This window comes from Homalodisca vitripennis, chromosome 6, assembly GCF_021130785.1.
Source record: "Homalodisca vitripennis isolate AUS2020 chromosome 6, UT_GWSS_2.1, whole genome shotgun sequence".
Taxonomy (NCBI): domain Eukaryota; kingdom Metazoa; phylum Arthropoda; class Insecta; order Hemiptera; family Cicadellidae; genus Homalodisca; species Homalodisca vitripennis.
The window spans coordinates 32,889,126-33,145,416 of NC_060212.1; the positions used below are offsets into that span (position 1 = coordinate 32,889,126).

At 34.5% G+C, this 256,291-nt stretch overlaps 6 protein-coding genes across 9 annotated transcripts; 3 read left to right on the forward strand and 3 right to left on the reverse strand.

Moving 5' to 3' along the window:
* Window positions 1–72,096: 72,096 nt before the first annotated feature.
* Window positions 72,097–81,868, reverse strand: LOC124364231 (bublin coiled-coil protein-like). The gene is made up of 2 exons (XM_046819553.1): window positions 81,624–81,868; window positions 72,097–72,926 (listed from the first exon to the last, which is right to left on the reverse strand). Exons 1-2 carry the CDS (start codon window positions 81,715–81,717, stop codon window positions 72,766–72,768), a joined length of 255 nt encoding a protein of 84 aa, XP_046675509.1. The 5' UTR covers window positions 81,718–81,868; the 3' UTR covers window positions 72,097–72,765.
* Window positions 81,869–89,197: 7,329 nt separating this feature from the next.
* LOC124364232 (ER membrane protein complex subunit 5-like) lies at window positions 89,198–102,021 on the forward strand. The gene is made up of 3 exons (XM_046819554.1): window positions 89,198–89,405; window positions 99,079–99,131; window positions 101,542–102,021. Exons 1-3 carry the CDS (start codon window positions 89,327–89,329, stop codon window positions 101,815–101,817), a joined length of 408 nt encoding a protein of 135 aa, XP_046675510.1. The 5' UTR covers window positions 89,198–89,326; the 3' UTR covers window positions 101,818–102,021.
* Window positions 102,022–108,263: 6,242 nt separating this feature from the next.
* Window positions 108,264–141,449, forward strand: LOC124364233 (mitochondrial uncoupling protein Bmcp-like). 3 transcript variants are annotated; one of them, XM_046819556.1, is made up of 9 exons: window positions 108,264–108,457; window positions 123,338–123,427; window positions 126,406–126,553; window positions 127,518–127,791; window positions 129,521–129,639; window positions 131,104–131,164; window positions 133,775–133,855; window positions 135,826–135,994; window positions 139,126–141,449. In XM_046819556.1, exons 2-8 carry the CDS (start codon window positions 123,364–123,366, stop codon window positions 135,943–135,945), a joined length of 867 nt encoding a protein of 288 aa, XP_046675512.1. In that variant the 5' UTR covers window positions 108,264–108,457; window positions 123,338–123,363; the 3' UTR covers window positions 135,946–135,994; window positions 139,126–141,449. The 3 variants fall into 3 exon arrangements, with proteins under 3 accessions (XP_046675512.1, XP_046675511.1, XP_046675513.1); XM_046819555.1 differs by having other exon boundaries at window positions 108,265–108,457; window positions 135,826–141,449; XM_046819557.1 differs by lacking the exon at window positions 108,264–108,457 and adding an exon at window positions 119,857–120,118 and having other exon boundaries at window positions 135,826–141,449.
* On the reverse strand, window positions 139,724–190,644 carry LOC124364234 (MKRN2 opposite strand protein). 2 transcript variants are annotated; one of them, XM_046819558.1, is made up of 5 exons: window positions 190,592–190,644; window positions 149,841–149,971; window positions 147,161–147,238; window positions 144,199–144,408; window positions 139,724–143,310 (listed from the first exon to the last, which is right to left on the reverse strand). In XM_046819558.1, the coding sequence occupies exons 2-5, from the start codon at window positions 149,969–149,971 to the stop codon at window positions 143,097–143,099; spliced, it is 633 nt and encodes a 210-aa protein (XP_046675514.1). In that variant the 5' UTR covers window positions 190,592–190,644; the 3' UTR covers window positions 139,724–143,096. The 2 variants fall into 2 exon arrangements, with proteins under 2 accessions (XP_046675514.1, XP_046675515.1); XM_046819559.1 differs by lacking the exon at window positions 190,592–190,644 and adding an exon at window positions 171,305–171,359.
* Window positions 154,063–192,655, forward strand: LOC124365344 (protein eyes shut). The gene is made up of 12 exons (XM_046821319.1): window positions 154,063–154,145; window positions 173,009–173,171; window positions 177,164–177,312; window positions 179,400–179,513; window positions 180,576–180,692; window positions 181,700–181,813; window positions 183,961–184,129; window positions 185,120–186,014; window positions 188,672–188,985; window positions 191,087–191,312; window positions 191,354–191,526; window positions 192,499–192,655. Exons 2-12 carry the CDS (start codon window positions 173,050–173,052, stop codon window positions 192,653–192,655), a joined length of 2,550 nt encoding a protein of 849 aa, XP_046677275.1. The 5' UTR covers window positions 154,063–154,145; window positions 173,009–173,049.
* Window positions 192,656–192,721: 66 nt separating this feature from the next.
* Window positions 192,722–241,832, reverse strand: LOC124365345 (E3 ubiquitin-protein ligase lubel-like). The gene is made up of 17 exons (XM_046821320.1): window positions 241,727–241,832; window positions 234,782–234,868; window positions 228,019–228,181; window positions 221,651–221,799; window positions 218,791–218,922; window positions 216,820–216,901; window positions 216,668–216,735; window positions 215,945–216,049; window positions 214,284–215,850; window positions 209,120–209,202; window positions 201,711–201,830; window positions 200,382–200,522; window positions 199,763–199,861; window positions 197,413–197,676; window positions 196,147–196,333; window positions 194,520–194,770; window positions 192,722–192,754 (listed from the first exon to the last, which is right to left on the reverse strand). Exons 1-17 carry the CDS (start codon window positions 241,730–241,732, stop codon window positions 192,722–192,724), a joined length of 3,537 nt encoding a protein of 1,178 aa, XP_046677276.1. The 5' UTR covers window positions 241,733–241,832.
* Window positions 241,833–256,291: the final 14,459 nt, after the last annotated feature.

Sequence of the window (256,291 nt, forward strand, 5' to 3'; positions counted from 1 at the left end):
TTTGAAAAAATATTAAATATTATATAGTTTTGTAAGAAAATTAAATTAAACTATAAAATATTTAAAAAAATGTATTGAATTTTTATTCCGCTCTAACTGTTAAGGTATGCCTATATAATATTGTCGTAAAGTTTGATTATGATAGGCCAAGAGGTTTCTGAGAAAAAGGTACATAAATGTCAGCATTAAAAGTACAGGCCGTACAGAACCCCGTGAAGGAACGAGAGCATGGAAATAAAGCATAGGTCACGTGACACAGCAGAAGTAAATCAGGGGTCTGACGTCATCTATATTTGCCCGAGAAATGCTCGAACCTTGCGACAATGAAAATTTCCCGAATCGTCCATTAATGGAAGAAACTGCATCGCCTAAGTATCTTACTTAAGAAAGTAAACGAATATCATAGTGACGAGTCACTTAAAACTTGTATTTTCGGGAATATACACACCTTAATAAAGGCTGATACAACAATTAATTGAGTACCTAATTATAATTTAATAAATTGTAGTTTTTATTTCACAAACGTTTTGTCAGCGCAGAGCTAAAAGCTAATGGAGATTACAACAGAATATAATAGGTCGGTTCCTTCTTACGAGAGAATGGGTACGAGGTAAATTGTCTGCCCGAGGCCGAATGTCAGTATGGAAATAAGCCACCTGATTACGTAGTCAGAGGCCACAATGAGAACAAACCCTCGGTAAATATAGTTTGACCCTACAAGTGGGCCATCTTACTAAATATACACCATTTGAAATTAAGGTCGATATTTTCAGTTAAGTACACAAACAAATGGTGCCCTCATTTTTGGCCAATCAATTAATTACAGCTTTAATTTTCAACGTATTTGCATGAAAATCCATTTATACATGAGCAAGATTGAGCTTTATGAGAGTGCATCTCTCCACAGGATGTGCTTTAGCGAAGGCTACTTGAGACTCGTTGTTGGCTTACTCCTTGTAATCAAGCACCGTCTCTAGTAGCTCAGTGGTTACTGTCTCAGCTTCGCACTCCCAGGGCCCCGGGTTCGAATTACGGTTGGGGCACTGCTTTTCACATGTTAGAAGTAATAAAAAGCATACTGGTGTTGAAATTGTGACTGCCACGAAGCGTAAATAAGTATATAATATTTGTATTATACTAACCCTCGCGTACCCTTTTGGGTATTTGGGCGAAGCAAAATTGTAAGCTTTGTAAAATTTGTTGAATAAAAGAGATTTTTGACGTTGAAAAATCGAGCTTACGGTAAGTATTATTATGTTTGAGTGTTCAGCTGATGAATAAGTACTACTGTATTTAAATAAAGTGTGCACCATTATTTATTTTAAGTTATTTAAAAACCGCAGCGATTCAAGAATTAAATCCAATCCAGTTTTGGTCTATGTAATCGAGTATAAAATATGGAATGCTTTTTCTTAAAAGGTATTAAAAAATTCAAAATCTACATAAGATTAAAATAATAATAGAAATAGCACATCAGAGGCTTCTAAAAACTGAACTCTCTGATTGTCTACATTTAAGATATGGTTAGTTATAGATATAAAATTAACTATTTCAATTTCAAATTTTATTAAATTACACTATCGAAATACACTGTTATTTAAGTGATATGTTAACTATATTCATATTTGGATGTTTTCTTTCCTGGATGAGCAGGATATTCTCTGTAAGAAACAGTTTGGTTTCCGAAAAGGAATATCAACAATTGATGCAGTCACCTAATTGATTGACATTGTGGTGGAGGGTCTTGACAAAAGAATGCCTACGCTAAGCGTCTTTCTTGACCTGCCTAAGGGATTTGACTGCGTAGATCACCAGATTCATATTTCCAAATTATACAAATGTGGCATACGAGGCATACCACTGATGTGGCTTGAGTCGTACCTCAGTAACCGTTACCAAAAAGTTTATTTAAATGGCGTCTCATCAAAATACGCCCTCGTAAAATATGGCGTCCCACAGGGATCTATTCTTGGCCCTGTGCCTTTTTTATTTTATATAAATGACCTTAGGTCATCTAAATCATCTGTTCAAATGGTTCAGTACGCAGACGATAGTACCTTCTGTTTCCAGGGCAAATGCATAGTCTTTGGAAATTGATTGCTTTGTAAATTCAAATTCATGTCCTCAATTTTTATCAAGTATGAATCTACAAACAAATGATTCAAAATCAAACTTCATATATTTTTCAGGGCACAGAACGCCCCATGAACCCGGTCCATCTTTTGTACTGAATGATATGGTCATTGATGAAGTTTCTAGCACCAAGTTTCTAGCAATTCACATTGATAAAGGTTTTGTCCTGGAAAAACATGTGGACGTTGTTTGTACTTGAATGTCCTCAGGCATATGTGCTTTGAGGAAATTGGCAGAATTTTGTGGAATACACCTACTGAAAATGGCCTATTATGGCCTAGTGTACCCGCATATGTCATACGGCATAACATTGTGGGGAGGGTGTGAAAATGTCCATTTCCAGAGGTGTTTTGTCCTTCAGAAGAAAGCAGTATGTTTCATGGCAAAATAGGAATTAGAGAATCCTGTAGGGATATTTTAGAGAACTTGATTCGTTAACTTTCCAGCCCTCTACTGTACGAGACCGTCTTGTACTGTCGTTACAAATGTGAGGTAACGCGGGGCAGGGACGTTCATTAGTACAATACCAGAGGGGGGATGCGTTTAGATCTACGCAGCACAGGCTCCAGGCTTACGAAGCTCTACCATCTGAGGTTGGAGCTAAACTGTTCAACAAGCTGCCCTTAGACTTGCGTGTAGAAAATAGGAAACCAATGTTTAAGAGGAAGCTAAGGCGCCTACTGATGCAAGGAGCCTACTACTCAGTTTGTGAGTTTGCGGATCATGAGGATCAATTAATTTTGTCGGGTTAGGGGTGCCGTTATGTGTAGCACTTTAGCTTTTTACCTTGCAAACTTTTTGCATTCTTTGTTCACTATTATTTATTATTATTATTATTAAGCAATAAATAATTGAATTTTATATTTTTAAGGGTACTTGTTTGATATTTGTATTGTTTTGTAACTTTTGTTTATATACTGATGTGTTTTAATCGATAAGACGCTCGCCCCATAAAATATTGTAATTGTCTACGGCAATAAAGCTATTGTTATTATGTATAGTAATAACAATATTATATATATATATATATTAAAATTTTTTTTTACAAAGCAAAAACGCTTAATTCTTGCACATTAAAAATGGTGTGACGTTTGTTTTATTTATTATATTTTTGTTAATATTTATACTTAACCGATTTTCACTCTTGGAAAAGTCTACTTAGATGAAATACTGAGAAGTTTTTTTATTTAATATCTGTTGTTTTCATTGAAATTAAAACATACATTCACTAAATGGCATACTTCGAGGTCGGTAGACTTGCCTCGGACGTTAACTTTAAACATCAGACCTGAATAAGACGAGTGAATAGATTTGTACTTTACATGAAGTGGGATATAAGTGGTGATAATATACTTCTGATAAATAAGTTATCATTACAAATGGCTGATCGTGATTTTGTTTTAAGCGAGTTTGATTTTGAGTCCAATCACGTTCTTCTCACTTCGACTTCGATTCTTTTGGGACTACAAACTGTGAAGCTCATTCCTATTCGGCACGAGTGTTGTAGGTACTTTTTAAAAAGTTATGTCCATTTCCAGAGATGTTCCCAGTACCGCACAAGCCCCTGTGTAATTAGCAGTGCAGTATAACTAAATTAATGGTTACTGTGGGAGGACGAAGGTGTCAGAATGATCACAGACACCCGTTGTGTGCGCACTGAAGTGGAGGATTCAGAGGCAGCATATATTGAGCCTCCCCCCTTCAATCACAAAGCTTTGGTTCAGCTATAATTATTGAGCATTGTCTATAGTAAAAGGCAACTGCCATTTACGCTCAGTTTCTTGGAATTTTTCAATCAGATCAAGGGCATAAATGATCTTCAGATCAATATGGTACAAAATTGGAAAAAACATATATATATAATTAGTGTTCTTTAAGTAATTGCGAGTTTAGAAAAAACCTCGCAATTATGAATGTTAAATAATTTTTGGCGTTAAACTATTGTTGTTACTGCTTTGTATGATTATCTGTTATGCTGATTGCTGTGTTGTTGTTGTGTATACAATGTGATGTTCTATTTTTCTAGCTTTAATTTAATATAGTCATCTTAAGCCTCGTCCACACTGGACAAACTTTAGTCGAACAAGTTTGGCCGAACAGTTCGTGGATGTTCGTCCGAACATTTAAGGTGTTCGGGGGAGAATGTTTGGCGAACTGCAGTGTGGACGCGTCCTCGAACAAAAGTCGGCGCCATCTTCGTTCGGAGACAATGTTCGCTCTTGAAGCGAACAACTGGCGAACGTTTGTGTTAGTCAGGTAGTCTGAGACAGTAACGCGTGGAAGGCGGACGTATTCCATAGTGCTGGTTGTGAGTTGGTGTGGATTACTGTTTTGTTTTTGTGCATTCAAGATGAGTAAAGATTTCTGGAATCAGGACAATATTGTTATGTTGATTCAACTTTACGAATCAAACAAGTTGTTGTGGGATATCTCAGACAAAGAGTATAAAAATAAATTCAAGAGGAAAGACGCGTATGCCGCCATAGCTACTGAGTTAGGTGTCAACGCAGAAGAAGTTAAGAAGAAAATAGACAGCATCTTAGCTCAGTATAGAAGAGAGAAGAAAACGAATATATTGAAATCAGGAATGGGCACAAGTGAGAAGAAAAAGCCTTGGTGGGGTTTTCCATACTTACAGTTTTTTATCAGGAAACAACAGTACCCCCCGAGAAACATTCTCAAACTTGACTGAGCCTAATGACCCCGCAGTCGACATGGATTCCAGTGACATCGATGACAACGACATTGACAACGTTTGCCGAGAAACAGCCAGCAGTATTTCTTCTTCTAGTGTAAAGACTCCATCAAGATATATTACACCCGGGACATCACGAAGTGGACTTGAAAGTTTAAGTGCAAGTGGCAGAGCAAAAACGTTTAAAGAAAAATCAACGAAGCTTATGACATTATGAAAAGCTGCTTGAGTGATTTGCAAAGTCAACAACCAACATTGAGGGATGATTACGCTGTTTATGGTGAGATTGTTGCCAACCGTCTGAGGAAGATAAAAAAACCCACTGAGTTTGTGCAAATTACAAAATGCCATAGACAATTTGATATTCCAGGCGGAAATGAAGGAGTTGGAAGAAATGCAGAAGGAAAACGAGGTCACCGCATACACAACCCAAGAGAGACCTGCACCTTCTCATCCACCGGAGCACGGAAGTACTGATGTGTCACAGCTGATGGGCACTTCATTGTTGGATTTACCAGACAATTTCTCTCATTTATAAACGTAGTGTGGTTCTTATTCCTAAGATTTTTAGTTTTCAAGTGTGTTTTGAAACATATCTTAGTACATGATCATTCAGTAAAAGGTAAGAAGTTATTATTTATCTGACCCCATAAAAGTTATGTTTTAGCATTAAAACCAGAAAGCCTTAAAAGAATAGTTTTGCTTAGTCTAATGAGAAAAGATAGGCTTGCCTATAGCCAGTATTCTGCATCTTTTTAGCGAATTTCCATAGGAAAAATGAGCTATTCAAGCCGTCATCACTACGGCACTTTGACCTGGGACCAACAAATGAGTATCGATCCTGACCCCTACAACTCATTTTAGGGTTTTTTTAACATTCATATATATAATAATAATAATAATAATAGTAAATTAATCAACTGAGTACCCTTCATTTAATAGTGCCCGAAAATGGTGTAATCTCCAAAACGACCATCGGGTGTCTAACAACCTTGACTGTGCTTTGACGGTAAGGTGTTAAAAAATAATTGCCTTTAAATATTTGCTTAAGCCTATTCCTAAACAGATACTACATAATAATAACTTATTCATTAGTTTGTTTATTATTATTTCTTTATTAAAGCACAATAACTGAATCAGTGTTTAAAAAAAAAAACAAAATGAAAACATTAAATGAGTTTAAAGTTATAAAAATACGAAAAAAAATTTAAAAATTAGATTACAACAGTATTTTACAACAGTTTGATTAATCTGACTCAAACGTTTTTAATAATAGTCTGTGCAAACTGTAGGCCTTGTCACACATTTAAGTGTAGTCGTTTTGCCACGCAACACTGCCACCATCTGAGACAAAATAATCAGCATACTCTTCTCTCACGGCCTTTGCAAAGTCACTTGATTTTCTTCCGATTCGAGGAAGTGGGTAGTATGACTGTAGTCCATCTGTATCATTCCTCCATAGTCCTGGAATAATACTTCCATCAGGCGCAACACTGTCTAAAGAACCAGTAGGAGTATAAATGTTAACTGAACACTTGCTCTACCGTAAAAAGTTGTGCAAATAGATGCAAGCACAAGTAACAAGGGTACTTTTTTCTGGATTCAAGAGTAGAGGTTTTCTTAAGACCCTGAAGACAGAACTTACAATACCAAACGCATTTTCAGAGCACCTTTGAGCTCGAGACAATCGATAGTTAAATACTCTTCTTTTACTTTTTTTCTCTTGGTGTCCGGGGAACGGTTTTAAAATATGATGATGTAAAGCAAAAGCATCATTTGCAACTATTACATAGGGGACAGCAAATACTCTTCCGGGTAATGGTTTATCTTTGGGCAAACCAGTTCCGTTTTCCACAATTTTCCAAAGTTCACAGTTCTTAAATACGCCCCCATCTGATATCCTGCCTTGACACCCTACATTAACGTATACAAACGAATAGTTGGAGTCTACTAGGGCCATCAGTACAATACTGTGTTGACTTTTATAATTAAAAAACGTAGATCCACTATTTTCTGGTGCTTGTAAATTAATGTGCTTTCCGTCTAGAGCTCCAAGACACTGATTAAACTGCCAAGTTTCCTTATATCCGCTTGCTATCTTCTCCCAGTCTTCAGTTTTGGAAGGTGTCTGCACGTACTGTTTGAGGCAGTCAACTAGAGCAGCACATACTTCAGGGACAATCAGGGATATTGCTTGTTTTGATAATTTAAACAAATACATAAGAGAGTGGTACGAATCTCCTGTCGCTAAAAAACGAAGAGTAACAGCTAAGCGGTCGTTAACACTTATTGCTTGGCGGAAGTTAGTATTTGCTCTTGCAACCTTAGGCCCAATCATGAGAACCAATGCTTCAAAATCAGCATTTGAAACTCGAGTAAAGTTTGTAAATAAACATCCAGAAGTCAAATCTGAGCGTAAATCTTGGCCACTATACTCATACCTTCTCTGTAATAGTTGTCTTTGCCACCACCTGCGAGGAAGGGGTTGATGCTGGTTGATCACAACGAAAGTCGCGGCAACACATGCTAGTCGCTTACGACGATACACCAGATCCCGGTCAACCATCACTGCACACTACTCCTGCTAGACTGAGCCTTTTCAGAGCGAACTCTAGTTTGTTCGTCCAAACACAAAAATTTTTGTTCGTCGAACAAAATGTCTACAAACTTTTAAAATGTTCGTTGTCCGATCACGACTGCAACCATGTTCAACGAACATGTTTACCGAACGTTCGCTAGGTGTGGACGAGGCATTAGAATCTGTAATTTTTGTAAATATGTTAAATTGCGTTGTACCGTTGGAAGTAATAATAAATAAATAAATAAACCTAGGACCTATAGACCGATCGAATCAAATAATTTCAACTCTGATTTAAATATTTTCGTACCGCAGGATTGTTAATTGAGTTAATTATGGTTTCACAACTTTTAATTTAATTTCTTATATGGTTCCGTGAGCCTTTTATGAATTATTTTTGGGAAAGTTTTAACATTATATCTAATCTAATAAGCTCCCCTAACCTAACCTAACCTAACATAACCTAAGCTAAGCTAACCTAAAATAACCTAACCACCTGCTTGAACCAACCACATTATTTTATCACCTACATAATCAGACATAAAATTTACAGGATAATGTGCTGCATTTTGACCCTCAAGAAGCTTAGTTCTATAGTGGAACTAAAATATAAATAAAAAAGTGTTTTCGGAACTGCAACAAATTTTAAACTACTATTTGTAAAACACAACTAAGTACCAAAAAGATTTAATCATAAGTGATCTTTTGTTGTTGTTTTAAATGTACTAGAGCAAATAAAAATTATAAATTTTGGATATGTCCTGAAACATCAAAATTTACGAACAAAAAAGTGTTTAATCCTTCATGTGACCAGTTTTGCATACCTGTGTACGCGTGTGGAAGGCAATAGTCATAACAGTAACATATAACGCTGCTGTATAGGGCTTAACGCTGCGAGGTACAGAGAGACAATATACACACCGTGGGACGCTACATCTATAGCATACACACATACAGAGTAGGCTACATATTATTTTGTGTGAAGTTTTGAAGAGTACGATAAATGTATGTAGTATTTCCTTCCTTCCAGTAGTAGTATTCTAAATAATATCTTTCAATGATTCATGTGCTGATAATGCTCAATATTTTACAGTTTTTTAATACTTGGTGGTGTTTTTCACACGAATGTAATTTTAATTGACGGCAATAAACATTTAAAAGAGAAAGCGGCACAATCCCATTTGGGGTTTATTGATTTTTAGGCAATATCCCTGCACCCCTCCCCTAGCCTAACTGTTGTGAAGAAGGATCATTCTGTTGTCAGTAATCATTTTAAGGGCATAGTTCAAGTGATATGAATACGGAGCGTTGAATTTTGTTAAAGTATTAATAATTTTGTAAAATTCCTTGGGCCACTTAAAAATGTATCAGTAAGAATTCGTTTGGCCGCATCCGTCTCTATTTAGGCTCTGTTTCCGACCGGTCCATTTTGGGCACTCGTCACTAAATATGGACCACAGTGGTTTTGTGTTACAGAGGTCACATGTAATAACCATCGTTCAAAAGATCAGTCCGCGTATCTTTCTTTGGTATTGTTCAGTTTTGTGTGCTCAATGTTTTAACTCACAACAATGTATATACCAAACTAACGATGGCACAATATACCCAAACTTATGTGCCTTACGCAGTTTAGGGTGGAATTCTAACCGGTCTGTTTTAGGCACATACTACTGGTCCGTATTGGGAACATTGCTCACGACCACAAATTCATCATACAGGTACTCCAGTCAATAACGCCTGAGAAAAATGTTTGGCTCAAATACGTATCTGGGGGTGCAACATAGTTTTTTAGTATAATTCTGATAAAAAAATGTTATTTTATTTTTTCCAACATACATATTTTAAAGTACTGTATTTGGTTTCATTGTAAAATGTAGTCAAAAGTTCTTTATTTTGCTCTCCTGATACTGAAAATTAATTAAAAATATACGAGTAAAAAGAAACGTTTATGGGCTCTTGACTTGGTAGCTAGCTAGCAAATAGACGGTTTAAAAAAATAATGATTTTGAAAACCTCTTTGCTTTAAATAATAAGGTTTTACAGTAATACCATCAATAGTAATACATCAATCATTTTTTGATTTTTACCATTTTATTAAAAAAACTAAATATGACACTTCCAAATATATTATTGTGGTACTCCGAAGTAAAAAATCTATAAATTGAACATTATTACGAATGTATAACCAATAAACAACCACGGAAATAAAATGCAATTATGTATACTTGCAGGTCTGATCACTGTTTACCTCTCTCGGCGATCTGTAAGTGTACTTGTACTACTTTAGTGGTCTTGAAAAATATTTGTAGATAGAAATTCAATTATAAAAATTGGCCCATTTAGATTAAGTTTTTAAATCTGCAAACTAAAGGTTTGTTTTATGGTTTCCAATACGCAAACGACTGCCGTAACGCAGTTTTATAGATAACTAATTTAACGTATTTAAACTTAACGCAATAATAACCTTCACGATTAGGACGTGTCTCTACCCGAAAGAGAGGATAAGAATTCAATTTTCTGGGAACTTAATAAGCAAATAGGCTTAGGATATATTTCCTTAACAATGTTTAAAATCTGAATTTAAAACGACATTGACGAAGAGAGAAGTCGCTTTGTTCTATTTACTCACCCCTTATTTTAACGAAAAAGGTATTAGTGAATCAACTGCTACGCTAGTAAGAATTTAAACTAGTAAATAAGAATAAAGAATGACAGCAAACTTATGAAAGAAGCCATTTACTGGACATAAATAATTTTAAGTTTTATTATAACAAAGCATAAATATAACCATTGAGACTAAGGAAGAAAATATCTATACAGATTAAAAAAGTAGAAACCGTAAAAATATTCATGAAAACAAATGCTACATTTTTGAAAGAAAGGAAATATTTCTAAACAAATAACACAGATAAAAATGAAATCAACGACTTTTATTAGGTCGTTGATTAGGTTTTATTGGGTCGTTTTATTAGGTAGGTTTTTATTAATGTCTTAACAAGATGACTATACGCTATACAATACTAAAAATGGCTTTTATTCGTAAATAACTGATGGATGATGTTCAGAAAACAATGTAGTTTGAATGAAAAATCCAGTAAATCATCAACAGCAACATTCCATCAGAAAGTTGTAGTCACGACAGAGCAGGTCGATGTCGGAAGGACACGAAACGTCCCTCGGGCAAACCAGGGGGAGACGATCTAGAACATATGCAATATTATCAGGAAGGTGTAGTCACGACAGAGCAGGTCGATGTCGGGAGGACACGAGACGTCCCTCGGGCAAACCAGGGGGAGACGATCTAGAACATATGCAATATCATCAGGAAGGTGTAGTCACGACAGAGCAGGTCGATGTCGGGAGGACACGAGACGTCCCTAGGGCAAACCAGGGGGAGATGATCTGGAACATATGCAATATCATCAGGAAGGTGTAGTCACGACAGAGCAGGTCGATGTCAGGAGGACACGAGACGTCCCTCGGGCAAACCAGGGGGAGACGATCTGGAACATATGCAATATCATCAGGAAGGTGTAGTCACGACAGAGCAGGTCGATGTCGGGAGGACACGAGACGTCCCTCGCGCAAACAAGGGGGAGACGATCTAGAACATATGCACTATCGTCAGGAATTTGTAGTCACGACAGAGCAGATCGATGTCGGTAGGACACGAGACGTCCCTCGGGCAAACCAGGGGGAGACGATCTGAAACATATACAATATCATCAGGAAGTTGTAGTCACGACTGAACAGATCGATGTCGGGAGGACATGAGCCGCATCTCGTGCAAACCAGGGGGAGACGATCTGGAACATATGCAAAATCATCATAAGTTGTAGTCACGACAGAACAGATCGATGTCGGGAGGACACGAGACGTCCCTCGGGCAAACCAGGGGGAGACTCTCTAGAACATATGCAAAATTATCAGGAAGTTGTAGTCACGACAGAACAGATCGATGTCGGGAGGACACGAGACGTCCCTCGGGCAAACCAGGGGGAGACGATCTAGAACATATGCAATATCATCAGGAAGGTGTAGTCACGACAGAGCAGATCGATGTCGGGAGGACACGAGACGTCCCTCGGGCAAACCAGGGGGAGACGATCTGGAACATATGCAATTTCATCAGGAAGGTGTAGTCACGACAGAGCAGGTCGATGTCGGGAGGACACGAGACGTCCCTCGGGCAAACCAGGGGGAGACGATCTGGAACATATGCAATATCATCAGGAAGGTGTAGTCACGACAGAGCAGGTCGATGTCGGGAGGACACGAGACGTCCCTCGGGCAAACAAGGGGGAGACGATCTAGAACATATGCACTATCGTCAGGAATTTGTAGTCACGACAGAGCAGATCGATGTCGGTAGGACACGAGACGTCCCTCGGGCAAACCAGGGGGAGACGATCTGAAACATATACAATATCATCAGGAAGTTGTAGTCACGACTGAACAGATCGATGTCGGGAGGACATGAGCCGCATCTCGTGCAAACCAGGGGGAGACGATCTGGAACATATGCAAAATCATCATAAGTTGTAGTCACGACAGAACAGATCGATGTCGGGAGGACACGAGACGTCCCTCGGGCAAACCAGGGGGAGACTCTCTAGAACATATGCAAAATTATCAAGGAAGTTTTAGTCACGACAGAACAGATCGTTTACCCAAATTTTATATTTGGGTGGACGGACTGACCCGGCACAGCTCCTGTAATTCTATAAGTCTTCTACTTCTATCTCGAAAGATTCTTAACAAAGGAGAATCTTATTAATGATTTGTCTAAACAAACTAAAGTGTGATCTTAACCAACATATCTGCGATCTGAGACAGTCAGGTTCTACGCTAAAGGATTATATATTAGTATTTCACATATAGTGGTCTTTGTAACAAACCTTTGAACACGTTTAAATTTTAATTCTTTGTACTTTTCATTGTACATTTCATTATATTGAGACACTCGAACTTGAATTTAACTCTGATTTAGGCTTTCAATCGAGGTTGTGTCCATAGAGGTTGCTGAGGTGGACAAATTTGAACTTGTTGATTCTAAAATTGTCCGTCAAGCTATAAATCCTATAGCCTTTTCGGAGATTGTTATTGTACAGTTGCATACCTTTGCTATGGATAAAGAGTTTTTCAGACCAACGAGTTCTCTTGAAAAAGGATTGATAAAAACTGCCATCTGATCGGAACAGCTTCCTACTCCCTCCTAGACGCTCTAAGCTAATGGAGATGGTTATTTTTTACAGCTTTTAGAAAAATGTGTAATACAATTCAACATGAAAGTTGACGATTAAAAAAATGTGAAAGTTTTAATTGTAACATGTGTTTGAGATACTTGCTATCGATATGTGTTACAGATATAGACCACTGTAATTCACCCTATTAGTCAGATAAAAAAAATCTCTGAGGTATGATGTGAAGCATACAGAAAAATTAATCGCCCGTCAACTGTACGTCAAAAACTTGTTTTACGTCAAAAATTTGAGCATATAACTGACGGTTTAGATTATTTGAGCAAGTACCAAAAGTGTCACTACACAACACGTCCGCATACACCAGAGACGGCGAAAGACTGACGACAAATCAATACGGGAACTCCCCCTGGCAACACGGCACGTAATCTGAAACAACAAGGAACATGTAGGGAGGGGGGAAATAAAGGATAGGCAACTAAGTGACTGAGGTTTCTTTGTTAAAATTCGTCTATTGTTCCAAGTTAAGAGATTTAAAATATTTCTCTATTCAGTGACATGGTTGATAGTGGCTGTAGTTACCCTGGATCTTCAGGTATATGCTGAGGTTTTTGACGAATTACGTGTTCTGTTGATAACCATGGTTTGGGTGACCTTATTGCACATATTAGTTGTTATTTTCTGTGTTTACTTAACCTATGCAGTCTGCACCTTTTACTTTTTTGGCCGGTGGTCGAGCCGGTAGCCGTGCCGAACCTTTTTTGCTAATCTTGACTATAGATGGGTTTGTCGTCTGCTAGTGCTAGGTGTCTAACTTCGGCTCCAGATGTTTTTATAGATTCTACTTGTATGTACTTGTTCAGTCGTCTAGATTATTCTATGATGTGATTTTCTTGTTCTTTTGACAACAGTGAACAGGTAAAGAAGAACATAGCGTTGACAGAGAACAGAATTCTTCAACACTGGCTGCCCCGATCCCTAGTACTTCCAAAGTAGGGCCCCAGTACTATACAAATTAAGTGATATCGAATGTTGAAATGTCGTAAACCTTATACCTTAACGTTTTTTGGAACCTGAATGTGAGGATGAATTCTGATCCTTGAAAAATTCTGTATTTCTGACACTGACGATGGCAGTAATGTTACTTATCGTATATTATAGACAGGAACCTTTAAAGAAACTACGACTTCCAGACAGAAAATATACAATTTCGAACTGAAATGAAAGTTAGTGGCTCACAATCTTATGGCCAGTTATATAATTAAATAGATTATATTACCAATGGGTAGGGCACAGCCGCAGCAGTAGCCTAGGACCACGGAGGCCAGTAGACGACATTTTGTAGAAGGGCAGCAGGGACGTGGACCACACAGGGGGTTTCCTCTGGCTAGCCACCTTGCCCACGGCTGCCACACTGCCCCTAGTAGTGAACATTGATATGGTTATATAGTTTATCGTGTTCTATTGGTGTGTGATATAAACGTTTTATTTCAATGAATACAAATGAACTTAAAATAAAGACATGAACATAACTTATGCTTTAATAAGTTATAACTTATAATTAACTTATAATAATTAAAAATCAAGTATGACAGAATCATTATCTTATTCGTTATAATTTAGAACAGAAAGTACCTTATTGTAAGCAATATAATAACAAATATTGACAAAAACTTGCTAAAGATTTGTTTGTTAGATGCATTTCTGAGGCAGAATTGAACTAGTAACGGGTTTAGATGACGTTAAATTCAAGCTGTAATGTTTCTTGTTGAAATACTTCAGACCATACTGGAAAAATCAAAAAAGTCTCCATTTTGTATCGGCTTAGGGGAACGAAAAAATAAGGCCTTTGGCTCACAAAATAGTTTAATCAAAATCGATTAGAATTAGAGATAACTTAAGTCATCGCTGCAAAAGAGGAAACCATTTAATACAGTGCGACTAAAACTCTTCAAAAACTATAGAATATCTTAAATAAAACAATTTAAAAATGCAAAGTGCCAATATTACAGGCGGGAATATCTGTAAAGCGGGAAAACATAGCAAATTACTGTGGGGAAAAAACATTGGAGAAATTAAGGCACTGTGACTAAAAAAGACCAATATTCGATTGAACATATTTTTATCGAACATGATAATATCTTGAAACTCAGACATTAATCAATGTGGCGAATCTTTTTAAATGGTATTATGTAGGAGTGGGGAGCTGATTAGCAGGCTGTCCCTCCTCTGCCGGTGGTGTAGTATGACGACGACATGCACAGGGTGTGGACTCTGTATTTCAGCTGGAAACCTTGTTCCACTGAAGCCGGATATTGTAAAAAGTCGTATCAAGACATGCGAGGTAGGTGGGTCCGCCCCTCCGGGCTGGAAGACCTACAGTTTGGTTCTATAAAGAAAACAATCCAAGTTCTTAAATTTCCACTTTCACACGTAATAAATATTGTTTTAGACAGGAATTTATCCGGTCGCGTTTAAAGTGGAAAAGTCATCCAATATATAAAGGAGGTCCAAAACTTGACTGAAACTCCTACTTGTGCAGGGCCAGAATGAATGTGACTGCGAAACATGTTGAAAAGAGTATCTGATTTACAAGTACTCGGTGTCATATTTGATAGTTGCTTAAGTGGGACAGCTCATGTGCAATTGTTAAAAGAAAAGATTGAGAAAGTTTATTTATATATTTTCGGTTCTTAATAAAATATTAACACCCGCCTCTGATGAAAAACAGGTTTATCAACGCATCATTATGTTTACAATCATTATTACAATTTGGTATCATTTGCTTGGGGCGGACGGACCCAGGAGGGACCCGACCGCGGCGGAGCCGCGGCCGGACGGACGGCGGGCGGCCCGGCCGGACGACAGGCCCGCGGCGGACGGACGGCCGCGCGTCGGAGCCGGGAGCGGCGGAGCGGACGGACGGACCGGACGGACGGATTGACGGAGCGGCGGACCGGATGCGGAGCGGGCCGGGCGGACGGGGACACGGACGGACCGGAGCCAGAAGGGCGGCCGGCCCGGCGGAGCCGCGGGATCAGGCCCGGCGGACGGCGGCGGATGAGCATATCGGCGACGGCGGAGCCGGACGGGCGCGCGGGACGGCGGAGCCCGCACGGACGGAGGCCGCCTGGAAGGACAGGGCGGAGCCGGCGGCCGGCTGGCTGGGACGGTAGGACGGACGGCGCGGCGGACGGACGGGCATGGAGCGGACCGGAGCGGCGGACGGCAGGCGCCCGGACCGGCGGAGCGGCGGCCCGGAGAGCAATTTTATTTTTTTTTTTTTTTTTTATTGGAGCCCGCGCGGGCGGAACGAACCGGAGCAGGCACCGGAGCCCGGAGCTGGGGCGGATCGGACGGCGGAACGGACGGGAGCCTCGCGGACGGAAGGGCATACTGGACGGGCGGCGGACGGCCGGGACGGGCGGACGGCGGACGGGAGGACGGTCGGAGCATCCGGGAGCCCCGGGAGCTATCTGCCCGGACGGGCCGGAGCCGGGCGGCCCGGTGCGGCGGATCCCGGCGGCGGTGACGGCCCCCCGGACGGCCCCGGCGGATCGGAGGGTCCCGGACGGCGCGGCGGAGCCCGGACGGCGCGGTACCGGGAGGAAGCCGGCGGAGCCGGTCGGGGCATCGGAGCGGACGGAGAGAACGGATGGAAGCGGAAGCATCGGGCCGGAGCATGGAGGACCCTCGCCCGGAGCCCCGGTTCCGGACGGACTCCGGCCCGGACGGACGGAGCTCCGGCCGGACGGCGGAGTGCGAGACGGACGGTCGGCAGCCGCCGGACCGGCTCGCGGAGATATAAAAAAACTATTCTTCTACCATTTACTTACTTCACAGAAAGCCATTATGATGCGGCATTACAAAAAACCTACTAGTTACTCATCTGAATTATTATTTAATGAGTTCAAGGTTTTTAATATAACTCAGTTATATGCAAGAACAATAATCTTATATATTTTTAAAAATCAAGAAAATATTTTCAAAAAAACCAAACCACCGTACGTTACAAGAAATCAGGATTAACTCGGGTTATTATACACCAAGAATCAATAAATCCATAAATTTTACAGACACTTTTATATAGCTAGTACTGTTTTCTCAAAATTACCCCAACAATGAAAACCCCCGGTCCATGCAGTTACTATTTCATATAAGAAAATAGTTAAATTAATTGGGCTAGTAGAATTAGGTAGAACAGGGATAGATAAATTCTCTTTAAGTCCACTGACAGTGGCAACTTAATGCCGGGGTACTTACGTATCATCGGTTTTGTGTGTGGGTTGTCTGTTTGTCTGTGTCAGCCTGTTTTGTCGTGTGCTGTGCCTGTTTGCGTGCATGATGATTGCGCTTGTGTTGTGTATGTGTGTTCTGTCTGTGTGTATGCGTGCGTTGCGTCGTGCGTGTGTGTGGTGTGTGTGTGTGTGTGTGGGTGTGTGGCGTGTGGTGTGTGCGTGTGTGTGTATGCGTGCGTGCGTGTGTCGTGCGTGTGTGTGTGTGTGGGTGTCATGTGTGTGCAGCGCGTGTGTGTGTTTGTGTGAGTTGGCATGTGTGTGAGCTCTAGGAAAGGATGCGGTGTATTCGCCCAACATTATGGTGGTATAGGTAAACCTTGTGTTTGTTCTGTTTATGAAATCAAATCGTGCGTGGAATGTTTGCGTATTTGGAAATGAGTTACGGCAGGTCAAACGATTTATGCCCCATTAGGTTTACAGTTTTAATACATATTGTGCCTTGTATAGTTAGAGCCACAGTTGTGCGGCCACATATATTGCTTCTGTTATTTCCACTTTAATCAGAGACTGTGTAAAATTGCTGCTAATTGTTGATTTATCATACTTAGTTTACTGAATGTGGAACTGCTGATTGGACTCGATTCTCGCGCACAGGTTACGACCCATGCGAGGATCTCATTTCTATACATAGTTTACTATGCTGTTTCAATGTTTATTGCTTATGGCTTGGAAATAAATGAATTTCTTTCTTTCTTTCTTTAATCCTTGTGATCCCAACGTCCTTTTAGGCTGTAAGAACTAGCTTTCAAAAGAATATAACTATTTCCCCTTAGAAGTAGAAGAAGTCACTTTAAATTTTTGAATTGTAACTCCTATCTTGTAATATAGTTTGGAAGGTAAATTTACAAGAAACACAATGAAATGAACAAAACGACGATCCTAGCCAAAGTTATAGACAACAACCACTTACATGTAAGAGTGAAAATTAAGTCATGATTCGCCTGTATATATTTCAAACGGATTGGGATATTAATATACAACCTTCAAGCCGTACTTATTCAATTAGTTGTTTTGAATTTTTGAGGCTAAAGCATATATCACCACCCTTTTAAGAGGTTCAGAAGGGAGTAACTTTAAATTTTCAAACTACAACCCCTATCTTGTGACATATCATTTTAAATGTCAATTCAATGGAAACACAATAACATGAACAAAACATCTATACAACGATCCTAGCAAAAGTTAAGGGCAAATAATCCCTTACAATGTAATGCCACCTAGAAAAAGGCATAGTTTTATCAAAACTATGCACACCACAAACATTCGATACTATGTAAAGGGATAAGCTGGGCCCCTCACTTTATTTGCTGAAATCCTAATGACGAAAGCTTTCATTAACCATAGATTGTAGAAGTGTTGGCGTGACGTGATACAAAGTCTAGAACGGTTTAAAGTGTACTTCCTGAATCCTTAATGACTGACGCTCACTCTATCAATGTAGACGCAAGGTAAATAATAATTAAGGATACAGAATGAATGATGCCAGGTTTACAGGATACAAACAGTGACGTCAGCTCACCTGAGAAGAACGTGGCACGAGAGGGTTGCGAGCCGAGCAGACACAAAGCACAACACGCGAGCACAGCAGGTAACATGGCGAGAACAAGAGTCTTGTGTCACAGGTGTCACGGATCTGCAGCACAGCACAACACTGTCAGCTGTTCTCCACCTGAGTCATTCACCCGAGGTTCACGGAAGTTCACATTACGTTTCGCTACTAAGCACGTAATTTAATAACGAAATGTTTCACTTAACTACATTAGTAGTTTTATTTTATAAATGGAGTTTCTAATAGGAAAATATGGATTTTTTTTGTTACGGTAATATTATTGTGATTTTTAAGAGAGGCACCACATCAGGAAAAGCATTAGGGAAAAATCAAGACAAACAGTATAACACAACGTTTAGAGCATTGGAATCAATCCTCTTCGTCAGGTGGAGTGAGGTATTAATACCTGACGAAGAGGATAGACTCCAATCCTTGAAATGTTGTTATACATTTTGTAACATATAACGATGGTAAATGTCCAAAATCCTGTTATCTTTTCAAACCCTTCATCGTCAATAAGAAACTTTACACAAAGAATACATGTCCTAACATGGGTATATTTTTGACGGGCTTTTTTGCCGTAATCTTTGATTTTGGTTGGGTTTGATCGTTAAGTTTTTCACTGTTTATATCGTTGCATTCCAACACTGTGTCTTAATTTTTGACGCCTGAAGAAGAAAACAGGTTCCAGTTATCGAAACGTCGTAATTATCGTAACACGTTACGATAGCAAAATTCTAGTTATCCCATCAAATCGTCCATAGTCATTGATGAACTTTGAATAAAGAATAGTGAAGGCTACAATGTAATATAATAGCCATAGCGACCGCACAATCTATATTGTAGTCGTCGATAAAATAGTAGTCACGAATCATACAAAAATGCAATTAATAGCCACAGTCACGAATAACAAACTAGGCACAGATACACAGGATACCATTATTATGATTTTGGGTCACTGCAATACAATAGTCACAAGTCACATACAATATAATTAGTACGGGTAACATTATTATCACATTTCATTAGCTAGTTTGAAGAGCCGAATTTACAGGTTCAGGGTTTGTTTATAGAAATACCTCGGTTTAATGTACGAAAGTCGGAAGTAGAGTACTCAAATATCATCCAGGACTTGTAATAAAGAAAAAGCTTAATTTATTGTAGCATCTTAACACATCTTAGATTAAACGCACTGTGAATGTTGAGTTTAGCTCTAGATCATGTTCCTCTTACGTACAGAATCTGAAATCTGGTGCTGTCGCAGACTTGACTCTTGATACCGGAGTCAGCTCGTCTGAAGGGGCCCAAAGATAGTCGGCGGCGAAGGACGAAGAAGTTTCAAAACGAACTCTTTGCGACGTTTCGAAATCCAAAAAAGTAGTTATATCCCATGTGTTTATTTTATGTGATGGAGAAATCATCTTTACAACATGCAAACATAGTAAAGATTAAATAGTGTATAGAAAGAGAAAGTACAAATATGTCAAGGACTTCTCTAATAATTGTCTACGAATTCAAGGCACCAAGATATTACATGTACACAAAGTTTTCATATGTACATATGTACATGTATATATATACACATATATAAATTTATTCAATGTATATGCATAATCGTTTCATACCACATAAAAAACAAAAGAACTTGAATTATAGATAATGTAAAAAAAACAAAATTTCACAAAAATTTATGTCGATATAACCACTAGTGAAACAATTCAACAGAAACTAAAACAAAACTAAGAAATTTACAACTAGTTAATAATGTGACTATTAAGCAACAAGATACATAATTAATAATAATAAATAACAAGGCAACGGTCATAAAAATAACCAATAAATACTCTATAGTAAAAAGTTGCAGATATAACAAACATGCACGATGTTGATTAGTTACCATTATTAATCTTTATAATCTCGTGCACTGTTTACTAATTTGTTTATTCTGTTTTTCTTGTTGCCCCTATGGTTACGCCATGGGTTAATATTCCAAAAGTAACTTATTGCTTAATAAAAATCAGAACCGATATTTACAATTTTCAATAGCGATGTAGAAATAGTATGTTTAGTGTTTGATACCAAATTTTAACTACGTAGGCTTACTCATTCGATACTTATTGTACTTAAATACATAAAGAAATCTGATTGTTCATCAGAATCTGGCTTTACGCTCAGCCAATAATCAGAACCTACCAAAAGCTTTGATTTTATTCACCGACACGATGAAGTGAATAAACATCTCAAACAATGAACCTCTTATAAAAGTATAAAAAATATAGCGGTAAACCTTACACAATTGTTTTTAATATTTTAAAATTTCTAATAGTTTATCAGGTGTATACAGTACTCTTTGGTGGATGGAGAACATTTTCATATGCAATCCTTTCACTCTTTAAAAATGAAGCTGTCGAGACTGCGAGATCACGTGATCAAATCACCGCACGTATCACGGTGAGATATGAGGAGGGGGAATGTTCACAATCTGTAACGGCAGCGTACTTTTATCCGGACAATGTGCACGGCTTGCCACTCTATATCAAAATGACTTGCACTTTTAGTAGCCTGATTATAACTACTTACACAATAACTAGTAAATAAAGTTATATGATTAAAGAGGACTTGAAAAATAATATCAGTTACGTAGCTATGATTATTAGGGTGGGATAAATTTGATAGAAGAGGACCCCCACAAAGGGGTATGGAATAAATCCGAATAACTATACATTTGAATAAATTAGATAAGCCTTATTTAAATTTAAAAATTCAACTGCTGTATTTTAACTATGTAGTTAAATTCCTGCTATGAAATATTTTTATGTTTTGGGATTTTGGAGGAGGCTTCTACCCCTCACCACTCCCCTCCTTAATCACGCCACTGACGTCAATAAAATTATCTTGCCCTAGTTGCAAATATAGCAAGACACGGAATGGGTTTATTACGTTTCCACAGACATACATTTTATTTCAAACAGATAACATGATTTGTTTATAATTATTCTTTAGTTACATCGTTGTTTAGAGTGATTAGCTCTTTATAGAGCATAGTTTATCAAAGGAAACAGGATTTACCATCGTTCAGTGATACCAAAACCAGTAACAATACGTTTCGAGATATGTAATCTGATCCCTTCCTCAGATGAATAACTAACCTGACACATAACTACACGCTAGGTTAAAATAAACAAATCGTACCAAAGGATTGTGACACGCATGAGTCAGGTGTCACAACCATGTTGTGTGTCAACTCCATGCACAATAACTCTAAACACGAACTTAATAAAAACAAAACACTAATTAAGTACTGAAATACACTATAAATGTCACAATACTCTCAATGTCTGCACTCACTGACCAACCACATAGAACTGAGATGCCAATAGTAAATGACAGTAGTCACGGCAGATACAGGATGGCGGCAAAAAGGAGGGAACGGATGAACCTTTTTTATTACATTGGCAAATATCCGGAAAACTCACGTTTTCTTTGCAATCCTTCCTTTGTCTAATATGAACTTCAAACAAAGGACATATTTTATGTCCTCATATTTGTTTGTAACTGTCTTAAATATGGGGAATAAGGTGAATAATTTATTTTGTATTGATTCTTTCATAAATTTCATCCATAACGCGAAGCCGTAGATCACGGTTAACTTGCGTTCGAACAGGGTCACATGGTTTCTATCGCAAAAGAGGATATGACCAACCACATAGAACCGAGATGCCAATAGTAAAAGACGGTAGTCATGGCAGAAACAAAAAGGCGGTACAAAAGGAGGAAACCAATGAATATTTTTTTATTAGAATGGTAAATTGTCAGAAAAAACACGTTTCTTTCACAATCCTTCCTTTGTCTAACAAGCAAACGACACAGCTTTTAGTCTATCAGTTCGATTCTAGAATTTGATGTTCTGCTATTTTGTTTGTCTTTGTGTTTAAATATGAAGAATAAAGTGAATAATTGATTTTTTATTGATTCATTCATACATTTCATCCATAACGTGGATCGGAGGATCGAAAGTAACCTTGCAGTAAAAGAGGGTATGATGGTTTCGATTGCGAAAGTAGGATGTAAGGCCACTTGTTAAAATTATAGTTGTATATTAATTAATTAAAAATTTGTAAACCGACATAACTGCAATATTATAATGGAAGGATTAAGGACATGAATATTTACACAAACTGATTTAACTCGGACTGAAATCCTCCGCCATGGATTGTTTTGTTTGTAAATTAATTAACTTTGAAAAGCAAACATTGGAAAAGTTAGACGCTCTTGCTGTGAACTCTAATTAAATTTTAAGCCCAAATTATACGAACAGTAATCTGATATACGAGAGATGGCGTATTATGGAACTGCGTATTTAATTGTTTTAGTTACAGTTTGGGCGTAATTGGATATTTTTTTAAAATAATTTTTTATGAAAATGCAATATTAAATTAATGTTGAATTATGATTACAGACAGAATTTACGTTACTTTGAGCCACGGAACAAGTTACTGTTTTTTACACTCTCATGCAAACAGTTTTACCTTTGTCTTTAGCACTAGAGTATGTTAATTAACATTTATAATTAGGACTGCAACTGAATGAAAATCTTCTAATAGTAATTTTTCTATGTAAGCATTTATTTTTCTGCAAAAAAAAACAGTTTAAACGTTTAGAAATAACTGGCTATTGTGTATTATTGGTTTAGCAAATGCTTCAGATGTCCTATTCTTACAATCTGCATGATGTATTTTTAAGCACCCTTTTAGGTTACCGGTACTAATTAGTTTGCCTTTTCAACTACAATTTACACATGGGCAGCCTGATTTTTCACAAAAGTATTATATTGTATGAAGCCTAACTGAACGTTCAATTTTAGTTTTGAAAAAGAATAAGTAATACAGAATCGTATTGATTTTAGTTGCGGTGTCCATGTTACATTAGTGGTGTTGTTATATAACCTTAACAGAGTTTCAACCTTATAAGAAAATTTGTTTGTGGAAATATTGAGTCCTAATGTTGAGAACTGGTTGTTTAACCTGAGATTTCCCTCCCGGCACAATCGGAAAGTGGTCAGATGTGCATGAATTATTATGTGCAGAAAAAGGTCATTAGCTGACACCTTACTGTGATTGTGATGTGTCTAACTGAAATTAGTTGATTTTAAGGGTCTGGCTCGATTACTCCACCGATCGTTGGCCCAACGACCCAAACATTAGTTTAGTCTAAAATAAGAGTGTCGTTGGCCCAACGATTTGTGGTGTAATCGGACCGATTTGTTTGATAAATCAATACATAACCTAATAGGGTCGTAAATCTTTTCCAGTAAGTGTTATCTATAAGGTTCATTTGGCCAACCATCCTATTTTGTAAAATTTACAGAAATGAAACCAATCGCGTCGTTGGGCCAACGAGCCAGTGGAGTAATTGAACCTCTATATCTTTATAAAGTGGGTCGTTGCGCCAACGACTTTCTGTACAGATTAAGTTTATTCCAGGAGGGTCGTTGGGACAACGATTAATTGAGTAATCAAACCTTTCCCAATTTTAAGGTTTACTTACTTTACAAAGCTTAAAACATTTACTAAGTAGTTTAAACGCTATTTTGGAAAAAAATGAAGAAATCCACCAATTTCCAAAATAAAAATAAAAACTGTAACAAAAAATATATATATATAAACAAATATGCGATTTATAACAATTAAAAGTGGGGAAAAACTTTATTTGTTACGTTTGTTGGTTTGTAACATAGATAAAAATATATAAATGTAATAGCCCTCCTTGGCAAGGAAAATGCCATGACTGACAGATTCCATAGTCGAACTCCATCCTGCCTTTATAAAACTGACTCCATACAAATGATAATTTCTGTAGCTGATTACACCTTCGAGAAATTATGCGGAAAGTTGGGTTTCGATAACACTCTGAACGTTATGTTCCACATTTAACATCATTTATCATGTCGCCTATAAAGAAAGAAGCTGCGTGCAAAATTTAAAGTCCATACATCAATTATGGTTTGGGTTATTACGAGTACAGGCTTACAGACAGAGGAAGTATTTTGCTCTAACGTTTAGCAATAATTACATTGAATAGGCTAAAGGATTGATGTTGAAATAGCCTACAAAAAATATATATAGAAAAATATGTCCTTCCTGGTACGGAGATTATCGGCTATAAAGTTCAAAAGAGAAAAGAATACTAAGCGTGCCAATTAAGTTATGGTTCTGCCAATAAGTGAGTTCCAAGAACATCGGAAAATAATAATAATAATAACAACCAGTAGCAATTAACAGTTTTGCGGACATTTATTATACATAATATAAATAAATATGGGTACAAGTTTGGCTTGGTTGCAGTGAATTCGAAGAAAAGCATTTCTATAGAATGTTAACAAATCAAGAAGCACTGCAAGTTGGGTAGAGTTCTCAGATATGTAAAGTGAACTATTGTACTTCATTTCTGCTCCCTTTAGCTGCTACAGAATTCATGGCAGCCATATTGTAAAACTTCTACAATCAGGGCGGTCTTATTGCCCTCAGTTGAAGTATAAACTTGGACGCTTTCTCATTTGTATTTGCCACGTCTTTGTGTTCCTGTTGATGCCAGAGTATATATTTATTACGCCTGTTAGTTCGGTTGTGAACAAGAGAAACCGCTATCGAATGAATAAATCGATATTTCATTTTTGCAAAAGAATAATCGGTATTGACTCAACGAATCGGAAAGAGATTTTATTGGAATTCGAATATTTTTTCAGGAAAAATTAAATGATTTTAAACTGGAAAGATAAAATGGTGGGGTAGTTTTTAAACATTTTTTTTCTAAAAGTAATTATAGTTTACTACTCAGATACTTATTAACTTGCCATTATTTAAAGTGTATATAGTTCACGTTATTCAGCTTTTCTTTAATTTTAAACATAGTAGCCTACTTTTTTATTCAGTTTCCTCATTTTTAAAGATTTAAGTGTCGTACTCCTCTTGAGATAAGGCCTGCCAGCTCTCTGGTGCTACAAGCACAATTCAATGGAAGAAAATATACTTCTCATATGGTACCCTCATCCTGAACTGCAATACATGTAATTTAATTGAAATATATCTCGCATACTTCTTTATATAGAGTTTGTATGAGGCCTATTCTGGCCGATTTTATTTATATATATGGTAAATAAGAATTAGATCTTTGTAAATAAATTACCACGAACTTAAAAAAATGTCTAAAGAAAAATTAGAAATTGACTGGTATTAAAAATATTTCTCTCAAATTCATATTTTTTTGTAAAAGGATTTAAGTAAACAACATCACATTCAAACAAGTAAAAAAAACAACTCTTAATTAATCTTTTATCAAATATTTTCCAGAAGCAGGAAAGTAGTGAAAATTACTAGTTGTCTCCTTGTAGTTGTAAAACACCGTATTACTAAATACGATACCCAAACCCCAGAGTTCGCATACATTAAAACCCAAAGATTAATAAGTGTAAAATTAATTAAACTACATAAACTAATGAATTACACTGATTATGACTTAATTTATATATAGACTTAATGCAACCAAAACACCCGGATTTTATTGGAGTAGTAAACGTAATCATTGCTCCCGGTCTTGATTAAAACACAGTTTAATATTCTTGGGCACGAACCTTTAACGAAATGTCCCAGTTAAGTACTGTGATTAGTGCCCAGTTAAGTTCTTAAATATTCAGGGTGGTTAAGTCCACCCTGCTGCATCTCTATGATCTGAATTAAGTAAGATGTAATGTTGATTCCGTTTCCTAATTTCTTGCATTAGTTAAATTTTAATTAGGGATCAAACGATATGAAAATACTCCTAATTTTAAATATATTATAGTATGTAGATTTCTAATTGCATCAAAAACACTAGGGCAAGTGTAATCGTTCGATAACGCCGCCTTTTGGGTTTTTCCGGTGTCCTTCAACGTCTTCAATTTGAGTCTTTGCTCTTTTTGTGGAGATAATGTTCGGTCTTCCTTCGTTTTCAGATAAGACGGCACTATGCCGATCTTCTAATCTTCTACATTCTAATATCTTATCCTTATCTAGTTTTCTGGTGTCCCTCAAAGTCTACACTTGGAGCCTTTGATTTTTGTGGAGATTATGTTCGGTCTTCCCCTGTTACAGATGAGACGGCACTATGCCGATCTTCTAATCTTCTACATTCTGATATCTTATCCTTATCTAGTTTTCTGGTGTCCCTCAAAGTCTACACTTGGAGCCTTTGCTTTTTGTGGAGATTATGTTCGGCCTTCCCCTGTTACAGATGAGATGGTACTATGCCGATCTTCTAATCTTCTACATTCTGATATCTTCACCATATTGGGGTACCCAGTGTCCCTCAAGTTCTTCAGTTGGAGCATTTGCTTTTTGTGGAGATACTTTTCGCTCTTCCCCTTTTACAGATGAGATGCCAATATACGGCACTTCTAATCCTCTACATGAGATCTTTACTATCCTGTCTTATTTAAAAAAAAAATATATTTTATCATATTGAGAGGAATAAGTACTGAAAAAATATTCCGAAGACGCTATCTTCCCACCTGCCATAATGGTCTCCCTCAGCGAATTATAGCTGGAAGGTAGCTGCTGTTCATTTAGACTACTTCAATGAAACTGAGTTTTCAATAAAAAATAAAGTTAATGCATTATATTAGTCACTATTATTGCTGTTGTTTTTGTTTAACGATTTCTTATTATAATTACTCCTTTACTGAAGTTATCACAACAAACGATTAATTTAACATAAATTTTGTACTATTATACTTTTCTCTATGTGATGGTGTTAGAAATAAAATAAAAATAAAATGTTATTCTCTTTTAAATCAATTAAATCTGACATTTTGGACTGAGGACCACTCGTTTGACAACTGTCACTCTGAAAGTTTATCAAATCTCCAATAGTTTAATTAAATAGTTGTTGAATACACACATTATTTTCTGCATTAAAAACATTTATTTGTTTTTATTTCTAATGAGACCTGTTTCAAGTAAAAAAATTCAGTATAATTTAAAATTTATATTCAAATGCACAATGCTAAAAGGTGATTTCTCGTGTTACTCATTGGGATCAACAATGGAAGTCAGTAGTAACACAGTGAATATATAATCACAAGCAGACAATTATATCTGAAATTAAATGCAGTAAAACGCAATTTGACACATAAACAGTTTTTAACACGTCAATTATGAAGGTTTAATAAATCATTATCGTAATAAATAAAGAAAATGTTTACGTAGAGAATCATAATCTGAATGCTTAAGTCGTTTTGTATTTTTTTTTAAAGAAACACCAAATTCTCCCAATAACAGCTGATCGTAACTATTTGTGTAAAAAATTAAAAAATTGGAGTATTGTGTGTTTCTTTAAAGAAAATAATTTGTTTCCCAATAAAAAAGCAACTCCTTCAATGAAATGTTCCGTGTCGTTTCTTTTCTACACTATTAATGATGGTAGCTAAATACCCAATAGTAGTGCCATCAGGTGTAAAATATTTCTGTAACAACGTTGAGAGTGTAAATAATACCTTTAATTCTTTGCAGTTGTTAATGTACTTGTAGGGTCCTGCCAATGAGTAGTACTCTACTTATCGGGGCCTAATCTATGTAATGTAAATGAAAATAAATAAATAAAATTAAATGTACAAGGTTTTCACAAAATGAACACGAAGCACTGATGCGCATACTAGTACTTCTCTTTCCTCATTAGATCCTCTAGAGTACTTTTTTACGACACTTCCAGTTTTTTAACAATAGATTTTTCCCACTTAGTTATTATTGGATTGCTAGGTGTTTCAACTCCTGGGTAGGTAACCTGAAATTGTCTAATTGCTTCTTTAATGTTGCCAAAAGCAATAGCCCACGCACAACACTTCACTTTTTGTTCAACATTAAAAGCCATTTCTCGAACTTCAATCTCAGTAAAACTGTAATGGAGGAGGTTAGGTTATGTTTTTATAGCACAAGCAATATTCTTTAATCAAAATAGCTGTTTTCAACAATGGGCGTTATTAAACAGCTGTTCCTTAAAACTACAACGCATTAATCAAATCAGGTAAGTCAAGAAATGAATTTTTATAGGAAACAAAATGGTAAAATTTTCAATATGTCACCATTTTGTTTTTACAATTGTTAGGGAAGCTTTAATTTTCACAAACTATTTTTAAAAACATCTTTTATTAATTGTGTAGAGTTTGAATATGTTCGAAGCATAAACAGCTAAGTAATATAAAATCAAGCATTTAAACCTCTTCTGGGACACTTTGTACTTTATTAAACGCAATACTTTAATCTTGAAAATGACAAAGATCAAAGGTGTTTAATCTAGTAAGTCAAAGGTGCGATGATCAAAGTACAGAGTATGGTGGTAAATATCACATCAACAGATTACAGCAGAGGTATAGATTACAATGTGCGTAGTTACTTACCTTATGTGATGAACGTCAGGGTAATCCTTTACAAACCTTGTACGGAAGATAATTCAGTTAAGTTCAACAAAATAAGTCGAATTTAAAATAATGTTTTTTGTTTATATTTTTGTATTCAAACAATAAATTGGATGTTTATTGTAGCATAGAAATTGTATTTTTATAAACATGATGTATGTTGAACAATTTTGTTATATTTTGGTTGCCAAACTTTTCTGAACCTTAAATAAATGTAGGGCATATACCTGCCAGGCAAAATGTCAATGTTTTAAATATATATATAATTTATGGTGTAATGAAGGTTAAAGAAATCAATATTTTAAGAAGTCGATGTTTAAGTGTCTCTGACCCAGATCATAGACATGTTATTCAAATGAGACAACTAAATGACACCAATACAGGCCTAATTGTTTTTGTGACAGAAAAACGCGCGCGCGCACACACGCTCATACGAACGCACGCACGCAAGCAAATAATTTTTTGGCGAAAGTATAATATTTTCATTAAAAAATCCAACATTTATTTTTTGCCCATCGCCATACTTTCTGCCACTCTATATAAATCGCAGAACACAAAAGGTCCTTTTCAGATTACCTTGTCCTTAAAACTTTTGGAATAAAAAATGACTCCACATTATCACAAATGTAACTACATCCAATATTGCCACCTTACATGAGAACAGAGCTCAATGTAATATAGCAGGTTGGCACAACTGTAGAACAAGATAGTTCACAAAGCTTACCTTTCATCTTCATTAGGGCAGAGTTGAGTTTAGTACCAAACTTGGAACATTGCTTGCTAAGACATAGGTTGCTCAGCTCCAGAAGTTTCTATACTTGGAATTTCATTAGTAACCAAACAATTACTGAAGGCGTAGAGGAAATTCTCTCTCACGTCAGTCATTTGATGTTTCCGCTAACAGTTGAGGCTGTTGAGGAAGTGGAAGTTCACTCTACAACTATTGCACTTCCCTCAAGTCGGGTTTAAGGAAACATTATATATAAACTGTGCCGCCGGTGGTATAATGGAAAATCTCGTACGGGAAACAAAAATTTAAATGGTCGTTTCAATCAATTTTGGGGATTAGAGTGTTAGTGATATTTAAAAATACGATGGAGACATTTATTTGTTGATGATGACTTAAAAGGGTTGTACGATTTATTATATTTTTCATTGCTATATATTATAAAAATGGAACACGAAGTTTCGAGAGTTGGAATCTATTCGCTTCATCAGGTGCAAATAAAACTTAAGGCATGATATTGAGTATGCACAAAAATTCAAAATGCACATGTTTGCACCTGATGAAGGGGGCCGATTGCAATCCTTGAAACGTGGTATGGTTAGTTTTCTAATATAAAACTATCGTTGGAAATTTTGCAAAATCCTGTTATACTATAACAACGAGTAATTTAATTTCAACTGTTTTTATCGCTATTTTTCTGTTTTTGTGGATCAGTTGAGACTCTCAAATACAAATATGGGATTCCTCAACAATATAAGTGAACACTGAAATATTGCATTTTGGACCTCTATATTTCTCTATTTACAAGGTATGAGTGTTAAAGTTGAACCTAAAGTGTTTAACGTATAGGTAACAGATTAGAGGAGTGACAAACAATGATTTACACCTGTTTTAAGGAAACAATGGAAAAAGTTTAAAACTTTCTCCGGAAGGTGCAAGATAAACCTCATATAATTTGATAGATTTGTAGTTAGTAGAACTTATTTTGTATTTAGTCTGAAAATTTAGTGAATATTACAATTTTATGAGGGAAGAAAGTCAATGCGAACTTTTAAGTACATCCTTGTTATTGCGTCACAAGGAATCCAAAGATTTCTGAAAGGCTCACAATGCTTTGTGGCTGCAGAGCAAAAAAAAAAAACAACAAAAAAACAAATTGTGATGTTATACGAAGGCTAAAAAGTTGAGCGATTTTGTTGTAATAAAGTTTTAGACTTTCTGAACGTGGTTTTGTTACATTTTATTACAATTTTATCACAACTAGTTATGGAAGTGGTAAAATAATCCTCTTAAAAAGATAAAATCACACTAAAAATACATTCAAAAGACTTAAAAGAAGAACTGGGGATATGGACTGACCACACACGCACGTTGGCCTGGATGCCAAATTTAAGCACAATCTGCTTAGTGGCTAAGCCTCTTAGTTTATTTACCTACGCGCATGCACACACCGTGCTTGTATTCAAGCATGTGTAAGAGTTATTATTTGTTTTTTACTTGTGCTATGCCCTTAAGAAGACATTAAACAGGGGAACTGCATCATCCCTTTAAGATAAATCGCGCAAAGATGTAAAAATTAACAATAAAATAGTAAAACGTGGCAATGGCAAACAAGATCAAAATTAAAATGGAAAATCTGCTGAAAATTAAACAAAAAAATAAAACTTTTTTACTTAAATCCCTTGCCTTTTTTCACGTAATTGTTGGTAATCCTGTTAATCCCTTCTCTTTTACTTATTCTTTTCCTTCTTAGTTTTTTATTCTCTCATTCAGAATAATGGTTCACTTCCTGCCTTCCAGATCAATGAACTATTCGGGATATAACATATTTTAGTAGTTTTTGTGCAAAAAATAGTTTGTGAGCGTCCCAAAATCCACAAGACACTGAAAGACTTTTTTTATGAAATTGGTAACGTAATAGTTTTTTTAGGTTACTTGGTTAAAATAGAAAACCAATTTTAATTTTAGTTAGTAACAAGTATAGACTTAAAATTGTTGTTTTTCGTTCATTGTACATTCGCTTTTCTATTTGATATTTTACCATTGGAAGCTTGAATTTCTTTCAGGAATTCTTTTAAATTATAGTTTCCGAGTCTTCAGAAACATTGTTCTGAAACTCATGATGGGTACTTCAGGGCGCCTATTTAAGGTAGTTGAAGAGATTTGTAACCCAAATTCGAATTAAAAAGTTCAATCAGTTGTGGAAACAATTCAGTAGACTGTGTTTGAAATTTGAACTTTTTAGGAGCCTATCGTTCTAAATGTTGATTAAACAGATTGGTTTTAACAGTAATAATCCTTCCGGCTCAGTTATACGAAGTGGGTAGATCTTGTTACACCTGAAATATTATTAATTTATACTCATGGTATTTACTCTGTCTCTTGATATAATATAAACTGTTAAAAGGGGGCGGCTTTGAGCTCTAGGTACCATCTTCGGTGAAGGAATGCACAAATTAAATTTGTGGTAAGTGCTATCGTGAAAACAATTGCAATTTTATATACAAAATAAATCTAGAATGAACAGAAAAAAAGAAGCAATTTAGAAAGAATTTAGATGTAGTGAGTGCATCCTTGTTACTTCAACCTATACGTGTTTGGTTATACTGAAGAGAAGTTAATGCAGTCATTTAATATAGAAATGACTTAACCTATGCAAATCAACTGTTTAGGCACTTGAGAAGAAACTTACTTCAGTTTCATAGATTGTATAAAAAGTAGGCTGTATAAATGCAAATCATCCTTTTTACTTCAACCTATACGTATTTGGTTATAAACGGGAGAAGTAAATGCAATTATTTAATATAAAAACGATACTACAGGTATGCAAATTAACTATATAGGCACTTCACTGCACTTAAACAATAAGGCCTTTGATAGCAAAACTTTCTCATTACTACCTCTCACAAGCAGACGAGAACCATTGTAGAAGCTTCGAAGTTAAACTAATGTGTTTTTACTAACTTTATGTTCTTTGTAGGTAATAGTTCAGAATTTACACTTCCTCTTTGGAAGTTGTATTGAAGCATTAATTCACTAATAGGCCTTATTATCAAAACGTTATTTTCAAACTGAAACAAGAATTTTCATTGTGAGTGGATTCAAGAAGGCATTGTACGTGCAGATATTCTATGTTTGTGTCGTGAGTATGATCATCATACCAATTAAATGTTTTATATTTGTGCTAGTTATTGGGAGGAGGGGGGGAGCACCTAGGCTACACCTTACCGGCCACCAGCAATCCTAGTGACCATCCTAGGAATGGCCCTGATAACAATGAGTGTTTGTAATTGAATTTTTGACACCTGAGAAAGAGGTTAGATTTAGATCCTCGAAACGCAGTGTTCTACTTTGTACGAGATAACGACGGACAATTTCGAAATCTTATTCAAATCATCCATTGTCAATGCTGATGGTCTGAGATCAAAATGATCAATGAAACGGTGCAACAACCATACCAATTATATATAATAAGGTGAATTTTAAGTAAAATAGTCATTCATAACGTATTAAAGGAATGTAATAAAATCAATCATAAAATACTTCGTATTTAATTGTGTGTCACAGATTGAAAAAGTATCAGATCGTAGATCTCAGTAAGGTAAATGGAACTGAAATATACTCTATACAACACTCTGTAAACGGTTTTTAATTTGCAACACAGATTGGCTTCTCACACTTCTTCGCCAATGGACTCTATTAACATCTAGATTGGACTTTTATCCCATTACTCTCGTTCCCGTTTTTATTTAAGCGCGGATGAGGAACCGATTTGGAAATTCAAATCGTAAGTCTCAGTTTGAAACAGTTTGTTTCACATACTCGTCCCTGTCCATTTTAGCATAATTAAATATTTCAATTTCAGTTTCAGAGCAATGTTTCTGAAGACTCGGAAACTATAATTTAAAAGAATTCCTGAAAGAAATTCAAGCTTCCAATGGTAAAATATCAAATAGAAAAGCGAATGTACAATGAACGAAAAAACAACAATTTTAAGTCTATACTTGTTACTAACTAAAATTAAAATTGGTTTCTATTTTAACCAAGTAACCTAAAAAAACTATTACGTTACCAATTTCATAAAAAAAGTCTTTCAGTGTCTTGTGGATTTTGGGACGCTCACAAACTATTTTTTGCACAAAAACTACTAAAATATGTTATATCCCGAATAGTTCATTGATCTGGAAGGCAGGAAGTGAACCATTATTCTGAATGAGAGAATAAAAAACTAAGAAGGAAAAGAATAAGTAAAAGAGAAGGGATTAACAGGATTACCAACAATTACGTGAAAAAGGGCAAGGGATTTAAGTAAAAAAGTTTTATTTTTTGTTTAATTTTCAGCAGATTTTCCATTTTAATTTTGATCTTGTTTGCCATTGCCACGTTTTACTATTTTATTGTTAATTTTTACATCTTTGCGCGATTTATCTTAAAGGGATGATGCAGTTCCCCTGTTTAATGTCTTCTTAAGGGCATAGCACAAGTAAAAAACAAATAACTCTTACACATGCTTGAATACAAGCACGCTTGCATGCGCGTAGGTAAATAAACTAAGAGGCTTAGCCACTAAGCAGATTGTGCTTAAATTTGGCATCCAGGCCAACGTGCGTGTGGTCAGTCCATATCCCCAGTTCTTCTTTTAAGTCTTTTGAATGTATTTTTAGTGTGATTTTATCTTTTTAAGAGGATTTGTTTACCACTTCCATAACTAGTTGTGATAAAATTGTAATAAAATGTAACAAACAAACCACGTTCAGAAAGTCTAAAAACTTTATTACAACAAAATCGCTCAACTTTTTAGCCTTCGTATAACATCACAATTTGTTTTTTTGTTGTTTTTTTTTTTTTTTGCTCTGCAGCCACAAAGCATTGTGAGCCTTTCAGAAATCTTTGGATTCCTTGTGACGCAATAACAAGGATGTACTTAAAAGTTCGCATTGACTTTCTTCCCTCATAAAATTGTAATATTCACTAAATTTTCAGACTAAATACAAAACCAAGTTCTACTAACTACAAATCTATCAAATTATATGAGGTTTATCTTGCACCTTCCGGAGAAAGTTTTTAAACTTTTTCCATTGTTTCCTTAAAACAGGTGTAAATCATTGTTTGTCACTCCTCTAATCTGTTACCTATACGTTAAACACTTTAGGTTCAACTTTAACACTCATACCTTGTAAATAGAGAAATATAGAGGTCCAAAATGCAATATTTCAGTGGTCACTTATATTGTTGAGGAATCCCATATTTATATTTTAAATATCACTAACACTCTAATCCCCAAATTGATGAAAACGACCATTTAAATTTTTGTTTCCCGTACGAGATTTTCCATTATACCACCGGCGGCACAGTTTATATATAATGTTTCCTTAAACCCGACTTGAGGGAAGTGCAATAGTTGTAGAGTGAACTTCCACTTCCTCAACAGCCTCAACTGTTAGCGGAAACATCAAATGACTGACGTGAGAGAGAATATCCTCTACGCCTTTAGTAATTGTTTGGTTACTAATGAAATTCCAAGTATAGAAACTTCTGGAGCTGAGCAACCTATGTCTTAGCAAGCAATGTTCCAAGTTTGGTACTAAACTCAACTCTGCCCTAATGAAGATGAAAGGTAAGCTTTGTGAACTATCTTGTTCTACAGTTGTGCCAACCTGCTATATTACATTGAGCTCTGTTCTCATGTAAGGTGGCAATATTGGATGTAGTTACATTTGTGATGCTGTGGAGTCATTTTTTATTCCAAAAGTTTTAAGGACAGCGTAATCTGAAAAGGACCTTTTGTGTTCTGCGATTTATATAGAGTGGCAGAAAGTATGGCGATGGGCAAAAAATAAATGTTGGATTTTTTAATGAAAATATTATACTTTCGCCTAAAAATTATTTGCTTGCGTGCGTGCGTTCGTATGAGCGTGTGTGCGCGCGCGCGTTTTCTGTCACAAAAACAATTAGGCCTGTATTGGTGTCATTTAGTTGTCTCATTTAACATGTCTATGATCTGGGTCAGAGACCTAAACATCGACTTCTTAAAATATTGATTTCTTCCAATAACCTGTATTACAACCATAAATTAGATATTTAAAACATTACATTTTGCCAGGCAGGTATGTGCCCTAGATTTATTTAAGGTTCAGAAAGGTTTGGTGACCAAAATATAACAAAATTGTTCAACATACATCATGTTTATAACAATTACAATTTCTATGCTACAATATACATCCATTTTTATTGTTTGATAACAAAAATATAAACAAAAAACATTATTTTAAATTCGACTTATTTTGTTGAACTTAACTGAATTATCTTCCGTACAAGGTTTGTAAAGGATTATTCTGACGTTCATCACATAAGGTAAGTAACTACGTACATTGTAATCTATACCTCTGCTGTAATCTGTTGATGTGATATTTACCACCATACTCTGTACTTTGATCATCGCACCTTTGACTTACTAGATTAAACATTGACATTTTCAAGATTAAAGTATTGCGTTTAATGAAGTACAAAGTGTCCCAGAAGAGGTTTAAATGCTTGATTTTATATTACTTAGCTGTTTATGCTTCGAACATATTCAAACTATACACAATTAAAAAAGATGTTTTAAAAATAGTTTGTGAAAATTAAAGCTTCCTAACAATTGTAAAAACAAAATGGTGACATATTGAAAATTTTACCATTTTGTTTCCTATAAAAATTCATTTCTTGACTTACCAGATTTGATTAATGCGTTGTAGTTTTAAGGAACAGCTGTTTAATAACGCCCATTGTTGAAAACAGCTATTTTATTAAAGAATATTGCTTGTGCTATAAAAACATAACCTAACCTCCTCCATTACAGTTTTACTGAGATTGAAGTTCGAGAAATGGCTTTTAATGTTGAACAAAAAGTGAAGTGTTGTGCGTGTGGGCTATTGCTTTTGGCAACATTAAAGAAGCAATTAGACAATTTCAGGTTACCTACCCAGGAGTTGAAACACCTAGCAATCCAATAATAACTAAGTGGAAAAATCTATTGTTAAAAAACTGGAAGTGTCGTAAAAAAGTACTCTAGAGGATCTAATGAGGAAAGAGAAGTACTAGTATGCGCATCAGTGCTTCGTGTTCATTTTGTGAAAACCTTGTACATTTAATTTATTTTCATTTACATTACATAGATTAGGCCCCGATAAGTAGAGTACTACTCATTGGCAGGACCCTACAAGTACATTAACAACTGCAAAGAATTAAAGGTATTATTTACACTCTCAACGTTGTTACAGAAATATTTTACACCTGATGGCACTACTATTGGGTATTTAGCTACCATCATTAATAGTGTAGAAAAGAAACGACACGGAACATTTCATTGAAGGAGTTGCTTTTTTATTGGGAAACAAATTCTTTTAAAGAAACACACAATACTCCAATTTTTTACACAAATAGTTACGATCAGCTGTTAATGGAGAATTTGGTGTTTCTTTTAAAAAAAAATACAAAACGACTTAAGCATTCAGATTATGATTCTCTACGTAAACATTTTCTTTATTTATTACGATAATGATTTATTAAACCTTCATAATTGACGTGTTAAAAACTGTTTTATGTGTCAAATTGCGTTTTAATTTAATAGATATAATTGTCTGCTTGTGATTATATATTCACTGTGTTACTACTGACTTCCATTGTTGATCCCAATGAGTAACACGAGAAATCACCTTTTAGCATTGTGCATTTGAATATAAATTTTAAATTATACTGAATTTTTTTACTTGAAACATGTCTCATTAGAAATAAAAACAAATAAATGTTTTTAATGCAGAAAATAATGTGTGTATTCAACAACTATTTAATTAAACTATTGGAGATTTAATAAACTTTCAGAGTGACAGTTGTCAAACGAGTGGTCCTCAGTCCAAAATGTCAGATTTAATTGATTTAAAAGAGAATAACATTTTATTTTTATTTTATTTCTAACACCATCACATAGAGAAAAGTATAATAGTACAAAATTTATGTTAAATTAATCGTTTGTTGTGATAACTTCAGTAAAGGAGTAATTATAATAAGAAATCGTTAAACAAAAACAACAGCAATAATAGTGACTAATATAATGCATTAACTTTATTTTTTATTGAAAACTCAGTTTCATTGAAGTAGTCTAAATGAACAGCAGCTACCTTCCAGCTATAATTCGCTGAGGGAGACCATTATGGCAGGTGGGAAGATAGCGTCTTCGGAATATTTTTTCAGTACTTATTCCTCTCAATATGATAAAATATATTTTTTTAAATAAGACAGGATAGTAAAGATCTCATGTAGAGGATTAGAAGTGCCGTATATTGGCATCTCATCTGTAAAAGGGGAAGAGCGAAAAGTATCTCCACAAAAAGCAAATGCTCCAACTGAAGAACTTGAGGGACACTGGGTACCCCAATATGGTGAAGATATCAGAATGTAGAAGATTAGAAGATCGGCATAGTACCATCTCATCTGTAACAGGGGAAGGCCGAACATAATCTCCACAAAAAGCAAAGGCTCCAAGTGTAGACTTTGAGGGACACCAGAAAACTAGATAAGGATAAGATATCAGAATGTAGAAGATTAGAAGATCGGCATAGTGCCGTCTCATCTGTAACAGGGGAAGACCGAACATAATCTCCACAAAAATCAAAGGCTCCAAGTGTAGACTTTGAGGGACACCAGAAAACTAGATAAGGATAAGATATTAGAATGTAGAAGATTAGAAGATCGGCATAGTGCCGTCTTATCTGAAAACGAAGGAAGACCGAACATTATCTCCACAAAAAGAGCAAAGACTCAAATTGAAGACGTTGAAGGACACCGGAAAAAACCCCAAAAGGCGGCGTTATCGAACGATTACACTTGCCCTAGTGTTTTTGATGCAATTAGAAATCTACATACTATAATATATTTAAAATTAGGAGTATTTTCATATCGTTTGATCCCTAATTAAAATTTAACTAATGCAAGAAATTAGGAAACGGAATCAACATTACATCTTACTTAATTCAGATCATAGAGATGCAGCAGGGTGGACTTAAACATCCTGAATATTTAAGAACTTAACTGGGCACTAATCACAGTACTTAACTGGGACATTTCGTTAAAGGTTCGTGCCCAAGAATATTAAACTGTGTTTTAATCAAGACCGGGAGCAATGATTACGTTTACTACTCCAATAAAATCCGGGTGTTTTTGGTTGCATTAAGTCTATATATAAATTAAGTCATAATCAGTGTAATTCATTAGTTTATGTAGTTTAATTAATTTTACACTTATTAATCTTTGGGTTTTAATGTATGCGAACTCTGGGGTTTGGGTATCGTATTTAGTAATACGGTGTTTTACAACTACAAGGAGACAACTAGTAATTTTCACTACTTTCCTGCTTCTGGAAAATATTTGATAAAAGATTAATTAAGAGTTGTTTTTTTTACTTGTTTGAATGTGATGTTGTTTACTTAAATCCTTTTACAAAAAATATGAATTTGAGAGAAATATTTTTAATACCAGTCAATTTCTAATTTTTCTTTAGACATTTTTTAAGTTCGTGGTAATTTATTTACAAAGATCTAATTCTTATTTACCATATATATAAAATAAAATCGGCCAGAATAGGCCTCATACAAACTCTATATAAAGAAGTATGCGAGATATATTTCAATTAAATTACATGTATTGCAGTTCAGGATGAGGGTACCATATGAGAAGTATATTTTCTTCCATTGAATTGTGCTTGTAGCACCAGAGAGCTGGCAGGCCTTATCTCAAGAGGAGTACGACACTTAAATCTTTAAAAATGAGGAAACTGAATAAAAAAGTAGGCTACTATGTTTAAATTAAAGAAAAGCTGAATAACGTGAACTATATACACTTTAAATAATGGCAAGTTAATAAGTATCTGAGTAGTAAACTATAATTACTTTTAGAAAAAAAATGTTTAAAAACTACCCCACCATTTTATCTTTCCAGTTTAAAATCATTTAATTTTTCCTGAAAAAATATTCGAATTCCAATAAAATCTCTTTCCGATTCGGTGAGTCAATACCGATTATTCTTTTGCAAAAATGAAATATCGATTTATTCATTCGATAGCGGTTTCTCTTGTTCACAACCGAACTAACAGGCGTAATAAATATATACTCTGGCATCAACAGGAACACAAAGACGTGGCAAATACAAATGAGAAAGCGTCCAAGTTTATACTTCAACTGAGGGCAATAAGACCGCCCTGATTGTAGAAGTTTTACAATATGGCTGCCATGAATTCTGTAGCAGCTAAAGGGAGCAGAAATGAAGTACAATAGTTCACTTTACATATCTGAGAACTCTACCCAACTTGCAGTGCTTCTTGATTTGTTAACATTCTATAGAAATGCTTTTCTTCGAATTCACTGCAACCAAGCCAAACTTGTACCCATATTTATTTATATTATGTATAATAAATGTCCGCAAAACTGTTAATTGCTACTGGTTGTTATTATTATTATTATTTTCCGATGTTCTTGGAAGTCACTTATTGGCAGAACCATAACTTAATTGGCACGCTTAGTATTCTTTTCTCTTTTGAACTTTATAGCCGATAATCTCCGTACCAGGAAGGACATATTTTTTTATATTTTTTTCTAGACTATTTAACAGCGATCCTTTAGCCTATTCAATGTAATTATTGCTAAACGTTAGAGCAAAATACTTCCTCTGTCTGTAAGCCTGTACTCGTAATAACCCAAACCATAATTGATGTATGGACTTTAAATTTTGCACGCAGCTTCTTTCTTTATAGGCGACATGATAAATGATGTTAAATGTGGAACATAACGTTCAGAGTGTTATCGAAACCCAACTTTCCGCATAATTTCTCGAAGGTGTAATCAGCTACAGAAATGATCATTTGTATGGAGTCAGTTTTATAAAGGCAGGATGGAGTTCGACTATGGAATCTGTCAGTCATGGCATTTTCCTTGCCAAGGAGGGCTATTACATTTATATATTTTTATCTATGTTACAAACCAACAAACGTAACAAATAAAGTTTTTCCCCACTTTTAACTGTTATAAATCGCATATTTGTTTATATATATATATATTTTTTTTTTGTTACAGTTTTTATTTTTATTTTGGAAATTGGTGGATTTCTACATTTTTTCAAAATAGCGTTTTAAACTACTTAGTAAATGTTTTAAGCTTTGTAAAGTAAGTAAACCTTAAAATTGGGAAAGGTTTGATTACTCAATTAATCGTTGTCCCAACGACCCTCCTGGAATAAACATCTGTACAGAAGGTGGGTCGCAACGACCCACTTTATAAAGATATAGAGGTTCAATTGCTCCACTGGCTCGTTGGCCCAACGACGCGATTGGTTTCATTTCTGTAAATTTTACAAAATAGGATGGTTGGCCAAACGAACGTTAAAGATAACACTTACTGGAAAAGTTTTACGACCCCTTTAGGTTATGTATTGATTTATCAAACAAATCGCTCCGATTACACCACAGATCGTTGGGCCAACGACCTCTTATTTTTAAACTAAACTAATGTTTGGGTCGTTGGGCCAACGATTGGTGGATTAATCGAACCAGACCCTTAAAATCAACTAATTTCAGTTAGACACATCACAGTAAGGTGTCAGCCATATACGACTTCTGACCACCTTCCGATTGTGCCGGGAGGAGAATCTCAGGTTAAACACAAAGTTCTCAATTTTAAACTCAATATTTCCACAAAGAAATCGTCTTATAAGGCCGAAACTCTTGTCAATCTTATATAACAACACCGCTAATGTACTATGGGTACCGCAACTAAAATCAATACGATTCTGTATTACTTCCTCTTTTTCAAACTAACAATGAAAATTCAGTTAGGCTCAATAAAATATAACACTGTTGTGAAAAATTAGGCCACCCATGTGTAAATTTGTAGTTGAAAAGGCAAACTAATTAGTAACCTAAAAGGGTGCTTAAAAATACATCATACAGATTGTAAGAATAGGACACCTGAAGTATTCGCTAAACTAACAATGCACAATAGCCAGTTATTTTAAAACGTTTAAACTGTGTTTTCGTAGAAAAATAAATACTAACACAGCAAAACTACTATTAGAAGATTTTCATTCAGTTGCAGACCTAATTAGAAATGTTAATTAACATACTCTAGTGCTAAAGACAAAGGTGAAAAGGTTTCCAGAGTGAGTAAAAAAACAGTAACTTGTTTCGTAATTCAAAGTAACGGAAATTCTGTCTGTAATCATAATTTAACATTAATTAAATATCGTATTTTCATTAAAATTAATTATAAAAATATCCAATTACGCCCGAACTGTAACTAAAACAATTAAATACGCAATTCCATAATACGCCATCTCTCGTATATCAGATTACTGTTCGTATAATTCGGGCTTAAAATTTAATTAGAGTTCACAGCCAGAGCGTCTAACTTTTCCAATGTTTGCTTTTCAAAGTTAATTAATTTACAAACAAAACAATCCATGGCGGAGGATTTCAGTCCGAGTTAAATCAGTTTGTGTAAATATTCATGTCCTTAATCCTTCCATTATAATATTGCGGTTATGTCAGTTTACACATTTTTAATTAATTAATATACAACTATTATTTTAACAAGAGGCGTTATATCCTACTTTGCGATCCAAACCGTGTGACCCACAAAGTTACCTCGGTCTACGGCTTCGCGTTATGTATGAAATGTATGAATGAATCAATAAAAAATAAATTATTCTATTTATTCTCCATATTTAGACACAATTACAAACAATTAATATATAAACTAAAAGCTGTGTCCTTTGTTGGAAGTTTATTTTATACAAAGGAAGGATCGCGGAAGAAACGTTATTTTGCCGGAGATTTGCCATTGTAATAAAAAATTTTCATCCGTTTCCTCCTTTTTACCGCCATCTTGTTTCTGCCGTGAGTATCGCAATTTACTATTAGCCTGTGGTAAGTCATATGTGGTTGGTTGGTGAGTGCAGACCTATTGTGATATCTATTGTGTTCTTCAATGGTTAATTAGTGTTTTTATTAAGTTCGTGTTTTTACAGTTGTTATTGTTCATGGAGTTGACACACATCATGGTTGTGACACCTGACTCATGCGTGTGACAATCCTCTGGTATGATTGTTAACTTAGCTTACAGTTATGTGTCAGGTTGGTTATTCATTTAAGGAAGAGATCAGATTGCATATCTCGAAACGTAGTGTAACTGGTTTTGGTATCACTGAACGATGGTAAATCCTGTTTCCTTTGATAAACTATGCTCTATAAAGAGCTAATCACTCTAAACAACGATGTAACTAAAGAATAATTATAAACAAATCATTTTATCTGTTTGAAATAAAAATGTATATCTGTGGAAACGTATAAACCATTTCGTGTCCTGCTACATTTTCAACTAGGGCAAGGTAATTTTATTGACGTCAGTGGCGTGATTAAGGAGGGGAGTGTTGAGGAGGGAGAAGCCTCCTCCAAAACTCAAAAAAAATAAAAATATTGCATAGCAGCAATCTAACTTGTTTGAAATACAACAGTTAAGTCTTTAAATTTTAATAAGGCTTGTATAATTTATTCAAATTTAGAGTTATTCGGGTTTATTCCATACTCCTCTGTGAGAGATCCTCTTCAGTCAGACTCATCCCACCCTAATAATCCTAGCTATGTAACTGATTATCATTTTCCAAGTCATTTTTAATCCTATATCACTAGTTATAACGTGAAGTAGTTATAATCAGGTTACTAAAGGGCAAGTCATTTTGATAAAGAGTGGCAAGCCGTGCACATTGTCCGGATAAAAGTACGCTGCCGTTACAGATTGTGAACATTCCCCCTCCTCATATCTCACCGTGATACGTGCGGTGATTTGATCACGTGATCTCGCAGTCTCGACAGCTTCATTTTTAAAGAGTGAAAGGATTGCATATGAAAATGTTCTCCATCCACCAAAGAGTACTGTATACACCTGATAAAATATTAGAAATTTTAAAATATTAAAACAAATGTGTAAGGTTTACCGCTATATTTTTTATACTTTTATAAGAGGTTTCATTGTTTGAGATGTTGATTCACTTCACCACTTCGGTGAATAAAATCAAAGCTTTGGTAGGTTCTGATTATTGGCTAATCGTACAGCTATATTTTTCATATTTTGATAAGAGGTTCATTGTTTGAGATGTTGATTCACTTCACCACTTCGGTGAATAAAATCAAAGCTTTGGTAGGTTATGATTATTGGCTGAGCGTACAACGAAGCCTCTCGCACCAGTTTATGATGAAAAAGAATCATATTTATGTCTATATGCACGTACGTACGATAAGTATCGAATGAGTTGGCTAACAGTGTTCAAATTTGGTGTGAAACTCTAAACCTAATATTTTTACATCGCTATTGAAAATGGTAAATATCAGTTCTGAGTTTTGTTGAACAATAGGTTACTTTTTGTAACATTTACCTAATGCGTAACAATGTTGGTAAAACATAATAAAAAAATTAGTAAAACAGTGCACGAGATTAAAAAGATTAATAATATGACAAAATTTGGTAACTAATCAACATCGTGCATGTTTTGTTGTATCTGAAACTGTTTACTGTAGTTTATTTATTAGCTTTTTTTACGACCGTTGCCTTGTTATGTATTGTTGTTAATTCTGTATCTTGTTGCTTACATGTCACATTCGTAACTAGTTTTCTTTTAGTTGCTGTTGAATTATTTCACTAGTGATTATATCGAAGTATGTTTGTTTTTTTTTATTTTGATTTTCTATTATTAGTTTTTTATTTTTATTTTATTTTTAAATGGTAAGATCCTGTTATATATAAACATTAAATACATTTATATATATATATATATATATGCAAATTTGTTGTGCATGTAATAATGCCTGGTGCCTTGAATTTGTAGCCAATTATTATACACTTCCTTGACATATTTAATCTTTTTCTTTCTATAGACTATCTAATCTTTACTATGTTTGCATGTTGTAAAAATGAATTCTCCATCACATAAAAAAAACACATGAGATATAACTACTTTGTTGGATGTCGAAACGTCGCAAAGAGTTCGTTTTGAAACTTCTTCTTCGTCCTTCGCCGCCGACTATCTTTGGGCCCCTTCAGACGAGCTGACTCCGGTATCAATAGTCAAGTCTGCGACAGCATCATATTTCAGATTTAGCACGTAAGAGACAAGTGAACTAGAGATATACGCAATATTTGAAGTCCGTTTAATCTTATAATACTAAGATTAGCATGAAGGAAACAGGATTTTTCCGGACATTTGCCATCGTTCAGTGAAACAAGAAATTGGCATAGTCCCTCTGGTCAGTCGAAGGTGGTTAGTAAACGAGTGAAGACGTATTGTGACCTATATTCCGCAGTTTAGTTTTAATGATGAGTGTTTTGTATAGTTTTGTATTAAGTGCATGTCTTTAGTGTTAGTGAAGTTGACAACAACATGTAGGTTGTGATTCCTGACTTAGGCGTGCCACAACGCTTTAGTAAGATTTGTTTATTTTAACCTAGTTTGTAATTATGTGTTAGGTTAGTTCTTTACCTGAAGAAGAGATCAGATTGCAGATCTCGAAACGTAGTGTTACTGTTTTCTTGTTTTCACTGAACGATGGCAAATGTCCGGAAAAATCCTGTTTCCTTCACAATCCTTCCATCGTCAAAAATAACCTTTAAACAAGGAAGATTAACATGTGTTAAATGCGACAGTTTTTTCCTTAATACAAGTCCTGGATGATATTTGAGTACTCTACTAACCTCCGACTGTTGTACTATAAACACTATATTATATTGTGGTATAAACAAAATATAAACAAACCTGTAACTCCGCACTTCGAATTAGCTAATTAAATGTGGTAATAATGTTACCCGTACTAATTATATTGTATGGGACTTGTGACTATTGTATTGCAGTGACCCAAAACCGTATGGTATCGTGTGCATCTGTGACTAGTTTGTTATTCGTGACCGTGGCTATTAGTTGCATTTTTTATGATTCGTGACTACTATTTTATCGACGACTGCAATATAGATTGTGCAGTTGCCATGGATATTATATTACATTGTACCCTTCACTATTCTTTATTCAAATTCATCAATGACTATCAATGGACGATTTGATGAGATAACTAGAATTTTGCTATCGCAACGTGTTACGATAATTACGACGTTTCGATAACTGGAATCTGTTCTATCCTTCAGGCGTCAAACATTAAAACATAGTGTTGGAGTTGAACGGTATAAACAGTGAAAAACTTAACGATAACCCAACCAATATCAAAGATTACGGCAAAAAAGCCCGTCAAAAATATACCCATGTCAGGACATGTATTATTTGTGTAAAGTTTCTTATTGGCGATGGAAGGTTTGAAAGGATAACAGGATTTCGGACATTTACCATCGTTATATGTTACAAAATGTATAACACAACGTTTCAAGGATTGGAGTCTATCCTCTTCGTCAGGTATTAATACTTCACGCCACCTGACGAAGAGGATAGATTCCAATCCTCGAAAATTTGTGTTATACTGTTTGTCTTGATTTTTCCCTAATGCTTTTCCTGATGTGGTGCCTCTCTTAAAAATCACAATAATAATATTGTAACTTAAAAATCCACATTGTCATATTAGAAACTCTATTTGTAAAATAAAACTACTAATGTAGTTAAGTGAAACATTTCGTTATTGTAGCGAAACGTAATGTGAACTTCCGTGAACCGCGGGTGAATGACTCAGGTGGAGAACAGCTGACAGTGTGTTGTGCTGTGCTGCAGATCCGTGACACCTGTGACACAAGACTCTTGTTCTCGCCATGTTACCTGCTGTGCTCGCGTGTTGTGCTTTGAATCTGTTCGGCTCGCAACCCTCTCATGCCACGTTCTTCTCAGGTGAGCTGACGTCACTGTTTGTATCCTGTAAACCTGGCATCATTCATTCTGTACCCTTTATTATTGTTTAACTTGCGTCTCCATTGATATAGTGAGCGTCTGACATTAAGGATTCAGGAAGTACACTTGACAACGTTTTGGATTTTGCATCACGTCACGTCAACAATTCTACATGTTATGTTTAATGGAAGCTTTCGGCATTAGGATTTCAGCAAATAAAGTGAGGGGCCCAGCTTTACCCCTTTACATAGTATCGAATGTTTGTGGTGTGCATAGTTTTGATAAAACTGTGTCTTTTTCTAGGTGGCATTACACTGTAAGGAATTATTTGCCCTTAACTCTTGCTAGGATTGTTGTATAGATGTTTTGTTCATGTTATTGTGTTTCCATTGAATTGACATTTAAAATGACAATTCACAAGATAGGGGTTGCAGTTTGAAAATTTTAAGTTACTCCCTTCTGAACCCCTTAAAAGGGTGGTATATACGCTTTAGCCTCAAAAATTTAAAAACAACTAATTGAATAAGTACGTTGAAGGTTGTATATTAATATCCCAATCAGTTTGAAATATATACAGGCGAATCATGTCTTAATTTACACTCTTACATGTATGTGGTTGTTGTCTATAACTTTTACTAGGACCGTCGTTTTGTTCATGTCATTGTGTTTCTTGTAAATTTACCTTCCAAACTATATGTGACAAGATAGGAGTTGCAATATGAGTGACTCAATGAAAAACCCACAGTAACAACATGGTGTGCCCTTTACAGTTTATATTAATAAGAAAATAATATACGTTTAATATAAAGCTCACAAGGGCTCGTAACTCAGATTGAACATTTTACCAGATCGGGAGATTTAGTCAAAAAAGTGGAAAGTTAGATACATTTGTTTGTATGTTTTTCTCTAGCATGCGTTTTATGATTTTAAGTATTCACATTTTCAAAAGCGCTTTTATCTAATTGTAATAAGGTTAATCAAATTGGAAGACAGTTTTGTTAAGAAAGCTTAAGTATTGTGTTCGCATTTTATATACACTTTAATTGGGATATTATGGTGTCTATTCTATAGTCACCTGTGTTATGGTATTTTTGGCAAAAATTATCTTGTTGTCATTATTTTCTGCACGAGCTTCTCAGTCATCTAGTAGACATACCTTTGCTAGATTCCAGATTTCGACTCTATCGTGTATTTTTATTTTTCAAAATGTCTATTGAAAAAACACTTATGCAAATTTGAGATTCACTATCCTTCATGATCATGAAACTAGAAATAAACTGATTATAATCACATCTAATATTACAAATAAGACATTTTTCACAACTCATAGCAGCTCAAGCTCTATAGTAAGCTCCCACGCACGTTAAAATCTTTACCTATGCAAATTTCAAACTAACATTGTCCAACTAGTTAATAATAAAGCAATTTTATTCCATTGAAAAATCCATGGAATTTCGAGATATTTTGTATTAATTTTGTATTGAGAAATTCAAAAAAGGTATCTTTAAAAAAGAAAAAAAAAAAAACTTTTTTGTCAATTATACAATTTTGATCAAAACTGTGGTTTATTATATATTTTAGAAAACAAAAATTAAATGACCGCCATTTTTAAAATATTAAAACTAATTTTAAAATATTTTTTCTGATATAATAACTGACATGGACCCAATTACCAAGGTTTATAAACATTTTAAATATATCAACAACAACAAAATTACTTTTATCAAAAAAACAAAATGGCCTATAGCTACCAAAAAATCATTATATTTAGCTTAGAATCAAACAGAATCTAAATGCATAGTCAGCCCCATATTTTTGTTACTCAGTATGTACTAGGATAAAGTTATTAATTTCGTATCTAGTTTGGTTTTCTACATAAACACTATTACTGAGTGCCATATTACAAGTTTGACTGCACAGTACTTTATATCATTGACCAGACCTATTGTAATTACCAAAATGTTAGCGAAGTCCATCACTCGTGGGGCTGAACAATTTTCATTTCTATGTGTCTGTCTATTTTTGCGTACGATGACTTATAGACTTAAAACTGTGCAAGACGCTTCATTTCTATATGAGGAACACTGAGTTAGATTGTACTCCATGTTATTTGGCTGAGCGGTAGCGAATATTTTTGCATGTGGCAAGATATCTCGAGAAGAATTTCATCTCTAGACTTGAAATGTTTCATGAAACTTCCTTTCTACATAGAGAAGATTAGTTATATGATGGTACATTTCAAACCATTCCAGACACTGCAATAAGAGGAAGGTAAACTGGAGCTAAACTCAACATTCATATAGAAAAAAATTTTGGATTAGTGTCATTGAAGAGTACCAGTCAATAGACTGACCCAATTTCTCTTTTGATTGCCGGGGGTTATTAACAAATTTCTTTTTTTGTGTGATGCTAAAAATTTAAATGTTGCATTGGACCTCAGCGAATTCTGTTACGCAACACAAGGTAGAGCGTACTACTACCTTGTTTAATGAATATGTTGTACATTTGTAACAATATTTGGTGTAATATTGATACTTTTTCTATCTGGTACATTAAAGTGACAAATTATGGGTTGATTAATATAAATTTATTGAGTTATTTACAACCGATACTCTAAAAGCAGAAAATTACATTAACTTAGTTAAGGAGTTTCACTTTCTATACATCAGAGATACTTAGAGGAACAATAAAACAGGAGATTGTATACATTTTGTAAAAACATATAGAAATTACGTATACAGGTGTTATAATAATTCTAAAAAGAGTGCACACTTTTTCATTTACTGTAAACAGTGCAGGATGTTGAGAAAACATTTTTAAACATAAACATCATATGTTATATCTGTATATTATAATAAAATAAATGATAGTTACAATAAAAAATAAATAAAAAGAGCCGAGAAATAGTGAAAAATGCATATGTTGTAATATTCTCTGGTGTTCGCAGTGTAGCCAATTTAGCAGGTTGTCTTAAAAAGGATCTAATGTTCTTAACTGTTTGTAATTAATTTCAGAGCCACTTAATTTATTCATTGAAACTGTTATATTTTTGTTATAATATCTGTTATAACTGCCACAATTGATTGCAACACACTGTATGAATCACAACCTATTCTTAGTATATTCTATTTAAAGCGCTGTCATGAATTAAATAATCGTTTTAGGAATTTGTGAGATTTGTGTAATCCTGATTGGTAAAAAAAAAAGTAACAAAAAATCGAGTTTTTCCCTCCCACTTACGGTAAATGGAATAAGCGTTCACACCCGAAAGACACTAAAAGCCAGCGGCAAGTTTTCGCCGATAGGTGCAGAGTAAAAGCGGATATCTCCATCCACCCGTGGAGCTCGGCCTTACAGTCGGCCACCTCACTTATCTCGCTAACACGATTGGGAAAAGGGGATTTCTGATGTCCATTACCGCAGGTGTGGGGAAACATTGCCCCGTTCTACTCTGACAGGCAGCAGACTTAACTAACACTATACAGCATCAACAGCATCATAATTGGCAACATGATTGTCTTTGGCTAATCAATACATTACAGATAGCTCTATATTAATATATTTTTGTATATATTTCTATTTATAGTATACACAGGGCGTTAATAAAAGGGTGTCACAAAACTTCTGTGGACCATTATTCCAAAGAATGTATGCTCTATAAACATAATTCAATAAATGTACATTTTGGCCACATTTCGTCTTTTTTTTAATGTAATATCTTTAGAACTAGTAAAGCTACATATACCAGATTTTGCACGTAGGTATTAGTAAATAATAGGATACTTTTAAAAACGTATTGGTGTGATTTGCTATAATATTTTTTTTTAATGGCGCCTAGCGCCCAAGCCGGGAACAACGATCATGTATGTCACAGTTGAGAGGTATCAAGTGATTGTTACTCCTGGCTTGTGCAAGAGTACATTTAAAGTGGTCGTGCTCGCTTATACGTTGACGGATTTTGTTGAAAAAGTACCGTTCGAATTGTTATAAATATTGAAATATATTTGGTATGTTTTAAATTTGCTATAACTGATGCAAAACAGCTGATACCTTTTCAACTGAAAAATTCTTTGTCGCTCCTAGCTTGTTGTTTCAAAACCATTACAATTGAATTAAGGTATTAGGTTACCGATTAGAAAACTATCGGATATAAAATTGTAACTTTATTCAGTTACAATTATTTCCAGCTCTTTTTGTATTTAATGAAGAAACAATATTGTTCCAAATTAATTGGAAATATATATTTTTTTAAGTAAAATCATTTTTATCATATAGCCCTAAGTACAATAGTGATCTACATGTGTCATTTTTGTCATAAAGCTGTTTAGACACGTCATTGTCTAACAGTATATCCTTCAACATACTAAAAAGTAACAAAATTTTACATTTGTTGTTTTTAATCTTACAATGGATTACCAGGAGAAGATAAGATTTTCCGGTTAGATGGAACTAACCGGAAATGCCAATACATTGTGGTAAATAGTTTGATCATTAGGTTCTAGTCCTGCTGTGGAGTATGCTTATTTGAATGGGTGGAGTTACCTTTTTTAAAAACATTCCAACAAGCCTAAACTTGAGGAGAATTATTCCATGTCCGCTTAGATTCCCTTCTTTGGAAGCTGGTATGATTCAGATGTCCTTCAATTCTGTTCATGGTGGATGTAAGATGGGGTCTCGGAAAGAGGCAGTCCCAAATCCCCCACTCTTACTCATCCTGAATGGTTCTGGATACCTCATCACTCTGGACCACACTCTTCTGCAAAAGCAGTGCAGAAGTCCTTATAGGATTGGATACTGTGATGGGATTCCACAGCTTCTTAAAAATAAATTACCAGAAACGTATGCTTTGTTTATGTCAATAGAAAATTTTATGAGGGTGGGCAAAACTTTTTTCGGGCAATTCCTGAAACCTTCGCACAGTCAAATGATAGTAGGATCCGCATTAAATTTTCCTTGAAATATTTAATTCCTTGAAATATTTAATTCTATTTCAAACAACAAGCTAGGAGCGACAAAGAATTTTTTCAGTTGAAAGGTATCAGCTGTTTTGCATCAGTTATAGCAAATTTAAAACATACCAAATATATTTCAATATTTATAACAATTCGAACGGTACTTTTTCAACAAAATCCGTCAACGTATAAGCGAGCACGAACCACTTTAAATGTACTCTTGCACAAGCCAGGAGTAACAATCACTTGATACCTCTCAACTGTGACATACATGATCGTTGTTCCCGGCTTGGGCGCTAGGCGCCATTAAAAAAAAATATTATAGCAAATCACACCAATACGTTTTTAAAAGTATCCTATTATTTACTAATACCTACGTGCAAAATCTGGTATATGTAGCTTTACTAGTTCTAAAGATATTACATTAAAAAAAAGACGAAATGTGGCACAAAATGTACATTTATTGAATTATGTTTATAGAGCATACATTCTTTGGAATAATGGTCCACAGAAGTTTGTGACACCCTTTTATTAACGCCCTGTGTATACTATAAATAGAAATATATACAAAAATATATTAATATAGAGCTATCTGTAATGTATTGATTAGCCAAAGACAATCATGTTGCCAATTATGATGCTGTTGATGCTGTATAGTGTTAGTTAAGTCTGCTGCCTGTCAGAGTAGAACGGGGCAATGTTTCCCCACACCTGCGGTTAATGGACATCAGAAATCCCCTTTCCCAATCGTGTTAGCGAGATAAGTGAGGTGGCCGACTGTAAGGCCGAGCTCCACGGGTGGATGGAGATATCCGCTTTTACTCTGCACCTATCGGCGAAAACTTGCCGCTGGCTTTTAGTGTCTTTCGGGTGTGAAACGCTTATTCCATTTACCGTAAGTGGGAGGGAAAAACTCGATTTTTTGTTACTTTTTTTTTTTACCAATCAGATTACACAAATCTCACAAATTCCTAAAACGATTATTTAATTCATGACAGCGCTTTAAATAGAACTATACTAAGAATAGGTTGTGATTCATACAGTGTGTTGCAATCAATTGTGGCAGTTATAACAGATTATTATAACAAAAATATAACAGTTTCAATGAATAAATTAAGTGGCTCTGAAATTAATTTACAAACAGTTAAGAACATTAGATCCTTTTTAAGACAAACCTGCTAAATTGGCTACACTGCGAACACCAGAGAAATATTACAACATATGCATTTTTCACTATTTTCTCGGCTCTTTTTATTTATTTTTTATTGTAACTATCATTTATTTTATTATAATATACAGATATAACATATGATGTTTATGTTTAAAAAATGTTTCTCAACATCCTGCACTGTTTACAGTAAATGAAAAAGTGTGCACTCTTTTTAGAATTATTATAACACCTGTATACGTAATTTCTATATGTTTTTACCAAAATGTATACAATCTCCTGTTTTATTGTTCCTCCTAAGTATCTCTGATGTATAGAAAGTGAACTCCTTAACTAAGTTAATGTAATTTTCTGCTTTTAGAGTAATCGGTTGTAAAATAACTCAATAATTTATATTAATCAAACCCATAATTTGTCACTTTAATGTACCAGATAGAAAAAGTATCAATATTTACACCAAATATTGTTTACAAATGTACAACATATTCATTAAACAAGGTAGTAGTACGCTCTACCTTGTGTTGCGTAACAGAATTCGCTGAGGTCCAATGCAACATTTAAATTTTTAGCATCACACAAAAAAGAAATTTTGTTAATACCCCGGCAATCAAAAGAGAAATTGGGTCAGTCTATTGACTGGTACTCTTCAATGACACTAATCCAAATTCTATGAATGTTGAGTTTAGCTCCAGTTTACCTTCCTCTTATTGCAGTGTCTGGAATGGTTTGAAATGTACCATCATATAACTAATCTTCTCTATGTAGAAAGGAAGTTTCATGAAACATTTCAAGTCTAGAGATGAAATTCTTCTCGAGATATCTTGCCACATGCAAAAATATTCGCTACCGCTCAGCCAAATAACATGGAGTAACAATCTAACTCAGTGTTCCTCATATAGAAATGAAGCGTCTTGCACAGTTTTAAGTCTATAAGTCATCGTACGCAAAAATAGACAGACACATAGAAATGAAAATTGTTCAGCCCACGAGTGATGGACTTCGCTAACATTTTGGTAATTACAATAGGTCTGGTCAATGATATAAAGTACTGTGGCAGTCAAACTTGTAATATGGCACTCAGTAATAGTGTTTTATGTAGAAAACCAAACTAGGATACGAAATTAATAACTTTATCCTAGTACATACTGAGTAACAAAAAATATGGGGCTGACTATGCATTTAGATTCTGTTTTTGATTCTAAGCTAAATATAATGATTTTTTGGTAGCTATAGGCCATTTTGTTTTTTGATAAAAGTAATTTTGTTGTTGTTGATATATTTAAAATGTTTATAAACCTTGGTAATTGGGTCCATGTCAGTTATTATATCAGAAAAAATATTTTAAAATTAGTTTTTAATATATTTAAAAATGGCGGCGGTCATTTAATTTTTGTTTTCTAAAATATATAATAAACCACAGTTTTGATCAAAATTGTATAATTGACAAAAAATTTGTTTTTTTTTCTTTTTAAAGATACCTTTTTTGAATTTCTCAATACAAAATTAATACAAAATATCTCGAAATTCCATGGATTTTTCAATGGAATAAAATTGCTTTATTATTAACTAGTTGGACAATGTTAGTTTGAAAATTTGCATAGGTAAAGATTTTAACGTGCGTGGGAGCTTACTATAGAGCTTGAGCTGCTATGAGTTGTGAAAAATGTCTTATTTGTAATATTAGATGTGATTATAATCAGTTTTATTTCTAGTTTTCATGATCATGAAGGATAGTGAATCTCAAATTTGCATAAGTGTTTTTTTCAATAGACATTTTGAAAAATAAAAATACACGATAGAGTCGAAATCTGGAATCTAGCAAAGGTATGTCTACTAGATGACTGAGAAGCTCGTGCAGAAAATAATGACAACAAGATAATTTTTGCCAAAAATACCATAACACAGGTGACTATAGAATAGACACCATAATATCCCAATTAAAGTGTATATATAAAATGCGAAACACAATACTTAAGCTTTCCTTAAACAAAACTGTCTTCCAATTTGATTAACCTTATTACAATTAGATTAAAAGCGCTTTTTGAAAATGTGAATACTTAAAATCATAAAACGCATGCTAGAGAAAAACATACAAACAAATGTATCTAACTTTCCACTTTTTGACTAAAATCTCCCGATTCTGGTAAAATGTTCAATCTGAGTTACGAGCCCTTGTGAGCTTTATATTAAACGTATATTATTTTCTTATTAATATAAAACTGTAAAGGGCACACCATGTTGTTACTGTGGGTTTTTCATTGAGTCACTCATAAAAAAATGGGATGACCGTAGGGGGGGCACCCCTAACGTGCGATAGTTCGGAAGAAAAAGTTGCAATTGAATAGATTTTTGTTTAATGTTAATTCCTTAACGCATACAAGACAGAAGACCAAGGAAGTGCTGAAATCTAGTGGAAAACGCCAGAACTACTTGCGAGATGCGCGGTTGTTATAAAGAAATGCTTCTTGCGCAATATTACGAAACAACAGATAAAACAGTAGAAATATAACAAAGCGTAAATTTTCAGTGCTTTCACGAAATTGGTATGGACCGTAATATTATGTCAAAAACTGAAGGGGGTTGTAAAAACTCTGTTGTCGATTTTGGATTTAACTTTGCGAGGATCCGGATATTTGAAATTTAAAACAAACCTCGGAGGAGGGGCTCTCAATAGTGATGGTGCATTTATTTCTGACTATGGCGCATTCAACTCATTTCTTACATAGGTTTTTGTTACGAACTTTACATGTATTTACGTACTTATTACAATTTACATTTTACAAAAAATCTTTAGTATAATCTGAACGGGTTATGAATCTGTTTGAATATCCATTTATAAGTATCGTTTAAAATTAACTAAATATCATGAATATTTTGCCTTAAACCTTCATTAAATTGTCCATTAAACCTTCATGTTAATTAGTTTAATGTTGAGGACGATACACAATTGATTTATTAACATCAATTTGTTAAAAAAAATAAAATTGTGCAGATTCCAATTAGAGTTTCCAATAAGAATTGTAATTTTTTAATATTTTTACAGTAATATACGAAAACAAATATCTGTAGTGGAGAGTTTAAAGAGTAAAATATCGTTCATCTCAAATTGTATTTTATTTACCCCCGACTAAATCCAAACAAAAACAAACAGCGAGTTCCTTCCAAGAAGCCATTGGAGCGTGCCTTTCAGAAAAACTTACGTCATTTCTCTCGACCGTTGTTTTTAAAAGTTTCCGATTGAATCACTCGTTCATTAATTTTGACGTTTCGTGAAGGTTAGCAGTAAATTGAATGTCGTAGTTTTCCAATGTCTGTACAAGTTTGTTTCCCATGCTTACTTATTTCTTTTATTTTAAATTCATTGTCGACTTTTTATCGTGTCTTTTACAAATAAGCGTACACTGGAAAACTCTATAGCACGTTAAATATTCAAATTATTTATTTTAACAGACAAATTATAATGACAAATTTCCTACTATTTCCAACTTAATCAGATTTTTTTTTATGTTCAGTATTTAAAATATATCTTTAAAACGGTTAAAATGATCATAACAACTAACACTATTTTAAAAGTAAAGAATGCATTATTTTACGAAGCGAAGTTGGGGCTAAGAAACCCTCTCCGACACCAACTGGGAACAAAGGGATTAAAAGGTGACTTCCGAACCACCACCAAGGCCAGGTGGCGGACTGCTTGCAAGGAACAGGATCAGTCAGCGGTCACTCATCCAAGCAGCAGCCACGCTCGACGTTGCTTGATTATGTTATCTTGCGATAACCGCCGTACGCACAACATTACTGATTATATTTATATGTTCAAATTTACAATCTATTTGTAAGGAGTAATAATCATAAAATTATCATTATTGTAAACAAAAACAGGAATATGTTAATGTTGCATTTAGCTACACTTAACCTTCCTCTCAGTGATGCGTCTGGAATTTAAAGCTGTCACAGACCAAGTGTCACGTAAAAGGCTTCATTGAAGATCCATGCAGATTTTCATGTCTATTGCTCATTTAGTTAGGCTACATATATGATACATGACATACAATCTCAACATGATTGAACTCAATTTGTTTACAAACAATATTCATTCTGTGATCTTCTCGTTGCATCACGGTTACCCTTAAGATTTAGTTTATAGAATTTTCTTAACGACATTACTAATTATCGAAACATTATCGACATTATACAACCACAAAACAGCGAACACCGAAATCCAAAAAATGACCACAACTTAATTTCCAAACATAAAAACAAAGGTTGAGTTGAATTACAGATAGAGGTACAAGCGCGATTGCTCTACTCTGATTGAAATCACTGATGAAAGTATAGGATCCAATCAGCCCGTCTACCTCCTCCAATATTGCTAAACTCTCTTACAAAAAGTACCTTGATATCTGAAACCTCATTACTTCGTGGCTTAGTTATAAATCCAATTTTATTGAAATGTAATTACTAATTCTATATTGATAGTAATTGCTGCATTTGACTTTCTGTAATGCAACGATTTAACTTAATTATCCCCTAATATGTTACAATATTTATGTTGTCATATTTATAGAATCCTAATTATTATAAATGCCTTTATTTGTTTGTTTTTGTTTTCACCAGTAAACTACTAAACCGACTGTACTAAAATTTAACATGGGTATTCTTACGGTTCCTGGGATGATTATTGTTACTTAGAAAATCCCCCTGGGCTACGCCCCACTGCTCTTTAAAGTAGCGAAAAATCCCCATCTTGTTCTGTATAAAGTTGTGTAATATTAATTGAACGAGCCTATCAAATTTAATCAATGTTCTGTGTAAACATTGTTTGTTATTTTCAAATTTGCTTATTACATTTGTAGTGAGTAAAAGTGGTTTAAAACAAGTAAACCATACTTTCTCACGCTATTATTTAGATGTAAAAGATTACTTAAGTAGCATAATCTTACCTTATTAAAATGTTCTGAAAACGTAATAAGTTCAATAATTTGACCCTCCGGAAAACTCCCTTTGGAAAACAGTTAGGACAGGAACTAATGCTTAGATGATAATTTTCGCTGGACTGTTTTCTTTTTAACTAATGTACCCTAAATTTTGAGCCTCTAAATGTTTCTTGAAATATTAAAAAGAACTTTTACTAATATAAAAATTTAAAGACTGGAATATAAAACCAATCTTAGTTCTCTTTTGGACAGATTGATATATTATTCCTTGATCGGAGAAATACAAAAAAATCAATCAAATAGTAAATAGTAGTTGTTTTGTATAGTACGAAAGTCGGAAGGTAGAGTACTCAAGATTATCATCCATGACTTGTAATAAAGCTTAATATGTAACATTCTTAACACATTTGTGTAGATTAAAACGCACTGTGAATTGTTTGAGTTTAAGCTCTAGATTCATGTTCCTCTTACGTACGGAATGTGATATCTGGTTGGCTGTCGCAGACTTGACTCTTGAAATCTGGTCATGCTCGTCTCCTGAAGGGGTTCCAAAGATAGTCGGGAAGAGAAGTTTTAAAGGACAAAGAAGTTTTCAAAAACGTAACTTCTTCTACAACGTTTTGCCGGACATCCAACAAAATAGTTATATCACAAATGTTTTATTTTATGGTGATGGAGAATCCATTTTTAACAACATGCAAACATAGCTAAGAGAATTAGATAGTCTAATAGAAAGTGGAAGAGGAAGTAACAAATATGTCCAAGGACTTCTATAATAATTGGTTTATAAATGCAAGGGCATATATGAATATTACCCAACGCATAAACAATTTGCACATATATACAATATACACTATATATATATCAATATAATATATGTTATATTTTTTATAACTCTATTTAAAATGTTTTATACATAAATAGGTTCATACCATTAAATAAAACAAAAGAACCGTACTAATAATAGAAAATTTTAAAATAAAAACCAAAAATAAATCACAAAAACAATATGTTTTGATATTAGTCCATCTAGTGAAACAATTAAACAGAAAACCTAAAACAAACTGAGAAATTTACTACTAGTTAATAATGTGAACTATTTAAGCAACAAGATACATAATTTAATAATAATAAAAATAACAAAGGCACACGGGTCCCATAAAAATTAACTAATACATACACTAATAGTAAATAGTTAGCAGATATAAGAAACATTGCACCGATGTGTGATTAGTTATCCAAGAGAAAATATATTATTAATCTTTAATAATCTTCGTACACAATTTTACTAATTTATGGTTGTTATTCAGTTTTTATCTTGTTTGCCCTCTTATGGTTTTACGGATTAATTCTTCCAAAAGTAACCTTATTGCTTAAATAAAAAATCAGAAACCGATATTTACAATTTTCAATAGCGAATGTAGTAGAAATAGTTAATGATTTCAGTGTTTTGATACCACATGTTAACCTACGGTAGGCTAAAAAGCTCTTTCGATACTTATTTGTACGTAAAATACATACGAGAAATATCTGATTTTATTTTCATCCAGAAATCTGGTTGGGAGAGGATATCGCTGGCTGTACGCTCAACCAATAATCCAGAAGCTACCAAAAGCTTTGATTTTATTCACCGAAACGACGGTGAAGTGGAATCAACCATGCTCAAACAAGCTAACGCTCTTATTAAAAAATAATAGACGGTAAAACCTTACACATTTGGTTTTTTAAATATTTTTTAAATTTCTACTATTTTATCAGGTGTATACAGTAACTCTGTGATCGACGGAGAACAGGTTGTATCATATTGCAATCCTTTCACTGTTGTAAAAATGAACCTGCCGAAACTCCGAGACCAACGTGATCAAATTCACCGCAATCATGATCACGGTGAGATAATGGGGAGGGGGCAATGGGTTTCACAATCTGTAACGGCAGCGTACGTTTTAAACCGGATTAATGTGCACGGGCCTTTGCCAACGTCTTTATCAGATATGACTTGCCCTTTTAGTAACCTGATTGTAACTTACTTCACGTTATAACTAGTGATATAAAATTAAAAATGACTTGGAAAAATATCAGTTTACGTAACGCCCAAGGATATTTTGGTCTTATTTGGGGAGGGATGAAATCTGATTGGAAAATGGAACCCCTACTACAGAGGAGTATGGAATAAACCCTAGGTCCCAATTCAACACACATCCAGGTTGAAGTCCACAGTATTCCCCGTCACAGTTCAGTCACAGTTCAGTCACAGGTTTGCCGTCCGGAATTTCCGTCAGTCAACTGTTCCCGGTTTTCCAGTTGGCTTCAGTCAGTCGTCAGTCACTTTATACAGTGATCTCTACAGTCAAGCATATAATTTATCATGAGGTGGAATTAAATTGGATAAATAATATAATTACCTCAATGGCTTGATTTTACTATAAGTAGAGTTTAGCTGCAATAGCGGATAGCCTTAGATGACGAAGAGATTGAAAATTAAGAGAAAAAAGCGAAGGATATGGGTTCAATGATTTATGGAAGAAAAGGAAAGTCAGGAGAGAGTTCATCATCGTTTATTTAAGGGACTAATAGACGGATGAAACTAAGTATCATTATAAATCATTTTAGGCATGACCATTAATTGCAAAGATGATCGTTAATGATCGTAACAAACAGTCCTTTTAAAAATATAAACTCAACAACAGAAAATACAACTTTTATATAAAAAAACTGCAATCCTAATCCTGGAATAGCAAACACATCCGTCAGTGCGAACCGTCAGGTGTCCCGAAACAAGCCAAAAAATAATCGGTGGGAAGAAATCTTGAAAATGAACTGACGGACTGACCGGCAGAGGCGACTGACGGGACCCTGCAACTACGGAACTGAGCCGGAGTGAGTGTAGATAGCGGAAATCCATTATAGCATAACATTTTTATGACTGTGACGTGACTGAGATGTATGACTGGACCCTGTGACCGCGCCGGAACTGAATGTGTGTTGAAATAGAACCTTTTACTCTAACTTTGAAATAAATTAGATAAGCCTTTGTATTAAATTTAAAAGACCTTAACTTGCAGTATTTAAAGAAAAAGTAAGATTCCTTATAAGCCAACATAATTTTTTTGTCCCCCCCCCACCCCCCCCCCCCCCCACCCCCCCCCCCCCCCACCCCCCCCCCCCCCCACCCCCCCCCCCCCCCACCCCCCCCCCCCCCCACCCCCCCCCATATTTCAAAACTGAATATTACAATCCAGTAATAATATTGAATTTACATTAGGTTTGAAATACTTCAGATGCAGTGTAAACAGGGAGTCTTGGATGATATTTGTTACTGTTATACCGTATGTTGTATCTCTTCGTCGACTATAGCAAAGCATTTGACTGTTTAGGACATGACCTCATATCAGTAAAACTTAAATCTCTTGGCATTACTGGCATAGCAAACAACTGGTTTATGAGCTATCTGTCAGGGCGAACACAGGTAGTTGAAATACAGAACATTACACTTGGCCATAAAAACACCTACCAGTCAAACCTACAACCAGTCACACGTGGAGTGCCACAAGGATCAGTCCTGGGCCCAGTCATCTTTGTCTTATTTGTCAATGACTTCCCAGCATACATCCAAGATCACAATACCAACTGTGTAATGTATGCTGATGACACAACACTCTTAATAAAGGATGACACTGCAGAAGGAGTACATGCAACCGCCTGCAACTCCCTCTGTAAAGCACTGACATACTGCAGGAAAAATGACCTGGCTGTAAATCCATCAAAAACCATACAGATTAACTTTAGTAAAAGAAAAGACTACATTCCAAAAATACCTGACGTAGAAATTGAAAACCATGTTAAATTCCTTGGAATCATCCTGGATGGAAATCTCGGCTGGACAGAGCATGTGGATGGCCTTTGCAAAAAAATCAGCATAGGTTATTTATGCTGTTCGGCGCATAAAATGGATTGGAAACTTAGAAAATGCCAAAACAGCCTACTATTCATTAGTAGAAACCCATGTGAGGTATGGGATTGCTGTATGGGGCGGATCCTCTGTCGGAAACCTCAACAAGGTGCTCGTCCTGCAGAAAAAAGCCATTAGAATCCTCGCTGACCTTCAACAAAGCTGCAGACAAGCCTTCCAAACCCTCGGCATAATGACTGTCACTGCTCTATACATCCAAGAAGTAATTCTACATGTGCACAGCCTGGGTCTTCAAACAGGGAAAGACATCCATTTCATACAACACTCGCCATGCAGCCAACTACGTTCTGCCTCCACATCGCACAGCAATTTATGGAGAAAAACCATCTTATATCGGCCGGAAGTTGTGGAACGCTCTCCCAGAAACAATGAGAAGATTGAAGAGGAGTGCCCTACAAGGAAAACTGCCATGACATCCTAGTAAATCAACCATTTTATTCACTGAACGAGTTCCTCAACGCCTGCAATGAAACATGGAGATTTCAAAATGTACCTTGACTTTTTTTTAACTGAAACACAAATGTATAAACATACATCATCCATATTTATGTAATAATATTATGTGACTCTATAACTGTTCTTAATGAATATGTAAATAAAGAAGTTTGTCTATTGTCTAATGTTTTATTATATTAAGGTATTAAAATTTGTACACATAAACTAACAAATGCAAAATATTATTTTTTTATCTTCTGACTCATTTCATATTCTTTATTTTTTTTACAAAATACTGATCTTCAATAAAAAGAAGATTAGGGTTTGAATATTTTTAAGAAGGATATGTTGGAAATAATTCCAACAGCACATGGGCTGTTTTTGAAACACCAAGATTAGTGTAAGGCTGTTAAAGGGTTGAATCATGTTTGTGTATTTGTTCCAAAATAAAAATGCATCTATTCTATAAATTGAAATATCTTAGTTTATTTATACTGTTGTTAATCCCTTTCATCTAACCACGGCTTATGATATAATAATATTATGTTTTATTTTATTAAATGTTGTATTATGCACCAAATTCACAATTTTTTATGAAATCACATATAATTAATTACTTAATATCCTATGCTTTTTTACAGAGAGAGTCAAATTTAACATTGTGAAGTTCCTACTTTTGTTATTAGATTTATTTATAATTACCATTTATTGTCGTAAATCATATCCATAATTTGTCTACTACAATTACTACTTTCTTTGATGTTATATTTAAAATAAATTGGTTCGAATTTTTCAGTGTGTTTTCATATACCATTATGTATGTAAAATCTATAACAATAATTTGATTTCAAATATAAATAAATTAGAGCATTGATAATCCGGACTATTAATTAGAAACAACATTAATTTAGAATTGTCCTTAATTTATATTGTAGTCTTAAAATAGAAAATGAATTGGCTACAACTTATAAACTTTAAAGTTTTTTTCTTAAAATACAATAAACATTCAAGCCATCCATGCCAGACTGGATTGAGAGTCCTTGTCTGCAAATGACTACAGCATGCTGGCTAGTCAGTGAGGGAAAGGGAAGGGATTTTTTGTTGTTTTCTCCTCTATACTCACAAACTGTTCTATTGTGTCTTTCAATCAGATGTATACATTCAATTCAAAACTTCTTTATTCATAAGACAGTACAGGTATTGTACATAGAATAGTGTCAAAATTATTGTGTCACATATTGTTCAGAGTTATAGAATAATACAAGACATATATATGGGACATTATGGGATTATTTTTGCAAATTCTATTTGTTCCGTTCTTTCTCTGTGATAAAAAAGTGTGATTTTCTTATTTACTGTACAATAATATTTTCCTTTCTTATAATCTTAAATGCTGTGTTCATTGTTGTTTTTTATTAAAAATTTTTGTTTTTATTGTTTTTTAAGTCTAAGCTATTAACTATGCCGGCTTTGTAGCTCACTGGCTGTTTCTTTACTTGTGATCTCTTTGGTATTTGAACCTTTGATACCTCTGTTAGAGAGCCATGACATTAGCCAGTATTCTACGGAGGAAGTCGTTGTACAGTTGTGATAAAACACTTTCATACTTATAACAGACATGATTGGCTGAGCTTTAGCAAAGTCTATCACATGTGGGGCCGGAAAAAATCATGTCTGTCCACACATCTCGAAAAACGAACCCAACTATAGGCTAGATTGTGTATGAAGTTTTTTTTTTATACATCAGAAACCTGAATAAATTTGTAAATAAAAAATATACCCATTAGAAATTCAAACATGTGATATATCAACACATGTAGTCTAACTATCCCAACACATATATAATTTTGTATTGACTTGGTGTATAGACTTATTTAAACACTTATATGAAACCCAATTTAATGAAAAAATATCTGAATGTACGAGGGGGTACCCAAAAAAAAACCATAATTATTTTATAAAAATTATATATTATCAAATTTTTTACAATACGACCTTATCTCCTTCAAAATAATCTCCATTACAACTAATACACTTGTCCCAACGGTATTTCCATTGATCAAAAAATTTTTTGTAGTCATCTTTAGAAATGGCTGCAAGCTCGAGCTTCGTTTTTTTTCTTAACCTCTTCAATGCTGTCAAATCGTTGACCTTTCAAGCCTCTTTTTATGTGTGGAATAAAAAAAAAGTCGCATGGAGCGAGGTCAGGCGAGTAAGGTGCGTGGGGCAGCGGAACCATGCCGTTTTTGGCTAAAAACTGCCTAACTGAGATGGCTGTGTGTGCCGGTGCGTTGTCGTGGTGGAAGAACCAGTCTCCAGTCTGCCACAAATCGGGTCTTTTCTGGCGAACACTGTTGCGCAATCTTCTTAAAATCTCCAAATAAAATGTTTGGTTGACGGTCTGACCTGGAGGAACAAACTCAGAATGAACAATGCCTTTAGCATCAAAAAAGCAAATCAACATGGTTTTGATGTTTGATTTGACTTGCCGACATTTTTTTGGACGAGGTGAAGATGGCGACTTCCATTGGCTTGACTGTTGCTTCGTTTCTGGGTCATAACCATAGCACCATGACTCATCACCAGTAATTACCTTTTCCAGAAAATCGGGATCATTTTCGAGATGTTCTTTCAGAAGGCGGCAAGTTTCAACTCGATGTGCCTTTTGATGGTCAGTCAGAAGTCGAGAAACAAATTTGGCAGCAACCCTTTTCAGTCCTAAATCTCCTGTTAAAATTCGCTGAACCGAGCTCCAAGTTAACCCACTACTCTCTGATAGTTCCTCAATTGTCTGTCAACGGTCAGTGAGCACAAGTTCACGAATTTTCTCAACATTTTCGTCCGTTCGAGAGGTTGATGGACGTCCAGAACGAGGTTTGTCTTTAATCGACATGTCGCTATTTTTAAATCGAGCGAACCACTCGTAGACCTGAGTTTTCCCCATAGCATCATCTTTGTAAGCTGTATTCAACATTAAAATAGTTTCTGCAGCATTTTTACCAAGTAAAAAACAAAATTTCACAGCTGCACGTTGTTCACTTAAACTTGCCATGACAAAAAACGAAACAAGAACAAAACAGGGTTAGCGAAAAACAGTCACTACGAACGAACAGAATGCACTAGGACAACGGAACTGGGGTCACTGAGCTCGAAATGGGTTGCGCGACACATGCCTAGCGGCAGGAATGTGTACTACACGCTGCCGGCTGCCAGCAATACAATTCCGGTTACTTTTGGGTACCCCCTCGTATCATATGACAAGATAGATTTCATATCCAGACTATAAATTTCCCAAGAAACTTCTGAGTTCTATAATGCACCATTTTCATGTCAACTTTTTTTTGCATGATTGTTTACCTGGCTATCTGTAGTGAAGACATCTTGAGTAAGAAATTAGCTATAGCAAAGTGCATAAAATATAATGTAACTCATGTCACTGAAACACTCCTTATACAATGTCATCTGTATTTTTTGTTACTGGCTGAAGAAAATTTAAGGGATGAGTCCTGTTGCTTTAATGTGAGTCATTCAAAGTCAGCCCATTGTCTTGACTAGAAAGATACAATATGTTTTCCTGCTGACTATCCAAATTATCAGTGACTGAACAACACTCTTACTACTGTACAGTTTTATAAATCTTTGTACGCTTTGTCATAGACAGAAAATTTTCCTTTCATTTTCTGTTACAATTATTTTATACAAAATGAATTAGTTTACTAAACAAAATTGCTTTTATGAGTGTTATTGTCATCAATTTATAAACCATTAACCACCAAATTTTGTTAACTGGGTTACTTTGTGTCAGCAACAAGTATTTCAGGTCATGTGATTTATTTAGCAATTAAACCATGTGGAAACGCTTCTGAAACTATTAAGTTACATGTCACAGGTGCAGAACTGGTGGCCATCATAGGCAATACAATCACAATGAGCTCTTCAACTCCATAGCTTAGATTTTTTTTTTTTTTTTTCTTAAGAACAAATATATCTTTTTGGAAGCTTTTACAGGCCGCCTTCAACAGAATTGTGGTTTGATATTATGCAGGGTGTCAATGCTTTTATTATACATGACTGGATTAATAAATATGCCATATTGTTGTAAAACACTCCGGTTGCAAAGTAGAAGAATCAAATCAAACTTCATATAAATATCGGGGATTTTAAAATTTTTACTTCCCTCTTAAGAGTTTTGTAGCAGCTGTTGACAGTTGTTAAATCAGTAATATCATACATATATCTTAATAATATTATAAATGCGAAAGTACCTATGGTTTTTAGTTTTGTTTTTACGTAAACTATTCAACCAATTGTACTGAAATTTTGTAAGGGCATTCTTATGGTCCTTGGGATGAATATAGGGATATTCGTATTTCTAAAATCACTCTGGGTTACACCTCACTGGTCTCGTAAGTATTAAAAAAAAACCCATTTTGGTCTCTAAAGTTGTGTAAAATAAAAGTCTGTTAAATGTAATCATTTAGTGTAAACATTGCATTATGACAGCATGACTATATGTTTCTTAAATTAAATGTATATTCAATTTGTATACATTTTTATTATAGAGTGAAAACACAACAAAACTTTTTATTTCAACTCCATGGTAACAAGACAAACCAATAATATACTTTGAATTTTACCTATAGACAATAGACAAATTCTTTATTAACATAACATCAAGAAATGCAATGGCGTCAATTTTATACAGGTATTTTCCTTCAGTGAATGTGTTCCTCATTCCTCCTCCAGTCCAGGAACTCATCAATGGAGTAAAATGGTCGGTCGATGAGCCAATTGGTCAGGGCTGTCTTCAACTTCTTCACGTTCAGCATCTTTAGATCTTCTGGTAGGAGGTTAAAGAGTTTCCTTCCCATATAGGATGGTTTTCCTCTCATATGATGCAGTGTGATGTAGAGGGAGGTGAAAGTTTGATGCATGACGAGTGTTGTGTGTGTGTATATCAAGGCCTCGTTGAAGCTGTTCGATCGTTACATACAATATGACTTCTTTTATGTATAGGCCGATGATTGTTAACACATTTGTAGTTTTGAAGACCTTTCTGCAGCTCTCCCTTGGGCCAAGGCCGGCCATAATCCTGATTGCTCTCTTCTGGAGAAGTAGAATTCGATTAAGGTTTCCTGCTGTTGTGCCTCCCCAAACTGCAAGGCCATATCGTAGGTGAGACTCGAACAATGCATGGTAGGCAGTTTTTGTTGTGGCATCGTCACTGACGAGGTTTACTCTTTTTAAAATGTACAAGCAGGAGCTCAATTTTTTGGAGAGTGCGTCAACATGATTGTTCCAGGATAGTGCATTGTCGATAGTCATTCCTAGGAATTTGGTCTGGCTTTCCATTGATACTTCTGGTAGTTCTGGGACTTCCTCCTGTCTTCTCCCAAAAGCTAATTGTTTGGTTTTTTCAGCGTTTACAACTAAGTCGTTTTCATGACAGTATTGATATGCCTTATTCAGTGCAATGTAAGAGTTGATGGCCACATTGTTTGGTGATGACTCGGAGACTAGAAGTGTCGTATCATCAGCGTACATTAGGGGAGTACAGTGCATTCCTAGATATTGTGGCATGTCATTTGTCAGGAGAATGAATAGGACTGGTCCCAATATCGACCCCTGAAGCTACGTTTTCCTAGCTCCGCGACTGGGCTTTTTGCGCTGCGTGCTCCGTGCTCCGTAACTGACAAAACCACCGGTTCTCTGTAAACCAATGGAGGTGTCTTCCTAGCTACGCGTTGCGTGCTTAAACCTTAACCGCGCTGCGCGGTCTTTGCTGCGCGACTGGGAGCACTGCCTCGAGAGCAGTCAATCACGCACCGCGCAGCAGGGCTGACGACTTTTTATTGTTTGTTGAAGTTGATCAGTTTTGTGTGCTCAACATGTGCGACAATCATATTAATAGTTCTAATACTAATAACATTAGTATAATTAATACTAACTAATTGATCTTGTCTCCGAATATGACATAATATGGAAGATGAGCCATCCCGATTTCAAGAATAACCCGAAAAAGGGCAAATTTTGGAATGTGATCGGCCAAAAACTTAACAAAACAGATAAGAAAATAAAAACTATAATTTTCACTTATATTAATAATAATAAAGTATTTTATTTTTCGAAAGTATTTTATTTTTCGAAAGTACTATACAGTTACATTACCAGAACAGCAATCAATGCTTTGAGAAAGCATTCATAGTCCATCTTTGCGTGGGAGGGGATTCCAGTACACTTAAAGGTCATAATAGTTCTTAACATAAAGTTACAAAACGTCACACACACCTATACACTTTCATGTTAATTTGAACAAATGTAGATGAATCAAATTAATACTTATAGTGAAAAGATGAGATAATGTACAAGTTCTACTGATGGTAATGCAAATCTTTAAATTTGGCGTTTTTTAAACCTGTGGTAGTGAACATTAAAATAAATAAACTCTCTTACCCTTAATTACTAAGCTACAAAGTTTACTCACATTACAAAGTTTTTTTCTGATACAGAGCTTTCATTTTATTTGAGTAGTAATTTCCATTAAAGTAATCAGCAATACTGCTTCTTACTTTAAACCCTTCTGCTTTAGCACAGACTCCGACATAAGCCAAAGGGATCATGTTTTGTGTAGGAAGTTCGTGCTGCGGATGAGTCGCTGCTCCTTTGGGGTTGCGTGCAATAAAGTCATCCCTGATCCAGTTATGAAGACAGTAACTTACGAATATGACTAATTCGACTGTTTCTGGTTTCAAGTTTATTGGTGTGAAAAAATTCTGAAAATGTGACATAAAATACCAAATACATTTTACTCAGTTACTCTTCTAGCACAAGTGGCGTAGTTAAAGTGTCGTTTATGAACATCTACGATTGCTTGTTTGTGCGTGTAGGGTTTCATGACATGGTTATCCAGTTTAAATGCTTCATCTCCTACTGCAACAAATGGTAGCATAATTTCAGAAGAAGGTAGGTTTTCAGGAGGTGGGAAAATAGTTCCTTCTTGAATCAATTTCCCCATTTTAGACTTATTAAAGAAACCAGCATCTCCTTCTTTGCCGTATGCTCCGACATCGATCAGTACAAAATTGCAGTTTGCGTCACCCATAGCAAACAATACGATGTAGAGAAGTTCTTAAATTTGTGTAAAGGGGATCCTGAATGAGCTGGTGCAACTATCCTCACGTGTTTTTCCGTTTATTGCAGATATACAATGTGGGAAATCCCAGTTGTCCCAGAATTCTTCGGCTTTCTGTTTCCAATCAATCTCCGATGGTAGTGGCAAATGCACATGTTCTATTTTGTCCTTGAAAACTCTCAAAACGCCAGGGACAAACTTGGGAAAATGAAGATTTAGTGACCAGTGATCTAGGTGATGCCACCGAAACAGAAAATCCGGCCGTAACTTGAGGAAGAAAGATAAATAACATGAACTGATAGTTGATCTATTGCAGCATAGGAAGGAAGAAAAAAACAAATTAGTGAAGGGTGTGGAAAAAATGACTGATATGGAAGAAAAGTACTCAAAAGAAAATTAAAATTACTTGTTTTTTAAAAGTATGGCCGCCATTGTGAACAAACTAGACAAGAAAAACCAAGCTATTGCAAGGAGCAAGGTTTTCAGAGTTGTCAGTGATTTGGAACTGGCCAAATATACAGCTCCTTCCTCCGTATCTACCACACCATCCGGGTCCTCTTTAGCCTCTTGGACACCAGCACCGGCCTCCTTTGAATGTGATCAATTTCGGGACAGTACATCACAGCAGTATGTGTGGATGGGTGATGGGTGATCACCTTTCAATGGTGACGGCAAGTTTAATTTCTGCTGTTATGGGTTCATTTACCCTATTATACTGCTTCACAGGTATTTCCTCTCTCACCAATCCCTGAAGAGTGAAGAACTGGTCCCGTGTGAGTCTAAAATACTCCTTAAATTTTCCCTCATTATCTATTAGGTGTTTCGTTATCAAAACATTATAAGCACCTACCGTTTAAACAATTCACTACAGGAACCGCGAGAAGAAAGAAGAGTAACAGGAATGTCGACATCCTCGTCCATTTCCTCGTCTGCGAAGGAGGAACCTTGCCAAAACATTCCTTCTCCGGTCCATATCAATGAAAACTGTACATTTTTTCAAAAGATGAAACTGGACGAGGAGAGAGTTTAAGTTGCGCGTTACGCTGCGTAAAATGACAAATCCTAGGAAAACACTTTTGCGCTGCGCAGTATTTAAGTGCGCTTCAACAAAACACGCTGCGCACTTGGCCTTAATTACGTAGCACGCAGCAAGCCCAGTCGCGGAGCTAGGAAAACGTAGCTTGAGGTACACCCCTTGTAATGGGTAGAGGGTCTGATCTTACTTCTTGGCGTATGTCTTTTTGTGTGTCTTGAATCTCAACAACCTGACTTCTTCCTTCCAAATAACTCTTGAACCATGCATGGGCTTGGCCTTTCACACCAAGCTGTTCAAGTTTGGATATAGGCCTACTGAATTTGAAATCTATATATATATAAATGCGAATGTTTGTTTGTATGTTCCGTTATAACTCTGGAACCAACGCACGAAACATCGTGAAATTTTGTACAGTGATTCTACACATTCCTGGAAGTAACATAGGCATACTTTTAGAGAGGTGGCTGTTTCGCTGTTTGTATGTATGTCCTTTATAGAATCGTAAACTATTTGACCGATCATTATGAAAATTTGTATGTATATTTATTTTTCGACGGAGGTTTATATGCTATGCCTATAGATGTATCTCGCCACCAGGCGGCACTGCAAAAGTTACAAGTTTTTAAAGCGCCTGTACACTATAAACTGCGATTACGAGACAGTTAAGTATATTAAATAGCAAAAAAAATATTTGAAGGCGCTAAGCTTTGATGTATATTTGTCTTCAAAATACATTTCTGCTTGAACTTAAAGCTTTAGTGTTAGACCACTTTTTAATAAAGTACATGTACGTAGACAATGGCTATAAACATACACTTTTGACAGATTTTCTTGATCGTGGCAACAATACAAACTCTACATCGTCGTTGGAAATATAATTCATTTGAACCAGAAGTGCACATACACGGGCAAAGCTTACGAAAAGCGTGCGAAGCCGCGGGAAACAGCTAGTGTGTATATGTAAGGTATTGAATGTGGTTTCCTTAGGCATTGTGGGAACAAGTAAGATGACAAAGCAATATACAGACACTAAATGTATTTTTAATGGTAAAAAATCGTCGAGGAGGCATCGCATCTATTTATCTATCACTGATGTATAACATACTAATATAATTCCTAGACTGGACCGAGAAAATAGTATGGTACAGCGTACATGGATTGGGAAGCAAGAACATGTACTTTACTGCATCATGTATCATATTTACATATGGATAACAACTGAATAATGTAAGTATTGAAATGTGTTAGTACTATTGATATTGATTTTAGTTTACTTTAGTTAACAGTAGGTCCCATGTTAGTCTCAAACATTTCAAATGTAAACTCAGATCATGTTGTACGCACATTAAAAAGAGCTTTTGCTCTGTTCACTCTTGCTTCTTCTGGTGTAATCCAGCAGATTTGTTTCTATTTCCATTTACTGAAATCTTGTGGTTTAATTTTTCAGCAACTAGAAACTCAATAAATTGCATGCAAAAAATAGTGAGCATCAATAGATACACAGGTCAAGGCTTCTAAGTCAATTTTCATCTTCAAAAGTCTTTGTGTAAAAATTCCAGTAAATATTTACCTCCCAAAAAATCATATTCATTATGGGTATATGGGTATAAATCTGCAATATTTTATCCACAAAGTAATCTTTTTTAAAAATACTCTACTATTAATTACTCACATAATTCAAACAGAATGGACTACAAAAATAGAAAGCTTCTTTTCTATAACTCATAAAACCTTTTTGATGGAAAAAATATTTTAACTATTTGGCTTTGTTTACTAAGTTTCTTGACTGGTACAGCTTTCTTTAACCATTATTCAGACAATTTGATCTACCATACTACCACATTGAAGGTCTAAAATAAATATAAATGGATTATATTTAATCATACAAGTACAGTTGAATTTATATTTGCTGGGAGAAGAGAACATACACAAGGCAGAATAAACAGAGCGAGCTAGCTACAATTTTATTTACACAATTTTACATAACTTGTGGATTCTGTTAATTATACTGGAATGTGTAAAGACAGGTGTTTCATTTCGTAAGGTTGTTTAAATTTTATACATTGCAAATAATAGTTATGTATTTTTAAATCATTTAAAATATTGATCATGTAAACTGTATACTGAAATCCAAATCTAGTAACAACAATACATTGCTTGAGTACCTTTTAAGCCTACTTTGTAACAGTGAAATTCATCCAGGATTAAAATCTAACTACATGTAGTAGTTTTGAACTGGAAATTATAGACCTAATAAGACAAAAAGTTCAACAAAGAAAATATCCAAACCCCTCTCCATCCATCTCCTATTCTTTTTTTCTCCTCCCACAGCCATCTTATTGCTCATTTGTATTAGAGAATTAAAAAAGTAAACGGATGATTTTGATTTGCAATCATAACATTGGTTGAGAAATTACAACAGTTCAGTATGAAACCATGTTAACACTGACCTACTTTTGAATCAATATCACATACAATATGTTCATTGTAACTTTTTATTCGTTCATGAATAAGGAACAGGAAAAGCGGTTGGTTTTTCTATGGAATTATTTAAATCAAGTTATATCAACACAGGTTGATGTAATTAACAACATTTAATGTGGGCAGTCTATGACGTTGGCTTCTCTCCGCTCGGCTGTTGTTTCTCTCTTTCCTCTCTGCTAGACTTGAGGAGTGCCACCAACTGCGCCTGAATGTCGTCGTTCTTCCTCTCCAACACGTCAAGAACCAAATTCAGTTGGTCGATTTTGGAATTCAATGTTTCGTACTCTGCAACAAAATCATTGATTTACTGCAATCACTTCACACTGTTATACAATCTCTGGTTGACTTGGTTCACATATAGATTTTTAATATGACTGTTCTTAAAAACATCCCTCACTTTAGTCATGCAGATCGACTAAGGTCACTTAAACGTTCAATTCTTGCACTTGTTACCAATTGAATAGTTTTTTACAGCAGTCCAAAGATTACAGTGTGATAAATACATATTATAAAAGAGTTCAAATGCTTCCGGAGTGATAGGATATTCAGGATGGGTAAGGTTAGGGAGTAGGGGCCGCCTCCTATCGAGATCCATGAGGAAGAATTAGGGCACTACATCTCAAAGTCGTCCCGGAAGAAGGGGAGGCCAGCTCTGAACCAGCCTCTCCAGTCAAAGTAGGCAGGGGGTGGCACACCCTTCTTGAGGTTAACAAGAGCCTCTGAGGTAAGGGAACAAACCCCACTAACTCCAACAGTCATCTTCCACAGCAGACTAGACCTATTGAATTGCTCATGAACCCCAGAATCTCAATATTTGCGGTTAGTGATGTGCCGCTACTGGACATCCATAAGGTTGCCCAGATTGAAGTAGCACATCGGTTTTTGCTGTGCCCAGTGCTGGGTTCAACTGGTAGGTATAAACCAGCCAGAAGTGATCCCTGCTGGGTCAAATAGACTGTTAGACACTTTCTCATTTATCAATGGTCCATTCGATTTACTAAAAAGTTTTAAATACAGTGAAAATCATGTACAATAATATTTTGTGCTACACTGAAGAAGAATGAAGTAAAGCACTACATACAAACAGGTCCAATAAATTTGGTGTTTAAACATTACACCATCCACAGTTACTTTTTGTAGGTTTCGGTACGAAAATTACAGAAACCTGAGTCTTGGTAGGAAAGAAACTGGATAGTATTGATATAGCCACGTAATGAATTCGCAATAAGGCTAAATATTATATGGTTCGTCACAAGATTTCTCTTGCTCACAGCTGGAGTTTTGTCCGACTTCTGCTCTCATTCCGTACGCAGTGCCAGTTAATGTTTCGTCTCTGTATCGGAAAAATGTCGAGTGCACAGAAAAAATCAACAATTGAACATCATGTTTCTTTTCAAACTTGGAAAATCTACAAGTGAAACATACAGTGTTAGAAAAAATGTATGGCAATGATAGTTCATAACAAACGTAAGTTGTTGGTGTAAACGATTTGAAGATGGCCGCGAAGACATAAGAGATGACACAAGCAATGACAGACCGTTGTCAACTAAAAGTGGATTTAACATTGAAAAAATCGGTAATCATGTTTGGCAGGATAACAGTTTTACTATCTGAGTTAACAAGTATTGATAAAGAACGTGTTAAGAGACCCGTCTCCACTGTGGAAACATCCTAACTTTACCAAGACCCAGCTGGCACAGGGAAGGCAGACCCGAATGAGGTAGATTCTTCATGAAAGTAGATTGGATGAATTGGAATACTCTTCGTAACAAAGTGTGTTCCAAAATTGTTTAAAAGTGTCTCACATATGAACAGAAGTAATCTCAAAGAATGTTTTGTTCAGACATCCTTACTCTTACTCCTGTGGCCACTCGAAACCCAGATGGTTTTTAACCTCGCCAACAATGTCTTTCCAACTTCCTCTATTTTTTAAATCCTTCTCCACCTGATCTCTCCATCGCATCCTAGGTCTGCCCAATGGCCTCACTCCCTCTGGTTCCCCTCACCACACCTTCTTTATCATTTTATCTTCTCCCCTACGGGCAACATGGCCCATCCATCTCATTCTTTTACTCCTGATCAGTGCAATCACATCGGGATCTTGGTATATTTCTCTTAGTTCTCTGTTCTTCCTGATCCGCCATATGTCTCCTTCTTGAACTGGTCCAAAAATTCTTCTTAGCATTTTGTTTTCAAAGGTTATTAACTTTTTTTGGGATTTCTTTGTGAGTGCCCATACTTCTGACCCGTACATCAAAACTGGTAAGATCATGGTTTAGTAAATTCTTAATTTAACTTTCTTCATTAATAGTTTGCTTTTGAGAAGTTTTGCAAGGCTCCAGTATGTTCTATCTGCTGCTGCTAATCTACATTGGACTTCAACTTCTTCTCTATTGTCATGTGTTATCGTCACTCCTAAATACTTAAATTCCTTTGTAGCCTTGAAATCATGGTTGAGTACTTCTAGCTTTTCTCCTTCCTGTTCCATTTTTCTGCTTATTTTCATGTAGTACTTGTAATCCTACTTTTGCAGCCTCAACTAAAAAGGCTTCTACTAGTCTGTTTAAGTCCCTCTTTCTCTCAGCTAGAATGGCTACATCATCTGCAAATGCCAGGATATTGAACTTATCTCCTAATTTTACTCCTTTAGGCATCCCCTTTATCTTTTTAGTGCTTCTTCCAGAGCAAAGTTGAATAGAATTGGTGATATTCCATCACCTTGCCTCACTCCTGTATTTATATTAAACAAGTTTGTGTACTCCTTTCCCACCTGTACTTTTCCTTTGGAGCTGCTTACACAGAGTCTTGCTAGACTTATCAGTTTATTTGGGATACTAAACCTTTTCAAAATGTTCCATAGACTACTTCTAGAGATACTATCGTATGCTTTTTTAAAGTCTATAAATATTATATACAGATCCTTATTGTACTCATAGTTCAGACATCCTAGAAAACATTTACTGTTTTCTAACCTTATTAAAAAAGTTACAACTAGCAATTAATTTTCTTACGTATGAAACGAAACGTCAATTGATGTATTGGGAATCTCCTGGTTCTCAAAGGTAAAAACAAATGAATTTTTAATATAAAAAGGATTGCGCACATTGATTGGGGACCACAGGGGCAAATGGTAAAATCACAATTAAGTTAGCATCCCAACCACCTTACGTGAGTGTGTAGTGTGTATAGAGTCGAAGAAAACAGAACGATTTGTAGAAAACCAAGTCGTGGATCCTCCCATCAGGATAATGCACCAGCTCACAATAGTTTGTCAGTGATTTTATTTTACTTCAGAAATCTTTATTGTCGTTGATGTTTTACAAAATGCATAACAGTCATCAATTCACAACTTCAACATAAACTTGAGGAAATAGTGTGGTTATTACACCATAAAAATCTGTAATGTTATACAGTGGTTTATTTAATTGAATTTCCTTAAGTGCCATCTTAAAACTTTAAGGTGTGAGAGTTTTCAATTTCCAGGTAATGCATTACATATTTTAACTCCTTCGTAGACAAAGCTTTGTTGAGCGACTGATAACATGCATCTTGTTTTTCAGCTATATTATGTCTATTTCTTGTTGTATAGTGTTGTATTTCATTAACTTTAGTTGTACTTTGCAAGTTCTCCTTTACATACACAAGAACTGAAAAACCATAACGGTAGAGTAAGGATATCTAGCCTAACAATAAAAGAGGTTTGCAGTGAGCCTTCCAGTCTGTAAAAACTAGACTGGCTTTCACCTCTGCAACTATGTTTGTAATGAAGTGAGGAATCCAGTCCGCACCAAAGATAAGACAAAAGTCCTTCCCAAAGTCATCAGTTTTGGAATGAACAAGATTTGAGACCACTGGAAAGCAAAAGAAAAAGCAATGGAAGCCATGAATAGACTTGTGAAAAATTATCTGCAGCATTGCAACACACAGTAGAAAAATTGCATGAAGAGGTGTATGGAATAAGGAGATGAGTAGGTTACATTAAAGGGGGCAAAATCAAATTGTAGTATTTGTAACAATTTTTTTCAGCCTTGGTCCAGTTTGTTTTAGCCACACCTTATACTGAACATAAACAAACCTTTCCTTGTTGTTGTATTGTTGTGTCGGCAAGTGTCGGATTATCTTATCTCAACAGGTAAAAGTCAGTTGGATGTCTTGTCAAAGTGGCAATTGACTTTGCAGCAGTGTTACTGTGTCATGTTAAATGCTGAATGTATATCACTTACTCTACCCATATTTTAACCTATATCTTAGCTTATCATACACTTATTTTAATCCCATATATTATTCAGCTAAAATAATTTGGTCTTAAAAAAAAATACACTAGAACTTACCTAACATAACTACCTGACTGTCACACACATGCTACGACCTACCATATCTGAGGGCCAACTGCCCTACCTGATGGCATAGGTAGGGAGGTAGGGTCATCTGAGTATGGACTGGCCAAAGTAGTAATATAAGATCATGCACATTTCTATCCTATAAAGTTTTCCAGAGAGCAGTCAGGAGGGGTTGGTTTTAAAATTTTCTTCGCTTACTTTTTCTGACAGACATTTTTTAATGTTTAAATGAACATTATTATTTATTATGTTTACAGAACATAATTATTTTATAGTTGGAAGTTGGCCAAATGTATGTATGTATATTTTCTTACTCAATATACAATGAACTATACAGCAACAATTAAATAAGTTTCATAACTCATTTTTTGAAATGTATAAAAATGTTACTTTTTCTCAGTGTTAAAAAATTGTACAAAAAATGTTCATACAGCAAAGTATAAGATAGTATTTTTGAAAGGTTGAACTATATCAAAGTTCATGGTTTATAACTGATATTTTATAGTTTTAGAAAACCATAAACTATATCTAAATATATGAAATAATATCAAATTTACAAGAGAAAGTGCAGTAACGCGCACCGGTTACAAAAAAATTCAAATCCACGACATACACCAGTGTAACTAAATTAGCTAATCCTTATTTACATCAGCCTGAACATTGCTGAATTAGAATGAATAATAATATAATCGTAGATAGTATAAAAGTGAAAAACAATAAAAAAACTGTGAAATGAATTTTAGCAAAACACACTCCATACCCTACTCAGAGCCTATAATTTATCAGATTTCAGTAAAAAGAAGTTTCTCTATTCTAAAATATATTTATTTGCCCTATTACAATATCCAACAACACACTACACATTTAATACAACACTAAAACACGAACAAAACTACTAACATAAAAGTAAATGGTAGTTTACGAACGGAAAGACGGCGTTCATAACAAACAGCTGACGTTTTCATTTACATTTTGAATAAAGAACTATTGACTATTGAATAATCAACTTGTTACATCACAACCATAAAAAAGAGGACTTCAGTTTTCATTAACATTTTTCTTCCCGAATCCAATGATGCATGAATCATATATTGATATGTTATCGCAGTATTTTATAAGAAGTAATTATGTGAGGGAATGTTAGACCAACAAAATTATGTCGGTTAACACTACAGAAACGGCAAAACGCGACAAAACATTACGGAGGTTAATGTATAATATTTCTTGTTTTGTATGATTAAAATAGGGTAGGGTACGATAAGCGGACCCGGTTTTTTATATCAAAATTGGCAAACGATACTACTTAATCATAACCATCGATATAATCAATTAATATTGATTAATTATTTTTAAGGATTAATTAAATAATCTATATAAATAGCTATAAACACTCTCAAATAATACTCTTAATGTAATATTTCAATTTTATATAAGTAACATTTAATTATTAAAAATGACAGTCAATTTTAGAAAACTACACGACATTGCTTTGAAAGATGATAAGACATGTTTTTCATGAATTCAACATGTTTGACTCGTGCAGAAAAATCCTTGTCACAAATTTTAAAATTTATATTCTAAGTAATATTATGACAAATTATTAAATAAGCCAAACATGGTAAAATTGACTAAAAATTACAGACGAGCGTAAGTAGAGATTTGGGTTTTAATCCCAGCAGAACGAGTATTAACAATTTTTTTAAATATTACAATACATGTATATAAATGTGATTGCTTCATTATCCAGTCCAAAACTGAGTGATGGTGAAGTATCATTCATGGTCAGCAACGGTTTGGTTCGTTCTTGGTGTTGAACCTCAGACCTCCTCAACTGAATGTAATTCTTTTACCTTTTGTTAGCATATTTACACCTTTACATCACTTGAAAATGTCTTGTATTGTAGACGTAATATAGAGAATTTTTTTGTTCAATTTCTTCTATATATATTTAGATTAATCAAATTTGAATAAATGGCAATAGCCTAATTTAGTTTTTCAATAATTATTGAATCACAAAAAGTACTTGTTCTGCTGGGACTCGAACCCGGATCTCTCTCACTTGCCGGGTGAGTACACTACACCACAGAGCCCTTACTTTTTACGATTCAATTATTTTGTATTTGGCTGTATCTGTCATATACAGTAATGACCCTTTATAATTTATATATATATTGCTGTTTAATTAGTGTTAAAGAGAGTCTTGAGTTGTTTAAAGTACGGCAGGAAGTACATAGATATCCAACTAGATCAAATTATTTTTTAGAATTGCCTCAAATAAAATTAGAGAAAACCAATAGAAGTCACATTAAAATGAAACTTAAATTTTTTAACAAATTACCTGAAAAGGCATGGACTGTACCCCTGCAAAGTTTTAAAAAAATAACAGAAAGGTGGTTTAAACAAAATGTTTTTTATTCAGTGAATGATTTTTTGAACTGTGATATTAGTAGCCTAAGATTTTAAATTATTTATTCATTTATTTATGATATTTTTAACTGTGTGTAGATTCAACTTTTAAACCTTACATTAACTTTAGTAAATAATTTATGTACTTAGTTTAGATTATTTATTGACTGTCATATTTATTCAATTGACTTACATGAAAAATATGTGCCTAATATGTATTTTTTAAGATTTATATGCTATGATCATTGTAGATAATTAGCTATGACTTTGTCAATTGCATTTCTATGGATTGCCTAACGACAATAAAAACCTTGAATCTTGAATCTTGAATCTTGAATCTATATGCATCTAAATAAACAAACTAACATATAATCGGAAGACCAAATACTTGTCCAGGCAGAGCTAGTACTTTTTGTAATTCAATGTTTATTGAAAAATTAAATTAGTTTATTGCCATTTATTCAAATTTAATTAATGTAGGCCTAAATAAAAGTCGTTTGACAGGTTAAAATATTAGCAGTTAAAATAATATTAGGAAATACATTTATTCCTTTCTTAATTGGTCATGTTTTTTCAGAGTAAGTATAAGATCATTGTGTGATCATGTGCTGATTGTAAATCAGGAAGATATTTTTATGTAATCGGAAGTTACTATGTGGACTGTACATAGGCCTACATACAAAATTATGAGTTATGGTTACGTTAGTTTTTCTCATTTATTGTTATGCTAATGTTTATTTTTTACATTATTCGTTTGTAGAAAGTTTGGTTAAATTTGTGTGCATTATTTTCAAATTTCTTTTTACCCACACAAATCAAGGGATTCACGTTGTTAACCTATTGCAATTGTCCTCCTGAACAAAACAATATATGATTTAAGGGGATGAAAATTACAAATACTGAGTTGAACATTAAAAGTGGAACTACTTTCCTTGCAAGATAGTAGAATGTTATGGTTAGCTGAATTTGCAATATTTACTTGCTTTGCCAAGTTGCGTTCGGGTACAGTACAATAAGCGAACCCGGTTTTGATATCGAAATTATCAAATGATATTATACCCTTCAATATAATCAATCAATAGTAATTAATTTAAATAATAACTAAATAATCTGCACCAGCTATCATGCATTTTCATTTTATGAACACAATTTGTTCTACAAGTAACTTCGGTACTTTGGGATTATACCGACCAAACCAGTATGAAGAACACAAAAATATAAATTTATGGAAACAAACATGATAGAACGAAAAAAACAACTCTTTAATTACAAAATTACACACAACGATTATCAATTGTTAATGTCGCTGTTATCTTATCTTTCTCGAGAATCCCAATTACGGCAGGCCGTGCGGCATTACATGATTATTTAAGTTTTTTGCACCATACATAATTGCCTTTCCACTACAATTCAATTTATATTTCTGATCAGCCCCTCTAGAATTTGATATTTTACTGATAGGTACTATCTCGAGGGATGTTTTTCTTTCGTTGACATCAGCGTGGGGTGCCGAAGCCCGCACTGATGACTTCAACATGTTGTACTCGTACCGAAAAACTCATTATATGAAATTTGTGGGAAAGAAACAACTGTAACTGTGAGAGGAGCAAATATGGTTGTTTTCAGTTATCCTAAATTTTATTATAATAATTTGTTTTATCACTGTAAATATTAAATTCATATTTTAATTTAAAACATATGATTGTTACTGAGAACTATAGATACTTTATATTGATTGATAGTCTAGGATTTGAGATGCGAATATTAGGTATCGTTGATTACATTCTTCGATATAAAAAACCGGGTCCGCTTATCCTACCCTACCCTTAAAATATATAAAATTTGGATAATATATCAAAGAGTTCGATAATAACAATTGAAAGAGTGTTGGCCGCTTCTTAAATTCACCCTGATCCATCCCTCGTTTGGAACCTTAATCAAAACAGGAGTATTGATATTTATTAGGTAAACTAGTGTTTAAATAATAAACAAAACCTTATTTTAAGTCGTAAATATTGATTGTTGACAATAAATTGAACTGGGTAGCCTATACACGTTTTACCATTTATAGGGTATGGTAAGTAATTTTACCAATTTAACATACTCTAAGTTTCAGTATCAATATTTCTATTGATTACTGCAAGGCTAGATATTATTGCTATTAAAGTGATTAGGCTTGCCTACTAAATTATATCCTTAAACTCATAACATAATTTAATTTGGAGAGGCTACATACCTTGTTCTTGTTCTTCAGTTTCCTCTTCCATCTCCATTTCTTCATTGTTGTCTTCAGCACTATTTTCAGTCGGTTTGGTAGTATTTGACTTCATTTTCCAATTACACTGAAAATTTTATTTAGATAATTACAGTAAATTACAAGACTGTTTTCTTTATCAAAAAGAATTTGAAGTGTCAATTGTCATGACTATCGTGGAACTCTTTTGACATTTCCTATCACATGATACGAGTAAAATAACGACAAGGACAGATGACAGATTATAATTTCAAACTTTTTTTGTATCCAAGGACGACTAAATCATTGAGTATAAACTAAAGGTTTTAAACCCTCATTTTTACAAACGTGTGTTTAAATCTTGTAAGTTGTTAATTATTTTGCGATGACCAGATTCCTAAATAAGAAATGTTTATTTTTGGTATTGTTTCCTTCCAAATAGTTGGCAGCACGAGCCAATTATTCTTAGCTGTGTTAAGTATACAAAATAAAATGTTTTACTTATACAGTAGGACTTTGATATATCGAACCTCAATATATCGAATTCCTCGATAAATCGAAGTGTTGTCATTCCCCTTGAATGTCCCATTTACTTCAATGCTAATTTTACCTCTACATATCGAAGATTTCAAGTAAATAACTTCAATATATCGAATTTTCGCCAATAATTTGGCCTATTTTTTACCTCTATATATCGAAGTTTTCTTATAATTACCTCAACATATCGAAGTTTCAGTTTATCAACGAAACGAACTTTAGTACTGTATTGTCGTGTTGTGCAAACGAACAACCATCAAAGTAGAGTAGGTACCGTATTTTTCATGTCGAGACTTGAAACCCCCACCACCGACACTCCTTTGGTTTCTGTAGACGCCAGTGGTGGATCACCACTCCACCCTCAGTTTAATTTGGACGTTACCGCGATTAGTGTGAGTTGAGGTTATCTTAGTGAATTATTGTGCGTGGCAGATTTTCAACTGTGACACTGTTTTGTTTAAAAGTGCGATGGCAAAACGGAAAACTTTATCTTATCAAGATAAAGTTAAACTTATAGAGACTGTGGACGCCGGGAATAAGAAAAAAGTGACATTGCAAAGGAGTTTGGTATACCAGCGAATACTCTCTCGACCATATTGAAATATAGAGAAAAATATGAACGCCAAGGAACTTCGTGCAAGAGAATAAAAGGACCCGAATTCAAGGACGTAGATGAAAGTGTTTGTGGTTAAAACAGTGCCGTCATAAAAACCTTCCTGTAAGTAGCCCAATTTTAAAAAAAAAGCAGCACAGTTTGCTGCGCAATTGCAATTAAATAAACCTGACTTTCGAGCAAGCAACGGTTGGCTCCAAAACTTTAAAAAAAAATGAAGTGATTTTCAAAACGGTGACTGGCGAAAGTGCGAGTGTCAATGACAATGTTTGCACAGAATGGTCGCAAAAACTGCCTGATCTTGTCAAGGGATACAAACCTGACGATATTTTTAATGCCGACGAAACAGGTCTTTTTTACCAGTGTCTTCCTGACAAAACTTTAACTTTTAAAGGTGACACTTGCCACGGAGGTAAGAATAGTAAACAAAGAGTTACATTGCTGCTTTGAACAAATCAAATTGGCACCGTGAAGCTTAAACCATTGATGATAGGAAAATCTAAAAATCCAAGGTGTTTCAAAGGGGTTCAAAGCTTTCCAATAGACTACACACCAAACAAAAAGTCATGGATGAACTCAGGGGTTTTTGAGAAATGGCTAACGGACTTGGACAGAAAAGAAGAAAAAAATCTTGTTTATTGACAACGCTACTGCTCACGGTGACATCCCAAAAATGAAAAACGTAAAAATCGAGTTCTTACCTCCAAACACCACATCCAAGCTACAGCCATTGGATCAAGGAATAATTAAGAACTTTAAAGTTCATTACCGGAAGGAAGTTGTACGCCTCTTCCTTCGTGACCTCGAGGACAAGAACCCTACATAAATAAGCATACTTGATGCAATGTGGATGGCTTCTAAGGCGTGGAACAATGTTACCGAAAATACTATAAAGAACTGCTTCAAGAAAAGTGGCTTTAAACAGCAAGTTGACGAAGAAGAGGAAAGTGTTGTAGAAGACTGTTCAATTGTTGAAACGGATAACGGTGAACTTGCTAGTCCTGTACTGTGGAGACAAGTGACTCAAGCCCTTACTTTGGAAGGGCTGTCTTTCGAAGACTTTGTGGCCGTCGATGACGAGCTTGCTACTTGCGGCCAATTAAGCGATGCAGACATTATTGCATCCGTTTCCAAGGACACGAGTGTAGAAGACAGTGTAGTCGAGGACGGCGAGGATGATGACAACGAATTCGAAACGCAAGGTTGGGACACACATAACCGCACCGTGTCCGACACGTGAGTCAGGCGATTGTCGGTGCGGGCTCGGCTCGGTTACCATGAGGCCACACATGTCCGTATGCAGTCCGAGCGCAATAATCTCACTGTCTGTACAAGAACATGTTTCTTTTGAATTCGAAGTGACAAATACTTAAAAAATATTCGGAAGATTAAGTATTGCTTGAGAAAATTGTTAATAATTATCATTGTTGTTATTTTTATTAATCGCTGTGGTGAATGAAACATTGTAATGCTACAGTAAAGCTTTGTACAATCAGCTAGTATGTAAAATTTGTAAATATCATTATCTTGGTTATATTTTTTATCCCTATAATTCTTGTTCATTGTGTTTCATTGCAATGAATTTCGGTCAAATACACTATAAACAGTATATTTAATGTTTTTTGTATTAAACCCAAGAGCTATAGTGTGATGCCAGAGAGTTTGCCATGTTACAAGCCCTTTTATAATAAATTGTAAAACATAGTAAATACTTGTGAAATATATACTGGAGAACTTACAAAAAACAGATTTTACAAAATGTTTTTCTTTTATAGCTCCGAGGACAAATAATTTATTGCCAGAATTAGTCAAAAATAGTAGAAACATAAATATATTTTCTAAAAACATTAGAGTATGGTTGATCGGTCAAAATGATATTGAGTATTTGTTTAAGATAATACATTAGTGTATGGTTAGTCTTGTCTGCTAAGTTATAATAATATTTAAATAGACACTTTAGAGCATTATAAAATAATTATTTATAATATAATATTTAATGTTACATGTGTAAAGCCTAATATTTGAATTGTAAATCATGCATAAATCCTTTTTGTTAAATACAGCACACTAGTTATACTAAATTTAAACTTTGAAACGTAAAAGTACATTATTTAGTACATAAGCTACAATAACTCATTTTTATCATTTCATTCTTGCTCGATTCCGCTATTTTTATATTTTACCCTTTTTGTATGTAGTATCCCCAACACAGGCACAGCCTCTTATGGGGTACCTAAATTTCCCTTATTTTGTAAATCTATTGGCCTAATTATTAGTTTTAAAAAAGAAAGAAAAATCTAAAAGGATGTAACCTACTTTTTATATTTTATTACTCTAAGTACATAAATTTGAAATAAAGTAAGTAGAAAACATTTTTTTATTTGTTTATTTACTGCTATTGTAAATACGTTATGTCATAGTATTATTTATTATCAAGCACGGGCAATAATATTTATTTGTAATATTCAGTTTGTTATTATGGGAAAATAAATGATTTATTATTATTATTTATTTTTAAAATGGGGTTTTCTTGCTTAAAAATCTTATTGTAAATAAAATATTTTAAGTTTATTGAAGTGAAAAGAATAAAAAAATAAAAATGTCATAGAAACATTCTGAATATGACTCTTACAAAATACCGGAATAAATGTATCAAGTAACTTCAATACATCGAAGAAAAATATATTTTCGCGCAAATAATTACATGCTTGTTATTTTTTAATTAATTAAAAAAAAAATGTTTATAGATTTTTCATAATTCGAATTTAGTTGTTTAAGATCACTTAAGGTACAACATGGTTTTCAAATTTGTTGTAATAAGAAAATATGCACAATAACAAAAAATGACTAGTTTACTCTAAGGTAAGAAAATGTAATACTTTTAATAATAAATATGATTTTGTACGCGAACACAGGATGTAGAGTTAGTAGGCTATACTAAATAATTCACTAAAATGGAACGTGTAGACTACTTAAATACTTTTGAAAAGAAGAACGCAACAGTAAACAACATATGATGCCGCTCGTAGACCGCACCGTGCCCGTCAAAATTCAAACTAAACATATCGGTGACGGTGCGGGCACGGTGCGGCCACGACGGTCTGGTGTCGGTGCGGACATGTGTGGACTTGCAGGTTGAAAACTGCGCTGCAATTCTTTCACCGTATGACGGACAGCATACGGCCGACTTACGTGACGGGCGCGGTGCGGTTATGTGTGTCCCAACCTTGACCCCACCCTTCGCGATGCCCGGTGTGCCATCAACACGTTGCGAAGTTTCCTCCAAAAGAAGACGTCTATGGATGACAAAATAATCCAGTCTTTATCCATTTTAGACGACGCGTTGGAAAAAGTGACTTTCACAGGTAGACAAACTACAATTTCAGATTTTTTTAACAACAGTAAATAAGTTTTGCAAACTCTTTATAACATGTACGTAAGCCTACATTACAGTAACATTTTAAACATTTAAAATACAGTACAGTAGAACCGTATTTCAGACTTGTGTATTTATACTGTACAACATAACTTTTTAAGACGTTACAGTATTTAATATTCATATTTATGTAATAATATTACTCTATACGTTTAATTAAAAAATAAATAAATTTAAATTGATGTATGGTGTACTTGTTATAATTTCTTATTCACATTTCCCGATAAAGTAATGTACGATTCTTAATTGTACTGTATTATTGTAGTGGGTGTGGACCTCTATATATCGAAGTCTGTCATAGTTAATCTTGATATAATGAATAATACAACAACAGTGTTGTAAACCTATATATCGAAGTCTGCCCCAAACAGCCTTGATATATCGAACCTCATTATATCGAAATTCTTGATATATCGAAGTTTTGTAAATCCTCTTGAGGTTCGATATATCAAGGTCCTACTGTATAATGATTGATAACACCGACTACAAAACGAATACAAATTGTCAGAGTTATCCAAGCTACTAGTTTCTTTTTAACCACTAGCTTCAAATTCTACTATTCAATAACTAATATATCGATTTTCAATTGTTGAACCCAATTTTTTGATTATGAACAAACACAAATGTTTGTTTTATTATATAAATATAGATAAATATATTTTAATGTGTCCAAATAACAAAGAACTACTCCTTTTCACCATTTGTTTTTAAACATGTTAAAGCAGTGCTAACAATGGTGGTAATTGTGTCACATGGAGCTTGTAACCACAGCTTATTCTAGCTGCTGAATCCAGCAACATTATCCAGCGGACTATAAATCTAGTGAAATAAGCTGGAGAACTAACTTCAGTGTTTTGTTCCTATCAGTATTGTAGGGTCATCTGTGTTGTTTATAATATCGTATGTCGGCAATATAAGTTACTTTGTTAGGTAATGACATGAGAGGGTGCTCGAAACACGTTTAAAATTGTTAAAGAGAAAGAAAGGAAAATGGGTTGAACCATATTTATCGTATTATTCATGAGCCTGCAAGAGAGACCCGTCATATCTGCGAAATTTCAAATGTTTGCAGAATTACAATGTAACGACCTCTTTGTAATGGTAACACCATTGTTAGAGAGAAAGGATTTTTCATTACACAGTATCTTATTAAATAAAATTAGAAGTTGCTCTAAAACACTTGGCAACGAGTAACAGTCATTCAAACAACTCTCTTGCGTGTCTCGCCATTTCAACACAATATCAACATTTCCACCCGAGATGTTGAGTGCAATTTACAGTGTTCTTAAGCTTTTAGTCCAGTAAATATTTACTTATTTGTCCAGTTGCTCGGTAACTACCACGTAGTCTAACAAATGAACTAGGTACTGACACTCTTATTCGCCCTCTTGATAGGATCAACCGCTTCTCGAATTAACCAACTCTTTCCAGGAAGACATAATTAGATTTAACTTCCGCCGCATCAGCGAAAGACCACAGAATAAAACAGACAGTTATTATATTGTTATTGCCTTTTATGAGTTGCAGTACTAGGATAGTGAATAACGTGTAGTGTACTTGGTAATTAAATGATTATCGTTGTACCGTATTTCATTTCTTTATAAGTATAATTATTTATATTTTCACATCATTAATTAAAATACTGCAATGAACTTATCATTCTGAGGGTACAATTTTCGAGCTAACTGACATAGGATATTCAATCTATGCCCGGCTCCGTGTTGGTCGGTTGAGAGGGCGTTTACTGTAGGGGCAATTTTATTGAGGCACACTTAAACTCAAATAATTATCGAACAGGATTATAGAAAACCATGTTAAAGTGTCTAGCCATTAATATTTGCCCTCAATACTACGATAAATCACGAAACATCTTTTTATTTTCAAAGAGAAAGATTCTTATAATGAAAACGCATTGAATTTTACATGTTTTTGGTATGAATGATCATACTTCATTGGGAAATAATTAATAAACATTTGTGGTTAATTACTTCTAAAGTATTTAAAGCTCAGGAATAAATCATATACTGAAATAATTACAAGTTTTACGGCTGCGAAGTAATAAAAGACAATTGGTTGAGGCATGTTTTGTAAAGAAACGTAAAAAGTTTAAGTAGACACCCCTTTATTGAACCACCTTACTTTAGTTTTTCACTAGCTGTAGAAAACCATACCAGCTGGTTTGTTTTCATATATCTTTAATTAAAGCGTTTATGATGAATTTAATCGATAATTTTAATTAACCAATACCAATAATTCCAAACTATTCTTCTTCAGTAACAGTGTCAAGATTTTTGCATGACTATCTGCATCTAGTCCTATTTTAAATAGTCTTCGAATGGTGATAGGACCTTCCAATCGTGTTGTATTTGTACATTTTGAAGAAATTTATAATTTGGTTATGGTTCTATTTCAACCACGTTTTATTAAGGTAGTTTAAAAAGAAGCATACCGTATTGCTTCACTCATAGTTGACAGCACGCTAAAATGTACCTCCATAGATTGAAACTGAAATTAAAACTAGCAAATTTAATTGATTTTATTTGCCAATTCTTTATGGATGTAGTGAAATCATCTTGAATTTTACTCCTTAAGAACACTGGTAGTTACAAACCCATTTACGCACTTATGAGAAAATAATTATCATCCGTGCATTTTTTAGTTTTACTTGTAAAGTGTATACTTCTTGAATATTTAAAAGATAAAGTATATGATTAAGGGCTGGAAGACCGCTAGAACCAGAGGCTTAATTTAATGTTCACTTGGTCTAAAGAAGACGATTTGCACGTGTTTAGCAGCTTAGTGTACCAAACGGTAGAGGGAAATACATACATTTTTATTTGTCTTGTTAGATTTTTATAAAATATACAAACTACAAGATTATTTGTTTTATACAATCGATTAATCAGTTCACTCGCTACCGAGCGAGATGCAAATGTTGACTATTTAGAGGCACCTGTTTTTACTGGAGCCTGCCTGTAAAATTTGGTCTTTGTACTGTTCAGAACTGAATCATGTCACAATTTCAGTATTGTAGTTTACTTTTGTTAACATAGTGTTTATGGTTGAGGTTAATAAGTTGACTATTTTTATGACAATTCTTTTTATATGAATTGAATTACAATGGCAACAACATTTCACAAACTTATAATATCAATAGGCTTCTTTTCATTGCTTCATGCAGCTTATTCTGCAGCACAACGTAAGTATATAAATAATTCCAATAAAATTCATTAGTCATAGTGTTATCAAACGAAGCCTATACCGATTGCCTGTTATTCTTTATTATTTATTCAGTTTAAAACACATAGTTCTTTTTGACCTTAGAGATAAATGAGTAATACATTGATTTGTTGCAATGAATTTTCAGATAGGCCTTTGCCTGTGAGAAAATATTTTATGTTTAACCTGTAGGTCTATTACATCAGAGAACATGTTCACAAGTAGACTGTAATTTGACTGTCGGTACTGTCAATTCATACTGAAGAAGTCTAATGGACAATAATAACAGTTATTTGTGTTTTTTTTTTACAAAATAGTATCTATCAATAACATATTAAATTCACATGTAGGGTCATCTGACCCTATGGCTAGGTTCCTAGAGCAGGCAGCACAGGAAGGTGTTTTGATATTGTTACGGTTGGGCAGGAGTGGGAGGGGGAGTAAAGAAGGATGCTTCCTAGGGCATACAACTCGTGAGGGGTGGAGAAGGAAAGTGGATAATTTCTTTGCCTGCCTGTAGAAGTGGCAGTATTCAATTACAGCTTGTATACAAAGTAGATCCACTATTCTCACCAGCCTCAAATCTAAACAAGTTCACTACTATACTTGTACATGTAGTCTCTGGTTCTATGAATGGGTGTCTCTGTCCATAGATACAATCCATAGAAAGAATTAATTTCAAAGTAGAACCTGCACAGAACTAATCCTATCTTAAACTTTTCTGTCATACTGTATGAAGTAAGCCTTTACTTTCATAGATTATAAATTTCATTCATTGTGTGGAATTATAGACCAATATGTAATATTGATTCATAGGTCAAGCATGTTTTATAATACTGTAATTATAATGGTAAATCTTAAGATCAGCGACTACCGCTCCGTAATTTTTTGCATTCTAACACAAGTTAACGTAATTTCACCGAAAAAAATAGTCCCGATTATCGCCGTAGCCGTTTACTCCCCCCCCCCCCCAAAAGAAATTTGAAAAAAATAAAATAGAAAAAAAAACCTGACTGACAGTGCATTTATTAGTTTTGTTGGTCTTATTAGTTCGTAGGGCAGTAGTCCAGGTACTACTTCTAGTATAAACTCGTCTTATCAGTGATAAACGCACGCCGCTTATCTTTTGCCTGTAATGAAACCTGCGTTAGTTCTGTCTGAGTTTTGTGTGTGTAAGCAGTCATGGCGTGATCTGGACTTGGACTTTGCAGGCTCGAGTTAATTTTTTTCTAAAAGAGCAAGCAGCGCAAAGCGCTGCACAACGGGCAAGCATCGCGTGATCTGAGTTTTAAATAGGCAAGCTAGGGTCTTTTTAGCGTGTGACAAGAACCGTCGCACACCATGTTAATAACTTTACTAATTATTCCTTGTCCATGTGGGTTTGTTTGTTTACGTCTGGCGGTCAATCAAAACTGTCCTATAGGTCACGTGATCCGCCCGGCCAATCGGAAACTTTCCTGTTTTTCACGTGACTACTGTCAACTCATCAAAACGACCATGGTCGGCCATTGTTTTTAATCTGATAGTCGAAAATCTTGTTATTTATGTATCTTGTATTGCCAACATTGTACTGAAGAAAAACTGGTTTTTATATGTTTGCGATAATCGGGACTATTTTTTTCTGTGAAATTACGTTAACCTGTGTTAGTATGCAAAACATTACGGCGATTGGAGCGGTAGTCGCTGATCTTAACCCTAGAACTGGTTATCGACATAATTTTGTCGGTTAATGCCGCTTCTGTAGTGTTAACCGTCAAAATTTTGTCGGTCAAACATTCCCTCGTATAATTACTTTTTACAATATACTCTGGTAATATATAATGGTCGATATAATGCATGCACCATTGGATTCGGGAAGAAAAATGCTAGGGAACAGATGAGTTTTATTCCTCTTTGTATTATGGTTATGACGTAGCAAGCTCGTTATTTTGAACGTAAAAGAAAACGCGACGCCGTTTGTTGTGACCGCCATATTGCCGCTGCCGTTCTGTATCACTTTCGTGCCGAGCTGTGGATATTTGTAAGTTTTAATAGTTTTTAAAACGCGTGTTTTAGTGTCGTACTTAATGTGTAGTGTGTTGTTTGATGTCGTAGTAGTGTAAACATATATATTTTAGAATAAATCAATTTCTATTAACTGAAATATGTTTGAGAAATTACCGGCTTTGTGTAGGCTATGGCAAAATGACTTGGCTAAAATCATTTCACATAGTTTGTTATTGTTTTCACTTTTTTTTTTTTTTTTTTTCTTCTGAGGGAAGAGGACACTTTGTCCCCGCACTTAGTCCTAAAAGGACCTTTGCGCCTCCCTTGCTTTTATTTGTGCCCTCAAAAACCGAGGCTTTTGCAAAAACCAATCAGATTTAAGGGCTCCTGTTCTTTGATGTCCTTGGGGCTGAGGAGATATGCTCCCAGGTATCTTTTCCTAGTCTCTACGATGGCAGGACAATCCAACCAAATGTGCTCTGCTGACTCCTCCTCCTCTCCACAGAGTCTACATTCGCTGCTCTGACTAAGGCCTACCTTCAAAAGGTGCTTTCTCAGAGGGCCATGTCCTGTCAACATTCCTAATATCAGTCTTATATCCTCCTTATTCTGGTCTAGGAGAGCTGTCCACCCTTTTGCATAAGGAGAGATAAACATTTTGGATATTCTTAAACCCGAGGCTCTGCTCCAATTCTTATATCTTGTCCTCTTTTCCCAATCTTTAACCAGAGCTTTAATGCTGGAGAGGGATATTCCACATCCTGGCTCTGGCCCCACCAATATGGATTCCGCTCCCTTTTTGGCGAGGATGTCCGCTTTTTCGTTTCCATGAATTCCTTCACGACCCGGCACCCATCCGAGTGTTACTCTGTTATTTGTTGCTAGCTCTGCTAGGGCCTTCCTGCATTCCCAGACCGCTTTCGAATCAATCGAACAGGTATCCAGTGCCTTCAGTGCAGCCTGACTATCAGAGAGTATAAGGTATGATAATCCTTTAGTCCCCAACTGTGTGAGTCTTCTAGAACATGAATCTATTGCCATGACCTCCGCCTGAAAAACTGAGGCATGTCTTCCTAGGGGCACAGCCATGTCAACTCCAGGTCCATGTATTCCATATCCTGCCCTTGAGTCTAGGAGTGAACCATCGGTGTAAAACTTCAGGACTCCTTTTTTTGGGTAGGCCTCCCTTTTAATCCATTCCTCCCTACTTCCGATAGAGACCGTGTATGGTTTTTCAAAGGAGTATTTCTTAACCATAGTATCAGATACTTTGGTTAGCATTTCAGCCTCAGGGAAATTTTCCAATATCTTCATATGGCCTTCTAGGGAGGTAGCATTTATTACCTTTGTTCCTAGAAGCTTCATTGCGCTCATCGCAGCTGTTCTCATCACTTCCTGGCCAAGAGGAGTATAACCCAGAACCGCTTCCATTGCTAGTGTTGGGCAGGAGCTCATTGCTCCCGTGATGCTTAAGCAAGCTAACCTCTGAAGACTCTGTAGCCTTTTTGCAGCTGTTGTTTGTTCGACCTTCGGCCACCACACTAAAGCAGCATATGTGACCATTGGTTTCACTATGGTTTCGTAAATCCAATAAATCATTTTGGGTTTAAGTCCCCATTTAAATCCAAAGAGTCTCTTACAGGCCCCAAGGGCCATTATTGCTTTGGATGTCTTGTTTCTAATATGGGAGTTCCAAGTGAGCTTCTCATCCAAGATTAAACCCAGATACTTCACTTCTTTTGTTTGGTTAATGCTGATTCCCTCCAGGACCGGTTTAGCTAGCTGGAATTTCCTTTTCCTGGTAAAGGTAATCATGTTTGTTTTTGATGGGTTGATCCGCAGACCTTCCCCATGACACCAGTTGCTTATGAAGTTCAGTTCTGTTTGTAATTGGCGTTCCAGCCTGCCAATGTTTTTCCCTTTAATCATAAGCACTAGGTCATCCGCATAACATAGTAGCCTTATCCCCCTCTTCTCTGCTTTTCTTAGGAGATCATCCACTACCATCGCCCACTGGAGAGGAGATAAGACTCCCCCCTGGGGGCAGCCTCTTTGGGCCGTGATCGCAGCCGATTCGTCCCCGTACTTGGCTTTCACCTGTCTACTTTTTAGGAGGGCTACTATCCATTTGACTACGTCTGGGGAAACTCCAAAACGTTCCATCGCAGTCTTCATGGATTGATATGCTACTCGGTCGAAAGCTCCTTCAATGTCCATGAAGACGCTGACTAGGGCTTCCTTTTTTTCGAAGGTATTCTCCACCTCTCTCACTAAACTGTGGAGAGCAGTGGTGGTTGATTTTCCTTCTATGTATGCGTGTTGTGTGGGACTAAGTGGGTGTTCCAGTAATATTGCGTCCCTTATGTGTCTATTTATTATTTTTTCCATAGTTTTCACCATGAAGGAGGTTAGGCTTATGGGTCTGTACGAACTGGGTTTTGTTGGATCCCTGTCATTTTTTCGCAAGAACACCACTAGTGCTATCCTCCAATTCTTTGGTATATATCCTAGGGCGAAACTGCTTCTAAATAGAATGCTAAGGGTATTTAGTAGAATGTCCAGCCCCTCTTGAAGCAGGGCTGGAAAAACTCCATCCGCCCCAGGAGATTTAAACGGCTTGAACGATCTTATCGCCCATTTAATTCTTTCGTGTGTGAATAGTCTGTTAGACACCTGTCTGGCTTTTGCCACCTCCCGACTGGATCCCCCCCCCATATAGAGAATAAGTATCCTCATTACGAGTTAGCTGACCCCCCGGGAAGTGTGTCTCCAGAAGTAGTTCTAAGGTCTCCTTCCTGTTCATTGTTAGGTCACCATTGTCCTTTACTAGAGTCCCCATAGGATTTGTATGCTCCGTTTGGAGAGTTTTTTGAAGCCTGGATGCCTCGGGAAGACTGATAATATTTTTACAGAAATTCCTCCAGGTTCTTCTTTTATTTGTTCTTAGTTCTTTCTTATATTCATTTTGGGCCTGTAGATAAGGGAGCCAGTCGTCTGTCCTTTTTGCCCATTTTAATAATTTCCTCGTTTTGTTTCTTAATGTTTCCAACCTCCCAGTCCACCACGGCACATCCCTCTTCAACCGGTTTTGCCTGGGAGGACAGTTTTTCTCGTAGGCCTTTATTATAGCTTGCTCTACTAATTGTGCAGACCTTTCTAATTCAAATTCATTTTTCTGCAAGGGTCCTATTTCTTCCAACTCTTCTGCCAGGGACTCTCTGTAACCTCTCCAGTTGGTCGATTTAGGAACCCTGTGGGTCACGTATCTTTCCCCTGTCTCCTCTATGTCGAACCTAATTGGACAGTGGTCCGATAGCGAGGCCTCCTTGGAGACGTGCCACCTTATTATATTTATGTTTTTGAGTCCTGTAGATAGGGTTATGTCCAGGACTTCTTTCCTATTTCTAGTTATAAAGGTTGGGCTTGACCCTCTATTCTCTAACACTAGATCATTGGTGAACATAAACTGTAGAAGTTCCTCACCTCTCTTGTTTGTGTTCGTACTTCCCCAATACGTGTGGTGAGCATTGCAGTCGCAGCTGAGAATGAGGGCCGAGCCTCTGTCTCTGCAGCTCTGCAATAGTCTTTCTAGTTCTTTTGGTGGGCAGCTTGTTGACGGGTTGGGGAAGTAGGCTGAGGCTATAGTAACCTCTCTGTCCCCTTGCAGTGAAGCCACCTTCACTGTAGCCGCCACCAGATCCCTTGTTATTAGATCTGTAATCGGAAAGACTGTTATTAGTTTTGAAGTTAGAATACAAGTTCTTGGGTTTTCAATTGTTCGATCATAAATGAGATTACCTACCTGAGTTGTCAGTCCTCTGATGCAACCTCTATAGATCCAAGGCTCCTGGATTAGGGCGATATCCAGGCCTGTTGAGATAAACCTTCTTCCCAAGATGTCAGTTGCGCACTTTGCATGGTGTAGGTTTATCTGTATTAGGCACATACTTACGCCTTCTTCCCACCTCCCCCAGGTGGTCCATCCCCGTCTCTTCTTCTGGATTGCTTGGAGACTTTATCCCCTTTTCTTCCTCGAGCCGAGACGGATGGTCCTTTGAGTGAAGGTCCCTTCTTCAAGAAGAGAGAACAGGTGGGTCTTTCTTCTTCGACCGCTGCACTGGCTTGTGGAGTAGACCTTTTAGGTAAGGTATGTACAGATTGCTCTGACACCTTCGTGGCCTCCTCCACTTCCATCTCTTCAGCGGTCATTTTTTCTGTGGTGACCGTCTCAGATTTCTCTGTAGTCCCCTCTTCCCTTGTGGGTTGTTCTATGTTTCCTTGATGTTTTTTCTTCAGTCTAAGCTGAACTTTCCCAAACTTGTAGCCGATCCATGGACCTTCCTTCTCAAGTTTGTTCGCTGTAGCGCAGTCGACTGCCAGGGTGAGTAGGACAGACTTCCCCTCGTCGCTTCTCCGCAGAACATTCCATTCTCCGACAGATAGCTCTTTGTTTTGTCCTTTTAAGAGCTTCATTATCTTTTCGGTTGTATCAAGTATACTGTCAGGAAGATAGACAGTCGCGATTCTCGCACGAGGGATTTCTTCCTCTGGTACTATCCTTAGACTGGCCTCTTCCCAAGGCTTTAGGGAGTCTTGCTTTCCTTTAAGCCATTCTGCTGTTTCAGTGTTTTCGCAGGTGAAGATTAGAACCCCTTGTCTCCTGTTGATACCGTAGAATCTTGGAGAGTAGGGACCCTCCTGTTCCTCCACGATAGCTTCCAGGATGAAGCTCTGGATCTTCTCCATCTGTTCGGTTGTGAGTAGTGTCTCGGGAAAATTGGAGTGCAAGACCCCTACCCTTATACCAGCTACCGCTTGTTTGTAGGAAGGTTTCTGGGGTTGTCCAGATTGCTCCTTGCGTTCCCCTTGATTTCCTTCGTTCTTTGTTTTCTTCCTCTGATGGGCCTCCGGAGTGGATCCATCAGAGTGAGGTCTTTTCGGTTTCTTTCCCTCTTTTTGTTTGTTCAATTTCTTATTTCTTTCTTCTGGAATTGGTTTTAAGGCCAATTCCCTGGCTTCTTCTTGGGAATACCCTCTTTTTCGGAACCAGACCATGCGTTTCCTGGCGGCTCCACATAACTTAGGCAGTGCTGGGAGCTGTCTCTCGACTTTTGCTCCCTCTTCCTTCTGGTGATCGCCCTCCAGTATCGCATCTTCTTCATCGGTTTCGACTCTAACCGAGTCGGAGGCTATTGGACTTCTACTAGGAAGTCCGCCTGTTTTTTGGGTTTGGTCAGGATTGCTAGGGTCAGAGCCCATCATCAATCCCTCTGTGTTTCGTGAATTTTCATCCACTTTTTGAGTGCTACAAGAGCTCTCTGGTTTTGTTTGTTTTTCTGTAAATTCTGTACTCATTGTGTTCCCACGAGTAGCGGAGATCTAAAGGTCACCCCAAGCATTGTCCCGCTCTACTTGGGGAAGGCTAGGTTTAAACTGGAGGTCGCCAGGTATCCAGAGTTCGCATATTTACGACCAAGCTCTCCCTTGATCACGCAGCCCTCGGCATATGCTGTTCCACCTTGGCTTGGATTGACAGAAGGAAAATTAGAATTAGAATAGCTTAAGATAGATTGTTGGGAAGATTACCCGACAGGTGAGAGTAGTGGGAAAAGAAAGTTAAAAATTTGGATAGTTCAACAGAAAGCCCGCCAGATCAGCTCAGCCTGATCGGAATTATAAAAGAAGACAAGATTTGGATCAGGCAGTTCCCAGGTGCACGTGCACGAAAAGTACAGCACTCAAGAAGAGAGAAGGTGGCTGTGCGTGTGCTTCGTGGACGCTCTGGCTTGGCACATGTGTTGGGGTATGAAGACCCCGCCACTTCGCACCCCTTGTTTTCACTTACTAAACGTTATTTATAGCACTCTTTTAGCTCTGAAGTAACTATTTATTTTTGGTAAATAGATAGTTTTCACAATAAAATATATATTTCCTGTAATTTCTTTGGTTATATATAATAACTGTTTGGGTTATTCTATATTTTTTCAATATATTTAGTTATATTTATAGTTTTCTAACTACATAATATTTCCTATTACTTATAAACCATAAATTTATAAATTTTGATATAGTACAAGCTTTAGAAACGATTTTATATTTTGCTGAATGAAAATTTTTCGCAAAATTTTTGAATAATGGCAAAATTTAACTTTTTTTTACTTTAAAAAAATAATTTATGGTAATTATTTCATTAGTACTGTATATTCTATTTTATTCTAAGTAATAAAATATGCAATATAACATGTATTCATAGATAAATGTATTAGCAAAACTTGTTTTACCAAAGTCTTACGTGTACACCCGATTTTCAGAATTTATACGCATCGCTGCTTTTTGTTCTATAGCTTTATGATGCTTTCATAAATGTGTATAATGTTTATGTTTTTCTGAAACTAGATAAAATTTGACACAGAATGGCTATCTCACTTATAAATATTTCTCACTATAACTTCATTTGCTAGGTATGGTCCCCCCCAAATTTAAGAAATATTTTTCGTAAATTTTATATTTGATTAAAAAAAGTGTTTATTAGAAAATTTTCTATGGTTAATTTTACAATATAGTGCAATTCTACGTTTAATTCTGAACACAAAAATATATACTCTTATTTATATTGCTTTTATTTTATATTTTTAATAATTTTTTTAAAAAAACCTTGCGAGAAGCTCCAAAACAGCCCGACACTACAGGATGAAATGACCGCCAGTTCTAGGGTTAAGATTTACCATAACAATAATCAAGGCCAACTATTAATACAAAAAGTAATTAATGCATATATAGCTGCTACCTCAACAACATAGGAGTAAAAAACTTATTTGTATGAAACTTGTCATACATATTTTATACATAGTCTAAAATAAACACCATTCCTAGGAATTGCATATTTTCCAAATTAGGCCTATATAGATTATTTTAGCAAACATTTAATGTCTTGTGGTTCCATTGCTGGTGATTCTTATGGTTTACTCGTGTTAGGCTTTACTCTCCATTGTCTTGTTTAGATATGTCTACATTATTATATTTCTAAACTTACCACAAACCTCTGCACAAAGTAATTCCACGAGGTTTTGGTCTGTTTGGTGAAAGATGGAAGTTGTAGTATGTTTTGGGCTTAATGGCTATCAATATGATATAGTTTCTTAAAAACCTGTTTATAAAATTCCTTTGTACAATTGTTGTATTTGTAAAAATATTTGCTTTCCCATTAATATATATTTTTTATATGTTAACATAATTGGCTTGGTTATTTGTGTATATCTTATATACATTATTTAAATGTAACATAGTTACATCCTATTTCAAACATAAGCTGCATATACTACTAATTTAAGGATAACAGGATTTTGGACATTTGCCATTGTGATGTATCGTAAAAACTGCGTTTCAGATTTTATAACACACTGGCATGTGTCTGAAATCCTGTTATCCTTTAAAATCATCCAATATAAAGAGATTTATTATTGTTAATTATTAAAATAATTTTAGAGCATCAGCAAATTAATACAATGTTCCTTGTTTTATATTTGTGGTTAATTTCTGCAGTTTGGTGGACATCTGTTGATGTATCCAAAATATAGTGATAAGCAGTTAATAAGTTATAATAAATTTGTCAATGTTGCCAACAAAAAATATCTGATACCAAATTTATTACACGTTTTGTTTTTTAGATCGATCCTACCTGAGGATAACAGAACAGCAGTTTACGTCTTTACCTTTTGATGTGAGTAACATCCTATCTTGATGTAACATTTTAATCTGTATTTTAATTTAGAGTAAAGTATAATTTTTGTAATCAGTATTAGACTTACTATGGTAGGAACTTGTATTACAGGATGATCTAGGGATGATTGCAAATTCATCTGACTACAAGCTCAAATGCCTGAAAGAAAATTAGGCGAGTCATTTGAAATTGAGTAATTTCTGAATTATAATTGTATTTTTATACTCTTTGGTTACAATTTTAATAAAGTTGTAGTTTTTGTCATATCTTAAAGCAAATGGGCTGTACCTTTTAAAAATGTAGTCATTGATAATGATCTTTTTTACAAATGTTTTAAGTAAACAAAAAAATAAATATGATAATCTGGTGGAACAAATATGGAAAAGTTCACCAGAATTTTATACATTTAGGTCTACATGCTGAGTTTAGTGATTCAGTTAGTGACATTTTTCATTAGATTTTAACAAAAATATGATAATATTGTATAATGATGAGTCATTATTCACTTCCATTTTATAAATAATTTCCGCCTACCTTTGTGATAACTCTTAATAGAAAGGTTTTAGAGACTTGAATTTGTTCTTATATGAGAAAAATTAAGACGGCCACCACTATAGCCAGTTTAAGTGGTCTTTATAAATACTGAACATTGTGGAATATCCAGGAGAGCAATTATCTTGGTGAAAACTTATACCAAGCATAGTTTCTAAAAATGGTTTAGATACATGTTTATATGAATTCACATGGAGAGAGCTGCTGAAGTATTCACAAAGAAAATAAAACATACTACTAAGAAAATTAAAAAATAATACTATTAAAATTAGGAAAACCCTGTGGATTTTCAACTATGCATTGATGTTAACTAAACATTTTAAGCCTAAAAAAGACTATGCTTTTTATTTAGTTTTCTGTTAAAAATATGTTTTCTTTATATCTGCATATGTTGGCTATCTGCATACTTTTTAACAATCCAACCTGTATTCAGAGGTTTCTGAACCTCTTAACCCTCATGGTAGTACATATTGAACATATGGGAATGCCGATGGCCAAGCGGTCTAATTCGTTGGACTCAGGGTCTGAGTTAGAGATAACGCAGGTTCAAATCCTGTCTGTGACCGTTGCATTTTTTATCAGTACCAGTGACCTTGTACTGTATCGACTCTCGCCCTTATTCTGTTTGATAAGATCCTCGCACAGGTCAGTGGTCCATGAGGGCGGACAGAATAAGGCTTAAAAGGGGATCAGCCTCTCCTTTTTTATTTAAAAAAAAATTATAAAAACCAATTTTTTTCCTTTTAAACTTTTTATTTTTATAAACATGTCTTTCTTTCAGAGTGCCAAAGGCCTAGAGTTAGCAAACAAATAGTTTTTCTATCCTTTGAAGATTTATTAAAAAATAGTGCAGTATGGGTCTGGTGGTATTTTTAAGTTAAGAACCAAATTTTAGGCATTACAAATTTGTTGCACTCCTCATGGAGTAATTTTGTATTACTATTTATCACAAATGAAGATAGCTCACATTAGAATTAAAAAACCCATGTTTTAATTTTAATATTTATTTTAACACGTCCATGGCAACTTGTATCCCATCCTGTACACATGAACTTTTAAAACTATCGCCGTGTACCCAACCATTTCAGTTTATTAAAACAATTTTGAAATAGAGTTACAATATTTGAGTCAGAGTTGGCTATTTTTAAAACAATACATTTATAGTTCCTTCTCAGGTCTAATTCTTTTTCAGCAATATTGTTTTAATTATCTTTTTTTCAAACCATTGTATATTTTTGTATTATATTGCAACAATTAAAGCATACTCTAATAATTAATAAAAGCTACTAGTTAATATATTTTACACGAACTTAACAATTTGCATGTGACTAAACATAATTGTAATATAAATAGAAAACTACATAGTGGAGGAAACAAGATTTTTTCCGACATTTGCCATCATTCAGTGAAACAAAAAATTAATAACACTACGTTTCAAGATCTGCAATCTGATCTCTTCTTCAGGTAAATGACTAACCTAACACATAATTACAAACTAGGCTAAAATAAACCAATCATACCAGGGCATTGTAACACGCCTAAGTCAGGAATCACAACCACCATGTTGTGTTTCAACTACACTAACTCTAAAACATGCACTTAATACAAAACTAAACACAACACTGAAGAAGAGACCTTATTGTAGATCTCGAAACGTAGTGCGGCTGATTTTTTGTTTCACTGAACGATGCCAAATGTCCGGAAAAATCCTGTTTCCTTCACAAGCTTCCATCGTCAAAAATAAACTTCAAACAAAGTACGTAGTGAATATGGGATTTCTTCTCAATAATGTGAATTTTATGTTATTTAACAATAAACAGCTGTTTATATTCTAATTTCTGATGTTTTTCCTTTCCAGATAATACTGCAAGGTATTATTAGTCTATTTGCCACCATGTATGGCGTAATGGCAGTTGCCGGAGATTTTAAAGAAATTAGGGCCACCGTGGATTTGGAAGCAAAGTCGTGGGAGACACTGAGGAATTTGCCGTCGTTCTATGTCTTCAACCATCGAGGAAAAGCCCTGTCCCCGGACTATGAGCTTCCGGCACCAAACCAGAAGTACGTGGCTCCGGACCTGTCGCTGCTGTTACAAAAAACTGAAACAACGAAAAAAGATTCAAAACACGAATGAGTGTGCATTCACGATTGTTCTTCACAGACTACCAAATCTAATTTAGTGCATTGTTTGTTTTCAGTGAAAGTAATTTATTTATTGTTTACCATTAAGTTAGAGATAAAGACAATGCATTTAATATGTTATTATTTGTCTTGTTTTGTCTTTTTCTAACTAAAATAGGAAATGTGATAAGTAAAGTCTTATTGCAAACCGTTGAAACGAGCTTAGTTTTTTTTTCTCCTTTTGAAATACTGATTATTTTCTTTAAGCAAGAGTCGTTATTTGAAGATTTTTAGTTATTAATGAGGTAAAGATTAGTTATTTTATATTTTAAACTAAATTGTTACCAAGTTTAACCTAATTTGGCCAGGTTGTGCTTTGTCCAACTTCTTATTAGCAAATTAATTAGGTAAGAGTTAGTGATTTAGTGACAAGACATGCTCAAAAAGAGGGTTCATTGATGAAAGAAGGAATTAAAATTCATAAAGACATTTTTGTTTTTACATATTACTTTACCCCATAGGCATATACATTCTTTAACATTTTTTTTAGTACAAGAAGTTACATACATGGAAAATGTCAAATAGTACAGTATTGATTGAGTACTGTTTCTTAAAAACCTAGCTGCTGTTTAAAATTAAAAGAAATTTTAAGTAACCCTTGAAAATTCTGTGCACTAAGGCATTAGTGTCTAACATATTACACAATCTATAATCCAAATTTAACATTGACTTCAGTTATAGCATTTTTTTATGAATAAAACATAACTTGTATTACAGTTTTCCTAGTAGTAGCAATATCTTTCTCAAGATAGCTTGTTACGTGATAAATTCATATTTTTGTCCTTTCAAGTGGGTTTTATGCCAGTGCCTAAACAATAAAAACCTACACACAAAGTCAGCCTAAAATAAAGTTTTCTGTGTTAGGACAGTTAGGCTACATGTAATATAATTAACCTTTTAAAATCTCATGAGTGTGTTCAGTTTGTTTACAAATGTATTTATTCTGCTGTTTTCTCATTGTCATTATGGTTACTCAATGTATAAATATTTGCTAAAACTCAGCCAAATCCCATGAAGTGACATGGATCATCATTGAACTCAGTGTTCCTCATATAGAAATGAGGCTTCATGCACAATTTCAGGTCTATAGGTCCATTTTTGAGATATTGTACGGACAGAGTGGCAGACAGAAATAAAATTTCTCCGTCCTCTTGAGTGATAGGCTTCACTAACGTTTAGTCAATAAATATGGATCGTCAATCGATCACACAGCCATAATCACAACAAGTGGTAAACTTTTAAAATAAACGCAAGAACAAAAGAAAAGGTCCAAACATAGAACCTTGTAGCACACCATGTTTTGTGATTTTAAATTTTTAATGTGTTGTTACCAAAGCCGGAGCTACATATTTTTCTAGAGAGGGCAAGTCCTAAAAGTGCCACCCTTTCCCCCTAATCAATTCTGTCAATGTATAACTTACTTTTATGCTGCTTCTAAATCAGCTTGTAAATAATCCACAAGTAATTAATAATTATTACATTTGTGGTATTTTGTACCTATGATAAAACTGAAGCTTTTTACTTTTCTATTTGAAAGATGAGGGCAAACCAATTAATTTTATATAATTATTTATTTTTTAATATTTCCATTGTAAAAATTACAAAATTGTTAACCATAAAAATGTTACCATAATTATATGCTATGTCACTACTATTACTTACTATTTTTAAATTTTTCACAATAGCACAGCCAATATTTGACATTCTTTCAAGTTAAAAAAAATCCAGTAGCTGTTTTTATGAACAAAGACACGACTTTATATTAAAGCAAACTAAGATCTGCATAAAAACTTCATAATAAATTACCACGTGAGAAAATAAAAATAATATTATTTTTAAACTTAATGGAAGTTTTCAAGATATTTTGCTGCAAATATATTTACTATATCAAATGAAACGTTATGGCCTTTGATGTCGTATTTAAATTAGCAACAAATATACTGATTATGTCAAATGAAATTTTTGTGCTCCATTAATAAGGTACTTAAATGTATTACTCTGTTTCATGGTGCTTCTTAAATAACTTAATTAATTGCAGCTTGCTCTCCACCGAAACAACAGAGACTGGAAGAATAATGAATATTTGGAGTTGTATTGTGTTTGTTTGGGTAACCTTCTTCTAAGTGTTGCTCATAAATAATAATTTTATTTATGGTGTAAAATTTTTTAATTGTTATCTATTTCAAGGCTATGCCATTTAAAACCCTGTATTCCTTTGACCAGTTCCTCTTTGTTTAAATCTTGCAGATAGCTGTCAACCAATGTCTTTGTTCAGATTTTATTTAAGAGCAGTGGCGTAGCCAAACAAAAAGCTGAGCGGGGCGCAGTCACCCACACAGACATTTATTCTCATGACAATTCCTTACTCTACAGACTCTTAGGTGGTTACAGTTCCACCACCTCTATTCTAGAAATTGGGCAGTGTCTAAGATTATAGTAATACAATGGTCTTCACCCCAGTAAAATAAAATATTGCATTATCAATTGGCGACCGAAGTGGTAGATTGTAATTTGTTTTTCCGCACACTACCAAGTAACTTCTGACACTGTTAACCTGGCAACAAACTTTTTAAGAAGAGCTGGTGGCCATCTTGATTTTAAACTGTAAAATTCAATACTAAACCTAACCAAACGCCCTTATTTTTAACTGTAGAGTTATGAAAGATGCCCTACTTAAAATATATAGTTATTATGCATCGAAATACTTTTTATTTTCTTTGATATTTTCATTAGTTATTCAGAAAACAAATCTTAAACGCTTTTTTGAATTTCATTATTTAAATATTAAAATAGTACACACTTAATAAGAAAAACTAAAAAGTGGTTAAATGCTTATTAATATATTTAAAATGACAAAATAAATGTAAAACTATTTAAAGTTTGAAATTGTTCTTAAGGGGAAAATTCAATGGTGCATTACAGTTGTCTCTTAAAGACGATATGTAAGAGTAAATATTACTCCAACTGCCAATAAACATTTTGATGTGATAAAATGTACCCTTTTTACTCATTAGGAATGGTTAACGTGCATCAGCCATTTGTAATCAAAATATGTTTGTGCATAAAAATGCCATTTACAGAAAGTTCATTTAAATTGAATTTATATAAATTTAATTTGTAACTTTTTACTATTGTATCTTTTTTGACAATTAAATAAATAATAATAATTAATAAAAAAATTTAATTTATCTATTAATTCCGTCACATCTTGGAACTACTTTAATATTAATAGCTTTTTCATTTAGTTCTACAATTTCATGACGTCTACTTATTTTGTTTTGTCATTTTTTAAATGAAAATATTTATCATCTTTAAAATATATAGTTAGACTAGACAATACAAAAAGAAACATAAATTTTATCAGTTCTGAAATTCATCTCGAGATAATCCGTGACATTTCTAAGTGTGTTATTTATCAAAAGATCAGCAAATTACGTCGTGAAATAAAGATAAAAGATATTTGATTGTCTCTTTATAGATTCAGCAATAGTTTGCAAGCATTAGTTTTATCTCAGGTAAGCTGATTTAATATTCGTTTCTTTTAATCAATGTTCATTGTAAGAATAGTTTATAATACACTTCATTTTACTTGACATCATTATTAACCTAAATGATATTTGAGAAAATTACTTTTACAAATGAAACCAACTTAAAAATTAAATATTTTGATACTATTATTGAAGTCAATATACATTCTGGTTTAACTCTTAGTGTACTATTTTGTGTACACAACTCACTGGCCACCATTTTGATTGAAAAAGTATAATTAAGTTTTCTTGCCACCTATGAGTTTGGCTTAAAATAATGTATAAGTTTGATTTTAAAAACTCAAGAATTGAATTCTAGATCATGAACTTTGCATACCTTGTTCTGAAAATTTACTAAAAAATTTCTAAAGGATTCTTATTTTGAGAAACTAGTTTACTATTCTACGATATTCATCCTCGATTTAAGAAACCCTGTATGTAGTATAAGGTTAGTTTTGAATTCTGTGGGTGAAGATCGGGGAAATTCAAAACAATTTCCAGGAAATTCTTCCTTTTGGGAGATTTTAACAGATTTATGACAATTGCAATGAAACGGACAATTGGTAAGAAGCTTTTGTTCAAGGATATCATTAATAAACATTTGTTTACATTCTCTGCCACTTTCTAAAAAATCCTCTCTTGAAAATTGAATTATCACTTATTTCTTACAGTTCGAACATGCTGATTCCAAAATAACATGGTTTTGTTCCTAAATCTACCAAATCCTATGATAAAATTGTGCTTTCAAAATCTGACCACAGTTACACCATACTTGGCTTTTTAAAAAAACTAGTAACAGATTTTTAACATCAATAAGGACAGAGAAGGCCAAACAAACCTAAGAGAAGTGGAAGAAATATACTCGAACAATAAAATAGTAAAACTCATTGACACCAAAGGAATTTAAAAAGGTTTTAAGAATTTAGAAATGCATTTAACAATAAAAAAAATTTAAATGTCTTGTAAACGTTCCAGTTTAAAATACGTGGTAACAAAGCCACTTACAAAGTAAGGAGAATGATTACTTGAATAGTAATATTCTCTAAAATTCAAATGTACTTTTTGATGAAATTGAAAGCTTCGCCAGTTGGAAAGTTTTTACAGGCAGTGTAGGATTGGCTTAAAATTCGAACGTTCGAATTAAATTAAAAATACCTTCTGTTTGATCCAAACCCCGCAAGGAAGAATACGCCTTTGGAGTAATGGGTTTCTAAGGAGAATGATTAAGGCTGAGAATAACGAAATTCCAAATAAAAATGTTTTAAAGTTCGAATCATCAACTTTACTTGTCAAGATAAAATAATATAAGTATTTATTCTTCACCTTAGCTATAATATGGATTTTATAAAATGGAAAACATCAGCAGCTGCTACTTTGACAAACTTCGCGGTTTTCTGTATGCCTAAAGCAGAGGTTGGATTCCAATCCTTAAACCTCAGTTCACTATTTTTGCATTATAACGATTGCAAGATAGCAAATACCGGAATCGGAAATTTTATTACACGCAAATCATACATTGAAATTCATCAAGTGTTTAAAAACATGTCAATTAATTCCTGAATAAAGTGGGGCTATTATTAGTTGTTTTATGTGAAACAGGAATTAGGCTCGGACACATCTAAACGATAATAACCATAGTGTAAAACATAGCTTTGACATCTCCACCACACGTTTTTAATCAATACATCTTTCGTAGCTGAGTTAACAAAAATAGTGTTGATGGTTGGCAACTATTAATTCTGAATTTAATTTCTTGCCAATCATCCATCAATAATATCAAATTTAAAAGTAAATATAGTATATTGCGCCATTAGTGTATAATTTGTATTCTCTGGTATCGTTTTCATTTAGTAACAAGCAACTGTTCAAAATTTGTTAAGGAGCAAAAACTGTTCAAAAATCAGCACCGATTGTGAATGCTCTTTCTGAAAAAGCTCAAGTTAGTGGAAACGAGGATTACCCATATTTCCTAAGTCTTGTGGGTATTTCAGTCACATTTTTCGTTCTCCTTCGTATGTTGTGTTGTTTATTTTCTCATCCGTACTTATAGCATTAGTCTATTAAGTGTATTTTATATTAGATAAATACAACGGTGTCCGCTGCAAGCGGTATGACTGAATAACGACTTCGGAAAGCCTTTGTTATGAATGACAAACCATTAAGCCAATCAGTCATACAAATATATTATGTTAATCATACGGTATTTATATTGTATGAAATTATTGGAGTACCTACTAACAAATTATTTTTATAGAATTAAAATAAAAGATTTGACTAGGTTACAATAGGTAATTAACAGCAACTAAGTTACACTTTCAGCTTTGTGATTGGTACCGTGAAAATGGTGCTGGAAACTAGGATCTCACGCTACTGTTGAGTTAAGAATGGTGTAGGCATGGTACCGTGTATAAATTGTGTTGGAAATCAAGATTTAACGTTACCGTTGAGTCAAAAATGGCATATGCTTTAATATATAACTGTATATAAGAAGATAATGCACCCAAAAATAAAATATGCTGCAACTTGAAACGTTACCATTTATGTATTTTATGCTTTACGAATAAATGTCTGGAAAGCTAAATGACGTGGACGACCATTGTGCTTTCACTAAGGTTTCTATTTATTTTACTTCGAAAAATACAGATAATCTGAGATTAGTATTTAAAATCATTGAGGCAAGAGTGACTCAACATATTGATGTTTGTTTAATAATATAATCGACAATATATCTCTTAATACAAAAATAATCAAACAAATATAAACTTCATACATACCAAAATTATTGCTATTTGGTCAATACTCTATGCATTTAAGTCGGTTCAGCAGCTTCCTTGAATTTTTTTCCATTCTGCTTTTATCGTCTGCCGTGTTGCTGTCTGTTTCTGTCGTCTCGTTTCCAATAGTTATGTCGTTCTGGCGAGTTGTTTCCCTCCGTCTCCAACTGACCTGTCCGTGTATTTCGTGTGGAGGATAGGCCTTCGCCGGTTTATAGTGGTGTTTATGCCTGATACTGCTTGGTACCGAATTATTTTTAAAGCCAACAACTGGATTTGTCAGAGCACAAAGGTAACCATCAAAAGAATATACAAACATAAAAATGTGTGTCACCTCTAAAAGTTATTTTAAGGTAGTTCCTATCATGCTTTATAATAAGGTTAGTTTTTCTCAATGGTGCAATATTTTTCTAAAAGATTATAATTAGTGTTGTCTTACAGGGAGAAGACAATTTTAAATTGTGACTACGTGTCTATTGTGATATGCTCAACATGTAAGGTAAAATTAATAACAGTTAAAAGAAAGTTGACAGAAAGTTCATCTATTATTGAGTTTCCATTTCTTATCTCAAACACACATATGGTTGTATAATACAGAACCTTACACAATCAGGATTCCTTCACTAGGCTGTGCTCTGAATTTCAAATGTACATAAACCTAATTCAACTCCTGTAGTTTGAGATCTGTGAAGTTTTTTAGAGTCAAAGATTTAAATTTTCCATAAAAAAATAACCAGACTAAATTTAGGCCTTCCTAGATCTGGCACAATAATTAGAATTGTACTTATACATTCATATCTCAAATTAAATTAAAAAACCAAGAATCAATGTCTTAAATTTTATGTTTACTCTTACTAATGTTATTTGTTTATTTAATTGCATGGTAAACCATTTTACAATAATTGACACAAACATTGTTAACAGTCTTTATTATGTGGTATAGATTAACGTAACCTATATGTGGTATAGCCTAGGTGTATTTCAGAATTACTAAATAGTTCCTGGAGTTAACCGAAAACCTCAAAATTTGTACCCTTCGTTACTGAACAACTGGCCCAATTATTCTTCCCATCATATTGGTGGTTTATGTACATCAAAGTCTGTTTGATTATGGCAAGTCCATATGAATATTTCCTCTTCTTTTAGTTTGGTTAGAATTTTGTTTGTACATTGAAAACAACTGTAATTTTTAAAGTGAACACTACAAATTTGAGGGGCAAAGTATGATAGGGATCCCGGTTTTTATCTTGCTTATTACAATCATCGATACTTTATCGAATAACATAATTATCAATCGATATCATTGTATCTAAAATACTGAATAGTTTTAAAAACTACGTAATGTCATAAATATGAAAAGAACCATAACCATTAATCAAACGATAAAATTAAGACAGATGACAGGAAAAATGTCATTTAAATAAGAAAATGTAACAACAAAGCAAACATATTGGGACCATGAAAGACACAGTAAATCATCTTTAGATGTTATTTTATTTAGTTTTCTAAAGTTGACTATCTTTTTTATTTAAAAGGTTACTTATAGATAAAAATAGTGTTTGGAATATGGAAATGTGTATAAAGTTGGTACAGATAATTTATTTATTGTTTAGATTCATTAATATTAGTTGATTATATCAATGTGTATAATAATTAAATATTGTTGATAATTTCTGTATAAAAAATGGGTGTGCTTATCTTATTTTACTCAATTTTAGATTTGGGTGATACTAAAGCAATATAACTGGATCAATTGAAAGAACAAAACTTACACAGAATAAGGTTTTTTTTACCCTCGCTCTATGTTGAGATATCCCTGTTCGAAGATGGTGTTGTCAACACAAAGTAAACAATTGAATAGCCTAAGTTTTTTCAGAACAATATGAAAAACCATGTATTTTTTTTATCTACTTATTTTAAAATTTACTGTCAGAAACACTTTTGAATGTTATAAAACCAAAAATATACATTAAAAATAAATTCTCTGCATCTTCTATATCTCGGATCTTTCAAAAATAGTAACAAGTCATTATCAGTCATTAACCTTTGAATATTCTTCAATAAGTTGTCACAAAAGCATCTTGAATTTCTATTAACTTAACTTTTTTTATATAAATTTAATAGTTGACTCATTAGGATGTTTGTATATTCCAATTTGCTAAATATATTTGTATATTGTCCGACATACTGGTTAAATTTATTGGTTTCATCAGGTTTCAACCTAATTAAACCGCAATAACCAACTTTCTTTCTGACACTACTTTTGTTAACATCAATTCTTGGTTAAAGTTCCTTTCTTCTTCTATATTCATTTCTTTGATTAACTATGCATACATAGGACTTTCTGACTGATTGCTCTTAAATTCTTCAACAATTATTTCTAATCAAGATGGGAGCTCTCTTTTTAAAAGCCTTTCTTTGTACAGCTTTTGTATTCTTTTAATAACTTTTTGTTTTTTCCTGGCTTTTATATTTCACTTAGACTCTGGAGGTGTTTGTAAATAAAATTGTAATTTTTATTCAGATGTAGCATCTTTTGCAGTGATAACTTCTAAGCTCAATGATACTCTTTTCTTTTTTTTTGCTGTAGCAGATTTTTCATTCTGTTTTATTTATGAATGTTAAAAAGTTGTGAATTTGATTTTAATGAGAATGTTACGTTGTGCAAAAAGTATTTTGACTGGTGTTTTATGCGAGAAAGTCATAGGTATATTATATATTATACTGTAGACTCACTTATTCTTAATGGACTGCTAGGAGTACAAATGGCCTTGTTTATAAAATAATGAATCTGCTACTAATGTGTGTGTAATAGATAAAACTTCACATGAGGCAAAAACTGTTGCTAAACTTTTAGAGGTAGATGCAGAATCCGAACCAGGGTCGGGTCCAGGGTTTCCAAGCCACAGATTATACTTTTTTTTTGTTCTCCTAAGACAAGAAGCTTATAAATTGCACTTAGTCCTATAAGAATCTTAGTGCTGCTTTTGGAATGACAGGGTATTCAGGATAGGTAAGGTTGGGGGTAGGGGCCGCCTCCATAAGGTTGCCCAGATTTAAGTGACACATCAGGTTTTGTTGTGCCCAGTGATAGGTTCAACTGGAAGGTATAAACTAGCCAGAAGTGATTCCTGCTGGGTACAGATTATATTATATTATACCTTTCTTTAGGTATAATATTTCTGGTTCACAGAACAATGCCACCTGTTTTGAAGCTACCTTTAATGACATCAGCATCTTTGTTTGAACATAATTTGCTAATTGTTAAAGAAAATGAATAACTTCTGGCCAATATGCTGCCTTAAGTCCCATGTAGTCTTAGGAGATTTAAAGCATGGTAAGTCCAGAAGTTGTAAAGCATGGCTGAAATGAGTAGGCAGTTTTAAAATGTGAATATTGTTTGGAACAGCAATTTCAATCACTATTTCATCAATTTGGTTGAATGCCCATCATAAATGATTAAAATTGGTCTTTAGTTGCATTCAGGACGAATATGTGTTCTATATAATTTGTAAAAACATCTGATTTTCTCCAACCTGTGCTTCAATCAATCAATCAATAATTCTTTATTCATGAGTTGTACAATACGGTACATCGAATAGTGTCATACATTACTTATATATATAAAAGTACTAAACATACTCAAGTTCCTCTATTGAATACAAAACTAAATCAATCAAATAGTTTTTTAGTTTTCTTTTAAATTTGTTAATATTATTTTCCATCTTTATGCTTTGAGGAATATTTTTCAGAAATCTTTTCCCAATATACATAGTTTTTTTTCGTGTACATTTCAAGTCTATGATGATCAATGATGATTTCATTCTTATGGCGTGTGTTATATTTGTGCACATTATTTTCTAAGTTAATTTGTTGGCCATGATTGAATTTAAAATATAGGATGGTTTCACATAATATATAAAGTCCAAAAACTGTTATTATTTTTAATTCTTTAAAGCAATTTTCTAACAGCTTATTTTTGTAAAAGCTGTAATTAAAAACTCTTCACTTACCTAGGCAGTCTTTTTGTCTTACATGTTTTTTCCTGTGACTAATATGAGTGGAGGAAACATTCGCCTGATGCATTGGTTCTAAATAAAAGTATTAGACCAAAAAATAGATCAAGAGCCTCTCTTCTTGCAACTTCGAGTGATCTGGTTTTTTGACGGACAAGTATTAAAATTCAAAAAAACCAATCTTCTGCTTAAATGTTATTTTTGAAGTTAGTTTAAATGCTACTGTGATTTACATAGTTCAAAAATGTATAAAACCTCAATTCTACTTATTCCATACAATTTTGTAATGTTTGTCATGCTTTACTGAAATCGCAGTACATTGTGTTGTGCTTTTCACCTTATGTAAGCCATTATGATATTGATACAGAGTTGTTGAAGAAACATTTTGGTAATTTTAAACATTTATTTTTATTACAAAACAATACTTTGTCATGTGAAACCCTTCCCCATTTTGGAGAAAAAATTGCAAATTAAAGAAAATTGAATAAAAATGTAAATTTTTGTTTTGTGTTTTTTTTATATACTATTACATTCTATGTGTTTCTGTGAAAAAGCTATACACAACACATCTTGGTTTATGATAAATATGTATTACTAAAAAAAAGTTTAATGGAAAGGTTGCAAATCACCCAAAAATGTCTTGCCACTACAGGACTTTAGTACTGCCAGTTCGAGGGTTAAATCATTCTTAAGAATTCCCGCAGGTTGTATTATATATTAAGAAATATTATAGAAAACGCATGTTACTTATGTGACTGCAAAAATGTAAAAGTACTGTTTTATTCAGAATGGTAATAAGTGAGATAAATTGCTTTTTAAGAAAAGTGGTTCGACTAAAAATGGTTTAAAACTTTTAGTGGTAAGAGGAGTTCCAACCAAAAATACCATCTGAGTATATATGTACAATGTAAAATCTGTTATGATTTTTTAAAATCTATATTGTCTAAATTATGAAAAAACTAGGGAAGAAGCTTGTTTAAATAATATTATTACAAATCTAAACAAACATGTAGGTGAATGTCATGTGATTGAGCCATACAAAAAGTTAAAAATAGTTATAACATGTTTAAAAGGTTAAAACAATGTTACAAAAAAGTAAGAATTTGACACTTCTACCACTAAATAGGTTTTGGAAAAAGTTTACTGAAATAGGTTGGTGACAACTAATAATATTTGAAAATATTGATGATAATATTTTTTTAATTGTCAATAATCAATATTAATATTATTAATATTTTGACTAGTTGTTGTAATAATGCTGTTTATTTAAAGAAATTAAAATTAAGGCCAGTAACTGGCCAAGTATTAAGTGATTTATGCCAATTTATTAAATTATGGAATTTAGTAAAACATTGTACAATAAGTTTAAGTCAGGTAAAGGTACACCAAATTAAATTTAAAATAAGCAAATTTACGAAAACATACAAAGAGTAAAATGAAATAAGAAAAAAGATCAGCCAATGCCTTCAAACAAATACAAGGCAGCTTGGTTCTTTAGTAAATATGAAACAAATGGTTTAGGAAAAAGTAATAAAATAAACATAGATTGTAGTGATTTTTGTCCCTCTAAGTCCAACCCCTCGTCCTCGTCGTGAGGGACGGGCAACGGCTCAAAGAGACGGCTAACGGGGCTCTGGTGAAGCTACGTCAGGTCTAGCAAGCCGGTAGTGGATAAAACTTGCTTTCAAAAATAAGAACAGCCTCGGAAAGGATGGAAATTTACGGCAACGACCCGGCAATTGTTTAAGGTTAAGATTTGGTACAATAAATGTTGTGACGCTTAGGAACAAGTTAGAAGAGGTAGTAGAGATGATGAAGAGAAGAAGAATAAACATAATGGGAATCAGTGAAACAAAGTGGAAAGGTAGTGGAAGTAGAGAAGTGGGACAGGGATACAGGATTTGGTGGTCTGGAGGAGAAATTGGAAGAAGAAATGGAGTAGCTATAGTCATGGACAAAAAGATGACAAGCAGAGTGATGAAAGTGGATGTGGTAAGTGAAAGAATTATTAAGGTTACGGTCAGAATGGAGGGGGAGATAATGGACATAATACAGGTATACGCACCACAAACAGGATGCACGGACGATGAGAAGAGAGAGTTTGAAGAGGATCTGGAAAGACAAGTAAAAGAAGAGAGAACAATAATAATTGGGGATTTTAACGCACAAGTGGGTAAGTTTAGACAAGGATATGAAGAGGTAATGGGATGTTATGGAGTAGGAACAAGGAATTTAGAAGGAGAAAATTTACTGGATTTTTGTTTAAGGAATGATATAGTGATAGGGAACACCTGGAACAAGAAAAGGGATAGCCACAAATACACAAGATACAATTGGAATGGTGAACAGCCAAGTTTAATAGATTATATATTAGTGAGGAAATGCCTGCAGCCATACATGGCAGATGTAAAAGTTATACCCAGTGAAAGTATGGGAGGAGATCACAGGCTGGTGGTAGCTGATTTTCAAAGAATGAGGTTTGGAAAGGATACATGCAAAAGACTAACAAGAATCAAGACATGGAAGTTAAAAGATACGAAAGTTAGAGAGGAGTTTGTAAATAACATTAGAGGAACGATACCCAAGGGGGAGGTCAAAACAGGAGAGGAGGAATGGACAAATTTCAAGAATGCTATAGTCAAAGCTGCAGAAGAAACATGTGGACGAACTTCAGGTAAAAGAAGGGATAAAGAGACCCCTTGGTGGAATGAAAGAATTGCTGAAGCAGTTAAAAACAAAAATAGAGCTTGGCGAGAATGGTTTAAGGATAGGTCAAACGAAAAGAGGGAGAAATGGAAGAGACTTGCAAGGGCATCAGCAAAGATGATGAAGGAGGCAAAGGAGAGGACATGGAAGGATTTTGAAGAAAAACTGAAATCAAACTTCAAAGGAAATAAGAAGATTTTTTATGGGGTGATAAGGAACAAGACGAAACCTAAAGAAATGTTGACTAAGGTGGTGGATGTTTCAGGGGAAATCAAATGGGAGGAGAAAGAGGTTTTGAAGACGTGGAAAGAGTATTTTAAGGAACTACTGGAAGGAACAGAAAATGAAGAGGAAAGAAGAGATATGACAGAGGAAACAGAAGATGAAGAGGATTTTAGTATGTGCGAATTGGAAAAAGCTGTTAAAGAGATGAAAGAGGGGAAATCTGCGGGAATAGACGAGCTGACGGCTGAGATGATAAAGGCGGCGGGCCCATTGGGAATTCAATGGTTGTACAGAGTGATGAGAGTGATTTGGAAGGAAAAGAAGATACCAGAAGACTGGAAAATGGGAATAATAGTGCCGATTTTTAAGAAAGGCAATAAGCAAAAATGCGAGAATTACAGGGGAATAACTTTGTTGTGCCATACACAAAAAATTTATGAAAAAATACTGTTGCAGAAAATTAGACCAGTACTGGAAGAAACAGGAAGAGAGGAGCAATGTGGTTTTAGGAAAGGTAGGTCAACGGTGGATGCTATTTTTGTGATGAGACAAGTGTTAGAAAAGAGGTGGGAATACGGAAAAGATACAATGGTAGCGTTTATAGACCTACAGAAGGCATATGATAAGGTACTGAGAGAAAGGATATGGGAGAGTATGAGAAAGAGAGGATTGCGTGAGGGAATAGTAGAAAGAATAAAGAACCTGTACGGCATATGTAAAAACAGGGTAAGAATTGAAGAAAAATATACAGATACTTTTAAAACAGAGAGAGGAGTAAGGCAGGGAAGCATATTGTCACCTTTCCTTTTCAATATTATAATGGATGAAATTATTCTAGAAGTACAAGGAAACAGAGGAGCAGAAGAACTTAAGACAATAGCATATGCGGATGACATAATGATATGGGAAAATAGGGAAGAAGAGTTAGAACGAGAGTTAAACAAATGGGCAAAAGTGGCGAAGAAATATGGTTTAGAGATGAACATACAAAAATGTAAAGTAATGAAAGTAGAGAGAAGGGATGGAAATAACAAAGACGTGTTAGTTGAAGGAAAAAGACTTGAAAAGGTGAAGGAATTCTGTTATTTAGGAAGTATCATAACAGATAGGGGCACAATAAGAGAAGAGATAGGAAACAGAATATGGAAGAGTGGAAAGTTTTTCAATATGGTAAAGAAGATTGTGTGGAGTTGGAACATTGGGAAAGAATCAAAAGTATTGATGTATAAATCTTATTTCCAACCAATTTTATTATATGGAGCAGAGACGTGGACGTGGACTAAAAATGATTTAAGCAGATTGCAAGCTGCAGAAATGAGATTTTTAAGAGGGATAGAGAAGACTACAAGAAGAGATAGAATAAGGAACGAAATAACCAGAGAAAGATTGAAGGTAGTTTCACTGCAAGAGACAATGGAAGGAAGAAGAATACAGTGGATGGGGCATGTGAAGAGGATGGGAGATAATAGAATGCCTAGAATAGCACTGGAGAAGGAGGAAGGAGGAAGAAGACCAAGAGGAAGACCGAGAGGAAGATGGGAGGACCAAGTGTGGAAAGACATAGAGAGAAGGGGACTACAGAAAATACAGGTGGATGAAGAGGAGACATGGAACGATAGACTAAAGTGGAGGAGGCTGTGTACGACGACCCGTGAGAACGGAAACGTCTAACAATGATGATGATGATGATGTAGTGATTTTAAGGATTTCTTCATTAATATATCAAAACTAAATGCAAATAAAAAATAATATCAAAGTGCTGTGGGTTTCTTAAGTAATTATGTTGCATAGTATATAATCAAGAAAAGTATTTTCAAATCCGATTTGACAAAAGAATCAGATATAATACAATTTGTATCTATAAGTTGAGCCCTTCAGGAAATGAAGATTATTTTGGATTATCAAATAAAATTATAAACCCTATTATTGATATAGTTTTAGGCCTGCTAACTTTTTTGTTTAATTGGATGATAGTTAGTTGGAGTCTCCTCAAGTTCTTTTAAATTATACCAAAATTGTTCCAGTTTACACGAAAGGGGATAAGGCCGAATACCCTATTTCGTTGGTACCAAATTTTAGCAAGTTTCTTGAATATTGTTTTAAAAAACAGTTGTATATATTTTTTCCTCACAAAAATATATTTTGTAAAGAAAAATTAGGATTTCTTTGATATCTAAGTACAGCAAAAGCTGTTGAATAAATAGTTGATAATATTTTGTTAAATTTTGAAAATATATTAACCTCATCTGCAAAATTAATTAACCGCACAAAATTATTTGTCTGCATGAATTACATCTGAATAAACTATACTACTATGGCATACAAAATAACCGGTTAAACTTATTGTCTTCTTATTTGTTAATAGGAAACAAATAAGAGTCATAGGATAGAACAGATCAAGCTTTATTTATAGCTAAGCTAAATTTATATTGCTATTTATAGTAGCAATGAATTATTTTGCTTACAGTATGCCATGTAGTTCTGCGTTGTTTGCAGATGATACCATTCTTATAATTTGTAGTAAAAACTTAGTTAGCCTCACATTGGCTGAAGGAAATTCAATGAAATTAGCATCATAATGGGTAATAAAAGACTTTTTATTAACCCTGTAAGCGCTATGGGTCGCAATTGTGACAAATTAGAGTACTGCCGGAGCGAAATCGAAAGTTTGCTATTTGTACACCCAAGATATCAAGTCAGGATTGTTTGTGTGACCAATGAGATGTTAGAAATAGCTTATCAATGCATTTATTCACTCTCATTTGAGAGTAAGATTTGGTGTAATTCTCTGGCGAAATTGTAGTGGCTCTTTAAAGTTATTAACAGAAAAAACTTTAAGAGTTATGAAGAATGCAATAGACTATCATGTCTTCTTATATTTAAAGAATTTAAGATCATGACTTTACCCCGTCTTAAAATTTATTGAAATTTGATTGGAGTGAAAGAAAACCTAAATATAGCTTATAAGTAGGCAGTATGTTCATGGTTATGTGGCTATGAAGAAATGTTTGCTTGATCTAGAATATACAAGACTTGAAAAATCTAGAAGTAGTAATTTATTTTTAAGATTAACTCTAATTAATGAGATATTTGGAATATTACATTTTAAAATAAGTTTAAAACAAGTATAGAAAAATAGCCTATAGATAAAATATTTTATTCTCTTAGTTATTACTTGACCTGAGATATTAGTTCTTTCAGTTTTTAATGATTGTGATTGTTTTTAATATTTTCTAGTCTGTTACTATTATATGTTGCTTTTTAAATATTCAATTGTGATATTTTATTTTTGTTCAACACCCTTCACTAGTATAAACATATTCTGATATAATCTGTACCAGTAAAAGAAAATAATATTGTGACTTTGCCTATTGCATAAATAATTTTATGCAATAATATATCTTTACAAACAATAAAATATCTTCGACTCTTGTACTAGGATTTTGATATAACAGTGACATTTTTAAGAAAAAAATCATAAAGTATGAAAATGAATATAGAAGAACAGCACAAAATACATTGAATATCTGAGAGATATGGAATGTAAGCTAATTACGTTTTTAGCCCTTAAGATGACTTACCAAGTGGTGGATTATGAGCTGAATGTGACTGTAGTGAAACAGTCTTGAGTTTTACCCCATAAAAGAATTATGTGAAATCTCTCATTTAAATGTCCTTAATTTGGATTGTTGAATTATTGGAGATTTATTTTAATGTAAACAATACACCTTCTTGTAATTGTTATTTTTCAATTTTGATATTGGTAATGGTTGTTTAGACAAAACTATTTTACTGCGTTATTTAAATATTCAAAAAGTATAAACTTTAAACAACAAACTCAAAAGGATTTTGATGCGTATTAATCATATGTTTAAAGTTAGACTTCTCCCATAATTATATACCCAAAAACAAAAAAATATGGGCATAAAAGTGTGTTAAACATTGTTATTATGGGGTTAAAATTGAAATGACCATGGCTCCTGTTGGTTATTTTGCTTCTATGATGGATTCAAGCATCTTTCTGTTATTTGAGTTTATAAAACTTTTTTATGAAACCTAGTTTTTTTGCCTTGTGTGGTTGGTAAAAATATTAGTTTGAGTAACAAGACCAAAGATATTGATAACCAATCAATAACACAGTTATAATTATAACTGTAATTAGTTATAATTATAATTGTATCATTGATTCCACAATTAAATTTAATTAATCATAACCAAACTATTGATTTGTACAAATAAGCATGTACTTATAATCTTAATTATGACAATTTCAAAACAAAATGTAATGTACTATTATGTAATAATGATAAACATGTAACGTTCATTATTAATTATGATGACCCCATATATGATATTCAAAATACAAAATAGTAAAAAGTTCTCTACTTATTGACTAAGTTGATGTTTTTAAACTTGTATTTTTTATTCAGGTCTATTAAGGCCAACAGGGAATAAGCACATATTGAATAGCATTGTTTATAAAAAACATTTGAACTACATTGAAATGTTAATATTTTTCTCTACCCCACTTACTACTGTGGGGTGTTTGATGTGGGGATGTTTTTTATTTAAATAAAAAAACTTGCCCATCTAGTCAGGCTACAATAAAACTATATAGGACTAAACACTTTAACTAATGGTCCAGTGTAATCGATAGATTTAGAAAGGAGTTTTGATAAATAGTTCAATTGGAGTTGGTATGTAGTTTTTTTAATTTCAGATTATCATGAATTGAGTAAACATTCAATAGCGTAAAACATGTTAAATGTACAGAATTTTTTAAATGGGCAATATTTTACCAGCATTTCAAATTTACCCATTATGAATACTGAGAAACTGCAGCCAATAAGGTTCAGAGGGGTTATCATGGTTGACCTTTAATGAAAGATTACGTGCGGTGCTCGTACTTAATTTGTTAAACAGTCAATTCTGTCTTGTTTGTGTACACACCGTGAGCAATTCTGGTCCAGATCACTTCAGATTCTGCTGGTATTCTTGAATTTGAGGTATGTTAAGCCCAAGAAACATCATTACTTTGAATCATAGCATAATTTAAACACAGTAATCTAATGTCTATTTTATTATCAGTAATAGTATAGAAGTAAAATATTTTTGTAGACTACCTGTTTAATTTTTTTAACAATTTCATGGCATTTGGATAATTGATGTATTGAAGTCATATTTAAAATTTCAATATATACAAAAAAATATAAAAATTAACTACTTTTAATTTATTTTTGTCTAACAAAAATTAATAAAATTAACATATTAATTAAATCTCTTAGTACAATACGGGCATCGTAAGTACCAAAAGTACCAGCTGTTACATGGTCACCAAGGCATGACACGACTTTGAATCTCCGGACATAAAAGTTTAATCTCCTAAAGACAAGCTCATTTAAATAAAACATCTTGTGTTCCTTTTAAAACACAAGTTTCAATATTGAACACAGAGTCCACTGTTGAATGGATAACACCTTCAAGACAAAATGTTAGGACTTGTACACATATGGTTTTGTTTAGCACGAACATAATTGAGGTCCAGTTTGTCATTATAGCTTTAGTGTTGTTCATACTGGATGTTTGAAAACACAATTTCCTTATTTTCTTAACTCGCCACAGATTTGATCTAGAATAAAGACAAGAAAAATTTGTATGTGTTAATCATTTAAAATAGTTTGGAAAGTTTAACTTGATAATATTGACAAGAAATGGTTTGAAGGAATGTGTGTATTGTAATAATTTTATAATTTGTCCACTTTCTGTTTAATTTATTTACATAATTTTTGTTCAGAATAAAATGTTGTACTATTGTCATCTAAAAATGGTATCTGTTTATTCATAAATTGTCGAATTTATACAATGTGTATAAATATGGTGTTTTAACATACATTGTAGATGTCCCTTGCTTATTGGATTTAATTCTTGAAAATTAAACTCTCCAATAAATAAACTCTATTTTTTGAAAATTTTGTTTTCAGTTATGCAGGTCTGATGATGCTTTCATTGAAAATGGACAGCTTTACAAATGTAAATTTTAATTATAGGAGTGTTTGATTTTCAATGATGTTTTGACTTGGTTTTTTTTACTGAGTTTTGCAAAAGCTGCAGAATTTACAGTTGTACATGGTTTAATTTTTCTCTGGCTGAACCTAATAACAGCATTTCCAGATTTGTGTCTATATAAACTGTAAAATGTAGAATGTAATTATAAAGTTTGTGTATTTTTCATAGTATTAATTTCTTTGTATTAAAGTATAAAATTTCTTAAGAGGTTGAATTGTCTTGATAAAAAAATCATAAATTTTTTTAAATTTCAGTTAAGAGGGTAATGATTTAACTACAAGTAATGAAAGTAATGTCTTGTTTAAATGCTTATTACATTTGATTAATCATCTAGTCTTTATTCAACAGCTGCTTATTCATTATCACCAGTTCTATTGCAGGTTATTTGATAAGGTCAGAATTTGTTGTTAATTATAATTATATCTAACGGTATATATTGACTAACATCTAACTACTTGTATTATTAAATATTACATCTTTTAATGTATGTGTTAGGAATCAGTGCAAAACTGTTCATACTATCTGGATAATTTGACATATTTCTTTTCTAAACTCCCCCAGTATTTTGTGTACGTTTGCTGTAAATTGCCGCACAAATGGATTTGTTTTTTCCCGTTTTATTAGGTTTTTGAAATATTTTATAGTATTTATTTGCATAGTTTCTATGAAGATAAAATATAATTCTATTTTGATATTTTAGTATTATTTTGACATTTTGGAAAGGACATTGGACATACTGTGTCATTGGACTTAAAATTAATAAATACTATTTAAAATAAAACTCTTATCAAGATGGCGGTACTATACAAGTCCCTTCCTCTCTCTAAACAACTAAAAAACTCATCAAGAGAGTATAATGATTTGGAGATTAACCATTTTGGCTTCAAATTCATTTTTCTCCAAACATTGAATGCCTCAGACAAATCACAGAATAAATAAGAATACATTCATATAGAAAAATACTTTCAAAAATGTTATCAGGTTTATATGCATTAATTAGACTGAGAAACCTGTGTGAAAAAGAAACATTAAAGTTTATTTATTTTTCATATATTCACTCAATAATATCTTTTCAAATCTCACTTTATGGTGCTACTGCTGTAAATAATCTAAATTCTATTCTAAAAATACAGAAAAAGCTATTAGAATAATTTTTAAGCTTCATAGTAGAACATCCGTTAAGAAATACTTTAAAGAAGAAAATATGATGGTTTATGGGATGTATATTTATGAAACTATTTTGTCAATTAAAAGCAAACTTTAGCAACTGGAATTGGTAGGAGATAATCAACCATTTCACAAGAAATCGTAATAATGTAATAATAAGCCCCTATACCTTGCAAATGTCTAGAAAGTAACCAAAGTATATTGGTTCAAAATTTTATAACAATCTTCCTATTGAAATTAAGTCAGAGGCTATATTCAATAAATTCAAAGTAAAATTAAAAACGTTTTTCATCAACAAGGCTATATATTCGTTTAATAAATTCCTGTGATGATTCTCGGGGTAGGGTACTCCATAATTAATAGTTTCGTGGCAAAAGCTGTCTTAATTGTAACCTTTTAACTGTAATAATTGTAATTTAAACTTTCTCTATTTCCAGTGATATATCTTGTATTTTCTCTATGTATTCTGTTTCTTTTTTTTTATCTAATAAGGACTTGAATCCTGACACTATTCTTGTATATACGTGTGTATGCTAAATGAATAAAGCTGTTTTGGATTGAATTTGAATTCTATTGAATATTGCACATTGGCAGTGAAATATTTGCGCAAAATGGTTTTGATTAATTTTAGTTGATATTGTCAATCAGTGGTAATGGCTTTAAGGTGTTACAATCTAGAACATAATGTACATACTTACAATCTAAAACGTAGTACATACTTACAATCTAGAACGTAGTGTATATACTTACAATCTAGAACATAGTGCACATACTTACAATCTAGAACATAGTGTATATACTTACAATCTAGAACATAGTGCACATACTTACAATCTAGAACGTAGTGTATATACTTACAATCTAGAACATAGTGCACATACTTACAATCTAGAACGTAGTGTATATACTTACAATCTAGAACATAGTGCACATACTTACAATATAGACCGTAGTGTACATACTCAGTATGACAGAGAGCTCTGTTGTTCCAGACTCATCGAAGCCGTGGTATCGGGTAATGGGAGACAGGGATTGGAGGCCTTTCATCTATGGAGGACTTGCGTCATGTACAGCTGAGTGCGGTGAGTACACGAATAACGTATTCATCACGGAAAAGTTTTAAATGTACTTTTGAAGAGCACATCTATAACAATTTAGTTTGAGATTATACAAGGTGTCTCGTAACTCTCTGGACAAAGGTATACCATGTTATTGCTCAGGTCAGGACAAACATATTTCACCATATGAACATAGGTTATGTGTTTTTTTATTTAAAAAAATAATATCTCGTAAACCAATAAACTAAATTATACCAGATTTGGCTCAAATTATGAAAATAATGCCAGTTACTGAGAAAAATATCATTAAATTATCTTTTGTATTTTCAAATTGGCAGCCATAAATCGTTTTAAATTTGAATATCTTTAAAACCAGCAGTTTTTTCTCAAGAATAACAGTTTTTAGAGAATATTATTGCAAATATAATGACACCAAAACGATTTAAATTGAATAATAAATAATTGATTTAGAGCAGATTTACTGTAGAAAGTTATGGCCCATATTGAGAGTTGCTGCTTATTAAGTTTTTGTATTATTGGCTATTCACTAAGAACCTCAAAGGGGGCCATGTCACAGTAAATTTGCTCTAAATCAGTTATTTATTATTCAATTTAAATAATGTTGGTGTCATTAGATTTGTGATAATATCCTGTAAAAACTGTTATTTATATAATTCTTGAGAAAAACTGCTGGTTTTTTTAAGACATTCAAAGTTTAAAAGTTTTAATGGCTGCCATTTTGAAAATACTAAAGATAATTTCATGACAATTTTTGTTATAGTTGGCCTTGTTACATTTGAACCAAATTTGGTATAATTGAACTTATTAGTTTTTAAGATATTAATTTTTTTATAAAAAACACACACAGACAGACAGGTGGGAAACTAAGCATCAGAGACCCAGGTTCATATGATGAAATATGTTTGTCTTGATCTGACCAATAACATAGTATACCTTTGTCCAGAGAGTTACGGGACACCCTTTATAATTTCCTATGCGTTGTTTATGAACCTGAAGTTGTTCAAGATGCCAGTGGTAAAATAGAGGTGTTAATATTTTAGAGAGTGCAACGTAAATTATAATTAGTCACAAATTTTAATACATTATATTTTAATTAATAACATTGATACTCTACTTTAGATATTTTTCTTGATGGATGCTTTTTTTCGAACATTAAAAAGATACACTGATATGAGTACGTGTGTGATTGGTTTAGTTGAAATTTAATTCTTATTGCCCTAATAAGATTTGTACATCCATCGTTGTAATATTATTTAAAATGAGCTTGTACTTGTCTTACTGTGAATTTTTATAATTTATATCTTTTTAATCTCTTCTTTTGCATTAAAATTAAGAAAATTATGAAATTAATTTCATATGTTAAACCGTGGCTTTTTGTTAAATGTGTTACTATGTGTAATATAGATTAAATTGCATAATACTCTGCTGAAATTTTCAGTGTAATGTTGCATTCCCAATTCAAGTAAGAAAATAAATATATGAGTTAGTTCTAAATACAGATAGTTAACCATTCAGGTTTATTTATTGATCTAACATTTTAAGTGTAATAGAATTAAAAAGTAATATGAGGAAAAAGTTTTATGATATTGCCCATTAAAAAGTAAAATGTAAAATGAGAAATTTTTTTATAAAAATTGCCCATAACTTCTATACTACATATTTTGTAAAAAATAATTAGGATTTAAACAATCCACTTATTCCAAGAAAAAAAAATTCTATGATTGGTTTGAGATAAGGAAATTTCATTTTTCCTCTACAAATTTGACTGTAGGATCTAACTTTATTTTTGAAAGTGAAAGCTTAAATGATGCCAGGCATGTGAATTAATTTTTGTAATTAGAATCAGCAGTTTGATTTTACAAGAATACCTATCTTACAACAAATTTATTTTTAAAGAATTTTGACTCTTTGGAAAATATATATACAGACATTAAGCAGTTGGGAAATAAAACACTTGCGTATTAAATATTTAAAGTTTGTCAATGTTATGACAATCTTCCGTCGTAGTGGCATTTCATAAATAGACTAAGTAAATGAGTCCACTTCTGTCTTGGCAGAGACTATTAACAAGAAACACCAGTCTCATAACTTTAACAGCACTAGAATCACGTGTCTTGTTCATGTCAACTATTACATTGTGACAGATTTATCTTCTTGTAAGCTATAAATAAAATCAAAATGTGTTATAATAATTTGAAAGAATGTTCTATCAGCATGTCATTTTGGAGCTTGTTAAAGGATATGAATGAACAAAATATTAAAAATTAGCATTTGTTTGTATAGAGTAATTGTTTTTCTTAATTTAGGCTACTCATTTTCTAATTAATAATAGATTGAACCTATCAAAACATAAAATTTATAGTTACATAAAAATCTTTATTTTTCTAAAAAAAGTCAAGGAATAAATCGTAAAATATAAACTTAAGCGGAGAAAATACTTTCAGATTTATTCTGAAATAGCAATGCTGATGGAGGGTATCCATTAATGTTTAGTTAAAATATTATTGTTTAGAAAGATTAATAATCTTAGAAAAATGCTTGAAAGATCATACCTAATGATTGTCAGTGATCTTGGAATACTGATAAACATTGCCTTAATTGTCTATAAGCCAAGAGCTAATTTGCATTCTTTAAGCACACAACCTGGTCTTTTTTTTCGATGAGACATTTTTTGAAAAAAGATGGTAGTGTATCAAAAGGTTTAAAAATATCAGATGATAATTTATTTTCTCATAATTGAACATCAGTAACAAGGTTTTGTGATTATTTTGTGAAAAAGTCAATTCAATTATCTAGCTTCTCGTTAATGAATTTCGTTCTAAGACTGCTGATTAGATGCAAAGGGCAGAAGAAATATTATCAATTTTACGGATTAACCAATTCGTAACATTAGCGTAATTAAAATAAACGCTTGATTATTATCGCATATTTTCTCCATTGAAGAATAGTATAAACTAGTTCATAACTACTTTTCCGTACAGGAACGTTTCCTATTGACACGACCAAAACACGTCTTCAAATCCAGGGCCAGAAGATAGACGGACAGCACGTGCGTCTGAAGTATCGTGGTATGACCGACGCTTTCCTGCAGATCGCACGTCAGGAAGGCTTCAGAGCGCTCTACTCTGGGTAACTCTCTTTCGTTGTAAATCATCGGAATCGATATGATTCCCATAGATTATGACGTAACATTTTAAATGCAAAGCCTAGATTTCCGAGTAAAGTTTTTGTTGAGTTCATCAAAACAGGTCATTTGTGTTGAGCGTAAAAGAGAATGGGAGTGCATGGCCAGCACGTGGTCATAGTAGACTTGTATGGCTGTGGTCTGAGGGGTCAGATTCTTATCTCTAATTACTCACACTCACTGAATTAGTGATAGCCGTATCAGGCCACGTTCTGCTTTGTCTGTACAAGTTATTTTTTGCTCCAATCATCGTCATTAATGAGCTACTAAAATAAAGTTATATCAGTTAAATTCCTTGCAAGATTGATGTGTGAAAAAATAGCAGCCCACTGGTCCACTAGATAAGTGTGCGAGGTTTTGCCGATCTGATGGGTCAGGTCAAGTTCTGATCTGGTTTGAACCAGTTATTTCCAGAACATCTGTGTGATTAATGCTGTACAAATGGTTTGACAGGTCCAATCAGTTTTTTTCTCTTTTATATTAATTATTTTTTATGGGGAAAGTATTAATTGGTAGTTAAGTATTTAGCATGTTGGGGAATAAGGACCTAAACACAAATCCAGTAAATATAGTACTTTATTTACAATTTGATTTAATTAAATAAATTTATTGTAAAATAAACAATTATGACGTTATGGTTGAATCTTCCTAAACATAGTATATTACTTTTCTAGAGTTTGCTATTTTTAGGATCCATGCTTTCAAACATATATTTTTGAAATGAAATGAAAAATGTCTTTATTAGAGGCAAAGTTAGGACTATAAAGTCCTCTCTACCACTAAAAGGAAATGATACCTTGTTAAACAAAAAATAAACATGTTTGAAATTTGTATGCTTTTTACATATTGAAATTTAAATTTGTACTGTAAAGTAACAAATGGTATAAATATAAATGTGATTGTTGGTAGGATTTATCCGGCAGTGATACGGCAGGCGACGTATGGCACAATCAAGTTTGGCACGTACTACTCGTTGAAAGCCTGGCTCACAGGAGATCGCACAGAAGATGACGTGGTTGTGAACGTGAGTTGCGCGGTTGTGGCGGGCATTGTGTCCAGCGCCATTGCCAACCCGACAGATGTACTGAAGGTGCGCATGCAGGTGTTGGGCATGCAGGCGCAGAGTCTGGTGTGCGCAGCGCAAGACTTGTACAGGCACGAAGGCGTCAGTGGACTATGGAGGGTAGGTTTTATACTATATATCATACATAGTGGTTAACAAAGCCAAATTAAATATAGTTTCTTAGTCACATGATAGTTCTGTCGGAAATGAAATAAAAGTAACTTAAATTTTAGTTATTCTTGTTTGATGTTGTCAACTCTATTTTCAACACAGCTTAGTTTAATAACAAAAATCACATTAAAATATTTAGTACAAGGAAATCTAGTTCTGATTCTTTTGATAGTTCTACTAATTACTACCCTCATAACCTAATGGACATAGGTTTGAATTAAAAGGGCTGATAGTCAGAAATTGTAACTAGTTAATAGAAAATCAGCAGAAATATACCACCTCTTAAAAGTATACAAAACCTGAAATAAGTCCCTCCCTCCTCTCCCTTCAGCTAGCTAACAGTTTTCACAGATATTTAATATAATACTCAATACATTGTCAACAGTTATACAGTGATGACAGGTTACAAGGGTTAAGTTATACCTGGGATTGGTGGGTAGTGCCTTCAGGTTACTTATCCCAGACGACTCAATTGTATCATTAGCATTAGTTGTATTTAAACTAACATTATCATTATTTACGTAATTAAAAATATTTACTTATTAGTTAAAATCATTAGCAGAGAGCATTTTTTAGATGTATGTCCTGTTTTTACGTAAAATACTCTAAAAGTTGCCTTTCAAAGGTTATGTAACTGCAAAATGTATCCGTCATTGTCCTAAAAGGATACTCAAATTAATAACCAAGTCATCAATTTTTTTAATTTTACAAAACTGAATTGAAAAGTCAATAATATATTTGACGTTCTTTATTATAATAGAACAGCACAGGTTGGACTCTATTTTTAACCATCAGCAATTTTACGCGCTCTCATCAATTACATAATGGTAGTGTATTTAGAACTCTGATAGATAAAAGTAAAAGTACAGTATGAAAACCTGTGTGCAACCTTCACTGCGGATACAAGTCATGTACTGACTATAGGACGGCCGAGATAGTATCAGTGTGTGTCCGTCAGTGTTAAATTAGTTAAGAATAGAGTGAATAGGTTAAGTGTAAAAATGTACAAGTATATGGGAAACAAAGTATGCCAATCATGTCGATTGTTTTTTTAAAGTGTAAAGACAAAATGAAATTTGCATGCATTCCCATACCATCCAAGTGAGTAAGTCTGTGGAAAACGTGAGCTTTGCACGCCTATTTTGGAAACTTTGTCTGTCTATAAGTTTTTTGAAACTGCAGAGTTGGACTGCTCATTGATTTTCTCCATGATGGCAGGGAATTAGCCTATTGACAAATGAAGTGAGATATGCATATTTGAAGTGCAATTGACTCAGGAAAAATTGGATGAAATTAATTGGGATGAAATTTGGATGAAATAATTTGGGATAATTGGATGAAAACACTTGAACATGTGCCCTAAAGTCCCTATCTGTGACTCCGCATATTTGGACCATATAAAGAAAAACTGGGAGGTCATCACTTTTGGTGACAACAAAGGGTTTGAAATGTTCATGTGCAATAGCTTACAGATATTACCAACTTCAGTCTTTGATAATAGCTCTAAAAAACTTCCGATTCAGTTAGAAAAATGTGTCAGAATTGAATGTGGTAAAAATTGTATTTACTCTACCAATAGATGTTATAAGTATAAAGTATAGTTAATATTTGACTTCCTCTGTAGTTACTTCGTGGAAAATTTGAAATGAAAGTATGGTAAACCCGTGTTTGTCCACAGGGCGTAGGACCCACTGCGCAGCGCGCAGCTGTCATTGCAGCCGTGGAGCTCCCTGTGTACGACTTCAGCAAGCACTACTTCATACCTTACCTGGGGGACAGTGTGTCCAACCACTTCCTGTAAGTGCTTTACATTTTACTGCTAAGTTCATGGTAGGTTGGCACAACTTATAAAATGTTCCAGGACTTTTTTGTTTGCCCAAACAAAACTACTCAAACTTTTTTATAGGTTTGTGTACATTCTAACTCTTTCAGGCGTTTGTGAACAGAAGATCTATAATTTTATCCTCTTATGTGATAGACTCCATCTCAAGGGATGTTTTTCTTTCAACGCCATCAGCGCAGGGCAGCACCAAAGCTGCTGGTGTGTATGATAGTCTCATTATACAGGGCGAATAAAAAGTATGGATCAATTATAATTTTGTATCACCACACTTATGTAAATCAAACTCAGTATACCTCTATATAATACATAACTTCACTTTTTGATTAGTATCACAAGATTTTGCCCCTTTGTACCGAATGGACGAAACACATGGGGTTAGATACCGCTGAGATCATAGTAATGAATACTCGATTTGCAAAGTTTACTTATATGTTTAATTGTGGCAAATAAACATAAAAGCACCACTTCTAGATGTTAAAAATAAAATAATGTATTGCCACGTTGCTGCGAAATAGAGTGATAATGTACTAAATGATATCATGGGGGTGGGCCTAATGGTTCTAATGTTCTTAGGAATTTTTCGTATGAACTTAATATTAAAACTTAAAAATAGACTTCCCTTCATGTTGATGTCGACTCACAAGCGCAGGCGTCAGCATCTTGGCTCGACTTTGCAGCTGTAGTCGGAAAAAGTGAAGATTAGTATACTAGAAGTTCTACTAATAGTTAAAATCAAACTCAGAGACTCGAAGTTAAAATCAGAGACACGAAGTTGAAACTCGCGGACATGGTACACGAGATGTTGCTCGGCAGCTACAAAAATCCCGAGGGAAAAAATTAATATGCATGCCAATTAGGTTATTAATCCACCAAGAATTTTAGTTCCAAGAACATCGGATGTAACTTATACCAGTAACGAGTAACAGGGTTGCGAAAATATGTATTATATAAAATAAAACTAAATAACGGTACACCATACACTACCAAATTCTGGACCTGACTTAAAATGTTTTAATGCAAACTCCTGTCAAGTTACACATTTCAAAGGTCTTTATGAAAGAAAAATTAACAGTGAAACTTGGAGATTAACTATCTTAAGCGACTAAAAAATGGCGGTTGACCCAAATTAAACAAAACTTATGATGTATAAACTTGTGTGAATAAACTATTCTTTATCACAAAAGTGAAACAGATCTTACAAAATGCTTGTAAAATCATAGTTCATGCAGCTTACTAATCTCAGTGTTATCATAAATACATCATCTCCTCACAAAAACATTTTAATTGAATTTAGAATATAAACTGATTTAAAAATAAAGTATGTACAATAAAGCACAGTATTTTCATAAAATTATAAGAGTAATGTATAAAAAATAAAAACTATTTGTATACAAATTATAAATTTTGTTTTATTTCAGATCGAGTTTTCTTGCCAGTTTAGGGAGTGCTGTAGCATCCACTCCTATCGATGTTATTAGAGTGAGTAGTATTTTATTTAGTACATAGTTGTAAATTGATTTCTAAAGACGTGTTGGATAAAGCGGCGTAGAAAGTTATTTGTGAGGCAAGGACTGTTTTTTGAGAGTGGCCACCCTGATTTTAGTTTATCATTTTCTCACTGTAATGTAAGATTTTGTATTTCAGTACCTCAAAAAATATGTTTAGAAGTGTATCTTTCCTGCAAACATCAGGTAACTGACTGTACCTGTACAGCCATGACCTTTGAATAGAACTACAGAGTGTAAGATTCAAAGTGTTCTTCAGATTAATTATTACATCATAAATAAAGTTTACTTATACTCAAAGTTTAGTTCATTAATTTGAGTTGATTTTATTTTTTATGGCTACAATATGAGAATTATTAATTATTTTTTCATAAAAATGCCTTTCTTTAAAATATAGGAGGGTGCCATGCCCCCTATATATATATTTATGATTATGTATTAATTGAATGACTATTCTTTGCAGTGAAATCCAAGATTCCAAACACAGCACCTGTCCCATTTAGTTGTAGGCAATACTAGATAGACTAATTAATTCTTGGACACTGCCTGTGGAGTAAAAACAAATCAGTGAAAATGGTACATAAGTTAAATATTAGGACATATGTGTAATGGAAACATCCAGGTATTCTTTCCACGAAAATATTTCAGTTTGTAAAAAACATCATTGTTTTAAATGACCGGTGCCACATTGTTGACTGCGTTCTGAAACTGCTTGCTAATTTAGTCTAATCAGGAATTAATATTTTTACTGAACGTGAAGATGGTTTGATTCCATTACTCGATAATATGGCTAGTTTCACACATTTCCAATAATAAAATATTTTCAAAATATTTTTACGATAATGAATAAAATTAACGGAAGTACTTAAGATACATTTGAAAGTTGCAGTATTTATTTTATGTCTTTTTATTGATTAATAAAATTAAGTATTCCATACACCAAATAGCCTGTGCAAAGAATAGAGAATATTTTAGAACACATAATACAAAGAACCTCTATTAAAGGTAACCCATATTCCAGTCCAGTAGGCTATCATATTACCGGTTGTTTATCATGTAGTTGTTTTCAGTCTGTCCAAAAGACAAAAACAAAATGTATTTTATCACTCATATCACAAAGTGATATTATATCACAAGTGATGTACTCATTTTAATAATTTAACTTTGTGTTAATGGGTGGTGAAATCTATTCAAGATGGAAATTATTTAGTGATATATTTTGATTCAGATTTTTTTTATCTCCTTAAATACAAAGCGTGAATTTTGAAAAGAACAAGCAGATCCAATTGTTGATTTTCAACAGCAATATCCATCTGCAGTGTTAAGTAAATTTCGAGTATCAAGCATTTCTACAGTGGGTGATTTAGATAGCATAGTGAAGTGTTTCACATGTATAAGCTCTGATATTACTGTTCATTGACATGAATGTATTAGAAGTTGGGATGTGTCATAGATTTATATCAACACCTCTTGATTCAAGTGCCAAGAGTGATTTTTACTTCTATTTACGAAATCAAAGGAAAAATAAACAGTTTGTTTGTAGTTGAAGAATACTAGCACTCAAATATCATGTTATTGTAGAATAACAACCTAAACAGTTTTTCATTGGACTAAAGGAAAAATTCTTAACTTCTGTACAAATTGAAAAAGAGCTGAAATTTGGATTTGTTTCTAGGCCAATTTTATTTTGATATAACAATTATGTATTTTTATACATATATTTAGTTTAAATTAGAAAATCCAAAGAAATTCAAGCAAAATAAATTATTATTGTGTGAGGAATATGAATTTAAGGTTCAATTTAAAGATGCTTTAACCTGTTGGGGAGTACTGACGGCTATAACCGTCATCCTACCTAGTGTACACTAGAGTAAGCAAAATTATCCTTAATGAACTCCAGGGAGTAAAGAAAAAATGTTTGTTGTTTTCATTCAAAATGTATTGAAACCTTACAAAATATCATAATAATCCATTTTTTGGATCTACAACTTGATAAATTCATACATTTTGTTTTTTTTTTTTTAAATTTTTACAAACGTATGATAGTGTTCAAAACACGGGTACACACAAAGTGCTACTTCACATTTTGTGCACTCATAAGCAGTTTCTTTCCTTTTACACTCACCCCGTGTTTTATTTGAACACACAGAGCAGCGTTTTAGCTTCCTTCGGCCATTTCCCTTACTGGTAGTGGGCGGGGGAAATGACGACCTGACAAGCGTAGCGGCTGCTGGTCTCCGCCCAACGGACGCGTCACAGCTGCGGCATCTTCTCTTGGTGCAACATGTGCTTCCAGTATCTGTCTGATAACGTTAATTCGGAAGTCCATGATGTGAACCTTAGAATTTGGGTTTTTTGACCGTCAATACTCTTTTGGGATCAAACGGCAATAACCATCTGTACTCTTTTGGAAAAACTTTCAGCTACTCCTCAACAGGTTAAACTGGGGAAGTAAGCTTACCCTGTGTACAGTATCAAAACTATCTTATTGAGTGATTTTTTAGAAAAAATATTCATGGAGTTCTGTAAATTAAAATAAGATATTGCACAATAACCATGTAATTACATGTTTTATCCCTAACAGACGAGACTGATGAACCAGAGAAAGCTGAAAACCATTCAAACGGACAAAATCTACAATGGAAGTATGGACTGTTTCGTTCAGGTAAGAAAGTAGTGCGTTTTGGCATGAATCTTTTCGGACACTTTTATGAATGGTCTTTTCTTTGCTCAAAGTTAATTTTATGCAGTCAGTTAGATTGGAAATTAGAATCATTAAATATTTATGCTATTTATATATCAAAATAATGGACAACAAAACAAACTGATATGTATAATTTCAGTTTTTTTTTTGTTCACATAACTATGAATTATGCTTGTAATAATGTTGTTATGGTAAATTGCTTAATTTTTATTAAAATTGATTCTGTTAATTCTGGTAGTTTAAATTCTTTGTCTCATATTTTGAGCAATTGAAGGAGTTAGGAAGAAAGTACACATTGATATTTCTCCATTACTAATGGCTTCCTCTGAGCAAATAAGAGAAGAGTGTCATATCATTTCTCATCCAAGTCCTCCAACCACTCCATTTCTATTCTGACCAATCTCCATTAAGTTTAAAACAGTTTTTGAATGTTTTTTTTTCATCAAAGACAGAAATTTGAAGTATCTACATTTAAAATAAAAAATTTCCTGGTTTAAAATCAACGTGAAAATTTCCAGAAATATATAAAGAGATATGTGGAGAAATAGGAATCTGTCCAAACAAGCACAGTCCAAGGAATAATATGAATTTGGATGAAAAGACTGCATTTTTCATAAAATATGTTAAGTGGAATTCAAAAATCGAATTATAACATTCAAAATGTAACATCAAATAAAGAAATGTTCCTCTTGTACATAGACACAGTAATCCATACAGAAAAAGTTACGGAAACTCAAAATGCAGGGAATATACCGTACTGTACAAGGATGAAATCATCCATTAAAAAACGCTTAAGGGGTTTTTCAAGGGGTCAGAAAATTCAAAGAATGGCCGAAACTCATACACTGATTAGTTTTGAAGTTCGCTTTGATATTTAAAATCTTTTACCAACGTATTAAATACTGAAATACTCAATATCATTGAGTATGAAGAAAAAGATTGAACATTAAGTGAAGCAACTGAACTTTGTAGTCATTTATCATGAAATTGTTAGATGTATGCATTCAATGCAATTCTCGTTGAAACAAGTGCATTAATACTAACAGCACAACTGTTTAATACGTTGCAAGTGGTACACATACAAAAATACCTCTTAAAGCCCATTTCAGCTTCAAAATCTGTAAAACCAAATGAGATATAGATTTAACTACATGTACACATTAGGATCATCTTCAATTTAGGACAGAGACTTTGACAAATTACTATGAAAAAAGATGTTATCCAGTGAACCTTATTTAACATGATTATTCAATAGATATGTACGTTTTTTGTCACTAATCAATCCAAACCTATTCATTAATGAACTTTCCAAAACTATAGAATTCAAAATGGCCACCACAACCAAGCACTAGCTAGTCTAAATCTTTATTGTTCTACCTTTCCTGGAGCAGAGATCATGAAGGTAGCATATATAGTTAGTTTATATTTACATATTATTTTAATTTTTAATCCGTCACTTTTTAATTAGATCTTCATCGTAACGCAGGGATAAGACTGTGGCTGGCTAACCGATATGTCACAGATTCAATTACCGGGGAAGGTTGACAAGTAGTATTTGCAAATGGATTTGGACTTTTTTTTCTTTTTTAAATCTGCTTATTTATGAGGCAGAGCATCAACATTTAGTTAGCATAAGTCTTTTATGATTTTAAGTTTTTATTTATGCTTTAAGCAAATGTCTGTTAGATTTTTACAGTAACAGCAATACATTTTTTAGCCGCAATTCGATGACAAAAGTGTTAAATTTTGAAACCGATAGTTGTGGTATTCTTGAAGAAAAGATAGAAATAATGTGGTCTCTCTATTTTACACTGATCCGGGGACATTATTATGAAAAAATATGAAACTCAGTTAAGTATTATCAGAAGTTTTAAACTAGGGGTACCTGTTATGTCTTTTATTTATCGTAAGTTTTCAAATTTTTCTTGCAGACAGTCCGACACGAAGGTTTCAAAGCTTTATACAAGGGTTTTATCCCAACGTGGGTGCGGATGGGGCCTTGGAACATCATCTTCTTCATCACATACGAACAGCTCAAGAGGTTCTACTGAAGAGGTGTTCAACTCGGCGAACTGCGATCCGGTCTTCTAGTTCACCAAAGTACTTAAAACTTTAGTTCAAACCAAAGCCTTTCAAATAGGAACACGTTTAAATGTTAAGAGCTGTATGAATGGTACGTAAAGAGAGTGTGTTATTTATTGAGTGTTTATTCTTTGAAAGGACGTGTGTGTTTGTTAGGGGGGCATATTTAATGATGCATCAAATGCTGCCTCTTAACTGAGAGTGGTCAGTTTAAATTTCACACAGCTTGCAAAATAAATATCGTGATCGTATTTGCGTTGTATTTGTTAACACGTGAGCAAGAGTTACTAAACGTTTGCTATAGTAAAGATTTTTTAATGTTATTTATGATGCTAATAGGTTTATGCTTAAAGGTTGTAAAGCAGTGGTCTCTCTTGTAGATTTGTATTTCACCTAGATAGCCAATCCGATATTACATTAAGCAACATATGGTGGGCAACATGTTGTGCAGTTTATGTAGTAACTTCGCTCTACTCGGAAACTATTCCAGGCAACATAATATGGACTATCAGCTTATGCTAGGCACTCGACAACTTCCAGACGAGTCAGAAGCTACTCCTGTTGAACATAGAGTAGTATATGTGTGGTACGCAACTCTTAAATTTTGTATTTAATACGCAAGATCATCACAGTTTTATTTGCTAACACCGATTTTTGTCTTTTTGCACGATCATTTGTGTCTAAGTTTGATAGAAATCAATTGACAGAAAATATTTGGATGGTAAACCAAATAAAAAGGATGAAGTAATGAGCAAATTAACCAAGTTAGCTGACAACAATATGAATTCGGAATATCTGATTTGTAAAGTAAATACGTCTACTGTGGAACTGCAAGTAAATAATAAGCGGACAAAACCGTTAAACTATGCAAGGCATATTATTGTACACGTTTTTTTGTTCAAGAAAAGAAAAAGACCTAGGCTACTAGGTAATTAGCTTACTTTTGAACTTTGAAAATAAACTGGAAGAAAAGCTGTGAGTCTATAATATTCTATAGTTATCCGCATATTTGAAACTCCTGTACGAGTTGCTTGAAGTGTACTCAACAAGTTGCCTTCTACTGGTTGCTCAGTGTAATTAAGATTTATTTCTCTTTGAATATATATATTTTCTAAATTAAGTTGTTGAAAAAATATAAATTTTTATTCGGTCTTTATAAGTCCTAAAATAACTTGTGATTTTTCAAAATGTTCTAAAAAAATTGCAAGTAATCAATTCGGAGTAGGATAAACACAACATTATCAGTTTATTTATGATCTCCATCTGCCATATTTTTATGACAAAAATTGAACATTAAATTTATTTTACAATATTTTTACTAATTTCCTACAATTTCTTGGTAACTACACTATATGAATGCATTAGTATTTTGCTTGAACTGAAAGTATTTCGGAGCATTTAATACTAAATTTCTGCTTTTACGGGTTGAAAAATGAAACAGATTTAGTGCCAACTAAATTTCCTATTTTCATGCATTTTGACTAAGCGTTTACCTTCTCTGTATTTTATTTTACAAATAGCATTTTTATTGTTTTTATCAAACCCATTTTTGTATTGTTGTAGACAGTTTTTCACAAATATAACTGTTACATCACTCTCTACTACTTAGTAAATTTATAGTATATTTATAACCTATAAATATTCCTTTCAATTTTATCTGTCTACAGTTGCGTTTTGTAGAGTACTTTAATCTTATATTTAATTCAAGTGCTGTAGTGTAGATGTTATTGAAATTTAATTTAGATAAATTGGTTGTGTTAAAAAGGTAGTGTATAAACATGATATAACCGCATTATTATTATTGAAGTGTCAAATATTAATGATAATAGATTCTTAGCAATATCTGTTTAATAGTTTGATTTTTATATTATTTATTTTTTTATATTTATATTTATTCATACCAGTGGCATTTTCAAGTAATTATTGTAAAAAACAGTTCAACAAGTTCATAAAATTATATACTGTATTGGAATGACGGTAATATTCCAAATAATCGGCCATCAATCAACTAGAGTATAAGATTGTGCAACAAGGAAAGGAGGTGCTAGTTTTTGGCCTTGAAAGATAAGTTTGGCTCTCGAGGCAAAGCTGAGGATAAAAATCTTTGTACTTTTAGTTCGCAACATTTTAAACAGAACATATGTTTCACATGAATAACTTTTGTGTCCATCCTTAAATCTTATTACTTGTTAGTTTAATGAAAAAAATAGCTGAAAGTAGATTGTCAACTAAAACAAATGGATTTTGTCAACAATTATGGGCGAAAAATAAAAAAATAATCCCTGCTCCCTTTTTAAAATTCAAAAGTATAGGGTGTTGGAGAGAGATAAAACATTTCCTTTATATGAGCAGAGGGAAAAATATTACTTATCCCTCACCAGAAGGAATGAAAACCTATTTTAACTATTCAGTGGAATTAACCATAAGTATGTTAATTTTGTAATGATGTACTGCTTGATACACTGTACTGTATGTACTTTACGTTGTGTACTTCATCTACTGCAGTGTACTCAACGTAGTAGAGATTTAACTCTAAACCAAGTGACAGTTAAATAACCTCTATTGGCTGGCAATATTTAATCATCTTAATAATTATACATAGTCACGTTTTGTTATTTTAATGAAAATGTCTACAAAGTTGCTCTAAATTTCATTAGAAAGGTCCTAAAATTCCCTAAAAGTTTTAGGAAATAATTTTTTTGATTTATGTTATAAATATTTATTTATGTATGTGTTAATAAAACTCAAAGGGGAAAATTTTCATTATTCTGACAAGTAATTTACTGTGCTTGCAACAGTATCGTAATCAAACACACTATTGGCCGGGCAACAAAACATCAATGATGAGGCTAAAATGTGCTCTAAATCATTCTTTTTTGCCTAATCTTATTTTCTAATTAAGATTGAATATTGAGAAAATATTAAACTTAATATATTAATCAATAGGTTGTATCATCCACTACCTATGACGAAAATTACAAATATATTTTTAACCCCTTAAGACGAGTGCTGAAGGCCGAATAGATAGGCTTTTCGAATATCTATTATTCTGTTACTAAATGTTAACATATATCATTGTACTTAGTCTCATTTTGTATATCATAAATCTAATAAACATAGATTATCTATCTTGATTTGATTTGTTACAGTTTGCCTAAATATGAGAGACAACTTTCATGCGAATGCAGATTTTCAATATTTTGCACTTATATATAAGAAGAGTCATACTCATTACTACAGATACTTACTTTTTTAAAACTTGGTAAGGTATACTTGTTCCTACTTACATAGGGAATAATAAAAATTTGCATCCAAATGTATTAAGATAAAAAATATAACTTTTCCTTATCAACGAGTAAATAAATTTTAAAAAATTAAAATTTTGTTGTATTATTTTTAAATGCAAAAAGTCAACAGATTTTGTCATCTAAAAAAGTCCACACCATCTAGCGGCAAAACGGTGAACTACTTACTGTTAATTAGTTCTCTGTTTTCCCACTAGTTGAATCGCCACCCGTTACAGAAAAAAATAAAACGGATCATTGTTACATGACCGATTAATTCGTCAGCGGCTCTTTTTTAGTCATAAATGAGCGATGAATTAACTCGGCAAAAGCCGTTAAGGGGTTAATATATGAAGTTGCTATTTGATGCCTGTGTTTGACTGCCACACCCGTGACATGTCACCCGTCATGGACAAGATAATCACAAATTATTGTAGGGTTAAAGCTAAGAATCACTCAGTAGTAAACTCAAATTAGTGTAGATTACGATTTATTTATCACTACCTGCAACGATACACAATTATCAAATTTCCCTGTACATAATGTAAAATATGTAGAAAACTAGAGATATTAGAATTTTTTTCAATATAGGTTCTATTTCACGATTTTCCTTACAACAATGAGATTATCAGTGAGTAATGCGGTGTTAGGTCATCATAGTGATTTATATTGGCCTAATTCTTATTTTAAATTCATACCGATTTTCCAAGTAATATTAACTGCAAATAAAATATTAAACCCATTAACTAAAATCTAGAGCTATTTTATCTTTTATTACAACGTAAAGCATTTCTTCATAACATTATGATTAGCGTAAGAAAACTAGCTACTTAAGTAAGTATCTAAATATGATGTAAAAGTGCATTAACATTTTGTTCCTCGAAGTTAGCTTTAAGACAATTTTATTTGTATTTTATCAATAAAATTTAAATATTAAATTCTTGTATATTTAATTCTTGAATATTAAATTCCCATTTTTGTATTTAAAATTTGTAAACCTTGAAGAGATTAATCGATTTTGTCAAAAAGTGAAAATTGAACATTTTCATCTTGTATTATAGAAATAAATTATGTAGTTTAGAGGAAAAACAGAAAACTGTTAAAATTATGCTGTGTTATTGTATAACAATCATTACCATTTTTGAAATAACATTTTTTTGTTAATACTATATAAATATGAACTACTTAACAATTCTGAAACTGAGTGCAAAATTAGAAAAAACTTTGTTTTTTTCTAGTTTTTAGTTTCAAATTTTACCATAGCACAGGTATGGTAAGTGTTCCAGTCTTAGATGTATAAAGCTATTTCCAGACGTGTAAACTACAAATATTTGTTACATATTTGAATGGTTTTACTTTTTAAAAATTGTTATAAACATCCACTGGTTAATTGTATGCAAATTTATCATTCATCGCAAAACCATTCTCAAAAATAGAAAGTCCAATTAAATTTTTGCACTGGTTACTGTTAAAATGGTTCAAAAGTGAACCTTCTGTTGAAGACACTTGGTCGTGTAATGTAGTGTTTGTTACGGTAAGATTGTTGCTATTTATTTTTATAGGTAAAGGGGACAGTTATGAACTGTGAGCGTATAAGCCAAAAGGCAACTGTTAAGTTTTTATCACATGTGTTACCTGTTTCTTGTGATGTCAACCGTGTCGTGATCTGGGGGAAGAGCACAATTGTATATTTTTATAAATTTTCTAACAGTTTCTCTGTTAACGTATATAACAATTGAATACCTTTGTTTGTACAGTTTTGTGGAACTCGTTCCTTTAATTAAAACTAATTACATAATCAATTTCTAATGCTAGTCCTGTTTGTTGTATCAATTTGGTGAATGCTATTAGTATTTATGAAGCACCTCAATGTAGCATCTATATACATATATATATATATATATATATACATTTAATGGCATTACGGTTTTAAATTACACTTAGTGTATTTTTACGTTTAAGCTTGCCATGTATGATTTTCTGTTCTCTTTACTTCCAATATTTTCTTGCATTTTTATTTTTAAATGTGGAAGTAGTATAATTGCCTATATTATTAATGGTTTTAAGAACATCAAAGTAATACGTTTTTTATGATTAGTTTTATTGTTTTCTTTTATATCTGCACGAACTTGAGACTGAACTCAATTACCTGATGTTGATGAAATTTAAATAAAAATGTAGTTTATCGATTCTGTGTTTTGTTTTATTTCCTTTTAGAACACAATTTAAGAGATATTCCCAGGACATGTAAATAAAAATACAAACAACAATGACAATGTAATTATTTTTGGGGAGAGTATTTTGTTTATGTCAAAGTTGGAGATTAAAATAATAATAATACCTGTTCAAAATATTATACAACACCCAATTTGAGCACAGTGTGTATACTAATCTATGTCAAAAAAAGTTTTGAATCCTACAATTTAATTAGAGCAGTTAAAACAAATTACACTCAATGTATCAAACGTAAAAGAATTGTGGTGGTAAACATATAATTTTATTACCTAATTACGAAATATTAAAAAAAATTATTGATATGGCATATGTTAATAATGTTAAAATAAACTAAACCATTCTAAATTAATTATTATTTAACTTCTGTTATCATTTAAAAAATCTAGAATACAATAGTTTTACCCATGCAGCAGGATTTCAGTGACCATCTAAACTTACCCATGTCAGTCTCTGACACAGAGATGGTATCAAGGCATTTTATAGCTTGATACTATCGTAAATTACATGTTTTTTTTTTTAAAAAAGGAAGTATAATGGTATTCTGTAGTCAAATTATCTGTGTTTCACAATTCATTGAAAATAGTGTTATAATTTCAATAAATATGAGAATTTCTTTTTAAAAGAGAGAGTAAGAGCTTCCAAAATATATTGTATCAAAAGTCAGTTGGTTATTGACACACAAGAACTTTCTGCTGGATTCGCTGAACAAAGGAAAAAAATGATTCTTAATGCATTCTTCTGCAGTTTAAAAATGCGCAAATTTCTCTAATGCAGTGTTTCCCAGATCGCCACAGCATCGTAAGACACATTGTGGTTACGTTGTGTCAATTTAATTTGAGGTCAAAATTCTTGAAATTGTTACGACTGTGTATTAGTTATGAATATTGTTGATTTTACAGGATTTTTATTTAATTATAATTCTGATTTCGATACTTAATTTGTAAAATTGTGCAAGCTTTAGAGTGTAAAGAAATGGTAAACAAAAAAACAATTTTGTTTATCCTATTGTTGTGGTTGTGTTGTCAATTTCATTTGAGGTCAAAATTCTTGAAATTGTTACGACTGTATGTTGGTTATGAATATTGTTGATTTTAGAGGAATTTTTATTTAATTATAATGCTGATTTCGATACTTAATTTGTAAAATTGTGCAAGCTTTAGAGTGTAAAGAAATGGTAAACAAAAAAACAATTTTGTTTATCCTATTGTTGTGGTTGTGTTGTCAATTTCATTTGAGGTCAAAATTCTTGAAATTGTTACGACTGTGTGTTGGTTATGAATATTGTTGATTTTAGAGGAATTTTTATTTAATTATAATGCTGATTTTGATACTTAATTTGTAAAATTGTGCAAGCTATAGAGTGTAAAGAAATGATAAACAAAAAATAATTTTGTTTCTTCTATTTCATATCAGTGTTTGTCGGAAATAAAAAATTAGTATGGTTACGCATCAGTGACTGATGATAAGGAATCATTAGGAAAAACAGTTTATTTAACAACAACCAAATGTATATTGAAAATTACTGTAATATAAGTGATCTAGGATCTAATTATACATAAATGCTATTATGTAAAGGAACTTTCTGATGATCCGTATTAAAATTACGAGACTGCGGGAGTACGACTGACATAGTAGCCGCTGTCCTTCAGTCGACGATACAGAGCGATGTATTTACAAGCTGTGGTCGCGCGGGGTGACACAAACGCTTCACAGAACTGCACTTTGCTAGCTGCAGCCTCACTCAGGGTGCCGTCTCGTAGACATCTCAGGAACGCCAACACGAATGTGTAACAGTTGAATGTCTCCTCATGGTACCTAAAATGAATTCCAATCTTGTTTATTAATGGTGCAACTTAATTAATTGGGAATCATTCCAAATTTTACTAATTATTTAGGAAGATAATTCTTTACATAGCTAGAGTTTTGATTACATTTGTTGAAATTGCTACGGTAGAAACTCTTGAGAAACGTTATTTCTTTAACTTAATTCTGTATACCTTTAGCCTGAAAACAACAAATTTGAATTATATTTTACTTTAATTGCTTTTAGTGATAATATAGGAGAAAAAATATTACTGGTCACAAAACTTGTCTGTTTAAATTGGTGATATAATATTGATTTTAACATATTTATATATATATATAAAATTTTTCAATAAACATTGAATCACAAAAAGTACATGCTCCGCCGGGACTCGAACCCGGATCTCTCACTTGCCGGGTGAGTGTGCTACCACTACACTACAGAGCCCTTACGTTTTAAGATTCAATTATTTTGTACTTGGCTGTATCTGTCACATATGTGTTTAAATAACCAAACAAACGTATGATCGGAAGACCAAACACCTGTCAAACGACTTTTAATTTATATTCATTAAATTTGTACAAATGGCAATAGCTTAATTTAATTTTTCAATAAACATTGAATTACAAAAAGTACTTGCTTCGCTGGGACTCGAACCCGGATCTCCACTTGCCGGGTGAGTGTGCTACCACTACACCTCAGAGCCCTTACTTTTAATATATATATATATATATAAGGATAGTTTCTAAACCTCAACATAATCTAAGTTACAAAAAAATAATGTATCAAATGTAATATTGTGTTGGATATGGTGAACAGATTATATCTGGTCAATTGCGGTAACAATGCTCTTATTACTTCTTTTCTAAAATATCTTGTGCTGAAGAAAAACAGCTGACCTTTGAGAAGTCCAGCAGTCCTGGCTCGCCACAGATGCCAAAGTCTGGTCCCAGCGGGTGGTCCAGTCCTCCGCACACAGCTCACTGACCGCCAGACACTGGTCCCACCCGGTCCGCTGGTCCCGCCTCAGTCCATGCTGGTCGAACTCAACTACCCGCCCTCGTGAGTCTGTCACCCCGATGTGCAAGTCACTGCTTGCCTTGTAGTCACTGTGCATAAAGTTTCAAATTGATTTAAGGGTATGCACAGAATATCATGGGCTTATTATAAGGGGGGCTCAAACCCCCCATGAAAATTTTGAAAAAGAACATTAAAATTGCATCTTTATGAACACATTTATGAGGTCTTAAAGCTCAACAATTTCCTGGGGAAAAATTTCCGAACCCCTATTTTTGGAGGTTATTATATCGTTACTAAACCATCCAGTGTGTCAGGTTTCCCCCCTCCCCCTGAAATAATTTACTATGTACGCCACTGCAGATTATCATCAGAAAAACCCACTTGAAAATGTCTGTTTTCATTTTAGCTTGTTTGCCTGACAAAAGACTCCATATGACTTGTTTTCTAAATATACACGAATTTCATACTAATTGTTTTTGATGCAGGAAACAGACAGTCAAAGCGATAGGAATTGAAATTTTAAAAATTAAAACTAAACTTGGCTTTATTGGAGAAGAAGTTAAGATTGTGAAGTCCTCTATACCACTTGAACTCAGAATAATTTATCACATTAAAGAAACATATGAGCATTAATTGGATATAGGATATATTCTCCAAAAGCTTACATTTATCTGGCTTGTCACATAATAATGAAAAATACCAACTTTTCGGACTTGGTGTTGTATCCGATAAAGCTATGCCAAAAGGCAAAGACCATCTTATTTATTATGAGAAGATTAAGTACACGAATTAAGAAAATTATTTTTGCATAATGTATATTATAATTTACAATAAATTGAAAACTAATGATTTATTTATGGATTATCATAGTAGGTATAAATGGGTTATAAAAACTTGCTGTTTTACTGTTACTGTATTAGTTGGTAACACAATAGTGTTAACAGACCTGTTACTCCATGAGACAGTTTTTTGTCTATTAATCAGAATATGTTTACATTTGTAAGTATTTTAAGATTCTCTGCTTTAATGGTTTATCTATATAAAGTCCCTCATCAAAATTATGAAGTTATCATTAATCATTAAGTACTATTGTAATTGTGACACTATTTCATGGTACCTGATTCTACATGATTTTAATGAATACAGAATATTTAAATTTGAAATAGCATTTTACATAAATTTATAAGATTCCATCCTATGTTGTTGGTTAAACATTTTTAGAAAAAAAGTCTTAACCCTTTTAATGCCAGACATTTTTTCAGTGACCATTCGAAAAATGCCAACCTGTTTTCAAAAAGTACATGCGAAGAATGCCAGGCCCTTTTTCCATAATTTGACAACTATTTTAAAAAAATGTATAACTTTTTTATTTATTGAAGGAAATTATCCATTGAGGTGTTGTTTTTTTATGTCATAATGTGAAGTGTTTGAAACAAATGAGTATTAAAATTTTTACAAATTTATATAATTTATATTTGTAAAAAACAAAAAATAAAAAAACAAAAACTTAAAAAAAAATTAGTTTGAACATATAAAGGTACCTTTTTTATTAGCCTTAACTAAAAAGTAGTTACTGGCAATTGTACTATATTTAATTGTTAACACACACGCCAAATTTGAAGAACTTGCCTTGAAAAATAGTGAAGTTACAGCGTTTTATTGAAAACCTTGTAAAGTCCACATTTTACAGTAAAATTCAGTAAGACATATTTTGGTCAGTTTCATTCAAAATCACTTTGTTTACACGTGTTGTTTAGCCCAATGTAAAAAAATTGTTTGTTGAAATAATAAAGAAAGTAGTTTACATAAAATTAAAATTAATTATTTACAATATAGGGTACATAATTTAAAATTTTTTTAACACTTGTGTTTGCCGAAGCACAAAGTATGAATCCCCCTCTTTTACTCATGGTCAAATCTATTTACAATAATCACAAAACTAATAATAATATAAGCAAACTGAAATAAACAAAAGAAAAGCACGAATAATTCCCATTAAAACATAACCTAGCAACAACGTATTACCACAGAAACCAGACGCTCATTGAATGATTGGACGTAAATGAGGTTGAAAACAGCTGATAACGTCATCACATGTTGAGTTTGTATCAATAGTAGTAGTGTCTAGATACAGTATGCAAAGTTTAGTGGCATTTAGTCAATAATTAAAACTACAATATAACAAAAACCGGACGAGCGCCCCCAGCGCACGTCGGCATTTTTCGTAAAACCTAATGACGTGCGCTCGCGGCGCACGTCGGCATTAAAAGGGTTAAATTTGAACATTTCATATATTTAGTGCTTTTTACATTAATCTATTGTAAGCGAAATTCCTTTCTGATGTTGGTAATTGTCAAGGACCGTAGTAAATTGTTTGAAATCAACTTGGGTTACTAATTGGGCCAATTCGTGTATTACTAACTCCAAAAAATGGACAAAAAAGTACACAAGCTATTTTTAAACATAGATCACTGATATGGAGTTAATAAATGTCTATACAAATAGAACATAACTGATACTTCTTTATGGAATGTAACTAACCAGTCACATACACAAGGCACATTTTAGAAAAAAATGTGTAAAATATACTGAGATGAAATCATATAGAGAGAGAAATGTCAACAATTGTGACCTTTTTTGCTGCTGGCCAATTGCATTACTACCGAGATTCTGAAAAATTGTCAGAAAGGTAGTCGAAGTTTAATACGTATAGTACAATCACCTTTCAAGTATGGCTTTCATGAAAACTTTAGAACTGTTAAAGCAGTTTCAGATCGGATTAACTGACTATATGTCTGGAGCTTTAAATGTAGTATAGAAGTAATTAACTCTAAAACTTACTTGAGAAAATCTCCATTGGTAGGCTTTATGATGACAGCACATGGATACTGCTGGGCTCTGACAAACGGGTAGGGCACTCTGGACAGAACAATAAGTGTATTTTAGTCAACAATTGTTATGTACTCTTATGATTTCTATTTGTAAGCTACTAACAAAGAAGTACCATTTAAATAGGTTTCGTTTTGCTTAGGATCAGATGATAGTAACTTAATATATGCCTCTGTAAACTATTCAAGAGATTTATGGATTGCTCTTCTATCTCAACCTTGCCAGTTGCCAGTGAATTTGTGTCCGTTCTTGAAAACGAAATAACCGGAAATTCACAGACTGGTTCATCAACCCTATGTATTAGGAGGAACCTGGATAGAATATTGGGCAGGCATTATTTTCCCTTGCAAATTTGGGATTAAAAATAATGGATTTTCTCCCACCTTTTAATTTCTTAAAATCTTGTTTTCTCCACTAAAAAGGAAGAAAAAACTGGATGTGGACAAAATTCATATTATTTCGTTGAAATTCCATTTCATTTTAGAGTAAATAATAACTTGTATAAAAAATATTGTAGCATACATACATGGTGCTGACATCTAGCCTAGCATTAAATTAAACCATAAGCTGTTTTTTCACTTATTTTTTTTTAATAAGTAAAATAAATGGTTGTATCCTTTTATTCCAATTTCCTAAATTAATAAAACTGTTTATGTATAACATTTAGTAGTTGGCTATCTGATTTAAAAAAATGGAGAGAGTCAACCTTAACAGTACTATTATTACCTTGAATTTAAGTAATTTAAATGTTTTGTAAAATCTTAATCTGTTTTTAATTTTAATAGTTTAAAACTAAAAACAACCATTCCAGTTATATTAATAAGGTATATAGGATAAATTACAATTAGTTATTTAAAGAGTACCAATAAACAACAATTTATTGACATTGTTTTTATTGAAAATATAGTTTGTTGTGATTGTTTTCGGAGAGGAAGTGTTGAGTTTGGACATAACTCGTCTTTCATTCTCGCCTTCCTGGTTCCGTTCTAGAGGTAAGACGGTAATTCAGTAATCAGTACTTTGTAACGGTTACTGAGAACCAAAAATACTGATAACTGATACTTTGTATCTAGTACTCCATATGGTCATAAGATACAGATGTTTTCTCGTACTGATTACTTTAATAGTCCTGAAGTACTTATATCCTTACTGATACCGAATACTGAAATAATGATCTGAGGCTAAAAAATACAAAATAAATAGCGCGATATATTTTAAATTTTTATATATTACTTTATAGTAAACGTTTATTATTATTTAAATCATTCAGTATTACTGACATATACTGCTGAAAGATCGTTCTCAACAAAGAAACGGATCAAGAACTTTTTAAGGAACAAAATTGGGCCTTATCTACTCTCTGTCCACTACGGGAAAATATCAGTTGTCTGGACCCCCCCCCCCCCAATTATTTCCTGGCTACGTTCTTGGACAGAAGTAGACGATTTTGGACCAAACTAGGGATTGGAATATCTTCCTGTGTTCATCACTTGGAGTGTTTTATTACAGTATCTCACCGAAAAAGTCGAATACAAACGCGTGAAAGACTAATAACCAAAGCTAAATGACGCTCGTTTAAATATTTTAGTGTTTTCAATTTAAATCTATTTTGTTGACAATCGACTATAAAAAAGATAGATATACGTGTCATCACAAAAAAAATATATATAAACCATTAAAAAATAACGTTTAGTATCTAAAGATCATCAAGAACATTATTATTATCATTGGCTCTCATAACCATTGCATTGTGAAGACCGTTTCACTATTGTGGTAAAGAACCCATTAAGTCCCTGACGTCAATTAAAATTTAATTTTTGGTAATTTTATAACAAGAGTACAGTATTTTTTATGTGCTGCCCATATCGATAATGGGCTGCATATAATAAAAATTAAATTAGAAACATTAAAACAATTTTTCGGCCAAACGTATTTTTTCAGAAAAAATCTTCTTTAAAAAAAATTAAATAAGTACCTCAGATTGGACGTATTACACCATGTACGGTTGATATTAACATAAACGTGTATATATTAACAAAGACTGGTATTTTCCCCAAAAAAGGTAACCTTGGAAATAGGTTCCAAAACCAATTCTACAACTTATAACCAAAACTCGACTTTGTACAACATAACAGTAATTTTCCCTACTACACGTGGGAGATTAGTAGAAAGCAATCGAAGACACGTTATTAATTATATTTTTGCCTCGACTTTTATGAAGGAAACAGGATTTTTCCGGAAATTTACCATCGTTCAGTGATACAAAAAAATCAGTAACACTACGTTTCGAGATCTGCAATCTGATCTCTTCCTCAGGTAAATATCCAACAAATCAAACTTGAGCGTATGTCAGGAATCACAACCACCATGTTGTGTGTCAACTTCACTAACTCTAAAACATGCACTTAATAAAAAACAAAACACAACACAAATTCTTTTAATGAACTACGGAATACAGGTCTCAATAGGTCTGCATTCGCCGACCAACCACATACAACTGACACTTTTATGTCATGAAGTTATTGTGGTGTTGCTGACACTAGGCACCCTACTCTAGACGCCCATTATGTTACTGTTAAATTTCTCCACTTACCGAACATACCATTGAATACAAAGAGGGGAAATGACTCACCTGAACGGAATGAGGGCGGGGGTGACGTTGGTAAGACTGGTGCGGCAGACTGGACAGTGCTCGGGCAACTGGAAACAGAAGACTCGGGGGCCACAGTGCTGCACACACAGTATCCCTGGGTCACAGTCCATCTGGAACACGCAGTTACCGTGAGCATAGGCTGATTAGCACTTCAACAAGGATAAATATAACACAAGGGCATGAGAATCAGAACAAAATCAAACCGTGCTGAAGTTTGTGCAGTAAAGTTCCGCTATTACAAAAATCCGCCTATTCCGAAACCCGTTTCTTTGTTGAGAACGATCTTTCAGCAGTACATGTCAGTAATGCTGGATTATTTAAATAATAATAAACATTTACTAAAAAGGTAATGTCAAATATTAAAACTTTGGGGGGTCCGGACCCCTTGGATCCTGCTCTAGCTACATCCTTGCAGTTCTGCCCATTGCAATCTACTTTCGGTATAACCGTGTTGAAGCTTGTGAAGTAAAGTCCCGCCTTTTCAGAAAACCATATATTCCGAAAATCCGCCTTTTCAGAAACCATATACTCCGAAAATCTGCCTATTCAGAAATCATATATTCCGAAAATCTGCCTATTCAGAACCCCGCTATTCCAAAAATTCGTCTATTCCGAAACCCTATATTCCGAATCTCGCTATTCCGGATAACCGCCTATTCCGATCCCCACTATTCCGAAAATCCACATGTTCCGAAACCCGCTATTCCGAAAATTCGTCTACTCCGAATAAAGTTCAGAAAAATACAGATATTTACATTTCATGTTTTATAAATAAAAAAAATCATTAAATCTTCAATTTTTAACTTTAAAACTAAAAGAAAGAAGAAATTATTAGAAGAAAATATATATTAAAAAGACATTCATGAAAAAACGTACGTGTTATACAAAATATACTGTACAAGGAACGTTTAATAAAGACATACCTGTGCTTAGAGCCTCGGTTCGAGGAAAGCACTAAACTAAGTTACCCACACTTAAGAGGTAAAGTCAGTGATATCTTCCGACGAAGTGCAGTGAATCGACATTAGGATGTAATGTTCCGCCATCGCCGCATAAACATAACATCATTAGGTGTTGATGAATCTTGTTGTTCGAGTTCGACTTAGCGTAAGGCGAGGTCAAGAGCATTTGCCGCGTCTGAGAGTGATTAAACTGACCTTCCCTTCCGGCTTTCACCTGTCCACGAGCCGGTCAACGCCGATATTATTCGTGAAATCCGCCTATTCCGGATTCCCGCTAATCCGAACAGAGTTCGGTCCCAATTAGTTCGGATTAGCTGGAATCTACTTGTATGTAAATAGTTAGTATGGAGAACCAAGGTGGTCATGTGCCAAAAATACACTTCCAAATGGATGACCTACAAAGCTTTAAATAAGAAATGAAATCCATAATTTTGAATGTTGCATCCATCTGTCTATAAATGCTCCACAATCGTAATAGACTGGGTACCTGATCATCAAAATTCCTCACCATCAAAAAACAAGATATTTAATAACCATCATTGCGGTTACCTTCCAGGCCCCTTGACAATACTTAACTCAAAAGAAGGTATAACAAATGATGTCAGGGTGTATTTTGAATCGGGTTTGACCCAAAGGTCACTAACAAATAGAATCTTTGATGGATATGAACCTTTCAAGGTGTGGGATGATAGACGAATTGGGCTATCAACTGACTGCAGTTCGAACGTGAAACTGCTTCACTGCTAACTCCCAAGATTAAAATTAAGGTTATAACTAATGCAATTCGATTAGCCACCATATCACATACATTAAATTAATGGTCTTGTGGTGCTAAATGATTATGTCTGCCGGCGGAGTTGTTCAGTAGCGATTCTCCTCCTGTCACTATAATTTTTTAATTAAAAATGTTTCGGTAGCTTTGATTTCTTAGATTCAGAAAATAATTTACACCACAGAATAAAGTTTTAATCACGAAATGCATCCGAGAGGTTACATCCACTAACTTGTTAATGTATACCAGAGAAAGGGTATCCAAGTATCTCAGAAATGAACAAACCTGCTGGGAAACAATGAGATGGTTTTGACAATGAATATATTACAGTCGAGATTAAAGGAAGTATTCCGTTTAACCCAGTTTCGGATACACGTACTGAAGACAACGTACCTTTTTGCCAGTTCGTATATTCTATGTATAGTATAAATACTGTAGTCTCTGCAATTTCCGTATTTTGCCTAAGAAATCCTGAATGAAGATATACAAATAGGAATAGTATAGTGGGATGGGCACTGATAACGCAATGCTCATCCTTGTTTACCTTACCCGAATTCAACGCAGAGAAAAGGACGGTTTAAATGAACCCTGCAGGCCCTCCTGCTCTGGTGGTCTTGTTATTCTACCTATTTATACGTTTTATATACCTATTTCAGTTTATATTATTACCCTAAGACTGTTCGCGCTAGGAGACTAGTTGTGAATTTTGGGCTTATCAATCTCTATTCCTCAATATTTATTCGAGGGGTTCGTAAGAAAATATTGTACCCATGGCCAACGCGAAAAAAGTCTTAACCGGATAAAAATACAGTACATTGGGTTCAGTCTGCCACGCCTTCTTCCACCTATCGATTTTCTAAAAATTCCCTGCCTCTTTTAAACAGGAGGCTTGGTAACCATGAATAGCAATTACTACGAACTACATGGAAAACTACGAACATCAACCATGACTAGCTGTTATATTACTCACACCGCACCAATCAAGAATAGCTTTACCTATGACATCAACCATGAATGCCAAATTGCATCAACCATAAATAGTGTTTACTAATAACAACAACCATGACTAGCTGTTATTACTCGCACCGATCAAGAATAGCTTTAACTATATCAACCATGAGTAGTGACTACGAACATCAACCATGACTAGCTGTTATTACTCGCACCAATCAAGAATAGCTTTGACTATGACGTCAACCATGATAGCCTAATGGCATCAACTATAAATAGTGTTTACAACTAACATCAACCATGACTAGCTGTTATTACTCGCAACGATCAAGAATAGCTTTAACTATGACGTCAACCATGATAGCCTAATGGCATCAACCATAAATAGTGTTTACTACTAACATCAACCATGACTAGCTGTTATTACTCGCATTAATCAAGAATAGCTTTAACCATAACGTCAACCATAAATGCTCCTACTAATGACACCAACCATGAATAGGGTGTACTACCAACATTAACCATGTATAGCTGTTACTACTAGCATCAATCAAGAATAGCTTTAATTATAACGTCAACCATGAATAGGGTGTACTACCAACATAAACCATGAACAGCTTTTACTACTAGCATCAATCAAGAATAGCTTTAATTATGACGTCAACTACGAATGCTCCTAATAATGGCATCAACCATGAACATATACTGCTGACATCAGTCATGAAAATTTCATATACTATAATTGCAACAACCATAAATAACTCATACTACTGTCATCAACCATATATATTAGATTTTACTATGAACTAGTGACAATGACCGGTATTAGAAACTATAGTAGACCCAGGGTCTTTGAATAAGGCATACCATTACACAGTCATACATGTCGACTGAAATATCGTGTTGGGAAAGAATGCGCTAAAGACAGTTTTAAAGCAACATACAATCAAGGAGCAGAAATTCACACAGCCATTCCTATGTGGCATCTGTCACTAAAACTCTGATATCCAAGGGGTGATAAGAATTGCCCCAAGATTACATCCAAATTGATGTTTTCTCTAATCTATAAAAGATTAATATATTATATCTCTAATCTAGTAAGTCCCCGTCTTCTACGTCAGTCTAGGTAGTGGTTGATTATTAATTAAGAAACCCTCCTACGAGAACCGCCGTGAATTAAGGAGATGCTGACAGGCATGTATTCAAGGAAGACCGAGTTTAACACAAGAAGCAAGGGTATGTGTGTACCCTTCTTACATTCAAAACCAGGAGAAATGCTTCTTGCATTCATGCTTATCTCCTTCCAAAATAACAAATCAATGAAAACTACAAATGGATGTAAAGTAATTATTTTATAGGTGCACTGTGATTCGAGATTGTTACAGTTAAAAACTCGGAAAGGCCGACCTTGATAATGATAAAGACTGTAAGTTTACGAGTTAATGTTGGAGCACGAGTTAGGCGAGGGGAGAGGGGGGGGGGGTGGCGTGTTGTTTACGCTGTATCCATGGATACACCAGCCACGACAGACACCGTGGAGGAGGAAGGGACAGTGTAAGCGGTGCCTCCACTACAGCTCGGGCCGCTACTATCTGGCGGGTAATTTTATTATTTTTATTATTATTATTATAAGTCATTTACAATAATAAAAATTACTTGCCGTAATATAGTATTAGTATATACTATTGATATTTCAATTCGTATTTAGTGCTTTTTGGCGAGCAAAACCGGTCAGTGAATGAACAAAATATTTTTATTTATACGTAACCTAAACAACATTTTAATTTTTGCTATAGAATTTTTTATTTATTTATTAAAAATGTATAGGTAATTTATTTCCTGAAAAATGCAATACAACTGCTGGAAAAAAAGGGACATACTGAAGCTACGATATAAAATTGCATTCGTTTGTAGCAATTTATAACGAATATTTCATTAAATGCATTCGTTACTAAGCTTAATTAAGTCTCCCATGTCATGAAAGTTCTAAATTCTAAATTTAAAATCTTCACTAAATTTTATGCCATTCGCTAAAAACTGTATCGATTCTTTTAGGGGACTTTGCGAAAGAGGAGTGAAAGATTTCATTCAAGTAGTTTACTGTCAGTAAATAATAGTAGGGAATGATATTTATTTGGTGACTGTATATATTAATACACAATTAATACTGTGCTCTATTTAAATTCTGATAAAATGTCATAACTACTGTGTATATAAATCTAAAAACAAACACTCAAATAGTATACTTTTTATTTCTGTGAGGCCTTTGTACTCAAGAAACACATCATCAGACCCACATAACTAAATAAAAGCGGTTACATTAATATATACAATAATAATGTTTCACATAGATACTTTCCAGTGATAGAGTATTATCTCCTTGTATTTTTAATGACATACGTTTTTATTTAAGTACACAATTGTTTATATTATTATTGTAACCACTTTTATACAGTTACGTGAGTCTGATGATGTGTTCCTTGAGGACGAAAGGCCTCACAGAAATAAAAAGTATATTATTGGAGTGTTTGTTTTTAAAATTTATAAAGTCAATCCAATAAGAAAAGAGCTTCTAGAATGCCAGAACTACGTGTACCATAAAATAACATCTTAGAGGTTTAATATTTTTTGAAGTACGTTGGCATTACTGCTTGATTGTGTCTAACTGATATTTACGATCTAAAATTAGAAAATATATATTCCATTTCCAAAATTCTCAGATAACTTCATGATACCAGATCCAATGGGGTGAGTTTATCTCACATTATCAATATATTTAAGGAAAGTTAAAACAATAACTTCAGCAAATAATAATAATTTTATTCAACTAAGATATGACAAACTGCCATATGTGTACAATGGTCTACGTAAACTGTGCAAACCGTGCACTATATCTCAAAATGGTTAACATTTAGTTTTGCCATGTTTATTGGTATGGGTTATGAACCTTAAACATACTACCAAACCATTTATAGTCAATCCAGGGCTTCTAAAGCTTCTAAATCCACCATTAAACTGAAAAAGTAGGAAGTCAGTGTAGTTGCATAACAACTGAGTAAAATATGTGTTGTTTAATAAGATTATATTCGGACAATATTAATATTTAATTTTACATAACAAAGTCATATTGTGGTTTACTGCCGAGATTTCCCTTGTATTCCAAGCTTGCACTGAACCTCTTGGTCACTGGTCTGTTATCGTGCATTGCTGCAAATTGCGTCTTTAGGAAGTATAGTCTAATGAATAAGGCATAGTATGGGTATTCAAACTTAAGTTTACACGTTCTATAGAACAAATACACAATTTATTGAGTGTTTGCAACGAAAGCAGTGTAGCTTTAGGATCAAATTTGTCTCTCACACAATTATTCTAGAGTCAAACTTGTATTAATGGAATTTATCCCCAATCGCCATATAAATTTCCACAAAATATGCGATATCCGAAGCAGATTTCGAGTGATTTTGAAGCCAAGGAGGCGGAGCTTTAGTGTCAAATCCTCATTTGACACAAATACTCTCACAGTATTATGGGTGAATCGGTTTACAACCAAATCGTGCATGGTTTTTTCCTGGAACATATTTAACTGAGTGTCGTTTTTGAGCGCCTGTAGTGACTTTTGGAGGCGGGTTTTCGACTGTAGTAGTGACTTTTCATGACTAAATACTCGTATTTTGTATGAACTTTAACCAAAAGGGCAATAGTCGAAGAAGACAATGAATTCTACTTCCCGGATGATCCTGGACCACTAAAGTCTTACCACTCAAAGACCGGAATCTCGCAGAGTCAGGGATTTTAGAAATCCGGAGATCGAGATTTTTTTAAAGATCGGGAGCATTTATAAGCCAGGATCTCTCAGAAACGCAGATCGCTCGGAGATTGGGGAGAGCGAGGGCGGGATTTTCAAAAGCCTTGAACTGTCACGGTTCAGAGTTTTCAATACACAAACAGGATTGCAGAATCCGAGATTTTCCATTTGATAAGCACTGACATTTATACAAGGAGCTTTCAGAAACAGCTCTTTGGCTTTATCTCTTTGGATTGAGATCTAGATACCAGAAGCTTCTAGAAACCAGGGTTTAGAGATTGGGATCTCACATAGCAAGCTTTTCCAGAGATTGGCAATTTCAGTAAATTAGGTCTCTGACACCTGCAGATCTACATAAAGCAATCGTCGTTTTCCAAAGGCGATCGTTCTAATTATTCCGATTACATTTCCATCCCTTATAGTCCAATAGATGACTTAGACACAAGTATGTTTTACAGAATGATTCATTAAAGTTGGAAAGACACTTTTTTATGAAACTCCATTTCTGTACAGACAAGAATGGGATCTATGATGGTGCATGGAATTTGGATAAGGCCATTAAAGTCATCACTCAGTACGCTGACACAGTTTTTGACAAATTTTTCTTTTCTTCTATGACTGTCTGTCTGGAGTAGATCTCGAATGGAATGGGATATAGATTTGAAATTTTTCAAGCAACCTTAGCGAAGCCTGTTACGACACACGGTGTGGCGTACTCCTTCCTTGTCAGAATGTGATATATCCCGATTTAATATTTTACATAGTATGAATCCATTTTGATACATCATTACGGCAGGTCTAGAATCAATTGATTGGAAGCGCTCTCTATGTTCTGCCAAGTAAAGAATTAATAATACAGAAGTAAATTTAAATCGCTCTCCTAGATCAGAGTAAGGAGGATTTAAGACCGATATTAGGGATGTTGACAGAACATGGGCTCCTAAGGAAACATCTTATGAGGGTGGGGCTTAGCCAGACTGAAGAATGTAGACTCTGTGGAGAAGAGGAGGAATCAGCAGAGCATATTTGGTTAAATTGTCCTGCCATCTCAAAAATTCGGAAAAGATTCCTGGGAGCATATCTCCTCTGTTCCAAGGACATCAGAGAAAAGGATCCCTCAAATCTGATAGGCTTCTGCAAAAGCCTCGGACTCTGAGGACACAAATTTAAGTAAGGGAGGCGCAAAGGTCCTTCTAGGACTAACCGCGGGGACAAACCGTCCTTTTCCCTCAGGACAAAAAAAGGGGGTTGGTAAAATGTAAAATGAAGATTCCCATTATCCTACAAATCGGCTTTTCAAAAATAATAATTCGGCCTTTCACCAGGACAAACACTCATCATTAACAACACTCGAGTAATTTGAATCGTCCCATAAAAAAGTAACATATTACCAACAGCACAGCGCTGAAAAGATAAGTGTGATTGCGCTTTTCAACCAATCACCTGTCGGCGGAAGCTGGGAGCACCGTTAACCAGGTGTAAAGACCGGAAGTGGAATGGTAATGGCGATGATGATGTGCGGGCGAAGAGGAGACAGGTTGGTCACAATGAGGAGGAAGCAGCAGGCAACCACCGTAACATGACAGGCCATACAACATAAACATACAACACAAACATGCGGTGCATTGTAATTAGTGTTGCACCATCGTGTTTAAAGTGACGTCATTTTGAAACTTGTCTAACTGGCAATTTTGAACCATACAAACACCATCGATTTCGATGGTGGTGCGTTTCACATAGTATTTGGCTGAGCGTTAGTGAAGATTTTTACATTGGTCTTAAAACCATGCTTAAAACACGAAAATAGCTGAATAGATCAACTGATTACAATCATGTGATATTTTTTAATGTGGCAGTAACACATGTGGCTACACACTTCAAATATTGCATGCAGCCATAGCGAAGTCTGTTGTACGACACGTGTTGTGGCTTAATCCTACCTTGTCTCTATATAGGCAGAATCGAGTTCGATGATGGTGAATGTCCCTACACGAGATTTGACTGAGCGTCAGCGAAGGCTATTGCTTAAGGGGCTAGTAAAATTAATCGTCTGTCTGTCTACAGAATATCTTGAGAACGAAGTCATAATAATCTAATAATGAGCTTTAACACACAATAAAATGAATAAAACAACGTTTCAAGGATTGAAATCTATCCTCTTCGTCAGGTGAAAATGTAATTAAGTATATACAAAAGAAAGCAAAAATTAGAGAAAGAAAAAGGTTCAACCATACCATACCAGAAAATTGTATTTTTATATTTTTTCGTGTATTAATTACGAGTATATTCATACCTGGACAAGAGGATAGATTTCAATCCTCGAGAGGCTGTGTTATACATTGTGTAACATATAACGATGGCAAATCTTCGAATTTCTATGATCTTCCCATCGTCATTAACAAACTTGAACACGTTCAACACGACGTGTACCCCACCGGGTACACGCGATCTTTCACAACTGCAGTCATGTACCAGATCGGGTACACACCGGGCTTTTGTTAAGCGCGTCGTGCGCCCGATGAGGTACACATTGCTATGCATTTCCGTGTTGAGTTTTTATTGTTTTCCTGTTTTTGTTGTTGTTGGTTTTTAAATGTGATCCCGCGCTTAAATAAATACCTATACACATAATTTCTTTGCCCCTTGGGGTACACGGAGAAACATTGAACACATATTGAATTTTTGTGTGAAAAACTGCGAATTTTCCATAAATTTATAGTTATACTTAGACGTTTAACGTAAAAAAATATTCCGGTTGTTTGCCATTATTATTGAAAAATTCGACGGCAAACAAATAAGTCCGAAAATAAGCCACAGTCGTGAACGTGCTTTAAACAAAGAACAAAACTAAAGTTGCAGAACGCTTTCGTGGAACAAGTCAATATGTTACACACTCTTCTAACACTTTAAAAGTTTAGCTTGAAGGTCACAATGGGCAGTCTTATTTCCTCTCAGCGCGCGATGGCCTTAACCCACCGACAGAAGCAGTATAATCTCTTCACCCTATAGATTAATTTTGGATGGAAATTTAGCATATTACTGAAATCCTAAATAACCTTTAAGTTTAAACACTCTAAACCAATGTGAATGGTAAGTTTAGCTCCAGTTCACCTTTCTCTTAGTATACTGCCAGACAAAGGAATCTCATGGCATTCGAGAAGTTCCTCACAAGTGGGTGAGATCATTTTTTAGTCATAGAAAGCAAAAGAATCCATATTTCAATCCAATTAAATGTCAAATTCATTTAATCTTATTACGGAGTCCCTCAGGGATCTATTCTCAGTCCAGTCCTATTTTTATGTAATGTAAATTACACAGGGCCATCATTACAGTACGTGCGAATCGTACAGTATGCTGACGATAAAAACGAAGTGAAAATTTGAACCTCAAACCTTTACCGATCTCAATATTGTTGACCAAAATGTAATCAATATAAATGTACAACTAAGTTATCAAAACAAAATTACAAAATTATCTAAAAAAATATTAGTTGTGAATTTTTCCTTCGTCCTTCAGACTACCGTAATGTTAGGAGACACCTTATTGGAAGAAGTCCATACAAACAAAATCCTTGGAATACACTTTTTTATGGGGTTGACATATAATGATCACATTGATTCTGTACGTGCCAAATTATCCTCCGGCATCTATATCTTGAGGCCTTCAACAAAATACTGCCTGACTCAGGTCCTGGTGATGACATATTTTGTCTTAATTTACTCATTTTAATTTGCATCTGGAGTCACTTTAATTTTCAAATTAAAGTCTATATTTGAGTTCGTCCTCAGGTATTGTGCGAACAGATAGACAGACAGATGCAAACTGTTCAGCCCCTTGAGTGATAAACCTCACTAACGCTCAGACAGTTGTAACTAGAAGAACGACATGGCAATATGGCGGATTCTAACAGGGTTAAACTGTTCAGAAAAGGTTATAGGAGGAATTTAAACCTACAAATGTAGATAGACCGTATTGGACCGCATGTTCTTAGCACAGCATAGGAACAAATATAGCCAAGTTAATTCAAAACAGTTCAAGACATTACATTTACCGACAAATTGTTCTACAGCTAACTTAGTAAGGACATAACAGTAAATCTTCCCGGTTGGTGTAAAGTCGGGAAAGTCCAGATTGATGTGACGGTAAGTAAGTCGGGGGGACCCCAGGGGTCGGGCCTGGGGCCGTCGCTCTTGCCTCCAGTCGCGTGTCACTATCGATCCCAACCCCTATCCTGCTTAAATATACATTCGGCCGGTCTGTCATCGTTTCGTGTGGTAACTTCACCCACGTGATAACCTTCAGGCCGGTTGTTTAACCCTGTCATGTCACCCATCCATCTGGTAGTGCGCGCTGCGGTCGAGGTCCTCAAGCCGTCGACGTCTCTGGACTCAAAGTGCGGAACGTCTTCGTGTTATCCTTATGCCATATTAATGTATATACTAAACACTCACATATTAAGATTATATGGCCTGCACGGCTGAGACAAACCCATACAGCACAAACCTATCCATTGTATGTGCATCATGGATATCCACGATATACAATAGATATACAGTGGTATCCACAGAATATACATAAGATATCCAAATGTCTCGATTCTGTATATCCCGTGTATACCCACCATGTATATCCTGTAGCTCTACTGTGTATATTCTATACATAGGAGAATCTCAAATGTACATTTATCAAATGTACACATTTGATAAATACACCATATATACAATGTATGTCCACCATGGATATCAACGATATACAAGATATCCAATGGCCTAATTCTATATGTCTACCATGTATATCCTGTGAAGTTTCTGTGGGTATTCTATGCACATTAGATAAATCCATTCATGTACACTACATATACACTAGATCATCCATAGATATTTGAAATGTCTACCAGATGACCAGTGTATATCCACTGGATCTTGTGTGAATTTTTTTTAGAATATCCACCAGATATCCATTTAATTCACATTTATACACACTTTTATATCCACTAGATAGTTCCTGTACATCCATTAAAGTTTTCATAAATATACATTAATTGAAATAAAATATACTCATAAATAAAATAAAATAAAATACAGTACTACATTTATAAATGGTATATATAGTCTCTTAGAGCAGTTTCAAAAGAAAACTACAATATTTTGTTGTAATTAACAACTTTTTCAAGTACACTTTTAAAATATACACAGAATAAAATAAACAAACAAAAGAAGAAACACTTGATAATAAACATTCTAAATGTAGATACAATTTTGATATGTAAACAAGTTTTGATTAGTTGTTAATTTAACAATAATAACATAATATTGAATTTAGGTAAATTTGTATCACAATCTAATTATTGAAGTCGAAAACAATAATTTAGCGAAATGTTAAGTCCATATGGTTGTTTAGATTTTAATATAAGTTGGTGTGCCAATTCATTATTCCTTAAATTTAAATCATTTCGAGAGCTGTTTTCACAAGGAGTAATTTTGCTTATAGCTTTGAGTTTGTAACAATCCTCAAAGCTTTTGTTATGGTGAATAGCGTGTAAGGCTACTGGTTTTTTGTCGTCTTTGTGATTGATAGAAAAACGGTGACCGGTCATTCTTACCCGCAAAGAATTTGAGGTTTGCCCAATGTAGTCCTTGGGACAAAACCTACAGGTTAGCTGGTAAATTGAATTGTTGGAGGTACAGTCCAATTTACCAGCTATTGGATAAGTCTTTTTAGTGACGCTACTTTGGAATTGATCGGTCTTATCCATAATTTTGCAAATACCACACCGTGGTTTATTATAAGGTTCACAGCCAAAAGATAAATTTTCATAATTTTTTCCAACATGAATATTGGGCCTTACAAGCATATTCTTCAAATTTTTAGGTCTATTAAATACTATTCTAGGTGGCCTGGACAATAATTTCTCAGTTAAGGGCGAGTTTTTTTTTTTAAATCATAGCCAATTTTCATAACTCTATTGAATTTGTGCAAACCAGGATAAAATTTTGTTATAAATTTAGGATCATTTTGGAAGTGATTTGGAATATTTGTAGCCTTTTTTGGTTGTCTGAGCTGCCGGTTCAAAAGTTTTTTAGGGTATCCCCTGTTAGAAAGAGCTCTTTAGTAAGTTTGCTTTTGTAAATTTTGAAATCTGAAGCGTTTGTACATAAGGATTTGGCTCTAAGGGAAAGACTTTTTGGAATGGACTTTTTTACATGATTTGGATGGCAGCTACTGTAATGTAAGTAATTCATTTTATTAGTACCCTTAACATGTATTTTGGTTTTAAAATACGATTTTCTAGAAAAACTTCAACATCCAAAAAAGTAACGATTTTGTGATTAATATTCCAATTAAAGTTAAGACATGAAAATTTATTTAAACTATCAAAGATATGATGAATTTTCCTCTAACCCATGATTCCAGACTACAAAAATATCATCTATAAATCTTAGCCACAATAAAGGAAGGAAATTTTGAGTTTTAAGAAAATTTTGTTCTACAAATCCCATAAAAAGGTTGGCGTATGATGGGGCCATTCGAGTACCCATCGCCGTTCCTTAAATTTGGAGATAGTTCTGATCCATGAATTTGAAATTATTCATTAATAAAATTAAATGAATGAGTGAGGTTAGAAAGTTTGTTGAAGGTTTAGTATTATTTGGCCTTCTTTCATGAAAATGTGTGGCGGCTTCCAGACCACCTTGATGTGGAATGTTAGTGTAAAGCGATTCTACATCTATCGTCACAAGAATCGTCTCATCAGGAAGTGGCTGGTGAACATCCTTGAGTCTTGATAAAAAGTGTCCGGTGTCTTTGATGTAGGATGGAAGATTTCTCACCAGGGGTTGCAGGTTGTCATCTACGAATGCTGAGATTCGCTCTGTAGGAGAACCGATGCTTGCCACGAAAGGTCTGCCAGGAGGTGGTCTCGATGGTTTATGTATTTTTGGTAAATGGTAGAAAATTGGTGTTTTCGGTGCTGTTGGGACAAGAAGATTTAGCATATCATCTGAAAGATCCTCATTAGCAGCCTCTTGAGTAAGGTATTCATGGATTTCTTGGTTAAATGCTGATGTTAGTTCTTCATCAATTTGTTTGTACGTAGAACTATCACTTACTGTAGCTGTCTTTCTGCCTCTTTTATGTGATCAACCTTGTTTAAAATTACAATAGAATTGCCTTTGTCCGAAGGCAAAATCATAATTTGATAAATTATTTTGAAGTGACCTAATTGCTTTTCGTTCAGCATGAGATATGTTTTTAGAATTAGGAAGACTGTCTGGCAGATCAGGATTTGAAATATTTGCCAAAATTAAACTTATGAATTGCTCAACAGGGTGTTCTAGTGGAAGTGGTGGAGGTTGCCATCCCGAACGATCTTTGAATTTTAGTAAACATTGAGGAGTTCTATTTTTATCATCACAAGGGTTTTGACTGAAATAATATTTTATTCTTATGTTTCTTGCGAATTCCAAAGCATCGGTTACGAAGTTAATGTGATTAAATTTGTATGGTGTAGGGGAAAAGGTTAGGCCTTTCTTTAATACCAAATTTTCTTTAGACGAAGGTTTGTAAATGGATAAATGTTCAATGTTTATCAGAGAGTCATCAGTGTTATGATTATTTTTATTTAATTTTGAAGCATTTTTGTAGTGTTTTTTTGGGTTGTTTTTGTCGCTTTGATAATCGCTTGGAGATGAAGTAGCATAATTTTGAGGAATCACTTGAGATAGTGTATCTTCTGATTTCACTGTGTGAAGTTCATTTCGTAGCACTGACAGTTTATGGAGAAGTTTTTGAGATTTGTTACTCATAAATCTTTTAGTGCCAAGTAGGATTTCATTATAAAATTTAATAATATCTGTACCGTTTTTTTCATAAGAAAGTGAAATGAAAATCTTGTACAGATGTGCGTCATGTTCATGTGCCAAAATCCTATAAGAATTCAATACTAGCCGTGTAAGTTCTAGGTTAACCCTTTGCAGCATATAGGTGTATGCTATTGTGTAGGGATGGAGGTAAAGCAAAACCCGGGAATTTCAGACGGAGACCATGTGGTGTGAGACCAATTGATAGACAAGCATTCAAAAACGAAATATGACATTTTAATTGAGCTAATTTGTAAGCATGGTATCTAAAGTTTTTCATGAGTTCAGGTGAATTCTTCATTGTTTAAACTATGATGTGAAGAGTGTGATGATGAAGGTGAAGATTGTTCGTTACCAGTAGGTTTGTTAAATCCTTAACGTCTTGAAGTGTGTTGCTTATTGGCTTAAATAGTCTTTAATATATATATATATATTAAACACTCACATATTAAGATTATAATATGGCCTGCACGGCTGAGGCAAGGAGAAGGAAAAATTAAGACGATGGCGCTTTTAACGCCTTTAGACTGATCTTCTAGGATTAATAAGAAGAAACATTATCAAACATAACATCTTTGGCTGATAAATACTCATCAATAAGTGCAAACATTCGTGACCATCAAAGAATCACCAAATCATGTCTAAAACTGTGTTTTGATCAAAACGAAAATAAAATCGCCACTTTTAATATTTGCAGAATACGAGCCATCATTATAATTTGCTGGTGATAAATTAGTTCGGCAAAGTAATTTACAACTCCGAACATCCGCGTTGCGAGCCAAGTTTCTGCCAAATGAAGACTGCGTGGCAAGGAAGTTGCCAACTTGGACTATAAACACCAGAATGAACACGTCGCACAGCGAGAGCTGCCACCCTCTTATCTGCGTTTGGCTGACACGCGAGACCAGGAACTAAGGGTGGATGTTGCACGTAGGGTTGGCAAAGGCAAGAAGGCGTGGTGTACTCCTTCAAAGCAGTGCGAAGGAGTGCAATAAAATATCATGCACTTCTTGATATGATTTGTTTATTTTTACCTAGTTTATAATTATGTATTAGGTTAGTTGTTTACCTGAAGAAGAGATCAGATTGCAGATTTCGAAACGTAGTGTTACTGATTTCTTGTTTCACTGAACGATAGCAAATGTCCGGGAAAATCCTGTTTCCTTCAGAGCATACACAATATAAAAACTCCGTGTAAAAGACACAATTTTTTCAGTGAGATATGGTCAGCGTCGGTCAAAATAAAATGTGTAGGTATTTTTGGAAATCCCCCAGTTTACGCGTTTGCTCAAAGGAGTTTTGTTTACTGACATGGCATTAAGTATACACGTAATTATGAACACATATAATCAAAATATTGATCGTACACTTGTACGAATTACTTCTGCACTATCTAAAATTATTATTTATGGTCCCAGTTTGCACCTTGTTTCGAAGGAAGCTCCCAACTTCGACCGTGCCGTGTTAAGGTGATAGATGAGATTTCGTCACGAAACCAAAAGTATACACTAAAAATAACGTGAACGAGCTAAAATAAAAATAAAACTCCTGGCAAACTGTGCTAAAACGAATTTGTGGATGCAGATACAAGCGCTCGGTACAGTCCCAGATCACGAGTACAGTCACAAATCACGACATCCCACTTAGCGTGACTCTCAGTGCACTCCGTGTTGTTCCACCGAGAATGGAACTGCTATGACAAACAATCGAAGGCGGCGATAAAGTACCGCGAACAGGACAGGCGAATGCTGACGTAAATTAAGCAATCATTACATGACTGTGGACAGGTGGTCGATACCGAACATTGTCATCCGGTTGTACGTATCGACCGCCGCGCCGCCACTCGTCAACGCATCAACGCCGCGTTGTCATCAACCATCGACGCAACATCAACTTGGCGTGAACAGGCGACATTTATTGCACATTGAGTGTCTGAATTCGTGACAAAACTACATTTTACTTCTACAACGTAATCACAACACAACGCCAACTTTATTGAATTTCAAAAATTCGCCAAACCTAGTGAAACATTCGGCATGCAACGGAACTTCAATGTTCGTCTGGAAACACTACAGGTGCAGTAGTTCAGTCAGGGTTTTCCCAAATCTGGCAGAATTGTTAGCCTTTCAAATACGAAACTCATGTTCATTAATCAGCCTAATTAGACCCAAGAGACAGAGCGCAATGGTCAACCATTGCGGAAACCATGCAGAATGGAACTCGGCGTATAGATTTTATTTTTAAGGTTATCTCAAGATCAAGAACGAAATTCAATGGCCAAGGTGCGAAGCTTTATTATGGAAACTGTGAAAAAGAATGCTCTGTTTTCCTTGGTAGGCTTTCATCCAAATTTGGCATGGAAATGCTACGGGCAAGTCACATAATTCAATTAATATTTCTCTGCATTTAGATATTTACCCAGGATTGATAACAAACACAATTGGAACAAGGGTGTAGAGTCCTGGAAAAAAGTTTAAAAGCACTACTCTGAGAACTTTGTATTGAATACCTTTTATACATTACTAGCAGTTACCTTTGACGTTGCACATAATTTCCTACTGCACAACAGAAACGCCATTTGCACACAATTTTTGTATAGAATAATAAACACTCATAAGATACGTGTTGGTCATTGGAAGATATTCAAACCTCTTGATTTATTCTAGAACACGTGGACCTTAGTTAGAAGAACAGTATTTTGGTGCTATGTAGTCGGAGAGTGAAACAGATTTTATGAATGCCAGTGATATAACGCAAATGTCTCTAAAAGATTCTATAATAAATAAATAAATAACGTCTTTATTTGAAGCGATTTTCAAAATTACATTGTTGTTTTTCAAAATAACTCAAGTCATACATTTTCAATCAAGGCACATACAAATCTATCTATCATCATCCGAGAAATACTAAATTAAACTAATAAAACCGATAATACATTACATTAAACAGCTATTTAGGGATGAAACACTCCTCCTCCAAAGCCAATCTGAGATTGTTTTTAAACGAGGAATATCCATAAGCCTTTAGACTGTGAGGGACGCTGTTGTATATCTGGGGGCCAAAGTATCTAAATCAATTCCTCCCCATCTCCAGCCTGACCCTGGGCACCTCCAGCATGGCGTCCTGCCGAGTGTGACAGTCCCTAATCTCAGCCCTGGTCTGTAGCATCCCCCTGAGGTAAGAGGGCTTTCCCGTCAGCAACACCTTGTGAACAAGGCAAGCCACCTGAAGTTTGAAAATGCACTTTATCGGAAGGATCCTTGCTGTACGGCGATACTGGCTAACGTGATCAAATTTTCTCAGGCCGTACACAAATCTTACAGCAGAGTTCTGTAACCTATCAATCACGACCGTACCCTCAAGGGTCAATCTTCTCCCAAATACAGGAAGAGCATAAACAATAACTGGGAAAACCACAGCCTTGACAGTCTTAAGTTTCACTTCCTCCTGGAGTAACCCCTTAAACCTAAACAATACTCTTAACCTATTCATTACACCACGATTGATATTTTGAACATGGTTCAAGAAGGTTAACTGCTTGTCAAAAGTAACGCCAAGGATCTTTACTGTGTCCGAAACCTGCAAAGGAACACCTCCAAAGGAAACTCCCAAGGGTCCATTACTAAGAAAGACTGCATTTGAAGAGAGGTAAAAATTAACAAGTGAACACTTTCTTGGATTCAACTGAAGCTCGTGATCTTCAGCCCAGAGCCTGACCCTCAACAAATCAGCATTAATCCGCTGCATTGCCAAGGAAGACTGTAATGGAGGATATGACAACACAAGCTGAGTGTCATCAGCGTACGAGTAAAGGGAACAGAATGATAACTCAAGATTAAGATCCGCAGTATACAATAGAAACATAATAGGACCTAAGCAGCTACCCTGAGGAACCCCTGACTTCTTGAGAGCAATCCCTGAAAGACGATCATTCACCCTGGTTACCTGGGTACTGTCGATCAGATAAGAGCGAAACCACATTGATGAAACCCGATCAAAACCGTAGTAATGCAGCTTAGACAAAAACATATCAAAATTCACTGAATTAAATGCATGTGAGAAATCAAGAGCAGATAAACTTCTACAGAAATTCTTATCCCTGGCGGAAAACAGTTGGTTTGTAAAACTTAGTAGAGCAGATGTCGTAATGAAACCCTTCCTGAAACCAGACTAACTATCGGGCAAAACACCGCTGCACTCCAGGAAGGAAACCAACTGATTTGTCACAATTCTTTCCAATACCTTAGACAGAACTGGTAAAATGGAAATGGGCCTAACCTCGGACACACTTGTAAGATTACTATTTTTGGGAAGAGGGATGACCAGGCTTTTTTCCATCCAGAGGGGAATTGGCCAGAGGAGAGAGAGAGATTAATGATATGGGTGATAGCCCCGATACAGAAAGGACTAACTGCTCTGACCATGTCGATTGAAATTCCGTCAATGCCAAAGGCCGCTGTGGAGATAGTGTTGATAATGTTTTTTACCTCACTCTCGCTCACCTACCGAAACTGAAATTTATATTGCACCTTTTCGCAAGTAGCGTGCTTATAAAAAGCGAGCCTTTCCGGGTTCACACTGTTATCGCCGCCCAAGCCAGCAAAGTAGCGGTTAATTTCATCCGGGGAAATATTTCGTTATACGGGAATTATATGGATGGATAACTCCAAAAATCTCGGTTACACTAGAACTACTCTAGGCAGTGGCCTAGGGAAAGTCGAAGTTCGTAATTTTTTCAGTGAAAGTACTTATGATGCAATATGATGAAGCCCTATGATAATTTTGAGTAGGTATATGGAAACTTTTATTTCAGTGTTCATAGTTAAGAAATTCAAATGTTAACAATTGCAACTGGACCTTTTTTCTGGGTTTTGTTTGTGCAGAACTTGTGGTCCGAATAAATTATATTTCAGATGCCATAGAAGGGTTTACCTTACTGCCATGATCAAAAACATATACATACGTAGGTATAAGAGCCTAATTTAATAAAAAGTGCAATTTTCTGCCCTTGCAATCTAAGGTATATCCGGTACCGCAATAGAATTTGCATTGATGCCCAAATTTAGGAAATATATACATGATTAAATCAAAGAAGCCTATTTCAATCAAAAAGCGTATATTTCCAGTCCTTGTTATCACTTCCGGTATAAAGTATTTGTTATTTGTGTTATTGTTCCGATCAATAAAATATATGCACTAGTAGGTCATAGAAGCATACTTCAGTTAAAATTATCTACTTCAGGCCGAAAATGCTTCCCGTCTGGTGTATTTTTGATGCCGTCGTATATAAAGAGCTAGTATTAACATACAAATCGTATTCTAGGGAAGCGAACAGGTAATGGTATTGTTTGTCAATAGGAGCTATCGAGCAAACTGTCTTTTTGTGTTCCGATTATACGGTAATAGTTGATTGACTTATTTGTTACACTGAAGTAGGCTAGCAGGCTGCATTAAATATGTAGGCGATTGGTGATATAACACTCTTTGGAAAAACCAATCTAATACAACACTATCTTTCCACGATATAAAAATCGTCACATCGAACCGCAGACCACGTACAAATCGTACGATCGACAGTGAAAGCGTTTACGCAGCTGCCGGGCCGTGCCATGAGCGGTCTCGCACAATCAATGCCCTGATAAACAACAGCGGGGCACGTTAGCGTTCCATGACAGAGACCTGCCGAACCTCTCGAACTTTCCGCGATAACACAAACTGTCGACGAAATTATACTTTGAGTGCTTTCCTTCCAGACACGTTAGTTTGAAAAAGTCGGTTACATACGATTTGAAAATCAACAACTCAATTAGTGACCCCAAACCACAACCCATTTTTTTAGTGACCCATTTGTGTTACGTTTTTTGAACTAGCTGCAAAAACCTAGCCACATTTTGTTTTTGTTTTTTTTTTTTTTTTGGTGGGGAGGAGGAGGGGTCAAGACAAGTGATATTTTCCCGTAGTGGACAGAGAGTAAGGCCCCATTTTGATCCTTGATTTTGATCAAAAGTTCTTGGTCGGTTTCTTTGTTGAGAACGATATTTCAGCAGCACATGTCAGTAATAATGAATTATTTAAATAATATTAATCGTTTACTAAAAAATTAATTGAAAAACTTACATTTGGTGGGGGTACAGACCCCTTTGAAACTCCCTCGCTGGCTACGTCCCTGACTAACTGACAGCACTAACTATAGCCACCATTTTGGTAACTTAAACGAGCACGATCTCTGATGACAAAGTAAAATAAGATTATCTAGAAAAGACGCCATTTTAACTGCTGTACAATTTTCTAGATATACAGTAATACACGTAGTTCACAACTTCACTGCGGCTCTATATTGAGTGATCGTGATTACATTTCTGTTCAGATCAAAAGAAGCTTCAAATCATCAATGACATTTTATATAAAATGATAAGACGTGATTCAAGTTTGCCCTTGAACCTTCTTTTGATATAAATACTACAATATTGAACAAGATATTACTGGCGTTTAGGGCAGTCGACATGTTAATTAATAATACAATGAGGATACACATAACGTAGCTATGGTAGGAAAGGGTCGATTCAATTTGAATGTTGAATTTAGCTCCAGTTCAGCTTCCTTTATTGCAGCGCCTGGTATCTGACGCTCTCTAGGACTTGACTCCTGGAATCTGGAGTCATGTGGTCTAAAGAGATCAAAAGAAAGTCGCATCATTTCGACATCAGAGATACCTATAAATAGGTGAAGTGGCAGTCTCACTGTCTCATCAGGTGCATAGTTGAGTGCACTACGATATTGCTGACACGATCTTTACACGGTGGGGCAACCGAGTTTTTAAACATACCGTAATTATGGTAGGAAGGGTTGTGCCTTAGAATGTCGACCTATGTTTCCAAGAATTCAACACTTCCCATGACATGAGTTCTTGTTACATTTTTACAATTCTAATTTTCCTCGGCAGTTACAAATACAAGAATTTACCGACATGTATGTACGGCACTGAATACGAAATAGATAGCTAAGGAACGGACAAGTGTAACTTAAAATAATTACGTGATTTCAGTGCCTCCAATACGATCACTAGTTGTTTTACAACAAATGAATTAATTTACCTGTCAAGAGCTGCTATAAGTCTATCTGTCCACGACTGGACTGGATGAACTGTATACTAACAACTGGGCGTTCGAGAGCAGCTCATCTGATTGTCGGACACGCCTTACATTTGCTGGATAATGAACTGCCGCCCATACACAATGGCTGTGACTATTTTAACAAGATTTGTGGTTAAAATTGGGAAAGGGCCAAGTTTTTTTATTCCAATAACGTTATAGAAATGCACATATATCGGAAAACGAACAAATTATTCAACGCCTACTTTCAATGCTCCAAACATTGTCAAAATTACCTGCCATTACGCAATTCTAGAGCAAACTTCGTGCAACACGAACTTCTGGGATACATTCTATCACCAGACATGTACACTGCTATTTTCAGACACACTCCTACGAATGTGTGTATGCCTGTATTTAAAAATTGTTTTCCCTTAAGGGGATATCATAGTTTTATTGTATTTCTCAATTAATTAAGATTGACAACATTCAAACAACAACAGAACTTGAATGTTGCTTCGTGACAATACCAACGCCGCACTGTTAACACGCGTGACGAGTTGTTTAGGTGTATCAAGTTTCATTAAATGTTGATTGTAGCTTTACAATCAAATTGTGATGTACGTACATCAAATTGCATGACTTCATTAAGGACTTGACAGGGCATTTTTAATATTACAGTTGTTTGTCTGACTGCGATAACTCTTGATAGAAAGGCCCTAGAGCCTTGAAACTTGGTACATGGATTTCTCTTGGTTCAAGGAAGATCACTTTTGATTCTTCGGTCAAATGTCAAAGGGAAGTCTGTCTATCTGTGCGATAACTCTTGATAGAAAGGCCCTAGAGCCTTGAAACTTGGTACATGAATTTCTCTAGGTCCAAGGAAGATCACTATTGATTTTGTGGTCAAAATGTCAAAGGGAGTCTGTCTGACTGTGCGATAACTCTTGATAGAAAGGTCCCAGAGTCTTGAAACTTGGTACATGGAATTTCTCTTGGTCCAAGGAAGATCACTATTGATTTTGCGACTAAAATGTCAAAGGGAAGTCTGTATGACTGAGCGATAACTCTTGATAGAAAAGTCCTAGAGCCTTGAAACTTGGTTCATGGATTTCTCTGGGTCCAAGGAAGATCACTTTTGATTCTTCGGTCAAATGTCAAAGGGAAGTCTGTCTGACTGTGCGATAACTCTTGATAGAAAAGTCCTTGAGTCTTGAAACTTGGTTCATGGATTTCTCTAGGTCCAAGGAAGATCACTTTTGATTTTGCGGTCAAAATGTCAAAGGGAAGTCTGTCTGACTGAGCAGTTACTTTTTAATTTCGTTCTGTCGTACTCCGTCGTATCGGTTTATTAAAAGCTTTTCATGCTTAATAAATCAATATTATTACTTAATAACTTTCTACACTTTTTAAGACTCTGGTAGGCCTACTGTAAAAACGTGAAATGCAATGTTAAGTATATTCAGACAGACAAATCTTTTCTACTTATTTTGGGACTACTAATTTTAAATATTTTGTTTAATTTCAAAGAATCAGCAATGGTAACTACAACACTAATCAATGGGGAGAATATCATCAAATATTGTCCACCGGATATTAGTTATTAATACACTTCCTCGTAAAAGTTCAGCACAGTGTACTACTGACTAGTATGTAGGAGCACCAGTGCCATCGATGTGTGACACTAACATATGTGATATGTTCTAGATGGGAAAATGTGGCACGGTAGACACGCCATGTGACACCTGATGGTTTGGTGGTCTGGAGGCCTGCTGGTGGCCACGTGGTTACTTCTCGACACCACCACGGCAGGCTTCTCCTGTCTCAGCAACCCCTGCTTCTATGGCATCTGCATGGATGAGCTCAACAGGTAATGTTGTTTGTGTGCGATTTTTAAGACCAGTATCAACAAGCAATGCTGTCCATAGCAGATTTACGATCCTATCAAGATGTGTGATTATCTTGTGTCAATATTCCAACCTTATGAGAGATTTGCAAGTACGATATCAACAGGTAATGCTGTCCATACAGATTCACGAACCTTACAAGATGTGTGATTATCTTGTGTCAATATTCCAACCTTATGAGAGATTTGCAAGTACGATATCAACAGGTAATGCTGTCCATACAGATTCACGACCCTTACAAGATGTGTGATTATCTTGTGTCAATATTCCAACCTTATGAGAGATTTACAAGTACGATATCAACAGGTAATGCTGTCCATACAGATTCACGAACCTTACAAGATGTGTGATTATCTTGTGTCAATATTCCAACCTTATGAGAGATTTGCAAGTACGATATCAACAGGTAATGCTGTCCATACAGATTCACGAACCTTACAAGATGTGTGATTATCTTGTGTCAATATTCCAACCTTATGAGAGATTTGCAAGTACGATATCAACAGGCAATACTGTCAAAAACAGATTCACGATCCTATCAATGTGTGTGATTATCTTGTCTCAATATTCCTTTCGTATGTAGATTTGCAAGTACGGTATCAACAGGTAATGCTGTCCATAACAGATTCACGATCCTATCAAGATGTGTGATTATCTTGTGTCAATATTCCAACCTTATGAGAGATTTGCAAAGACGATATCAACAGGTAATGCTGTCCATAGCAGATTCACGATCCTGTCAAATTGTATGATTATCTTGTCCAAATATTCCTTTCCCATGTGAGGTTTGCAAGCACGATATCAACAGGTAATGTTGTCCATAGCAGATGTACGATCCTACCGTGAGTATCTCTTACTTTAACATAATTATCTTATGTTGCGTATGTATATCAGACGATTATGTCCTCCACATTGAGCTTTAATTGTTCAAATACTCGTACATATTCTCTTAGCTTTACAGTTAATGTTTTAACATATAATGTTGAATGCCATTAGAAAGTCTTGGATAAACAAAGATTGGAACAAAGATTTGTACTATAAGTACACCAATAAGTCAAATGTTGGTTATTACATCAAAATATGGCACTCAACGACAACAGGACAGTACTTCTGTGAAATATGATTAGACCGCTTTACGGGCGATTTTCTCGTTTAATGCGTAATTTTGGCAGACAAGGTAAATTATGCGATAGTCACATGCAAGCAACCCTTCTCTCGTAACAGCCACACTTATGTTTATGGAAATTGCTTGGATCATGTCAACTGTATTCTCATTATTCCCTTAGCAACCGTAGGATAATATTTGATTCTCAAATATCTTAAGGTTTTCTTTCTTATCACAAAAAACAATTTTGATTCTTAAACGTCTCTATTATTTATTTCAAAAGCTATTTTATAGTATTCTGATTGAATCGGAATGAATTACGGTGATTCTGTAGATAATTTTTTTGAACGAAATATAAGCTAAATTATATTGCTTATATAATAAATATCGTATTTCTTACATAATAATATTCTAATTTTTTGAGATATTGAGGTCACATTTAGCTACTTGCACTTAAAATGTGCAAGCAAGGAGGAAATTAACAATCATAAGTAAAAAAATTATGGTTGCCTGTAAAGTCGGTTTTACGGGCGAAGATTTTACGTGACAACATCTTTTTCTCGGTAGAATATTTATTGATATGAATATTATTAAATTGCACAATAGGAACAAGGAATTGAATGAAAATAAGAATTGCACAAATTTTAACTATAGAAATATATTTTGTTTACTAAAACATTGTACATAATTTGAAATTAATTAAATTTGTTATTGTAAATGGTAAAGTTTAATAAAACATTTACTAAAATTGGAATTTGAAATTCTTGCTAAACACAGTTAAATTCTAACTCCGCGCGTGGTGATTGGTCGGTTTAGTTCGTTTGTTTGGTCGCACTGTTATGACAGGTTAGAGGTTATAATTTGTTATTTTAAATGTTTGACTAGCAATACGCGCTGTTTCTTCTCAATCGACTGAATTACGATTGATTGCAGAGTGATTTAAACTAATAATTTACTTAACACTATCAACATTTGTCAATAGTATGACATAACCTATAAACTCAGTTTCTCAACTTTTGTGTCAATCTAACAATTAATCAATCAATCATAGTTTACGATAATGAAATATCAGTGTACAATTATTTACCTTTATTGTTGTAGTTGTTGTAAATGACGAATCTAAGCACTCCACATTTTCACGAATAAACATAGTTATCTGCTTTATCCCGTGCGGCGGACCCACTGGACGGGCATCGTAACGTTACCGGGCGTTACACTTTTTCATGAGTGACTCCGAGCCGCAACCTAATGACGTTGTCACGTCAAAACGAAAAAAATACATTGCCTATATCTTTAGTACCTAATATAATATTTCAATTTTTTATTGTGAATGTTTACTTTCTTATTTTATTAAAGTAACCAATTATAAAAATTTTACTGTGAAATTCTTGTAAGAAAATTAAAATAATATTCTGTTAGGCACTCACGATTACGTTCTCGGTAGGTAAAATTGTAACTGTAAATGAACAGTTGGCAACAATGATACTCAAATGTGAACAAACAGACCTAACCTGTAACCTCTTGAACCCAGGTACACGTAACCTCCTCCAATTTCAGTGGATCTGATCACTCCATTGGTCGGGGTAACAGTTTCCGTCGACCAACAGAAGGTTATTTACATTCCCGAACGGTTAAAGACAATCAAATGAACATACTCCAGGTAAGTTTATCTAATGATCGTGGTCGACCAAACTGCGACGACTTTTAGTCCTTATCTTATTTTTCAAGACTTCCTTTCAATCCAGAAGGGATCATTTCTGGCTGGTTTATACCTTCCAGTTGAACCTACCACTGGCCACAGCAAAAGCCGATGTGTCACTTTAATCTGGACAACCTTATGGATGTCCAGGAGCGGCACATCACTAACCGCAAATGTCGAGATTCTGGGGTGAAATGGTAATTCGATAGGTCTAGTATACTGCAGGAGAAGACTGTTGGAGTTGGTGGGGTTCGTTACCTAAGTGTCAGAAGTTCTTGCTAGCCTCAACATAAGGATATGCCACCCCTGCCTGCTTTGACTGGAAAGGCTGGTTCAGAGTTATTTCAAGTTTTGGCTGGCCTCCTCTTATTTCGAGGGGACATGACTTGAGATTAGTGCCCTAATTTCTTCCTCATGGATCTCGATAGTAGGCGGTCCCTACCCCCAACCTTACCAATCCAGAAAATCCTGACACTCTGGAAGCAGCGCAAAGGTCCTTATAGGACTAGGTGCAATCTATAAGCTTCTTGCCCTAAGAGAGAAAAAAAGACTTCCTTCGGTAAAGTGTAAATTTAATTCTAAGATATCCATCTTAATTTACTCGAACAAACGTTAACATATTGTTCGCGGTCGGTTGGAATTAGCGAGAGTAAGTACCGTTCATCAGGACAACTGTTCTTGTTCCTGCTAGGAGCGAGTTGTGAACAAGGTTCAAAATTTACAAGCGAGAAGTAGTGATAATACATTCGACGCTGGTTCCCTCTTTGACTCGAAGACAAGTCTAACTTCTGAGCTAGTGGTTTTTACTTCTGTGCACATTTGCGCACATTGCTCCGTTTCAGCCATGGAAAAACCTCTGGAACCAAACCCAGCTGATTGTAGCTCTCAACAGATTTACGGCCAAATTGAATTATACGATTCGGTCCAAAAATACTATTGTAATGTGCTACAATATTTGAATAAATTTCCGATTTTTTGAGGTAATTTACAAAATTCAAGGTGTAAAATCTCATGTATGAGCATTGGGCACATCTCTTCCAGCTTTCTTTTTATGGAACTTCTGATTACATTAAAAATACATACTTATTTATGCCTTTGGGTATGTTTATAAAATCAATGAGCATACAGACAATAACTGGTTGTTATAGCAGTTCTTTCACCTGCTACTGTATCGATGGCTACACTGGAGTTCACTGCCAGACCAACTGGGACGAGTGCTGGTCTTCACCTTGTCTCAACGGCGGGATCTGTCACGATGGAGTTGCCACCTACAACTGTTCCTGTCCGGAAGGCTTTGTTGGTAAGATCATCCAGGGGCTATTACTACTGTCATGGATGTATACATATCAGATGGATCTTGGGCTTTTCGCACCACTTTTGATTTTCTTGTTACTTGCTCCATTTCATGACTTTTGATTTGCTTGTTAATTGCTCAATTTCATGAATTTTGATTTTCTTGTTACTTGCTCCATTTCATGACTTTTGATTTTCTTGTTAATTGCTCCATTTCATGACTTTTGATATTCTTGTTGCTTGCTCCATTTCATGACTTTTGATTTTCTTGTTAATTGCTCCATTTCATGACATTTGATTTTCTTGTTACTTGCTCCATTTATGACTTTTGATTTTCTTGTTGCTTGCTACATCTCATGACTTTTGATTTTCTTGTTAATTGCTCCATTTCATGACTTTTGATTTTCTTGTTATAACTTTTGATTTTCTTGTTAATTGCTCCATTTCATGACTTTTGATTTTCTTGTTACTTGCTCCATTTTATGACTTTTGATTTTCTTGTTAATTGCTCCATTTTATGACTTTAGATTTTCTTGTTAATTGCTCCATTTCATGACTTTTGATTTTCTTGTTGCTTGCTCCATTTCATGACTTTTGATTTTCTTACTACTTGCTCCATTTAATGAATTTAGATTTTTTTGTTATTTGCTCCATTGCATAACTTTTGATTTTCTTGTTAATTGCTCCATTTTCATGACTTTTGATTTTCTTGTTATGACTTTTGATTTTCTTGTTAATTGCTCCATTTCATGACTTTTGATTTTCTTGTTACTTGCTCCATTTTATGATTTGATTTTCTTGTTAATTGCTCCATTTTATGACTTTAGATTTTCTTGTTAATTGCTCCATTTCATGACTTTTGATTTTCTTGTTGCTTGCTCCATTTCATGACTTTTGATTTTCTTACTACTTGCTCCATTTAATGAATTTAGATTTTTTTGTTATTTGCTCCATTGCATAACTTTTGATTTTCTTGTTACTTGCTCCTTGTATGACTTGGATTTTCTTGTTAGTTGCTTCATTTTATTTTTCCCTTAAGCCTTCCCTTCCCTTGAAATTAATCTGAAAATTTTTACAATGAAAATGTTTACATACCAATAAAATAATTATTAATTAATTGTAATGAAAATAAATTATTTTTAGGCATGAATCAAAGCAATAACCACCCTCAGGATTTGATCTCAACTTCTGTTTCTTGCCAATCCTATTATATTTGAGTTTCAGTAAAGTGATTGACTTTTCGTGCGGCTTTAATATGTATTTCTTGCCAAATAATATGCATTTATTTTGAGTTTTATTATGTAACTATTTGTTGTTAAAATAAGAATTTCAAGGGTTTTACATTACAGTACTTTACAAAATAATTCCTATATGGTTCCACTTAACAGTAGGTTATGGTTTCCTGTACAGGTAGGAACTGAACCTTCCAACTGGGAGTTAATAGTTATTAACTTACTTTTAATAATGCTTGACAATACCTTTCATACTTCAATGTACTTAATACAATATGAATAACCGCTATGCATGAGATGTCATGAGCAAAGACAAACCATTCTAGAGGTCTCAGTGAAGTTAGAAACTAAGATCAGTCAACAGAATTCACCAGTGTTGCAAATTGACACACGCTGTGTGTTTCATTGATTTGAGTATTTGTGACCATAAGGCTTCTGACTTATACGTATTTAGTATACTTTCCTCTGCTATCATCAATAATGATAACTCAGAAAATATAAAAAAGTTTCTTACTGAGAAAAAATTGTTCCCAGCTTCATCCGATGTCTAGACCAATAAACACTACTGTCAGGACCAAGAGCAACTATAGTTAATTATGTTAAAGAAGTATATAGTTACTAGTCCAAAGGAACATCTAGATTTTGAGTATCCTAGCATGATAAATTCTAGTTTGATAGAAATTCTTGACTCTAAGCGTAGGATGTTTGAGGAGAACATTGACGAGTGCAGCTCAAATCCTTGTCACAACAACGCTACCTGTGTGGATGCAGCCAACGGTTACTCATGCCAATGTGCACCAGGATATTCTGGTAATTTACAAGGTCAACATTTGAGATCACTTCAGAGATTCACATTTTGCAGGTGAGATGTGTGAGGAGAACATTGACGAGTGCAGCTCAAATCCTTGTCACAACAACGCCACCTGTGTGGATGCAGCCAACGGTTACTCCTGCCAATGTGCACCAGGATATTCTGGTAATTTACAAGGTCAACATTTGAGATCACTTCAGAGATTCACATTTTGCAGGTGAGATGTGTGAGGAGAACATTGACGAGTGCAGCTCAAATCCTTGTCACAACAACGCCACCTGTGTGGATGCAGCCAACGGTTACTCCTGCCAATGTGCACCAGGATATTCTGGTAGGGCGAAATCTTTCTTCATTCTTATTTCAGTCAAACTTTTTCCTGTCTTTCCAATTCAATTTAGACTAATTTACATATACATATAATCCAACTCACTAAATTAATCATTATTGATGGCTTGGATGGACTAAATTAACCAATTATTTTCAGACAACAACATACACCCACTTAGCAATCCAGCAGATAGAGAGTCATTGCATTATGAATTATACAGTACCTCAAGAGAATTATGTCAGTTTAAAAGGAACCCTAACTAAGTAAAATATTGTTTCCATCTAATCTATCCTAAACACAATAAGCTCAAAGTACTTTAAAGAAAACTTTCTGACGGATAAACATTTTAATCCTATTCTTAATCTTGTAACATTAAAAAAGAAAAGGCCCTAATCGTATTCAGCCTGACGAAAGTATTTGGAACTTCAAATTCTTTAAAAGCACTAAATAATGTGATATAGTTATAGATAATATATCTTATAATAGATTTATATGACCTTTAAATCCTTTGCAGAAGAGCAAACTTTTTATTTCTTAGCATTAATTATCTATTTGTAATAAATAGATTTATTTATTCAACAATGTTACACCTTAACACTTTAACAACCTTATGTTTGGTCATGGAATTATGTAAGATCTCCAATTTGTGTATGGGTATTATTAATACGAATCCAAACGCATTTTTATTTACTTTCCTAGCATTATTTCTGACACCATTACATTAAATTCCAATTTGTTTAACAGTCCCTTTGAGCTACGAAGGAAAAGTCTTGGTTTTTATTCCAAAACTCTTATACTTTCATCTTCTACATTCTTGCCCAGAATTTTTACATTCAAAAGGAAAGACGATGAAATGAGACATTCTAAACTTGGTTATCTTAACAACGTCAATGTTCCAGGTACCTACTGTGAGGTGGACATCGCGGTATGTAACAGCACAGAGGACATGCGTTGCCAGAATGGTGGAGTCTGCCTCGAGGGTCCTGGCATCACATTCTCCTGCTTCTGCGCTCCTGGTTAGTATTTTTCTTTCTTGGAATGCACATGTATCATGCAAGAGGTAAAAATTTTACCTCAACATTGAAGCCTTTTCACTGAGCTTGAATGTGGAACACTAACACTTCTCCAAAGTGTGTTCAAGTTCATAGTGTAGTATTTAAATGATTTCTAATATAAGATTTATAAAATCTAAGCCCACACAATATACAAATGGCTAAACACGCCATAAAGTTATTTATGGACAGATAGACTCATTATGTTTTAAATAAGTAAGCTCATTTATTCTCCTAATCATAAACATTTAAAATATTTCAATATTACAGCCGAAACTATTAGACAACAATTAAAGTGTTTTACTTGTTTTTCAATATGACAATGAAAACTACTCTTCGATATTATTTAAGAACTGGCTGTAGTGAAAAAGTCATGAGTTTTATTCCATAAGCTTGATGTTAAACCTTAAAAAACTTGGTACACATATATTTTTGGTCATAGAATCATAGCCGGTGTCTTATTTTAAAGATACGACTAATACATATCCAAAGCATTTTTGTTTTTCTTACAAAGTGTATACTTTTTGAGTAGTTAAATGATATAGTACAAAACAATTTGTGATTTTTTAATTAAAACAAAAAACAATAAAAATATCAACAAATAAAAAAAGCTTTTGGATTTATATTAATTATAAAGATAAAAAATTAGACATTTTCAATAATTCTACAACCAATTATAAGGCTGTAAAAGTGCTGGTTCTTATGGTGTTAAAATCAATATAGCTGCCAGTACAGCCTTCTCAAAGAGCAAAAATCTGAGGGACACAAAATAGATTTAATAAAGGAAAACTGAGAAGCTATAAACAATACAACCTGAAGTCTATGTGCTTTATATACTTTTTTCCATATCACAATATTTTATAAAAACTAAATTATTAACAGGTTTTTTTATTAATTCATATTATTTAAGAAATTATTATGAATTAAATAATAAATATTTATAATCCACTCTTTGCCCCCTTTCAACGCAGGATGGACTGGAAAGTTGTGTGAAACACCAATTGATGAGTGTGCTTCGAATCCTTGCCAAAACGGCGCTGTGTGCATAGATCTTCATGCTTCTTATTCTTGTGCTTGTTTATTTGGTGAGTAGCAAACATGAATTCATGTTGATAATTTTAATTGATCTGATTAATTACCGGAACAATAAATTGTAATTTACACTTAAAGTACCCTAAATTTTGGAAATTAATAAAAAATGGTATGAAATTCTCCTTATTCTCCTCTTTAGTTCGATATTATAGTAGTAACGCAGAAAGTCATATTCCTTAAGTACAATCTAAAAGAATTTCCTTATAATTGATACTGGACTCTTTTTTAGACAAATCATGCATTATTCTGTGCATTGCTAGTAATAAATAGTACTTGTTTTAGTCTTGTTATTAGTTGTTCAGAAAATGCAAATACGAAAGATGGCGGCTGAATATGCCTTCAAGTTCAAAGTAGTTAGAAACTTGACAGTTTTTTAATCAGGATCAGATAATTTATTTTAGTAATATTATATAATAGGGCAGGATGAATGTTGACTACAAAAGATTGTAATTTTTGTTTTTAACTATTTAGTTTTAGCTGAGTTAAGAGTTGGTTTTTTATATTATTGTTATATATTTGTTTATATTAATTATTGTTATTTCGGATCAGATTTTTTCAATAATTAAAAGAAAATCTTCTTCAGAGTAGACTATGTGTATTTGTGTTGTTTTTGATTATTTATATTGTTATTGGTATAGCTTTAGTCATGATTTATGTTCTAGTACTGTTTATGTAAAAAGAGTAATACCGCATAAGTCCGATATATTCTTTTTGTGACATGAATAAAAGGTGAACTCTGAGATTTTAAATTCTTATTCTGTATTGCTAGCCTTCATAACTGGTTAAGGGATCATTGTCATACTGATTCCCAGTCCTCAATATCTGGGTGATTTTCAATACTCTTTTAAATTGAAAAATCAAGAATCACATAACTCTTACACTGTAAATTGAGCTTTAACCCTAAATTTATTTGAAACTATGATTGAATTGCAGGTTAAAATTTATCATTAATGAACGTACTGATTACTTTGTTGTTTGTTGTAAAATATCTCTGTCAAAAATTTATTTTGCACTTGAAGTTTTACATTCTATCCCTATTCCTAAATGTTGAACATTTGTAATAAATTATAATATAGATCATTAAAACTACATTCAATGCAGGTAATCTAATATTCTATTTTTCTTTATTCTGTACATAGGTGATCATGTTTATTTTGTTGTTGATATTGTTGAATTCCGTAAGCCTTTATAAAACAATTAAACTGATTCAACGAATAAAAGAATAGGATTGTTAGTTTGAGCGTACCACTATAAGATGGTAATAACTATATTGTATGAACATATATTACACTATATTGTATGATTACATATTATAATATTGAAACAAAAAATTAAATGTTGTAAGCCATGAGTTAAAACAACTTATATCATTATTCATGGTATGTATCTACGAGTAGTCTAACGTTTTGAAGAGAGTGGTTGTAACTAATGAGAATTAATATTGTAACATTGAATTTTGTAAAAATCTACATATTGAAAATGATATCACGTTCGTGTATTTCATTACTTGTTTTCGTGATATATTAACTTTACTAATACACAACAATAAACAAACGAACAGAACAAAATTGTTCTGAGATAATGTTTTAAATTTATTTATTAAGTTCTTTGGGACAAAATCAAAATACTCTTTTTGAAGTTTCTTCTTCCATCTACTGTTAATTTTATAATATGATATGATACTGATTATGTCAAATTTAAGGACATCTTTTACTAATTTTGAATTGGAAGCTAAATTCAAACTACGTAGTTAAATGTATGTATTTTTATAAATGTTGATGTAATGTATATAGGCTACTCATTGTTCATTGTTTTCAATTTTATTAGTTTATTGTTTTTACGTTGTTAACTGTTGTCTAATTATTTATTTGTAAATGTATGTCTTATAGTCTATTAATAATTTACGTTTTAAATGTTAAAAGCTATATCAGTGTAGTTCATATAGTGTTATAACTACGGTATTTATAATGTTGTTCTATATTTGTTTTAGGTTTCTGTTATATAAAAGTTGTTACAAACACAATTCAACAAACAATGAAAAAGTAAAATTATGTTATATTGCTATTGACGAAATCTATTGCATCACTGTATGTTTAATGATGAATAAATATTGAATCTTGAGTCTTGATCCACTTTGTAGGGTTCACGGGGCGGGATTGTGACCTGGTACTATCCATGTGTCCTGCCAACCCGTGCCACAACGACGCCCTCTGCCTGGTGGAGGACGACACCAGCGTCTGTTATTGCGTGCCTGACTATCACGGTGACCGCTGCCAGTTCCAGTACGATGAGTGCCTCCTAGGACCAGGGTAGGGTGTTCTAAGGGGGCTGCCGATTTAGTTTTAGACATCAACGCAGAGAACAGTGTCGGTCTTTGCGAAAAAAAAACTGGTGCCATCCAATTCTCTGCCACCAGCTGTTCAGTAAAAATACAATACAATCTTAATTTGTGCTTTACAAATTTATGCTTTGGATGAAAATTAATACGGTAACCTTTTTTAAGTTTGTTATTGACAGTGGAAGGTTTGAAAGGATAACAGGATTTCGGACATTTGCCATCGTTATAAAAGGTTATAAAAGGCATAACACAACGATTCGAGGATTGGAATCTATCTTCTTCGTCTGGTGGGGGAGGTATTAATACGTACAAAAATAAAGAGCAGAAAGAAGTAAAGGGTTCAAACATACCCAAAAGCAGCTTGGGGTCCAGTCCAGGCATTGTCACTGCACAGGATATAAGTCCCGAGCACAAATCATAAGTATGAGTATCCCACTGTAGCCTGTGCTGGTGTGATGTGCGACTGTGATCCTTGTATTTTTGATTTGTGCTCAGGACTTGCATCCTTTGCAGTGACAACGCTTGGACTGGACTCAAGCAGCTTTTGTGTATGTTTAAACCCTTTTCTTTCCATTATTTCTGTTCATTATTTTTGTATGTATTAACACCTCCCTCACCTGATGAAGAGGATAGATTCCAACCCTCGAAACGTTGTGTTATACCTTTCATAACCTATAACGATGGCAAATGTCCAAAATCCTGTTATCCTTTCACCACAGTAAAATTTTTCACAATGGTAAAATACAAGGGGAGACACATATCCAAGTTGCAAATTGATTTGTCTTCTGTCTGAATACAGTTAAATTACAGAGTTGTAACCACTTACTCAGTTTACTATCTAGAGTCAATGCAAGTTAAGAGTGAACTTCCAAAACGTTTCAAAAACTTTTACTATGCACCACTGCTTTCCCTCTCTTTGTAAATCCATTCTTACAATTTTTTATGGTTTATTATTTTACAGATGCAAGAATGGCGGCACTTGTATTGACGGAGTGGACAGTTTCTCCTGCTCCTGTCCTCCTGACCTAACAGGACAGTACTGCGAGTGTCTCATCCTCGAGGATTCCGGTCTGGACTGCAACTACATCCGGTCAACCACCACAACCACCTCCACCTCCACAACCACAGCTCTTCCAACCACCATAATGTCTTCAACGTCCCCCACTATCCGTACCTCCTCTTTTGTGCCAACTCAGTCTATTTTTCCTCCCACTGACTTTTTTACTACTGTAGAGACCAGCAGTGCACAAACTGAAACAACCACGTCTTATGAAACGACAAACGCGACGGAAATAAAAACCGAATCGACCACAAAGGAGATCTCCGAGGCTACCACTCCGACAACGCCTCGAGTGACAGAGACTTCCACCATGGAAGTTACCACTGAAACGATTCCAGAAACAACTGTGGAAGAAGTCCACACGACAACGGAAGTGACAGTTACCAGTGTTACATTGGATTTGATAACAACCGGAATACCAGAGGAAACGCAAAAGACTGAAACGATTCCACCCACAGTGACTGAACCTACTGCAGAGTCTAAAGCGGTTGAAACGACCGAACCTTCACAAACCACTGAATCAGAACCTTCAGTTGATTCCACAACTAAGGGTGATTTAGAACAAACTACCAGCACAACAAAGTTACCAGCTGAAGAAGTTACCATAAGGCCACCAAAAGAAAAAACCACCACAGAGCAACCTGCACCTACACAGCAACCAGTTACCACAAAAACAGAGACCACAACAGAAATGGTAACTGCCACAGAATTACCACACACCACAATTGGCTTGGATTGTAACAACATGCCTTGCCTGAACGGGGGGACCTGTTACTTCTCAACAAGCGGGGCTAAGGTAAATATTATTTATTTTGGATGACTCTGGGTATGGGCTTACCCTATTTTTGCTTAGGCCTAGATTAGCCTTGCCAAGTCCATTCCTTAAATTACATTAAAAACATAAAACCAATATTCAATACATTTTATTGTTTTGTGAGGCCTTTCGATATCCAAGATATCTTCTTCAGACTTTTCTGATGTGTCTGAAGAAGATATCTTGGATATCGAAAGGCCTCACAAAACAATAAAATGTATTAAATATTGGTTTTATGTTTTTAATGTAATTTAACAGTGACCAATATAAGCTCCATCTACAGCAAGTCCATTCCTAACCTCACTGTCCAGCTTTCCTATTTTATTTCTCACATTTTTCCTTCTAGGCCCAACAGCTTGCCAATCTTCATTTAACTTATTTTCTGTCTTAGAAGGACAGAAAATAATTATTTGTATAATTAAAACCATAACTATAATAAAATAATTTCTGAGACATAAATAACACAATGTTCACAATTATTATAACAAAGTCGATGGATGAGTAATGACAGTAATATCGTATTGATAATTTCTTAACTAATAATGTTAATTTCAGCTTTGATTATTGTATAATCAAACATTTTAATACTATAGGTTCTATATTTTAAAATTATATTACAACTATAAAAAGTGCAACCCAGTTTTACCTCATTGTTATTAAAATTAAGATACAACTACATCAATCATAGTAAAAATAGTAGTTATAATGTATTTACTTATATGATACAAATATTGTGTAGCACTAAAATATTAATACCAAATTAAAATTTCATATACAATATCTCTTAGTCCTAGATTTATAATATTAAAAAAAATCTATTATGTGATCTAACTCTACAGTAAAATTATAAACGATTTTTTTGTACTATCTAAATAGAATAATTTATCTGGCACAGAAAGAAGTGACGATCCATAAATTCATCCTCTGAGTAAAATGATTTTGTAACGAAAAATGATTTTAATTTCTATTGATTGATTTTTTATATATACATTTTGGAAGTTTATTCTGCAATATTATTCCAGATTGTGGGGGGGGGGGGATTTTGTAACCTGTTCAGTCTGTGATGGCTAGCCCAATTTTGGAATCTGGCACTATTATCATAAACATATTTTTCATGAATTAAATCATCTTTAAATATAAAAGCAAAAATTATAGCGGCTGTTTTGTAAATATAAATAATTGGAAGTGTTAGTCATCAAAAGTTTGAAAAATGTTTTGAAAAGTTTCAGTGTATTTAAATTTGAAATTATTCTTATTGCCTTGTTTGCATCACAAAAGGTATATTGAAATTTATTTTTGTGTACACATTAGACATTAATAGAGAACAAAACATATGTCTTAAAACATTTACATAATCCACCAAATATATAAAATACAAGAAAATGAGGAGTTCTCCACTTAAGGTACCGTACTCACATGCTCAATTATGTATTTTAGGCTGAATATAAATGAAAAATGATTATGCTAGTAAAGTGCTTAATAAAGCATACAGTTTTATTACTGAATGATATTGACAGTTCTTATTAAAGTAGTATATAGGATTATTTACAACCAATGATTACTTGTAACAACCAAAGGTGACTTAAGAGAGCTTTCATGAAAGACCTTTACAAGTCAGATGTCCTAATATATCCAATTGCAATAAACAAATGCTTTTGATTGCACATTTCAAATATATCTTTTCCAAATTCGCTCAACAAGCTGGATTGCAATAGTAGAAGTAAAAGTTAAAGAACTGCATGATTTTACACAGCCTGTAAGGTGAGTGAAGAAACTAAAGACATGCAGCAGATACATGAACCAATGATGTTACTCTTCTTGCACCACTATTCTAGAATGCGGCTAGCCCTACTCAAAATATCTAGTAAAAAAGAAAGTTATCAAACTCATCCTTGCAAATTTAACTTTTATAAGGCCTTTTAAACACTGATGAAGAATATTGATCAAGCCCAATATATTCTGTAAAAGAGCCAAATACACATTTACAGACCATTTAAGTAGAAGTTGGGGTTCCTGATCAGAGTGGTTTTCTTTTCTGTTTAAAAAACCCAATATTAATGCAAGAATTTTTTTCTGTACCGGTAATTCACAATCTCTTAATACGAAATTTGGTTGTCTCAGAGTGCGTTTTTAATAAATTTGGGTCAAGTCTAGGCTGATTAGGGAAACCAGCACTAAGATTCTTTTAGGTAGTAATTTTTTTCTTGGTGAAATAAGGTGATCACTAGAACTCCAGGGCTAGGTAGTCAATCCCCTATATGGGACTGAGATCAATTAAAAGGGTCAGTATTGTTGGTATTAAGGTTCTTTCCTCATATATTACTATCCCTTTCCACTTTATATTGATAGCAATGTCACAAAAACACATTTAGGTTAGGTCAAAAAAAAGAGGTTTGAAAAAATGTTTACTTCATTAGACAGAAGTAGAAATCCAACAAACAATTGACTAAAGCCAAGAATATTATTTATTCAAAAGATTGATTTGTACTGCTGTGTGTACAAAATCTTTCAATTCATTCCAATCTTTTATCAGTTTGCCATTTCAAACATCGTACACAATAAGTTTTTGCTGGAAGAATGGCGATCTGATCATTAATGGCCCAATATGTAATTAATCCTCTATCAATGTCTGTCAACAGTGCAGGTGCAAGCAAGGATGGAGTGGGATCAGGTGCGACAACCGTGAGGACATCGATGACGCAGCTTTCACCGGCCATTCGTACTTGAGCCACAGGCTTGCCAACAGTTCAGGCACCGTGGTCAGTGTCGTCATACGTACCCTGGCACCCACTGGCTTGTTGTTACATGCCAGGACTGCCCCACACATCTACATGGCAGTGTACCTACACGATGGCCTGCTTAAGTTTGTCTTTACCTGCGGTATACAGACGATGCTTTTCAGCGAGCTACATGAACGGGTTAACACAGGCTTCAGGCTCAGTATAATCGCTACGTAAGTCTATATATGTGTTTACCTCACACTGCTCGGAAATTAAGAGTTCAGTCTACAGTACAATTAGGAAGTAAAGTTAAATATAAAGAACCCAGCAGGTATCAATTCTGGCTGCTTTATACCTTCCAGTTGAACCCACCACTGGGCACAGCAAAAACCGATGTCACTTAAATCTGAGCAACCTTATGGATGTCCAGGAGCGGCACATCACTAACCGTTAATGACTAGATTCTGGGGTTCATGGGCAATTCGATAGGTCTAGTCTACTGTGGGAGATGACTGTTGGAATTGGTAGCGTTTGTTCCCTAACCTCAGAGGTTCTTGCTAGCCTTAACAAGGGTGTGCCACCCCCTGCCTACTTTGATTGGAGAGGCTGGTTCAGATCTGGCCTCCCCTTCTCCCGGGGAGACATGACTTTGAGATGTAGTACCCTAATTCTTCCTCGTGGATCTCGATAGGTGGCGGCCCCTACTCCCCAACCTTACACATCCTGAATATCCTGTCACTCCGGAAGCAGCGCAAAGGTTCTTACAGGACCAAGTGCAATCTATAAGCTTCTTATCCTAAGAGAAATATATATAAGAAATACTTCTCTTAAGAAAAAATTTTTACTTAACCCCGATAAAACCAACTTTATGACATTTTGTACTCGAGAAACAAACACAATCAACAACTAATGATTATTAAAGTACATAATTAAAAAAGTTAATCAAATTTATAGGGCTAATACTAGATGATAGCTTAACTAGTGATATAAATTTGCAAAGTATATTAATATTACAGAAGAAAGCCATACGTATTATGCTTAATTTACAAAGGCAGGAGTCAGTGAAACAAATATTTTCAGACTTAGGTATTCAAACCATTTATGGGCAACATATAATGGAAACGGTCTTAGCATTAAGCCTAGCTAATGACAGTTTACCTGAATTAGGCATTTCAACAACTATTCAAGAAGAAACAGGAACCAGTTGGCAGCCCCACAGGTTAAACTAGAATTTACTAGGAAAAAACCAACAGTTGCAGGCATTAGATTTTATAATATCCTACCTATAGATATTTTAACAAGACAGTTTTCTAAATTTTAAAAATAAGCTTAAACGGTACTTAATTGCCAGGTCATTGTATTCTTTTGATGAATTTTTCCAACAACCTTAACACTTAAAATATATCATTTTAAACTATATTTAATTTAATACTCAATGTTGGTTAAATAGTACAAGTCTAGATTAAGACACTGTAACTAAGTTAAATTATTGTTTTTATTTCATGTTTCTATATATTTGTTAGGTACAAATTTTGAATAAAGTTTAATTTGAATTTGAAATTCATTTAACTAACTAAAGGAATATTCCAACCTCTAAGGGAATTTTATTCCAGAAGTGACAATATACAATTACTTTATCTAAATTGAAAGAGCAAAATCATTGTATTTCATTTACTGTATGTTGGTTTCACAAACTAGTTGTTTCTGTAGTGGTTTTATTGATAACTATTAACTCTTTAGTTCACTCATCTTGTCATCCAGAATTTAAAATGTAATGAAATATGCCTTCATTTGCATGTGTCTCAGAATCAGTTAAAATCATGAAATCAACAAACTCACAGTGTAGTGAAGGGTTCCCCAGTCCAGTACTCTTCACATGGCGTTGGTTATCTGAAAAAATTACAAAAGAATTTTAACTGAAAAGTGAGTTTCGACTAACTATTTTCACAGCATGAGTAAAGAGCAAATTGTATTATCTAGGTGAATTTATTAAAATTAATACGCATCATGTCTACCCACTGTACCTATTTTGTTGTATTACTGAAACAATAATATAAAATATCGATATTATCCAATCTAACACCTTTTACGAGAAAAAGTCATAGCCGAATAATTGTACAGGGAAAGACGTCTATTTAAACCCGTTTGATCATGGCTGTACAGGCTGGAGGTGGAGGGGGTTCTGGGAGGAGAGCCCCCTAAAACGATAATATAAAATATTGATATTATCCAATCTAAAACCTTAACACGCACATTTTATGTGAAAAATTCACAGCCAGATAATTGTACAGGGAAAGAGGACTGTTTAAACCTGTTTTGATCATGACTGTACAGGCTGGAGGTGGAGGGGGTTCTGGGAGGAGAGCAGCACTGCTCAGCATCCCTCTCGGTTAACGACAGCTTGGTGATGAGTGGGGAGCAGCGAGCTCTGGTGGGCAAGGTGGTCAACTGGAGCGTCCACCAGCCCACTCTACACCTTGGAGGAGTACCACCCCACACAGTGTCTAGCCTGGACATCCCTGTCACACAGGGCATTACGGGCTGCATGCAAGCTTTACAGGTACGTTAACCATTGTAAGGTTAGTTTAATTCCTACTATAGAGACGAGTCGTTGTAGTAGTAATCCTGCTCAGTATGAGAGTAACCGCAGGTTCGGAAATTTGGTTCATACACTCGATCTGTGGGATATTATGCCTGAACATCTCTAAGGCCAAATCCGACCTTGTGGGTGCTGACATAGACTTGGAGTCCTGTGAGCGAAGACTCAAAACAATGTGACTTTACTCGATGGACCTACTCTTACTAAGTAGATCAGTGTCTTCTCAGGTTATGGGACTGATTATGGGACATGGTCACCTGATGGAGCATTTTCACAGAGTCGGTATCCTTCGGGAGGATCCGCTCTGTAGAATGTGTGACGAGCAGGAGGAAACTGCTGAACACCTGCTCTTTGATTGTCCTTCAATTGCAAGGAAGGGGTACGTCATCTTTGATAGTCTGGACAAGAGTGGTGAATTTCCCCTGAAGGACCTGACCTTTTTGTTTTTGGCGGTTTGTAGAACTGCTGAAACCGTAGACTGGTCAGCCTCATGGTGTGCTTCTGGGGTGTGCAAAAGGCCCTTGAGGCTTAAGTGCATGGCAATAGGCCGCCCCATAGAAGAAGACGACGCCTGTCACATGACCATTAAGAGAACGTCTCGGTCGATTGTGATCGAGGCTTTAACTCAAGTCAACCCTTCAGAGAATTTGATGTGACAGGTGATCCTGGTCTGTTGATCACTTTGGTCTGATAAATGATCGATTTACCCTTTTATACCCCATAAAAATATTCAAAAAAAGGGCAAATGATTAAATAATGGTCATTGATAAAAAGTGGGAATCCCAAGAAAAATTCACTTCTGGCTGGTACCAAGTAGCATCACTAAGCACATACATTTCTTTTATTCTGTCTATAAATATTTTAAACCCTCGTATGAACACAAAATACTGCAGGAATACACTTAGAGTAATAGACGATTTAATATCATAGCAGAGTGTTATCAAATTAAATACAGTAATAAATAATTGGAAATATTTTTGTGCCTTTTTTGACATATCTTGCAGACAGTTAAGCAATACTATCACATGTTGAAAATTGGCATATGATTGTACTCAATTAGCTTAAATATTTATTTATTCTACGATTTTCTCTTCATCATGGTTACCCATGGGACCAAATCAATTTAAGATCTTGCTTCCACTTGCAGGTTCGATGGACAGACGAGGAAGATCTACACAGACGCTCTGGACATGTTTGAGGTGTCCCAGTGTTCCTCCCTGGCCTGTCTATCCAGTCCATGCCACAGTTCCTCTACCTGTATAGAACAGGGAGACACCTGGACCTGCCTCTGTCCCTCGGGGTAACTCTATATAACTGTAGAATCTGCATATTTTTCAATTACGGTAGATCATAATGTTCACATATGGTGTTTAAGAAAACATTAAGGATGATAGAGGCTGATCCTGTCAAAAATCAAATCAAATCAGCAAAACTCAAATTCAAAATTCACAGTATTTATTGCACCTTGACAATTGAGTAATTACATAAGTAATACAAACAGGTGTATGCTCAAGTTTTCTAAAAGTATAACTAAAATACAAGCGTTGCAGTATGTACTGCATGTATTGTCTATATTGTATTATGTCTATAAAGAATAGCAAATCATCCTTATTTTACATAGACTGAAGTGATAATATGGTGTATAGATGAATAATTGAATGGGTTGGGATTTTAAAATTGATTAGTTACATTATTTGAAAAATCTTTCTGCATTTCATTTAAACTGTAATAAGCTTTTTCTATGAGGAGGTTTTTAATACTATTTTGAAAATTATTATTTTTAAGCTCTTTTAGTGATGAAGGTAAACAATTATATAAGCGAATTCCCATATATAGTGGACTTTTTTAAAATAAAGAATTTTTATGAATTTATTGGAAAGGCAGGAAGAGTTTTGTGTCTAGTATTATGATTATGCTGATTTTTGTATTAGTCAAAGGGGTTTGGATTGTTGTGGACTAAGTTCAACAATTCAAAAATATATAAACCTGATAGTGTCCGTATTTTAGATTTTTTAAACAGCGGTCGGCAGCTCTCTCTAAAGTTTGCACCAAACATTGCTCTCAGAACAGCTTTTTTGTCTATGAATACTTTTTCAAAAAGTGCCTGCCATGTACGATGTAAAAACCATTAACAACATTAAACATTCTTAACTTTAAGAAAAGATTTTTAATTTCATGACATTAATTAATACCACACTGCAGAAATGTACACCTGATAAATATATCCTTATTGATTATAAGAAAACCTCCAAATTAAGTAAAAAATTGAGAGTGACCTTTTTTTCTGAAGAAATGACTTACCCACACACCCTTTCATTTAGTGTAATTTTCGTTTTGAGTTTTAATACATTGACTTTTTTTACCCTTTAAAATCTATATTTTTACTTTAAGATATCCTTGCTAGCAAGAGGCTAGGGAGAAAATGTTCACCATCAAGACCTCATAAAATACTCTCTAGCTTAAAAAATACAGGGTGTAATTTTAATGTTATCGGGGGGGGGGGGGGGTCGAGCACGCCAGCCCTTCCCCCTTATACGCCCACGATAGACTGCATTTGCATTGAAAGTACATTTCAATACTGACCCCAGGGGTCGGTCATTAACAAACATAGATCTGGTACAAGCACAAGTACATGTAAACCACATTTACGTCACAGATGAACACAAGCTCGCTAAAACTAAAATATTGAATACTGCCCAGAAGGGTTCACTTCTGACTATTTTATACTGCCAGTAGAACCCACACTGATAACATGATTTATGTCACTTAAATCTGGGAAACCCAATGGATGTCCAGGATTGCAAATCAGGATAATGGGGTAAAAAGGGCTGATAGTTAGATTTAGTTTACTGTAGATGACTGTTAAGAGTGGGTGGGGTTCCCTTAATAAAGCCTCAACATGAGGAAGCTTGTTTTCTCCTGCCTGCTTTGACTGAAAGAGGCTGGAACAGACCTAGCCTCTCCTTTTTCCAATGTAACATGAATGAGATAGTGTCCGTATCCCTCCTCATAGGGTCTTGACAGGAGGTGGCCTCTATCCCCAAACCTTACCCACCCTGTCACCCCACCCCCCCCCCCCCCCACCCCCCCCCCCCCCCACCCCCCCCCCCCCCCACCCCCCCCCCCCCCCACCCCCCCCCCCCCCCACCCCCCCCCCCCCCCATCTACCTCAACAGGATTTTCTACTTTAGATATTTTCCTCCTCGGGGGGATCTCTGGGGGTGTATTGGGAATATTATCAACCAGAGGGCTCTGTGGTTGCTTGGAAGCCGAGTCACGAGACTGCGGCTGGCTAGGTTCATGATTATCTAACGACCGATGCACGTAAGTGTCCAGCCACGACTTGATACGGTGAAAGTTAGTATCACTCACCTCCTCATCCACCTCACGCCCCTGTCCCTCCACAAACACTTTCTCATCTGGAAACATACAGCAGGAAGTCAATGTACAAGATATTGTTAATTTGGAAATAAATTCTATAATGGTCCTTCCGGGTCAGTCGGAAAATAGATTTTGTGACAACTGAAACATTATTAATTTATTTTTATGGGATTTACATATCTCAAAACCATTTGAGATACAGAAAAAAGTTCAGGAAATGTTATAAACAGTCCAGAATACTTTCTGTTTTTTTTTTTTTTTTTTGGCCATTTATAAATAATGGTAGTTTTGAATGTTTTGAAGATTTTAACAGCCACCATAATTGAATGACGTACCAAGCTAACCAACGAACTCAATCAAGACACTTATAGGATAAGTTTTGTACCAAGTTTAAACTGGTTTTAGCATTTCCATTGCCAGTTCTTGGTGATACAGTAGAATAATGCTTCAGATTTATAATTCCATTAAATATCTCAAGAACCACTCGAGGTACAATAAAACTGTAATAAGCATTCCAGAACAGTATTCTTTTTGTTTACGTTCACAAATAGTGGAGTTGTAAATTTGTTAAATTTGAATGGGCTTTATATTGAAACAAAATGGCGTATGAAGCTGGCCAATGAACTTGGCTTAGATATTTACAAGATCAATTTTTGTATTAAGTTTCAACTTGTTTGGGCTTTTTTTGGGAACTTTTAATAAGGACGTAGCCAGCGAGTGGGACCAAGGGGTCCAGACCCCCCAAATTTAAAATGTTTTCATTACTTTTTTAGTAAACTTAAAATTTAAATAATTCAGTAATACTGACATGTACTGCTGAAAGATCGTTCTCAACATAGAAATGGGTCAAGAACGTTTTAAGTAACTAAATGGGGCCTTACTTTCTGTCCACTATGGGAAAATATCTGTTGTCTTGACCCCCAAAATTTTTTTCTGGCTACGTTCTTAACAGTTATCGTTTCCACAAGTTGCATTATGTGGCATGTGTATATTTAAAACGTTTTGAACTGGGATGGTTGGGCTCTGGGAATCATGCTCGGTGAAGTTATGCAGAAATTTTCAATAAGTGCTACCATGAACTCAATTCTAATACTGAACATTTGATGATTTGTTAACTCGTTGGCTGCGGCAGATGTCTCGAGTTGCAGAAGAAGCACATTGAGAGTATTCAGATTGTGAGAGGTGTGTTAGAAGCAAACATATTTTCAGAAATGTGCTAGGATATCTGCCCCTATACACATTAGTAAATACAATTTCCTCCTGTAGAAAAGTAGAGTTTTGACATCAAACTTCAAAGTGGGATTCAGTGAAAGAACTCAATTACCATAATTGCATCACCATAATGGCTCAAACCAACTTTTTTGCTTAAAGTCTCAATTTAATCAGTTACAGAGACAATATAGACGAATGTTACCTTGCCGCAGCACGTTGCCACTCTCGTTGTCCGACCCCTGCGGAGGCCCCCAGATACGCATGAGGAATGGCTTAAGCTGCGACTTGTTGAGCTCCAAGTACGCAGCTTCCAGGTTGCCATGGTTGGCTGTCAACACTGTCACTATGTCCTCTCGGGTGAAATTGCCACGTGACATCAACTCAGCGTACTACAACACACTTTGAAATTAAAACCCAGAAATTGTGTATGTTATCAGATAAAATACATTTTTGAGGAAATGTGTTGTAAAGTAGTTTATGTGTTGGTTACACTGAAGCTGAAGCTTAGAAAGATTCCAGCAATTCTAATCGCTAAAGACCAACAGAAACCAACCCAGCAGGGATCACTTCTGGGTATAAACTTCTGGGTGGTTTATACCTTCCAGTTAAACCTACTCTGGGCACAGCAAAAACTGATGTATAACTTAAATCTGGACAACCTTTCATTGTCCTTCAATAGCTAGGGAGCGGTGTACCATCTTTGGTAGTTTGGACAAGGATGGTGAATTTCCCCAGGAGGACCAGATAGGTTTTTTTCAGCGGTTTGTGGAACTGCTGAAATCTTAGACTGGTAGTCCTCATAGTGTGCTTCCAGGGTGTGCAAAAGGCCCTTGAGGCTTAAGTGCATGGCAGTAGGCTGTCCCATAGAAGAAGAAGAAGAAGAACCTTATGGATGTCCAGGAGCGGCACACCACTAACCGTAAATGTCAAGATTCTGGGGTGCAAGGGTAATTCGATAGGTTTAGTCTACTGTGGGAGATGACTGCTGAAGTTGGTGGGGTTCGTTCCCTAAGTATCAGAGGTTCTTGCTAGCCTCAACAAGGGTGTGCCACCACCTGTCTGCTTTGTCTGGAGAGGCTGGTTCAGAGCTGGCCTCCCCTTCTTTCGTGGGAACAAGACTTTGAAATTAGTGCCGTAATTCTTCCTCATGGATCTCGATAGGAGGTGGCCCCTACTCCCTAACCTTACCCCTCCTGAATATCCTGTCACTCCAAAAGCAGCGCTAATGTTCATATAGGACTAAGTGCGACTTATAAGCTTCTTGTCCTAAGAGAACAAAAAAAGGTGAACAGTGCCGAAAGAAAATACTCAACCTAACACCATGTCAATGCATCCAATTATTGGAAATAAATAAGTGCAACACTGGGGTTATTTTGTTCTTTGCAACATAACCTGGTTATCTTTCAATATTTTTTGGTATTTTGCTCCTGCCTTAATCGAAAAATCTCTAGTTTTGTACGGTACCTACCTTTTTCTGGCGCTGGTCTACGCATTCTGTGACAGCCGCCCAGACATTGCCCGTGTGCAGTCGTAAAGCCTCTCTAGCCTCTGCGGCACTGATAGTGCCAACTGTGTTTTCCTTACGCTCGTGGCCGTAGTTGGTGGCTAGTGTGACCACAGTGTCGATCATGTTGCGCCAGTTATCACGCAACCATGCAATTGGGTCTCCATCCCCACATTGTGCTAGCGCAACTGACAGGTCATCAGCACTGAATTGCTGCTCCTCTGCTTCCTGTGAATCATCCAGTGATCGTTATATATGGATAGTTGAATCTAATCCATTATTTAAAAGTAGAAAATTGGAGAAGGACAAATGAGAAGTTAGAACTGAAATCATTGTAGAAATGTAGACAATAGACAGCAATATTTATGTTATGTGCATGTTTGCACATTCTGTACATTTAATAGTGTCAACTGATTAAAATAGATAGTTAATTATTAAAATTGTAAAAACTCTATAGGAATTACATTAAGATAAAATACTAAAATATTACTGACAGCAAAGTTCCTCTAAGGAATATGAAGCCTTACCAACAATATAATCCTTCAAAACTTTTTTAAATCTGTTTTTATCTTGTATGTCAGTAATGCTTTTATGAATATGTTTAAAAAAATTTACTCCTGAGTAGGTGGTTCTTTTTCTTTAAAAAGTTCCAGTTTGTGTTGAGGCAATACTGCATAATGTTTATTCCTTGTATTGTATGGATGTGGCTTATCATGTGAAGATTCAGGCTTAAAAAAAAAACCAGGCAAAGATAAGCGTTTTGTTGATAACCAAAAAATTAGTTTGCGTTTAGGTGGTCACACTGAAGAACTATCATTAAATGTGAGAGGTTATTTTAAATTTCCAAAAATTGTTAAAGTATTTATTTTAAATTTAATTTAATTTTAATTTTACATATAACTATCATAAAATTATATTTGATGATATATGTTATCAATCTTTAGGCATCCACAGTCATCGGTGGAGCCATCGTTTTCACTCGTTGTACCAATCTTAATCCCATATCCTCTAGTATTTCTATTATGCTTCCTTAGATATCACTAACAATACCAAAATTATGTTTATATACATTACTTCTAGTCTTCGTTGTAAAAGAGTTGACTAATTATCAGATTGGGGAATACAGAAAACTATTTTTCCACAAATTAACTAGCTGACGGGGCAATTTAACACCCAACATCTAAGTTCACACAGTGTTGAAACATTGGTTACACAATTAAAATCTTTAAATATTTTGAACTTGCTGAAGAGAGCATCTTCAATTAATAGATGTTAAACAAAAACTGCCAATAATATTATGTGCTTGTACAGCTTTGCCTATTGTGATTAGTTGAACCACAGCTACAGTGATAAATGTGAGTTCAAGGCTACCAGCTTTTTGATAATTTGATGATACTTTTACTTATTACTATCCTTGGTCAAAGTAGGAAACTTTTGTAAGTACTTATGTTTTTTTCGAATTATATTGCATATTTGGTTTTGTAACTGTAGTCTGTTCCGAATAAGTTTTACCTCCCCTGTTGTTTCATGTACCTAATGTGTTTAAAACTTGTGCATGTATTAAACGTTGTGTTTCCCCAATACATACAGAGCCACGACATGAAATGTTGTAGGCACCATGTGGACACAGCTGAATAAAGTCCTTCCTTGACCTCAAAACAGTTTTGCACTTATGAGCTGGCTTGAATGAAGTATTGATATTCTTAAAATCCTTCCTTTGTATTTCATCAGTCATTCCTGTATTTAAGGAAGATAAGCCAGTTTTTGATGTTCTTAATTTTGACTTGGATCTAAATGTACCACTAATCTGTGTTGTTTTGTATTTGTTCTAAGGCCATACAGAAAAACAATATGTACAGAATGTTAAAACAAAAATTATTAAAAATTATTTACATTTAAATTCAACATTATTAACAATAATACGACAATTTTATTTTATGGTGCTTATAAAAATTACTGTTTTCGCCAGTACAAAAGAAGTTTTCACCAAACATGAAGAACTCAATTTGTTCCAGTAGCGTAGCTAAACAGGGCAATGAGGGGAATAGAACCCCCCCTTCCAAGAGTTCTAAAAATAAATCAAATATTTATATAACATCAATCCAACCTGTCTGAAATGCAGCAATTAAATGCTTCACCTTGTATTAGACCTATTCATAAATATTCCATACCATCCCATATGGTGTGCTCTTTAATCTGATTCGCCTCCTCCCCTTAGCCAAGTCCTGGTTACACCACTGATTTATACAAAAAGACTAGACCGTTAATTGTAAAGGCGGTTTAAAGCACTAGACTTGAAACAAAATCTACTCACTCTGAGCAGTTTCACCATCTCCATACCCTGCTTGACCTGCTTCTGTACCAGAGTGCTGAGATATTCTGGGGGCTGGGAGCCAGAAGAACGGCGACTAAGCTGTGGAAACATTGTAGAGTGAATTAAGAGCTCTAGTAGACGCATCTATACACATAACCATCACTATAAACTACGAAAACTCTACTGAACCACACCCCCACACAAGAAACTCATGCTGCTGCATCTCTCATCTCTAGTTAGGTCAAAACTTTTTTCAACAATTTATAAATATAAATAAATAGTGTACAAATAATTGTAGCACTCTCTTAAATTAGAATTTGGTGTGAAGTAATGCAAAATAATTCAAGTTTCTTGTAAAACATAAATTTTCAATGTTAATAAAAAAAAAAAAAATAAAAAAAAGCAATAATATTCCAAACAAATAAGTGATTGCTTTTTTTTAGACTTTTATGATTAAAATAAGTATTCTTAGATAAATATGATTAAGAGTTTGATGCGTTAAATGCACTCATGTAATTTGAGGAAAAAAATTATGGACAGTTGTATATTGAAAGAGGTTGTTTACTCAAAATTCTATCAAACGTCACACATGCAGCAAACTCTGGAAACGAAAAATAACCCTAGAAAGATTATGAACGGGCTCGGAGGGTCGTCGGGCCAGCTGGGAGTGGCTTCGAACGTCCATGTGTCTCAGTTCCCACTCCCTCGGAGCAAACTCGAACTCCGGACTCCTGGCTCGAGGAGGAGTCACAGGCAAACTCTGTCAACATATACGCATTCACCTCCATTTAAATGATTTCCTTGGTTATGAAAACTTATGAAATTGTAAACCCTGGTCAAATAATTCCGGGGACAGATTACTTTTACTAGACCATCACTACGTTAGACATACCATTCTGTTGAAAATGGTTGTGGTTATATAATGTCAACTGAAAAAGTTTTTTTTGTTTTCTTAGGATAAAAAGCTTATAAATTGCACTTAGCCCAGTTTTTTTACCTTAGCGCTGCTTCCGGAGTGACAGGTAATTGAGGATGGGTAAGGTTAGGGGGTAGGGGCTGCCTCCTATCGAGATACATGAGCAAGAAGGAAGAATTTGGGCACTAATCTCATAGTCAACTAAAACAGTTACTTTATGCATGAAAAATGTGCTTAACTTTTCAAATCTCTTAAAGATTCTACTTTTAAAAAATATATAAAGACCCCATTTGCTATGGTCTCATTCACAGACTACGAACAATGAAACATGGGAATATATATGGGGGACTTGAAGCTTTGAAAGAGATATTGTTCACCCACTAGTGTTTTTAACTAGCAAAAATTAATGAGTGCTTAAATATCAATAATGTTCCAGTGGGAGATTCCCAAGACCCTGTTTTTGCTGGGTATTTAATACCTCCTAAACCACTCAGTGTATCAGCCTCCTTTGAAATAATTTTCCACATCCGCCATTACAATGAAATAACGGATTTAATTCCTAACTATACCTACTATAAAAATCAAATAAAGTTTCAAAACAATACCCTACTGGGCTTGATTTAGAATGCAAAACCAGCAGTTTCCAACATTTTCAACAGAATGGAATGGGGAAATGTACCTCTTTTTATTTAAATGACCAAAGATCAAAAATAGTAAAGTAGTTTAATGAATGAAAAGCAGGAAGATGAATAGAGAAACTTAAAGCATGAGAATGAATTATATTAATTCAGTATGATAGGTTAAAACTAAGAATGTCTCAAGACTTAGTAGAAACGTATAAAGTCACAAAGTATTTGAAATAATAAATGTATTAATGCATCCTCTCAACTTCACAAAGTAAACAACTCTACAGTAAAACTAAAAACGAATATTGCTTATGCAACCCAGGAACTTAAAAAATCATTGCACCATCTGTTTATTTCAAAAGATGTATTGACAAGATTAATCCAGACAATTTTGTTCTGTACTTACCTGACTGTCACTAGTGACAGATTGTCTGCTGCTGAAGTTGCGATGAGGATTGCTCCAGAGTTCATGATCTGCCAAGGAGGTAGCACGTTTCAGTCTTGGTTTTTGTAGCACATCATACGTCTAAAACATATTTGTACACTGTAAGAACATCATACGTCTAAAACATATTTGTACACTGTAAGAACGTCATACGTCTAAAACATATTTGTGCACTGTAAGAACATCGTACATCTAAAACATATTTGTACACTGTAAGAACGTCATATGTCTAAAACATATTTGTACACTCTAAGATAAACAAACACTCATAGGCAAAACTTTAAATTAAATTTTCCTGATCCAACCAACCAGGTAAGAAGTGGTGTGAGAAAGAGAAACCTCAACATATTTTTTGTAATGAGATAAAAGAAAATCTGTATGTATTTCAAGATTAAAAGGATATGCAGACCAAAAACACAATAATTTATAAACACTAAAAGAATTTATTGGATTTAAAAATGTTAGACGACTAATTCTTTCTTGAATTCTGCCTTTTTCACTCAAAATGTTGTCTTTTATACACATAAATTTCTGTGGTAGTTAGTTCCATGACCTAACAACTGAGTCATATAAATTCTGATGTTCCTATATACAAAAAAATATTGTGGCCCAAGATTGAACAATGGAATTCTGAGACAGCCTGTAGGCAATACTCTGCCTGCTTCCATATAGTATGACAAATCGATAAATCAGTAGAGTTATCCGAGACAAATCTACAATCAGTTTGCAGGCGCATGTAAAAGCTGTAAACACCAGCACCAACAATGGCTTGAATATGAGAAATGATTATGTATTAAAGAAATTTCCCATATCTTTTGTATCTGATTTTGATTTGAGAAGTCAATTTATCATATCTGGTTCTTATTTAATATCTTGGTGATCTGATTGTTTCACTAATTTGGATTTTGCAATATATTGGATTAATATATTAACTATCATACAGGATACAAGAGAGATAAGTGATTCAGACTTCTTGAGAGTGTTATAGACAGCCAACCAGTGCAATGTCAAAGTTTGAATAAAAACAAGGACGTAGCTAGCAAGTGGGTCCAAGGGGTCCGAACCCCACCCAGATTTTCAGTTACTTTTTTAGTAAATGATTATTATTATTTAAATAATTCAGTATTACTGATATGTACTGCTAAAAGATCGTTCTCAACAAAGAAACGATTTAAGAACTTTTTAAGGAACAAAATGGAGCCTTACTCTCGTCCACTACGGAAAAATATCAGTTGTCTGGACCCCAAAATTTTTTCCTCCCTACATTTATGAATAAACATATAAAATATTTATAACAAGAGCTACATTATATACATTGTTACTATACAACAGATTAGAACTATTCCTAGTGAAACTGTATACTGACTAGTCTAAGGCAAAGAGCATCACAGCGAAATTCACATAAGTTTCACAAGTATCATTTATTTGCTATCAAATTTATTGGTTTAGTGTGTGTGTGATTCGTAAATCTAAATTAGCTTTCCCATATTTATTTATTAATACTTATATGTATAAGGAGTACCTTAAAATAAAAGTACAAACTATTTTTAAGATAATTTTTTTTATGTGACAGATTTTGCTTTAAATTTTGTAACAGTTCTGTTGTGGTAGATTTTCCCTACCCTGTTGTTTGTGTACCTTTTGTAAATTTTTTCTACTTTCTGCAATTGTTCAACCACTCGTCATAACTGGTGTTTAGCTTATTCTAAACCCACTTCAGAGATACATCCTGCCAGTAACCCAGAATAGAATAGAATATATTTATTGTCTTTAACCCTATGCACTCGAAAGCAATATTTATAGTTTGTCCTCGGTGCTCGAATGGCCAGCTGTACTGCCCACTGACATTTCCGCCTCAGCTTGGTTTTAATTTAGTATGCTATGTCCTGGCTGCTCGAATGGCCACCTGTACTGGCCAGTACAGAATACGACTATTGCTCGTATGGCCAGTACTACTGGACACTACGTAAACACTTTATTATTATTATTTTAATTTATACTTATATGTCCGGCGAGTGCTGTAACCTATCGAAGAACTCTTAAACTAAATTTGACATCTGCTGACAATGGTTTCCCGCCAATTCCATTTCTGCATAGAAGATTCAGACAACTGATGTTTCGAAGGTCAGTCACCCTCGCCCATTACTACTTGTTGTGTGTTCATTTGACTTGTGTTTCGTACTGTTTGATGTTATTTAGCTGTGGATTTTTATTAATGTGTAAATATTTGTAAATAATAGTTGAATATCTTTATAACACATCTTTCATAATAAAATGGCAGCTGTGCAATTGATTATTTTGTAAATATTTGTAAATAGTTAGTGTTTACATTTGGAACAGTTCTTTTGTAGTAGGCTTTGTGATCAATACAGTTTGTTAAGTTTATTATTTTGTAAATATTGTATATTTTTAGTACATTTTTTTTAATAAATGAACAATGGATGACTGTTTACGTTCTGATGAAGTTAGAAATATATTGGCCGATGAAAGTGACATTGATGAAGACAGTGGTTCTGAACACAATAGTGATTTGGATTCCAATTTCAATGAACAATTTGAAGATGAACTCCGTGAAGAATTGGGTGAAGACGCCGATTATAGTATAATGGAACAAAACATAAATGATGAAGATGATATTCAAAATATAACAAATGAACACAATGTGGGAGAGGACAGTGGTGAGTTGTCAGTACGTGGTACAGATAGCAGTGAAGACGAAGTGAGTCCAGACGGATGGCAAAAATGGAAAACAGGTAATGCTAAATTTAGAAGGTTTAACTGGGCAGGTAACAGTGGCTATAAACCTCCACTAATACACACACCAAAGACTCCCCTAGATTTTTTTCAGCTGTTTTTTAATGATACTTTGTTATCAGAAATCGTCAATGAGACTAACCGTTACGCTGGTGAAAAAATTCAGATGAAAACACCACTCCAAAAAAGGTCAATGTGGCGGTCCTGGCATGAAATGTCATTATCAGAATTAAAAGCTTTCTTGGGTGTAGTTCTTAACATGGGGATGAACGAGAAACCAGAACTGGACGATTATTTTTCTACTGAATGGGTAGATTACCAGCCGTTCTTTAAGGACGTATTCAGCAAAGAGAGATTCCTACAATTATTTTGGAATCTTCATGTCAGTCCACCCCCCTCTGGACCTGTACGAGGTAGGCTAACACGCTCAGGTAAGATACGAAATGTGGTGGCATACATGGATCAGAATTTTAGAGAATTCTATGTACCAGAGAATAAAGTGAGTGTTGATGAAAGCACCGTCGGATACAAAGGTAGAGTTGTTTTTAAGGTGTACAATAAGGACAAACCAATAAAATGGGGTATTAAAATATTTGTTCTTTCCGAATGAAGCACAGGCTATATATGTGCAATGGAGCCATATTTTGGCAAATGTACCACTGATAGAATGCCACGGCAAGACTTGGGCGTTACCAGCCGTATAGTTATCCATCTGGTTGACAAACTAAAACAGACTTATGGGAACATAGAAGGACTTCATGTCTTTACTGATAGGTATTACACGAACCTAGATCTTGCTCAAGTACTTTTTGAAATGAAAATTCATATCACAGGAACTGTTATGATGAACCGAAAAGGCCTACCAGCGCAAATAAGGAGTCAACAGAAGAACAAAGCAGGCAAAATCAAACTAAAAAAAGGTGACATTATTTGTTATAGAAAAGAAGACAAGTTTGCAGTGCTCCTGTGGCAAGACACAAAGTTGGTAGCTATGTTGAGTACCCTGTATGATAACTCAACCCAAACTGTTCACCGCACAAAGAAAAACGGACAAGAAGAAGACGTTGAAAAACCGACTGTGGTTTGTAAATATAACCAATCAATGGGCGGGGTAGATCTCGCAGATCAATACATCTCTAGTTATTGTTTTACAAGAAAATCCATTAAGTGGTGGAGGAAGGTTTTCTTCTGGCTTCTTGAAACGGCAGTTGTAAATGCTTTTATACTTTACAATCTGAACCAAGGACAAAATAAGATACGGCAAAGAAAATTCAGAAACATTTTGATTAAACAATTAGTGGGAGATGTAAGAAATTCAAGGAAAAGAGGAAGGCCTTCCACTTCAGATTAAGAAGAAAGACTAAACGGAAAATTGCACATCCCCTATCCACTTGATGGTGGCAAGACTAAGGACTGCATAGTTTGTAGTGATAGGAGACCTGGCAAGGACAGAAAACGCAGCAAATTTTACTGCAAAACATGTCCTAACAACCCAGGACTTCACATGGGATTATGTTTTGAAAAATTCCACTCCGCCAAAAAGTTCAAAGACTAAAAATGTTGGAAAACGTTTTATGACTGTGTCATATGTAAATATCAAATTGTAATTTCAGCAATTTATTTTAATTATTAAATTTAAAAATGTATGTATAAAAATAACATTAACAAACAGTTTGTTTATCTTAGAATAAGTTAGTTTCATTAAAGTTGTTCTTTAACTATCTATAAATGGTGTTTACGTCATTTTTAAATACCTATTCTCCTCATACAAAGGTCATTTAAAAAGAATTACGAGCTGGCTGGGAAAGTATACAAACATGGCGACTAGCTGGGAGTGGAACTAGCGCGGCCAGTACTACTGGCCATTCGAGCGGCGAGGACAAGCAATGACGAAACTAATAACGGGCTGTCTGAAGACGTTGCATGGCCAGTACTACTGACCATTCGAGCGCAAGGGGTTAAGCCTTGTGAGCAATGGACATTGTCAATAATAAACATATGGCATTATAATGAGATAAGACAAAAAAACAAACAGAGATTGTCCTACTGAGCCACCAACATCAACATGATCCATTATAAAGTCAGAACATATTATTTAACATTCAGATACGAAGCATACAAGAGCCACAATAAAATTTATAGTAAATAACAAATGACAAGGATTTTTAAAACATAACAATAAAAACAGCAGATGTTGAGTGATTAGGGAGTAAAAAATAACAAATAAATAGTTAACAATAATTATAAAACTATATAAAATAAATAACAAGATAAAATTTAGATTAAAAAACATTATTAATTAGGCCTATTTAAAACTTACAGTCTACATTACTACAGTTCAGGTACTCATTGATTGAATAGAAAGGATTTATTACCAGCCAGTTGAAAACAACACGTTTAAACTGTTTCAGCTCTACTGTATTTGCCTTGCGGTCAAGTTTATTAAACAAAGTAATGGACATATATTCAAAATTCTTTTGGGTTTTACTTAACCTACAGTAATTTGTATCTATTAAATTCCTGTTCCTTGTATTATAAGAGTGCACATGACCTCTGAGAACATAATCATTTAACTTTGTCTTTACATAAACTAAACTTGTGTATATATATATACAGATTTATTACAGTAAGAATCGGTTCTTGAATAAATAAAGGTCTACAGTTAGTAGTTCTTTCTGAGTTTGTTAAAATTCTTATTGCTTTCTTTTGTATTATAAAAACTTTATCAATACCAATTCCATTTCCCCAAAAGAGTAAGCCATATAAAAGTATGCTATTGAAAAAAGCAAAATAGGAATTTTTTAAGTATTCTTTAGGTACAAAATTCTTTAGTTGTACAGCAAAAATACCACTCTAGATAATCTAGCACAAACTTGATTAATGTGATCTGACCAAGTAAGTTTACAGTCTAAAACAATTCCCAACAGTTTTACACTTGGCAAATAATTGTACTGGTTAGGTTGTAAAGTAAATAAAATATGCTGTTTTACTTTCATTTAGAGCCAGTTCGTTAGACTGAAACCAAGTCTTAGCCTCAAGACATGCCTCATCTACAAAACTACACAAGTTATTAATGTTACTATCGGAGCTAAACAATGTAGAGTCATCAGCATAAAGGATATTGCCCTTAACATTACAGGGAAGATCATTAATGCTTATTAAAAATAACAAAGGCCCAAGAACCGATCCCTGTGGCACGCCAAACTCAACTGAGCGATAAGCAGAAAGACTACCACCAACACAAACTCTCTGCCCTCGCTCAGTCAGGTAAGATTTTAAAAGAGCCAATTCAGAATTTTGTATGCCATAATATGATAATTTAGAGAGCAGGATTTCTCTCGGGACACGGTCAAAAGCTCTGGTGAGGTCGAAAAGGGTTGCCATAGTGGCAGATTTGGCCTCAAAGCCATCCACAATCGACCCCACCAAAGCTCCAACCGCATCCAGAGTACTTCTTCCTGCTGCTTCCTACTTCTTCCAGAGGGAACACAGCAATTGTGACAACCTAACCTAAATGGTCAGTTACAATCAATCCCATGTAAACCAGCTCTCGGCTCTTGCATAAATTTGTCTGAAAGGATGGTTATTGTGAACCATCTGTTTTCTTCAATTTTCTCATCCACTGTCCTAATCTAGCTGTCACACTCCATGTTTTGCTTTGGACATTTTGTCCGTCCCTCGTTTAAATGCATAACTTATTTTTGCTCTATTTTATCACTCATTGCATTTTTTAAAATACTTTTTCGTAGGTACGAAAAATTCCTGCTTGGCTTTTTCCAAGTTTAGTCCAAATCTGTTCATTTCAAAAATGGAATCTCCTGAAAATTTCATCATGAGGGTGATTGAAATAGGCAGATATCCATGCGATATACTGGTTAGTTATTGAAATCTCATCGTTAGCAGTTCAAAAAGAGAGGTCTGGACGAAGTGGAAGGGCATTATCTTCATATACTGTAATATGTATGAGCACAAGATTGGTGCACTAAATAGAATTTATGAAATATTGTCTGGAAATATACATTCAAACAATTACTAAAAAGTGTAGCTAATTTACACTGTAACGTAAATAGTAAATCATAATATACAAACTTAAAGAAAATGTAAGAAAACATATCAGCAAATTTACATTTCAGTTCACCACACCCTTCATATCTACTATTACTACTTCTTTAAAAATCTTATGCTTGGTTATTTAAATGAAACAAAATTGATTTTAAATTGATTTGAAAGACTTTTAAACTAAGTGGTCTAATTTTAAAAACATAATGAATTAACTTTTATATTTATCTATTTGGACCAGCACATATTTTATTGCATTTGCAATAGTATTAACTTTTTATTACTTTTGTGTATACTTTGTAATATTGACTTACTCTTTAGACCAATCTGTAACTATTCACTTGCAATTGTTGACAAATAAGGAATAATTTAAGAGGACACGAAAGTTTAAAATAAAACTTTATCACATTTCTTTAAATACCATTTTTGTCTTTCAAATTCTATAAAATCAAATATTTTTTAAATTCTGTACAACATTCTGCAGGATCCTGATTTATAATTTCCCTTTAAATTCTCAAAGGAAGAAAGAGAAGTCTCTGTGATAGCAGCATAGTTACCTGTGTAGATATGCTCTGAGGAGGGGGCGAGGTTCCAGTGGAAATTGTTGTCTTAGTTGGCTTCTTGTTTTCTACTTCGATTTCTGTAAAAATTGTAAATTTTAGTAAACAGTAATTATCTTAGCCACCAGATGATGTCCTTATAATAATTGAATAATGCAATGTTTTAAAATTTCATAATTTATGTTGGTTTAAAATCTGCGTTTTTTATTGTTTGGTTAATTTATTTCCAAATATGACTGTAATTTATTTTATTGCTTATATTATATCTTATTTCCCTTTTAAAATTCTAATTCCCTTGTTAAGCTATAATATGTAAAACTTTTGTTTTAAATACTGTGTTTAGTATTTAAGCTAATTTGAATTCTTATATTTACGTTTATTTACCGAGATGTGGCAAGCTGACAGGTTCTATGTCAAGGGTTTGTATGAACTAATTGTATTAAATAAATATTGTTTTAAAATGTTGATCATTAATTAAATCAAACTTTACACAAATTATTCTTGTATTTTAAAACTTTCAATAATATTTCTTGCAGTGTACTGTAGCATTTTTTTTTACTATCACCAGTACATACCATAATATCAACATAAATAAAGTCTGTTACAATAACTTTTAAATGCCCTCAAATGTCCAAGTGGCACATGTGTTAAATAAGTCAAGTATTCTGGTATAAAATGTACAGGATCTTGTAAATAGTGGTACCATGCAGGATTCCAAAATATTCTAGAAAACAATTTTTGAATGGCCAACCCATGACGCTGAGAAATATCAATGTATCACATGCAGTGTGAACAAAGAACAATGTATGTCAGATCAATAAAAAAGTAAAACTATCCTAATATATAGTTCAGAGACCTTAACAGTGTTGTTTAAGGTCCTGAAAGTAGTCTTTCTGAACTAAAGAAAGTCCAAATCCCTTCATTATAGACAAAGTTTGAAAAAGTAAAAACAAAACCGCTTGGTCATCAGAAGCTCAAGATCAAGACTCAGAAACATCCCTTAACTAGCTACAGAAGCTGGAACAATTTTACTGTAGGAAAGTAATGACCTTAAGATAAAAATCACAATCTAATCAATCATATATCTGTTCTTGAAGCCAAATTACTTTGCATGGAGCTAAGGTTGAAGAGCTTACAGAAGTTGAAATGGAATATGAATAGAAAATTGATACATTACTACATCAAATTAGAGATTTAAAAAAACTGCAACTAAATAAATGTAAGTTGATAAATTAAAAATACATTCTTTTTTGAGGAACATGATTTTAAGCAGACCTTGCAGCAATTAAACTCACGATGGAAGAAAAATAAATTTATATACTAGAAGTCTACAGACCAGGCCACAATTTTCAAATGCCATTTCTAACTTTTTACAATCAATTGCTCTCTGGAATAGATCCATAGTAATGATGAGATATGTTAATGTGAACTTTATTAAACCAAACACAAGGAATAATGAAGAATGAGAACTTCTCTCCTATCACATCTCATGTCTTGGACTCTCTCCAACTAGAATTACCAATAACAGCATGAGATCAATTGATCTCATTACAACCAACCTTCATCAAAATGAACTCTCAGTAACATTAGCAGAAAACTACATCTAAGACCACACAGACCAGTTGTCCATCCTGTACAGTTCATGTAATAAGTATGCTCCTGTAACAACTGAACATAGACAATTACATAACTAATCACTTCAAACTTCCAAACAAAAGGGAGTCCTGGCATGAGGATTATAATACTGATCGTGTTGAAGAAGCCCATAATGCATTCTCCACAATACTGACGTATAATCTGAATACAACTGAACATAGACAATTACATAACTAATCACTTCAAACTTCCAAACAAAAGGGAGTCCTGGCATGACGATTATAATACTGATCGTGTTGAGGAAGCCCATAATGCATTCTCCACAATACTGACGTATAATCTGAATGTAGCGTCATATGAAAAAATCTCATTACAAAGGAAAAACTAATACTGCTCATTATGATCCAGAGATATCAGAAAAAAGGAATTTTTTAACAAGCACACAAGGCTTATCAAATCATCTCACGAAGTTCTGAAAATAAAGTGTATGCTGTCCTTAAGAAAAAAAGGATATGATCTCCACATTAAGGGTTTAAGAAACCAGTAAAACTCTAATTACATAGATCAATTGTCTAACAAAGTAAGGCAGTTTGGAAAGTGATCAAAAGTAAAAGACCCCCAAACAACGTCTTGAAGGACAATACAAGCTAATCATTAATGGTAAAATAACAACTGATACTTTTAAAATTGCTGAACAACTTAACTCTTAAATTGCTGAATAACTTAACTCTTGTTTCACAAGTGTAGCCTAAAAATCATTGAACAACATCACACCAAGTATACCTGTTTTATAAGCTCTACACAATAATTGCAAAAACATTCTTATTTTCTGGCCCACCACCCATGAATTTCTCAAAACCACCACATCTTTTCAGTCAAAAACATCAGCTAACTTTGATTAAATATCTTCAAAATAGTAGGAAACATGTGGAAAAGAACTCACACATCTTATGACCGCCATAAATAAATAAATCTTTTTCTCAGGGATTCTTCCCAAGTATGTTGAAAGTTGCAAAAATGAATACAAAATTCAAGAGAGTTCAAACAGCAAAACAAGAAAACTACCAACCATTGTTAGTTCTTCTGACACTATCTAAACTTGTTGAGAAAATTGCTCTCACAAGGCTGATGTATCATCTAAGCGACAGTTTGTCATGAAATATTGGCTATGCCAGTTTAAAAATATAGGTGTCAAAAAATATGAATTAAGCTTATTATTATTTAAAATAATAGGTCTGTTGAAATAAAAACAACTTTTAACATCAAGACCCAAATATCACATCTAGCCAAAAGGTTTTGACTGCAGGAGTGCCCCAAGGTTCTATTTTGGGACCAATTCTTTTCGTAATATATGTAAGTGACCTTTCAAGCTAACCTTAGATACTGCAAATCATTCAAGTATGTGGACCACACTGTGCTCCTTCTCCAGAACCAAACGCTTGAAACACTGGAAATACAGTCATAAATTGCAGTTGATAATGCCAACAGTGATGTAGTGCAAATGATTTTGTTCTTAATGAAAGCAAAAGACAGCAGATTTTCTTTTGTACAAGAAACGATGAGGCATTTCAAAAACCTGAACTGACTTGAGTGTACCAGGCAAAATCTTAGAGCTCTAATAGATGTCCATTTGTCCTAGAACCTTCAAGTAAATCAGCTTTGTCTTAAAAACTAAGCTCCTATCTAGATCTTGAGAAGGTAGGTGATCAGTCCCAACATAGTTAAATAGCCTACCATGCTTTGTTTAAAAGCCATTTGAGATATTGCATCACTACTCGGGGAATCTCTTCTAAAGGAAATCTTAATACAATTTGCATTCTCTCTGACATAGGCCTAATGGGCTCTTGGAGGAACTCATTTAAAACTTCTAAATATTATAGCTACTAATGAATTTTCATCCTGAAGATAATCACTTTTGCAAAAAAAGCAAAATCTAACAAGAGGAGCAGACATCCACAATTATCATCAGGGAAGAATCAATGACTATGCCCTTCCTATCCAATGCCTAACTATATGTGAGAAACAACCATCATACATTGGTGCCAAATACTGGAACATCCTTCCTGATGAAATCAAAGCTCATTGCTCCTACCAACAATTGAAGGAGATCATCCACCATCAGTGGTTAACTGAACCGGCCGTATTACACTCTGGAGTTTGTTCATGGCTACTATAAATTTTAAACTTTAACACTTTAAATAGATGACATATTTTTCGACATTTTATTACCGGTACCTCATGACTTAACAAAAACATTTATGTTAAGCATTCATCTCTGTTGTCACTAAACATGTGAATAAAGATTTATGATTATGACTGTATATACATATACTGTTTGGTATATAAAACAGTAAAATTAAAATTATGTACCGTACCACCTCAAAATAGAACATTTTATATACAATTTTTAAAACTAATAACTTCTTATAATTTCCAAACAAGTTAAATAAGTGGTACATAATATTAAACATTAAATGTTAGAAAATGCACTATTTTAAATAAATATTATTCAAGAATTAATACAGATTTCTCACCTTCGTATTGAATTATTATGATACTGTATCTGGGTTCATATCTTCTTTTTGTTTTTATGATTTGTCTATTGTATGCATTTCAATACGAATTTGATATCTACATAGAAATATAATAAAACAAACAATAAAATTATTAAATATTAAATTTCGTACCACAGTGCTTTTAAATTTGAAAAGCATAGTTTCAATGGTAATGCACTATGGAGTTGTGTTATTGTAGGAAGTCACAAAAGCAGTTTTCTAGTAATTACTTTCTATTACATACAAAATCAAACTTTTGAAAAATAAAGTATAAATACTACTCTTATTAGGAAAACCATATGTAGGAATTGAAACACAGTTCAAAAATACAACTTTAAAACTACGAAATCAAAGAATTTGGGCTCCAATTTGGAAAGCATGCATTAAACTAGAAACAAATACTATTCATTTTTTTGAATAGTTTTGCATATCACACAAACTAATATGTTCAATCCCTTGGATTGAATAAATTCATGCACTCATTTGTAGCAAGATGGTTTTCTTATTCAATGATTATATTTGTTTGTTTTTTGAATTTATAAAATATGCAAATATGAATTTGACAATGCCTTAATATTAATCTAATATTACTGTACATAAGAACAATGACTTAATTTTCAAATACACATTTCTTTTAAATTATAATTATTATTTATTTTAATATGTATAGAAATATGTCTATATTTAAACTGATTGTAAGGAGTTGAGAAAATATATGCAATTATATATTTTCTTCATTTGTTTGAATTGCTTTCATTTTACAATAAAATGAAAGAAATTGAAACAAATAGCATTTTTGGAACATTTGAATTGATTCATTTAAGTTATCCAACTTAGTTATTTATCCTAAAATAAATTCAAGCTGATTATGGATTAAGGCATCGTCAAAAAATAAACAATTTAGGAAACAATAACATTTATTGATGTATTTATATAAAACACGCTGATCACAGTACATAGTTAAGAGTAAAGCTTTGATCCGAGCCAAAATGAGATAGTTCGCCGCCTACCTTTCTTCTTTTCCGGTGGGGATGGTGGGATCACTAATTGTTTCTTCAGCCTCTCTGAGAGATCACCATTGTCAATATTATTTTGGCTTATAAATTGTTTAGTTGAGGGTATGGCTTGACCGTCTTCTTTCAAATTATGTTCTTCTTTTTTGCCACTCAGAGCTTTTTCTTCTTTTAAAGGTGAAGTACTTGAATCTTGCCGCATCTTCTTGGGAGCGTTGACCACCTGAGAGCTACTTTGTGTGGGTTGTTGTTTGCGTTGTGGTTTGTTTTGTTGTTTGTATTTTGGATTGGTTGTTGTTTTGCAGCAGACCATGCATACTCGACTTCCCGCTTGGTTCACAAACGTGCAGTGATCACACTCCCATTCCTCGGTAGGTATAGGTCCCAGAGGCTTATCTACATCACTTGAAAAAGCAACTTCTTCTTCTTTATGCTCAGAGGTTTCAGTAGAAATTTCATTACTTATTTCTCTTTTGGACTGATTTGTTATTGATGATGAATTCTTCATCCCGTCTGACAATTCATCACCCGAATCTTCACTGCTTGCATTTCTCGAATATTTCCTTGACATTGCAGGAGACATTCTAGTCTGGTTTGGAGATGAGCGACGTCTTCTTCTCGAATCTGAAACTCGCTGACTTCCACGGTTTGATAAAGTCTCATCAAAGTCATTTCTTCTTCCACCTCTATTTGACAAAACATCGTCATCCAACTTCTGACTTCTACCTGACATTGAGTCTTCAAAATCACTGCGTCTGTTTCCACGCTGTGAAATAATATCTTCTAATTCTTGCCTTCTCCCACTCTTCATCGATAACCTTTCATCCTCAAATCTCCTGCCACCTCTGTTTGACATGGTTTCATCATCGTACCTTCGGCCTCCTCTATTCGACATTACTTCATCATCGTATCTTTTCCCACCTCTGTTCGACATCACTTCATCTTCGTATCTTTTCCCACCTCTGTTCGACATCACTTCATCATCGTATCTTTTTCCTCCTCTGTTCGACATAGTTTCATCGTCATACCTTCTGCTTCCTCTGTTTGACATTGTCTCATCATCAAATCGTCTGGATCTCAGTGCTTCCTCTTCGTTCTGTTTCACCCTCCTGGCAATGAGTTCTTCGACACCAACAGAGCTCTTTTTTCTTGAGCCTCGTCTTGATAAGGTTGGAGATGCGTTTCTCGACACAGGGGAATTTCTTCTTCGATGTCTTCGACTGCCTCGGTGGGACATGACCTCGTCCTCGGACTCATCACTCATTGGTCCTCGTCTAGAGCGGACTGGTGAGGTGTTCCTCCGTCTCTGCAAGGTGCCATCCTCCTCGTCATCTGTAGTGAGGTCTCTGCGACTGCGACGAGGTGGGGCTCTCAGACTGTTCCTGCGTGCCATCTCTGGCTCGGGTCGATACGGTGGTAGCATGGCAGAACCATGCCAGGTGCCAGTGGGTAGACCTCCCCACGCTGGCCCGAACCCTCCAGCCGTCATGTGGCTCTGGTTCCAGTCCCAAACCATGCCGTGATGGTGACAGCTGGGACAGTTGAGTTGGGCCATTGACTGAGCCTACAACAAAATACACTTTACGTTATTTCAATTCTATAATTAAGAGCAAAAACGAAAAAGTTACAGTACAATCAATAACAGCGATGTGACTTACATGCATGATTGGACCGAAAGAAGGAGAGTTGAGTGCTGTGAGACTGCCAGAACGATGCCGACTGTCCATTTCCCAATCCAGATACCCACTGTCTCGGCTTGGTGGCTGAGTACAATAAAAAATTATGTTACTTCTAAAATCTTCTCATAAAAGCTTTAAAAGATTATGATTCAACAGTTAAATTACTCATAAAAGTCAATACTAGTGTATACGTTATTGTTGATGAAAAAAATTAAAAGTTTTAGGATCAGCCAGGTTATAATTTGCTCCATTTATTTGGTAGAGTCTGAACAAGAACGTAGCCAGGAAAATTTTGGGTGGGGTCCAGGTAACTGATATTTTCCCGTAGTGGAGAGAGAGTAAGGCCCCTTTATGTTCCTTATAAAGTTCTTGACCCGTTTCTTTGTTGAGAACGATCTTTCAGCAGTACAATGTCAGTAATGCTGAATTATTTAAATAATAATAATTGTTTACTAACAAAGTAATTGAAAAATTGGGGGGTCTGGACCCTTGGGACCCACTCGCTGGCTACGTTCTTGAGTCTGGGTTGTATTAAATTTGAAAAACAACTATAAACAATTGATTAATTTCTCTCACAAGTCAAATTCTTAAGTAACTTTATCCACTAATGTATTATTTGAGTACATGGAAAGCAGTCTGTGAATGATCAAAAGTAATGAGTTGATGCGGAGTAAAGCCGAGTAAGTAAAGTATAAAGCTCACCTGATGGTCAGGAAGGTCAGTGAATGTGAGAGGAGAAGATGCGGCGGGCAGACGTAGCTCTCTCCCCACTACAACACAAGCAACATGAGCTAGCAGTCACGAGACCAGGCAGCAGGCCTACAACAACACAAGGTCAACAACAGTTCGCTTACTTGGGGGCGCGGGGGGCAGCGGTCGTCCACCCATCATACGCTTCAGGCTGCCCATCACACCTAGTGCTGGCTTAGCGGGACCCTGTAACATCGATATATGTTCGATTCAGCTGAACTACACGTGTTTTAGGGCTGGCAATCACTTCGCCACATCACATCGACTATATTTCAAGACAAAGATGTTTTACTGGAATACTGAATCAGCATTATCAGCAGTGGTAGAGAGGACTTTATAGTTCTAACTTCACCTCTAATAAAAATATTTTTCATTCCATTATGTAAAATTGGGTGGAATGAATTAAACATGTATTCAAAGGGTAACGTTATACTAACTATAGTATCGGACTTGCCAATCACTTTAGTGGTTTAAATATTTAAATGTTTTAATAGTTTCACTTTTAACCAAAAAACGTAGGATTAAAACTGAGGGCAGTGTTGACTCGGGAGTCTGGCGGTTTGTGTGTTGAAACAAGCAGGCACCAGCTGCGGTAAATTAACAAAATTTGGTCAATGGAATCTGTATTAAATGTTATACATTGTAAATAGCAGTTAATAAAATTACATGTCCAATATAATGACTACAAGAGCTTCATGATGAGATCAATAACAATAAATTGCTCTTTGCTGTAATTCAATAACAAATTTGTCATATAATTCTATAAGTTTTAAAATTTCATACTCAAAAATAGTACAGTTGTACCTATTTTGTAAAAAGATTAGTATTAGTCAGATTACAAGTTTTTGAATTATGAATTTTCAAAGTTGCAGTTTGGTTGAAAAGAGCCATAAACCGCACCTTTTTTCCCAAGTATTTATAGTTTTTGATCTGAGAAAACTCTTTATGGCATAGTCAATCTTATTTCCTTCACGAGTTTCTTAAGAGGTCAATCCTTTCTTATGAGGAGTTTATAAAAACTATAACTAATATTGTAAGTAAAGGTCAAAGTACACATAATTCATAAATATCTTGATACAAAAACAATGTAAAAAGGCAAAATTTTAGTAACTCATATTAAAACAGACAATGGTGACAGAATGAAAATTGTACAGTATTTGAAAGCTGATTCTGAAATGAACAATATATATATATATATATATATATATATATATATATATATATATATATTTTAATTATTTAACTTAAAATTTTACTTTACATACATTTGGACAAGTGAGATTTAGAAAAGTGTAACAAGCAGGGTTTTCTTAGGAAATCTTTCTTCTCCCATCACCTCAAAACCATTTAAATTATTCAGAAAACCCAATATATGGTTCTTTACTATTAGTTGAAATTTTCTTATATATGTTCTATTTTGGTAAAATACTTCTTTTTTTAAAATAATAGAACTTATTTGACAATCAACATTCAGAAATGTTTAAACTCTATAGTTTGTTTAGGGTCACAGATTAGATAATAGATATATATATATATATATATATATATATATATATATATATATATATATATATATATATATATATCACACATAAAATATTATTTAGTTCACTGAATTTTAAAGCTATATCATTTAAAACATGCAAAATTTTTGTTTAATAAAGTATCAAATCTCACTACATTTACTAAAGAGTTTTGGTTAGTAATTATCATGAATAAATTAATACAAGTTGTTTTGAGTAGTAAGTAGAATAATTATTGTTAATGTATAATGATTGAACATTTTATAAGTGTTTTACTACTTTCCTTTTTTTACTAAATAGCTAGCTTTGAACTCTATCCATGAAGCCTCTAGGTACTACTACTTATTTACTACTGATGTTTATGAAAAGGTAGGTTTAAAAAAAAGCCTAAAGTAAAGGAGGAATTAAAATAAATTCATACTTGCCGTATAATTGATGACGATGAAGATGCCGATTGGTAGCTAAAACTAAAAGTAAGCCATGCGAACATACACCTAAGGAGATGTGATTCAGTATTATGATGAAGACATGACAACTAATAGGGTGGGATACCTGATCAGGTGGAACTGGGGTGTTGCGACCGGAGCGTTTGTTGCGTCGTGGCGGGGGCACAGGGGCTGAGGTGTTCTCCCCTTTGGGGGGCAGGGGGGGCCGTAGTGTCGGGACTCTACCCATATCCAACGGCTGTACATAAACGAGTTTCATCATATTCGTATAAAGCAGCTGTTAGATTTTTTTAATCTTGTAGCATGAAAAAGATATTTTTAAGCACACAAATAATTAAGTTGATTTATTCAACGTATGGTTAAATGTAAAAACATATTTGTTGAGCTGAATGTATTTAGTACGGTATCTGCTGTCACATTACATAAAGAATAACTTAAAAGAAATAAATGCTTTAGTAAAGTACACTAAATAGTTACAGCCATTGCTACTTTGTACTTCTGCATAGTAAAGCTATAATTTATTTTCAATGTAATAATTGTTGTTTTTCATGTACCCATATGATTTACTGTTTAAGGGGGAGTGGGAAGGCTTTTATTTCAACAGGAGGGGCTGTGGTACAAAACATGTGGGAACCTCTGAGCTAGACATTGAAGAATACGAGTACATACAGTATCATACTGCACACATAATAGCACAAAGGAAAACAAAGCTACTGAACGTAAAATATGTGTTAATAATACTGTAATTAACGTTTACAAATTAATATAACTGCAAGTCACAAAGTGTAGTACAGCACATTTAATTAAACAGGTGAATTTGGTGAGAAAAATTCTTATTACATAAAAGTTTCCATTACATTTGCTTGCTCACATACTAACATAGTTGCTTAACTTGGATTCATTAAGGATTTTGAGTTATGGAGACAAATTGGCTTGAACTTTAACTCATAGAGATTCACATAGATAGAACTTTGAGTTGTAGAAGATTAATTTATTGTGGTGCAGAGGTCAAATTAATATTGACAGTTGAAAAAGTTCAAGGGCATTTGGAAAAAATCGAGTTTTGAAGGATTTTAGGTTATATGGAGACGAGTCATCAAAGTTTGAATATACTCATGATGGCTATGGCATGTAAAAACCCAAACACATTTATTGGAAAGTTACTAAAAACACAAACTACTTTGAGGCTACTTCAGCTAGTAAAGCTTTCTTTTTATATGACTAAAGTAAAAGCAAAGATACAAAGGTGTAGTTTGTGCAAGAAAAATCCACATTACAGCTCTGTTGTTTATTAAGTGAAAGTGAACTACAACTACAAGAATTGACATGAACAGCAAATGATCAATGATTAAAGTGAATAGGAAAAACAGATTTCCTTTATAAATACTATATACTAAGGTAACAACATGTTTTTGGATACTTGCCACTGTTCAGTGATATAAGAAATTCAGTAACACTACAGTTTTAGGTCAGCAATTAGATACCTTTCCCAGGTGAATAAAAAAACTAACACATAACTAAAATATAAGATAAAATAAAGACATCATGCGGAAATGAGACACACATACATCAGGAATCGCAACAAACACGTGTTTCAACTTCATGCACACTATCTCTAAAACATGTACTTAGTAAAATATATTAAAAATTATGTTACCTTCAATCATTATGTGCAAATTTATGTATTTGCTCTACTTATATTGCAATATGTATTTTTTATCTTTAGATTATTAGATTTCCTTTGTTAATATGTCTTGTTTTATCTCAACACTTAAACTAGAGGTCATTGGAGGATAAAATAATTTGGCTACAAGTATTGTACCGTTTAATGATGTACCGTACAAATAAATTTTCTAAGTTTTGATTGGTTGTTTATAGTAAAAATAGTAATATTAACAGATTGTTGGTTTCATATTTTTAATTTAAGATTTTATTTAAGTTTTTGGCTGAGCTTTAGTGAAGCCTATCACTTGTGGGGCTTGAAAAATTTCAATTCTGTCACAATATTTCTGAGACGAACTGACATATAGACTTAAAACTGTGCATGAAGCTTAATTTATATATGAGGAACCGAGTGATTTATATATATATATATATCCATATATATGGAATGTGGCTGAGTGTTTTTTTTTTTTTTTTTTTTTTTTTTTTTTTTTTTTTTTTACATTGGTATTTGGGTAACCATCATTGCAACAAGAAAAAGCAGAATAAATAAATTTATAAACAAACTCAAGTCCTGACACTACTTTTTGCTCCAGCATTTCCTCTGTCTACAACCCCGTCAAACAAAACTAAACACTGTCCAAAAATTTTTTCTTATTCAAAAAAGTATTTTTGAGTATTTCTCTGCATTTAAATTAAAAGTGTAGTATTATGACAATATAACTTGTCCAATGTTGTCTCAATAAAGAATGAGAAAATACTTTTCCCCATTTACTAGATAATATGTTTGTATAAAACATTAGCTTTCTATAAATATTAACAACTTTAACAGCAGCAGCAAACAAATGTGTACTTTCTCCAGAGGAAAATGTTATAGAATGTTTCCTAATTTTAAGATTTTTTCTAAAAAAATGTAATAGTTTAAGATAGTTATGGGATAACGTGTCACTATTTAAGTTTATTTCACGTCCTGGCAGTTTTTCTTTTATAAGTGAGTAAGTTTGGCAGATATTTATTAGTCCTTTTCCACCATAGTTAAAAAATTACTCTTTAGTTGCCAGCGGGTGGTGGGGGCGGCATTTCCCAGGGCACCCAGAATAGCTTGGGTCGGCCCTGGAGCCAGGTGATATTGTTAAAATTCCTCAGATTCCATTCTAGATAGTAAGCTCATCAAGAAAGAGACTAAGAGGGTTAATAAAAAAATTCATACAAACGATTAATTTTCTTACAATAAATTATAAAGCTGAATTAAATTTTCAATAAAAAAAAGAGCATGTTAAGACCAGATTTACAGGTCGGCTCACCTTACGGATATGAGTCTGCCTCTTGGGATGTCTGTGGTACATTTCATCACAGGAGAGACAGAAGTTCTGTTGGGAACACTGAGCGCACCGGACAGCAGGGGCGGAGGACCCACATAGGTCACAGCGCTGTCCTTCCCCTCGTGGCTTTCCTGCGGACAAGCAAGCAAACTAAGACCAGGTAGATAGTCCAATGTCTCATATCCATTTTAGCACCCCTCAATTTGTGGGCAATTATAGGATAGATGAGGATAGAACACCCCAAGAGCCCTAAAAATAAAAATAAAATTTGTGTATAAGCAATCCAACTTGTTTGAAATACAGAATTTAAGTGTCTAACTTTGAATTAAGCCTATCTAATATAATTTAAATTTAGATTAATTCACCCTGGGGTGGTGCGCTCTTCTATCAGATTCATCCCCCCTCCAAAACTAAGTCCTAGTCATGCCACTGGGTTCAATAGACAATAGACAGTTTCTTTATTCATGTACATAGAGTTACAGAATTGGCGTCAAGTAGGTAAAGGTAATTTAGAATATTAGTCAGCAATGTAGAAAACAGTGGATAAACCATTTTAAGCACTATGATTAATGGTTCCTCCAGTTTATAAATTCTTCAAGGGAGTAAAATGTCCTCTGTAGAAACCATTCTTGGAGTTTCTTCTTGAAGCATTTCTGTCCACTGTTTATTTTCAGATGGTCTGGAAGAATATTGAAGAGTTTAGGTCCTGCATAGCTTGGCTTCCTCTCGTACAGAGTAAGGCGATGAATTGGCAGAGCATAGTTCATGGCGTTCCGGGTGTTGTAATGGTGCATTTCTCCCAGCCTTGTAATGTTCTGTGAGACAGCATACCAGATCACTTCTGTCACAAACAGAGATATTACAGTCAAAATTTTAAGATTTTGAAAAGCTTGCCGGCAAGTAGCCTTTGGGTCTAGTCCTGCCAATGTTCTCACAGCTTTCTTTTGAAGTATTAGTACCCGTTGGAGATTCCCGATGGAAGAGTTTCCCCATACCACTAATCCATATCTTAGATGTGCTTCAAAGAGTGAGAAATAAGCAGTTTTTGCTGTGTCTAGATTGCTCATTTTTGTTATTCTTTTTAATACATATAGGCTACTGCTGAGCTTTCTGCAGAGTTGGTCTACATGTGGAGTCCAGGTTAGATTGTTGTCAATGATGATTCCTAGGTAGTTAGCTTCATTTTTCAATTCAATATCTGGCAAGCCATGTATTACTGCACTTGCTCTTCCTAAGTTTAGTTGTTGGGTTTTGCGGTCATTTAATATAAGATTGTTTTGGTGACAGTATTGCTTTGCCATGTCCAGGGCTACAAAGGAAGATATTTCAAGTTCTGGTATTTGTTTCTCGGCCACCAGCAAGGCTGTGTCATCAGCATACATCATGACTTGGCAGAACTCTTGTAGATATTTTGGGAGGTCATTGGTTAACAGAATAAAAAGCATTGGTCCAAGAACTGAGCCTTGGGGAACACCTCTGTCAATTAAAAGTGGTGGTGATCTAGTTTTATAAATTGTATTGTTTAATGTATATGCTATCTCTACTGTTTGTGATCTGCCTTTTAGATAACTTGACATCCACTTTCCAGAGATCCCTCTTATCCCCATGTTCTTCATCTTTTCTAATATAAGATCATGCTCCAAGCAATCGAACGCCCTACTGAAATCCAGGAAAAATGCACTGATGGCAGTTCCTTCCTCTATTTCATTCAGCACAAGCTCAGTGAAATTTATTATGGCAGAAGTTGTTGATCTGCCTTTGAGGAACCCATGTTGCTGGCTTGTGATGATGTTGTTTACTGTCAGGTGGTTCAAGAGTCTGACAAGGACAATTTTCTCAATTACTTTGGATATTGTTGATAGGAGGGATATGGGGGTGGTAGTTATCGATTGAGGTGCTTCGGATTCTTTTTTAGTTTAAGGAAAGACTTTTGCTTAGTTTTTAATGCTTTGGGAAAAATTCCTTGGGTGAAAGATAGGTTTATGATGAATGTAAGTGGAGGTGCAATTTCTTCCTTACAGTGTTTTAGTAGTATGGAGGACACTTCATCAATTCCAGAGGACGGTTTAGATTTAAGAGAAGATATGGTGTTTGTTACTTCGATGACTGATACTGGTAGAAAAGTCAAGTCAGGAATATAGTCAGTTTCTAGCTCATTTAGTTGTGGCCTTTGTTGTATCTGGCCAGCAGCAGTAAGAGTTTTCTCCGCCACTGAGACAAAGTGTTGATTGAAGTGCTGAGCAATTTCAAGCGGCTCCTCAATCAGTTCATTTTTTACTAGTAGTTGAAGGTTGATGGAATCTTTTTGTATTTTTACACCTTTTGTAGTTGATCACCTCCCAAAGAGCTCTTTGTTTGTTTTCACAGTTTTGAATGTAGTTCGATGTGATTTCTTTTCGCTTTTTCCTTCAGTTTTAAGTCATATTCCCTTTTTCTAGCAGCTGTTTCTGTTTTATTTTCTTCTGAACCATGAAGTAGCATTCTGTCCAGTGCTTGTAAGTAGTTGTGTTTTAGTGTTTGTGTATCCTCATCAATCACTACACCACCAAATTTTCTTTTTTTCTTTGACCTTAATTTTTTGGTAGGACATGCTGTATTCAAGGCTAAAATCAAAGTATTATTAAAGCTGTCATAGGCCTGATCAACTTCTATTTTGTTGTAAATGTCACACCAGGTTACGTTTGGACAGTATAATTTTTAGTTGAATATTGAGGTTTTCCTGATTATACTGTCGACGTGTTTGAGGATGGGAGTTTTCAAGTTCTGGGGTTGGACGTTGATTGTGCTGATTTGCGCTTTGTGATCCGACAGTCCTGTAGTGATGACATCTACGTTGATGTCTTTAGAGATTAAGTTAGAGCATACCATGTCAATAGATGTGGCTGAGGTTGAGGTGACTCTAGTTGGCGGTAGCTCTAGTCTTTCGATATTATGACTGCTCAACATATTTTCTAGTTTGTTTTTCTGTTTTGGTTTTGTGTCAGCATGTCTATATTTATGTCTCCCATGATGATGGTAGGGGCATTTCCATGTAGGTATTTCGTCTAAGGTACTTGAGATTATATTCAGGGCATCTTCAAGGTTTCGCACTTGGAGGTCTGTAAACGCCAAGAAGGTATACAGTTTTCTTCTTTACTTTAATATTGACTGCATATTGTTCACAAGTCAGTTCTTCAGAGCTTGTGTCTTTACTTTCTACTACATTTCCAAGTGATTCATGAGCGTATACGGTCACTCCTCCTTTTCTCGAAAACTTTCTGGAAAACCCCCCAATTAATATGTAGTCTCTTAGTTTGGTATGTAGAAGTTGTGGTACTCTTTTAGACTATGTTCTGTCAAAACTACAATATGAGGTTTTTGTGGTGTGAAGTAAGTGGTCAAGCTGGTTTGTCTTGTTCATTAATGAGTCAATATTTTGGTGGAGTATTTTTTTAGCTTTTTTAGAGGGTTTATACTTTTAGTTTCAGTTGGGAGTTTATGAAGATTCTTGTAAAGGTTTTTGGTTTTCTGCGGATGTTTCAGTTTTGGCTTTTTTTCCTGTGTGTTTGTCTCTAAAAAATTGTGTTTTTTGTTATGATCTGCCATGATGTTATAGTTTACAGCCATAATGTTCTTTATAAAATGCTATATTACTGCTAAAGAAGTCATCTAGAGTTTGGTCCTCTGCTAATGTTTTTGAGTTTAGGGGTGGTTTGCAGTTGAGAGCAGATGAAGTTTTCAGACAGTCAGTTAGCCTGCTAGTTTTAAAAGTGGAGTTGGGGTTTTTGGGTGGTGAACCATCTGCCTCCACTACAATGATGTTGAAGTCTTCGTCATCACTTGGAGTGAAGTCCAAACCGTTAACCTGGGAATCCTGTTGCCTGTAGGGTTTGTCATTTGGCTGGATACCTCTGTCAATGTTGGTGTAGACAGTTTTTTAGTTGGGGTTTGACTGGTTCCCCCCGTTAATCCTGTTTCCAGTAGAGTTGTTCAATTGGCTGGATACCTCTGTCAATGTTGGTGTAGACAGTTTTTTAGTTGGGGTTTGACTGGTTCCCCCCGTTAATCCTGTTTCCAGTAGAGTTGTCAATTGGCTGGATACCTCTGTCAATGTTGGTGTAGACAGTTTTTTAGTTGGGGTTTGACTGGTTCCCTCCGTTAATCCTGTTGCCTGTAGAGTTATCGAGAAGCTAGGTTCAGATGCCCTGTAGGGTTGTCAGTTGGCTGGATACCTCTGTCAGTGTTGTTGGCAGTTTTTTAGTCGGAGGTGGATTTGTTCCCCCAATTAACCCTGTTTCCTGTAAAGTAGTAGTTGATGGCCTACTTTTTGCCACCACCTGCAGGGAGATGCTGAAAAGATTGCCTTTTTCCATTAAAAGCTCTTGATTTTCTGAGACTTGTGTTTGTCTGGCCCTGTGACTGATTTTTCTTTATTTTGTTTACAGTAGTCAAGACTAGAAGCTGTTTTTTTTCTTTGTCACGTTGTTTGGAGTTATTGTTAAGTTGAGCAGCAGCAAGATCCCTAATCTTAAGATCTGCTTCATCTTGCCTCTGTCTTAGCTTAGCTAGTTCCAGGAGAAATGATGAGTTTGACATAGGAGTCAAGGTTTCATTGTATGTTTGGGTTTCTGTTAATTTATAAGATTTTGGGTTTTGCAGTTTGTTGGCACTTTCATGTGAACAATTTTCTTCATTATTCATCTTCAAAATTGATTTTTTAAGATTGGTTATCTTTTGTGAATATTGTGTGAGCAGTTGGTTTTGAGTGTAATCATCGTCTTCAAATATATTTTGTAGTTCTGATTGGTTTTGTTTACTTTTTTCCAATTCTAATAGTGTGTCATGCAGTTTTTCTTGAAGAGTTTCAATTTGTTCTACATATTTTTCCTCAGCTGCTAGGAGATCCTCCATTTTGGCTTCCATGCTAGCCAAGGTAATCTCTAGTTTGGAGTTACACTCATGTTTGCTTTGGATATCTTGCCGTAGTTTGTTATTTTCATGTAATAGTGCATTCCCAGCCTCTGCAGCCAAAGTAAGTGAAGTCTCTAGGTCAGCTTCATCTAGCGTTTTTTGTTCCTGTAATTTTGACTTCACCTCCTCAAGCTCTGCTAATCATAAATATTGTAAATTTTAATCAGTTTTCCAATTAAAATCTTATTATGGCTCTCTAACTAAACACCAGGTGAATTTCAGTATCACAATTTTCAAAACAAAAACGATGATTATTTGTTTCGATTCTAAAATTGCACAGTTACTATGTAAATCCTTTAAAAATGTACACTAAATAAATTCACCAGTTTTTGTATGTACAGCTTTGTAAATAATGTAAAATGTTAGCTTTTAAACAACATAAATTTTAAAATGTGTCTATTATTGTGGGGTAGTAAAAACTTATGTATTAACGAAATAAATCCCTTAATCAAGCCAAACTAATATTGCTACGAGCTTAGATACAAGCAAAGTTACAAGCATTGAAAGTGCATTCTTTTTATACATTTATTGATTTCCAGTCTTAAGTAAAAACCCTTTTTATACAAATATGTAAGCTTATTTAATATAATAAAATATTAGAAATACACAAGTGACAGTTTTAGGTTTTGTCAACTAATTAAGAGATCAGATTTCAGAAAAAATGTGTTTTATTAATTTTTCCTACACTGAATATACACAGCATTCCTATACTGATAAACAGTCCAAACATAATAATTATTTCACTCCACAATGATAATAACTTCCACTGTGTATTGTTTATTAGCCAAAGTTTTAAATTGTTTTAAAGAATTCAAATGACTACTGTGTGGCTTACATCATAGAACACACAACACGTGTTTCTAATCTCATTATTTCATGTTCAACCAGCTTAATAAAACCATAATACCATTTCCCTTTTACCAAGGGCAAACTCAAGACACTTTTGGAGGAAAGAAATAATTATGGGGTTTAAGTAAACTAAAGAAAGCAAAAGTTATTAAGAATGTATGGACTTTTATTTATGTGAAGATGTTAGAATTTTGAATGGTTTAAAGTGTAGCTGACTAAATATTCTGATAAAGTAAAACAGAGTTTTGGAGAGAGCCAGATTAAACCTTCAATATATATAATAATCAAATTAATTTATTATCTATAAGTTTAATTAAGGATATATATATATATATATATATATATTTATATATTTATATACGTTATCTTCAACAAACGCCAATCTGCTGTATGCTTTTGTATGTTGGTTCTACCGTGACAAACGATTCCTTGATAAAATAGCAAGATCTTGTATCTTGTTTGCATACGATTCGTTGGTATTGGGGATGCAGTAACCTAGATATTCCAGAGGAAGTTTAAAGAGTTATTGAACGTAAAAGTTAATTGTTTACCTGGTGGTGCAGGGCGGGGTGGGGGTGTATTTGAGTAGGCTTGTTGACCGGCAAACTCGATGACCTCATAGTCGGGATCTGGTGGTGGAGGCAGCACTGGTGGTGAGGGTGGTACCACTGGTGGCGGAGGTGGTGGGGGCACAGCTGTGCCTCGGGCTTGTTGCTGCACAAAACATTCTGTCACTCGTTGGAGAAATGTTCAACATTTTTATGTACACAATGAAGGCAAATCGGTTTTGTTGTGGGATGAAAGAGAAAGGTATATAGTCTTTATCTTTGTTTATAATGTTATAATAAAATACTACTAACTACTTGTACACTATTTACAAAACACTATACTGCAGATAATGGATGTTTGGGTAATTTATTGAATACAACACTTGAACTATATGAACATTGATATTGAGCTTGTGTTGGGGAAAATGGATAATGGTTTTGGCAATGTACATCTAAAGTTGTCAAAATAATTTATCTAGGCTTTTGTGTTAATTACTTCTTACCTGTCAAATGTAGAAATATTATTATTTTACTTCAAAAGTATTATATACCAATTTTAAAAGTTCATAATTACATAAGGGTTTTTTGTGAGTGTTGTCATCATGATGCCATTTCTTGTCATACTATGATTATAAAGTGGGTATATAATTTCTGAATATGGCTTCTTTGTTAAAAATTACACATAATGATCTTTAAATTATTAATCTCACACTTTCCAAATGCTAGAAACTCTGAAAGTCTTTGCAGACATGTACTATAGAGTCCTAAGCTTATTCTTTCAGTAATTTTGTGAGGTGAATTTTCATCCTACTCTTTTCTCTTCCTATAGAATATCTGTATAGGAAACAGGATTTTTCTGGACATTTGCCATCGTTCAGTGAAATAAATAATCAGTAGCACTACATTTGGAAATCTCTAATCTGATCTCTTCTTCACAATCCTTCAATCGTCAAAAATAAACTTCAAACAAATAATATCAGTGATATAGAAACTGAACAACTTCAGATCATACTTCCGAAAACAATTAACAAACCTCCCTCAAATACTGGTCATGTCTGATGATGCTCTTTTTGAGTTGTTTGAGAAAATGAATGAACAAAACTTTTGGTAATGGTCAGCTGAAAATTGAGAAGAACTTCATGAACCACTCCACTAAGAGATGTCACTTGTCATTGTTTCAGTGTGATCGGACTATACTTTTAAGAACCAAAATGAAGTTACTGCCACTGTCAATTCAATTTGATATGACAGTGCTTAGATGTGTTCTGGCATCAGTGTTGCACCTATTAGGAATTAGCGACCTATTTATGTGGCTACAATAGAAGGGGATATTAGTCACACAACAGGAAAGACAATGAATGTTTTATGTAAATTTTTTCTGGAACATTTGATTTAATATTGTTCCATGGTCTACACAATCTGCAGACTATCTGCAGGACAATTTCAAAAGGAAAGTCTTTGTTTCTAAACCTCAAAATATTAATTCAGAACTGAAGAAGTGTGTAAAATAATGAGATTGCTGCTCTTCCTCTGTCATTCTTACGATAATGGTAACACCAAGCACGCAGAAGGAAACAGGCCTTGTGGATGTACAAAATCACACCTTCAATAGCAATTTACAATGAGTAGAAACAGCATAATCATGTGAATATCCTAGTTGCATTTCCAATATCAAACCCAGTTGTATACGGTTTTGTTCATTATCAATGCTGTAATTTCTTTTTGCTTATTCTCAAGAGAACAATACTGAACAATCCTGCCAAGAATTCAAATACTTGAACATCCACATCAATGAGACTTTTTAAAGCTGTGCCAATAAATTAGCACAAATTGTGTAGCCTTCCCCAAAAGTTGAACCTCCAACCTTCTGGTTAGAAGCCAAGAGCACCAACTTTTATTGTAAAACCCAAGAGGAAATTTGGCTATATTTTTGTTAAGCAGAAAGAATATCGGTTCTCCATAAAAGCAAGCACACCTTGCTCCAAATTTAGCACTGGAGTTTGTGTAGCACCTATAGTATCATTTCGCAACCACAACATAGTAGTAAATGTGTGTCGAAGATGAGACAGGTCCGGTCCTGACAGAGAGACGACTCAGCTGCTGTACTCAATGCATCTCTAAATATACACAGTTTTGGCAAACTGCCAACAAAGTCTAGACTCTGACATCTTCAACAACTTCATGTCCGGATTACATTAGATAAACCTTCCTACTTTCTACTCAGTCTTGAGTTTCAAGTTCAGTCTTCCTGTTATAGTTTCAGCGTTGATTAACAAATTTTAAGAAACTGTGAACAAAAATGTAAATTTTATGTGGTTTGTTTTGTGTATTTATGTGAACCGCATACAATTATAAACACTGCCAAAGCTTGCATGATCAAAGACTGGATGGAAGAATAGAGGATCTTTGTACTGAATTGATCAACACTGGAGATTCAAACATAGCTGAGCACTAGCAGAAATAGGTGTAAAACATTTTGAAAGTAGAAATTATTTCCATAGCAATCAGGCTTAGTCCTGTTTAAAAAGTAGTCTTTTTGTATTTAAACCAATCTATGCCAACACACTCATATGCCTCCACTATAGTTAAATATATTAACAATACCAAAGCCCTGTAAATATAAAAACATTGACAATCTGACAAACTGATATCCTAAATGCTAAGTAAACTCAAAAAGTCTCAGTACGTCCTCTGGAGGAATCATTTTATGTATAAGACTATTATGTTACTTTGATTATCTGCAATTCCAGTTGGCAAAGAAGCCAGGTTTTATAGCATTTTCCAGAATTTGTCAAACAGCTGCTGGTCTTAAAGCAAAACATTTGCTTCTAATGTTCTTTGACAACATCCTCACAGAAGACTCCTTCCCCAGAATAGACCTAACTTATCATGTTTTTATATTCGTAAGGCAGCAGATAATCATCTCCAAAAGTCCTTCTGAGTATAGTTCCAAGATATTAATTTACAACTGAATTTCTTCTAAATACTGATAGTATTCCTAATAAAAACACTGGAGTAGTCAATTATCCTTTACTGAGACAGCTTATGAAGAAAAATTTATTATTTATGTTGCCTTTATCAACAACTTGACAGCATACATTACTGTTTTAAAGATAAGAGGAGTAAAACAATTTTGAAGGTTTTTGGTGCTTGCAAAAGACTCTTTGGATATAAATGGGGACTAAAACTCAAAATGATATATTGGATCTATGAAACCATAATAAAACCAACGGTCACATATGCAGGTCTTGTGTGGTGGCCAAAAGTAGAACAAAATACAGCTGCCAAGAGTCTACAGTCTTCAAAGACTAGCTTGCGTAAGCATTATCAAGGCACTGAGTTCCAGTCCAACTCTGGCACTAGAAGCAGTATTGGGATACACTCCTCTGGGACAGGAGGTGAAGACAGCTGCACTACGTGCAATGAAGCTTGTGAGAAGAAAGGTGACTAAGCCTACTTCCTCGAAGGACACATGGTAATAATACAGATATTCCCTGAGGCTAAAAAGATAACCTACGTTTCTGAGAATAAGGTTCAGAAATACTTCTTCTCAAAACCTTATCTCTTTATCTAAATATAGAGGAAAATGGAGTAAAAAGGAGGCCTACCCTACTAAAGGTGTACAGAAGTTTTACACTGAACGATCAAGCCTAGACTCTAGGGCAGGGTTTGAAGTTTATGGGCTAGGAGCAAAAATAGAACAACCTCTGGGGAATGACGTTGTGGTCTTCCAAGCAGAAGTCATGGCAATAGAAACATGCACCAGAAGGCTTGTACAAATGATGCAAAAAGAAGTAGAATACTTAATACTTTCAGACAGTCAGGCAGCATTAAAGGTGCTCGTAAGGATATAATGGAAGTGGCAAAGAGGAACAAAGTTACCCTCGGTTGGGTGCTAGGTTATAAAGACATTCAGGCGAATGAAACAGCAAAAATCCTTGCCAAGATAGGCTCTGAAAGCCTTCTAGAAGGGCCAGAGCTCTAATAAATAATTGGGAAAAAAGGATTACATCTGAGACAGGCCTCAGTACTTTAAGTGATTGAAAATGTTTATCTCTATTCATGCAAAAGGATGGCCAGTATTCCTAGATCAAAGTAATAAGGACTGCTATTAGGGATGCTGACAGGATCTAAGAAAACATCTGATGAAGGTTGGTCTAAACCAGATTGATGAATGCAGACTCTGCAGAGAAGCAGAAGAATCAGTGGAACATACGCTAAACTGTCCTGTCATATGGATAATCCATACTAATCTCTCTACCGCTTAACCTCAAGAAAAATCGAACTAACATATTTACATTATTAACTAAACACAATTTAAAATTTGAATAATTAAATATAAATATAATAACTCAAGTAATGTACCAGAAAGTTGCCCATCGCTATACGCCATACCCCCTAGCAACCTGCACCAAAGCCCAAACCTCAGCCTTGCGTTTATCAATGGCTCTGATGTTTGCTGGAAAAGCATTCCACAATTGACAGGCAGAATCTATAAACGATTTACTAAAAGTGTCGTATATAAATTTAAATTTATTTGACTATTAACTGGGATGCAACTATGGCATCCATTCTCGCATCTGTTAATGCTAGTTGGTCAGGGTTCTGCTTATGCAGTGAATGTCCATTATATTTGGAGCATTTTTATATCAGATGTGCCTTTTACATCATTAAAAGAGACATCTTTCATCATTTTTCAACTAAATATAAGATCATAAAAGAGACGTTCAACATTTTTCTTATAGGGCAGAAACCAAGATGTCCACCATTACAGCTAACTTTGACCAAACACCCCAAAAATATTTGTAAGGTTTAAGACTGGATGATCTTTGAGGTCTCCATATATAATCTCTGATCTCAAGTCCATAACCCCAGTTGAATAATCAGTATCATCATTATATCAAACTTATTGATATCAATGTGGTGGCAAGCCATTTTTTTTTTACCAAATAACATCATAATAAACCCATTGTCAACTTTAAAATGAATCAGATAACTTTATTTAGTACCAATTTATAAAACCATGTTTTACAAATCAAAATACAAACACCAAAACGATGTTTTTTAAACCGTCTGTTTTGGTTGGCAGAAACAAATTAAAGACTTAAAAGAAAATTATAGCTCAAGTGACAAAAAACCTATTAAAAATAAAATATGCAATGAATCTACTAAAATTAAAGTCATAATTGTGAATTGATAACCATGTAACTAACAACGAGTTAGTGTAACAATTAATATAAATAAATTAAGCTAATTACAATGTTTATCACAATAATTACAATACAACAATAAATATTTACAGTTCAGTTAAAACAGCTATGAAGATAATATATTGTAAAGTAAACTAAAAGTCCCTTTTATTGACCATAACATGAATTATTTCTTGTTTTAACTCCAACCTATCTATATAACAATGAAGTACTAATTTGAAATAATAATTTCATCATATTTATGAATAAACTTACTGAAAAATAGAGAAAAAATAATTATCACAATAGTTAATGAAAACAAAATATACTGAAACATGAAATGACAGGAGCTAAGTTTAGGCAATTGTAAATTGTGACTTATATTACAGTACATACAAGTCAGTAATAGCATATTAAACCATACAATAATTTTACACATGATTTAATAATGTTATGAATAGCTAAAATTAAATTGATTTATTCAGCCAAAAATACAAATAATAAAATGAATAAATGTAAGCAAATTATAGCCAGTATAGACAGTATCAAAATCATTGTTTTGGTGTGTGTATCTTAAATTTAGTAAATACTGTGTAGTCAAAACCGTGAAGAGGTTAAAAACTGTTGTGGTGACCACTTTGATTTTAACCTCATAAGAATAATGTTAAACTTCTACAACCTTTGTTATAGTCATAGAATTATGAAAGATGAATCATTTTAAAGATAAAATCAATACACATCCAAATGCTTATTTTTAGTGTTTAGATATTTTTATTGGTTATTATTCAGGAGAACACAATCTTTTATGTATTTCATCTTTTCAATATTAAAAAAGAATAAACTTTACAAGAAAAACTAAAAAGTTTGGATGCTTATTAATAAGGTCTTAAAAGTGACACATTTTCCACAGAGCTAAGATAAAAAATGAGGGCGTAAAAGTGCACGAGATTTAAAATTGTTTTTATGGGGATAAACGTAAGGTTATTTCATTACAGCCGAGTCCTAAAGGAAGATTACTGGTCTTTTTAACCAATTTGATCAGTACACCAAGCGAGTGATTATAAAAACCTCTTTGCACTTGAACAGTTTAAGACACATAAACCTTGGTGTATAATACTCGTGTTCAAATGTGTCTGGCCCCATTCCAATGACTCACATGGACAATAATTCAGACACCGGCCATGCCAACAATTACTGCACCTGCAGGTTTATCGACCAACCTTGTTAATTTGATTGTCGGTAAGTTGTTTTATGGTTTAAGGTCCTAACTTTGGCTCTTAATAAAGTCCTTTTTTCATTTATTGTCATTCTCTAACATATATGAACTTTCTAGGTTGCATTACTGGATACATACATTGAATCAGTGAAAATACTAATACTTAAGACTACTTAAAAAATATTTGCTAATGCTCAGCCAAATCACATGGTGTGACATGCACCATCATCGAACTCTTAGAGAAATAGAGCTTCATGCAAAATGTTGTCTGTACGTCAGTTCATTTTCGAGAAATCATGTAGACAAGCAGTCAGACATAAGTGAAATTTTTATGAACAGCTCTGACTAAAGGTGTACTCACCATCCAAGGGGGCATGGAACGAGCAGCTCGCAGTCTAGTGGACGGGGTAGACACGGGGGCAGGACGCCACCGCTCCTCCTTCATGTTCTGTTGTGACAAACCATATAAAATTTTAGTTTAAATTTAATTGTTTTATTGGTATGTTAATAGAATTATGGTGTTTTTTCTTTTATATTATGTTATTTTACCCAATACTTTCACTGCTCTCATATAAGTCTATAAGAATGTATTGGGACAGTAAATATTTGCATATTGCAGAATCTTTGATTTTAAGTGCTTCATCTTTTTTTAATAAAAAGTATTTTTTGAAATTCCTTGATATATCTGTTGATCTACATGTTAACAATAAAATAACAGAACTATTTTTGTGATTTACAAAGGAATTGCTGCCCTTGGCTTCCTCTTGAACATCAATATTCTCTCTCAAGGCTAACGATGACAAATGATAAGGAATGGACATGCTTTTCCAAATAAGACTCCCATCAATATGAACTCCTAAAAAAGTTCAATTTTTTGTTATGTTTAATGTTGTAGGAGATGCCAGATCTAGAACTATTGCTATAATTATGGTTGAAAATTACTTTTTGAGTTTTTCCATTGTTGAGTAAAAGACTATTTGCTTTGAACCAATTATTCATTTATAAGAAATCTTGATAAATAAGCCTGTTCAGTGTAATTTTGTCATAATTAGAAATGAGAGCAGTAGTATCATTGGCATACATAGAGTTTATTTTATATTTGCTGATAAATCATTGATGTAAATCAAAAAGAGTGGTCCCAAGATAGAGTCCTAGGGTATTCCTAAACTAATTGTTTCATATTTCTTAGTAGGAATCCCATTATCAAAAGTCACATTTTGTTTGATCTTTGTGATTTTACAAAGCAAGGACAGCATTCCCTTGGCTTCGTCTTGAACATCAACATTCTCTCTCAAGGCCACTAGTTACCTTGGGTAATAAATGCTTTTTCCAGGAAAAACTCAAATATTTAGTCTTCAATTTTACACATAGTTGCTTAAAGACCAATTTTTATGTGTTGAAAGTAGTAATACAATGATGCAACAGAGTATTAACCTCTTACGGCCCCATGTTGCGATTTAGCAACATACCACATTTAATTTTTTTTAGGACTTTAGATGTTAAATATCGCTTTAAATCCCATTGTTACGTTTTTTCAACATACTGGTGGTAAATTTTGTGGCAAAACATTGGCTACACTGACTACAGGTAGTCCCAGAGGCAGCCATCTTGTTGTTGTGATTCTTGGATTTTACATGCTCTGCAAATTCAACAGCTTTAGAGAAGCCATACTCCCAAAAAAAGGTAAGTTAGCTAAATCAAAAAAATACTAGGTGTTGAGAATTTCATTATTTAAGTATATTAATTGATTACATAAGTTTTTTTCACAAATTTTTCAAAGTTTACAGCTCGAAAAACCGTTTGAGTCTTTATGCAACATTGGGCCTTAACCTAGAGAAACTCTCGATTCCGCATTGTGTCTTTAATGCAACAGTGGGCCAAAACCTGAAAATCTGTTAGTATATTTTTGCAACATTGGGCCATAATGGCTGGGTATAAACTTAGTTTTCAAGGTACATATTTGTTTCCAAATAAGCATAATTCATTACAAAAGAGTCTCGAAGATTTATGCTATTGTAAAACTAAAAACCTATATTTGTAATTAGAGATGAATCGATCAAGGAGGGATCCTCGTCCTCCGGTTTATCTCACGAGTGAAGAAATAGAGGAATGCTGTATGCTGCCACCTGATTCGAGTGACGATGATAGTGCAGACGACAGTGACGCCGACCCAGATTACGACCCAGACCTTGCCCACTACAAACCGACTGGAAAGATTTATGCAATATAAATACAATAATGGTAAGCACAGCTCATTGACATTATTGGTGATACTTATTACTTTGTGTATGTAAATGTAATATTATAATGATCTAACTCAATTGTGTTTGTTCTTGAACGAAGAAATGAACTCCGAAGAAGACAACTTAGCAGAAATTCGAAATGAAACCTCAAGTCAAGCAGAAGAGGAAGAACCGTCTACTTCTACGCAGGCACCAAGGAAGACCAACAAAGATAAGCTCCACCCCCACTTTGGACAAATGTGGGATGCTGCCGAAAGTGTAAGAGAGCCTGTTATCTGGAAAGACACACTTCCTGAAAGTACTGTGCGTGCCTCTCCTATAGAATACTTTAAAGAAGTTTTTGACAACTCAATTCTTGATAGAATTGTAGATCAGTCAAATTTATTTGCAATTCAAAAAAATCCTAACAAGCCATTGAACTTGACCAGGAATGAACTCGAACAATATATTGGTATTTGTTTTGCAATGTCAATTTTTGGCCTTCCCAGGGCAAGGATGTATTGGGCAAGTTTGACAAGAGTCCCAAAAGTAGCAGATGTTATGGGTCGAAATCGTTGGATTGAAATAAAAAATAACTTGCATTTGAATGACAACACGAAACTACAATCCAAATGATCCTGAGCGTGACAGACTTTACAAAATTCGTCCCATGGTTGATCATTTAAAGGAAAAAATTCAAAATGATTTCCAAGGAACAGCACTTATGTGTTGATGAACAGATTGTTCCTTATAAGGGGAACTCAAAAACTTCGACAATACAATCCAAAAAAACCTAAAAAATGGGGTTATATAAAATCTTTGCTTTGTGTGATACAAAAGGACTTGTATATAACTTTGAAATTTTACTGTTGGAAAATTCAGCCAGTTCCTGGTTTTCCTGATCTTGGGGCGAGCTCAAATATAGTTCTGAAAATGGCCAAACACCATTCCAAGGGAGAAAGATTACCTACTTTTCTTTGACAACTGGTTTTCTTCATTGCCACTGTTTTTTGAACTTTCTAAGCTAGGCATTGGTGGATTATCTACCATAAGGACTGGTCGGTTTCCGGGATTAAACTTTCCCAAAGATAAAGAAATGAAAGCACAAGGAAGAGGATCATTTGAAGAAAAGAAACATGAAAAGATGACATTGAGGTGAGAGCAATCAAATGGTTTGACAACAGAGGAGTAACCTTAGTTTCGACTTTTGAAAGTGCGCTTCCATTGACAGAAGTTAAGAGATATGATAGGAAATCATCAAAGGAAATTTTTTGTTCCATGCCCGAAAGCTGTAGTAACTTACAACAAATTTATGGGGAGGTGTAGACCTCTCGGATGGCTTGATTGCATACTACAGAATAAAAATAAAATCCAAGAAATGGTACCTAAAGTTTTTATTCCACTTCATGGATCTCACACTCGTAAACTCATGGCTTGTTTACCGAAGAATTTGCAAAGAGCAAAAACTAACTAAAAAAGACATAATTAGACTTATTGGATTTCAAATCAAGTGTGGCCGAGAGTCTTCTAAAACAAAGGAAGAACACAGAAAAGAAAAGAGGAAGACCATCTGCAGATCAGATTGATATGCAACACAATCTAAAGAAGAAACGTGGGCCAGCCAAACCAATTCCAGAGCCCACTACTAGAAGAGATGAGACATCACACTGGCCTCAAATCACAGAGGACCGACAACGTTGCAAAAACCCACAATGCAAAGGAATAACTGTGGTGAAGTGCATCAAGTGCAGTGTTTCATCTCTGCTTGACAAAAGCTCGCAATTGCTTCACCGCATTTCACACATGAGCTTAACCATATCTGGTTTATGCCTAAACTTATTTTATTATGTATGTGTACTCTACTAGAGTGTTTTTATTAGCAAGTTTCTAAAAACTGTTAATATATTACCCTGACAATGAAAACTTTCATGTAAATAAACATTATTCTATTATAACCCACTGTTTCATTTTTGTTACATACCCATTTTGAGCTTATTTTACATTATGCCCAATGTTGCAAATTTGCAACAAACCTTAAACAACCCCTAAATATACAAATAAAATTTTAAAAAAATAGTTAGTCATCTTAAAAGGTTTATTAATACCAAAAAGTTTTGGTAAAAGATTTTTTTCCTGACAAATAAATAATTTGGGCCGTAAGAAGGTTAAAAGTTCAGAGAGAACACAAAAAGAATTATCGCATAGACAGAAAGACTACGGACAGACTACCCTTTTACCTTTTGACCCCAGAACCAATGTGGTTCTTTATGGGCAGAGAGAAACCTAAGTACCAAGTTTGATGCCTCTGGATAATTTCTATCAAACCTTTATTGTACAGGGAGGCAGAAGGACGGGTTGCTCTTTGACCCCAAAATTGATAAGGCTCTTCATCAGATCAAAGGGAAATTAATTGGATTTTGGATGGCTTATTCATTAATTATGTCTGCTACTGTTATGTTCAAAAATAAATATGTCAAATGATGACCACCAATTTTGATTTATTCCACTTAGTCTGTTTTCTTGCTGGAATCGGATAAATTTTGATCCAGGACATGGCCCTTTTCCACAGCCTGTGACATGTACACTCATGACTTCATTTTAGTATTTACTTAGCTAAATTAAAACTTAACACTGGTAGCAAAATAGTTAATAATATTTAATGGCATGGCTGATTTTCTTTTGGTATTTTTTTAATAATGTCAAGTAATGATTGTTCCTGTTTTGTCAGGTGTTTTTTTTTTGTGTACTTAAGAAAAGAAAATGAGGAAACACCTCATTTCACTTAGTCCTGAAAGGACCTTTGCACTGCTTCCTGAGTGACAGGTTATTCAAGATGGGGGTAGGTTTAGAATAGGGACCGCCTCATGTGAAGATCCCACGAGGAGGGATAGTGGGTTTATTATCAGTCATGTCACCTTGGAAGCAAGGATGTAGCCAGCGAGGGAGTCCATGGGGTAAGGATAACCCCCAAATTTTCAATTCTTTTCTAATACTTTTTTAGTAAACTATTATTGCTATGTAAATGATTGTATTACTGACATGTACTGTTGAAAGATCATTCTCAAGAAAGAAATGGGTCAAGAACTTTTTAAGGAACAAAATGGGGCCTTATTCTCTGTCCATTACAGGGAACTATCAGTTGTTTGGACCCCTCCCCTAATTTTTTGCTTGCTATGTTCTTGCTTGGAAGAAGGAGAGGTTAGCTCTGTTTCAGCAATTTCTAGTCAAAGCGGGCAGGTGAAACCAGAAGAGACAATACTCTCTCATGTTTAGGCTTGGAAATTAAGGGAGCCTCACTCATTCCAGCAATCATCCTCCGCAGTCAACTAAACCTATCAAAATCCAGGAGAGTTGTCAGGGGTGAGTGATTAGTTTGAAATTTTTTACTGTGGGAAAAGATGAATGTTTATAAATTATATTAAAATAATCTATGAAAATAATATGTTCTTGTTTCTGTAAGAGTGTGATTGATATTTCATCCAATATTTCATTACTCTGAGTTCCATGTGACAATGAGGGGTGAACATGTCTCCGTGCCTACTTATGTCGGCTCTGGGACCCACAGTTATTTGTTGTTGACAGAAAAAGCTAGAATTAAATCATGGCTAAGAAAAAAGTCTTTTCTTCTCATCTAAATACAAATATTAGATTAGAATAAAATATATTGATCTCCATCTCCTAGAAGTATCTATAAACTTCAATGATCTGTCTGTGTTAGTTGACTTAACTGTATAATTTGTTCAGATAGACTGTAAATGTCAGCTTTTTTCAATCAACCATTGTTAAAAATTAAATTCAGATAAAGAAATTGTATTTGACTGGGGAAATACAACAGTCAATAAGTTACAGAAACCTAACTTGAGTGCACAAATTGTAGTTCTGTAAAAGTCTTTGATCATTAAACTTCATCCAATGACTGGTTGACGGCAAAATTGTTTTGCACGAGGCGACAAAATAGCTAGTCCCAGCCCTGACACAAGAAGGGTTTCTTTCAAAATATTTTAAGTGGTTATAAGACAGTTATGCCCAACAATTAATTACTTAAATATTGCTACTAAATAAAAATACAAATCCAATTTTATATACAGTTCTTACATTCATTGCAATACCAATGGCTTATGTAAGAGACAAAAACAAAAATCTTAAAACCAACCTATTGCTAGTGTTTTTTTAAAACAAACCAACCATATTCTCTTTAGTGTACAAGTTCTAAAATTAAGGAAAGAATTAGAGCTTACAAATGAAAACTGATCAAACAATGAGTACAATTTGAACAACTACTGAAAAAAAGAGTTGATTTATAGTAATAGTACGCTTGAGTTTGAAGGACAGGCATGATAATAAAAATCCAGCTAGAATAAAGCCCCTTAAATCAAGAACCAAAATAATTATGTTCTATTTGTGTTTCATGTTTTTGAAGTATATATTTTTACCTTATCAAATTTATAACATAATTATCTCCAACATGAGGTAAATATTTTATGCAACAATGTATGTCTATATTGAGGTAAAAGTCTTTACAAATGTTAAAATATTATCAAAATATAGGATAAATCTGATTTCTTCTATGGAACTAACTGCTAACACAATAAAATTAAGGAAGTAGCTAGAAAATTCATTAAATCTAATTGAGTATGCGAAGGTCTCAACATTATACAGTATAGTGAACTGTAGGCTATTCAATAAAACAAAATGTTCCAGACGCTGAAGACATTAGAGTTCTTAATTTTGAAGTTATATTCATGAAAATTAAATCTAAAAAAGTTTGGTTTTATATATTTTACATGGGTATTTTATATTTAAGTAATGGCTACAAATTTAAATGCTAATTTATTTTCAAATAGTTATTCATCCCTCCATTACAAGTTTAGAGCAAAAATAAACTAATAAAAACGAAATTTAAGCAGGGTACAATTTAAGGAATCATTGGGCAATAGCTAACCATTATAATTTTGTGAGCTCTTATTTATTCCCAAACACAATATAATTATTATAATTACAAATAGAGGAATGTTGTCATGTTTTATATTTGGTCATAATCTGGCCCTGAGGACCACAAAAACTACCCTATGCTAGGTAAGTACCTGCATGTCGCATTCCCTAGGCGCGGACAGGCCACCGAGCACGCACCGACTACTGCTAAAATTAGCCCCGGGGAGCCGCTTTGAGCAGCGGCCAAGTCGCGGTGTTTTTAACCCGTCGCCGCCACCGTGATCACGCTACCGCCGTAGTTCGTCGACCAGCCTAACGCCCACCAGTTTTGTCAGGGCTTCACAAAACCTAATTGATTTGTAATCTGATATGGTTGAAAGTACAGTAAAGATATTATTTCACCAGGCGAAGTTAATGCTAAGAAGTCATCTCTAACACTTAACCTGGGGACCAACGGCTTAAAGGTGACTTCCGAACCACCACCAACCGCCGGTCAGGCAGGCTGCTTGCAAGGACTGGATCGCTCAGCGGAGACCCATCCAAGCGGCAACGACGCTCGACGTTGCTTGATCCGGTTATCTTGTGATAACTGCTGTACCCACTACACTGCGCCATTGGCAAATAAGTCCGAGAGACAAGAACCTATTTACAATTTTAAAGATTAAGAAGTTTTTCGTGGAATCCGTTTAGGGTTTCTCTCCCTAAAGAAATTCGCCTCAGTATAGAAAAATAGGGAAAAGGGTTCAAAATACTAAGTCAAACTTACACCTTATTTACACCTTATATATTTTAGTTTTATGCATTTAAAATCGCCATACTGAATCTTTTTATCAGACTAGCAGATAGTATAAAACCACTTGCATTAATTACTTACCTACTGGTTGTTTTTAAGCAAGTCAAGTTTAAAGAATATATAATATATAGGTACAAATATTTATGATTTGATATTTTAACCATTTTTAGCTACCCTCCTATTTCGACCTCTGCCAAAACTGCGGCTGACTATCAAATACTTTGTTATGGTAAATTCCTCCAACGAATTCACAAAAAACTAGTTTGCGTTCTTATAAATTTATTACATATTTATTTCGCCTTGCGAACTATTCCCTTCCCGAAATCAATAAATATATCCTAATGTGACGACTGTTTTACAATTAGCATGAACACTTTAGTAATATACGCTCCAAATACGTCTACTCTATATTGCATCATAAGTGCTTTTACTAAAAACCATTAATTTAAAAATATAGTTTAAATTACTGTAACATTTTTTCGGATAAAAACCCAAAGCATTTTATGGTGACTCGTTCTTACGCACAGACATTTGTAGCTCATGTAATTCTCAACTATAAAATAACTAATACAATATTATTTCATACAACAAATGATAAAGTACGAAATATGTAATTTATGTATGTTCTTAAAGACAATTCACCAATTGTGTGGAGTATCCTAACATTTGATAAATTTATAGAGAGTACAAATATGTGATTTTAATTATACGGGGGTAGGGGTAATCCCTTCGTTCAAAAATTCTGTTTTACTGTGTAAAAATGTATAGTTAGATACACAAAAACTATACTAAATAGTGTTTTAAAATATGTACAAGTGTAAGTAAATATATTCTTAATATATTTTTAAAATTATATTTATTTGTAATCAGTTAAGACCAAAATTCAAAACTGTGGCGGTTAGAAAGGGCATACTAATATTGTCTTCCAAAACCTTACGGTAGTATTTGTATTAATATTTCAAAAAAACATAATTAGAATAAAAAGTAATAATTAGTTCTACCACAAAGGTTTTAAAATTCACATAGACTGATGCTTTTTATTCGGTTTTCACAAATCTGTAAGACACATGACAGAAAATTGATTAACACCATGATTTTATTCACATAAATTCACATTATCTAGATCAATCTACCTACACGCATGGCCTTGCTAAGACCTTGCTCGATTTGGCATCAATACGGTGCCTATAGAGTGCCGGCACTACTTGATTCGCGTGCTATTTATAGTCTAGCGTTCGCTGTTGGTCTCAATACTTCATGCGTTCGCTTCCTCGTCCCGAGCTTTGTATCTGCTTGCTAGATTTGGCATCAATGCGGTGCCTATAGAGTGCCGGCACTACTTGATTCGCGTGCTATTTATAGTCTAGCGTTCGCTGTTGGTCTCAATACTTCATGCGTTCGCTTCCTCGTCCCGAGCTTTGTATCTGCTTGCTAGATTTGGCATCAATGCGGTGCCTATAGAGTGCCGGCACTACTTGATTCGCGTGCTATTTATAGTCTAGCGTTCGCTGTTGGTCTCAATACTTCATGCGTTCGCTTCCTCGTCCCGAGCTTTGTATCTGCTTGCTAGATTTGGCATCAATGCGGTGCCTATAGAGTGCCGGCACTACTTGATTCGCGTGCTACTTATAGTCTAGTGTTCGCTGTTGGTCTCAATACTTCATGCATTCGCTTCCTCGTCCCGTGCTTTGTATCTGCTTGCTCGATTTGGCATCAATGCGGTGCCGCCTATAGAGTGCCGGCACTACTTGATTCGCGTGCTATTTATAGTCTAGCGTTCGCTGTTGGTCTCAATATTTCATGCATTCGCTTCCTCGTCCCGAGCTGTGTACCTGCTTGCTCGATTCGGCATCAATTCTTTACCTTCTTCAGTCTTAATTTGTCTTTGAAGTACACGCCGATAGAACGTTACTCCTCAGAAACAGACACCTGAGGGAATAAAACTTCTCAACATAAATTTCTCTTTTATTAAATCTAACAAAAAAGCAGCGATCCTGTCCTTGCAAGTAGTCCGCCTGCCCCTTTTGTTGGTGGTTCGGAATTCACCTTTTAGCCGTTAGTCTCCAGTTTTGTTTACCTTTTTTACCACATGATGTTCACATTCTTAACTTTGCAAGTATTTCAGGATACAAAACACTGCACTTGGCCAGATTCAAGACAATCCCCTGAGTTGTAACCGCCTCTCTGGCTTTTCAGAAGGGCTGAATTCGTAAGCGAGGCAAGATCATCTGCTAAATCCAAAATAAAGACGGTGGTTCATAACCCAATTTCGAAAATCGGAAATGTACCACGAAATTCGCCTTACACTACGCTCCAGATGATAAACTTGCGGTCCTTACTCACTTTAAGAGGTCGATTCAAAATCCTTTTAGCACTGCTTGTTATGTATAATAATATCAACGGCACCACACCACGCAATATTGTTACATAATTAATTTGCTTTGCCAATTTGAGGTTATGTACAGATTAGAATTCCAACTTTCACAACAGACTTCCAACTCGGCTACAGTGTTGCAAATTCTCTTCACACTCACAACAGTTTACTGTCCGGATAATAAAGCTGGTGTGTGTCGATAGTTTGTGCTTACATCCAGACATGACGCAGGTAACGCTAATATAAGTGTCAGCACTTGCCCGGTCACGTGACCGCGTATGACGTCACCGCATATTTGTGACCGGTGCGGTGTTGGCCTGTCGACTATATTTATCAGGCGAGTCGCCGTCCGAGTCGGTTTCTGCCACAAATCACCGAGGGAAGTCAATGTCAGAAATCCTAGTTGGAGGAGAAAAACTGGCAGTTTGCTTCAGATTCACAAGTTGTCGCACCTTTTAACAACCCCTAGTTCATACCTGACAAATTACTACCTACTACTAATAAAGTACTCTGATGTATTTACATTTTACCTAATATAGGAAGGTATTGCTTAAAATAGAATTTTTCCATTACTGACAAAATAAAAGGTAAACAAACATATTAAAATAGGTTCGTTACAGTATCAAATAAAAATGTATTTAGTAGGCTACAGTGTAATTTTAAAGAACGTACATCTTTGCTAAGGTTGCAACAAAACCCAGCAGGGATCACTTATGGCTGGTTTATACTTTCCAGTTGAACCTACCACTGGGCACAGCAAAAAACCGATGTGTCACTTAAAATGGCTACAGTACCTTATGGATGTCCAGGAGCAGCACATTACTAAACGCAAATGTCGAGATTCTGGGGTGCACGGGTAATTCGATAGGTCTAGTCTTCTGTGGGAGATGACTGTTGGAGTTGGTGAGGTTCGTTCCCTAAGTGTCAGAGGTTCTTGCTAGCCTCAACAAGGGTGTGCAACCCCCTGCCTGCTTTGACTGGAGAGGCTGGTTCAGAGCTGGCCTCCCCTTCTTTCGAGGGGAAATGACTGAGATTAGTACCAAATTCTTCCTCATGGATCTCGATAAGAGGCGGCCCCTACCCCTAACCTTACCCATCCTGAATATCATGTCAATTCCTAAGCAGTGCAAATGTCCTTATAGGACTAGGTGCAATTTATAAGCTTCTTGTCCTAAGAGAACAAAAAAAAGGTTGCAACAAGATTAGAGCATTACTAAGCAAGAATACACAGCGGTACCATTACTATGTTAGAACTCGCTGTGATAACACAAGAAGCGAGAACAAAAGTAAATGGGATTATTATACGAGACATTTTGGTAACATTATTAAACGAAACACATGGTGACAGTCTTAATGTCTGCTAGAAGTCATGATGATGGTATGTAAGTATTATCATAATTGTGTAGGAAACTAATGTGATGGTAGCATCATTATCTTAAAACTCACAATTGTTGGTAGCACCATTATCTTAAACCTTTCAATGGTTTGGAGCGTCATTATCTCAAAACTCACAATTGTTGGAAGCATCATTATGTTAAAACTCGCAACCGTTGGTAGCACCGTTATCTTAAAACTTGCAATGCTTGGTAACATCATTATGTTAAAAATCTCAATGGTTTGGAGCATCATTATGTTAAAACTCGCAATGGTTGGTAGCATCATTATGTTAAAACTCGCAACCGTTGGTAGCACCGTTATCTTAAAACTTGCAATGCTTGGTAACATCATTATGTTAAAAATCTCAATGGTTTGGAGCATCATTATCTTAAAACTCACAATTGTTGGTAGCATCATTACGCTGCAGTAACTGAACATTTTTATCAACTGATGATAATTATAATTGTGATATTGTAGTTCCGTACGAGCAACGATGGTGGAATAATTTTATAAGAATTAATTATATAGGAATTTCAAGTCAATGCACTATATGCAATATGTGTTAACAAACAATATTTTAAAGTGTATATTTATAATAATAATAATATTTTATTCGTTCAAGTTACAATACAATTGAACACATCAAAGTAAGAACAAATATATAACAAGGAAAATACAGTTTACATGTCTTGTATAAAGTCCTTCTTATAAAAGCCTTTTGTTACAAAATACTCTCTTAAAAGTCTTTTAAAAGTATAAGCACCTGTTTCTTTTTTTATGTTTGATGGCAGCCTGTTATATACTACAGTACATATGTACTGTGGCCCTTTTTGAAAAAATGTAGTCGAATGTTGCCGCACTGTCAGTCGCTGCGCGCCCCTCGTTGAATACGAGTGGCAAGCCGCGCCAGCAGTAAACAGAGTGGGATTATTTCTAACAAACATGCAGCACTCATACCCCACCAGACCAGCCAACGTCATTATGTTTAATTCTTTAAACACCAACTGACAAGATTCCCTTCTGGTCATTTTCAACATTGCTCTTATACACCATTTTGAATTTTGAAAACTCTTTGAAAATTTTTGTTACTTGACATACCCCAAAAAATAATTCCATACCTTAAATTTGATTCAACATAGGAAAATATACAGCGAGAAGGGCTCGGATGCTGCATACCTGAGCAAGGCGGCCGAGAGTATAGCAGACTGGGCGGAGCCTTTTGCAGATGACATCTACATGAGATTCCCAGTTGAGATGGGCGTCCAAATGCAGCCCAAGAAATTTTTGTGGCAGAAAAATGTTGCAATGAGTTGTTGTTGTAGGTGAGTCCACTGCATTTATGGTCATTGCAATTTACTTCGGTCTTAGTATTTTTGTTCCATCATTGATTTTTCTTTTTTCCGATCAAGAAAATGTATATATATACTGTATATACACGGCTATAAGAAGACTACTTCTGTGTGTTGAGAGACAGCTAAGACAGGTTTTCTAACAATCTTTAAATGTGTAATAAAAGTTAAACTATTTTGCCTTTTATATTGTACTGCTGGTAGTAACCCGCTGCTTTACACGCAAATTAGTAGACGTTGCTAACAAAATTATGTAATTTTGAATTACCACATAAATTATTATAGATATCGAAAACAGTATTGCAGTCAAGAATTGAATTGTTGAAAAATAAAATGTCTATTCCATACTATGCTACAACAACAAAATAACAATAACTGCTAAATTTGAGGATTTAAAAGTATAATAAAGGTAGTAACTCTAATAATCGGTTTGACTTTAATTTAGTTAAAAATTGGTTAATCTTGGATTTCATTACTATATTTCGCAATAAAATGTGGTATGGTCCGTTCGACCAATCAGAGAACAGGCGCCGTTTTTCGGTCATAAGTCGCGCAACCAAAACACAGGGACTTTTATTATAAACCTTCTACCAAAATATAGATCAAAATTATTTGCTTTGTGAGTGATTTGACCTAACCTTTACGTATCTTAAAGCACTGATATGGATATTTTATTTATCTAAATAGCTTAGGAGATGCCAATAAAAATGTAAATTTTAGAAATATACATTCTGCAGTTCCCGAATTCTAAGTATTGATCCAAGGTCTAATAGTTGCATTGATATAAAGGTCTGTATAAATATAAACATAATTCTTAACTCTAAACACTCTTCCAATCCTACTCATAATTTTACTAGCAAACTGTTGTTATAACTGAAAATATCAGTAAAATATAATTCATTAATATGTATTGGGCTCAAATGTAACCTGTTACCAAAAAACGAATTTGAAAAGATATTTAATAACAATACTCCTTACTAAAAGTTAATTTTAATGAATGATGCGTATTAAACAGTCTGGTTGAAAGATACAGATGGTCTCAGATATTAAATATATAGATTATTCTAAGATAATAAAACCTCAGAAACTCTTCTTTCTAATCTAACTCTGAACCTCTCCCCCCTAAGTCTAATACACTATCAGATCTCCACCTGACAGATGAATACTATAGATAGGTCACAATATGTCTGCGGTAATTTCTACTCTATTATATATTAAAGTTTTGGCTCGTTATTTTCTTTTGCAAACCAATTTCTCTAATAAAAATTTTGTTCAGTTTATATAATAGCCTTCTTTAATAATGGGTAGTGTTAAAAATCATCAAGTAGTTTTATATATAATGTTTGCCGTTTGTACCCATAGATTTAGTTTTTCTACATACAATACTTCTTACCACAAATGAAAATTTCGTGTTAATATTAATGTTATAATGCAGTTTTCGTTTTCTTTGGCAAGGTTACTCAGTTAGTAGGGTTCTCCTATAGGCTCAAACATTTAAAAATATTGAACGAGTTATCTTTTCTGGATCTAAAAATCTCACTGACTTTAAAGATCCAACATGTTTGGTTCCACCATTTATTTTAAACACGCGCTCAAGATTTTTGAGCTCGGACATTTTTATAAATGTCTGTATTTTAGGTTTAACTATGAAATCCTGCAGCCCTAAATTTGACTTGATTTGTTTAGTGTCAAGCTCTTTGAATAACTGGGACGATTTATGCATTTGTATTTAATATTTTCATGAAAACTTTTTGAAACTGTTTCTGTGTTTATAGTAGAAATAACAAATTATTTAATTAAAACTTAATTTATTCATTTTGAAGAACGTAATTGGACAATTATTCACAGCTGTTTTGCCGCTCCTTCTGTCCTCGTAACTGGTATCACCATTTGAGTCCTTGGGTCCAGAAGAACCCTGTAGGTGGGGTGTTGGGGTGTCCTCTCCCCCAATTGCTAAGTCGCCCCGACCAACGCGGCTTCATTTTGAAGAACGCAATTGGACAATTATTCACAGCTGTTTTGCCGCTCCTTCTGTCCTCGTAACTGGTATCACCATTTGAGTCCCTTGGGTCCAGAAGAACCCTGTAGGTGGCAAGGGCGGATCCAGGATTTTTTGTGAGGGGGGGCGGTCTGAGATTTTGGGAGATTTTTTACACATATGATTCATGTTGGTAGTCAAAGCTCTGTAATTTGACATATAATGTTATTATTGTATACTAATGAAAAAAAAAGGGCTAACGTGATAAATGAAAACAATGTAATATTTCCAATAAACTGTATATAAATCTGACAAAAGTTGTAAAAATACAAAATTTTATCTTTAAAAGTACAAAATCGAGTCTTCTGTTTTTTTGGCTTGCAAATCTGTTAATGACTTTTTCGGGGCATACTTCGATGTGCACGTTTAGCAGAGCGAGTCCAGTCAACCTATCCTCTGCCATCCTTGTTCTGATCCATGAGACTTCAATTTTCTCAGAGTTGAAAAAGATCGTTCTGCCGTTGCTGTTGGAAAAAACAATAAGTTCTAACAAATTTGGCAAAAAAGGTCAAATGTTTCATACCAATGAAAAAAAATACTTTTTACTAACAACCACACGATTTAAGAAAATACTATTAGTTTTACTGGTTTTAGAAATTATCTGCTAATAATAATAATTTTGAAAAAATAGTAATAAACAAAAATTACTTACCTATTGAAATTGGAAGAGTAAGCAGAATTTTGTACCAAAGCCCTTAGAAGAGGGTAGCTGTTTTCATTTAATGCTTCAAAACATTTCATTGCTTTAGTTATAGTCTTAAATTCATTATAATTAGGAATGTTCTTGAGGGAGCATACTTCGTTCATAAGTTTCAGTAGCATCGTGTTTTTGTTCAATGACACTAAACTGCAATACTTCATACATATGGGCTCAAAACTAGATTTCATATCCACTATTTTTGTCCAAGTTTGTCGGAACGGTTAGGTTCAGCATATAACACTCCATGAATCGCTTGAAAATCTATCTGTCATATCTGCAATAATGTTATCCAGGATTGTTATGTATGCGGATTTTTTCCAATGTTGTATTGTACATTCCCGACTGTCACTGGACGTTGAGGGGTAGTTTGGTCTATTTACTTGCTGTCCCACAATTCTTGGAATACGAACTTCTATGCCCATAGACTCCATAGTCTTTTCCAGCAGTATTGAAAATCAGAGACAAAAGAATTGATCAGGATTTTGCCTTTTATTCTGAAGTACTTTTATTGTGTGCATTACTTTGTCTCTTGCTGAACACAAGTCTATGGTTTCTGACTGAAGATATTTATACTAAGAACACAGGTTGCATCCGTTATATCACTAAGACAATGCATAGTTATTATAAACTCGCAAGTGGAGATAGAGCACAATAAGCAATTTGCTTTGCTTGCTGTTGAGCTATCATTCCACTTTGAGACAATTTTAAGTGCCTCGGCTATTTTTGTTAGGTCTTCTGTAAACTCAAAAATTGATTCATGCCGTTCTAACCCAACGGGTCTCACAATATCCTCTCATTTATTTACTCCCCCTCTACTCATACACGAATTAAATCTACAATCTTAAGTACAAAATGTATGTTTTTGAAACACCGACAGTACCAATTACGAATAGTGTGGCCGATGAAAGCACCCTTTACTAACGAACAATATAGTATTACTTTAAGCTTAAATCTTTTATAAACAAACAAAAATTTGAATTTGTGACTACCGAGGGGGGGGGGGGGGGCGCGCGCCCCTCGCGCCCCCCTCTGGATCCGCCCTTGGTAGGTGGGGTGTTGGGGTGTCCTCTCCCCCAATTGCTAAGTCGCCCCGACCAACGCGGCTTCATTTTGAAGAATGCAATTGGACAATTATTTCACAGCTGTTTTGCCGCTCCTTCTGTCCTCGTAACTGGTATCACCATTTGAGTCCTTGGGTCCAGAAGAACCCTGTAGGTGGGGTGTTGGGGTGTCCTCTCCCCCAATTGCTAAGTTCGCCCCGACCATTGAAGAATGCAATTGGACAATTATTCACAGCTGTTTTGCCGCTCCTTCTGTCCTCGTAACTGGTATCACCATTTGAGTCCTTGGGTCCAGAAGAACCCTGTAGGTGGGGTGTTGGGGTGTCCTCTCCCCCAATTGCTAAGCCGCCCCGACCAACGCGGCTTAGTGTAGCGGTCATCCACTTCCAAATTCAGCACCGCTCCCAGGGATGTTAGGTCAGGACACCACCCCACATTCTTGTAGTGATCAGCAATGTAAAATTTATCTCGATGGTTCCAATACTGGAAACTGTTGGTAGTAGACTTACTGAAGACGTAGGGTTCGGTTTCTTCCCTTGAAGTGAAACTTACTATGAACCGAACACTCTCGACAATCCTTTAGAAGTCCTTCAAAGTTTTCTTGGTTCTTGAGTTTCTTTAGAATTAAAGTTTTAGCGAGATCAGGAAAGAGTCCGTGTACACGTCTATCACCACCACGAATCTTACGAAAAAGACCACCTTGTATCCATGGAAATGAACGAAATAAAAGAGTTTTACTTTATGTTGCCATGGATAAATATAAAATTATTAAATTCGACTATGTACGAAATATATTAATGGTTATCCAAAAAGGTAACCGTTTACTTTCCTGGAATGTAAATTTTTGGAAATTATCGATGCACAAACAGATCAACACAGAAAGCGACTAATTTATTGATTAACTATGTATTGATTTAACCAATACAAAATATTTTAAAAACAATGCTTATCGATGCGTACTAAGTGTATGATTAAATGAGACCTTTCCATAAACCTACGACCACCGATAAGGACGTAAATTCAATGTTTAAGATACTAAAATTGTTCTTAGAGGGCTAAAGTCAAGATGGCGCTAGTATAGTTGGCATACGTGGGAAATATATGCCTTCAGTGCAGCCAAACTGAAAACAATCCTAAAACCTTCGTCACGAAAAAACTATTCCGTTGCTTATTTTTAACTAATCAAATCCTGTATGTAGCTTTCAGACTTCCCTAAAGACTTTTCTCCAGTTCAATATTAATACTGGACGTTAGATTGTGTAACGCTCCGTCTGAAAGGTTAGGTAACAACGACAACTCCAATTTAAGAAAATCGTTTCGCTCGGGGTATTCGAAGGAAGAACTGTCTTCCCAAGCCGTCCCTAGAAGACAGGTGAGATGTTGGCGGCGGAGGCGGGGACTGGCTATAGACTGTTGTTGGCAGATAATCAATATGCATATTGTAAAACCACTTCATCCATCCAGCACCCTGCGTTTTATTTCCGTATCGAAACTGTGGAAAAGTTTGTCACGTTGGAATTGTAACAGTAAAAACTGTTGCAATTTTGAACTAAAGACGATAAACTATCTATTGTGTTCAACGTTTGATTCTAAAAATAGTGAACATGTTTTAAACACTTCAATGTTAAATAAAAACATGTTTATAGTTTATGTGAATTTCCCACATAATTGTTGGAATCGTCTGAAATAGTAGATTTTCAGTTGTTTAAATATACTGAAGTAAAATTGAAATCACCATTTATTACTATGTCAGAATGCTTTAATTGCTAATAGCTACCATGGAAATACCAACATCGCAGAACTAACTGTACAGGGAGAATGTTGCCCTGCATGTAAACAGTTTTGAACGAATTAAAATCCTCATATTTCATAGCTATTCTTAGTAACATTATTTGGTGTTGCTTTAGAGGATTCCAAATAACTTAAAATGCCAAAGTGAATTTACCCGATACATTAAATTTTCCTAGGAGACAAAACCAATAACTCCAACATAATAAGTTTTGCACAGTCATAAGTTGACAATTATTTTATTTTCAGAGCAAAAATAATGATCAAAGAGTAATCTGAAATTTTTAAACCCACGTGATTGGACATTGAGAACAATTATATTTCTAACATTCGTATCCAAGATTGAACCTGTCTTATTTTACTATTTTATCAGTGTATCAAAAGAAAATGAATTCAGTTTTGTAAAGGGCAGTACAAAATAAGTAGGTGATTGTATTATATTGTTATTAGTGTTGTTGATTCTGGATCACTAAGACCTTTGAGTCACATAATAAGTAACAGTTTTATTTTTTTCTCCTCATACAAAGTAAAATTACGTTTTAATAATGAAATAACTGTTATTCGACGTAGCTAGTAGCCAGAAATTAGTACTTTTCCACATTTAGTTTGAGGTGTAATTTTCTGACTTTTTCCAATGCCTTGCTAATTTGATAGATGCTGGCGCTACGCCATTCTATTTGGTGCGATTTCTAACAGCTGACCGCATACCAGCCTCTTACTTAGGAGGTTCCAGCGTATGCAGCAATTATTTTAAGAACTATATAAAATAACTTGCTACGGTGGGGTGGGTTAATTCAGTGTGAATGTAGAGTTTAGCTCCGTTGCGGCTTCCTCTTGGTGCAGCTTTTGGAATGTAACTCTGTCACAGGCTTGACTTCCTGGAATCTGGAGTCATGTTCGTCTGAAAGGATCTAAAAAAGTCGGCTACGAAGAAGCTCAAGATAGAAAGCGTCAGATTCCAGACGCTACGTTATGTGTAGAAAACTCGGTTACTCCACCTTGCTTAGATATCGTGTCTAAAATATCGCAGAGCACTCAATTGTGCACTTAATGAGACAATGAGAATTCTCCTTCACCTAGATTACACTATATTTTGTAGTGTAGGTGTCTCAGGTGCCGAAACCATGCTAAGAATTCATTTTGAGCTTCTTCTTTGAGTTAAACTCAATACTCATATGAAATAAAATAGTATACCCCATCTTCCCATGATTGTAGAGACAATTTACCTATGCTAGAAACTAGGTATACAGTACAAATTGAACTAACACTGCAAATAAAATATAAATGGACTGTTTAAATTTGTAACCCACGAAAAGGGAGATTGCAGAAGTTTAATCTTGGCTCAAAATATACCACTGTAGCACTTTTATCAGTACTATCGATCTTGTACTGTATCGACTCTCCCCCTTATTCTGTTTGATAAGATCCTCGCACAGGTCAATGGCCCATGAGGACGGGCAGAATAAGGCTTAAAAGATCGGCCTCTTTTAAACCTTAATTATCGTTTAAGGCTTAAAAATCATTGTCATAAAATGTACTGTACTGTATGTATTTAATTGAAAATGTATTTATATGATGAACTTATAATATATCACGTAACACCTCAAGCTAGATGTGGAGAAGTATCAGTGACACTTTGAAACTAATTTCTGGCTACTAGATTAGACCAATTAACTATTATTTAATTAAAAATAAGATCGGCTTATGCTTAAAAATTTACTAAAACAAAAAAGGGAATATTCTATAAGAAATCTTTATGAACAACAAATCAAAACACCGAACAATCCTTTGAACGTGGAATACCTTTAAAATGTGAAATCTCCAATATTTCTACAACATTCTCGCAAATAAGGAGGAACCAATTTTTAATGTAAAGATAGCTATCTAGAAGTTAAATACTGAGGGAAATGTGTACAAAACGCACTTAAAAAAATAGTAATAAAACTTGATATATTAAATTACACCAAAATATAAGTTTATACACATGTGCTGAATTTGCCCAATAACAACAAACGCTACGTGTAAAACCGACCAACGAAACGCAAAAACAACCTTTAAAATCTAGGTTATGTTTGTTTACTTTTAACTTCCTACTACTAAAGTAGGCCGTGATCATTCTGGTGGAATTTATACTACCATACGGGATGGAGAATTGCAGTGGCCTGCCACATACACGCGCGAAGCGGCTAAAATTATCTTCGTAAATTTTGACCGCTCGCCTCGTAGTATATTCTGGTGGAATCTCTACTATCTGACGGCATGGAGAATTGCAGTGGCCTGCCACATACACGCGCGAAGCGGCTAAAATTATCTTCGTAGATTTGACCGCTCGCCTCGTAGTATATTCTGGTGGAATCTCTACTATCTGACGGCATGGAGAATTGCAGTGGTCTGCCACATACACGCGCGAAGCGGCTAAAATTATCTTCGTAGATTTGACCGCTCGCCTCGTAGTATATTCTGGTGGAATCTCTACTACCTGACGGCATGGAGAATTGCAGTGGTCTGCCACATACACGCGCGAAGCGGCTAAAATTATCTTCGTAGATTTGACCGCTCGCCTCGTAGTATATTCTGGTGGAATCTCTACTACCTGACGGCATGGAGAATTGCAGTGGTCTGCCACATACACGCGCGAAGCGGCTAAAATTATCTTCGTAGATTTGACCGCTCGCCTCGTAGTATATTCTGGTGGAATCTCTACTACCTGACGGCGTGGAGAATTGCAGTGGTCTGCCACATACACGCGCGAAGCGGCTAAAATTATCTTCGTAGATTTGACCGCTCGCCTCGTAGTATATTCTGGTGGAATCTCTACTACCTGACGGCATGGAGAATTGCAGTGGTCTGCCACATACACGCGCGAAGCGGCTAAAATTATCTTCGTAGATTTGACCGCTCGCCTCGTAGTATATTCTGGTGGAATCTCTACTACCTGACGGCATGGAGAATTGCAGTGGTCTGCCACATACACGCGCGAAGCGGCTAAAATTATCTTCGTAGATTTGACCGCTCGCCTCGTAGTATATTCTGGTAGAATCTCTACTACCTGACGGCATGGAGAATTGCAGTAGCCTGCCACATACACGCGCGAAGCGGCTAAAATTATCTTCGTAGATTTGACCGCTCGCCTCGTAGTATATTCTGGGGCCAGCGCGCAGCGTTGCGTAAACTGGTCATTCCGCTTCCGGTAGATGGATATACATAATTTGATCTTGTTTATATCAATATGTAAAT

Excerpts from the sequence above, each read along its gene's own strand:
- LOC124364231 (XM_046819553.1), bottom strand. The coding sequence starts at position 81,717 with ATGAAGTCAAATACTACCAAACCGACTGAAAATAGTGCTGAAGACAAC. Across the intron at positions 72,927-81,623 it reads AACTGAAGAACAAGAACAAG|AGTACGAAACATTGAATTCC; the intron begins GTATGTAGCCTC and ends ATTTTGTTGCAG.
- LOC124364232 (XM_046819554.1), top strand. The coding sequence starts at position 89,327 with ATGGCAACAACATTTCACAAACTTATAATATCAATAGGCTTCTTTTCA. Across the intron at positions 89,406-99,078 it reads AGCTTATTCTGCAGCACAAC|ATCGATCCTACCTGAGGATA; the intron begins GTAAGTATATAA and ends TTTGTTTTTTAG. Across the intron at positions 99,132-101,541 it reads TTACGTCTTTACCTTTTGAT|ATAATACTGCAAGGTATTAT; the intron begins GTGAGTAACATC and ends TTTCCTTTCCAG.
- LOC124364233 (XM_046819556.1), top strand. The coding sequence starts at position 123,364 with ATGGGAGACAGGGATTGGAGGCCTTTCATCTATGGAGGACTTGCGTCA. Across the intron at positions 129,640-131,103 it reads AGTGTGTCCAACCACTTCCT|ATCGAGTTTTCTTGCCAGTT; the intron begins GTAAGTGCTTTA and ends GTTTTATTTCAG. Across the intron at positions 131,165-133,774 it reads CTCCTATCGATGTTATTAGA|ACGAGACTGATGAACCAGAG; the intron begins GTGAGTAGTATT and ends TATCCCTAACAG.
- LOC124364234 (XM_046819558.1), bottom strand. The coding sequence starts at position 149,971 with ATGGACTGTGACCCAGGGATACTGTGTGTGCAGCACTGTGGCCCCCGA. Across the intron at positions 147,239-149,840 it reads CCCGCCCTCATTCCGTTCAG|AGTGCCCTACCCGTTTGTCA; the intron begins GTGAGTCATTTC and ends TGTTCTGTCCAG. Across the intron at positions 144,409-147,160 it reads ACCAATGGAGATTTTCTCAA|TGACTACAAGGCAAGCAGTG; the intron begins GTAAGTTTTAGA and ends CTTTATGCACAG.
- LOC124365344 (XM_046821319.1), top strand. The coding sequence starts at position 173,050 with ATGGTTTGGTGGTCTGGAGGCCTGCTGGTGGCCACGTGGTTACTTCTC. Across the intron at positions 181,814-183,960 it reads TTCTTGTGCTTGTTTATTTG|GGTTCACGGGGCGGGATTGT; the intron begins GTGAGTAGCAAA and ends TCCACTTTGTAG. Across the intron at positions 184,130-185,119 it reads GAGTGCCTCCTAGGACCAGG|ATGCAAGAATGGCGGCACTT; the intron begins GTAGGGTGTTCT and ends ATTATTTTACAG.
- LOC124365345 (XM_046821320.1), bottom strand. Across the intron at positions 228,182-234,781 it reads GTTCCATGCCCCCTTGGATG|CAACAAGCCCGAGGCACAGC; the intron begins GTGAGTACACCT and ends TGTTTTGTGCAG. Across the intron at positions 215,851-215,944 it reads CTTTCGGTCCAATCATGCAT|GCTCAGTCAATGGCCCAACT; the intron begins GTAAGTCACATC and ends ATTTTGTTGTAG.